This window comes from Nesoenas mayeri (genome assembly GCF_963082525.1).
Source record: "Nesoenas mayeri genome assembly, chromosome: 4".
Taxonomy (NCBI): Eukaryota; Metazoa; Chordata; class Aves; order Columbiformes; family Columbidae; genus Nesoenas; species Nesoenas mayeri.
This window is the reverse complement of record NC_137540.1, coordinates 47,911,887-48,200,244: the sequence shown is the minus strand read 5'-3', so window position 1 is coordinate 48,200,244 and position 288,358 is coordinate 47,911,887. Positions and strand designations below refer to the sequence as shown.

At 37.9% G+C, this 288,358-nt stretch overlaps 2 protein-coding genes across 4 annotated transcripts; one reads left to right on the top strand and one right to left on the bottom strand.

Moving 5' to 3' along the window:
* Positions 1-13,669: 13,669 nt before the first annotated feature.
* Positions 13,670-19,591, top strand: TRMT9B (tRNA methyltransferase 9B (putative); the record flags this gene model as incomplete). The annotated part of the gene is made up of 3 exons (XM_080343850.1): positions 13,670-13,824; positions 16,840-17,013; positions 18,555-19,591. The coding sequence occupies exons 1-3, from the start codon at positions 13,671-13,673 to the stop codon at positions 19,589-19,591; spliced, it is 1,365 nt and encodes a 454-aa protein (XP_080199976.1). The 5' UTR covers position 13,670.
* Positions 19,592-46,984: 27,393 nt separating this feature from the next.
* On the bottom strand, positions 46,985-253,590 carry DLC1 (DLC1 Rho GTPase activating protein; the record flags this gene model as incomplete). Of its 3 annotated transcripts, XM_080343312.1 has the most annotated exons (17): positions 252,066-253,590; positions 214,388-214,537; positions 211,669-211,809; positions 175,489-175,522; positions 71,697-71,768; positions 68,733-68,814; positions 61,259-61,322; positions 56,935-58,361; positions 55,599-55,775; positions 53,533-53,692; positions 53,094-53,292; positions 50,492-50,705; positions 49,975-50,089; positions 48,836-49,057; positions 47,937-48,154; positions 47,598-47,771; positions 46,985-47,105 (listed from the first exon to the last, which is right to left on the bottom strand). In XM_080343312.1, exons 1-17 carry the CDS (start codon positions 253,116-253,118, stop codon positions 46,985-46,987), a joined length of 4,623 nt encoding a protein of 1,540 aa, XP_080199438.1. In that variant the 5' UTR covers positions 253,119-253,590. The 3 variants fall into 3 exon arrangements, with proteins under 3 accessions (XP_080199438.1, XP_080199439.1, XP_080199440.1); XM_080343313.1 differs by lacking the exons at positions 175,489-175,522; positions 211,669-211,809; positions 214,388-214,537; positions 252,066-253,590 and adding an exon at positions 143,398-143,488; XM_080343314.1 differs by lacking the exons at positions 48,836-49,057; positions 175,489-175,522; positions 211,669-211,809; positions 214,388-214,537; positions 252,066-253,590 and adding an exon at positions 143,398-143,488.
* Between the last annotated feature and the right edge of the window lie 34,768 nt (positions 253,591-288,358).

The following is a 288,358-nucleotide window of genomic DNA, read 5'->3' as shown; positions in this document are numbered from 1 at the left end:
TAAACTGAGGTAGTTTTTTCAAACTGAAAAACATTTATAACAAGTCAATAACTCTATCAACAAATAACATGGACCAGATGGTGTTTACACGTGAGGAATTTTTAGGAAACTGACATGCAAAGTTAATACAGGTGCTGACCTATGAACTGCTATGTGCAGCCTTTTGCTGAAACCAGCTTGGTACCTGAAGGCAGAATGAGGCGAATATGATTGCATCTTGCAGAAAAGATATCTGAGAGAATATGGGACTGGCAGATCCTAATTTGTCTGCACCAGTCGTTTGAGCTGACACCACGTTTCAGAATGAGTTTAGCAGACACACATAGAAGTGCAGAATAATAGGGACAAGTCAACACAGTGTTTGTGTAGGACAGTCACGCCTTACAGTTCAGGCAAAGCTCTTTGAAGGAGTTAAAAAGGTTAGTTACGATTTAGCCAACAGCCCTGATTGTTGAATACCTTGACAATAAAGACCATCAGCTTCATTGTTACTCCATGACTTTGTATACTTAACAGAATATTAGGTTCTTATGTCTTCAGTGTACTTTTTCTCAGCTTGTTCTTATAATCTTCCTGGGTCACTATTGTTTCACTTTTTTTTTTTTTTTAGTGCAGGTGGGATTGTCAAAGTAAAAAGAATTCCTGAGTAAAAGTAAAAGGTTCCTGAGCAATTTTGTCAGTTTTGAAAATTCCATCAATTCACAGTCATGTTCCCATTATTTCCCCATAAACCTGTCTCAAGGCACCTTCAAAGCTGATTGGTAGCAGAAGGCTACACATAACAGTAAATAGTTCAGTACCTTCAGTACTTTGCATGATGCTGTGCTGAGGTCCCCGCCTGTTGTACTGGCTCATATTGTTTCATTGCATTTTCCTCTATCTATAATCTCTTATAAATAATTTATAAAGTCTTGGGACAGCTATCTCTTTAGCTTGTGTTGATAGCGCTAATAGTATTGGGGTCCTGGTGCATTGCTGGGATTCTCTGTATTTGTCTGGTAGACACCTATAAATATACAGAAGTATAGAAACGATCTACCATTTTTAGGCTGCTTTAACAGGAATTGGTGCTGGAGTAGTGGGGCTACTCTCGGGATGGGAAGCCTTTGCAGGCAGGACCTAGTCGCAAAGGTTCGCTTTGAGCTTAACCTTTAAATGAGCAAGAACTAATCCTCCTTGGCGGCTTTGATCATCAGCAGAGACAGCACGGCTCCCATCGACCTCGGTTTAGAGGAGCTCGGGGACCCTGCTTCTTCCCCCCCGCAACATCATCTCCATCAGCACCACCCTCCTCATCTCCTCACAGAAGACGCCCAAGGGGAAGAGTTAACAGGGAAACTGATAACCCGGCCCTTTTTCCCCGCCTCCTCCTCCTGCCTGCGGGGAAGCGGGGGGGCATCAGGACCTACAGATAGGGGGTGGCCCCCGAGCGGAGGGGCGCGGGGAGGGCTTCCCGCGCCCCTCCGCTCGGGGGCCACCCCCGCTGTACGGCCTGGCCCGGCCCGGCCAAGCGCCGCCTCCGCGGCGGGATGCAGCCGCCGCCGCCCCGCCGGTGCAGGTAAGGAGCGGGGCGGAATGGACACGGCGGGGGGGAAGGTGGCAGCACAGGGTTGGAGGGGGAGGGATGCGAAGGGCAGACCCCCCCCTCTTCACCTCGAGCTGAGGCGGGGGGGGGATTTAAAAATTATATAAATTAAAAAAAAATCACTCTTAATCCACCCCCTAAAACAGCGCCGCTGAGGGCTGGCGGCGATGGATTTTTGCAAATTGTGATGATTCTCTTAAAAGCGCTGCACGGAGAGCCGGGAGTAGCCCCTGGGGCACTGATCCACCCCGGGACGGAAGGATTTCGAGATGGAACTAATTTTTTTATCCGCCCCCCCTCCCCTCCCCATCTTAATTGAATGGAGCCGCGGCTTGCAGAGCTGGGAACGAGCAGGGATGCTGGCGCTGAATTCGGCGTAGCAGTTGGGAAGGGTAGTTTTTAAAAGACGTGGGGGGAATTTGCAACAGAAATAATAAGTTTCTCTGTGATCGCCTGATTAATTAAAAATGAAGTATGCATTGTGCATTGGCAAACAGTCCTGAACAATAATCTGGAGCAATCCTGAACCATAATACTTAATAATTTTTTTCCTAGAAAATTCAAAATACCGAAGTATTGCCTCTGTAAATCCACATAGAGCCCTCAGAGTTGCAGAATGTTCCCTTCTTAATGAATGTTTGTAAAGGGATTTTCATTCCCACTGAATGTTAGTGGGAGCAGCCAGAGCTCAGGGAGTCACCTGCTCCTTTTCTTTTGCAAAGAAAGAAGGAACAGAATTACTTCAGCAGCACTGCTGTGCTCATGTGGTGCACACCATGACATTCCCTGCTGATGTAGCTGTTCAGGTGAAGCATGCTTCTAGAGCTTATGATTTTGAGCATGAAACTCGAGAAACAGATAAGAAAAACATGCAGCACTCTCTCCATGAAAAGGTCTTCTGGGACTTTTTAGTGCTCAATCACAGACCTCAGGGGCTTAGGTTTCATTTCTGTAATTTGTTTTCAGTCTAGTATGTCAATACATTTATTTCAGTTCTATATGCTATTTATAGAGCATCTCTTTGAACCAGTGCATTTTTATTTACTGATTTCCTTCTCACATTGTGTATTTGTAATAGATTGTGCACTGAGATATTTCAGTGGTGCTGCTGTTGTTTAACTTACGGAGATGTGCATTTTGGGCAAATTAGATACATGTAGGTAACTGTGGCTACATATTTTAATATCGCCTCTGGCAAGGAGATCTTGAAAGGCATAAAACGCTTTTGGACATATAATGCTAAACTGAACTTGGTGAGAAGAAAAAATACAAGTAACTCTTCATAATTTTCTGCATTTTCCCCAACTGAAGTTAAAAAGCAAATTTAGAGTTTGGAATCAGCCCTTCATCAAGGGATAAACACTTCCTGTGCAAACACCCAGATTTGCAGGTATTCTGCCATCCAGTCAGGATGGATGAATCAGAGTATGGGACGGTACAAACAGCATAAGGCTCTGTTCTGAAAAAAAACTATGTGCAAACTCCTGCTTTTAGTTGTTATTAATAGGCTACCTGAGGTCAGTAAGATGATTTACAGTGCATAAAGTTAAGCAGATATCCACGTTTTTGCAATACGAGGATCTACATAAGCATGTTTGTATGTAATAATAGAACATGAGAAAACCACAGCTTGAGGGCTGCACATCTCTTTAATTTATAAAGATTAAAGAGACTGAAAAAATTCTTCACACTTTTATATGCTTGTGAAGTAATTTTAAAATATTTTCAAAATGAACAACAAACTCCTTATGTATAGAAGTGCTTAATAGTAAAGACATTGGTTCTTTAAAAGTTATGGAGGTACCTTCATAAATGGAGATAGAAGTATCAACTGAATTACTGGGAGAAAAGAAGTTTGACTATTGAAAAATAAAATAAATATGTGTGTCATAGCCAGGCTCTATGTGACACAGGGTCTTGCCTGACTTTTTTTCCTCAGAAAAAAATTAAAAATATGTAGTTGGACTAAAGGGACTGTGTATTTTGGGTTGTGTTTTTCTGTTGAAAAATATTCCATTTTGAAGAAAACTTTAGGTTGAGATCTACATGTAGTAATTTCAGAAAAATTAATTACTTATGGGCCCAATTCTTCTAAGAAAATATTTCTATTGATGTTCCAGATACTGATTTTTGTAAGTATCAACTCTTGTTCCCCATTGTATAATACTTGCCCAGAGAATATTGATTTTAAGAAAGAAGATTGCATCTAAAAAAGCCATGGTATTAAAATATTTTCCAAACTGAGAGCTTCAGTGGTGTTTCTATGAAATTTCAGCTCCCTCAGGGAGCTTTTCCTTTCTATGCTTCAAGAGGACAAATTGCTTTATGTAAAGGCCTTTCTTTGCCTTAAAATAGAGGGCTTGGAAATATCAAGCCATGTAAAAAGTTATCACTCATACTAGAAAGCATTTTAAATGAAACAATCTTTCCATGAAATTGGTGGATTTATGGAGTAAGGAGTCTTTTTCTGGGGATTTTGACTACAGGAATGCCGAGCCTTCACACTGATTGGTCTACTACAGCTATGACTGGATGAAGGGTTACACCTTAACCTTTTAGTAACAATATAATGCAATTTTTCTGTCTCTAAGTCTAACTCTGAATCCTCATAGGATTACTATTGTATCTTCAGATGCCTTTGTCAGCTGCGTAGGCACCCAATTACTTACTGCTAGATAGCACTCAAAATATCCTTTTGTCTTTGAGCACTAACGTCAAAGACATATAAGATAGTTTTTCTTTTTCAATAAAGTAAATATAAATACATGACTTTATTTGATTAACAGTTACAAGAAAGTAAAAGCTGATAAGTCCAATTTTTGAGTTTTGTAGGATGATGAAATGTGATACTGTCTTTGCTCTCATTCTGATGGTCATCTATGAGGATAACCAAATACCTAATACTGTCTGCCACAAAACCTGTTCTTCTTTTAAAACTGTATTTGGATGGCATACTGAACACTGAGTACATTTGTATACTGAAAACAAATATGAATATTTTAAGATAGGAAATTCTATGTTTGGTTATAACGAATGTGTTATTCCAGAGTAGTTTATAAAATGTATCAAGAGAATGCACTTACTACTTCTGTAATTACTGTAATTCATTGTGCAATATTTTATATTTAATTTTAGGATCAAAGGTAACCATTGACAGCCTTAATTTGAGATCCTGTTTGATAATATGCGGCTTATCTTTCTGTCACTAAGATATCAACTTTCAGCAGAAGATGTATTTTCAAGTAATTGAGTGTCTTGCTTTAGTCAGTTTGTAAATTGTTTTAATTGAGGAGGCTTTGTATATAGCACCAAGTACAATGTAAATACTGACAGTGATGAGCTCTGTGAGCAAGAAAAAAAAGAGAATTATACTGCATAAATTAAAACTAATCTGTCTGGAAATAGTAGTACTTGAAATGCAAACCCAGAGTGTGAGGAAACTGAAGGAATTTAGAAAGCTATAATTCCAGAACTGTAGGATGACATTAAAAAAATCAAATATTCCTATGAATACAGTTTGGCATGAAGAATGCAGACATATGGAGAGGACACAGAGAATGACAACAATACTTGTAAAAGACCACCTAGATTGATTCATCACGGAGAATGAAAAGTCCTAAATATTTAATGCTTGGTAAATAAGAGAGTGAAGAAAAGATAGCTGTTTACAAGTATTTGAGAGAGGCAGTGACCAAGGAGGGAAAATGTAAAATGTAAATGTAAAGATGATGAGCAGTGTAGCATGGCCAGGGGCTTTGAGATATTGATGCAGGGCTCTTAGTCAACAAACCATCCTGCTGAAACTCATGAGGAAATTAGTTTAATAGCTGTACTAATTTAGCTGTAGAAAACCCCTCTGTTAAAGAGTAATGAAGATTGTGAAGTAGCCTTTCAGCCTTTCATTTTTGTTTTTCTGCAGCAAGTCGCTAAAATCTTGTTTATAACTCAAAAACTGAAGTTTTGTGTTTCATAGACACAGAGTCACAAGGCTGGATGTCAGGGCATCATCTCCCTCCCCTCAAGCTGCATCAATTACATCAGTGTATTTCCTAGGAGGAGGTGCTTAACTTGTGTTTTTAAGACCCCATTGCTGGAGACTCCATGACCTATCCAGTCCAGAATAATTTCCAGTGCTTTTCTGTCCTTCTTCTTGTTTGTTTGTTGGTTTGTTTGTTTGTTTTTAAATGCCTCACCTGTATCTTCCTTGCTGTAGTTTAAACCCTTTTTTTTTTTTGTCTACCCTTCATTTTGGAAAACAGATTATTCCCTCCCACTTTCCAACAGCCCTTCTTGTATGAGAAGGTGGTCCTCTCTTGTCCTGAGAGGACAAGATCCATCCAAGAAACTAACAGCTTTCCCAGAGGTTTGCTTGACTTCCAATCTCTTACATATTTACAATGATCTCTGATCACTGTTGTTCTCATCTGTAATATTTCCAGTGGGTCTACATAGTTCTTGCCTGAAATCATACATAACGCACTTCTATGTGATCTGTTCTAGGTGAACTTGCCTTAGCAGGTGGGTTGGACTAGGTGATCTCCAGAGGTCCCTTCCAACCCCAACCGTTCTGTGATTCTGTAATAACACTCAAACTGTGTTAACACTCAAATGTTCACAGTGCCAAATATAGTAGAAGGACAGTTTTATTTAACTTGAAAGTATCTGCCCTATTTCTGTGTGCTGGTACTAATTTTTTTGCAACATACTGTTGCAAAATATTCCATAACACTGTAGCATGTATGGTGTTAAATCTGTGAAAGGTGATAGTGCCCAGATCCACTTCTACAGAACTGCTACCAGTCATCCCATCCTGCCTCCCTCAGCCTTTACTTGTGCAGTTGATTATTCTTATCTAAACTAAATTATTTACTTTTGTGTTTGTCAATCTGTCAAAACACTTGAATTCTAATACTGTCATCCAGCACATTTGAACCCTTGTCAGTTCCATCCGTCTGCAGATATAATGCTACCTTCTGATCCATCGTGCAATGGAATCTCTGAGGAGTATCCAAAACAGACTCCTCAACAAATTTCTCTAATCCTTCCAGTGCTATAGTGAATTGTTGATACTCTAAATATTCTCTTTCAAACAGTACCAATTTCTGCCATGATTTCATCTGAACCAACTGTCCCTAATTTTTTTATGAGAATATAAAGAGACTGGGGACTGTACTTGTTGCCCACAGTTTCTCGAAAATAATTTCTGCTGGCTCTGAGACTGGCTAATCTGAGGTTGGTGTGATCAGTTCCCTAAGTACTGTTTATTAGACTAGTTGTTTTGAAAACCCCGAATTTATTTAAAAATCCCTGTCCTATTCTTTCCCATTCCATCCTAATTTCTTTTCCCATTTTCACTGATGCTTGACTACTTCTTGGCAATTAACATGTATAGTGAAGAAGAAAAAAACCTAAACACTCAGTTCTTTTCAGCACCACTTATTATTGGACTTTTTTTCCCAGTTAGTTGACCAAATTTTTCCTGATCCTCCCTTCTCTTCTAATGTCTGTACAGTGTTTCTGTACAGGATCTGAAGATGCACACCAGTGCAGTCTAACACCAGGGATTTTTGGCTGTGTGGGACCCCAGTAAGAAGGGACCCTCTTTGGTGGGGATTATTTTGTGAATTTTGATGTGATAGTAAAGATGAACAGACACTTAAAGGGACTGTGCAACTAATGCAGAAGTATGCTCCTTTCAGTGTTTTTGAATGGCAAAGGGTCCATGTTTGTGCATTGTCATCTTAGCAGAATGTTACCTGTCTACACAACGGACTTTATGTACTTAGGGAAACAAATCTGTTTAGAGTGCAACCTTTCAGCTACATAGACTATGACCCTAAATGCAAAACAGCAAAGGGAATATTAAATGATTAACTGATCCAGGAATAGGATGTGCGGTGAATAATACTGGGTTTTGTCTGGGCTGGAAAATAAAGCTAACAAAATGAATGTGATGGTAAATGGTTGTCATTTTGAGTGACTAGAGCTTGCACCACAAACTCGCTTAGTCCAAGATCTTGAAAGAACAGCCTCAGTGCGTTCAGTCTTTCATTAGGGCAAGTTTCTCTCTTTTCAGTAAAAAAAACAAACCTACAATGATATTAACTTTATTTCAACTCGTGAAATTACTTTAAAATACTAGGTTTACAGCGAGCATTTCAAATGACAGCAATTCTTGTAAAATGTGTCTTGGCTCTTAGTTTTACACTCTAGAATTTCCCAGTTTTTACTGGAGGAAGGCTCCTGAATCAAGACTTCAGTTCAATAAGGTTTTAAATATATCTCATAGAGTTCCCCTTGCTCTAATTTCAGGCCATGCATTTTCATGGAATTATAACAGTTCATGCGTAAGTGAAATTAATTACCAGAGTTGTTAGCCTTATGTAAGCAAATCATCTCCTACTGTATCCTCTTGCAAAACTTTAATTGCAGCTAGTATAAGTATTCATGGCAGGATTCCTATTATTTTGTACCATTATCCTTTATTTATGAATAAAGCTGTTTTACATAATGATTAATATCTGGAAGCAATTTAGTATGTCATCATACTCCTATTTGTTGCCTTCGTTAATGAAATGAGAGAGCTCTGTCAATCAGGATGGATGTTGTTATTGTGATTTTCATATTTCATCATGTGATTATAAATTCAATCCTAAGTAAGCAAAGTTCTGATACTGTAATCTTAGGTCTGTTTTTGAGAAGGGCTGCAATGAGGTTTTGCAGTTGGAGAATAATAGGATTTTTGTATTTGCTTGGGAAAAAGACTATGTTTTAGAGGTGATCATCAGGGTTCTAACTTAGCTTTCCGTGGCTACTTATATTGAATGAAAAGGCTAGTAAGTCTGAAGCAAGCTGGAAGCAACCTGATAGTATTGCTCACTGTATAGATAGTTCTCCCTGTTCTGTAGATGAGGGGAGAGAATGCAAATTGAACTGTCTCACTTTTTGAATTGCTGGTAAGACCAGCTACAGCTGGACATGTTATTCCTGGAGAACAGGTATTGTGGGACATAAACCTGGCCTTTGTGGTTTATACTATTCAATTTAAGGCCACTGATTAATTAGGTTATTGGACCCATACCTGGAGTTGCATGCGTAACCAAGATTTATGTTGCTGTGGCAACGTAGAGAGACACAACTGTGCTGAATTTCCTCGACCTTTGAAGTAGGAGTTCTCTTAATCCAAAGTGGGATTGAGAATTCCCATCAGCACATGAAGAGTGTAACTAGGTGCCCTCATTAATAGATTGAAATCTTGCATCTCTGACTCTCAGACTGAGTTGAGTAAATTCCTGCTTCTCATCAGAGGGTTAGAGAAAATAAGCAGCTGCAGGAGAGAAGACAAAAGGAAAGCCTGCGGCTCAAATTAATCAAGAGCAATTGCTTTGAAGAGAAATAGGAGCAACGCAGGATTTGATGACTACCATGAAAATCACAAGGTGCTTCCAAGAGGCCATTGACAAAAAGTTTGGAACATGTTCCAGGTATTTTGACTGGCCTGGAAATAGAGGCAAGGAGAAACTGAGCATGAGCCAGGTAAAGACTTCACAGTGTTATACATCAAATTAAAATAGTGGTGGTGACATAGCACATGCTAAGTAGATGGAGGAAGATGGAAAAATCTCAGGTGTATGGGAGGGATAACTTGATGTAGATGAGGAGGACTGCAGGGGATTCAGAAGTTCTGCAGGAAGGTGTGGAAAGCTTTTGGCAGGCTGTGGTAGAGACAGCGTTTTTGGAGTGAACACTACCTCCTGCACTCCAATGTCAGGGAACCTCTTGCATCTGGCAGCCGGCAACTGTTTTGTCCACTTGAGGATAAGGTATTGAATACAGTTAGTAAAAAAATTACAAGTCAGAAACTTTCAAAACCAAACAAAACTGTCAGAATGCCCCACCCCCAAATGAAAATAATATGGATTTTTTTTTAATGTTGGCAACTGGAGTTCTTAATTTTTGATTGTTGTCATTTCAAGGTCACATGATTGAATGTATTTGTTACTTCAGCAGTGATAGAAAATGTCCAAGCAACATGACTACCATTAAAGCAGTATCCTGGAAAAGTTAATTATCTAAAAGGTTGCAAAATGTTAATGGAAAAGCAAGAAATTAGATTACCTCAGAGTCAGAGAACTTCTAGTGAGATATGTAGCTATGAAAATATATGATATCATATGTTTGTACAATTCATTTTACCTCCTGGAAATCTGTAATACCTTGGTTTACTTTTTATTTTGCCTTTAAAAATGAAAACAAACCCCCAAAAAACAAAGAGGGAAAATATCAATTAGGACAGAGTCAATGGACTATAACCTATTTACCTTCAAACAGTTTTGTTTGCATACTACAGTTACATATGATGGACTGGTGATCCATTTCCTCACAAGTCCAGCAGAAATTACACCACAACTTTCATCCAGTTTTCTCACTTCATAGATCAGCTGCAACAAGGTCCTGTTGTAGTCTCATGAACGAACCTTGATGAACCAGGAAACATCCAAAGGGAAGAGAATCCCACTCTTCATTTGTTATCCAAACTGCTAGTTTGCAATAATCTGACATTAAGCTGCACCCATGTTTTGGGGAGCTGTTGAGACTTGCTGCAGAGTGATGGAGCAGCTGGGTGCCATTTTACTGCACAGTCCCTGCTCTGCACCCAGCCTCTGTGTGAACCCTTTGACAGGAGCATAAGCATAATGCAGGGAAAGAAGAATTGAGCACGGGAAAAATGTGTCCATAATTACCACCTTTGGCTCTTCTCCTCTTTTCTGGCTTAGCAGACAGCTTCCAGGTAACTTAAATGAGACCTGGAGCAGCTGCTGAAGCAGTGGAATTTCTGGACATCTTGGATGTTCATTACCTCCTTTGCAAAACAGATTTTGCAATTATCCTGGAAGATACAATCCAAAAGTTGGATGAACTGAACATTTTCTACAATTCGTGTGCAACAGAGCCACTGTCTGGTACTTTCAAGGCAAAGAAGTTATAATGGTTGTTTTTGTTCCTAAAGTAAAATGTGTTTGGCTTTTAAAGTTACATAATTCTAAGTTTCTGATGCTTTCAGTGACATAAGGTGTGTGTGAAATTGGTACAGCTGCAGGTCAGGTCAGACTCCAGTGTTTTCTTGCCTTTTGTAAGCATTGAAATGAAGAGGTGTATTGCTAGGACATTTCCCTACTGTGTGGCAAGTAGGGAACTGATTGTGTTATGGATCTTGAGTGGAAAATTGAATTGGCAAGTCTAATTTCATCATGTCACTTAAGTATCTACCAAATATAAACAATCAGTGGGAATTGTAATGAAACAATAAATGAAAAAATCTGTATTTTAGTAGACTACTGTTATTCTAAGATTGTAACTGAATTAATATCTTGACAATGTTTAGTAAGTGTATCTAAAAATGCTAATCTCTAATGCAGTGTTGTAATAAATGGAAGTCTCTAGCATGTCTCGTATAGCAGAAGACTCAGTACCAGTCCCAGTAGATAAGAAAGTTAGAGGAAAACCTTAATGGTCTTGTGATTCAGTAGGAAACTAAGCCAAATTTCAGCCTACTTTGGAATTCAATAAGGACATTTTAGGGAAAGTATAATAAACATTTTATCAATGGGAAAATTCTTACCATCTTCTAAGTCAAGTCCAAGTTGGCTTTTGTGTCTATGTAAAATGTTCAAATTAACCTTCAGTTCAGACAGCTACTTCTGCAGTTGGCATAAACTGGAATTTCTGTAGCATTTGTAAGTTGGTATGAATGATTGAAAACATTCTCTCTCTTTTTTTTTTTTTTTTTAAAATAAGAACTGCAAAGATTGGACAAAGAGCTTCAAGTGGAAACACTGAACCACATAGTAACCAAACATAAAACATAAACTAGAGCAAGAAGCGTATCAGATGACAAAAGAAAATAGATGATTGTTAGTCTTCGGAGTGATAAATAGAGGATTTCTAGGCAGTTGAACAACAAAATAGAGTACATTTTGAGATAGAGAAGAAAGATAGCTGCAGACATTGAAACACCCAATTTGTTTTATTTAAGGGTCAAATAAGAAAAAAAGAATGGGCATTTGATTCTAAGGAATAATTATCTGAAATTACTGCAACTAACCCATCCTGTTTGACTACATAACTTGAAATGGCATTCTTAGAGAAGTTCTGATTGAGTGAGTTCTGGCACATGTATTAATAGTATCATTTCAAGCTTGTGCTTCAATACTATCTACTCTGTTGTTCAGTCTACTGTATCTTTCCACTCTTCAAGATGACACTGAAAATGTGTCTACTAGTAACTTATTGTTACTGAATTTTATATATAAATATATATCTATATGCACATTTTCAGACATTAAAAAGTGACCTAATGCACCATAAAAAAAATTGTGGATCATGCCAGAAAAAAAAAAGAATGTAAGGATTGTGAAAACATTGAACAGAAATGCTTTCAAGAGCGATATTAATAGATACTACAGCTACAGTCAGAATAGACTATGATAATTGTGACAATTTGGCTTGACCTCCAGCAGAATACATAAAACCAGTGAAATGGATCAAGTCTTACATACTGTTCTTGTAGGCACTCAAACACACTTAACTTGAAGTACTTTGTTTTTCTTTGCAGTCACTGGGATTAACTCCCATTTTCTAATTTAATTTTTCTAATTCAGTACAGGTGCTTTGAAGAGCTCACATTATTATATGGAATATTTTATTTTAAATATTTCTCATAATAATTCATTTCAACAGTAAAAGTGACAGAAACATTTTCTATAGTGATTCAAAAATGTGTATTATTTGAAAATTGAGGAAAGCAAAAGATGATCTCATGTTTAAAGTCTTTCTTCTGAAATTTTCAAATGCAGCTAAAGGAGTCACTTTTATAATTTCATCTTGATATTATGTTGCTTAGTTTCTTGGAAGGAGTATGTAAACAGGCTTGAATCTCTGCTGAGTACTGTTTTAATAGTGGGAAGTAGCAGGAAGGAATAGTTCATGAATAAACAGGCTGTTTGAATTGCTCTGAAGAATGCCTTAACCCTTTGAGATGTAATCTCATCAGCCTCCATCAGATAGTGAAGTCAGACCTCGCTGGTGCTTGGGTCAGGGGAAATCTTAAGGAAGAGGTAGAATTCTGTATTAAGGGATTCAGTGCCTGCATTCACTTCAAGTTTTATTTGAGCTTAGTAGTAATACTAAAAGCATAAGAAGATACCACTTTTCAAATGAATCATTAAACTGAAATACTTCGCTAAGAAATGAAGCTTATGGAGTGGGAGCAGGGAAATAATGGGTTTTGTTGCTGAAAAATATCAGCCAACTCATCAGTGCTAGAGGGCAGATAAACCACAAATATTTTATGCATGATTTTGGGGCTTTGGTTTCAGGGTCCAGGCTATATTTCAAATAACATACTAATAGTTTGCCTACCTACTCACCTTAGCTACAACTGGAAAGTCTATTTTTAACTTCTTGTTCTTAGTCATTGTAAACTCTTGCTGAATACAGGCTCTGTTTTGCACCAGATAAACTTTTAGTACATTGGTGTTTTTATTTAGGACAAAAGGTAATGGGTACAAACTGGAACACAAAAGGTTCCACTTAAATTTGAGAAGAAACTTCTTCTCAGTGAGGGTAACAGAGCACTGGAACAGGCTGCCCAGGGGGGTTGTGGAGTCTCCTTCTCTGGAGACATTCAGAACCCGCCTGAATGCCTTCCAGTGTAACCTCATCTAGGTGTTCCTGCTCTGGCAGGGGGATTGGACTGGATGATCTTTTGAGGTCCCTTCCAATCCCTGACATTCTGTGATTCTGTGATTTAGGAATGTGCATATTATTGAACAGGCACATGCAGATATATAAGACTCCTCAGCCAAGATGATACATTCAGATTTTTTTCTTGACTGTCATGAAATCGAATAAGATCCTTTGAGCAAAGACCATTTTATAAATATGATGGCTGTTAGATGGGTGTAATGATTCTAAGAATGTAAACTTACAAGGTCCTGAATTGCGCACATCTATAAAATCTACAGTCTATGCTACAACAGTCCGTGTTTTGTGGTTTGAAATATTTCTTCATTGTGTTTTCAGGATGGAATATGAAGCTACCCAGCTAGAAAAGCAGCATGTGCACAATGTGTATGAAAACACAGCTGCCTACTTCAGTGATTTGCAGAGCAAAGCGTGGCCTCGTGTTCGAAACTTCCTGCTGGAGCAGAAACCTGGCAGCCTTGTTGCTGACATAGGTAACCTGTTCCTTGAGGTGGCCTGAAAGATTGTCTATGAGCCTTATTAGTTTATATGTTACTCGTATGTGTCCTTCAGAGCTATTGTTTTTAAAACTTGTTTAAATTTGTTTCAAATGTTTAAAAACTGTTTTTAACCCCATACTACATGCCATATACAACTAGCCAGTAAATGCATATTTTGCCTTATTTTTATTGAGCTAAACCTTAATCTATCAGTTTCCCCACAGGCTTAGTGGTCTGTCATTCTCCTGGAGCTCTTTTTAAAAAATGGTGTTAATAGCTCAAATATTTCATATTTCAGTTTCTTTAGCTTTCTTGGTTTAAGTACTGCTAGTCTGCAATTTATTGCTTTTCTCCTAAAACTCCTCCTATCAAGGCTTCAAGTTAAGAGAAATCCACCAATGTGATTAGCATTTAAAAAAAAAAAAAGTTATGATATGAGAATCTCCCTATGATTCTGAATATGGACACCAAAACATCATTTTCCTGGTATGGTGTTGTCTTCCCTACACGTTCAAGTTATACTTTGATTTTCTTTTCTTTTTAGGAGTTACCAGGTCTGGGTGTGTTTGCTTTGTTTGTGTTATGACTTCAGTCCTGTACAGCACGTCATTGCAAACCAGGTGCTCCTTTGCACCACTGGATTTTCTTCAATGTTTAGACTAATAAAATGTTTTATACAGCAAAGTGTAATAAATGTACACAATAAATGATGCATAGGCCTTATCCTGTAAGAGAACTTTACTTGAAGATGTTGTAGGCCCTAATCAAAAGATAATATATAGTTCTACTGCTGCTGTTGAGCAGTCCCCCAAAAAGACTTGTTTACTATTATTTGGACATGTATCTTCTTTTATATATCTGCACCATTTTCTAATAATCTCAGGAAACAGCCTATGGCACACACTCATTCAATACTCAGCTTAACATGATATTTCTCAGTCAATATTTTTTGTCACCTCAATAGAAGTCCTTTGAAGCTTAGCTGAAGTTCTTTGAGGCTTTATCAGCATACATCACAGTGGTTGCTGAAAGCTTAAAGTCACCGTGTTACAGTTTCAGCTGAAATAATTGAAATGCATGTGATGCATCTAGAGAGATGGTAGATGCTTACAGTTGCCAATAAGAATATTCCCATCAAGGCACAAGGTAATTCCTTTCATGTGTTTTTTATCTTTAATAAAATCTACAGGAATCTGACTATTGTGTTTATTTTTGGTGTGAATTTTGGCAGAAGGGTTGCCCAGTGGAACTGACATTTTCAAAATGAGGTGTTCAATTGCTTATTTCCTTTCCTGTTTAATACCACCTTTTATTAAAATATTTTGGTTTGCTAGCTTTGCATGAAGCATGGTAATGGTAGCAGAATAAAATATCGTTTTGTCTAATTGCCTTGTTATTGTTCATTCATCAAAATAAATGGCAACAGCATGGTCATTATTATCAGGTTCATGAAGGAATCCACCCCCCTGATGACACATTTAAAAGTGAATCTCCTGCAAATGTAGATTTTTAGAGTACTGGGAGTGTTTTCACTATTTAGCTTCATTCCAGAGAGGACCCTATACTTCCAAAATTTCACTGTGATTAAAAAGCACTCCACCAAGAGCCATGTATTAAGCAACTGAATCTTCTAAATTAATGTTCACTTGACTGTGCTCCTTCTGCAAACACAGTAATCAATAATACTTTATACTAATTTTAAAACTTAGCTTTCTAACTAACATGCAAAGCTTCATGTTTTGTTGCTTATATTCCTTGAACTGCATTAACAACATTAATTGTTTCTCTGAAGTGATACTTCAAGGAATAGTGTTTGCTTTTTGCTGCAGAAAAATGTTCTTTTTTCACCACTAAAGTGTTGTGCTGTTCTCCAGCAGTCCCTGTGCTGTCTCTCCAGATAATGGTGCACATTAACATCAATGAGAGCAGCAGCGCTGCAAGAAGCAGCGATGTTTCTAAAGATAACTCCAGTCCTTTAAATTGAATTACCAATACTGAGATGGTTCTCTTTGCCAAGCTGCTACCCCGTTGCTTGGCTGTCAACTTTCAGAAATTATTCGTCACTACTGACCCATAACTGGAGTGAATGTTTCCTAATCTAATTTTGAAAAGTGCCTGTTATGCATATGGTATTGAAGAACACTCTAAAAGATTTCAATTTTGTACAGCACAGCCCTTGACAAAACAGACTTTTAGGCAGAAGACATTCTGGAGCAGTTCATTACATTTACATGCGTTACAATGCAGTGGCACAAAGAGGACGTGCCTGTGACACGGCAGGAATTTTTATGATTCATGGTTATTTTCCACTCTGTATCTGAAGTTAAAATTTTCTTCTCTGACTTGCGTCAGTGGCAGCTGTCATTTAGGATTTCTTGGAGAGAGATGGGATGCACTGGAGAGGAGCTGCATGAGGTTTAGCAAAGATTGGGGGAGTACTTGGAAGAGAGTTCTATTGCAGGTCACTAAGAACACAAAACCCACTGACTTCAGGAAATCCCTTGAACAGAAAGCGGTTGGAAGCTGGAAGGGTACTGAAGAAGAGGGTCATAATGCTTACCCTGCTCTTACTCTTTCCTGGGTGCCCATTTATGCTCATTGTTTGAAACAGGACATCAGGCTGTACAAAGGCTCAGCATGAAGCAGCACAGTTGGTTTTTTGCTCTAAGGTAGGCAACAGTGGCTGCACCATTCTTTCCTCCTCCCATCTGCACCTACCCTCCTTCCACAAAGAAATGCACATAACCTGCCATTTATACGGGGCTGTGTAATGAGTGTTTTAGCTGGTGATGTTGATACTGTTACGCTCCTAACAGTGTGAATGTATAATTTCAAATAGTCCAAATGAGCCCAGCAGCAGCTGGGCTAATAGAACCAGGCTCTCGTTTTGTTTTCCAGGAAGTCTTAGAATTAGGAAAGCCTCCCCTGTTATTTTCACTGCTCTGGGAGGGGTAGCAAGTGTTTAGAATGTATGACTTCTGATCTAGTAAAGAGTATTCTTTTCTTTAGGTTGTGGAACTGGAAAGTATCTCAGTGTCAACAATCAGATATATACTGTTGGCTGTGATTACTGTGGACCACTGGTAGAGATTGCAAGGAAGAAAGATTATGAAGTTCTAGTATGTGACAACCTTAACCTTCCCTTTAGGGACCAGTGCTTCAATGCAGTTATTTCCATTGGAGGTAAGACAACATACATGCATTCTGGCCTATAGTAAATGAAAATTTCTGGGGATCCTTTCCACGTGTGTTCATTTCAGTTAAATTTGTTTTGAAACAGTTCCCTTAGCATCACACCAGATATTACTGAAATTAATGTAGTAAACATGAAAAAAAATTAGTTCCATTGCACAGAGGTGCTGTTGGCCAGGGAAGTATGTGGATCATTTGTTTGTTTATATGTGGCCTTGTTCACCCTGCGGAGAAAAGATTTCCATCCAGCATGCATTTTAAACAAGAAAAAACTAATATAAACATGGCTGCTCACAGATTAAACAGATTAGTTGCTCAAGATAAACTCTTGGTTCCTCCTTAGGATCTGTTTTCATCAGAAAATGCATTGAAATTAAAACCTGCATTCTCTATAGCGGAACTTAGAATATTATACTATTCTCTTAGAATAGTAATGAAATAAGAACTTAGAGCAATAAAAGTGCCTGTTGTCTAAAATGAGTGAAGCATTTCAGCATCTTAACTCCTCTGACCTCTCTTTTTGAAAATATTACTCATAATTTGAGAAGTATAAAGTGCAAAATGGTAGATGAGAAATAGAGTACCCAGTTACAGTCTACATTTTTAGCTCTACTATTGCTTGAACTTCTTTCAAGCTGTTTCCCTGTACCAGCAAAAATAGAAAGCATGATCATTATTATTGGTAGCAATCAACAAACTACTTGAAATATGATAGAAATGTATTTTTAAATGTATTTTTCACACATGCAGGGTGAAAGAAAGGGTGGCTAAAATGAAAGCAGTATCTATATTACTTTGCTTTCATGTTGGCTAGTTGATCAGTGAGCTCTATCCATATTTCAGGTCTTGTAGAATAATTTTAATAGCATAACATAATGTAATAAAACCCCATCATTCTCAGACATGCAATGTAGGCTGAGATGCTTATAATTTTTTTTTCTTTCAATACAATCTATAAAGGCAGCACCTTGCTACAAAATTAAAGCAATGGAAAATATTTCTGTCTAAATTTTCTCAGTAGCTCTTTTGAAAGTTCACTGATATAAAAATACAGAGTGTCTCTTTATTGATGTTATGTTTTGCTGTATTTGTTACATTGTGAAAAGATTTTCTGTTTCCAGTAAGATCTAAAAAGTGTCCCAAAGACTAAAGGCAAACTTAATATTACCTAACTCACCTAAAGGCCAGACATTTAAGTGAAAGCTAGTCATGCTATGACCTTTTATGGATGATGTATAGAAACAGAAAACTCCAGTTTATATTCCTGAATTTTCTTGAATCCCTATTTTGAGATGAAATTAATTTCCTTCTTTGGGATTTTCCTGGTTTTGTCCATTGAACATAAATGTAAAAGAGAACATTCTGGGGGAACCTTGCACCGTGGTGCCAATAAATTAAGCACCGTTGCTGACTAGCAGGGAGTGATATTTGTGATATGGCAACAAAAATGACTAAACACGCAGAACAGGTTGAAGGTGAACATGATATGTCCTTACTAATATTCAATACATAATGCCTTTCCTTTTTCACAGTGATCCACCATTTCTCAACTAAACAAAGAAGAATCAAAGCCATAAGGGAAATGGCAAGGGTGTTGATACCTGGAGGCCAGATGATGATTTATGTTTGGGCTATGGAACAAAAGAATCGTCACTTTGAGAAACAAGACGTATTTGTTCCTTGGAATAAGGCCTTGTGCTCACGGCATTTTTCAGAATCAAATCAATCAGGAGATAAGGGTGAGTTTGTGCATGCTGTGAAAAACCAAGACATACACCCCGCACAGCTTGTCATCTCTGATTGCAGCTACCAGGCCAGTGTGCAGCCAGAACCTGATTCAAAACATTCCCGCAATACAGACCATTGCTTGTCCAGAGCCTGCTGCCTGAAAATTTCTGAAGAAGAAAACAGATTTTACAGTGCTCTAGGAAGATCTTTTCGCTCATGGTTTTTCTCCAGATCCCTTGATGAATCAGCCCTGAGAAAGCAAACTGACAAAATGAAGCCTCTGAAGAATGGAGGAGAATGGGCAAACAGCACCGTACCCATTCAGCATTCACGACACTGCAGTTTGGATTTAGGTCACCGTGGAGCATTGTTAAAAGAACGGAGTTTAGATGATGATGATGTGTTTGTGGAAAGCCTGCCTCTCAAAAAACCAGAGTGGTCACCAGCCACAGATGCACTGAAGGATTTAAAGTTAAATGGAGGACACCAAAGTGCACCTCAGAGCAAGAGCGAAGAAGCTTCTTTTATAAATGGCCCAGTGGAAGACAGGGACCACAGCTGTGGTTGTAATAAAGATGGTAAGTCTAATGCCAGCAGGTTTTTCAAAAGAACTTCAACAAATGACTCCACTGACTCTGCTTTGGATTCAGCAGTGTCTGTTGGGGACCAAACTGATGCCACGTTGGATACAAAAGCCTTCATGCGTTATTACCATGTTTTTCGGGAAGGGGAGCTGTGCTCTCTGGTAAAAGAGAATGTGCCTGAACTTCAGATAATTTCTTCCTGCTATGACCATGGAAACTGGTGCATCATTGCAGAGAAGAGAGGAACACAGGTGTAAAGAGAACAAAGAATCCAGTTACTGAGGATTTTAAGCTGCTCCTTGTGTTGCTGTGATTGTGCAGTGTGACACAGAATTTGAATCTCATGTAATTGTGTGCCATTCAATTCTGAGTTATCATCTCTCTACCTATTTAACTAATAGAAGGTCTGTATGTAGGAATGGAAGCAGTAAACAATACTTATGTTTTGTTAAACTTTTATGAAGTTAAAACTGGAGAGTTTTATATTGCTTTTAGCAAAAAAATTGTGGTTTTAAATATACTTTTCTATCAAGAAATAAAACATTTTTTTATAACAGAAGGGTCAGGGCATCTTTTATGAGAAGCATTCTCTCAGTAGAAAGTTTAGGCTTTATTCTTCAAACTCTGAAAATGTGTCATGTTGCTCCCTGTTCTTGAAGTCCTGTAAATAGAGACATAGGCACATCTATAAACATACTTGAATGTATATTGCTAGAGTGCATGCTGCAGAACTGGGAGCAAGCATGGTCCCAGTGCTACTTGGTTTGGAGTAGAGTTGTTAATGGATAAAAACTATGGACAAAACAAGCTCTGCATATTTTGTCATTGTGTTTAGGTGCAAATGACAGAAGAAATTATGAACAGTATTTTTGACCTTTGTTTTAAAAATAATTTAATTTATGTCTCAGGTACAGGTTAAGTTTTATATGTTAGTTCTCACAAATACTTTATTTCTTTTGCTGTAGCTTTTTTTAGTTTTGTGTATATAGAAGTCAGAGGAATTCATGACAGTATCAGTATTAAGTAAAGGTTACAAAATATCAAATATTTGAGGTACAGAGATCTTTTCGATAGGCCTGGGAAGTAAAGACAAAGTTAATAAAATTCCAGTGCATATCAGCTGTCATATTTGCTCTCCTTATTCACTGACATGAGAATATATCTCAAACGGTGTGTTAAATAATGTAGAAAGGAAGAGGATACAAGTCCAGTTTGTATATAAAATATGAATTCCTGTCTTTTGAGAACTAAATAATAATAGATTTCTTAAAAAACTTTCCTATTCCTTGTAAGGCATAAATTTCGCTGAACATGGTGCCCCATCATCATCAGGCTGTACTAGATCTTAGCAGTTGCCCTCCTATAGCTCCTTACACCCAAATAATCTCAGCCTTCTCAGTGGGAGACTAATTATATGAAGTTGTAGGTGCTGTGGATAAAATCCACCTGGCTTCTGATCAGTAGTGAAGTTGTAATTGTTACCAGCTGAAGCAGGGCTGGACTTGGCTAATTGCCTCGTTAGCACGAAGTTACTCCATTTTTAGGCTTTATTTACAGTCAGTGGTTTTCATGTAGGGTGCATCTTTAGTTGGTGTGATTTCATGACCTTTAATGGAGCTGCACAGATTTACCCCAGAGATCAACCTTTTTGATACAGCAGCTTTAGAGACCCACATAATTAATATGTCTGCCCTATTAGTGAGCAAATAACTTTGAATGCAAAGCAGCAAGAGTGAGACACTAAACTTTTCCAGTCTATGCTGCTTAAGTAGATGGATTTTGGGTTATTCAGTAGAAAGCTCTGATGGTGCTGAGTATTTTTAGATGCAGCTGCCCAGGCATAATTGCCAGATGGTAATGTATTATAGATTTATTTACTGGAATGATGCCTGTAGAACAATCATATTTGTCTTCCTCATTCTGGATCTGTACCACTTGCACTCCTCGTAGCCTTTTGAAAATAAAAGCGTGGTCACAGAACCATGCATCTGAAACTTCTGAAATATTATTCCACTCTAAATATTACTTTCAATACAGCCTGGGGCTGTGGTTCTCGGACACTGTGTCTGAGCCATACTTCAGAAAAGTGGCAATATTCCCTGCATCACTGGGTCCAGCTGCCTGTGGCTGAGGGGCTGCTCCTGCTGCATCCTCAAGCACCAGTTTTAGAAGCACAGTGTGAAAATCCCCATGCTGGCACATTGCAGAGACAGAGTGGATCGTGCTGAGCTCTACACCTTGTCTGCAACGTGCTCATGTCAGACCGGTGAGACCTGCCTCATTTGTTGGGAATTCCCCAAGGAGCTTGAGGATTTTAGAAGAAAACTCAGTGGCTTCCAGGTAAGATATGCCAGTGCATATTCATAACCCCTGGAATATGAGCTGTATTTAGGAAGGAGGTAGCTAATTATCATCCTATATCTATTTTGGAAAGTTCATCCCTGAAGTCCAGCATACGGAAACTCTATTACACATATATAAAAATACTTATAAAAAATAGGAATCTAAACTGAAAGCTGGGTTTAATTAACTGGGAGAAGGAACGTTATATTAATAACTTCTTTATCTGCACTTCTGCAGTTTATCTGTGGAGTATTCAGTGTGTAGTCAACCAAGCTGACAAAATTTGGAGTAAACTAAGAAAGGGAAGGCTTCCATTCTCTTTACAGCAGAGACTTGCTGTCCTTGCAAGGGTCTGAGTGTGTGTTTCAGGCTCCACTGAAAACCTCCTACTCTATCAACTGTGTGAATAAGAGTTGTCACCTCAAAACCACTGAGGTACTTTAAACTGCTTTTGTGTTTGTAGAAGTTTCATGGATTGTTTGGTTTGAGAGTCTTGGCTGGGCATGCTTTTCATGACTGTTTTTTTCTGTATTGGATTTTCTCCTGTTTTGACTGATGCCATTAAGTTGCATTACATGCAAGTTTGGATTGCATTGTTATAAATTTCTGGCAGAAGGGGAGGGAAGGTTTACTAAACCATTTTCAAATATTCAGTTTTCCTCTGAGGATGTATAATCACCATGTAACATAATTTTTATAGACTGGGATCAGTCAGCTGAGATCATGACCATGAGTTCTGCAGAGCAAGCCTTGATTCCTGTATGCAGCCTCCCGTGTATTTATGGAGGCTGCCTAGCTCTGCAACAGCTTTATCATCTCATAAGAAGCCAGATTACCACACTCAGAGCATGGCGAATGTCTCTCTTGATTGGTTTCTCTTTTGATGATGCCCATCTTAAGCAAAATGTAATTTCTGGAAGAATCCTTGTGATTTCAGTCTTTAATAGCTTACAGACATAGTTAATGTGCCCAGAAAAGTGTGTATACCATTGAAAAGTCTATAGTAAATGAATGAACAAGTAAATAAAATGTGGTTATCCTTGCATACTAAAACTCGCAGCAATGTCTGTACTGCAAGACCTGATTGTTATAATGTAAAAGGCAAATGTGTTCTTCTGTTTCTTGTCAGACAAGTGGGTGATATTCTCACACCAGTTTTGCCAATAACAAGCATGCTTCTGACTATGGAGGGCTAGGATTCCACCTAAGCTACTCCTCTAACTTTAAGTGGTACACAGAGAAGTCTTGGTTACATGAGAAAAGATGCCCTGTTTTTTTGAAATTTAATTTACTAGTATCATTGTCAGTCTGAACTGGCTAAACAAAAGTTGCTACCTTATTAACTCTTACAGATTGTAACCTAACTGGACAATTGCAATAAAAAAGATATAATTGAATGGACTTATTTTTGAAGGACTAATCGAATTGCAATCTTTGGTAAAATATATTTTGTCGTTGTTGTTGGGGCTTTTCTTTGTGGTTTTTTTTTTTTAAATACATGAAAATATTAATAGTAGAAATTCAGAAATAGAATTTTTTTGTACTATAGTAACTAATTTACTTTCTTCCAAGTTTATGGTGAGGAATTTTAAAAGCACAGGTGAGGAATGAAAACTACAAATATTCTAGCAAACTTTATTTCTGGTACATATTTATATGCAAGCTACTTATGTGCACAGTTTAAAATGCGGAGAGAAGAGCTGTGTATATTCCACCTGAATAAAACTGTTAGTGAATCACCTGGTTAGATTCTGAAGGGAAAAAAATAGGAAAAAGAAGTGTAACAGTGTTAAATATATCCAATTGTATATCTCTTTTGTGAGTTCAGCATTTCCTATTCTTACAGTATATGAATTTTGGCAGCTACCCATGATTTTATCTTCCAATCTGCTGGTCAAAACCATGCCTAGGTACTGCTCTGTAATCAATTCTTTGTCCATACGTGGAACCTCTTATCTAGTATTCAACAGAAAATAAATCCTACCTGGTTAAAATATTATTTCCTAAAGAACCTCTGTGCTTTCAGATTAGTTAATAAATATCTTTGCTACTGGAAACTCTATGTGTGGGAAAATTCTTAATGAACATCAAATTTGAGAAGATTCTGTTAATGCTATTTGCTCAGTAAGTTAGACCACATGGACATGATGTAGAGCATATAAGCATAGTGATTTCCTCTGAATCCAAGGAATCTGTCTTTAGACATAGTCATAGTCAACCTAGCTGTAAATGTGATCATCTGAACGAGGTAAATAAAGGTGATGAAATGTGGTTTTTAACCACATCACTGCTATATGTCCTGCTAGTGATAGAAAAGCAGGATGGACGGTCAGCGGAATTAAATGCTACAGAGCTACATTTACTGCTCCTTCTGATCTGTTTACAGTCATCCAGGACCAAGCTTTGTGGTACAAGATAACACTGAAGTGCTACTTTGGGATTGTCAATGTTCTTTTGGCACCAATTTAAATCAGAAAAGAAAAGAGAATGTAATTGGAATTATGTAGTTTCCTGGTGAGGCTACAGCTATACTGTGTTAAAAGTACTTTTACAGTTGCAGTGATTGTTTATTGTGTTTGTACAATTGCAGTTATCACTATTGTACTGATACGTTTATTATAGTAATGACTAAGGACCTAGTAATAATTAAGCACTATCCAGCTGAATATTAATATATGCCCAGTAGTACAGACCTCATGGTATTTAGATTATGGGAAAGCAGTATGAGCACAGGCTGGACAATAGGATGATAAAAATGTAATTTCAGGTGGATATGGAATGGTCTTTATGAAGACGGAATGAATTAAATCTGATACAGTGTTGAGAAAGGCTAGGGAAAAAGAGCAAACATAGCAAGTACACAAAGAAGTGAAGGGGAATGGCACAGATGGGAGCAACCATGGCAGAGAAAGCACAATCACCACTGCTGGATGTTCTTAGGATATGCAGACATCCCTGTTTTGGCTGCTCTTACTTTCTGGAGAGTCTAGTTGACATCTCCCTGCTGTCTTACTTTACAAGCATGTGCAGAGGGAGAAATGCACCTTTTCCCAACCCCCTGGAGTTCAATCCTCTTCCCTGTGCACTTCCATGGCTAGGCATACACAGAGGAAGACTGGTTAGGAGTAACATTTTTTCCTTCCTTTATATGTCCATCACTTCATTGCAGCACGTTCTGTTTTGATTCCTTTTATTTTTGCTGAGTGCTTCAGTTTGCTCTGGTTGATTTGACCTGGCTCAACTATGCCCACAGTCTGGAGCTGCATTCCTTTTACCTAGTTACCTCTTTTACCAATATAGTTGCATTGGTACAAGATTTGCAGGTAGGTAGGGTTGTATGAGGGCTGTATGGACAGGTTAAACAAATAACAGGTGCATATTTTCAGCAGTTAATGGGTCTGAATGGCTTGCTGTTATTATTCATACAGTAACTAAAGTATATTATCCAGAGTAACGAAAGGATTGCTCTAGGACTCCCCCTTAACTTATTAGGTATGTGCATATTGTAGAAGAATGTACCAGGCATGTGCCTGTGTCTTTGATAATTATATAAATTTAAAAATTTGCTTTGAATGGACTACTAGATACTTGGTTTGCTACTGGAGTAGTGAATATATTTAGCACTCTGCATTCAGCTGAATGTGATTGCACAGCCCCTCTTTGCTTGCCTAATAGTCAATTCAGTTTATTTCATCTCTTTTTCTTTCTATTTTGAATTTCATTTGTTTTCTTCTTTCTGAGCATTTCCTTCTAAAGCCTCTCCACTTCAGCCTTTCTTCTTTCTGTTCAGATGGATACCTCCAAAACCCATTATAACAGTGGCACTTCAGATTACCACAAATATGTATGTATTTCTCATTGTTACCCTTAAATCTCTGTGATGATACTTCCAGACTGTTTCCATACATCTACCTCTAACAGCTAAAGATGAAAGTGGAAAAAAACCGCTCTTAATACCTCAAAGCATCATAGAAAACTTCATACAATGATCAGTTTGGGGGATTATGAGCACTTTAAATTTCTAATAGTGCAAAATGTAATGGTATCATCTACACATAATTCTCATTTTCCTCCTTTTTTCTCAGCTGTTATTCATCATTGTCTTCACTTAAGTACCTTTTGAACCCTTTATGCTTTGCCTACCTACTCCTAGCGCTTGGGGTACTTGAGTACAGCAGATGCCTCTGTTGCTGTTATGGCAATTCAGCACCTGCTGCTTCTCCCAGTGCCCAACGGAGAAAAGTTGTCTTAAATAGAATCAAAATAATCTGATTTAATCAAAATAATCTGATTTAAAACAACAACAAAAACCCCCAATGAACCAAAAAACCCACAAAAACCCAGCCAAACAAAAAAACCAACCAACCGGCCCCCCAACCCCAATCAACAACAACAAACCATAGTAGCAGGTGCATCTGCAGTTAGGATCATATCCTAACTGAAATGCAAATGTGGAAGAAGAAAGAAGAAATGGATATTATGAGTGGTGCTCCTAGATTTGAAAAGATTCTTGGACATAGATTCTTCATCCCCTTTAGCCCTGTTGACAAGGTGCTACACTCTGCTTTGATGAGGAGTATGTGGATGGGACAGTGGATGCGGGGACAGTGAGATGGGATTAGGTTGCCCTCTTCTGTTGTGACCGAGTGGGTTGATTTGATTTCTGCAGAATATTAACTGCTGGTTGTTACTGTTTGTAAAGCATCTACAATTCTCTTTCCTGAATGAAGAATGAATTGCTTGTATGGCTGTCAGTCATTTTGAAACTATCATGAGTAGAAAAGACAAAGAAGTGGGGTATAAACAAGCAATGTTCACCCTGTAGCTGAAAATATCACCTCTTACCAGTGTGCTAACTAAGAAGTCTGTGTATACACAGTCAGACTGAAAGCTGATGTTCTTCTTGCACAGGGTAAAAATAAGAGTAATTCGTGGGAGGCTTTCTGGAGAGGCAACATCATGTTCTTTTCTGTGTCTCTATCCTGCGTCTCTATAGAAGCAACTACACTACATGTCAGAATTACTGAGAAGACATTGACCCTTCGCAGGTCTGCTTCCTCACCACAGGGCTGTCAGGATGGTCAGATTTAGTTCTGAACATTAGGAATGGGTAAAATAAAGTGTTTCTTGTGAAAGGAGAAATTAGCCACTTGGAGAGAACAAATGCTCTAGTGCAGAGAAAGCACAACCATTCAATATGAGGTTAAACTTTTCTATTTAACAAGAGGGAAAACAGGCTGTTTTGGATCTCACTGACCAAAGCTGTTTTCTAGTGTGTCTGAGGGAACACCAGAGGTGAGAGAGTGATAAAATGAATAGAGAGTAAGTCACACAGAGCATTTCCAGGCTGCTTTAATTTGATATTTTATTCAGTGACATAGCCTGATGAAGGTCACTGCCTGTACCAGGCAGTAGTAGCTCCTATCAACATCAATAACAATCAAGAGTACTCACTGCCTTTGGGGATCTGGCCCTCCCCAGTTCATGAAAACTGGCTGTTCCAGCATTGAACAGTGGACCATTTAAAAAGGTTACTCTAACTCCTGAGTAACAGTTTTAGACAATTAACAGGTACAAATATTCACGTATACCTATTTTGATGCAACTATTTTTTTTTTCCTGCATGTATTAGAGGTTTTACTTACATTACAACATGATGGTAACTAGTGCTCAGTGCAGTTTCTGAAAGGTAAATAAACCACGTGATGATGAGGAAGAAGGGACTAAGCCATCAGTACAAATGAGCTGCGAGCCAGGGCATGTTTGGATGGAGGCAGTAGGGAAGAATGGGAGGGTGCAAGGAGAATCACATCAAGAGAGTAACAGAACTGCTCAAGCCTGCAAAGTCTGACCTGACTCTGGGAGTAATTACCTCAAAATCTGATTCAAAGTCTTCTATTGACTGGTCTTTGTATCAGTTGTTCTCAGAAATTCCTGTTTACCCAGTGGTTTTTCTTTCTTTGGTTCAGAGGAGAAACAAAGATTCATGGGAGGTTTACTTTATGCTTTAATATATAATAGACCAGTCAGTTTAGTCGTGGAACAAATGTTTGACCTCAGTTGCCCAGGAGTGTTTCCATAATCCCTTGAAGAGCAAGCCACAGGCACATCCAATGCCCTTTCTGTTTCCAACCTCTACCTGAGATTCACGAGGAAATAAAAATAAAAATCTAAGCCTGAAAGGCAACCTGGGGCTGTGATATATTCCCACCCGCTCTTTGAGCTGGACATTCAAAGCACCAAAACCTTGCATCCATATTCTTAGTTACCATGAAAAAAAATACTTGAGGCTCAACTAGAGCTACCAAATTCTGGAGTAAAAGGAAACATTTCAAACTTACCTGTGCAAAAACTGTGATTCTGTATCTGAATTTGCTCTGAGTTGCGTCCACTGACTTTGCCAGTGTTTGTGTCAAGCTCCTAAATGAGAATTTTGCCACAGAGAGTGTATGCCTGCTATTGGGATGCAGTATAGGGAGATGCCTAGATGCAGCATCACGTGCCTTCAGATTCACCTTCTGCCTTTCAATTCTCATGAAGACCTTATGGGAAATGCGAAGTGACTTAGTACTGTACAAAGAGGGCTTTCAAATATGAACTGAATTTATAATTGACATATCTATGAAATATTAAACAAATCATTAGTGTCTCTGAGCAGGTTACCCACATGAGCCCTTCACTCTGTGCTGGATTGTGTGTCTGTGGTAACATACTAAGCTCTGACTTATTGAAAGTAAAGAGGCATAAATGAGACTCACTAGAGGCAGAGTATGAAAAAACATGTTTAAGTGGATAAATACCAAAAAGAGACTTAATACAGCAGCTACATAAACAGTTTCCACATTCTTGCATTGAAGTTTGAAATAAAAAGTCATGTGCAGTGATAGCCACTTGATGAAAATAAATATGGAGATTTCAGGCATGAGGACATGGAAACAGATCGTTGGCAGATGAAATGAAGTAGGGGAAAGGTGTATATTTGTACACTTGAGTCAGAAGGATTATTTCCTATGTGAAACCATGGTACAGAAGGTGGATCAAACAAGGGGGATATGATTGCATATTCCCAAAATTCTTAACTTGACTCACTGGACGTCACTGGGGAAATGTCATTCTTGGTGAATGGTGCAGCTCTGAGACACTCATGGTCCCATCCTCACATGCTGAGGATTGAACTATGAACAATGATGTTGTTCAGCCACCAGTATGTTGTGCATCCTTGTTGGAGGTATTTGGTAGGGTGGGCTTCTCTAGGATGTTATTTCACTGAAGGCTAAATTGGTTACATTGAGCTGACAGGATGGAAATCTTTGCTGCAGCCTTTAATATCTATAAACTTGTGTTCTTTCTTAAATATGAGGGGATTATAGAAGGGTACACAGCACACGATCTGGGGCTACGTTTCACTCTTTCGATCCCTACAGTTTGTATGTACCAAAGTTGGCTGTTCCTGGATTGGTTGGGTGCATCCAGAGAATAATGTGAAGTGACATTTTCCTATCGAGGCCAAAGTCATTGCTAATAATGTCATAGCAGTCTCCTGCAATTCTGTGTCAGCTTCCCTGCAGAACAAGTGCAAAAGTTTGAAAAAATAATTTGCAAGGATTCAAAACGGGAAGAGAGAGAGAGGATGGAAAAGGAACCATTTGGAATATTTGTAAGAGTGCTGGAGAATGTGACAAGAAAGAAAGAAGTATTAAATGAAGTGTTTTAAAAAAAGTTACAGGAAAGGAAGGAAAAATATGGACATGAAAAACAAGACAGTGATTTTCTCATATAAACTGGTCAAGAGTCTATTCAAGGGACCACAGGAAGTTTCTCAACTTTTTTTTTCTTTTTTTTTTTTTTTAATTGAGAAATAAAAGCTCAACAAATAAATGTAGCTTCACTGAAGTCTAGACTAAAGACTCTACACTGCCTGAGGGAATTAAGTGGATAATCAAAAACATTTTGCGGTTTCTGCTGTTCCCAGAGACCAAAAGTAGGGACAGAGGAAAATGAGAGATGGTAAATGAGCCAAAATGAAAAAAAAAACCCAAACCCAAAACTCTGTGGAAAAAAAATGACTTTCCCATATCCAGCTAGAGGCCAACTGAAAGTAGCAAAGTGTTATGAAAGACAGAGTACAAACATAGGATCTACAGCTATGATCTGAAGTCCTTGCTTTTTTTTTGTAGGAACACAGTCAGTCAGAAGAGATTAATGCTCATTTAAGTAACTATTAGAATTTTTAATATTTGATTCAGTACAAATCTTTGAATTTATTAAAGTTGTATTTGACAAATGGGAATGAAAACATGAAGGCTGATTCTGTAATGCAATGTGATTAGTTATTTTGATAGGCAAAATTAGATGTAAAGTCTGATCACTCCGTAGTTGGAGTGCAGAAGCTTTTATGGGGTCATTAGTCTGGGATTATAGGTAGGAAAACTAGCTTTTGGGTAGCAGTGCCTTAAACAGGCTTGGCTTACAAATAACTTCTCAGGACCTAGATATATGTATAGGTGACTTCAGATCAAGTTGTATAGCCATTATCAAACCTAACAGCCAAATCTCTGGGATTTGGGTGTGAGTGGCAGTGCTGGTAGTATCAAGTTGTATTTTCAGCTACTTACTGTATAAGCTAGTTCTCATTTAAAGTACATATAAGATTATCTCTGAACACCCACATGCCACTCATTTGAGACTGAGAAGCAAGGCAGAGAAATATGTATTTTCTGGGCCAGGATCTGGCAGTTTAGATAACTTATTTTGGAAAGTACAGAGGAAGGTACTGTAAGAACGGACGTGCTGTTCTAAGGAAGTGGATACAAAAGCCTCTCACTACCAGGGAATTATATTTAAGAGATTTGGTCTGCAAGAGAATCCCCTCTGTTTAATTCCTTTCCAGCTGGACCTTGTAAAGTGATTTCTCAGCAAGGCTTGTAAAACACAGCATTGTACCAATCGCTTCTATTAGTCACAAGCACATATGGGTGATGGTACCTACATCAGGCTGTGGGAACTCTGCAGGCAGCTAAGCTATGTTTGGCATTTGTCTTCCATTGCAAAATCCCTTCACAGATGCTGAACATTAAGCGACCACTGAGACAAGAGTCTAAAGCATCTACAAATCCCAATTACAAAGCAAAATTGTCTTCCCATTCTTATTGTTAGTCACACTACATGATATCATATTATCTATATGATAATATAGATATATTTTATATATATATCATATAATCTCTAAGGCCATTAGAAATAAAAAATTAGGAAAAAAATATTTTTCAGTCCTTAAATATTTACACATAAGGGAATCCATAATTCTTGTCTAGTAGCAACAATAACTCCAGAAGGCTGATAGTTTTCAGAATAAATTTATGTTTATTTATTAGCACTTCAGGGGCTCCCAGAGCTATGTGTTACTGATCTGCTCAATGTGAGGAAGGGATGTACAGGCTCCTTCATTAACCAAAGAACCTGCATATATTTAAAATGAATTGTTGTTGATTGTCCTGTCTGTGATTATACTGAATATAATAAAATAGATGTAGAATGCAGGAGACCTGGTAATATAATTGTTTTCTACAAGAACGGTAATATGTTCAAAGTCGATTTAAATATTGCCTAAAACGTTTCACTCCGCAGAATAAGAGAAAGAAAAGCTTCAATTTTCCACTAGGTGTCACTCAATCTATCTCTTTGGTCAAACAGGATCTATTTGCAGAAGAGCACTGAGAGAAAAATGCAGCTGCAGCATTGCTCTAAAAATAGTGCGGTGGTGGGATTTATTTTTTTCTTTTTGTGAGCACCAACCAGAAGTATTTTGAAAGAATGAGTCCAAATGAATTACTTCTGTGTCTTAATTGTGCCTCTGCATTTTCTTGCTTTCTTTACATTTTCCATTTAACAGCAGTCAAGAAAAACCTCACAAACGCCAAGCCTGATACAGCTGATCCATGAGTAAGCAATTCCAGGGAAAGCTGAAAGCAGGAGACAAGGGAAGGGGCAGGAGAGCAGGACACAAGGGAAGGGGCAAGCTGGCTTTGCCTATGGGGACATCGCTTGGTTATTTCATGTCATTCCTGAGCAGACAGCCAGCAAGATTTGACCCTTTCAAGGGGAGGGTGCTTGAGATACCTCTCCTTGCAGTGGAAAACAGAATCCAACACTTTTCAAGAAAGTTCCAAAGCATCAACCCTTTGAACTACCATTGCACTAGAAGAAGACAGTGCCTTTCACAGTGCTAGGCATGGTGAGGTCCTTGGGAAAGGTCTTGAGAGTGCAGAAAGATTGCAGAACCATGAACTGGGAAATGATTGTCAAAGGGAGGAGAGAAGAAAAGACAGATACAGAGGGAGGAGTGTGTCAACACGGATGTGAAAAGGCAGGCCAGGCACGACTGTCCCTAATAGTAGCCTTGGCCCTGTGTTGCTGGCCATAATGGCAGTTGAAGATGGCTCCTTGTGTCAGACTTGGCCAGACCAGAGCTGCTATGGGGAGGGCAGCACCCAAAAGGTCTGCAGGAAGGGAAAGATGGTGCAGAGCAAAACCTGCTGACTGGACAAAGTGAACCACTGGATGCTGCAGAAAGCACAGGAGGAAAGAAAGCAAAGAGCATTTTCAGCCTGGCTTCATGAAAACCAAACAGGCCATTTCTTGTGTGAGTCTGTCCCAGGTACATAGTTTCTAGGAACATTTCACATATACAGCTGATCTGAAGAGATTACGTTCACATGGACCACAATTCCTTTTATTACCTACTGTGCCCAGGTAGATGCACTAGCACGTGTAAATCAAGACTTTTGATCTCTGAGGCTGTAAAACCATTGCTCTGAGAGCTGCAGGGTCCTTCTCCACCCCAGCTCAGTGAAGACTGGCAGGGTACCTGTGGGAGCAGCAATCTGAGAAAATCTGATCAAGGGCCATGATGCAGAAGTCAGAGATATCTGTTAAAAGCAAGCAGTAGCTTTGTGCTAACAATTCAGTGTATACCCCATGTTCACCAGGGAAAGAGTTAAAGACTAATTGTGCTCAGCCAAGATGAAGCCCTCACTGGAGGAACTGGTGAGCAATGGCCATACGAGTGGCAGAAGGAAGGAACAGGCTGCCCAGAGAGCTGGTTGGTTTGGTCTCTGTTTTGCTTTGGGTCTGTGGCTGCTGGGCTGTGTGAGCTGGCAAAGCAGAGACCCAAAAGGGATGACCAATGTGGTATTTTGTTGTCCAGCCTGTATTTTCTATACTGGCATCACCATCAGTCTTGTCTTTGCAATCCCTTGTTTTACTCCTCATAGAGCTTTTTTTTTGCCTGCTGCAAACAACTTTTTCTGTAATCCACAGAGGTTTCTTACCCTAGCAGAAAACCCCTTCTTTCACACGCTCTCCACTTCTGCTCTTCACGTTATCTGTGTGGTATTTTCTGAGTTACTCCTCTTGTGTGCTGAGCTGCCTCTTTTCACCACTGTGCAGCTCTCCCATTCACCCAGCCATCAGGTGACCTTTACAGTGAGGAGAATGCTATTAAAATAACCTGGTAGAGGAACTAAGATGTCTTTTAACATAGATCCTCCCAAAACTCTGAAAACTAGATTATAATATTTGTTATTGCATTGCTCTTTGTTGTTTAAGTATTGGGTTTGGGCCTGGATAAGTACAATGGAGAAAGAACATAATGTTTTTGTGGGTCTGTTTGTGCAATTTTACAAGACACACAGAATGGGCAAAGTGGAATGCAGCCACAAAAATCCTACTGGCTTCTTGATTTGATATCTTCCCCTATGAAATACCCAGGGCTGTATCATATTTTACATAACAAAAATTGGACTGAAGCAGCATTGCTGGGGAGATGTAGTTGGAAGAAAACTAAGCACCACTCTGTTCTTGTTGGTCAGCGGTGGGGCTGGCAGAGGGCTTAGGGCACTGGAGCCAAGGAGGTACCTGGGCCACCTCCTGGAAGCATCAGCAAGGCTTTGCAGGAGGACCTGGCAGCCAGGTGTTCAACATCTCTGTTCAGCAACTGTCCATCTCTGTTCAGAACTGTCGTTCAACAACTCCCTTCACCCATCTTCATTCAGCTCAGCTTCCCTGCTTGTAACATGAGAATAAAAACAGCTCCTCTCTTCACAGTGTGCTTTCAAGCACTAGGAGCCTTGTAGTGTAACCTTAGGGAGTCGATAAAGAATGTTAAAACTGTGTCTTTTTGCTCATGGTACTATAGTAAACAGGAAGTTTCCCCACTGGATCAGACATGGATGAAGGCTCCTCTTAGAAACATCCTGATCTGGAAGGTGTTGGCATTCTTGGCATTGATTACCAAGAAACATATTCAGATGTTTCATATTGAAACATATTCAGATAATGTTGTTAATAGCAATCTTTAATGTTGTGCTAGCAATCTTTAAAGCCATGTATCTAATACCGACTCTGAGGGAACTGGCTTCCGCTGTCCTGCCACTAAGCTGCGAGTCTGTGAATAGCTCAGCCTCAAGCCAACAGGAGGTTGTTTTTCCTGGTGTGATATTATAAACGTGGGAGGTTTGGGACCTGAGTGTCACATGTGTCTTTGGGGACACTCTTGTGTATGAGCTGGAGTCTCTAGTTCACTGCTACCTTTCCCTCTGTCCTCCAGTTAGTTAGTTTAGCTCTTGCATATCTCTTCATCAAGTCTTATACTTTTCTTCCTTTAGTCTGATGTGTTTCAAATCAAGTCCATACAAATTTTTCAGCCACAATGGTCTTAGAGCTTATTGATATAGAGGTGTTGGTTTGTGACAGTGCAGGGCTGGAGGATGCACTCAGGATGAGCCAGAATCATCCATGGGAGACTTCACACCTACGCTATCATATTATTTGGCCTATACAAGCCTACAGGAACCAAAACCCAACAAAATTAGCTGATTGTGTTAAAATTGCAATTCTACTCAAGACTGATGTTTCTGGTGCTATAATCAGTGCTGCTGTTGTGCTGTTCTCTCTCTCTGCTATTTGCAAATATCCATTATTTCTCGCTCAGCTGTGTTTTCTTCCCAGTTGACAGAAACCTTGGCAGTTACATATGGGAATAAAATTTGGGAAATGCTACAGTCAAATTTTGTTTTGCTGTTGAAATACTCACCTCTGTAAAATCATTCCAGAAAAAAATGTTTTTATTGATGGTGTTTTATTTATTTGCTATTTCTATGACACGCACTTCAGAAATTTAAGAACCCTCCTTTGTTTTTCTGTGTGTATCCAGCTTGTTCCCAGGGAACGGGGTGGCTGCACACTTGTTTGAGATGGAGGCGTGAGGGAAATGCTGGCTCCCAGTGCCTGTCCTGGGTTTAACAGATGGGAGCTACAGCTTTCCATGTACATCTGTGGAGCTATGGAAGTAAAACTGCTTCCCAGAGAGGTCTTCAGGGTAACTGCTTTCTCCTGCCGGGATGCTGAGATGGAAACACTCGCTGGCTGTTTTCCCTTGAGGATGGTGCTCTGTCCTCGTACAGAGCAGCTTTCTAATAGCTGACTTCCAGTGAGCCTCTGAAATGCTGAGCAGCTGAAAACCCATCAGATGCCTCTCACTGTATGGAATATTGGCTGCTGGACAGAATTACTGATCCTTAATTACTGTGTCTGTACAGACTGTGATCTGCCTGAAGCCATAATCAAATATAAAAAGGCCCTGAAACAAATCTATAGACCAAGTTCCATAATTATGTAAAACCCTGACAATTGGGAAGGCATGCCAGCACAAGTTATTAATGCCACCATATTTTTATCATGTGAATACGACTGTAGTTAGTGATGGTTAGGGTTTCTGGACGTGGCACTGCAGCCACAGAAATAAGAAGCTATTTCAGCCAGCCATCTGCATATGACACTGAATTTCATACTGGTAATTCTGTGATGAAAGGAACTCACTATACTTGAGAAGGAGAAAGAAGAACCTTTTCTCAGATTTTTTTTGGAACAACTGTAGTGATTTAGAGACTGTAATTCCCTGAGGTATCTGTGCCTCGGCTATAAATACCCTCTGAGCCAGCTCAGCAGGTTTTTCTGTACTGGGATTAATTTACAGGTGTTGCATTAGACTCTCAGAGCGGGCATATTTCTTATTCTCTGTGGAACACTGATGAGGAAAAATGATCAAGGGACAGTGGGGTATATTCTAATGAGCATCTTACTCCGTTGCTATTCTGTATGCTTCAGTGAGCTTCCCAGCTGTCCCAGAGCTGAAAGCCAGGAGACAGTCAGTGTCTTGAGGAAAAATGTTTGTTTGCATGGAGAGCAGAGAGTAAAATAACAGCTAATAATGTTCCTTTGTCATTGTATGTGGCTGGTTTTAAATGTTTTTAGAAGTTAAATCTAAGTAAAGCTGCCCACAACCAACACCCACACCACCCATACCATTGCGAAGTGGAAGGAGGGACCTGGTAGAGGTAGATTTGCTTTCAGCTGGAGCCAGGCATCTGCCCAACTTGCAGATATATTTCCTGCATTGAAATAGAGCAGGACAGTGGGACAAAATGTGGATTTAGGTGTGTAGGTATCAACCAGATTAAAGAAAGTCAGAAATATTGCCCTGAGTGAGGATGTGGCAGAAAATAAGTTAGTCTTAATGTAAGATTGGGTTTTGCATAGTATTTTCCCAGAGAAGAGTTGCTGTTGCTGAATGTCCTCTCCCATGTTTTCTCCCTCATTTTAAATGCAACAGGATTCAGTCCTAAGATGCTGCAGTATTATAAGATGCACAGAAGAGTGTTAAATGTAGTTGTTGAAAAAGCTTGGCTTTGAGGAAATTGGTAAGTGACTACTAAAAGCACAGGATGAGTCAGTTTGGAAAGATGTGCCACAAGAGATATCTCCATCAATGGAGCAGGCTTGTTCATATTTGCTGACAAAGAAAGATACTTTTCCCTCCATCATAGCTATATCATGGGAAACATGATGGTCAAAAAGCTCACTCTGTAAGCCAAATTTATTTTTACTAGGCCCACAAACACCATGTTGAGCAGTGGCTGACTCCTCAGTGGGAACAGGCTGCCCTGGGAAGGTGGAGATGTTTTGAAGTTGCATAGGTGAGGTTCTTAGGGACACGGTTTAGAGGTGGACTTGGCAGTATTAGGTTAATGGTTAGACTTGACGATCTTAAAGGTCTTTTCCAACCAAAATGACTCTATGATTTCATGATTCTACATGTGATTCTCAAACAGCTGGATAGGTGGTATCAGCAGAAAGCAGCTCTGGAGAGAGGCTGTGCTGTCATAGTTTGGGCTTCCTCCTGATTAAAAGTGACTGGGTGCAATGCTTGCCACCAGCAGCAATACACTGTGAGGCAGCTGTCTTCTTTGAAGACACCAGATTTAGACACAAGTTGTAATGGCTGCTTTGCCAGGCTGATAGAAGAGTATGCCTTTGGACACTTCATTGCCAGAATGGGTCTCAGTTCACCGGGAACAGCTGAGTCATGACACAGGGCACATCAGAAGCTAAAAGTTTTCTTACTCTCAGTCAAAAATAGTCAAATATCTTAGAACAGACAAATACTTTTTGATGATCCTGAACTTGTGGGTGCCTTGACTTAATCTCCGTAGTTGGAAATAACTAGCAAGGCTTATTTATCAGTTCTGATCAGGTTTTGATCAAGTTCTCATCTTGTCCCAGCCAGAGAAACTTCTGGACAATCCCTCCTCTTGTATTATATAAACTTGTACATTTTAGGAGAAAGGCTGATTGCTCAGAACTTGAGCTCTCTAAGAGGGTGATGACATGACCCTTACCTTCAAGTGCTGCTAAACATGATGCCATCTATAAGCAAAATAGGCCACCTAGCCTGAGCTGTGTGTACGCCTGTGAAAGGCTTTGCATTAGATCAGGGCAAGCGAAACATGAAGGAAACGAGATACTAAGGACTGAGTCTGACCTGGCTGCAGTGCTGGCTCTGGTGGGATGGATAAAACATACAAGCAGTGGAGAACTGCTGCAAAAAGAGCTTCCAGACTCTAACAGGAGGTTTGCAGAACACAGAGTGGCAATACAGAAAACAGGAGGGCTGCAACAGCAGCGAATTATTTCAGAAGCTGTTGCTGCTCAACGTCAGCTGCTTGCTCCTGCAGTGTTTTACAGGGAGGAACCAGAACGTCTAATCTGTTATTGGCAAGCATTTGGAGGATTTTTGGTGTTTTTGTGAAATGAAGTGTGCATCTTAAATCACATACAGTATGCTTGATTAATAATCAAGCTAAAGAAAGAAAACAGTGTTTTTAGAGTGGTGAGACCTAGGGAGCAGCATCCTAGGAAACATTTTCTTACGAAGGGCATCTTGTAGGCTATTCTCTGTTTCATGGCTTGAAGCAACTGCAAACTATATGTGTATATTTTTTTTAATCTGTGTTTATGACCCCCTGGAGCATGGTAATGGGTATAAAACATTAATCTGATTTGTTTAAAAATATTAATCCAATTTTTTGTTTAATGGTACAAATCTGGACACAATTGATAACAGCAACTTACAGCACCTTATCTCTTTAAGGAGACAGCTAAATGCAATGCCATTCATCACGGTGATAGGAAGCTCCTCAGGCACAAATACGCACATATTGCAGTCCGTGCATGATGACGACCAGACCCAGCTCTGTTTTCTGTCTGCTCTGCGTGGCGCTATTGACAAAGAGCTACAAGCAAGGGCAAAGTAACGCTCTTGACAAATCCTTCACAAATGTTTGAGTTGCTCTCCTATGCAGTCTTCTGGCAAATTTTAAACAAAGTCTAGAAATCTGTGTTAACCACAGAGCATGAGCATAGACTGCAAATAAGACTTTGCTCTTACAATCAGCCCAGCAGTTTGTTTGAAATTGGGTTTCTTGTCTTTTGGGCAGGCTAAAGCTGATGGCTGAGCACAGGCAGCCCCAAGGTTTGATGTGTGGAGAAGAGGGCATCTGCACCAGCTCAAGGGGTGTGTGGGTGACGTGGTGCCTGTGCTGGGTCATGGTCCTATGGCAATGCAATGTCTGTGTCAGCCAGCGCCGACCACAGATGCAGTAACCACTTTAACGTAAATGTCCAGCTGTGGTTTCAGCAAAGTGGGACCATTACAAATGGACGTTAACAGAGAAATGTGGAAATACTTTGAAAATAATCCTCAGAATCTTTTAAATTACTGTATTTTTTTCCCAGTTCACCTAAGCATTCTTTAAACCAGGTTTATCAGATCCAATAAACTAAAACCTGTTCCTGTGATTAGTATGTAACATTGAGGTTGTTTTCTGAATATTCTAGTTGCATCTCTAGTTCCAAAATCCTTTATGCTCTAGGTTCCCATTACAAAATGGGGTTAATAGCACATCTGTTTCATCTCTTGTCTATCAAAAGTAATTTGATCTAGAAATCCTTTGGAGTTGTGTATGGGCAAGAAGCAGCTCAAATGAAAACTTGTTCTCAGCTTGGCCTCTAGGTATTTTTGTTTCAACTTCTTGCAGAACTTGCACTTTCAATCTATGATTACTGGAGCACAAAAATAGTATTTTTTTCCCTTGAAGTTATGGCGAAGTCTGACTAGGGAAACTGAGGCAAAGAAGGCATGAGGTCCTTATGGGAAACCAGACTGAGGGAGAAGCTTAAGCCAGACAAAGAGCCTGGGCTGAGCTGCCATTTATTTCAAAGGCTTTTGGATTATTTATTTGTCTCTGAGACTGGGGCAAAACCTGGGAGGGCAGCGGGAAAGAAGTGGGTAGGGAACTGAGTCCTGCACAACCTGGGAAATACTCTTGCCTCAACTACTACTTCTGCGACCAGTTCTTGTAAGAATTAGGCAGAAGGCAAGGGTGGAGCAGAGTGAGTTTGTTTGTTTAGACACACAATGTTTGCCTTTATTTCCCTCTATCTTTTCTAAGGGCCGTGACGGCACTTCCTTCCTAATTCATTTGTGTAGCTGCCTGAAAGGGATATGTCTAAGTAGGGGTCAGAGCGACTGCAGGGCAACTTACTTGTTTGTTAAACAATATGGGAAGAAAACAGAGGCCACGAAGAATACTTCACTCCCCTCTGTGCCCTGGGGAACATTCTTTATAAAATTTGGCAGCAGCTCTTTCATCAGAAAACAGCAAACCACTGCACAGAGCGGCTGGCCCTGGAAACTGTTTCAGCACTTTAACAAGAGAGGAAGAGGAGGCACAGGAAAGAAGCTTTAAAAAAAACCCCTAAAGTTGTATGAAGCCTCATAGAAAAATCTCTAAATCAGTAAGAGTGTTTAAGCAGCAAAAAATATGTAGCAGTTTTCAAGGAACTAAAAAATGCTTGCCTTCCTGCGTGGTGCATTATAAACACGAGCACAGAAAGTGTCATGTCATGTCCCAGACTGTGCTGCTGATTAGTTTAAATGAATGCTCTCTTTCTGACAGTGACCATTGCAAGGCTGTTCAGAAAACAGCACAAGAAACTTCCTACAGGTTCTTGTGAAAAACACGTCCAGAGGTAAGGCCAAGTGGCTAGTGTAGAAACTGGCGCATGAGAAACTTAGCAGGAACTTCTGTAAGTGTATTTGTCTCCCAGCTCTGCACTGCCACCCCCCCGGCCCAAACACTAGTACTGAATTCCAAATGTTAATGATATACTGAAAATAATTACTTCTGTAACAGAGCCAGAAATCAGCTTGTTTTGCTTTCTTCCCTGAGACAACTCGGTGACATTTTGAATTGATGCTTCTGGGCTCTGTTTCTAGCAGTAAGCTGGGGATATGGTTCTATCTGAGTCTAAAACTTTAGACACTTAGAACTCCTCAGGGTTTGCCAGTTGCTTAGGTTTTTATCAAGTAGATGCCAAACAGTCCGTTAGCCATGACTGGGCTGCTAAAACCTCTGTGCTCTGCCACAGCGAGGCCTCTGAGCTCAACCACTGCTCTCAACGGGCCATTCATCCCCTCATCGATCTTGTCTTTTCCAGTAGGATGGTTGGGGCACAACCTTTCCTCCTTCCCCAGACCAATAATTCTGATGAAGTGAACTTGGTTCAATAACTATTCTGCCTGATCTTGTTTTCAACTAATGCCACAAGGCGAGTTTTTAACCAAGAAGGTTATGTGCTATTTTTATACACAAGTATTTTCTCGTTATAGGCTGAAAAGGTGAAGAAAGCAAACGTGAATGCTATAGTTCAGGCATTAGCTAGAAAAAATCTCTACCTTTTTCTGTTCATTCAAAGTCATTCTTAAAAGGCCTTCAAACACATTTTAATGTGTTTTCCGAGGTCTCTGAAGCCAAATCAAGGAGTTTGCACTGTCTAGTGTTAGTGCTGCTGAGTGCTGTTATGGTCCTGGAATTCATGAGTGCTGATGACCCCTTCTAATTGTGGTTTGTTTCCACTTTAATTGAATAATAGCCCCATGTTATTTGGAATACACGTATCTATGCTGCATGTACCATTCGATCCAATGAGGGGCGTGGTACAGAGATGGGATGCCCTTCAGGGAAGAGAAGTGCTAGTTCTCACTGTGTAAGACTGAGCATCCTCTGATTTCATTTGCTTCTCCCCTGACTAGGAAGCAGGTGCCCCACTGTTGCTGAGGGTTTACAGGAGGCAGCACTAGGATTTTGCATTATTCTGTATGTGCTTCTCCCAGTCTCAGGTAGTGGAGTACAGCATCTATGTAGAGGAAGGGCAGGTGCTGTTTTCCAGACACATCATCTTAATGAACCTCCCTTTCTTTTTAAGAAAGTCTAGCAAGGTTTTCAAAGCTACTCTTCTGGGTATCACAAAGCAATTTCTGTTACCTGCCGATGAATGAAATTGTTCCTGGGTAGTAAAATTTAGGCATCTTGCTTTTACTGCAGTACTGATTTTAATGTAGTTCTAGCTTTGTAGGCATGTCACTGAAGTGGGATATTCAAAATCAATTTGGATTATTGTTTGTATTATCAATACTGAATGATTTAGGTGTGCTTTAGAAGCCTTAGTTGGTAAATGATGTAGGTGGCAAAGGCTTCAATAAGGATTTTTATCCTGTGGGCAGCAGTCGTAAGGACTGTACATTTTAGGAATGCTAAGGGCAAAGATTACAAAATTCCCTAGGAAAAAATGCATTCCTATAGGCCAGTGAAAAACCCCATGTATGCTCTTCAGACATTCTGTTGTGATGCTGGCAGGTATTTGGAGAAATGAAAAGAGTACAGATTGCTGGAAACTAAACAATTGAGTTAAAACAAATGTTTTGGTGTCTTTACATTCCTTTTTGAATGTTTAAATGGACTAATTAAAATATGCTCTGTTGTACAACTTTTCCCAGTGGCAAGGGTAAAAAAGTGGTGTATAGGAACTTTGCTAACCATACCATCAGTGTTTCTATAAACTTGAATTATAGCCTAGCTGAAGATTACATGTTTAACCAGCTCACAACCATGCCTTGACTGAAATCTGTTTTCTTTTAACTGTTTTTGAAACAAAGGAAGATTCTTACCAGATGACCTTTTTGTTTTCAATAGATATTTCAGACTGCTATGTCACTAAATATGTTGGAAGTGTTTGGCCAGCTGGCTCCTCTTCCTCCTTTCAGAAGAACCCTTCTTCCTCTATTGCCCACAGCTTGCACACCATCTTAGTCTGGGTTGTGTTATGTACATGATCTATGTCTGCTACTAGCTGTCTTATTTAAAAAAATGGCAATTCTTTAAAGTGACACTGAAGCGATTTAATTGAGGCCACCCTTTCTTGAGATTCTCATTTCATTTACTAACAAACAGTTTTCCAACTTCTTTAATAAATGAGGCGCAAGTGCCCTCAAACCAGAGACATGAATGAAGAGAGGATGCTTTTTTCAGTTCTTCATGATGGAAGCTAGTGCAGGAATGACTCCAGAGTTTAAGCCTGCACAGTTTTAAATAACTTATGCTCTTCTTGCTTCTCAGGGAGAGATTATCCCACAGCCTCAAAGACCTCTTGCTGTGTGGAAAATGCCTTTTCCTTTCCTTCTGCCTCAAATTTTCCATTAACGAAATTTTATCCCAACTTGTACACCCACTCAGATAGTTTGAACTCTTCTTCTCTGTTTTTATGACCTTCTAGTGCTAGTAGACATTTACTACATCCTTCTTGTCTAGTGGCCAGATTATGTGTATTGAAAATTTCTGCATATTCTGCACAAACTTAATCTCTTCTGATGGAATTTTTTATTCTTTGAATTCTTTCCCATCCTTCACTCTCTCTGGACTCAGCTTGGAAGTTCATTTCTTGTGAGCATTCTGTATGCCTCAGGAAAATATATTAAGATGGTGCGGAGGGGAGGGGAAAGTGAGCAAGCCTCAAGTGTCTGGAATAGAGCTCAATGCAAAAGCAGCATGGGTGCAAATGTTGCATGTTAGCATCAGTAATAAGAACAGTAGTTCACCTTCACCTCTGGTGCTATGCTGATTATCATTTTAGACATTGATAGCTTTCCTTCCTAGAGAAATAAAATAGTTCTGGGTTGACAGATGAGAAATAGCTTAAAGTAATTTTTCAGAAAAGTTTAATACTTCTTCGTATAATGGATGCAGTCGATGGTTGTATTGACAAGTTATGGTATAACATAGGCAAAGGAATTTGCATTTTGTCTTTGTAAATTTAATGCATTGCTCTATTAAATCAGCATCTTAGTTTCATTCCTTATGATTGTAGGACACTGCTTCCAGCACTTAGCAGAAGATCTGTGTATAACTTTTAATTTTCATATGTCTTATTTTATTACGTAGCCCAAGTCATGAATACTGTTTTCATATCAAATTTTTCCTGGCACAGACAACTGTGGATATATACTAGGTCTTGCTTTTTCTTTTTCTAGGTCTTGCACCAGACTGCAGAGTTCCTGTTTTGCATCATTTCAGTCTCACTTTCCCAGACTGTCCACATACGTTAGTGACATTGCCCCTGGCCTTTCAGATGAAGGCCACTGATTATTTACAGCTTCGTAAACACCTAATTGTGAAGTGCATTACTTGAGGGATGACAGTAAAACGTGACTTTTTCCATTTTAGTTTGTTAGAAAGCAGTACTGAAATTCAGCATTACTGAAGCCCATGGCAGGCTGGACCTGTGCTGCCCTGGGGATGCCACGAGCCCAGGTCGTCATACCAGCACCCTGCCAGCATTGGAGGGGGCCCAGCCTGCAGCACCCCCTCTGCAGCAACCACTGCTCAATGCAAGAGAGTGTCTGAGCAAGAGGCGGTGGTGCTATGAGTGACACCTGACAAGAAACACAGACATGGAAACTTGAATTCTACTGTCCAGCTGCAAAAGGGAGACTTGCAAATGAAGGAGCCAGGAAGACAAACATTCAGGAGTTTGAGGCTATTTAGAAGAGTCAAAGTTAACCTATATTATAGAAATATTTAGGAAAATGCTGATTGGAAAGTAACCTACTGCACAAAATGCAGAATAAATCCTTGAAATGCCTGTCATGCGTTAGTGTGCTTAAAAATAGAAACAAAACTATCATTACAGAGAAGAAAAAAAATAGCTAACTGCTTGTTTCAAGGGTCCAAAATTGTGAACACAGCTTTTTGTTTTGTTTTAAATCATGTAGTTGTTTTTAGTACTGACTTGAGAAGAAAAAAGATCCTATAAGAGCCAAACAAGTGATAGTCCCTTATCAGAAAGGTTCTCTAGAAGCCTTTCTGGTGTGTGATAACTAGCACCGTGACAGCAAGAGGTTTGCTTTTGCCAGACTGTGAAGCAGCATCCCTGACTGCTCCCTGGGGAACATAATGGGAAGTGACAGTGATCAGGAGTTTGGGATGCTCAGGTGGAGAAGGAATACGACAATGTTGGTAAGTGGAAGGCAGCAGGCCTCCTTCCAGCTACACTGTCAGACAAGCCTCACAAATCAAAATCCTCTGTTAGATGCCCAAATTATATTTCTGTTGGCTAAGACTTTAAAAACTTTTTAAAGTTGCTTGAATTAACAGCTGTCTTTGGCTTCATTTTCCACCTAAGTCAGTTGTTTGTATATCCCCCTGGCCTTCCCTTTGGCTTCATTTCACTGCTGCATGTGCTTTAACTTTCTCCAATTACTTTCATGCTTGCATTTTTTTTAAAGCCAGCCTATGATTCCACAACTCATCATGCCCTCATCCTCCCTGTAGAAAACAGGAAAGTGGTGAATTATTTTTCAGCATTCCATACAGCTCCCTATCAAGTAGGAGTCTGCTCTGCTCCCTTTTAGGAGTTCCTTTCCACAAGACAGAAGCAAACCAGAGATTTCTTCTTACTTCTAAATGTATGAAACTATTGATTGGGGAGTATTTCTGTTCATCTGTCTGCTATCATGAAGGCTTGTCTTCCAAAAATTTTGAAATTGCTCTGGTACCTGCCTTTAACAATGCTAAAAATATTGGCCTGGGTGAGGGCAGGGGTGGCTATGCAGTTGGTAGTAGTATGTAAAGAAGCAGTGGTAAGAAAAATACCTCCTCCTCTTCTGGCCATGAGAGTGGAAGGAAGAATGCAGACTAAAATAAAAATCATTATGCTTCTCCAATTTTAAACATTTAATAGTGCACTTATTGAGTATATTCTGTACAGACATCTATAGCAAGTTAAACATTTTCCTTTCTCTCATGTAGGTCATAATCATGTAAAGCACATTTACAATAGAAAACATACTTGAGGTACAAAAACCCAAAAAGAATATCTGAGGTATAAATACAGGTATATTTTAAATAATCTTTATCATGCTTTATCTATGTTTGACAGTACACTGTGGGCAAGTATACATGTTTACAATAGAATGGTATGTACAACATACAATTTTACAAATTCAGAAGTGTTTGATGTAGAAGAATATACAAGGTTTTCCTACTCATGAGGAACATTGTTACTGGAAGTACTACATTATTTGCCATAATAAAAAATTCTTCATCAAAAAGCTTAATATAATACTGACAATGGTAACAAAATCTCAGTCAAAATTCCATCTTGCAACTCATTCATACCCTAGCCACAAAATACATATTTCACTTAATACTGCACCTTGAAAGCAAATCTTCACCTTCACAGTAAAACCTACAGAAAGACACCTTTCCAGAGGACCTCAAGACTTCCTACAGTTCATACAAGTTGATTCTCAAGGAGGGAGGGGGGGAATATCCCAAAGGGTTTAAAAAACTCAATAAAACCCAGGACAAAACCCCACCCTCCTCTATGCCCCCAAATATAACCCTCCAAATTGCTCACATACAGGTTCTGTTTGTCTTAACATGCATCTTTTAGGAAAATAGGCAAAGGAGGGATAGAAATGGAGAGAGCTCATGTGACCCTTCCAAGCCACCTCACCCCACCGGCTGCTGCAGGAGTCCTGCCACCTCCCAGCACAACTCCAGTGTTGAATTTTTCCTCTTGAGCCATTAGAATACAGTAAAATATACAAAAGAAGTTCATTGAAACACTTATAGTTAACACAGGTAGGAGTAAAAGCAACAACCTTTTTTGGCAAGTTAACAACTGACAATACTGGCTCTCTTCACCGTTACATAGGCATTTCAATTCCAAGCTGCTACATTGCTCTAAAGTATGTTGACTTAAAATTGCTATAGAATTGCTAATCGCTCCTAGAAGATCATCTGGATAAGCAGTGGGCAGTAATCGGAGCAAGCCACTTGCAACATCTGCTCAGAGTTTTTAATGAGGTTATAGCTGAGGAAAATGCAGAACGGGCACATGGGTAGGATGGCTACTCCTGGTCCACAGGGGAGTCCTATTCTAGGTTGAACTGTGTCCAGCATACTGAAATCCATTCTGGTTGCCTATCAGTGTACCAGCCACATTTCAAGTTCAACTTCTGCTATCCTTTCAACCATTAACACACTCATTCACACTTTAATCTCTGTGCAAACCTTTCTCTGCTTGTCTCAGTGAGAACACATTGAAGAGTACCAACTATTCCAGTGGATACACCAGTCCCTCAACACTCTACAAACAAAACAACACGGGTATATACATAAAGCTAAGTATTTCACATGGGAATGATGAGCCTTCACCATATTTCATAATATATTTTGCATTTAAAGAATTTTTGCTTCTCAGAAGCAACTCAAACCATCTAACAGTACAATATTTTTTTTTTTTAATCTTTTTTTTTTGGCACAGTCCTCCTATGTATTCCAGTCAAGGCCTACACTATAGACCTTATACAGACAGGAAGCAGCTTTAAATTGTATGGTATGGCCACAGTCCTATAGTAATGCTCACAGTCAAGTTCTCATGCTGTCATTCCTTCATGACATGACTTGTAGATGGTACACTGGTCCAGTCAGCAGTGGACAAGCCTCAGTTTTGGGTAATGTCTACACTGCTGAGGTGTGGAGCACATGGCAGTTCCTCTTCAGTAGTCACCTGGATTTTACTTCCTTGCTCTCAAGACTCTGATGACTGAAAGAGTCTCGTATCTTAACGACTTCAGATGCACACAAGTGTCCAAAAGACTTGGTGTACCAGTCTGGCATGTGGCCCCTGATGTGTGAGAAAAAGTAATGATGAAGTAGGTACCAGTAACTTTGCATGCATTTTCTTAGTCAGAATCAAATCATATCATCTAGCTGTTTAAATGTATGACTAGCAGATCTCCTTATTACTGCTTATTGCTCAGCTCAGCCTTACTAATACAAAGACTTGCTCAAAAACAAGTTTCCTGCAGGGAGAAAAGATTATCAGAAATTCTGTGAGAACTTGGTCCTCTTTACTAACCTAATATTAAAATTAACATGTTCTTGCATCCAAATACATCTGTCACAGGAAGGGGTGGTTATTATATACCAAAAGTTGTGGTGGAGCATATACTGCAGTCTTCTAAGGTCACAAAGCACACCTGCTGTTCTGTGGCATCTCACAGACCTGTGTGTGCCTTTGAGAAGTACAAGCTAAAGCCTGTTGAACCACCTATATTTTGTGCTACATGGAAACGATAAAAGTTATCACCACAAAGAACAAAGTGGAACTTCATACCTCAAATCAATTCTGCACATGTAGGTAAGTTTAGATTTTCCTGACCCGCAGGGTTCGATCAGATACCTAGACAGGAGCACATTGACTCTAACACCTGCCACTGGAGCACGGTCATGGTCCACTGAGGTTGCTAGAAGCACACAAGCTCCTTTGGGGAAGTTTGTCCTCCATGTTCTAAGAAAAATGAATAAAACAAAAAGACTTATCTTTGACAAACAGTAATTCAAACTTCTAATTAGACTTCAAATTACGCACAAACAGATATTTACCTATATAACTTACATTATGAAGGTTGCTGTACATGTAGGATATAAATGTCAGCGCATATAAAAGTCTTACCTTAAGACTACAAAGTCCCTGGCTGGTTGAGGTGCCATGCTGTTCTGGACATACTGGTATATATCGGTCTGGCTATCCAAAGATTCAATTACTTTTGAATCTATAAGATCCTCATCCCAAAGATGCTGCTCTTTAAGTAAACGATTTAAAACGTCCTCTGGCGTAGCTGGGATTTCTATGGTAGTTTTCCATAACCGGAGTGGGGGACCTTCACACACCTGGGGGAAATCAGCACAGAGTCCTCAGTTTTGTTCTTTTATACATTTTCTTTTTCCCTTCTATTTTAGTGTTGGCTAAACACAGCAAATTAAATATGGACATATGTATGTATGTATTGTACTAAGCTTGTTGTAAGCTCAGACTAAGGTTATTTTCCTAACAGCCAAAGGCATCTGCACACTCAGTTCCAAATTATTTTTAAGTTAGCTATCTTCTCCAGTATGGGCCAATATTAAATTATGATGCTACAGAAAAATATCCTAATTTTCCAAGATTTTTAAAAAGTATCTTAAATCTTGTTGAAACACTTTTCCCTGTGCTAGCTCTGAGCTGCCCAAGTTAAAAGCTAAGAAACTTCTTTCCCACTGCACAGTGCCAGTCCTTCACTCAGCCTGTCAAGGCTTTGCACATGTGAGTGAAGGCGTGCAAAGGCAATACAGTGAACATTCCTGGGCTGGATAAACAGAAGAACACAAATCAGTGCACGTTAGCTGACTACTGCTGAAAGACGTGTTGTTTTTAGGTGGTGTGCAACTATGTCAAAAGATTAAGGTTTTTTTTCTTAAATCTATCTGCAAAGTAAAGGTGTACACTGAACCTTCTGTAATACCCTATGTCAAAAGCCTGCTTATAGTAGAGAACATGAGCTAAAAACCAGAGCTGAGTGACAGGGTGCATACCTTCTTGTAGGACAGATCTGCTTGCTCTGAGGTGGAGCAGCTGACCCAGCCTTTAAACTTCTCCTTCATCTCTTTAAGCAAGTCATCCACACAGTCCTGGAGGTAGCAGTGGTAGTCGGAGGGCTCGGTGGTGCTGCTGCCACCCCGAAGCTCCTCCAGGCTGAGGGGACGCAGGTCCTGCTCCGTGTACGAGTTCCGGCCCCTGCTCATTTCTTCAGGTATCTGAGGGGCAACAAGGGTGAAATCATCCTTTTGCAGCTCTCTCCACAAATCACAGAGCTAGCTTAGCAGCCTGACAGCCACAGAGAGATGGGTACACTAGTTTTGTAAGCGGTAGGACATGTACATGTCAGGCCAAGCACTCCGTGTGAAGAAATCTGAAAATTAGGTTTGTGACTTTAACTCAAATTAGTCTCTCACTTATGGAGTGTCTATTTTTTTTTTTGTGGAGTATCCCTCTTCCCTACACAACTCAGATCCATTCCCATAGCAGTTTATCCTGCAGACTGAAGGAAGGGCGGATCAGTTGTCAGCCACAAGAAAAGAGACCAGCATGTCTTCAGTTGAGGGCTCTGAAAAGACTGAATAACAGTGAGGAAATCTAGGACTCAAGACTTGTCTGTTTCTCCGTTCTGGGCCCTAGGGGGAGCATGCTTTAGTTCCTACAGACCCTTCAACCTACGGTTTGACAGTGTCATGTTCCAGGACGCTTTTGTGGCCTAGTCTTGCAAACTCTTGGGAATTTAAGTATAAAACAAGCACTGAAATTCCTGGAAACAGCTTCTTGCTGTGTAATTAGAGCTGAAGTTCACAGACCCTCATGGCTGCACAATAAAAGCTTGAAAACATATTTCAAATGCAGTTTGGATGTAACAAAAATGTCCCAATGTCACAATGGCCTCATGATTTTTGCGCGCCAGCGCCAACAAAGCAACTCTATTTTCTTCTGGCACCACTTCTAATTCATGTATGTACCCAGACCATGATATAAAGTGTTTTGTTTTGGTTTTTTTTTAAAATGTTTATAATGTACTAAACTTTACTAAAATAAAGAGACATTGCTAGATTTCCCTTATACAGCACATCTAAGCCATGTTGGTCAACATTCCACCCATCAGTTTTGCAAATAGTTGTTTTACCTGAAAGAGCTTCTTGCATTCAGCAATCATGTGAGCTAGCCCTTGGGTTGCAGCCAGATTTTCATTTAGGTCTTTCTGATCAGGTTTTCCCAGGCTTGGTTTTCTTTGCATCACCCTTCATGGGGGAAAAGAGCACACACACATACGAATCCAGTTACTTAATGCAGAGAAAGAGAAACGCTTGGTAAGATAATGGTAGGATTCCCAAATCTGCCGGTGATTTAGAGCAGTGCTCCCTGGGACCAGATCTTGGCATAGTGTTACTGACTTCTCCCACCCCTCTCTCTAAGCCTTTTCTTTGGAATCCCCCACGTTTCTTCCTTCTTAAGAACTTGCTTATATTTGAACAAATCTCTAACAAAAGGTAGGATCCAATAATTGTTCTACACCTGGTGCCCTCTAAGGTGTGATCACAACTGGCGGAGTCAACGCGAGACCGTGCCTGTTGCACATCGCCGCCACCAGCTGAGGTATGGGACCAGCAACAATGAGCCCTGCTCCCCACCGACACACATACCTGGGGGAAGAATTCTCTCTTTTGAGAGTGTTTAAGTGGAAGAGGGAAGGTGCTAAGCAGACGGCCAGGTTTGTTGGTGTCATCTGGTTTTCCTTCACTGCAGCTGTGACATCACTCAGGAAATAGAGAAGAATCTGGAGGACCTCCCTGTTCTCATCGGGTAAAAGCATAATGGCAGCCTTGATAGCCTGGAGACGCTGATCCTTTGGCACATCTGCATAATATTAGTAATTCTCTCATCAGGCCATTGATTTTCCACACACACAGCATGAATACATCCCAAAGCAAATCCAGCTTCAAATATTTGACTTGAGTTTGAAGCGATTTCCTTCAGGATGCATACCATTCGTAGGAAACATGAAGGCATTTTTTTTTTAACTCGCTAGTTTAACTACCCTCAGCTATTTCCTGCCTCACAAGAAATGCAAGCAAGAAGAAGCTGTGCCTAGGCCAGAGTTAATTTTAGATTTCATTTCAACAGCTACATGCTCCCGCAGATGCACTAAAATGACAGAAGCCTGGAGTCAGGCACTGAACAAGCAAACACAGTCCAGCCAATTTAGAAATTCTTTGGCTTTCAAAGAAATTCAAAACATGAATGCATTTTAGAATAGGTGAATTAATTAAATTGACTAGCAAACCTCTTCAACGATGATGTCATAAAATATCCAGAGAGTGCTTTACCAAACACAGAGAGTTGTTTTATTGAGCAGATCATTCAAAGTCATGCGGTGGAAAAAGAAAGTCAATGCTGTGAAGCCCCATACCATTAAACAGCTCCTTGGTTACTAACAACAAACAGCCACTGGAAAAATTTGACATGTGTCTTTATATAAGGCCCTCTCCTCCAAACTTGAAGGGAACAAGAAATAAAATAACCCAGACCAGATCTGCTTCTTGTAAAGGGATTTCCAACAAACCACCTCTGAAGAGTGAACATCAGAGTCTGAGTCCTGGAGCATTTATATCATCAGCAGCACCACACCACCCTCACTGCATGTCTCATAATACACGTGGTGCTAACCAGGTATTTAACTGGTATTTGCTTTGGGCTTCAGCAACTTTGTAAGGCTAGCAGGTGAGTTTAGAAAGCAATTTTAAGCAAAAATCTACTGCTTTCTACACTGTCCCCTCATCGTCTCAAAGCACATTTAAGCCACGTGCAGAAAAATTCCAGTGCGCAGCCTGGCGCGTAACACCAAAGCAAGGGAAATTTTGTCCTTTGCAGAGAAGCAAAATTTACAGCTGCTTTAAGGCACTTTGTTGTACATAGAGAGAATACTTCCCAACCAGCTCTGGGGATTCCTCAGACCTACCGCCTGGAAAGGAAACAACCAGACACTTCTGCAATGCTCTGTTAAACATTTTCTGGCACTAAACCCACAAAGAGTTGCTGTTTAATATGCACGGGAGAGGAGAGTCTGATTAATTTTCTCCATAAAACTTCTTGGGAATCCAAACACACACGCGAATATGCGTGCACTGAAATAACAGTATTTATGCTTTTATTTTAAACTGCCACCTCCACCTATGGAGCTCTGGGAAGTTCCTGTAACCTTTTAGTAACCATCATCATAAGCAAGGCACAAAATACAGCAAGGGATCAAAGAAGCTGGTTTTGTGGTAAATTCTATTGGAGTTAGAATACCATGGGAAGAATACATGGGAGACAGCTGGGGTGGTGTTAAGGAGAGAAACCACAGGATCAGCAAGGTGCCATAGTGCATCAGGTTGAACCCAATGAATATTTCAAAAACCTTTGGAGTTTTGGTCACCAACCATTAATTCATCTTTGGCCATTTTATAAAGTGAGAGTATTCCCAATGAAATAATCTTGAAGTGAACTTTTGAAGGTCAACCTGTTGTTTGGAAAGATCTAGCACAAAATAACCTTCTACACAAAAATTGATTATCTAGCTCACAAAAAAGACTGTCTCCCTTGCTGAAGTTGAACCTGCCATCTCAGAAAGATAAATTATTTCTTTTCAAGTGCATTGATAAATGCAATTTTTAATGCAATTTATTTTAAGCACATTCTGTTCATGGTACCTATCAGTAAAGTAGCTACAAGTCAGTGACACAAAAGCTTTCAACTTAATGGTTGTTTTCAAAAGGTGTGGTGAAGGATAGAAGAATATGGTTTAAAAGAAACTAGATTGTTTTTGGCAGCTCTGCTCTTAAAAAAAAAAATCTCAGTAATTTAGTCGATTTCAATCCCCTCAAAATCCCCCAATCTCTTGTTTGTCTAGTGTTTGCACAGCTCCTCTACCTAGCCACATCAGATGTGGAGCATTTTCAAACTGTAATATCTAGTATGCTCAGAGAAGAGAGGAAACTTTAAAGCAAGTGATGGAGGATTTATATTTGTTCCCAAACTACAGAGAAAGGTGTAATGAAAAGAACTTGTACTATCAATTGTTATACAACTGGAACATCAAGAATGCATTCCTAATGAGGCAGCCTGAACTATAATGGCTGCTGGAAAAAGGCAAAGACCAACATATGCAACACGTGTAGTGCCCAGAAGAGCAGTATCAGAAAGTTCCACCCTTGGTACACAAATGACCATTTGCTGTCTGGCCATAAAAATCTCAGTACTTACACTGGTATATCTGTAAGAAGGTCTCGGAGAGCTTGTTGGTCATGAGAGGCTCCGGGAGGTCACGGAAGAATTGCTTTAACATGTCTGCTACATCATACGCAGACTGGCCTTCGTAGTTGACGCTGTCTGTTGAACTCTCATTCATTTGGCGCAAAGCCTGAATTCTTGATTTGACTCCAGATTTCCTGAACAGTCCAACCTAAATATATATGGAAAGGTAAATATGGTTCCAATGAGTCTGGCAAATTTGAAATGTAAGTATGCTCTTTAGCTTCTCACGTATGGGTTCTAATTTCAAGGAAAGCTTTCTTGCATTAATTATCTGTTTTGTCCTGTTTTGAGTCTGCTTTTTCAGTCTGACTCAGGAACAACAAAAATTAATGGAAGGCTGGGGTTTGGGTGCTGCATGCATGTGGGATGAGAGCACAGCAAAACCCACCTGATCAAGGCAGTGGTTGCGGAGGTACCGCATGGCTTGTTGAATGCTCTGTGGGAGTGGCTGCCCTGTGCGCTGGACGTTGACTTGCAGTGGTACTCCAAACACGTTTCGGTCTTTATAGTCTGGCACCTTTATCCTTTTCATAAATTTTGGTACTGCCCTATTTAAGCAAAGGGAATGACAAAATTAAATTAAACCTCTGTTGACCGTTTATCTTCTGTATTTCCAGTAATTCAGAAAGCCAGTAAGTGAAACATTTATTAATATGAAAAGTGGTGGCGGTATAAATTAGATAATCCATTCAGGGCTGGGAAGAGGGAGAGGACAGAAAACAGAGTTTCTCCAAGAGAAAGGCTTGACATTTGGGGTAATTTGCTGCCTGAAAGCATTAATGTGGTACTACTCCATCAATATTAGTAGGACAAAAGCTACAGAGTAAAACTGCAGGGGCCAGATTGAATTGCAAAAACAGTCAAAATAAATCCTGCGGTCAGTGACCCCTTATAACACTGCTTCTCTAGGTTTCGGGAAAGATGGGCATTTGAACAATGAGCTTTTGTATGTCAACTACTTGTTCTGCAAAGTCCTCAAACTGGGTCCACCACCCACCAGTGTGCATAACAGCAGGAAACTGATGTAATACATTTGAGTTTGTCAGCTAAAAACTTCAGCTCTATAAACAATCCCTTTGAGGGACCCCCCTCCTTGTCAGCCAGTGACTGTTGTTATCCCCACCTCCCACTCCAGTTTCAATGAGAAGCCTTTCCATCTGCTTATGACTCTGAGGAAAAAGTTACTAAATACAAAGGAATGATTTAGCCCTAGATCCCCAAGAGTAGTGGTTTCAGAAAGGAAAAAAAAAAAACACCAAACATTAAAATGTGAAAATATTGAGATCATTTTCCTAATCAGGGAGAAAAGCTGATGTCCAGTGCAACAACTAATAGGACACAGTAGCACTGGAAAACAGGGAGATCTATTTAACATTTCAATACACAGTACAGCTATACAAACAGTGCATTAGATTTACAGCTGACTAATCTGTTACATAGTAAACCAGAACCAATTTGTATTGCCTTATAGTTAAGTTTAGGGCCTTACTGATATATGTATGAATAATACTTGCTTTGTCAAAAAACACGCCAATGGAATGTGAAAAAACACATTGCGATCTCCACAGAGAATCTGAAGCATGCAGGGATAACTGGTCAATACTTATTTCTGTCTTTCAGAACAAACAACTTCTGTATTTAGAAAGGCTGACATAATAACAGCCTTTGAACAGGAGGTACTTTGATGCTGAAGCTAAATACTCTCTGTGACTCCTGGGTAAGGGAGGAGGCTGGCCTGTGGTAGGGAGAAGAAAAATTTTACTGCATCTTTTGCATCCTGAAGGTTACACAGGCTGTACTGCAGATACAATAATAAAAGTGCTTTCTATTTCATTTTTCCAACAAAAACCATTCAGCTGGGTTACAAACACCTGGCCACAGCAGAAATTGCTGCCTAGAAAAAACTCCAGGGTTCTCCCAACCTTTCTTTCTCCACTCCACCTTTTTTGCAAGCTAACTGGATTTACAGTGCTTTGAAGAGAGGAGATAGATTTTGGCTAATGAATCACTAGAACTGAGGGAAATTTACATTATTTAATTACATAATCATATAAAGAAACTAATGCAAATATTTAAGAATAACTGAAGCAAACGAGCCTATTAAGATCTACTGAGGTTAGTGCCACTGCTTGCTAACTGCCTCTATAAACAAGTAGTCCTTTTGCTACGGATAGTGGACATCTTCCTGCTCAGAAAGCTGGCCCGCACTTCATTGCTTTTGTTCCCTCACATGCCCCCTACAAACATACTTCTCAAGCCTAATAAGATTACGCTTACGTAAAGGGTTAGTGATTTTAGCCCTGTCTTAGGAAACCACAAATCACTGTCAGCACAGGCTGGAGGAAGAAGTACAAACATGGAAAAAGAGGGATGGAAGGACTCATTGCATCTTTCCAAAAGTTGCTTAGGATGCGCGCATAGTTGACCTGCCTACACATGGCTCAGTGCCCTTACCAGCTGAAGCCGTGCTTGTTGGAAGGCGTGTACTTCTCCAGGAGAGCAGTCAGCTTCAGGAGGGAGTACTTCTGCAGCAGGTTCATCTGTGCCACAGACTGGCAGTTGATCTGCAGTGACGCCGAGCTGAGGCTGGGCCGGTGGGAGCTCTGGAAGCTGTGCCACCTCAGCCTGTGCCTGCGGAGAAGATGGGGGACAGCACAAGGACCAGTCACTGAAATGCCTCATCAAGACACATGCAGGAATTACCGCCAATGTCCTGCTGAGCTTCCTGCCCTCGGCAGCTGCCGCCTCCTGCGACTGCACAGGCATCAGCCGGCAGCATCTCCGCCTCAGCCACTACGATGCAGCACGTGTGGCTGCTTCAGATGGGAACGTGAGTTCTGAGCCGACCCAGAGCTCGGTGTTAACTACACAGTCTTGACGTGTCAGATATCTTCCCAGGGCTCCATCACCCTTTTTTAGAAGCCCTTTCAGTATTAAGGCAGTGCAAATCAAAACACTCCATTAAGAAAAAGTGTGCCAGATTTTTAAGACACATCGAATGGGAACTAAGCACTTCTAGAAGTCCCAGTACATTTATACATGCAGCTGTAGGCAACTAGCTGACAGCAGAAACCAGGCCTTAAATGATTTGCACCAGTTTTAAAGGAAAACTGGAAACAAACCTAGAAAGAATTCAATTCCTTGCTCAACTCACAATCCAAAACAATCATCCATCCCATGGTAAAACTTCCAGCAGAAACTGGGAGGACAGTGGAACTCCCCCAGTCCCCTACTGTGCTACGGCGATCAAGACAAAGTAAACAAACTTCGTTTTCCCCACAGATCTAATGCCCTAGCATTCTATTAAGAAACAGCCTGCTACTGAAAAGTGCAATTTTTTGAAACTGTCTAAAAGTCAAAGCTTTTACTACACACTGACACAAACCAGACCATACTCATACTGGCTCTCCTAGCCAGCTTAAAAAGCAAATAATCCTACTTGAGGTTCCTCTCCCTCCCACACACCAATTCAGTTTGAAGAATTATCATCCCCCAAAACTGCCTTAACGCTCCTAACGCTGACTTGCTGAGTGGGCTGTTTTTCAACGACGCCTCAGGCTGGACATATAAACATACAGCTACGAAGCGTGGTAATCACTAGTCTAAGTCTTGTACAAATACTTCCCTTGCCTATAACTCTTTTGGGAAGCAATGGGAACAGCACGTGTGTGCTCGAATGGCCACAACTTCTGTTGCTCCTTAACTGAGTGTGGTGCAGATACTACCGAGCCACTGGGACAGGAAGGGACCTCACTGGGGCCACCCCAAGTCCCGGTGCTTGTGATCTCACCTGCTGGACCGTGTCAGAGATGCGCCCACCCCGGAGTCCCTCCTGTCCTGCATCCCCGCAGGCTCTTCCGTTTCGTTCAGCGAATTCCCCGTACTGTCAAGGTCACTCGGTGTGGTTCGATCGTTATCTACATCAAGGTGGATCTGTTTTGGAGAGGAAGGACATGGGGAGATGGAGTCGAGCGCCGAGTCAGAGTCCCCTTCATCTGAGAACTTCTCTGACCACTGGTTTACTATTCTCTGCATCCCTTTGACATGATACAGAATGTCGTCTAGTTCTGGGAATATGTCTTCATTTTCGAGGTCGGCCAGGTCACTCGTACTTGAATAGAGGATTGAGCCTGGCACGTTGTCATAAATACTCAGGCGGCTGCTCACTGAGCTGGAGGAGTTTCGCCTTTTCCCCATGCCCAGCTCTTTGCAGCTATCGCCGCTGTTTTCCCTCCTCAGGGCAAGATGGCCATGTCCATGGAAACTCCCTGTCCTCCAGTTCACAGAGGCATTGCTTTCTGTTGGGGAGAAGTTGCCATTGGAGAGTGCTTTTGGAAAAGTGCCAGGCTTATGATCTTCAGGGATGAAAAACACGGTGTCTTCTGCAAAGCTCCCCCGGTTCTTGAAGTTCTGCTCCATGACATCGCTGAACGTTGACTGGTTGAAGGGGTCAAAGCCTTCCAGGTACATACCCACCCGTTTATTGTAGGCACTGAGACTGCGCGTTCGTGTGATGGGACTGGGTGTGCTGACAGCACTGCTGGTCTCTGACTGACTGCTGCTGCTGCTGGTCTGGGTGGAATTGGAGACGCTCCTCTTTCGTACCATGGGGAGGCTGATGTGATTGCCATTGAGGGCAGAAATCTCCACACAATTAAGTTGTTTCAATTTATCTTCATCCATGCCCTCCTGCAGGATGGGCCCGCTAATAATAAGGCCGAGCTTTGAAGGGGCTTTGCTCTTGCCATGGTGAGAGCTCTTGATTTTCAGGCTCTCCATTCTCTTGAGCAGGCTCTTTGTTTTGGACTTGGCGTTCTTCTCATTGGCTTTCGTGTTGAAGCTGAAGCTATTCAGCTCCTTGGGTGAGGGAAGGCTGCTGAATGAGTCATCATTTGCTACGAAATTGCTCGACGAACAAACGCTCACGACCGAGTTTGTCCTGGTGGTAGATGCCTCGCTCTGCAGGGTTGGTTGGTGGCTGCTGGTGCTGCTGATGCTCAGAATAGAAGCCACCTCCTGGCGCTCACTGAGGTCTGTCAGCACACTCTCATGGCTTGCCGCATTAGTGAGGTGAGGAGCTTCTGAGGAGGCGGTATTCAAGTCTGGTTTTGGCGGGAACACGTCAAACTCTTCAAGCCTTGACCACCTCTTGCTGTCCCTCTGAAAAGTCCATTTGCCACTTATTGCACAAGGTTCATCTTCATCCGAATCTTCGCTCTGCAAAGAAGAAGAAGAACCCTGAAAGTACTGCTTGCAAACTGTCCAAAGAGCAAAGGCAGCTGCATTTAAATACAATACCCGCTGATCTGCATTAAGCATGACCTTGTTCTCACTGAATTTGAAGTGAAAACAGTCTTTTACTTCAGGGAGAGGAAGATTAGGCCATAAAGCCCATCACAGGAAAAGATAACATGGGACAGGCAATATATTTTAACAGTTTTAAAATACAAAAGATACATGCTTTGTAAAAAGAAACAAACAACACAATCTGCTTTAAATTGCTCTCTTCTAAAACCCCTAGTATCCATAGACTTTTAATTAATTGGTCACAGTGGATAGTCCTTAGATCAATGGAAATTCTTGGCATGCATATAATTTTAAACTGGAGTCAGTCAGGGGCTGGGGTCCCTCTGGACTCTGTCCATAGTTACACTCTGTTGATAGGGCCTGTGTGTTTATACTCCTCTTTGCAATTACGAGATGTTTCTCATACATTCTGAATTGTAGCAGCTTAATTCCTTACCCATTCGGGAAGTCTGAAGGGTCTCCTTGCTGTGACTAATGAGATAGCAAAAGAAGCTCACTGCAGGAGTGTGACGCCTCCAGGCTCTTACCTGGTCCACTCTTCCTCCCACAGGCTAGCAGCTAACATTTTAAGAATGTCCTGTGAAGTATCTACTTCAGTCTTGCTTCGGGCAAACTTTAACACTTACAGATAGCGAGCTGCAAGCGCTCACTGACAGCACAGCACGTAAGTAAATTGTAAATAACATCTCTACTGATGATGTTTGACGTATGAGTAATGCCTGAGGGCACGATTACACATACATCACTTACGCCTACAATCTTTTCATCTAAATACTGGAAAGGGAAGGATCCTGGGACTGACATATTTGGTCTTCCAAATATCTGGAAAATGTCATGTTGGAAGAATAAAACCAATGAAGATATTTTAATACGACACCATGAAACCACAAAATAACCTTTGGTGTTCAGACTAGGAAACACTAATTGCCACCCAGCTTCATGAGTTTCACTTAATCTGTTTAGATGGCCTGAATTTCAAAACAAACACACATGCATGCCCCAAACTGTAACTATTTGTGTGCCAGGAACACAAACATTTATTCTCTGAAAAACAAGTAAATTATTCATATTTCAAGTATTTTATTTAAGTATATTTTAGCTCCTGTTCCTCTCTTAGTTTTTGTTTGTCTGGTTGTTTTTTTATATCACATTTCATCAGCTCAGGAAAATAAGTGAAACACCGTATTTATTTTTCATAACTAAATACACATGAGAGACAGCGCATGCATCATTTCTTTGCTTCCCAACTATTACAAACAACTTTTGTCCACAACTCAGATGAAAACCCGAGGACTGGCTTGCTCATTTAACGTTTTCAGGAGGAAAAATGTCACCTGAAACTGCCAATGGATAATAACGATGGTCGGTGGTGAATGTGGTTGGACTGGAAAAAAAGGAGCACTAACGTGATTTGAATTTGCAAAGATATCAATTCAAATATAAGGAAACATTTGTTTCTGTCAGCACAGTTTTCCCCCAGCGTTAAAAAGCTTTAAAGGCTAAGTATTGATTTTAATTAAATGAACAATAAAAGGGAACAGGATCTAAAGTCCATCTGTTGGAACATGGGTGGTGAATGAAAATCAGGAAAGGCTGAAACAAAAGGTAACCTCCAGACTCCAGAAGATCTGGGGTTTGGACCTGATGTTGGGTCTGGTCCAACCTCTAACAGCAATACTGATCATTCCAGTCTTAACAAGGTTCAGGAACAAGGAGGAGAAATCTTCTGGCGGTCATAAACGGCAATCCAGCTGTCTACTACTTTTAAAGAGTTCCTGTGAATGCTGCCTCAGAGTGTTATCTTCTGGAGCTTGGATGCTGTTTCCAACATACCACAAACAGATAGGGAAAGAGGGGATTAATTCCCGGTAAACAACCTCAGAGCCTTTGTATGCATTCTTGTTAAGGGTAGGGCAGCATTGTATTGCCTCAGCTCAGTCATCTTTATCTGCAGTTGTCATATCCCAGGGGACAGTATCAACTGCTGATCCCTCCTAGGACACACACATAGTTTTAAGATGGCTATTGAGTGGTACCTTCCTAGCAAAGCCCAGCAACTCAGCTTTCTGCCAGTACTACCTTACTGGAATTACGGTCGGTGCTCTCATTTCACACCACGCTCCACAGGGATCCTGAAGATTCAGGAAACACTTTTAATTCCTGCTGAGCTCCCTGGAAACATGCAAACATTCTAAAAACGTAGCTGATGTATTCTGTAAATATATTGCTTTAATTTTAAGCTACGTAATTAAAAAACAAGGAAACAATGTGCCCAGTCGTACAAAGGACTGACTCTTTCCTGTGCAGGTCAAGCCAAGCCTAACTGATCGTGTATACATCATAAAAAAATAATACAAGTCTAATGTGATGGTGAAGAACCAAAACTATGAAGGTGACACCAAAGACCACATTCTAACATTCAAGTCAGATCAAAGTGGCTGGTGAGGATCTCCTCCTTCAAGCCTACTCTTTATAATCCTGCCAGAGCTCAGGCAATACGCTGCAACACGGAAAACCTCGCCAGCAGGCAGCAAAGCCCAATGCCTTTCAAACCGGGAGCAGCATCCCAAGGAAGAGTTTGCTAGACAAATAAGCTTTATTCACAGCCAAGCCCTGCAGTTTTCACTAAACGAGAACACAAAATGAATCATAAGCAGAGTTCTGACTGTGCGTCCTTGCCAGGTTCTACTCAGGTGTTATCTTAGACTGCAGCTAAGCAATCTGCTATATGTTGGGGTTTTTTTTTCTTTTTCTTTTCAGTTTTATTAATGTACAATGCTGTAACAGAACATGCTAAATGAACTTACCCTTTTCCTGTGGGGACTAATTTCTAGCTTCATCACTGCACATTTGTTTAAAGTATTTAAGCGCCTGCAAAGCAAAGGAAACCATATTAAGAGAACACACCAGTGTTTTGACAGAGGCTATTCCAGTTCAAAAGCTTTTGTGAAGGCTGTCCCCAACCTGCTTTGCATACAAATGGCCACAAACAGAGTTTCAATTAGAGCCCTAATTATACTTAACCATTAACCCATTACATTTGGGAGTGTTCTAACTTCAGAGGGAGGGATGGATGACTATTTGTCACAATTACCTGAATCAAAGGAAAGAGAAGTTAACGGAAACTTTGCCTGAGCAGTGCACTATATCCAATGAATTGTAATAATTACATTTGTTTAAATAGCAGACATCCGAACCCTGAAACAATCAATCTCGACAGACTGAAAATAAGGGAAAAGGCTTCCTATTTGACACTGTGTACATGTGCCTGTGTGAAAAAAGCATGCTGCTTTAAAATTGTACTTTATAAGCTAAAATCTCCCAGAGGAAAACTTGTTTTCCACTTATTAGGTGTCTGTGAGCAATGATTATTTTCACCACAGTGTTAGGACAACTCACCAGTTTAAAGTAAAAATAAAAAAACAACAAAAACAACAAACCACAAAAAAACCACAGACCTCGTTTTTCCTTCATAAACTGAAAGTCTCTTTTATACATAAAAATGTTCTGAAGGACTAAAATTTAAACAAAACTAAACTGCTGAGCACCAGTAGTTAACCAGTCACCTTGTGAAATGTGCTAGCAGTCTGCATGCACATCTTCAAGTACTGTATGAATGCACATAAGCATCCCTCTATTCCCTGATGAGCTATTCATCTGGCAGGTATCTCTAAAACAAAAAAAAAGTTATCTTTCTTCTCCTCTCTCCCCTAGAAGCTCAATGTGCAGTCCTGAGTACAAACAGCTTAAAGCAGAGCAAAACTTGGCATTATTAACACACAGCTCCACGGCACTTTGAGTGCAGCTGAGTGCAGGCTGCCATGGTCTCCTGCCCTTTTCCCTGCCCTTGTCTCCCCAGAAACTGCACCAGGGACATGGCTCAGCTAAAATCTGCACTGGTGAAGTACACTGGTGCCATGGCAGGGCGAAGGGCAGGAGAACAGGCTGCGTGCGATGCAGAAGGTAGAGGAGCTGTAGCAGCAGCTTCATGGAAGTGATGGTTTGGTCTCTTGTGTTAAAACTTCCACTCATGAGTCTGTACTGTGGGTTGGATGAGGAGACTAACCGAGCTGAAAACTAATCTTTCAATACTTTGTCAGGTTGAATTTCTCCCAGGTCAGTTCCTTGGCTTGTGTGAAGGGTAGTGTGTGCAGGGGGAAGGCAGAGGAGCAGAGCCACCCCCTTCCTTCAGCCAGAGAGCAGCCCAAATTCAACAGGAGCAAAAGTGAGCTTTGAAAAGCCTGATTCATTCTGAAGGAAGTTGTATAATTTTCACATAATTCATCTGAGCAAAGTGTAAAGAAGAGCCTGTATCAGCAGCTTTGAAGAAGTGGAAAAAAATAAAAGAAATGCTGACTTGTCCTATTGCTTCAGATGAGTCTTTTCAGATTCATGGAACTTGTAACTTGAATCTAGAAAATGTGTGCACAGGAAGAATTACTAGTTTGCTCTCTTTCCCCTTGCCTTTTATGCACAGGATTGGTTGCAGATGGTATTTACACAGGGCTCGATCCTGAGGCCATCAAAGAAAATGGAAAAGCTCCTACTGGTTCTTTTGCTGCAGTCGTGAAGTTAAAAAAAAAAAAAAAAAAAAGAAAAGTCAGTTTGATCTATAATTAGACCCAGCCACAACACAGCAGAAAAGAAGAGAAACAGGAAGAATTGCCATGGGTCAAATAGTAGGGCAGTGGCAGGTTAGGAAAGTTATCCAGATCTCTCTATTTTCATCTTTGCTCTGACTTTAAAAGGTAGAAGGCTCAGTCCTGCCAGCTGCAGCTGGTGGGTACATGCACAAGTCCAGCAAATTTCAGAGGAACTGTATTTACAGCATGGGTGAAGGGTGAATGTCCCATCCATGCGCTACACAACAAAACTAGTATTTTCATTTTTAAAAGGCCACACAGCAGCAGAAAGCCACCTCCTTCTCTCTGCTATCAAAACATTCTCCTCTCAAACTCCTGGACCTCAAGACCAGGGAAATAAAACTAGTTTCAGTCCTATATTGTGCAATAATTTACAAATTTCAGTGTTGCAACCTTTGACTTACGCAGAGAGAAGTTATCACCAAATCCCTGTATCAGGCTTTATCTAGCTCCAGCCTGTCTGACCGCTAATAAAGGCAATCTCTGATTTCACAAAGATTACATCCCCAGACTTTTCCCCTACTCAAATTAAAACCCTGAAATAGGTAGAAAAGGGTAGAGCAAAGACCCACAGAGGGTGTTTAAGAAAAAAAATAATCTCGCAATATGCATCTCACAAAAATGTGTATGAAGGCAAGATAAGGTAACCCCCAATGAGTGAGGTTAAATACAATAGCAGTGAGGCAAATATAGGCTCTGTTACATGTTTGACATGACTTCATCACAAAACCAGTTTCCCTTTTAAAACCTAAATGCACTGCAGCGATTGCCTCAGGTCTGCAACTTTCATTACATACTTCACACATCCTGCTTTAACTTCTCCTCAAGTTCAGCAGTGCCCAGTTCCCTGAGCTCCAGGACACTGAAAACACAGTACAATATGCAAAACTGCCTTCCAAATGCATTATTGAGTCCACAAAGCTAAGCTTTGCCAAGATGAGAGTTACCTATACAACTGTCACCAACCTTCACATATGCTTTAGAATATTTTTTAAACCATACAACCACACATCCATTTTCTTCAGATCTTTTCATCAAATCAATACTTGCTAATGAACTGCAATTTTCTCTTCTGGCTCTGGACCTTTAGTAATTCCATTCCCAGCTATAAATTCAACTTATCATTTCCCTACTGACAGTCAGCAGGTCTGCCTCATTCTTCAGCTCCGTCTTATTCTGCCCAAACCTGTCTCAGCAACACCTTTGTGAGGACAAGATGGGAGATGGAGGGATGGGGCAGGACTGCTGCAGACAACAGTTACAGCTGCTTTCACCATCTGGCTATTTCAGTCTCAATTTCTATAATGTCCCCTACCCCAGCCACTTTCTGGATGACTGTCTGGATGACAAGATAATATTCTTTCCCATCATTTAGGTAAGTGCCCTTGAGTCAGCCCTCCATGCATCTTCACATCCAGATGGTATCTTGCTCCTGTGGAGCATTTCATCTCCAAGACATCACTTTTTCTCACTCTCCATGTATTTGTACCCATGCTCTCACTCTGGGTCTGCAAAACCCTCCTTCCTGATGGTGACCAACACAACAGGACCTGCCTCTCAGTCCCAGCCCCTGCGTCCCAGCCCCTGAGCAGCAATTACACTGGAAGCCTGAACCTGCTGCACCCAAAATATAAGGCACTGGAGCTTCTCTCAGAAATGTGCAAATAATGCATTTTTCCTGGTCTTCTTGTCAGAAACAGCCAAACTAGTTTAGCCTTAACTTATTTTAAGAAAGGCATCCCAAACAAGACATTCAAATTTTGCAGTGTCAACAGCTAACTTCAGCTAATTTATAAATAAAAATATAGGTGTGTAACATGAAGTCTCTGTTAAATTTACATACCAGTCAGTTCTAATTGGCTGTAGCCCCTGGTAATTCATTCTGCCCTCATTAACAGAACAAAATTCTCACCTCATGCACCTGAGAAAAGTGCAGATTAGACTTATATATTTTTAACTACAATTTTCTATCTGAGTAACTGTTATGATCTAGCTTTTAACTTAATAGTTTCTTAATGGATTAAAATTCTTAATTCTTTCTTACAGGGCAAATTCCAGCTCCATTATAGCTGTAACTAACTGATGATACAAGAGCTTTCTTGTCTCACTGCAGCAGACAGCCTCTGCGCTGCCTCCCGGGATTCATCTGTATGTTCTGACCTGCAAAGGAGACCAGCTCTCTACAAACCAAATGATACGAGCAGTGAGTGCTGCTCATGCCAATCCACTACAACTGATTTCTTGGATGAGAAGTCCTAATGGTAAAGGATTTAAGAAACCTCTTGTGTAGATAGTGTGGCAGTTTGCCAGCTATATGTAATGAGATTAAATAGGATTTCCATCATGGTTTGCTATGTATTTCATGCTTAGCAACCACCTTTAGGATAATCATGTTTCAGTACTTAGTTTCATCAGCACATTATGCAGCCAGTTATCCTCTAGAGATAAATTCCCAGTCACTAATCTGCATAAAGTCTCATGAAACCAAGGCCAGCAGTACTTTGCACAGTCACTACATGAAGCATCCTAGCTAATTAGGATCATTGCTCTCACATTTTTAAACCCACATTTCATGATAAGATCACTAAATGACATTTCTTAACCATCTGTCTTCTCCTGTTACCAAGTGGCATATGTTATCTCCGTAATTCAAGTCTCAGTCCACCTTTCACTTACAATTTTTCAAGAAAATCCTTAACAGGGTGGGTATTGATAGCTTTTCCATTTAGAGAGGAATTTGGCAAAACACTTACTAATAAGCTGTTTCTAATGTTACATTACTTTTCCTGCTTCCATTAATGAGATTGTGAAGCAATAATAAAAGACGTAAACTATCATTTAAAATGCTTCAAACCTGAAAAAATGTCTCCATCACTGTGATTTCTACAGTCTTTATAAAAAATATTTCTTCACATACAGTAATTAGACCAAGACAGTTAGAACTGCTGGCAGAACACTGGTTGTTACACATGAAAGCAGATTCTCAGTCACCATTCACTGCATACAGTATTAATTAAGCTCTGTGCTGAAAATTCAAATAATTCCAAAAGTATTTTGATTTTCTGTCAAGAAACAGTGATAGAATTAAAGCTGTGAAGCAGCTCTAAGTCTTTTACTGAGTAAAACCTTTTACTGTTTACACACTGACCACAGCATGAGTCAAAATAAACCCAGGCTTCAGGCTGCAATGCAGCATTCCAAACATGTGCCTTCTCCATGTTTTTTAATGAGCTTTACAAAATTAAACAAAGAGGTGTGGAAAAAAAATACCTAAAGGGGGAAAAGTTGTGATAATGTACTGATTTTATCTAACACAAATGGTAAAGGGCCAAATTCAGAGGGCAGATATAGGTTAACTGTAAAGAAGAAACTCTTCACCATGAGGGTGGTGAGGCACTGGAACAGGCTGCCCAGAGAAGCTGTGGATGCCCCATCCCTGGAAGTGCTCATGGCCAGGTTGGACGGGGCTTTGAGCAACCTGGTCTAGTGGAAGGTGTCCCTGCCCATGGCAGGGGGGTTGAAACTAGATGAGCTTTAAGGTCCCTTCCAATCCAAACCATTCTATGATTCTACAATCTTCTGATTAACTGAATTACTGCAGTTTTATTCTGAGGTGGGATCTGAATGCTTCTGGACAATCATTAGCTTCACTTTTAAAGCAGTCTTTGTAAAGATAACTCTGATACATACATCACAGGCTTCAGAATGATATAGTTCAACCTTTAAAAACTTTGTCTCAAACTATAGTAAGACCTATGGATTCTTATGCATATTACATAGAAAACAATTTGGAGATGAAAGTGAAGAAGTTACTTCACAATTAGCAATTTATGGAAAACTTCCTTGTTTCACAAAATATCTATATACCCACATCATTTTGGTTTGCTTCCCCTTATTAGAAGGCTTACAATATAAGCTTCCATTCTTAGGACACATATCTTTTTACTGTCCTCTGTGTTCAGAAAAAGTCCTAACTGCTTTTATTGATCACACTAGCAGCAAATGTCAAAGAGATATAGAGGGCATATTCCTACTTGCACCAGTGAGAAACAATTTGCTACCTTCTTTTCCCATATAAATAATCCCAGGTTAAAAAGTATTCTCACAGGCGAGCACTAGGTCCAAAATACGCTGGTTTGACTGTATCTTGTTTTCCTGGCAAGGAAAGGCTACGCTTCTGGGAACCAGCATTTACTCACATCGCTGTACTTTCTGTTCAATGACTTCACAAAGTCCAGAGCACGCAAATAAGCACACCGATGCATCATATTTTAATATTGATGGAATAGGTGCCCTGCACTTGAGTAGGGCACATCTTGAGTGTAAATTTAACATTAATGAGATTTTTCCCCTCCTAATGACTAGGCAACAGATCTGTTTTCTTAGTCTGAAAATCTTGTAAAGATTCCAGCCCCTCTCTTTCCTTTCCAAGTATGGCAGTGATGGCATGAGAACACTATAAACTTAAAGCCTTTCTTAAAAGGGTTTTGTAATTCATTAGAATTACTGACATTTAGAGTTGCAGACATTGTGCATGTAGTATTCAAAAGCATTCATTTTGAAGACAATTTGGAAAGCTGCCATACCGAAGGACAGAGGCAGAAAACTGCACTTATTTCTAGGTAAAAGGAGATATGAAAAGTTAAGGCATTTTTTTGCCATTTAAGATTGTGGACTCATGCTAGAGGAGGTAACTGATGGGGCCATTGCAATTGGTTTTACCATAAAATCCCTCATGCTGAAGCTGTATTTCTGTAAGAGCATGCTGCCACACACAGGCAAGTCTTGCTCCCTCTTTTTCTCCACCCATCCCTTCTGCCCCTGCAGCTGGCTCTGGCATCCTGTCCCATCCTTCCCACCTACTCTGAACTTTGTTATGCCTTTCCATGGGCTGATTTAATTTACCAACCCAGCAAAGAACTACCCAGACTTCTTTTTGTGGGGTGAGTTGAACTGGTTTGTGGAAGGAGTCCATAAAAAACAAAGATACATAATGGGAGCATGGCGCTGAGGGCAGCCCAGGCTTTGTAAGCAGTGGTAAACTCTTAGATTCGCTCACATTCTCCCTTACAGCTAAAGCCACATTCACTCTGGTGATCACAGTGAGCACAGGGTGACGCACTGAGGTCAGTGTGAGGGTTTGTATACATAGCTTTTTGTTTCGTTTGTGTACATAGCTACTCACCAACGTAAGAAGGAGAGTAAGACAGTGCACCAGCGTGGCTTTGCTAATACTGCTTCCAAAAAAATAACTCCTGTGAGCGAACTGATGCTACAGTTGTGTGAACAGATGGCTGTAGCCAGCACAGCTCTGCTTTCAAATACCTAACTAGTTTGGGAATTAGCAATGAAAGCAAATCAAGAAGAATAATAAAAAATACATCGATGTAATACCTGTCACAAAGACTCCTTTGACCTTCCTCCTAAAATTTGTTACAAATAAGATCCCCAAACATCATTAAGCCCAATATATTATTCTAATGAAAACTGCATACTGATAGTGGATAACAAAAAGGTCTCAAGTAAATGGTTATTTAATAGTAGATAATTCAGTTGAGGTTATGCTTTTCCCAGGTTATAGTTTCTATGACACAGGAAGAGTTTTGTTTCAAAATGTAGTGTGATATTTTTCACCTACCTGCATAAGGCCTCAATAGCATCTCTGTCCAGGAAGTCATGCTCTCGCTTGACTAGAGCAATGTCAATTGGAAAAAGTAGATCTGTAGGAACAGAGACAGATGAGGAATTAAAATGACTCTCAATCCCACCAGTGAGTTATTCCAAAACAACAATCTGCCTCTAGTTGAGCTCACCAATATGCCAGTGACTGGCACTTCTTAGGCAACCACGTTACCATCTCAAATGTGAGATGTTTCCTCTTCCTGTACAAGCTTTTGCTGTGCAGCTTTGGTAACTGAAAGTCCATATGCAAAATGAGCAAAGCAGAAATGAAAAAAAAGTGAGAGGGAAAGAGGCAAATGCAACCTCCCTATCCAACATCAGAAGCGTAAACTGACTCAGGCTAGCTTAAGTTAAAGTAAATATACAATCTCCATCAAAGTACTAATATCTCACATTAAAGAAAAAAGGTCAGTAAACCTCAAATATCTGGTAAAGAATGGAAAGCAGAATCTCCTTGGCTGTAATCAAGCTATTGAGAAGTTTGACACTGCTACAACATTAATGAGATATGGACTGAAATGAAAGCAAGCCAAGCTGCATGCAGCCCATACCGCCTCCTTTCCTTAGGAGATTATTTAGATAAACAACTGGGAGACTGAGGGGGAGGAAACAATGTTGGCAGAGAGCTGAAAATTTACTACAGCTCTGAAACAGCAACCACATATATATTATTTACTGTCCTCCACAGATTCCTGACTGTCATGCAGGTCCTGATCTGGCATTCCTTGCACAGCCAAAACTCCCACCAAAGCCACTGCGTGTTCAGGGCACTCAGCAATACAAGGACAAACTACAAATATACTGCTGCAGTTGCATGCAACTTCCCTGGTCCAAGCGATTGTCTACAAAATATCTTAATCTCCAGAGACTAGGAAAGAATGAACTGAAATGATGAAAAGAATAGGACTGGTGTTATTTTGTGGAAAGGTAGTTAATATTCTGGGTTTTCTATACCAACAGATAATCTCTCAATTGAACTATTTGTTCTAAGTTTGCCTGAGGAATAAACAAATTACAACATTTTCTGCAAAATGTAATAAATTCTGTCTTTTCTACAGAAAACCGCAGTTTTAGCAAAGCAACTGAAAAATGCTAACTGATTAATCTCCATCTTAAATGTGTACTGCGTGGGACCACTTCATTTGTACTATATCCAGTTGATTCATAGGTCTCCCCTTCACTATTTTAAGTCCGAGGTGCAAGTAAAGAGGGTGAACACGTTCAACTGGTATTTTTCACCAGTTCTGATCTAAGTTTTTCCACTGAGGAAGTTAGTGCCTTAGAGTGCCCACAAGAAAACAGATGGGACAATTTAAGTGTGAGAGGCAACTTGGGAGAAGATGGCAGTCAGAACGAGTAATTTTTTTAATGCTTAATTTATGCTGCTGCTTTTTTTTGTTGTTGCTGCTGCTGCTGGAAGGACTTGCAAAAGACAATGGTATATTGTTTTCATATAAGGACGGCTGTCTTTCAATGGGTATGGCTGGCCTTGCTCTCATCTCTTGCTCTCATCTCTAAGGTCCTTTTAATGTTAGATCAGATATGGTTCTACATTAGAAACTTTATATAAGTTTAGAGTCTTCAGGTAGGGTAATGGCAACCATAGGTAGGATGTGTTTTCTAAATGCAAGTAATTTTTTTTAGGACATTTACAACTCAGCATAGCATGAAAGTCACAAGCCCATATATTCAGCTGGGAGTCTTAACCCCAGTTTTAACAAAGACTGGAAGTACAGTCCAAGCTCTTCATCCCAAGAAAATCTTGGCATTTTCATTGGCACAAAAAGAAGGAAGAGAAATAATAAAAGGAAATTTCATCTCTGAACAGGCGAAGAAACTGAACAGGCAAAGAAAAGTTTCATCAAGTGCTGCTTTTGAAAGTGCTATTATCATCTCATATTGCCAATGCAGCTGCAAATCAAAGCTCAACGAGATCATTTTTCAAGAAGGTCAGCTCAGCATTTGCTGTAATTTCCAACAGTTATTCACTGGAAATAATGGACTTTCTATGCTCAGTCTTACAAGCAGCAGCTGGAGTTTGTTTTCTAAAAAATAGGAGGCAGATAAGACTACATAATAATTTCACTACGATGCAAGCAATTTAAAGTGGTGTGTGGGAGAAATTCCGAACAATAATATACCTATATAAAAAGGACCTCTAGGATCTCACACTTAAAAAAACCCATTTCTGTATGTTACTCTGCATCAGAGAGTAAGAACTGCTTGCCAAAACTGCAAGTTCCTAGTAGGTTGGAGAGCCAACAAAGACAACAGTTTTGCTCAAGCAAAACCTCTGTAAAAGCAAACATGCAAAGTGAATCCATCCCACAAAAGGACAAAGATGGTAAGTGCAGAAGTCAGCTGTCTCTTTGAGGAGCTGCTACACAACTGCACAACAACGGCTTGTATGTTCTTTTTTCCCTTCATTGTGAGCCTCTGTCTAACACCAACTCAAACCGTTCTGAAAAACCGCAGAGGACTTGGGAATCATGAGGCGTAAAGACGCACCCACACATATGCAGAATTTCCTACCTCTGCTCCATTAGGAGAGCTGGCCGGCAGAGGTGGAGACTGGGCTCGTAGCAGCGGATGATTACATTTGCAAAAATATTTTCCTTTGTATTTTAACTACAGGGAATGTATCATGGTGCTAAGATGATTTGTGCTAGGAAGATGTTTGGAAGACTCAGACTAAAACAGAAACCTGGAACACATTTAAACTCCAAGAGTGTTTCAGTGTCTCATTGGGTTTGGTACATCCATGTGTGCGGTGGGTAGCAGAAAGCAGCCCGGTTCCTAAAACCCATCTTACGTGCTGGCACTTCAGTTTTTCCCCTGAACCTTATTTATTGGTGAATATTACATCTTATTCTCCAAAAATTGTCAGGGGATAGTCAACGTGCAAGCACAAGGTGCCTACCTTCATAAAGCTGTGCGTACTGCGGGAAGCCGGCAGCCCGCAGCCAGTCACAAGCTTCCTTGGCCTCGATTTCTGGAAGAGGACAGAAACAAGACACCCTCCGATTAGTGACCTGCAGAGAAAAAACTCCCTCTCCACCGCTTCTACTATTCCTGCTACAAAATCAGCATGAAGATATTCAGCAACTTTGAACTGAGATACAAGTTTGCTTATCCCAGTTTGCTTTTCTCCTCATGACCAAACATAGCTTAGACTCTAGATAGCCGCTAGCATTCATTCATGACCTACCAACAGCTCATCACTTTAGTACTCAAGAGAAACAGGCACGGATGAAAACTGCAGGAGTCAGGTTATTCTGTACAGGTTTTGTTAACACTTAAGAAACCAGCACCGCAATCAGCTCAAGCAACATTTGTTCAACACATCTTATGATCCTCTTGGCAAAACTATTCTGTCTTGACAGAAATTCCTAGTAAAACTTGTAATAATGTGTGCTTTACACCTTGTAGACAGTACTGACAGACCCAAGCCCAAGAACAACCAACACACTGTACTGCAGCTCACTCAAGTGCGTATTAACTACCCAGAAAGAACCTAGTTTCACTGGAGGTCTCCAAGGCATTTATGAGTTATGTGGTATATGACAGGAAATTCAGCTAACTTTCCCTCACACTACCCAAAACAGCACGCCGCAAAATTAAATTATTCACATACCTGACATTGAAAGAAAGGAAACATTCTGAACATGGGTTATATTAGTCTGTGAATAAATTATACATAAATTCATTTGTTACCTAATACATGCAGACATAAAGAAAATGTTATCTTACTAGCTCAAAGTAGGAAAATATAAAAGGTATCTAGGATTTTCTGCAAGCGTTCAGGAAACAGATTGGGTTAATTATGTTCTAAAAATTCAAGAAAGTGCTACTGGGAATTTAGCTCCCTGCTTAGAACTGATCAAACAGACAGCAAGCAATCAGAAACTCTTAAAGTTCATCTGGCTTTGATTACATTCACTCTTCTTGATGGACCAGAAAAGAAAAGCTTCATTATGTACAACTCAGTAGACAATTTTGCCACCTACTTGGAGAGGATACTATTGCTACCTGCTGTAGAAACCATGTGCAAAGTGTTTTGCTCAGAATTGCTCAGAATACAAGTTACTGCATATAGGGCAGTGAAAGAGCCAAGCATAACATAAGTAAAATATCTCAAGATTTTGGCACGTTATGAAATATTCCCAGTGAGCTATAGGTACACAGTTAAAATCAGATGAAATGGCAGGCAGATTTTAGCATCTCCAAAATGACAAAAATCCCCCTTTAATTTTCCAAATAGCTACAACAGGGTTAAAATATTTGTGCTTTGCCAGACCGCGCTGGGTATGTATCTACATACCCAAACCAAGGGGTTAAGGTGAGCCAAAGCACAACATTCCAGATAAATAAACAGCTAAAAATCCACTCTCCCTGAAGTCAGGACAAGCAGGCATTTGTGTAACTTGTGTTTGCTTCACCTTTGGGTTATGGGACCACATGAGAACAAGCACGTACAGACATATTGACTTAGCTACTCATTAAGAAAAAGCATTCTTCAATTCCAACTGCAAGTGATTGTGAAGTTTTGCTTAACAAAGTATTTTAATTTCATTATCCTAAGGAAATACATGGGAAAGTTAATAAAGAAGGAAAAAATAATCTAAAATATATTTAAAACTTGTACTGCTAAAGAAAGAACAAACAGTGGAATATTACTATCTCAAAAGCAATGAAAATGATAAAGTAAAAAAATCTGCAATTACTTTTCAAGAGTACTTAAAATAAAATTAACTACCTTACAGGTCACATCCTGCATAATGACCTGGATGAATGAGAAATTTACTTGATTTAAAACTGAAAAAAAAAAAAAAAATCCCTGATAACCAGTATTTACCTAAAAAATGCAGGGAGATGCTTATAGTGTAATTGGAAAAAAAGTAAAAGTGTCAGATTCCTTATTACTACAGTGGCTCTTAAATGCCTTTCAATATTTGCTCACAGGTCTTCTACTGAGCACCCAAGGTGTATGAACTGTAAAGTATTTCTAGAGCTAGAAAATTATGAATATGCATTTATTAGACTTTTTTTTTTTTTTTAAGGTTGTCTATAGAAACTTTGTGTATCTTTTCTGCAAATACATATACAAGTTATGTGGAAGTCACATTTTATGGGCATGTGGTCAGGTGCCTTTGGGATTTTCAGAGCATATTTGCTTTCAAAACACCTTTGAGATTCCCCCAAGAAGCCTATCCAGGCAACAAAATACTTGAGCTATTCCTGGTTGGCTACAAGAATTGCAGAGTTTAATAAAACACCAGCACACCTGTTCATTGACTAGGCTTGACAGACGCCTAGGGCTGCGTACAGGACAACGCCAAGGGTTTAAAAGCGATATCTGCCCCATGTCCATCTGAAACGCTTCAGGAAAGCCAGAGCTCTAGCCTCTGGCTCCTGTTGCGAGCCCTTGGATGAGTGAGGGGCTTGGAGCGCTGTCTTGAAGAAGGGGCGAGGGAATCTCTTGCAGCCACGGCTCCCTCCAAGCCACCTCCCCATCTATATGGGTGGCAGAGCAGAGGCAGGACCTAAAAAAGCAGCTACTTTTGTTCAGCTCCAGTTGGCTAAACCCAAGATTGCTCCTAGATTCTACCGATCTGCTGTGACCAGATGAACAGAAAGGCAATTTCCAATCCAGCTTCCCCACCTCTGGTTACGGAGGAGCCAGAGTATGAATAAAACTGTGTATGTATGTGAAATTCAGGCAGATCAAAATAGAGCCAGAGGAGAATCCAGCCCAGGGTGCACTGAACAGGCTGCACAGAAAGGTGAGTACACAGAATAAGCTTCCTCACATAAGAGATACAAACTTTAACAGCTGAAAACTTGTACAGGTAAACAGCACATTACCACAGCGTAATTGGATTCTGCCTTTGAGAATAAAATACATTACTTAAACCTGAGATTCTGGTCAAATCATTTAAACTATGCTAGAGGAAAACGCTCATTCCCACACTTTCCAAACACTACCTTTTCTCCCAGCTCAGCAGCATCAGCCCTGGGACTCTTGGTTTGTCACCTGCCATGGTTTCACATCCAGATGGACACTGGAATATGTGCAAGACCTTGTCATCTGGATCAGTGGCAACTGGGATAATGAGGGACAAAATACAGAAGAACAGAGCTTCCAAAATCAGTTTTTTCTCCCTACTTCTGAAAAGTTTCAGTCTTCCAGGAGACCCAGGTTGCAGATGAGCTGCAAACTCACTGCTGAGCAAAGCATCTGTTTGGTTGGGGCCAGCTGGGAGACACAGAGAGAAGAGGGAGCTTGCAGAGGAACTCTATCTGCCATAATATGCAAAGCGACTTCCCACCGTGAGCATCTTTCTGATGAAAACCTGGCAGATGAGCGGACAGAAGCTGCTGTGGGCAAGGGATGGGTCTCACTCCCTCCTCCCTGCTCCATCCCTGCCGTGCCACTTCCTTTCGGAACTAAACATCCTTGCTAGTTAAAACCTTTACAATAAACTACAATTCAGTATACATTCCAGGCAAGAAACGTATGTGCAGCTTTTCAGATGTGTGTTCTGTGCCCTCCCACAGCAGCAGGAGGTTCTGGTGTGAAAGAACCGCTGGCAAGAAAGAAATCACACTATTATTTCTAAATGTCCTGATACACAAGAAATTCTCTTAGAAAGTAAAACAAGACAAAACAACAAAAAAAAATCCAAAAAGGAGTACAATGAAGTCTTTATTCTTAGTGTCGTGTAAGCAAACAGCAGGCAAATGTGTTGAAAAGGAAACAGGAAATTTTTATTGGAAACAGCTTTATTTGTTAGTCCGTTTCACAAAGCAGGCCTCCATGCTCAAATCAAGGGTAGGAGTTCCTTTTGTGTATGGTTGGGAACCATTAGCTCTTATTTACCCACTTCCTGGGGGGTTAGGAGGACCCAATTCTTCCCCAAACTGGTAAGTGAAAATGGAAACTTCTAACTTCCTTTTTTGTTTAACTTTGGTTAATCTTGGCAAGTTTGCAGGTTTAAAACTTCATAGCAAAAATATTTCAATTCGCACCTTGTTTGATACTGCAACTGCAGAACAGAGAACTCCAAAATGTCTATAGTCATTCACTGGATGATACCTGCCTTTGTACAGAAAATAGAACCTGCAGAGTCTGATGCCACAAAAATGCCCTTTGAGAAAACAATAATCATAGCCGTCTAGCTAGGAGCAGTAAGGTCTATTAAAAAGTTAGAAGGGTTTATTTTTTTTCCATTTTCTCATTCTTCCTTGCCTTTTGTTTCCATGAAATAACATATAACTTAAGCATCAGCTCTTTCAAGGTCTTTGGGACAAGGTGCAAAGCAGATGCATCTTTGTACAGTCATGTATTGGCTCCATTTTCACCTAAGTGCTAAACATCATAGGAACAGTTCTTTCAAGCAGATGGTTTCCTCTTGCCCCAACCCAAACACCTTTATAGCCATATTAGCACCTCCACACATCAGGTCTACTCATCTCACCTTTTGGCTCTGTTAAGAGAGTAGATTGTAAAAATCTGTAGCAAAGACTGGTGAAATCAATGCTGTTAAAACCAAGTTTCAGCAAAAATAGGCTTCATTGCTGAAGGTTCACTCCAATGCCATGCCTAACAACTGGTTTATTTGGCGTTCTTTTTAGTCTTAATTTTTGACCAGGTCACTCTAGTTGAAATTCACTATTTGATTTTTTTTTTTTTTTTCAGAAAACAATAATAAAATTTAAAAGAAAAAAAAAAGTAAAAACTGGACACAAAATCATCTTGCAGGAGTCTCTCCCATGTGATGCAGAGAGTGTGATATCTCACCATGAATGAGATGAGCCCTCTTGCTCCTGACTATAATACATAAACCTCTAAAAATTATTTGCACATTTTCTAAGGCACAGTTGGAGCAAAAAGAGGAATCTTTCCTCTCCAGGATTGACACTCCAGTTCAATGGCTGCAAAAGGGCTTGAATGCTCAGAAGCTTATACTCTTCTGTTTGTATCAGAAACTACCTGTCCCTACATACTGTGTCCCTCTGAAATCTCTGGTGCTTTGCAAATTTGTGTTCAACTCCAAAATACTGTGCTGAGCTATCAATAAACTTTAGATCATTCAGGATCATATTTTTTTAAGACCAGCTGTGGTATATATGAGAAATATTCTTCTCTGGATAGAAATCCACTGCCCAAATACAATCATTTTTCCAGGTGCTTGAATTACATCCCTGACATGTGAATTGCGGTCCCAACACTAGATTTGATCACACTATTCCAACCACTCAGTCTATAGATATATGAACACAGTTGTGAAATCTGAGACAAACTGGGGAAAAAACTGCACTATGGCAGCTGTCTACGAACGAGCAGGCCAGGCACTGAAAATGATAAATCAGTTCTGTGTAATGTCATATGCCTGCAGCCCTTTAAAGCTGCGGCAGTGTGACTTCCTAAGAGCCTGCTATGTGTCCACGGCCTCAGATGGTTTTCACTTTGAAGATATGCGACTATAGCTTGAAAATAATTAAATTCCTTTTCATAAGTCTGTTTTTTATCAAACCTAGATAGCTAAATATTCCTTAGGCAGTATCATTAACTCAGTGCTCCACACCTTTCAAGAAAGCAGCAAGGACCAAAGAAAGAAAAATGTAATTAATGAAGAATGGCATTTTATAAGTATAATGCCCTTAAAACAAACACTGAGACTTGTTAAGTTTGTCAATAAACATTCAACCACTAAACGACAGAGTATTCTTAAAATCCCAAAATGCTGAATTTCTAACATGCTTGGAATCTCTCCTTATTCTAGGTAAACAATCCAGTCTTATATCACTATCCTAAATTATTAGTCTGACACATTCAGCCCATGAAGGACTAATTTCTGGATAAACCAGTGAGTCCAAGGGTTTTGAACTGATGACGAGCTTGCAGGTTTTGAAGTGAAAGGTAACTGCCTTCCTGAGAGGGTCCCTTCTTTCCTTTCACCTTGGAAGCACAACTTACATTTGCAATAGCAGCTGCCTATTTTGATGTGCTCCTGCATTTCACTGTGCTTCAATCTACCTTCCACAGTCAAATGATACATGTTGTGATCCCCACTTAACGCCGCATACCTCAGCAGTCAATTCAAGCAGATATGGATGCACATATAATTTTAAGAAAATATTTCTTATCAAAAACTTTCTGGTGGGAAAAAAACCCACAAGCTCTTGAAAGAAGCCATAGATGAGACCAAATATATATATTGCTTTCTAGTCATGAAAACCCTAGAAGGAAGTGGTGGTGGGGAATGTTACTCAAACATTTCTCAACTATGTGATGACAACTGAAGAAACACTCTCCTGGTGTTCCTGCTGGCTTTGGGTTAAACATGGGAATGGCTTTTTCAAGTTATGGAGCCTTGCAGCAAAACAGTAACTATGCTGCCGATGTTATGTATAAACCACAGGACACTGGGAGAAGAAACAGAGTATGTTTGGAATTTGTGTGGGAACAGAAGAAGAAGAAGTAAGGAAACAGATGTTTAAGATCATATATTGATAGTTTCTCTGAAAAAAGTCAGGAAGTTTGAACACTAATTTTTTTCAGCAGAGCTTTTGGAAATGAGTAAATAGCTTACTTCCACTCATGGGGTTTTAAATTTGTTTATCCCTTTAATGATTAAAGTTAAATTAAAGAAAAAAAAAAAGGTTTCCAAAACATCCACATAGGTTTATGTTGTCTGTACGTAATTTTGTTCCCCTCTGCCCCCGCAACTGTACCAGGTTACGTAAAACAGCAGCTTTAATTGCTCACCAATCCTCTTGGCTAGCACAGGAAACACAATACTGCTTTTGTGAACCAAAATCTAATTAACTTGGATCTCCCTTTCATAGTCTTCAGCATGGTGAAATCACTTCAAAAGTTTTTCATATCAAAACGTAACGAGAGAAACAGCATTTGATGAAAATGTTTAAAATGTTTAGTGACTGAGTCAACACTTGCTGAAATCAATGGGAACCTCCATGAATTCCAGAGGAATCAAGCCCTTCCCATCATGGATCCATGGGTCTCTACAACCCAACAATACCCTTTTTCAGGAATAAAGGTGGTCAGTTTCACAGCTCTCCTCGCTATTATTACCAAAAATAGATATTTAAAATGCGATTTGTGCTTTCTCGAAGCCCAGTTGTGCTGTGAACCCCATCCCAAGCATGGGGAACAGCCCAGGTGCTCATCAGAGCACAAAGGACAGTGCCTGATGGCAGGAGGCCAGAGAGGGCACAACCACCACCCCTAGAACATGCCCAGGCTGGCAAGAGGTCCCCTCCTCTGTCAAAAAGACCTGGAGCAACTGTTACGCTCAGAAAAGCACCAAAGCAGCACCATTTCAGGATTTAATACAGGCATAGCAACATAAAGGATCCTCCCCATGCATGCCTCTGTTGAGCACTTTCCCTATATGCTCTGTAAGAAATTGCAATTGTTGCTTATTTTCACACAATTAAGTATGTTTCTAACTGCCCAAAGTTAGCTGCATTGCTTCCTAATTTGTTGAAAACTTTGGAAAAGCATGTTTTAGGACACAAAAGAATCATCACTACTGTAAATCATAATTTATTCCCCCTTTTTTGCACTTTGAGCATATACAGAAGTATTAAGAAAGAAATTCAGAAAACAATGTAATATAAATTTTAAAACTCACAGAAAACTAAAGGTTTATATGACAGCTTTCCTGCCAAAGAACAATTATTTTTATAGATTAAAGATGGTTTTATCCCCTTCGTTTTTAAGAAGGTTCACAGATGAAGAGGAACAAGATGTCAAATGACTTTAAAAAACCTAAAGAAATAATTGGGCACGTGGGTTATTTATCTGGCCTGATTAACACAGGGTGGTCTTGGAGGAGGATTATTTGGGGCAGAGAAAGCAGTTAGTCAAATCCTCTGAAGGAGGTCATGTTGACAGATTCCAGAGTGAGAAACAAATCCTCCGCCAAAGACTGGGAAAAAGAAGATGACTTTAACCTTCTCTCAGAATTGACTTGGTTAGAACAACCTTTGAGAACGTACTGAAGGGCAAACATTAACTATTGCTATTCCCAAGTCCAGCATTAATATGCTGTATGCAAAGCTCAAGTCAAAGGCTCATTAGGCTCTGGAGGGAGGTAAAACCGACATGTCGAGTGTGACAGAGACTTCCTCTAAAAGGGCCCAAAGTCTGGGTTACCTGTTCAGATCTAGGAAATGATAAAAGAGCTGATCTGAGCTGTCTCAATGGCTCATACAAGGGAAAGCAGATTTTATACAGACAATAGCTTCTAGCTCGTTAAGCCTCAACCTCAAAACCATCTGCACACATAGGAAGAACTGTATGGAAGAAGGTCAACCTTTGCATCATAACCATTTAATGCTTACTTCACTGATGGCCCAGTCCCCAAACTGCACCCATTGTGGATGATGCAACACTGGATACGAAAGGTCAGAAATACCTGTGGCACAAAGCTGGATGTATGTCAGCTGAACGGCTCTTTCCCTAAATCATAATTAAAGACACAAACCTGGATTTTTCCCAAAGCAAGTATTACGATGAACTTTCTACTTTCAGATATTATAGACAGTTACAGTATTCTGTCTGTGATATTGCATACTTGAAAATGCTTTTCTTAGTTTCTGGTCACGCCTTGCAACTTCAACTTTGGGGACAAGATAGTGATCTAGATACAGCAGAGCCATTGTAGCACTGCAAAGCCAACAAATCACTGCAGAAGAAAGAAGAGAGACCACGTTTGTGAAGAAGAAGGGAAGCTAAAACAGATGACGAAGCTTTACACTGGAAATTTTCTTGTATCTCGCAGTGCACAGGAAACTGGTTATCAGAGACACATACAGAGAGCAGAGGAAAGGGTGGCCAGCACAGCATCCAGTTCTGCGTGTCCACAGGGTCACAGAAAGACCATCCCCAAAACACAAGAATGCAGAGGGGATATATTTTTCCCAATTCTGAATCTTCAGCAAATGACAAGAATAGGTTGGGGAAGTTCAATCTATGTCCACTGCTGGCTTCAGCAAATGTATTGCATGTATCTCCTCAGGAGCATTATTTCACAGACTGAGATGATCATTTGAATGGACAGTTTCAGATAAATATAAAATAATTATATTTAAAACCAAGCCTAAGGAATTTTGCACCATTTTGGGCTTTAAAACAATGTACCCACCATAAGTGGGCCATCATATTGCATCTCCATTAGAAGAGAGACCAGACAATATTTTTCCTGATCCAGTCTCATCTAACACTTTCCCTTCTCAAGGGAAACAAATGCTTGTCAATATTTGAAAGAATATTCATTCTCACAAATAACAATGCTAGCATGCTCTCCTAAAGACAACAAAGTACTTCAGAAAGGTGTGTAGTATTACCTGTAACTTTCAGATAATGAAACTCAGTGAATTACACTGGAACACCGAGGAGTAAGCAGAACAATATGATACCCAGTGAAGCAGAACAATATGATACCCTGTGGACATCAACTCTTTACTTAGCAGAGACAAACCCATCCAGTTTTCTGTGAACTGCAGATCATTTGATTTCTATAATATGCACAGGAAGGAAGGGGAAACATCTGAAGTTATTTTTATTTCCCCAAGTCTTCTGGCTATACTGTATGAATGCTAGGGTGGGTCTAGCATTGTCTGAAATGTGTCAGGGTCCTTTTGCATAGCCTCATTTCCTTCTTCCTGTTGCTAGGAAGGATAGTTAAGCATGAAAAGCACTTGTTTACAGTACAGGACCATCCTGTTAAGCACATGAGTTCTCTTCCTCCATCTCCTTTTAACCAGCCCAGGGTGCAGTTGTGTTTATGCTGAAATCAACAGCACAACTCCAATCAGAGGGGAACTAGAAGAGAAGTTTGAATCTCTAAAGAAGCACAAACATAACATATTGTGGTATACTGGCCAGAAAAACAAAACAAAACAAAACCAACAAACCAACAACAACTTTATCTTGCAAACTGCATCTCTAAATATTTGCAGAACTCAAATTCAATTGCCTCAAACAAACCATTGCCTAGAGTGTAATGAATCAGAAGAACCAGAAAGGTCTCATCTCCTTCTTCTAGGAATCCTATTATAGACATTTGAGTGCATAGAGACAACTGCAGCACCTTTTTCCTGCCCCTACCAGACACAAAATACACAGAGTACTTCTGAGTTTCCATGACCAGCATCAGATTTTCTCTCTGTCCCAGCAAGGGCAGCTGCAGAACTGGCTGGGAAGACCCTGACTCAGGAATTAAAAATCCTAGACTGAATCTACACATTGAGATTTAAATCCCTAACAGAAGCATGACATGATAAATTTTTGCTTTTAACTACCACTTCAAAATGAAATTTAACAATAGCTCCATGGTGTTTAAAATAATGTGTCTGTACTTCCTTTTGATTAAAAAAAAAAAAAAATCAATTAACAAACCAAGTTATTTTAAAAGAAGATAAAGAGAACAGGAAGTCACAGAGGTTACAAAAGGTAGCTCCAAATGCTTTGATTTCTATGAACTTGTAGATGAAAGGAATAGTCTCAAAACAATATCTACATCTTCTTTTGCATATACTATATCCTATTATCAAAGAATCTCAGCCTTAATCAGGATTCCACAGGAAAACTGCAGCAGTCACCCAAACCCATTTGCTATAGAGACATCATCCCACTTCCCACCCTTTCTGGTTTTTGTTACTCCTACTGGAGATGCAGATCAGGATGCCTACGGGACATCAATAAGGATACCTGGAAGACAAGATAGCAGGCTACAGCTGAGAAATCAATGGAGGCACCTAATACCAGCTCTGTGTGCTGTCAGCCAGCTGCACCCTGGTTGCCAGACAGATGCTGAATGAGTCTGGCACTGAGGTGTTGATAGATTCATACTCAGAGGCTTGTATGAAAGCTGCTTGTCTGTTCTTGAAGTTCAGTACAAACAGCCTTAAAACACAACCTGACTCAGAGCATTGCTATTGATTTGCTGCCGGGAGTTTCTTGGTCAGGGCAGGGAAATTCAAACAGATCACACTTAATCCTATTTAAAACAAAAAACAAAAAAAAAACCCCAAAAAACAACCAACTGCAATTGATGGTTAAGGTGAAATTACCCCGGAAAGACCAGGGAATGTAATTTTACTTACATCAGGCAGAACCTTCTGACCTAGTTAATTAAAAGTTTAAAAATTAAAACGACAACAACAACAACAACAACAACAACAACACAACCCCAAATAAATAGATTGTTGTACCAACAGTAAGTGCCCTTGACTAGCAGTACAGCTCATTAGGCTAATGGAAACGCATCGCTCAACAACTTCACAGTTATGGTGGAAGTAAGTCATTGGTCGTTGTTTGCAAAAAAGGGGGGAGTGATATGGAAGGTAAAACTGCTCGACTGGAAAACAGCATCGGTTTTCTGTTTGCCCGGAAAAGGGGGCCAGGGGTAGGGGGGGGTGATCCCGAGTGGCAGGAGGTGCCGCTCCTCCAGGGGGATCAAAGCCGCCGGGGGTGACATCAGGGCTGGCCACCGCCGCACGGGGGGAGCCACCGGACTCCTGGAGGCCATCGGGCTAATTACGAAGAACTTCAAAAGAAACTCGACGTTTCCCCTCTCGCTAGGACTCCCAGAAAACAAACAAACAAAACTCCCCAAAAACCCGAAACAAAAAACGAAACACCAAAAAAGAGAGAGAAGACATGGCCACGGTGCCCTTCATAGAGGCCGCATCCGGCGCGCCGCTCCGCGCCCGCGGCTCCTCCGCGGCTCCGTGCGGATGTTAACCCCTTCGGACCGCGCTTCCCGACCACGGCCGCACCGAACCGCCACTTCCCAGCGATAACTCATTCCGGGCTCCCGCAGCGCTCCCGTCTCACCTGGGGCTGCTCCCGCCCCGATGGGCGCTTCTCAGCCCCGCTAACGCGGACGGGCCGGCGGGGCGAAGACCCGCGGCTGAGGACGCTCCGCACCGCAGAACGGGGCAGCCGTCCGACTCCCCAGGGAGCCCGCCCGCGTCCCTGCCAGCGCTGTGGGATCACGAAAGAGGGACGCCCGTGCCCCTAGACCCCACACCAGCCCCCGAAGCACCTCTCAGCAACGCTGGCGGCGATGCGCAGAGCCTGCGCCCCTCGGCACGCAGCTGCCGCCACCACCTCCCCCATCGGGCAGAACCCGAGCTTACGTGTGAGGATCATGGTCTCTGCCGCGCTCCCTCCGCGGTGTCTCCGCGGGGCTGCCTGCCGGGCTGGCTCACTACCTGGCTGCCTGCGCCCCTGCCTGCGCGGCGGCAGCTCACAACTGACACCCGGCGCGGAGCAGCGGCGCGGCCGCCCAGCCCCTTCAGGCTCCCCCGCCCCCAGGGCCCGCCCCGCCGCCGCCCGCTCCGCTCCGCGCCCCGCGTCCCGCTCCGCGCAAAGAGGGAGGCTTGAGCGCTGGCAGGCACAGCTGCCACATGCGGTTGCCTGGTCACAACCCATAAATACAAGCAGAAAGCGACATACACACACACACGTAAACGCCCCACTCGTTGCACACCTGGGGGGTTGTCAATGGGAACTTCGTAAAGGTAATACGGTCAAAGACAATCTAATGGCTTACGTCCCCTCTGCTCTGTGATTTTTAATGACTATCAGCTATCGCGGTGGCCTTTTAGGCAATAGTGATGATTATAAAAAGCAACCATCAAGGCTCTAAGTAGTTTTTCCAGCAGCCCAGGGCATGGGGATGCTGAGCCTTCAGCCTGGAGCAGGCTGTGCAGGGTGGCCAGGGGATGCTGGTACCTCCCTGCCTGGGCAGCGTGTTGAACAGTGCTGCGAAATGTTGAAAATGCCTGCACACCATCAAAGTCTCAGTCTAGACCTGGATGGAAACCAGCAAGTATTTGCCCTTTAGGGACCACAGCACAGCTATAGGCATGGCTTGCAGATAAAGAAGCAAAGCCTGGCATTCACAGCTCTGTGCCTGGGAGTCACGCCCTACACCATTTACTCCCCTGTATATTATGCAAAGATTGTTTGAATGCTTTTTCTTGGTTGATGCACATGTTCAGGGTTTTAAAATGGCACAAAATAGCTAATTTTGAGCAATTGCCAAACTATCAGTGTGGAAAAGAGTACTGTGAAATTTTGAAAATATCTGGGTCCCATCAAAGGTTATGATTGGTTCATTCTCTTCCAAGCCAACATCATATTTTATACTCACTGATGTTATTCTAAGATTTAGTTGTCGTTTCTGCACTATGATCTGTCAGATATGGAGTACATATAATGTGGTGCCTAAGCAGGCAATTTGCTGAAGAATAAATATCTCCCCCTTCTATAGGCTGCAAACTGTGGCCAGTTGGCTATTATAGTGTTGTTTCTGGAAACCCCTACGCAGCTCCAGGTCATTAATTTACTTTAATAGCCCAGAAGAGGATGGAACTGCACTATATCTTCAAGCTTGACTTCACATATATTACCCGCTTAATCAATTACCTCTTCATATCTAAACTCATTCCAGCTCTTTTTGGCATAGCCACGTTTACCTGCATTTTTGAATACTTCTTGTAAGGCACCAGGTTATATGTTTACAAGGTAGGCCAGGCTCATAAAATGTGAATTCTTAACTCTAACACAGGGAAGACAGACATATGCTACTCCTCAGCTGTTGAACAGACAAGGTAATCCCAGTCTAACTGGCTTTCTGACTGTATTGTCTATAGTTGTATGCAGTTGGTAAACTAGGAAGTGACAGACTAGTTATGACAAGAGATGGAAAACTCTGGTTGCACATTGTGTGTGATTTTCAGACTCTGAATTCTAGAAAAGAGAGAAATTGTTTCTCCAACACGCATCTCCAAAAGGAAGGGAACAAAATTAAATATCCAGAACATGTGGAAAAGCATGCTGGTACTAAGGTGTTTTCATCACGATGGTAATCCTGGAACTAGAAGACCACTGTGTGGTCTCAATAAAAAGCAGGGTTTATTCTTGTAAACAGGGACTGCCTAGGCTGCGTCCTGGACCAAGCCTGCATCTCTGTATAGGAAGCTTTTGTATAGGACCCACAGGAAGCTTTTGAAGAAGGAGAGAATGGACTTTTACTCTGCAGAAAAAAATGGATTTGAATGACTTGGCAGTGTGAACAGGAGCTGAAAAAAGCTAAGGGTGAGAAAAGGAGACGTGCAGCAGTGAAGTAAAATCCGAAGCGAGAGGGTTGCTTGACAGATGCAAACCAGAAATTTGAAGTCCAAGAGTTTTATTTGAGGATTCTGAAAGGGGTGAGTGACAAGATTGGCAAATACCTGACAAACATGACCCAGACACAGAAGATGGGAAGCTCTCAGTAATTAAATCAAGGGTTATCATTCTCACCTCTACCACTTTGTAAAATAGCAAATGAATGATGATGCTGATAATAAACCACCATATTTGTGCTTTAGTTCAGCTCTCCTGTTCTGCTTGCAAAGCTAATCAGCTCCCACGGTAAAAGAGGAATCTCCATCCTCATTCAGTCTTTGCGGATTCCCTCAGCAGTGTCAGAACCAGTGACTTTTGTGATGGAGCAGTCTGTCTGCTGGGATCACTGCTAAATAGATGCTGGAGGATTATCACTGACCTGGATTAGATTCTTGCTGGTAATCTGAAAGAGAAAGGCTTTGATTCTAGTTTGTTATCAACCCTTGAAGACATGCAGTCTCTCTGGCTTGCATTTTAACTTGGAATTCTATGGGGCTGCTTAAGCAGGCGTATTTTCGGAGCTGAAAAGCAAGGCACTGGTCTCGCATTCGCTGTAAAACGTGCTCAGAGGAGCATTCCACCTGAGGCATGGGTGTTTAGCAGGCTACAACCACCCTAATCACTCATCCGGCTTTAAAGAGCCTTATGAAATCAGTAGAGCTTTGGTCTTTAATATTTTTATTTCTTTATCTCTCTGGCTATTCAAAGAGCAGGCAGCTGCCTGACAGAGACACAGGATTTTAACAGCAGCCTGCCTAAGAGGATTGTTTCTGTGGAGTACTGTTATCCTTAATGCAATCAATGAACTCTCGCTGGATGTAATTGTAAAGGGTTGCCCGACAGGCACAATTATTCACTTTAAAAGGTGAATTCTCCTTCTGTTGTGACTGCATAAGGGAGTGATTCGAAGGATGGCATCTCATAAGAAGGACTTGATTGTCCTCTGTTTTCCCTCCCAGGCCCAAATGCCTTAATGGTTAACTGTACCCTTGTCATCCTTTTTCTTCTAAATTGTGCAGTACACAGAGAAGTCCCAATTCACAGTGAGTCAACTGACCTGCTGGTACAAACACAGGATTGTCAGACACATGATTGCAATTCTAAACGCTAGTATTAATATCCTCTTAGCAACAGCATGATAGATTATAGAGCAGTTTCAGCCCAAGTTTCCAGGCCTCTGGCTCTAGGCTTGACTTCCTTGTCAACTGGAGTATTTGTGTGTAGTATTTCCACAGTCCAAAAGACATTCATGTTCCAACCATTGTCAGTGAAATAATTTATTTTGCATTTTCTAGCACTTGACTTTACCAAAAACTAGTTATTTAAAGGAGCCTGTAGTAGTTCAGGCCTCTTGAAAAAGAGTGTTTGCACTATCACTTCTCAGAGGTAAGTGGTATTAGGATCGACTTGCTTTCAGAGAAGGAAAGCTATTGTTTCACCTACTGGAGAATCACAAAATAAAAGAAAACACCTTTCCAAAATACTTTTTAACAAAATATATAGTAAAGTCATTATGTTGTATAAACATAGGTGCTGCTCTACTGCTGAAAATTGATGGGTTCTCTGCTCTAGAAATCTTCCCTTAGCAAGAAACAGTATTTGAAATATTACCAGCTTGTCATGTACAAGGGACTCTTACTTTTATTTGAACCCAGACAACATTTAGATTTTTTTTCTTTTCTCTCTTTTTACAGTAAATAATAAAGAAAAATAACTTTTTCTTATTCTTTGTGGTGCATATAACTTATTTTAAAAGGAGGGATCAGTAATCCCTATATTTTTTCCTGTTTCAGAATGCCCTTAAACACCATGAGTTCAACAGTTCAGGCTAAAAATGAAATTACCAGGTTCACACTGTACTTAAGAAAGGCTCTACTATATGGAAGCACAAAAGGACGAGATATAAAAATTACAGTGATTATGTAGTTCAACAAAAAGACAATTTGGTAAAGTACAAATAAAGATAAATTGAAACAGGAGGAGGAGAAAAAAATATTTTCATTCCATTTTCAACACAGAGGGTAATCTAGTTTACATGGAATACCTTTGGTTTATGAACATTAGTGGAGATACAGGGTGTCTTTTCCATGTTGTTTTTAAGATGCTGCCACTGGTGATGATCTATTTTTTAAAGACTGAAGAATTTTCTACTGTAAATGGATCTGCGTTCCCTTCAATTAAAAGTTATATTTTTACATTATAAAAAGTGATTCGCCTTTGGAAGAACAACCAATTTAATTTAACTTTCAAGAAAGAAAGAGAAGTAGATTTGGGTAAAATAAACCTTTTTTAGAAGAACTGCTAGAGGACGATAGTTAGAACTTCTATCCTGTGATGAAGGCTAGAGATGATCCAGAGTAAATATATAGCTTGTGGCATGTAAAAAAAAGTGCTCCTTCCTTTTACTCAAATTCAGAATAACCGCTCATTTGCTAATAAAACAGCATCCCTAATTGATTTCAGCTTCAGAACAATGATTCTGAACCTGAAATTATCAGGAGGACTAAAGTCTTTGCATATATTCGGTGCACCTGGTCACACCAGCGAGACCAAATGGCTATGCAGGTCACAGGGGAGTGACTCTAACATGCTCCATTAGAGAAAGCTGTAACACAAGTTTGGCTCTGCCAATGCCCTATCCCTAGGTTTATCTGTGGTAGCTGCCTCGGTGGCTGTGTGGCAGCAAAGCTCCATTGTGGCACCACAAGTCACTCCGGCCCTTCTCCTGTCCTTGGGGGTCATTGGAATGGCAGCGGCCATTGCAGAGTCACACCCCTGCTTCTCTTCCTCTCCGCTTACAAGTCAACCTTAATTAAAACAAGATACAAGATGCAAGTTGGCAACTAAAGTAGATGAGAACTGAAAGGCTGGTGCCTTAAACATGTCAAAACAGTGTTTAAAAACTGGTTATGAAGCAGATGTGTTGTAGTAATACATAAGATGCTGGACTTTTCAGCATGATACCCTGGAACAGACCATGTCAGCCACACAGTGCCCAGCTGGGGTTAAAAGGAGTAGAGGGAAAGAAAGGTGGTTTTGTTTGTTTGTTTGCTTTTGTGTGTTTTTTGTTTTGTTTTGTTTATATATATATATATATTTTTTTTTTTTTTATTATAGTAAGTACAGAAGTACAAACAATGAAATATGTCCTTTCAAGAAAAAAGTTTTTATTACTTCCACCTTCCATGTTGTGTGATCCAAGGGTTTTTAGTTAAATGAACGCCATATTCATTAAACTTATTTCCTCTGGAGGAAATAGGCACATGCATCCACCTGGACCAGTTGACCCATTATGTGAAAGACTGCTACTGCTTTAGCCTTGGGGAATCTCCAGGACTCAGGAAATAATTTTAAACCCATGACTTAATAAAGCGCAATAACTATGGCAACTGGAACACATACACTGTGATGGCTAATTTCACTTCAGTGTTCATCAAGGGATTTACTGACTTAATACTATAGCCTGGAAAGTAGCTATTGTTAATGTAATTTGGAGCTACAGAGACAGGGAAGAGGGAAAACATGTTCATAAGCCCAGTGAACAAAGTCAGGCCTGATATAAGTCAGGACAGATTCATAATCCTTGTCATTCCTGTTCTTGACAGAGCACTAGACTGAGACTCAAAATATCTGTGGTCTTATCCTGTTTTAACTTATTGGTCAGCCTTGGTCTATCCGTTTCCATTCTCATACTTCATTTTTCCCTAGATAAAATGGGGCAAATAATGCCTCTTTTGAAAGCCCTTGAGATGTACTGCATAGAGGGTTGTATGAGATTATTATGCTGATACTGTGCCTAATAAAAGTCCTCTTGCAGATTGCCAGTTTGACTGCGTCTTTCATTGCCCATGCCCATGCTCTTGCTTTTTGTAATTGAAAACCAGCTTACAGCAGAATTACCTTGTGTTTTATTGGGGGACGAGGTAGATGCGTACATGCAGACAGTTACTTAAGGGCACCTTAAGTAACTTGCTGGAATGTCAACACCCATAATGATGTCTGAGGAAAGACGAGAGAAGTGGAGGGGGAAGCTAGCTGTCTTACCAGCAAGAACAAACTGAGTTGGAGAAGATTTATTAGGTGTATATTACCCAGATAAATGTGATCCCGACTTGAATGGGAGCCAGCAATAGCAAGGAGAAGAGGGTCAGGCAGAAAGAAGTGGCTGTTCAGCCTTCATCTACAGAGTCGAGACCTGACGGGGATTAGCAGGAGTAAAAGAATTGTTGGGGTGTTCATTCGTCACTCTAAAATTTAGGATTATGAATTCTAAATGGATGGCCGGTTTTGCTGAAAAATGCTTTCTCCTCCTCCATGCTACATTTCTCTTTCATGCCAGCATGTTAGAGGGTGAGAATACTGTATGATATTATTTATGAACATGATAAAATACACAGAAGTGACTGACAGCTTAATAGGAGCTTGCATGTTTTAAAAACAAAGACACATATTCTGTTACATGACCACAAGAAAAAGAAACATGGAAAGCGGTTAGTTTGCTTTCATATTTCAACACTGTCACATTATGAAGGGCTACCTTTTTTACTCTGCTTGTTTCTGAGGTTTCACTTTCGCCTTCATATCATTTTACAAAGAGATACGGTAAATGAGTTTGTTCTTGAGAGAGCAGATCTCTTATGCCTAACCTTAGTGCAGAGCAGTTTTTAAATATCTAAACTCCAAATAATAATAATAAAAAAAGAGTCTCTTTTACTATTCCTTATTACTGGGAGTATATGAAAGAGTATTGTTTTTACTAAAACAAAAAAAGAAGTCAGGGTCCTCTCATATTCGGAAATCCCTTTTTTTTCCATCAGACTTCAAAACAGAAAGACAGGTAGTAGTGAGTGAAGAATACTTGTACAGAAATCTTTTTGTCCAATACACCTGACAAACTGAGTTTACCTGGTTGTTACATGAAACTTTACAACAGCTGTGTTGCTTTAGCTCACTCACTTCCTATTATTTTAAATCAAAAATACAATGAAGCAAATTTGTTAATGTTGTAGATGGTCATTTTTGAAGCCTGTGGTTACCCAGTAATTTGCAAGAGCTAAGGAGCTACCTATGTAACTGTTAAACACAATTTATTCTGGTGTAATGCAGATTCGGCTTCCAGATAACAGGCTTACTCATTCTATAGCAAACAATTCATATTTTTATACAACACCTTTAGTATAGCAACAAACACATCCTGAAGAACTCCTTTCTTCCTACATCACCTCCAAGTGTGCAGCTCCCCTAGTAATGTGATGTGCCCTGTGGGAATCTCACAAATTGCATATATGGAACAGATGTAGCTCTGATGTTTTAAAAACCCTTTTGCCACTGAATTCTTCAGGTCTTTTGTTTCTGATAGTTTTACTGAAGATTCATTAACATATACGATGACTGGTACAAAATAATAAACCTTAAATAGATGCGTAATTATTTCTTCATGGCACTCAGCTAAATGTATGAACAACATTATTTGTACAATGTGATACCAACAAGGCTATGGATCATTTCTGGTCCCGAGAAGGATCTTTTTTGAGAAAAGTAACACAGGAGAAAAAAGTCTGATCCAGCTAACCTGCTTTTTGTTTGTTCATAACTCCAGAGAGTTCAAGGCAGCCAGGGACATACTTGTGCTAGGATCAATGGGGCAAGTGATTAACAGTGATAGAACACCCTGCACCTTTCATGTTCAAACCAGAACATTCTCTCCTTTGAAACAAGAGCCTTTACATCACTCAGTAGAATTATATTTCTCATGAACAACATTGGAGTACAGAAATAGTCTCAGTTTTCTTTTCTGAGGAATCTTTATTTTTTCCAGATATAGAAGGTCTATTAAACCTCAGAATTAACAGTGCTCCTGGCATCTGATTTTTAGTCAGGAAGTATAAACAATGACTTGAAAGGTATATATGCAGAACCTTTCATCTGATTTACCAGTAGCTCTTTAGAATCTGTCATGTGTGTCATACTGACCTTACAAACTTAATTACCTAAGCTCAAAGAAACCATGTGCTTGCCTCTCAACTCCTTAATGTAAATCAGTGACAGCACTAAGAAAAAGCCCTAACAAAAAACATCCTGAAAACTTAGATTCTAATGGGTCAGAATATGGAATTTCTCAGATACGGAATGAATTGAATTCTTTGGGATATCTTTGGAAATAAAAGCCACATCCCACTTGGCATATGGTGCAAGAATCCTACATGTAAAAAAAAATTATAAGCCAGATATCCCAAAATCATAAGACTGTCTTGAAAATAATAAGTTTTAAACATACATTTTAGAAACTTTCTGGCTTTATATCAAATATAAGAATTTTATGTGATTGCCAGTATGTAAAAACTGAACAAAATCCCAAGCCTAGTGTTCACCTCTATGTTAGACAGGTATGTGAAGAGGCTTTGCTTCTGAAATAGCGAGCTACTGCCCACCAAGGCAAGCTTTTAGCTAACCTAGGCTTCCTGAGTGCTCCGTCTGTTTCTAAAAGGCAGAATAGCTTCCTGTGTTACCTTCTGATAACACTTTTTTTTTTTTCCCTAAGCCATGAAAAGAGCTCTGCACCTGCAATAAGAGTTTCTTCATGTCTGTAGCACCTATATTAGGTATTTCTTTCACCTGCTGCCAGTTTATTCACCTATTTTCTTCCATTTCCTTCCTTTCCTTTCCCTTCTATTTCTATATTCCTATTCTTCTTCCTTCTTCCTAGCTAGCTGCTACCAATAGTGATTGTGAGGAGCAGAAGAGCCCTCCTTAGTTCTTTTCCTCATCTCCTCTTCCTTTGGCCAATGCAAGCAAAGAGCAGGTAGAACACAAGATCCAGAGCTGTTGAACAGTGTTCCCAGTGAAGGGAAAAGCATACAAATGAATAGAAAAATATATCAAGTTTCTAGGAGGAATAGGGAATCTAGAGCTCTAAAGGGAAATACAAGAAGACTGAGAGATACGAAATCACTGGTGGACTGAGTGAACTGTGCCTGAGTGAACCATATCTGCAATTGTACAGCTAAAATGTAAATATAGCAATTAATTTAATGGTTCCATGGTGCCAGGTGATACTATTCAGAAGCCTTGGATATGAACAAATACAGTAAATGAAACAGGAAAGAGAATGGCCTCCAAGCATTCCCCTGAATTTCAGCTACAATTGCTTTATATAGTAATTGGTGATGTTAGGATGGAAATTGTCAGAGTATACAGGGTGTTATGTAAAAATAAATTGAGAGCTACCCATCACTTTGTAGCTATTCTATAACATAGTGCAAAGCAAAACGGAAAACTCAGACAAACTCAAGACAATTAAGGTGAGTTCATGTACTTATCTAGAAATAGTTTTTCTCATCTTGCACAATCTCCTGTATTGATTAGAAAGGGCTTTGTTTATTTCAGGGTAGAAAGGAGTTTAAACTTTGTTCCTACAAATTCATGTATGCAACTCTATTTGAGTGGAAGGGTATATTGAAATTTGAGCACATAAGTGCTTGCAGGATCATGGCCTTAGTTTTTAGATGACAGACTTTCAGGCTCTTTCACAGGCCATTTTTGCAATCTCAACCACACTTCATTTGAAACTCTCGTACTCATTCTATTAAGAATAGCTTCTCAAGAATGAAAAGCTGATGCTTTTTCCTCTGGCCCCTTGTACCTACTATTTCTGATCTGGCTGATAATGCCAGAAATCAAAGTACAGGTTCTTAGAACAGCAAGGCTTTTCATAATGGTCTTTCTGCATGGAAAATCCATGTGTCAGCTCAGAAAATGAATTTCTAATAATACTTGGCACTGAAGGAGTGGCTTGTTGCAAAGGAGTGCACCAGGCACTGTTTATCTGATCTTTGTAAAACCGAAATAGGTTTCACCTATTTGAATTAACTTTGTCTTAACTATCTTTGTATCAATGAGCTTATACTATATATGATAACTTCAAAATCAACATGGGGATTTTTTTTTTTTAATAAGGAAATGAACACACACTAGGATTATTTACATTGGTGTGCTCAATAGTGTTTCTCTGTTGGACAGGGAACAAAATTCTCTGTGTCTGTTTAAAATTCTGGAGGACTTTATGATGCTTTTTTAAGCCAGGCAAATATTACACAACTTTCTCTATGCACAAGTTTAATACATCTTTTTAAGGTGTTACCTATCAGTGCGATGTCCTTTTCGTTCTATACTTTGTTACTCAGCACCATTTCCAGAACCTGCTACTATGGAAACTCTATGCAATGCCACAAACTTGTGAATGTGGCTCTGCAATTTGCAGTGTTAGCAAATAAAAGCTCTTAGTCAGAATTTTTTGTAGTAGTTCGACATAGACTCTATATGCATTTACTGTAAAGAAACAAATATACTCTCTGATTTAGAAGAGTAACTTTGCTTTAGATTTGAAATAGTAATCTGAAAAAATAAATTTGTGCATTAAAAGGCTAATTACTTATTCTTGGTTCACATAGCAGCAGTTATGAAAGACAAGCATTCCTTCACAAGCCAAAGATGAATCAAAGTTCTGTGATTCCTGTAAAAATGTGTATCTCTACAGTCATAGTTTGTTCTGGATCAATTCCAGTGCATTGTGACGATGGAAGCTAGAAAGGAAAGCTCAAGAGGGTATTTTTAATCACTTTTACCTCTATTAACAATGTGATGCTATTTCCATTGTTCCTGTTATAAAAATAAGTAGCTGACATGTTCCCCAGAATTGATCATTGTGTTTGAGCCAACAGATCAGCCATCAAGACATTGCAGCCTATCAGGAAAGGGAGTGGAAAGGAGCAGACAGAGAAACCTCAAAGGAAAGGACAAGACACTGTGTCTTTTGTCCTTTGTTTCAAGATGGAAATAAACTGTCTCCAATTTTGATAAGCTCTTCTTTTGATCTTTGTTTGCAATAATTAGGCTTAGACACTAAGTTATTTTATGAACTCTTTTAGGTTTAGCCCCCTCTAAGTTAACATGAATATGAGTTTTTTGTCCTCTGCAAACAACCATATTACTTAACTTTTACGATTTACTTTTATTTATGGAGATTTTGCTTGATACACAAGGGAACTAGATATTGGTAAGTTTTGGGAAGATGAAAAGTATTTTTTCTGTAGATTTAATTTCACTTCATATTCTACAAGTATGTGAGAACAAAAAAATACATTAAAAGATATAAAGATCTATTCTCTGTCTGTCTGCCTTTATTGTATAAATAGAGAATTATATATCTATAATTTTTGTGGGTTTTTTTGAGTGGGGGTCAATTTAAGAATACTTATCACACTGTGCTCCCCTGTCCTTTAGATGGTTTGGAAAATCTGTCCCCTACATAAGGCTATAGATTAGTGCCCTCACTTATGAGCATAGATAAATATGATGTCAGATATCTTTGACTGCAGAAAGAAGCAGAATAGTTACTCTAATACATGCTGAAAGACAAATTGGATCCAGTCACTAAAGAAAATCCTGGGAAATAAGAATTTGGGATTCGTCTGGACTATGTTAGAAGAATAACTGGAGTGTTACCTGCTTCTGGTGCAAACGTGACAAGAAATTCAGGTGTTAGGTTAAGAAAAAATGTATTTTTCTTTGTTTGCAAGGTCAGACTGTCCTAGGCAAAAAAACATCAAACCCCAAAACTGGCTCAATGAGAAAGTGAATCAAAATAATTGCAGATATCTAAGTAGTTAAATACACTGTAAATGTAGGCAGTTGTCACTTATATGACCAGGATCCAGGATACTACAGAGTAAAACAAATGTAAAATTGAGTTCAAAGAACGCAGGTAGGAAAGGTGTTAATGTATAAGCATATTTGAAGTATATCATTGCAATTGCAGAAAACAATCCAGAATTAAAGAGTGTATGTATATTTTTTTCATCACTGTTGATGCACAGCATTTAAGGATCCCTGCAACAACCTAAACTACAAATCTTCCTTAGGATGCCTGCTTGAAGTTGTATCGCTGGTATTTTACAATGTTTCCCTTAGAAATGTACCTTGATTTTAAGATTTCAAGTGACCACTTCAAAGTTTTAGATGTGAAAAATAACTTCAGAGTCTAAAATGCATGCCTTACTCCAAATTCTTATTCTCTTAGAATCAGTATGTAGTCTTTCACCCAGCTTCTTTTTTAGTGTTCTAAAGATCACAGTCAAGCTGTGGGACTGCGATGAGAACTGTATGATCCAAAGCTATAACATGTCTCCTGCTGTCAAGGACAAAGAAAATTATGTATGCTTCGCTGAGACACATCTTTGTGATAGCATAGAGTTTCATGCCTGCAGATTTAAAAAAAAAAGTGTTAGTTTTCAGTTGCTTCCTGAATCATGTAGAAGTATAGTCACTTACTGGAAAATATAGAATGCTCTTTAAGGGATCTAAATTGCTGAATCTTTGTATCTGCAGTGGAATATAGTCCACTCTTATCAGCTGAATAAGTGATACAGTCTAAACAAAGGGTAATAATGTTCAACTGGAATTCCAGGAAAGGAAGCTTAATGCGAACTTCCTGATTTAATCTTACAAAAATAGAAAGGTTGATAGCATAAATGAATCACTCAGAAGAGCAGATTTTGCTTCACTTAATTAAAACAGACCATAAAAATGTCAGACTACCCCTTTGTAACATTTAACTGCAAAACTCACATACAAAACTACTTAGAGTATCATTTTCATGCATGAGACTGAGAAGAATCACTTCAGAGAAACAATTCAATTTTCTGGAACTTTTTTCTCATTTTCCAGAGTGAAAATTATGGTGACAGCTACATGGACATTTCTCATACAATTTCCTGCATCTTCTGCTTTTGGTGGGCCAGGAAAAGTCTTTTCAGAGGTAAATTTGGAACTTCTGCTTCTGGAAGTTATCGGCAAGTCAGAGATTCATGGAAATTAAACAAAACAAATGAACTATTTTGAGCCCTAAGAAATGTTTTTGTTAGGTTCAATTTGAGTTCACTTTTACTTCCTGACAATGGTATTCACTCAAGTGTGGAATAAACTCACAGAGAAAATGGAGGGAACACTTTTTGAAAAAGATACCTGGTAAATCGCTCCGAAATGAGCAAGAGACAGGGTCTTGCACTGCTGGGATAATGGAAATTACAATGTTGCAGGCCTTCTCTACCTCTAACTTCCGCAAATTTGTCACCTGTCAACATCAAATATGGACAACATGAAAATTGTCTAAAACGCAAGTTGGGCAAGTGACAAGCTGTGATTACAACTTTCTTCTTTCCCCCTACCAACCCAGCAGGAAAACATGCAAAAAATGCATAGCAACAACAAGCAGGATAGCCATGGGACTGCCGAGGCCAGCCATATCAGAGGAACATGCCATGCATTTCCTGAGGTCTTGCATATGCTGCATATGCTGCACCCGTGATCAATCCTTGCTTTGGGTGGAAGGTGCTTATTTCACACTTGGGCATGGGCATCTTATCTTCTTAGAAATAGCTTTTTTTTTTTTTTTTCAGCAGTGCAGTAATATTCAGTTTCTAAACTCTTGCAGGATGGAGCTCTGTTTAATGGCAAGCTGGTGGATGTGACTCTTTTTGTTGTTTTGTTGTCTTTGACAGAGCCTTGACACAGTTGTTGGTGTTCTTTTCTCTGATCAGGGTTTGATCTCAGATTTTTGTTTTGTTTGTTACCAGTTTTTATTGCCTTCCAATTTGTTATTTTCTTATTTTTTGTTCGTGGGATTGTGGGATTTTGAGCTCTTCCTTACTAGCATATGAAGTTGCTCAGAATGGGAGATCAGAGAGAGACTCCTGTGTGCTTTTATGACTGAGATGAGTGCTGCCAGAAGAACACAAGAAGATGCAAACCTGGTGAAATATCACATCTGTGTGTGCAAAATATTTTCTGAAACATGCTAAGGGTGGATATAGATGACTGATAGCATCTGCAGTGGGAAAAGGAGCAGCTCCAAGTTATTATTGAATTCCCTTTTATTAGCTAACATTGACCTCTATTTCATTAATTCCTGATCCCTTGGACAGTTCAAGGACAGGGTTAACCAAGTTTATTGTAACCACTTTAATTTTTTTTGATGCCAAGAAATGAAGAATAATGTGAGGAATCGCCTCTACAGATAAAAATGCAGGGGAAGAAGAAGAAGAAGAAGAAGAAGAAGAAGGAAGAGGTGAAAGAGTGGCATAAAGGAATCCTAAACCACATGGACCTTCTTTCCTTACCTAAAGACGAATTCTATCATGAAAATTAGAGATTATTTCCCGCTAGAGATTTAAAAATTAAAAATCCTGAATACTGCTGGAAATCGAGTCAGTGTTTTGTGAAGGTGGGAAATAGATATTAAAAAAACCCGTAAGTTTGTACTGATCAGCAAACAAGGGAATCTCCTCTCTCCCTGTTGTGTCTGAGATATCTGGGTGTTTCAGACAGCTGTGAGTGATGAGGCACCCATCTGTGATGAGCTAAGGATGGGATGTGAGCCTTGGAGTCGAAATGGAATTGCCTACTTTTGACCAAAATGCACTTCATGGGCGGGTGTGCTTTGACTGCCAACTATCTGTTTTGTTTTGGCACAAGAAATAACAGTCTTGGATACCTCCCTTTGGAGGGCTAGCTGCAATTACAGATATGTTTGAGAAGATTCTTCCATTTCATAGAAAAAATTGATGAAAATTAGAAGGAACACGCTCATCAGTTGCCAGACTTGCAAGATATATTTTTCCTACATATTTAGTGGTTTGGGTAATTATTTTCTTAATGAGGAGACCTGTCAAAACACATTATGGTGACTGATTTCACATCACCACTGTTTTTCCTAGCAGTTTCTGATTACTGCTTATGTGATACAGGAAAAAATTCATTTTTAATTACTGCCAGTAATTTCTTAGAGATCATTAACAAATAAACTACTATAGCCTACCTAAGTGTTTTGCAGCTTTCCTAGGGGAAAGAAAACCAAAATCCAGATAGCTTTTTTTGGGTTATAGTTATAGCTTGAGTTCAGAAAATGGAGTAGTTCTGTGTTTGATTGTACATTAGGAACTTAAAGGCGAAAGATGATGAAAAGGGCCATGTCTAGTTGTGCTATTACTGGACTAGGGAGCCTACGATACTTGTAATGCAAACACTTGTTTGCATCACTGTGATGCTTTCAACTGAGGTTCACAGAGTGTGCTGTAAAGAATGGATTTAGTCTGAAAGTAATTTTAATGCGTAAGCTCTCATTTTACAGTTAGACAGATTGAAGCACATGAAAGAGTATGTGCATTTTCCACAGCTACATTCTCAGTTGGCTGAGAAAATTGGGAACAAAGACTGCAAGCCTTTCCCTCCTTCCTGGGCTTTACCCTTGGGCACCACTCAGTCAACTAGTCCCACCACAAGACCCCAAATTGCTGAAGTTTTCTGTCTTGTGCATCTGAGTACTTCTACCACACTTCAAAGGCTACCAGGGCCCAGAAAAGGAAACATCATCTTTATTTCAGAGAGAAGAGCTCACCTAGGGGGCTGCACATTGCTCCTAATGCAAGTCAGTGTCTTGAGGGTGCCATTAAATATAATGGTTGTATCTAGGATGCCATGAAAGAAATGAAGTTCTGTGTTATTTTAGAGAAGGAGGAGAAAATGCAGATTACATTTGATGTATGGACTTGTATTTTGTGTATGGTACGTATTCAAGTATATATCCCATGTAGTTTACTTTTACCTTGTCACTACATTCATCATCTGCTTGTCTAGGAGTAACCTTTGTTATTATATTGTTTGAAATTCTTGATGCAAGACATAGTCTTGCCAGTGTAACTATACCATTCTGTACCATTTAACTGAAGTAATTTTAAGTATCCAAGGACATGTATTTCTTTGTCATTTAACACAACATTTATCTACAGCTTGCATTCTCTGCTAACAGATGTTTTGTTATTAGTGTCCAATATTATGCAATAAGACAGTGAGTCCCCAGAACTCCCTGTCAGGAACACAAAGTACTCTAAGATAGATCACTTTCATATTTTCTGGCATTTAGTGGTGGGTAAATCTCCAAATGGTTTGTAGGTCCATTTTGTTTAAACTAAATATCCAGAGCTCAGATTCCTAGAGCTTGGTTTTCTCAGACTATGAAACCAAGCTAGTTATCTAATGGGGGTGATGGTGCTGGTAAGGGAAATAAGAAAGAAAAAAACTTTCTCATATTTTCTAGAACTGTCTTGGTTCAGCTTGAAATAAACAGAAAATGTCCTTTTTTTTTTTTTTCCTCTCTCTCTCATTCTTCTTCTTCACCCAGTTTTTCACCATCTGCATTTGCTGTTGGTTACATATTCAGGATGAAGTTCTGTCTCAGCTGCTTTCACATGACCTCTCTGATCTGCATCTTTTGTTCACACCTATATGTGTACTACAGTGCCAAGGACTTGTTTGGAAATAAAGTGAGGATTGTCTGACACATCAAGAGTTTGAATTTGCCTTGACCACAATGTTTCTCAGGAAGACAACTGAAAGGACTTAATTTGAGGTTTGGCTGAAAAAGACTTTAAAGCGTCAGAAACCTTCCTGTTATATACTGATCACCCATGTCAAATGAGAAGAGTGCAGGCTGCAAAAGTAGATTAAGTGTAACTTCAGTGGCATCAGATATTAGGAAAATAGGATCTGTTCCGATTTGCAAGAGTGGGTCAGCAAAACAATTTCATGTGTTTTGATTGATTGTATCTCCTTTGTACACACAATGTAGTACATTTTCTTGGATGATTAATCATAGACAAATCGTTCTTCACTACAGGTGTATGAATGTGTAATTGACATTTTGACACTTTCACAAAAAAGATTTCCTTACTGATGAAATTACATATGAAAATTCTGTGTAGCAGATTTTTTTTCTTCTAATGGGGGATAATTGAACATAATTAAATTACAATTTCTTCATGATTTTGCAATGGCAACATTTTAAAGCCTGTGTCATTTGCTTTCTGCAGCTGTTATTTTGTTCAAGAAGTCAGTGTATGACTTGGCTTTTCTGTAAGATTTCCAAGTAGAGCCACCTTTACTTCCTTTAACGTTACAACCTTTGGCAGGGCCAGTCTCATGTGAGTAAATGACTGAAGAAGTTGCATAAATTTTAGTGAAAATGCAAATAAGTAATTTTTCTCAGACTGAACTTTTGCTAAAAAGCATAAAGCACAATGGAGTAACAAATTAGCTGTTTAATGCAGTACTAAAATATAAATACAGCAATTCGAACTAATAATGCAGAAACTCTGTAGGGTGCAATAAAGGGTAAAGAAATGATGGAAACCACAGAGGGAATTTTATATTATGGTTTAAAGGACACAAGGAAGTACACTGAAAGCATTTCCTGTAGCACAAGCAGAGGAAAAGGCTTTCCATCATACTTGCATTGCCTGTGGAGACACTGCATGAGGGGCACCCCTGCGAGCAGTCACGCATGGTGCCTGCACAACACTTTTGTGGGACAGCCCACTGCACTGAGCACACGTAGGAGGCACCCAGAAGAAAAGGCCAGTGGAGAGGTTACATGGGCTGTATAGGTTCTCCTGTCATTGCTATGTGTCCTGTTAACACCCATGGAACAAACCCTAGCATAAGTTCAGACAAACCAGGGTTTCTTTGTTAAGCTTTCCACGCTTTACCTTCAAATTATGTGGGGAACAACAAGCTCTGCCTCCTTCGCCTCCATGGTCTACCATGGACTTCAGATCCTGGCTTTTAGTTTACCCTGAACTCACATGCCCTCCTTTCAGGTGCTGCCTCCCAGCCATGTTTGCTGTCTCCATCGAGTCTTCTCACAGCCCCAATTGCTGGAAAAATCTTCCCTATTTCTGGACTTCTCCTTTCTCAGAGGGAAATCAGCTTATTCATACTCTGCTTTAGTTTCCAAGCAGAGTTTGTTGACAGCCTGCAATTCCCCTGGAGCCCCTACGGGAGCCTGTAACATCGCACGGGGTCCTGTGACCCACGCAACTGGCTGAGAGCTCTGGGTGCTGCTTCAGCCAGAAGACTTGCATGAAAGGAGGGAGAGATATTGCACAGCAGATTGATTTACTGATCCTGGACCTTGGATTTGTACCTCCAGCCTTCACTCTCCACCCTCCCAAAACTTGGATTGTAGGAGGAATGCCTTTCTCCCTCACTGTGTATGTGCTCAGGGTTATAGTTGAAGCCATGCAATTTCCATGAAGTCATTTCATGGCACCTAGCTAAATGCTTTAAAAAACCTTGCCTCCTGTGTAAGGAGAGAACAAAATTAAGGACTCTCTGTTGGGGCTTGTGCACAGCTGGGTTTGTGTGGAGGTGATGCATGAAAATTGATGCAAATATGTCTGTTTTCCAAGTGGATGTAGCAGCCTAAGAATATACATAAATGAGTGGGAAAAGGCAGAGTGAATAAATTACATGCAGTTATTATTCTGCTGTTCAGGACAACTTGCTGGGTTCAACCCCTGAACTGTGTATCCCACTCAACCCACAAATACAATTCACATTAAAAGAGAGGTTTTTTTGAGTGCAGGGAGAAGTCATCAAACCCTTGTCACAGGCCAAGGGATGGCCAAAAGTTAGAAACAGAATAGTAACAGGTCAGGGAAAGAGAAGAAATCTCCTGTAGCCTTTTTTGTTGCTGAATCATGGTGATGTGGGCTTCTGAGGGCTACTGCAAAATGCACATAGGCTTAATAATAATTGTAATTTATCCTAATAAAATCTAGAAGGAGGGGATTTAGTTATAGTCCTTATTATGTCACACCTGCCTGGGGGAGGATCTAGCTCATATTGTTTTGCTCATCTCAGACAGAGAGAACTGAATAAATTTACTAATTAAAAAGCTTGACCTTAATATTATTCTGCAGCTTATGCTCAGTTTTACTGTTTTTGTAAGAGTAAGCAGAAACGTTTAGCAGGAACAGACAGATGAACAAGAAATTATTTCTCTGGAATAAAGATCCCAGAAAAGCAAATAAGGAAACTGTTTTAATGAAAACCTGAGATTGGAAATGCTTCAGCACATATCCTTTTTCCACAGCTCTGTTCTCTTTTCTTATGAAACAGACAGGTGGTGGAAAAAGTGAACTGAAATAACTTACTGAAGAGTTGTGCCAGCCCATTCCTTGCTGACATATCAGTAAGTGCTCTAGAGGAAGCAGAGCCTGATTCTCCTAGTTTTCGTCCAAACTATTCCAGAAAAACCAAGAGCTCTCTCCCATTATACATTGGCAAAAATAAGTAGGCGATGAGTATTTTCTCGGACAAGCTTTAGCTATGAACACAGATAATTTAGGGAAACTGAAAACAGTATATTTGAAAACACATATGCAAGTTGTCAATATACCCTCTGGAAAAACTGCTGCAGCTGGTCGTACAATATTATTAAATGTGGGGTTATTATTTCACCATGTTTAGGTCACTTTTGGATACAACATACAGGAGAGGGAAGTATTTGCCATATTATATTAAGCAATGAGCTTTCCATATGTTGGAAATAGCGTCATGAAAAGAAACTGCCCAAAGAAAACTGGGTATTTATGAGAGGGAGTACTCAATACATCACCAAAGATCCCATCCAGCAGAGATTCTCAGACTCTGCCTGTTACCATGCTGTCTGATCTCAAAAAAGGAGAGGGATGTTATTTCTCTTAAAGAAATAAAAAATAAAAATAGTTAGGCCATCCATCAGCTAAAACCAAGACAAGTGTTTGGTTCTCACTGTTGAAATGGGATATTATTATTCCCATGGGAATTAATAAGCCTAGCTGGAGGAGTCTGGCCCTTTAGGAGGTCGATAGAGGAATTCTTATGATTAATGTTTTGGTCCATGGTCTATCTCTATGTTAAGTTAATAAAGCTACATTGTCTTTTACTCTCCCTTATTAACACAACATTAAATTTCTACTAACATTGATGTTGCAGACTGCCCTTGGCTCCAAGAAGTAAAATAATACTTTGTGGGAAAGACTTTACTCTACAAATAAGCAGATTTAACATTCCAGTTTGTTCCCAGCTCTCAGATGTCAGCATTGCCTGTAATTAGCTGTGAGCTGGAATGTGGGTTGCCATGCAGTAACCACACCAAGCATCTTCCTTCACATCTTGATTTCCCATTTCAAATATCCCCATCAAGTTTGGAAAATGAGTCGTGGAAGCAAAAGAGAGCAAAGGAGAGGAGACTCAGGACCAACACTTAAGGTGAACCTAACATAGAATCAGCCTGTTAAAGAAAGGACAGTTTCCACTATGAAATTCATAACTGTCAAAATTAATGACTAAAATCATAGAACCATAGAATGTCCTGAGTTGGAAGGGACCCACAAGAATCATCGAGTCCAATTCCTGTCCCTGCATATGACAACTCCACAATTCACACCATGTGTCTGATGGCATTGTCCAGTCTCTTCTTGAACACTGTCAGGCTTGGGGCCGTGACACCTCCCTGGGGATCTTGTTCCAGTAACTGGACTAGAACTGTGACTGGAGATCACAGTGACACATTTCTAGATGCTTCTATTTATAATCAAGACTAGAGCAGCTTCTCCTATTTAAAGCAAATTGAGTTTTCAATCTGCTGTCATTCTCCTGACTTCCAGAGAGTTGCTCCATATTTGTGCTGAAGCTATAGAGCAGACCCAGCCTCCCTCGGGCATTTTGGTAGTAGCAACAGACCAACAGACTACACAAATAAATGAATTTGTTGCCAACAGAGAAATGTAAACAACATTGTGAGATGGGGTTTCATTACTTCCTGACTGTATTTTCCAGATGAGCAGAAAGGTATTCCATGAACTTCACCTAGTCTAGAGAGTGGCTCCCTGGTTTCTACCACACTTCTCTGTATAACCAGATATGCTCATTGAACTCTTGAGGTTTTCATTGCAATGACACTGGATATCTGAAACGCTAGAACTTCTGAGAGACGTAACTGTTAATTTAAAAACAATTAAGGCAGTGGCACTAAGAGCTATTGCATTGAATTATGTGGGTGCTGCAGGAAAAGAGCTTTCCATAAAGGTGTCTTCTTTTTCTTGCTCACTGTTTACTTTAAGTTACCTCTGCAAGGCCTATGGGTTCTTCCAAACTTTCTGTGAGAGATTTAAAGAAAGGGGAAAGGGGACAGGAGGCAGATATATTCTCTGAACTTTCTTACATTGTACCAATCTGCTTCTCAGACTGCTAAAAGGGTATATACTTATTAAACAGAAATAACTTGTAAAGTAAAATTCTTACTATCGAATCCTACAAGGAATTCATTTAAAATATACTCCTAGAATGCCTAGAATGCACATCATTCAGGGGAAAAAAAAAGGTAACCAGGAAGCTACTGACAAGAAGACAAATACTGTGATGTTTTACAATACACAGCCCAGTAGGCTGTGTTAAATAGCAAAGCAAGCATTGACAGCCTCCCTCAAAAATTGCAATAATGTTCAAAATGTGTTGGAAAAGACACGTGTTTTCCAAAACCAGTTAAGAGTCACAGGCCAAGCATCCAGCAACTTTCTCAGGAAAAATGGCCATCCGATGGGCTGCTGCTTTTACAATCACACGAACCTCCCAACAGAAAAGCTGTGTTAGCAGCAGAGCGACTAAACTCGGGGCGTAAATGTGCAGTTGGGAATCATCCCCCAGCCTTTGGACAGAGTAATGCTAATCCCTCCAGAATATCATGTTAAAGCAACACTTCGCATTTCCCTGCAGATCTCTCTGTCTGATGGTGGTGGTTAGTCCCAAAGTAGTGATGGAGCTGGGTTAGCCCCATGTTATGGGGCTGGAGTGAGGCCAGTGTTTCTCCTCATGCTTCTCAGAGAACGAGTCAACACACCTGCTCCCAAAATCTGGATGCAGCCAGCAGCCAGCGATGTCATCTTTGGCACAGTCGCCAGAATTTCATCTGAATTATGTTCTTTAACTCAGGTTTTAACGCTTTTAATACAAGACACTGTTGGAATTTTTCATGACCTAAAGCTTTTCTTTTCCCAAAAGATATGCAATAAGTAAAACCAGTGCTTGCTTCAGCTAACAGTTTAATCTTTCATGTGAAAACTATAAGAAATGTTACTTTTAAAATAAAAATAAGCATTTTAATTTTTTTTTGTAAGAAACTTTATTTTTTTTTTTAATTAGAAGTATTTTCTTAACAATGGTAGGACGACATTCTGCAAACACGTAGTCCTATGAGTAATTCACTAAAGTTAAGGAAATAACCCAGGTGAATGATAGCTTGTAGGTCTAGGTCCGTGCTTTTTTGCATACTTTCTTAATATACACAAAGCAGAAAGAGAATTTTAACTGAGGAATTTGTTTTAACTCCACAACAAATAAAAAACAAAATGTACAAGAAACTGTGGGTTTTTTTGACCTTAAAATAAGATGGCTGCCAATCTCTATGGAAAGGTAATGGTGCAGAGTATGGTACAGTAAAACCAGGAAAGTTAGTGTACAGAAAATGTAAACCTCACTGAAAACATTTTTGTTGCGGTGTGTAGGAATGGGCAGCATTATGTATGTGCAAATAAGCACAGCCCATTCTGCAGCTCAGATCTAGCAGGCAGTTTCATCTACAGGGTGGCTTGAAAATGCTGAGCTCTCTGTTCCTCCACAGCCAACCATGAACAGAAGCAGCCACTAAACTTTTCTTTGTTTATTGGCACATTGTTGCCAAGTTTTTCCTACTTTCTTCTCATGCATTAAGAGTTGCTGCCAAATAAACTGTGCCCAGTGCCTGAAGGAAACTGCTCAAGTGACCTCTATATCTTCCCACTGTTGTATCCTCCCACTTAATTGGTCACACTGGGAACTAGACCAATATACTGACAGAGCTCTTCATGTTTCAAAGCCAACAGAGAATTTGGAGCTCTTCATGAATGTTACCTATTATCTAATGTTGAAAAACAGAATTAATTAAAAAATAGAGCAAATTGATATCACAAGTGGAGAAAGAAATCCCCTACTTATCTGCAATAATATGCTGCTCCTTTAAAAAAAAAAGTCCATCTTTGCTTTAGATTTCTAGACAAACAAACAACAGCTTCTAAAAGGTTTCCTCATGTGCAGTATCTGCCATTTAATTTCCTAAGAAACATTTCAACCAAAGTGGTGAAGACATCGAATTCTCTAAGACTATTACCTATCTGATGCATCAACATACAAAAAGCAGAAAATTGCACTGTGAAAGACCTGAAGTATATTATTGGTTAGGTTGGAGTTCAATATAGTAGTAGGAATATGGAGTTCCTGGGACCCTATGGATGATTCTAGCTATACTAATATTTAAATGTATAACACATCAGCATAGATGGCTGTCTCCAGGTACATTGAAACTGGAGTCGCTATAATAGCTGTGGTTTGTGCAGGCTGTCTTGGGCAACCTTTAATCTAGTGAGCACAGGCATTATGAACTGTGTAGTAATGCAGGACACAAGGAGAGCTGAAGAGAAATCCTGTTCAGAGGAACACCAAAGATATTTTCTTTCCCTACTTGGTGGACATAGCATAAGGGGAAAGGAAAGTGAGGAAGGGAGAAAAGTCTAGATAGTAGACTAACAAAAGGTAAAAATTAGAGGGAGGTGGGGGAGAGAGAGAATAAAAGAGATTAGTGTACACAAGCCTTGGCTTCTGTTTCCATCTCACTCCTGGAATAATGCATGAGATTAAGAGAGTAACGTAATCACATTATTTCTCTTTTCCATTGCCTTGCCCAGTGTTAACTCTTTGGAACAGGAATAATTTCTTAATGTTTGTAAATAACCTGCCAAAATGGTCTGACGTTTTCACTGGGGACCACATCAATGACTAGGAGGTTAACCTAGAGAGAGGAGGTATGTCTGAGAGTATGAGTCAAATGTCATATTAAATACAGAAAATAATGGATGTACAAAACAAATGTAAGCTGTGACCTTAATCTGCTACCAGTTAAAACAAAGTCGTAACCATCCTAATGACTGCGTCAAGACTTCGTCATTGTGTCTTGCTTAAAACCTTGCTTTCCTAACAGTAAAGATCCTTCAAGATCTTGCCCTGTCATTGGTTCATTACTATGCAGCAAACCCACATTACTCCTCACAGAATAGTTCATATACTGTCAGGAAGCCTTTCATCCAAGTGCTGACTCTAAATCTAAGGGCAACCCTGAATGAATGTGCATTGTATAAACAAACGGGCAACTTCAAATTATCATGTTAAACTCAGAGTGGAAAATTTTCATCAATGGTGCACCCAAACTGGCCAAAGAAGTCCAAGATTCCTTATTTAGCCTGGAATGCTTATTTAGCTTATATTCCTGGTTTAACCCTTCAAACCCCCTAGGGAGAGACCTGTAAAGAAGTTGGATACATGTAGACTACAATACAGAAAGATAGCACACAAAGCAGGACCAGTTTCAGCAACCTAATTTTTAAAAGGTTATTTTCTTTTCATGTTTAATTAATCCTGTCTGTTCAAACTTGACACCAGCACTGTGGTACCTCCCTATCAGCACAAAGACGACTTGCCCTTGCTTTAACAAATGCAACTGGACTACATTTATTGTTAGTAAATGGCAATAGGCATTTTCAGTCTTTCATGTCTTCTGACATGATATGACATGACATGTTACTTCCTCTCCTCTTCCATTTACCTCAGTTGTCTCCCAGATCTCCTCATAACCATCTAGGGAACAGAGAGCACCTATTCTGGCCCCTTCTGAGCCTTCTGTGTGCTGACTGGCCAGACACTAAGCCAACAGGAGAGGATGCTGCTCTACTCACACAAGAGTGTTTTCATTTGTGAGTATGAGTCTAAGTCTCCTCCATCTATAAAATGTTTTTCACAAGGCTCAGTAACCTCCTCTAGTACCTCAGAAATATCTGCCCCATAATCAAATTCAGTAGTAGTGGGAGGAAAGGGTACAAATGGACAGATGAAGGGCCAGTGTTCTCCCATAAGCCACATTTCTTTAAAAAATTGTGTTGAAAAAGTATACTCTTTATATTACCAGTGGCAACCACAGCCTTCTGTCCAAATGACAGGTTGATTAACTCTTAATGCTGGTGTTGTTGCTATGACATACCGGAGAATTCATACTCATTTCTGAATTTGGCCAGACTAACTAGTTTTATTTGAGTATATTTTGTATAAGTAGTATGTAGAAAAAGCTTGAAAACATTTAATGATTGATGTTATTGATTAAAAGGAATGTATTTAGTATTAAAATCCATGTAAGTGAGACAAAACCTTCAAAAATTTCATCTCAGACATTTAAGCCACATAATAAACTAAAAAATAAATAGAACATAAATCCCAAACACCTGTCTTTTCTTTATTTAATACATATTAGCAGCTGGCTTGGGCTTTTGTCAAGACTGTGGGAATGAGTTAACATGTTTAAGACAAGCATTTGCACGGCTGACTTGCGGTGCAAGTTGTCTTCCATAATTCAACAGCCGCATCAACAAAACGAACACTAGCAAAACAACATTAGGAAATGCATTCCTCTCAAACTGCTGGAGCAGAGAGTGCTCAGGTCAAGGGTCCTAGGAGAAACACGGGCCAACTTAACAGTACTTCTAATAAACTAATTTCACAAGCCACCTGCGTATTCATTTCTGAACAGAAAACCAAGTTTTCTGTGAGAGAGCAAGCCTTACATACAATTTTTTTCTTTTCAAAAATAATTGTATCTTCATGTATCAATAGGAGTTAAATCAGAAAGAAAATAAGATAACTGACGGGGGTTGTTTAGAAATGTCAAGCTTTCCACCACACTTTCAAAGTTCAATCCTCAATTCAGGTATCAAACCATCCCTTTCCTTAATTATTTTTCAATTAGACATTTTAATGTTTACTGTTTTGTCTAGGACAAAACAGGACTTTTGCATCTAGGAGTAGGATGGAGATGTCATGCATTTTGTGCTGCCATCAGCAGCATCATTTCTATGATGAGTAAGGGCTATAGGAGATTGTGGATTATTAGAAACAGAACAATGTATGCTTAAACTGGGGCAAGCTGGAGTGCAGAAAAGTTGGCTCTGCTGCCAAGAGGCTTATGGAAATGCCAATGGGGCTCTGAAAAAGAAATGAAATAGCCAAAAATATTCAATGTGTCATTCATTTGTGGTGTGTTTATTGGATATGAAGATGAACTGAGAGTGATATCAGTTTTCTGTTTTATTTTGCTTTCAATAGCTTTTACTTCTATTTAAGAAAAAATGATTTTCCTCCCTCAGTTTGCTTTTTCTTTTTAAGTTCTGGGACTTTTAAATTTTTGCTAACTCTTCAGTATACTATATAGGAGATGAGCTTTTGCTAGGAAAATACTCACAACAAAGAATCAGTAACCTGTATATATTTCTCATGTAAACAAGCAGTCTTACTGTCTTTATTAACTTGTGCCCCAATGCTGAAACCTTTGCTTCTTGATCCAGTTGCACAATGCCTGCACAGTAACTGCAGCTTGCTCTTTACCAAGGTAACTGCTCTTTTCAGTCTTGAAGGTTTCACTCTTCCAGTCCTTATTGGGCTTGATAGCAAATCTACACTGAGCATCACGAACAGCAACACTGGGACCAAGAAGAGTTTTGTATGGTTAAGACTGGCGGATTGGGTTATTCTCCCAGTATCTGTACCCCGGTGTTCAACATCAAAAGCTCACAGGGCTAGGCAATAAATGAGCAAGAGAAGCAGATGGACAGTGTATCTAACCTTCAGATGTTAAGCAGTACATGATTCCAGGACATACAAATTCTGCAGCTTTGACTCATTTTTTGTACTTCATCTCTGATTTTTTTTTAATGCATAATTGTCATGAAAAAGTTCCCACAAAAAATAACATGATGCAGAGCTCATTGCTGAATGAGTGGTCTATTAATTAGACTTCTTTAGAAAAAAAGGCTGTTCTATGCTCGAGAGATTAAACTGAGCCCTTGAGATACTTGAAGTTTGTTCTATCACTATCAGATAAACACAACAGAACATGCCGACCTGCAGAGGTTCATGACTAAACTGTTTGCAAGGTTAAAAAAAAGGGAGAGGAAAAGCCTTGTTAATCTTCTCCATTCCTAATTTTAATAAAAAGTAAATATTTTTGTAAAAACATTTCAAAGGCTTCCACTTTCAGCTATGTGGCAGGTTGAGATTAGGGAAAACCCAAGCACCTCCTAAGGTTAAACACACTATTTGTCTCTGTCTTTCAAACTACATCTGAGTATATTTTGCAGATAAGTTTAGGTAGGGTAAAGGTCAAACTCCTTTCCTGTGACTTTTTACCTAAAAATATACAGCCAGAGATGCATGAAGTTCAGAGCAATATTTTCCTTTCATTACAGATATTCTACTCAGTTCTTAGAACTAATAAAAATTTTATTATATGAAGGGTACAACAATTTGAAACTCCTATTCCATTACGGATAGAATACTTTACAAGTAACATAAAATTTCTGGCAAATGACATTTTAGACAATTGGAAAGCTTTGAAAGTGCTATTAGATATGCTTTATTTACCACATTCAATCATTCAGTTTATTAACTCATTTATTAGCTTCACAGAAGGGTAGGATAGATTGACTTCTGGTAGATAATTTGCCTAGTGTATGTTTATTCTGAGGTAGGCAAATTACTATGATGATTTGCATCGTATTATGGAAATTCATTCTTTTAGCTTTGGTTTTGAACATGAAATAGGGGTGGGAGTAGAGACCATTTCTGCAAAGACTGAAGAAAACTGTTTTCACTTCAATGAGCCTTGTGCTTGGATGGTCCCTGTAATGTGGGTGTGGTGGCAATGGAATTAAATTTCATTTTCATTAACGGCATTACAGTTATCTATTAGGCAGCAAATATCTATAACACCACATAGCAAAAGTAGTATTTACAACTTTTACAAGGGATCTCTTCCAGCCAACTCAGGACAAACTCTCTGCAACTCTTCTCTCAGGCCCAATTTTTAGCATACTCAGATTAATTTTCTCTTTTAAGATCTCAGCCTGGGAATAGACCGTGTAAACGTTTGTATCTGTCTTGAGTAGTATGCACAGATCTCAGCTGCTGTGAAATGGTGAAGTGCCAGTGTCATAAAAGAAAACACATTTATAATGATCGAGTTTCTGAGCCAAGAGATCTCTTTGATTTCCTTCTCTGGTGAGAGAGACTGAAGTACAGGTAAGGATGGACAGGTAGGTAAGCAGACGGTCAAGTTTTCCTTACAGCGATACCAAGAGATTAGCTGGGGAGAGAGAACTCCAGCAAGGGCTTCTTCCATGGAGAGCCACGGGACTGATGCACAGCTGCGTCCCTCCTGCTGTGGGCCCCATAGAGCCACCCAGCCAGGGACACACCCACCTTGGTTCCCCTAAAACCACAACAAAGTGGGGTTTGTACCACAAAAAGGAAAACAACACAAGCTACCAAAGACAGTGTTTCCCTGTGGTGGGAAAGGTAGAAATATCTCATGCAGCCTCCCAGCTAGAGGAAGCCCAGCAGCCATGCTCCCTTCTTTCTGCAAGACACAGCCCACCCAGGGACCTCAGGACATGGTCTGGCCATATAACCCAGGAATGTGGGCAGCAGATGTCAGGGGGGGCGAGTGCACTACAGATGGTTCACATATGTTTTTCACTTCCGTGCCCCAGCGCTGTATTGTGGCCGTCTCACAACTACATTGTCTCAGCAAATTAAATGGCTAGGGGTTTGAAAGGAGAAACAAAGAAGGAAATATGGCACTCTACAGGTGCAGACCCTACAGCAAGGGCAAGATTCGAGGGGATTAGTACAGAGATTGTGTCAGTTAGTTCAGGTAGGGTATATGTTGCCACAGAGACCATTTTCTGCAAGGCTTGTTGACTGGCCCTGCAATCAATCTGTGCCTTGAGAAAGTGATTCCTTCCCTTGAACATCAATCTGATGCAATGTTCCTCAGCCTGAAGTTTCTTTGTGAAGAAAGCATTTGATTGCAACTAGCTTCTGACTAAGACAGTTATGACTTATTTCTAACCTTTGTGTAAACTTTTTTCTTCCCTACTGTACCTTCATTCTTTTTTATTTTTATTTTTATTTTTTTTTCTTCTTTTCTCAAGTCAGAAGATGTAGTTAGTTCTATCCTGCCACAGCGTGGTCAAAAAAGATGCCTATTCCTTTCATCCAAAAGTTTAAAATTAAAAGCCATTTGTCACCAACATGAGAGCTATGTTTCTTTCTGAACGGAAAATAGAAGTTGAGTCTGCATTTTTTAAAAACTTCATATAAATCTATATGAACTCCTGGCAGGGAAAATAATCCTATGTGTATGTCAGCATTCCACAGCAGGGTTTTAACAAAGATCACATGTTGCATATTGGAAAGCCAAAGCACAGAAACATTGCAGATAAAAACAAAAACCTTGGAAATCTGAAAAACACAGCCTAAAAACTATTAATCTGAACAGCTGTCTTGTGCATGATAGGCAATAAAGGACAAGTTAACTCAAACAAAGCATAAAAAAGAAAATCTGCCATGAGTGTAGGCTTAACTAAACAGAATTTCATCCCTTTTTTGCACAGCATATATTGTTCTTTAATCACAGTAAACAGATTCTTTCATAAGTTTTCATTTCTTGTTTTCTTAAGATCAGACTGTAGGAAGAGTTTAACACAGTGTACTCCTAATGGTCAACTTCAGAATTAATTAAAGAAAATGAGGAAAACCCGCAACGTTGCCTATTGTAATTGGTCTATGAAGAATTTTAGTCTAGTCATTGTTTGATTCAGATTCACAGAATACACTTTCCAGAGCATATAACTATGTGATATGCTCCCATATCATGAGTAATAAATTATATTGTTGATTCATGATCCTAAGGAAATTTTTTTTTGCAAAGCTTGGACTATGCACTACTGTGGTACACAGAGAAAACTGTAACTAAAAACATGTTTATTTTGTTTCTCTTATAAGTTGTGAAATTTATTGAGAGCTTTGGTACTTGAATTTCCATATTTCTTGACAGGAGAAAAAAGCAAGGGCAGTGGCTATGTACGTTTGTTCAAAATGTCCTCCAAACAGTCTTTTACCCCATTTTGATGGTCTTTGGCAGTAATTCAATTTACTGATCTGTACCCTTCAGCCAATTAGTGCCTGTTCTAGCAGTAGGTTGATGTTGTAATGTGCATACCAAACTGTTGGGATGGGATCTGACAGCATGGTTATTAAGGAAGAGCAAATTCACAGTTATGATCTAAGTATAATTTATTCCATATTCCAGTTTTTCATTATCACACATTTGCCCATAAAACACAAAAAGCTGAAAACTATCAAAATATTTATTCTCTGCCCTCCTCAGGATAAGAAATACAAGTCTGTTCGTACACTGGATGGTCTGGCAAGACAAGTGACCCACATACTATGATCTGGCACATTTATTGCTTGCAGCAGCAAATTTCAAGTTAGTCAAAAGCTCTTGGCTTCAATTTCACTGCTTTTAGGAGATCATTTATAGTTTGTGACTTCGCTGGTCCAATGCTGTGTGAAAGTATAAGATTACAAAGCCTAATTTAAAAAAATGCAGTTATGTAAGGAGATGGTTAAATTCTGAAAACTTTACTCATTGCTTAGCCTTGATTAAGAGAAAGTTTTGACTTAATAAAATCTGTGTAAGGATTTGGGGATTTAGGTTTTAAGTGTTTTCCTCAAAATTTCTCTGAATATCTTTTATTCACGTTTGGATACTTCGTGAACATCTGTGTTTGAAGGTTTGTTTTGGTCAAAAGAAGAGGATTATTTTTTTTAAGAGCAGTTAAATGTAAGTAGTTTAGAGATAAATAGCATTCCTGCTCAGTTAAAATACTCTTCTATTGCTTCTGTACGTGACTTGGCCCAGGGCTGATTATTATTCTCTCTGCATCACAGAAGTGTGTAGCAGATATTTTATGGTTGCTTAGAACTGGCAAAAAAAAAGGCAAAGGGTGGGGAAGGAAAGACAAAAACATCTTTTGGTGACTTGGCCCTTGAGGGTTTGTTCGGAGAATGAAGGAAACTTGGAAGTCCTTTGAAGAGATCCACACACTATGTTCATATGGATAAACTGAATCAAACTACTAAATAATTAACCAGTCTTTCTGTCTTAGCATAAGCCAGATATTTCTCCTCAAACGTGTATTTTGTTTCATTCAAAATCTGATTAAAAATCCGTCCTCCTGCTGCTTAGCTTTGGTGGCTAAAAATCATATTAGTCTGCAAGGTTGTAGGAAACCCTGAAAACCCTGAAAAACATGGTGTGGAATGATTTTAGGCCATGCATGAAAAGAGCAGTGTGGGGAGAACAGCTTCAACAATGGTGTATGCCACTGTTTTTTAGGAAGACTTAGCAGTTATTTTGGAGTAAAACAAAATACTGCAATGGATACAGGATGAATTCCACCTCAGTGTCACTTCTCTACTTGGAAAATATTAATTTGAAAAATTTTGATTATCATATTGTTTCTACCCGTTCTGAGTCAGAGCTTCATTTCTAGCCAGAGCATGCAGCTGACATTCCCATCTGAAACTAATTTATACTCCTAGATATTACCTAGTAACCAGTGAGCAAAACGAAATGGTGACATTTTATTTTAGCTAATCTTTCCAGGTAGTTCATAACTCTGTGTGGCAGCACAGATTAAAAGAGGATACTTGTTTAATCAAACTTCTCCTGCTAAAAACAAAACACAAAAGAAGAGCTTAAATATTTGTTATTCAGTTCTCTTAGAAATACATGGAAATAGATGAGCAACAGCTGAAGTTAGAGTTTGCTAATAAAAAACTTGGTTCTGTTTTTATCCAACTAAGTAGGTCTTAAAGAACAAATGGACACTGCAAACCAAATGCAACCAATCCCTCTTTTCCTGAAATCTGCAGTGCAACTCTGTGGCTTGGTTGTACCCTTTAACCAAAAATATCTTGATACAGTATCTGTCCATAGGGCAACAGGGTTATAAATACATATTCAAAAGCCACAAAAAAACAGAGATTGCAATTAATGAGCCTTTTATATGTTATTCTCCGAAATAAATTCTGTTTCTTAGTTTCATTCTTTTTACCACTGAGCTTTAAAATGGGATATTTTCAATCTGAGTGAGGTTCTAAATCATTCTCTTTATAGTAATTTTCTTATTTCATGCCCGACTATTACTTCCTAGCCACACAGCTGAAGTAATTTCTTCGCAGAGAACAGAAGATTTGGGGAAAAAATCCATCCTAACTTCAAAGTATAAAACTGTGGTTTTGAAGGCTACAAACCTGGCCAGAATTGCATCTCCTCCCCTGCCCCAACTTGGAGCTTTACTACATTTGCCTAAGGTCTCTTCAGAGCAAGGAAACAAAGCAGCCATTCATGCCCCAGAAAGCCTTTTGTCTTGGTCCCAGGAAAAGACAGACAAACCATACAGAAAAATGATGGAGGCACAATTTGTACTTGCATGACAGCAGTAAAATGGTCAAAGTTTAGCAGGAGAACAGAAGCCCACAAAAGAGAAATGGTTTGCACCAGTAATTAGTGGAAGCCCCTTACTCTTCCCTTCGTGAGGGTGCAAACAGTGTCTCCTGGTTCTTCTGAGCTCACCTACAACAACCAGGGAGCCAGCAATTGTATGGAAGTTGCATTTGGCCACCAAAACTCAAACCAGCATTGCCAGGAAAGGAACACAAACACAGGAGGCTGGCTGTCTTTGGGCCTTTTTCTCCCTGGTGTGGAAGATGGCTTACAGCTTTCTCCAGATAGGACATACTACTGCTTCCAGTGACCCGATTGTTTATTAGCTGAATCTGTCCCACAGAAAATGCCTGTGGCATATTCAGCTGCAGGAGCAGAGAAGAATAAATTGTTTCAGAGGGAGCCTCTGTGGTCTCGGTGGAGGGGCTGATAAACAAATCCTGTTCCATTCAGCAGCTTGGTGTGGAGACATACTTTGTGCATGCCTCGGGCTATGGGATGCATTGTTAATAATCACTTCAAAGTACTTTATGGGCATTAAAAGTTGCTCTCTGTTTGCAGCCATTTCTTTGGTCTCTTGGACACTTTTGAAGTTCTGGCCAGTGGTATGCCAGCGCTGCCAGCAATACAAACCAGACTATTGTTGCATGGCGCTGCTGCCGTGTCTCAAATACTCCAGGCCTCCTGTCTTGGCATATCAAGTGTGTTTGTGTGTGCATGTTTATTAAAATTGAAGAGCCTTGTACTATTTGGTGCACACTGGAAGAATTTTGGCAATATTTTCTCTAATGTAAACACAGCGTGGTTGTGTAGCACACAACTGATTAACGGCCACTTTGGGGGGTGGGGATCGCAATGATTAGTATCTTATTTTGTATCTACTTACATCATCCTTTTCACTTGGCAAATTATCTTCAACGTGGCTTATTAGGAATCTCAAAGGGAAAGGGGTTATTTGGTTTGTTTATTTGATTAAGAACATTTTAAACCGTAGATCATGTGAAAAAAAATCCTAGGCTCATATGACAGGGCTCATAGCTGCCTGGCAGCAGTCACATATATTGTATTATATTGCAAAATCCATTGTGAAGATCTTTGCAACAGAACCACCAACATCTACTTTAAATGTTTCAGCTGCAAGGCATTGTAACTGTAGATCACCTTGTAGCGTAGATTTTATCCTGTGTAATGGATGTGCTAAGAAATGCATATATATAGACAACATAAAGAATGGAGAGGATGACAAGGGGTATAGGAGAACCTGATCCTTCATTGTAACAAATGCTGCTACAGGTCTTTTGGTAGTCGTGAGGCCAGGAATGGGAGAGGATACTTCATTTGCACTTCTGACATCAGCAGTGCTCATGACCTGGATTTTTTTTTTGTACCTGTATAAAGGCAAATGTGGTTTAATGGTAATTTAAAACTGATATAAGTGAAAGCTATGACCAAAATGTTGCCTCCTTCCTCTGCTTTCCATCCTCACCTATGTACTTCCATTCCTGCCTTTGTTCTGCCACAAAAGTTCACAAGACCACACAATGACTTGGATCAGGAATCACAGTGGCTGAAAACTAACCTGACAGCAAACAAACAATCAAACAAAACAAATCAACCCCACCTCCAAAAACCCTCACTGATTTTCAGGTAACTCAGTCTCCTGCTGCATCTCAGAACCTGACAACACAAATACGTAGAGCGGCACAAAGGCAGGGATGGGAGGACACAGCCCTTGGTTTACAACCAGTGCTAATCTTCCAAGTCAATTGACTCTGTAGGAGCACAGCTGTCAAGTCTGTGGTGAGTTACAGGCCATTTCTTCACTTTCCTGCTCCTTTGGCTGAGACTAGCCAAGAAAGCATTTGAATTTGCAACACCGATAGTAAAACCACCCTGGACTATATTTATCAATTGAAATCTTCTTTAACCACTTCAGCATATCTGTTAGCTGGTAAGGTGACCTACGTATCCTTCCACCACTGTCTTAGATTTTAGTCTGTTTCAGAAATGTATTCTTCCTCATTCCATCATTAAAGGTTCCTTGATGGACACAGAGCTGTAAGATCCTCCTTCCTCTTCTGTCCTTCCCCAAGCTTGGAATGGCAAGCATCTCTTCTCTTTCTATTGCAAAAACTGTTCCCATATATTCTGCAACTGGGCATTAGGATGTATTAGGATGTAATTCAAGAGATTATGTCCTTCTGCTCCCTTTATTCTTCCTTAAACATTCTTGATAAATATTTTAGTTAATTTTCTTAATTGTTCCTGACTCCCTAGTGTCTTTTACAGCCTCCCATGGAAGTGGTCATTAAACTGCATAACTGTTATCTCAAAACCATGTAATTTTGCAGTCTAAGAGGTTTATCAAAAGAGTCATATTCAAATATAACACAGAATGAAACATCTTAGAAAGATGTCCACCATTATGCCATTTATACCAACTAATGAAATAAATATCTGCTGGTAAAGTGAAAGCCAGTGTTATGTAATACATCAACATATGCCTCTTCATTTTAAGTCAACATCTTGAAAGATTAAGTAGTCTGATTTCATATCAGCTGCTTCCACTGGTATCTCCTCTTACCTGCAGATGGGGCCAGGAAGGATCTTTTAACTGCCTTTCAGCCAGATGGTGACTTTCTTTTGCAGAAATGTATGTTCACTGGTGTGCCATGTTCAGCTGCCAGTTCTAGCCTCATCATAACAGTTTGTTCAGTGGAAAGAAAAACTTCTAATCTGTAGGAAGGTATACAGATAGTCTGAACAGCTTTTAGAAAGATAAGACTGAAGGAAACATTAGGCAAGACTGGATGCTTTGAGTAGTGAACTGAAATAGTTGGTATTTATTAAAGAAATTAAAGGAAAAGTTGGAATCTCGTTATGTTAAACAAAACAAAAGCAGCAAAAATAATGATAATAGGGTAAATCTCTTCATGAGAGATTGATTGTGCTGGATTACACTTGAGCACACATTTGACAACCTGATGGAATTTTTAGTAAACTTTGGGATGAAATATTCTTATTCTACCTGGAATTATGATGTACAGTCCAACAGACAATAATAGCATGGTGGTAGAATATGAAAGGAAATATTAAAGAAAGAGTTTTCTTGAGACCAGAAATTATGCAACGTTGAGGAAAATATTTAAGAAAGACAGCCATAGCTGTGATAAGAAAAGGTGTTGAAAAGGAAAGTGGGAAGAGTAGGTGGGCCTGAGAATGGGCATTTGGTAACTAGGAGGTGTTATGAGGATTAAAGAAATATTAGACTGAAACTTGTGCCCTCCTTTTCCTTCTGTTTGTATTAAAATAATCAAATTCAGTCAATGTACAATGACTCTAATTTTTAGGCACCTCAAAAATCAGAATCAATATCTCTCAGTACTATTGAAAATAATATTTTGAGGTTTCATATTTTTCATCTTTTTCTCCCTGGAATACTGGTAGAGGAATGGCATCCTGCATTCCTTAAATAGGGTATTAATCTATGTGCAGTTCAGTAGGAACGTTGTACACACGTATGTGTGTCAGATCAACCTTTGATTGATTATATTACTAAATTTCTCTCTAAAATGTAGAAAGGATTAAAAAAACCCAAAACAACACAAGGGCAGCACTATCTGATAGTACTTCACAAGCTGGTCAATGGGGCTGGGATGTGTGAGGAGGCAGCTGCTGACTGGCAGGTGTGCTGAGGAGTGTCAGCAAGAGCAGAGGGAAACTGAGTGATGAAACGCAGAAACACAAGGAAAGGTGATGGCTGATTGCTATGTAAGCCTAACAGAGAGCTTTGTATCAGGGTGGAAATGCCACAGAAGAAAGTGCAGAGAGCATCTTTTGTTGTTGTTGTTGGTTTTTTGTTTTCTCTTGTTTTGTTTTGTTTTGTTTGTTTGTTGTTTGTTGTGTTTTTTCCTGTCCTACTCATGCAGCATACTAACAACAGAAGATATTTCAAAGTAGGTTAAATGTTCAGCAGCCTGACCTTGGGGGACATAAATAAAGCCTCTTAAAACAAAGATGTATGGAAAGCCATTTAATCTTAGTATAGGGGTTTGTGAAAAAGAAAATTCTGTTTCATAAATGCCATGATGATGCAGGGAGGGTCAGATATGGTCAGGAGTGTGGTGGGAAGGGGACTTGCTTTGTGCAGCTACATCTGAAGAGTGTACTGTCACTTCTTTCAGATTAAATTAGCCTCCACCAAAGCTATGGAAAAAATATAATGACAGCTAAACACATGACCAGTATATGCTATGATCAGGCTCAACTTGTGTTCAGAGAAATATATTAAAAATGCTGGAATATAATAATATTTTCTAAATAATAATTTCAGGAAAATGATCCACTAATCACCTCCTGCATCTACAATAGGACAGTGCAATTGTCTCTGAGAAAAACATAAGAATTACTACTCAGAGATTATAAAGGGACTCACTACACTGTGTAACCAGATCTTTTATAAAATGCAGACCAAAATCTTGCCCAATAATTTTTATATCAGGCCTAGCTTCCATTAAACTTGTTTAGACAGAAGTTAAACACTGTCCTTAAAACAAGAGGGCTAGAAAGTTTGGTCAATGGGTGTTCTGCAGACCCAGGATGGAAATCTGAAAGGAGTTCTTCGTACTTGTGTGTTTTGTTTTATTTTTTCTGAATTTGTCTGTTTAACAGTTGGGACATCTATGATACAGGCTTAAACTTGGTTCTTACTCTTCTAATCAAAATTGGAGAACATTATACAGCCTGAATGCTTGAGTCTTAGCTGAAATATTAAGATGACACTGAAGAAGGCTAAGTTTGCTTTTATGCTGTCCTTTATCACTGCATCATCCTCACTGTCCTCCAGATCATGTTCTCTTTTGGATCTTGAATTTATGTTGTATATTTTCTGTAATATTCTCATATGTGAGAGAAGAATAAGAAGTCCAGATTGTAAATTAAACATACTTGCTTTTGAAGAAAGGAATATTCTCCTTCATATTTCAGATAATATTTTATCCTTTTGTACTTTAACATACAATTTTCCAGGAAGAATATGAAAAACAATTTCTCTTTCCCTACCTTTTGCATGCTATACTCTGTCAGTTTCAAGCTATGTTTAACCTGTTTTGTTTGTATCATTCACTTTTCATTTCAGATATGAGCATCAGTTGGGACCATACAGAGTTCTATGATAAATTCTCGTTCAGTTTTGGCTGAAGTTGCACAGATACGCAGACTTAGGACATAGCTTTGACACTAGCTTAAGATTGTGGGTCAGTGGAAAGATGGACAATGATTTTAGTAAGCCTTTAAATTAGACCTAATGTGACATGAAATTAAAGCTGGGATGTCATTGCATAACTGTTGGTGGAGGGTTTGTGAAGGCATTGCAAGTTTTACCACCAAAGACCACAATCATTTGAAGACATAATAAGAAATACACTTTTGTTGAAATCAAGACCCCACTGAGGAATTATTGAAATATTTACATTCAGTGATTCGTTAAACATAATAAAACGTACTATATTGAGGTTTAGTTTATATGACTCAGAACTCCACTTACAAACACCTATATAAACTGATACCCTGAGCATCCATTCTGTTCTTTCAGAGCCATTTGAAACTTTTAGTAAGTCACTTTATAAAAATATTGGCTTATTCTTTACATAAGAATCTAAAATATTGAAAGTTATGTAATACAATTGACAGTCTCAATATCAAATGATGACATTGAATATTTGCTATACATTCATTTGCCATCATGCAGACTTTGCAAATTTTGTAACATTTCTAATAATTTCAGACTACATCTGTTCTTTATTATATAGTAAAACAGACAGAAAATGGAAAGATTTCCTATGAACTGTTGAGACTATCTGGAGAAATCAACCCTACTATGAAGATGCCCTTCAAGAAGTATGATTGAGATGCAATTTTTGATTGCCTGTGTTTTACCTTAAATTTCCATGATCTAACTAGATACATTTTCTGGAGGGTCTTCGGTCTGGGAAGGCTATGAATTATTTGACACAAGAAAACTATTTTATATTACCGACATCTTGGAATTGTGAAGTCAGACCATCCAAAGAGACCAAAGAAAAAAAATACTTTCCAGAACTTAAGTCCACTAAAACACAATTCTTACATAAGTATATTTTTACAGAGGGAGATTAAAAAGCTAGAAGAGTTTTTGTGTTAGAAGACATAAATCTAACTAAATGAATCAGTGTGTTTTGTTCCCCAAGGTTTAGCTTCTGTGCCTAGATCTCCTTGTCTTCAGAAAAAACTGTCAGTGAATCAATCACTACAATTCCAAGTGCATGAAACATTTTTTCTTGTTGAAGAATGTGACATTCTTTGCAAAGTGGGAACAAATGGTGCAGATTCATCTGCTTAATAAGGAGCAGCAATCTGAAGAGTGTGTGAGAATTCTTTGTATGCCAGTGCATTGTAGAAATATATTTTTGGTGCAATCTGAAGCTTGCTCACCCTGTGTTTTGCTGTGCAATATTGGTAGTACGATGGCAACATGATGTGGTCTAGGTTAAAGCTATACTTGGAATTTTTTGGTTTGTTTTCCGCATTCCCTTGCTTCCTTCCTCAGTGAAGCTATTTCCTTTCAAACAGTGTTTAAATTGGTACAGACTAGCCAGAGCATAGTCTGGGCTGGTTATCAGCAGGCCTCACAACTGGAACGAGTGTCTCTAGATTTCCTTATCCACCTCCCCAGCAGTTACTCTCATCAAAGCAACTGATCCTCAGACACAGATGAATAGCTGCTCTTAGAATAGAAAGCTGCAGCAAGGTCAATGGTGTTCAAAACAATCTGACCAACAGCAGGAAATTCCCTCCAAGATTGCTAAATCTTGTTTACAAGAGATGTCTTTCTGCAGGATATACCCTACCCAACGCTGTGCTGGGAACGCCACGTGACATTGCACATTTTCATGGGTAGTCTCAGAAAGCAGATAGGATGAAATCCTGGCAAAATTCCCACATCCTTCAGTGCAACAGGGTTTCAAACGAAGTGTTTCATTAGAGAAAGTGTAGAAATTTTTGACATCTAAAATCAGTGTTGTCAGGTGGTACCTAGGCCTGCACATGTGTGGCAGTAGAAGATGGCATATGGAGGTTCCCTTGCTGAGAATGGGTTGTAGCTAAATCACACTGATAGATATAAAATAACTGAACTATCTGAGTGAGGATTGGGACACTGGAACAGCCACAACCTACAAACAAATATAATACTCTTGTTAGGAATACCAGCAAAGTTGCTAATCACACATTCTTTGGTAGAAAAAAAAAATATCACTTTTTCACAAGATATGAGACAAACAAACTTGGTGAAGAATTCTGCCAAATACCTCCAAGAAACAGTTATGTTTCAGAAAGTCATTATTTGGTCATCTCTGCTTCACAAATAAAAACAAATGTACAAACTGACAAATGATTTGGCAGTTGTCTATAGCCACTCTGTCCTAACTACTGGCAATAATTTTCTCAGTTAGGAAAAGTAGTTGTGGTTAAAGAGACAGTGAATTAAATCATTTTTGTATACATTAAATATGTACAATCATACTTAGTCTCTCAAAACTAATCAATATTTCTGGGTTCCCATAGCTCAGGTAAATCCCCTACATATCTCAAAAGCCCCCTACAGCTTCTCAAAAGCTGTTGAAATGTCTAGCTGAAAGCATTGCCATACAAGCGCTCTATATAACTGTCAACACAGACTTTTGCAAGTCATGAGTACTTGTCACAATTTTCTCATTGCCTAAACTTTAAAAGTTCTGGCTGTTCACATCCAACTAACCTAAGTATCGAGACTCAGTGTGACAGAGTGGAGACAAAGCGCCTCAATATCTGAAAGTGTATGAAATGAAACATGATCAAAGTCTCTTTCCCATAAACACCACATATCCTCAATACTTGGCTTATGTCCTCAGCAAGAGCCTATAAGAGTTGGTCTTAAGGGACAGGTACTGTCAAGTTCACCAGATCAAGGGGAGGGAGCATCACAGATAATACACTGGAAAAATGGCACTTTTTCATCACGCGTTCTCAAAACATTCACAGAATCACCCATTTTATAAGTACATGACTTAGGATCCCCTTCAGATTCTATTACTGGTTTTCGGTTCTCTTAAGATCACAAGAAAAAAGGAAATCTCTAAGGCAGAAGTGTCCAAGCTGTAACTCATGTACCAATACTGGAATGCAAGCTACTTTATAACAATACTCCAGTGCTACTGCAAAAAGGTGCATATCTCTTTTTGCACATGTGGCTCAGCAGTGTGGACATAGAAACTTGACTGAATTCAGCTCAGTGACATTGGCATTAAGGAAGTGTTACTCTATGATGAACATGGAGACATTTTTTTTATTAACGATAGGAAGAGATATAAGGTAATATTTATAGATTATAGACTGTGTCTAACAGACGTATCACAAGTTGCCACAGGTCAGCTCATGTATTATTATTTTCAAGACAGGCTGCTACTCTGTGATGGGGATTAGTTGCATAAATTAAGTTAAAACCAGTGATATCAAAAGCCTCAAGAAAATAATATCTTGCTATTTGTTAGTCTGGTCTAAGGAAAAAGTATCCATTAGCACCATCATTTAGGTTTAAATAAGAATGATCAGTTCTAAAAAGACAAAGTAGATTACGGAAATATTATGGATTCAAAGTAATACCCATGACATTGTTGAAAAGAAATTACTCGGTTTTTTAGGTGATATATATTGTTAAATGTGTACTTTCAACACATAGATGACAAGTTTATCTCCTCTTATACTTTCAGATTCTGGCTTAATTCTGACGACAGATGTAAATGCACAGTTTGTGTGCATGTACAGTGTGTTCACATGTACAGTGTGTTCAAATTTATTTGTAGGATAAGCTTTGTGCTGTCAAGACATTACCCTAAATTCTATATTCAGTTTCACACAGCCTATCCCCTTTCTGGACTCTCTAAGAGACAAGCATGTAAAATGAAGTGCAATTAAAATCGCTGCTTGCAAAATTCAAGATTACGTGCTTGTTACCTTCAATGTTTAGTTCATACTGTGAAGAATAAATCTTGTAAGAGCTACATTTGTCCATTAGGATGGTCTTTGGCTGTCATTTCCATCTTTGGGAGGAAAATTCAGCTTTATATACACAGATTGTCTCTGCTATCAAACAACTGTGTGAACGAAGGAAAGCTCAATAAACAAATAAACATTCTTCATGCATCCATTTTCCCTGAATATTTTTATAATAGTTTATGCTATTTCTAGTTTGTACTTGAGTATAGTTTTTGTAACATTTGCTGTTGGTCTGAAGCCCTGGTTAACTTGTCTTTTTGACTTTGTAACTGAATTGGATGACCTAACCTTCATAAATAAGAATGAATAAGGATATCATTCAAACAAGGATAGGGTGGAGAGCACTTCAGGGAGTGATGTGGACAACAGGAAACAAGGAGACCTATTTAAAGTCACTGCTTGTCCACTTTAGCTGAAGAAATATGTTAGGTTACAAATAGAAACACTAGAATTAAAATTATCTGTTTTCCTTCCTGAGCAGAGAGAAGGGTTTCTTGACATATTTCACATGAGATATTTAGTTTTCTTGAATTGTTCAGATTTCTCTTCATGCACACAAGTAAATAGAAGTATTTTTTGAGAGTAGTGCAGTCACTCAGAAGTAAGTACAGTGCAAATCTTGATCATGAAGTCCTGGAGCGGGCTTGACACAAAGATTTGCTGTATTTCATCATCTTGTAACTACTGTTTCACTGGTGTGCCAAAGCAGAAGGAAGGAGTCAGTTGGACCCAAATGGATGTTGGGTCATATCAACATCACGCACTGAGCACTGTCTTTAATCACACATGTGCAGTACTATGCAAAAATACATGGCATATTTTATTTGATCAGTTTCCTCAGTTCTGCATGCCAGATGGAAGTAAAGGAAACAATTTAAACAATTCCTGTTATTGTCCTCTCAGACAAAATTTTGCTAAGTGTATTACTGGATTAGCCCTCCTTTCATTTTTTGTCACTGTTCATTATAATTACCATTCATCACAATCAGATTAGTGTCTTATAGTTTTGATGGACTGCTCAGCCACATGTATATGGCCACTTTTAGTATGAAGACATTTGTCCGCGAAGTAGCCTTCAGTACATTTTCTAATTACCAGGCTACTACTTGTGTGATGGTCTGTGCTTATGGCATATGGGTAATATTCCATAAGAATGATCTATGGCAAAATCTTATGTGGAAAAATATACAGAAAATTATAAAAATAGTTTTGGGTGGGCAGTGTTTTAATTTGATAGCATAAAGTTTTTCCTATTTGATAAAAAGTAGAAAAAAAAGCACTTTTTAGATATTACTGTTAAAGAGCATTACGTTTTGAAAACATTTCAGTATTAAAACTCATTATCTCAGACTCCAAATAAATGCAGATCAGTGATATTTCTGCCAAGTAATACTTAGCTCTTCAAATTTTGTCCCAGCTAAATAAGATCTTATGAAATTATGATTTCATATTTTCTTAAACTACACTAATCTTATGCCATTCTGTCTCCTCAGTTCTGTCTCTTTTTTGGAAGTGAGAGCACACCCACTGTTATATTAGCAGATCCAGTCCTGGGCTTGTTTGCAGCTGGATATAGTTGCAAAAAATATCAGTTTTGATGTTATTTTGAAGGAACGTTGACTCCAGCACAGTGCTGTCTAAACTCTTTATTTACATCTAATATAGGCAGATGAGGAGCATCCCGTCCCTCAACATCCTAATTAAACTCAGACACAGCTTATATCAATCAGACCAATAACTTCATGTTAAAACACTTAAACATTTTTAGAAGAAGATGAGTTGAAAACTGGAGTCAGGATATATTAGAAAAAAGCTTTGTTGTTGTCAACCAGCACGCTTAACCACACAGTCGATATAACAAAAACAGATGTGCAGACACTACTGAAGGAAGTGGGGCACCTTTGATCTGCTGCCTTCTGCTTCTCACTCACAAAGGACAGTTGCTGCCATTAATGAGGCTTTTCTAGTTTATTAGGTTCACTGATTTCATGTGCCCAGAGCAGGAGGGAAATTGCACTGCTCTCTAAGAAACCGCTTTGATATCTTGTAAATCCAGAGCTATAAAGCACTCCTGTCACTTATGGCCATAAGTGGGATATCTGTGTAAACAGCTGGTATGCCTGCTTGATGAAATATACAGACAGTGAATGGTGAGAAGGACAGAGGTAACACTATGTTAGAAGTGTTAATATTTGCTTATCTGTAAGAAATGAACTCAGGTGAAAGAAGAAAGAAGTCATCCTTCAGAGTGAATCAGAATACTTAAGAGTCATTTTTGCAGAATACTAAGGTCTACCCAAGCAAATGTAATTCCTGGCATACTTAGAAATACTTAAACAAATTAGAACAGATGGCTAAATAAACTAATGATGTCTTATTTGCATAAGTCAAAGTCCTATTTACTCCTATTACACTTATCAATATTGTATATTGCATGTATTTAGCTTAGCTAATTATATGATTTAATGAGGCCTACACTGACCACACACAGTGTTTCACATTAATGAGAGTCCTGACATGCATACAAAATGTTTTTTGAAGGCATAGTGCCTACATCCTGATAATTTTAGAGTTCAGAATTTTTAAAAGTCTTGTAGAGTTTTAAAGGTCACCCTCTCAGGAGTGCTATTTACTGTAGCAACTGCTAAGAATCTGTGAACAGTAATGCCAGAGACAGGTAAAATAAGATTCATCCACATGGCTGTTTGTCTAGTTTACTAGCTGTTGCTGAAACACTGGATTATTTAGATTCTCAGTTTTATTGCTATTTCACAAGATTTTACAGAAAGCAATAAGTTAAATAGTGAGCTCCTTTCATTCTCCTCCAGTGAATGTCAATACTGTATCATTTTTGTTCAAGTGCCTTGCGTTCGTGTGTATGACATTTTGAGCTTCTCTCTTTAATTTCCATTTTTATACTTAATTTACAAACCCGTCTGCTGAATACTTCTCAACAGCACAGTTTATTCTTTTTTTTTTTTTTTAATTTATAGTGACATTTCAATTTACAACAATTTATTTAATACTATAATAATATTTAAAACATGCCTCCATGTTCAAATTAAGCTACAAGTGGCAAAAGGATTATATAACTGAGAAAACAGATCCTGATCTCCTGGAACTTTATTATGTTGCTACATACTGGAGTTACATTTTGATGATAAAACTTCATTTTCAGCTCTGCTCTATTTTTTTTTAAATTCAAGAATATTTCCCACCTTTAATTTCGCACAGCCAGTGGAGTGTAGATGCACTTGTGTCCAAGAAATCACTCTGGATTTAAAGGGACTTCAAAGGAGCAGAATATTACCCAGGCACTGTTAAAACAGCTCAAGTTGTTGCCTTTTACTATCACACACACAAATATGTACATTGCATCAAAAATGCTTCTTAATTAATTGGTGTAACTGCCTGTAACTAAAGGATGGAGTTACAGATGAGCATTAAGAAAATTTCCTCTACCCTCATCTGAAATGGTGAGCTCTCTGGAGTGGTGGCTGTGCTCATACCCTGTGCACCTCCATCGAGAACTGATCGACTGGGGGAAATATTTATGTGATGATGTTACTGTATAAGCATGTTGCAGGGAAAGCATTTTGAAAGGAGATCGTACTGCCCTATGTGAACACCATGGCATCTGCAAGTAATGCTCTTCAAGAAAGGGCAGTCTTATGTTATCTTTAGAAGGTCAAAACTGCTGGATGTGCAGATTTTTATTCTTCTTTCCTTGGAAAGCTGCATGTCAACATTGGATTTGTTATTTCTGTGCACATATGCAGAGTACTGTAATGGCAGCAGAAATACACATGGAGCTTCAAACACGAAAGGACTTTCTATGTCTATTCTGAAAAAGAGACAAGGAAAATTTGCTCATGTATTTGGGCCTTTTGTAGTGTTAGCATCACTTTGCTAATGAATATTTGGTGCAACTCCTTTAGAACTAATGATGCTCTCTCTAATGAAAAATCCAGTTCAGCCACAGTAGGGTGTATAGCATGCTCCAGACTGAGTCTGTGAGGAAAGGAAAACATATTTTGGAGTAGCACTGCTCTGCAATATCCAATACTATATATTGGAACATTTGATGTTCCCAAACTCAGTTAAACAGTGAATTATGCTAATAATTCCTTAATGCTGAAGAAAATTCATCCATGATTGAAGTTGGTGTCTTGCTAATGAAAAGGCTGTTTTAAGCTTATTTCCTGCTCACCCGGATTCACCAGTTGTAAGCACTAATTATCTGGTCTCCATAAAATAAGTACTTTTATATAATGGATCATGCCTCTTAGTAGAAGAGATTAATCTAGAAAAAAAATTTAACATTGAAGATGGAGAGGGGGGAAACAAAAAGTGTGAAACTTTTCTGGTTATAAGTTAGTTACAGTGTCCTGCTTTATTTATACTGGTCAGAAGCAGTATTTACAGGATGACAGAGGTAAATTTGTCTGAGACTGTAGTTTTTTGGAGAGATTGCAAACGCTTCATGAGAAAACTGTTAAAAAGTTTTATGCAAATGGGAATCTACGTCTCAGTCAGGCAGATGAGATTCAGTCCCACTACAGAAATTCTATTTCCATTTCTTCTTTTTCTAAGAGACTTATCCATCTTCTATTGATCTTCTGTCTTTCTTCAAAAAGCTGTGCTGAACCACCTTTCTGCTTAAAGCTCCATGGTTTTGCCACACCCCAGGAGGAATCAGAGGGCTTTTTATATACGATAAGAGATGGCTGATGGCAATTAACAACCTGAAATTTGCAACCTCAACTTTACAGGATTTCCTGTAAGAGTGATGATGACCCTTCTCTTTCTGCTTCAAGAGCAAGTGCTCCAAAGGGATTGTTTTGATCTTGCCTTTAATTATATGCCGGCATTCACACAAATGTGAAGAAGTGAAAAAGAACAAATCCACGTGGAGACTTTAGTTCTGTTGCTTAAAGCACAGAGAAGGTGTTCTCATTCCCCAGCTCTCATGGTGATTTAGAAACATGGAAAGAATTGAAACCAAAGATAAAAAGCCCCCACTTGCTAGGTATAAAATGCAGTATACGTTTTCAAGAACTGGTATAGTTTAGTTTTGGTTCCATTAAATTATTCCTGTTTTTATATTTTCCTCCTGTATTTCTGAATAATATTTTATTTCTCATGCTTTGTGGTAAGCATTAATGGTAAAACAAGCATTCTAATCTTATCTACTTTGAGAATACAGAAAAAAATCAATGGAAATTCTGATGTACTCCTACATATAGCCCTAATTTCCACTCAAGCCATTTAAATTCAATGAATTGGGAGCAGCAAAACCAAATAATAGAGAAGCATGGAGAGACCTACTAGCTAAAGGGTGCTCAGCACCTGTTCCAGGCATTGCGTGAACACATTCATTGTTTCTCCTTGTCTTGAGCAGTTTTGTACCTATATTGTGAACTGGCCCCTGGTAGAAAACTGAAATGATGGGAATGAAATGGCATGATGCACTGAAGACAAAGGAAGCGCTGGAGTGAATGATCTTAAATAAAGGGGGCAGAGAAGAGTTAAATCCCTGTGGAGATTTCCCCAGGTGGTGGATACTGAAACCTCATGTTTGAAATTACATCTTGCTGTGGTAGCTCTGAAGAAATGGAACCAGATGTGTTCATCGTTACCCATCAGGCCACCATGGCAAGCTAATTTTGCCAAATAGCCCAAATATACACAAAGCTGTAATGACCTTTAATTCCTAACAGCTTCAGTAGATCTTATTAAAAGCAGTGGTGGGCTCAGGGATCAGAAACTACTGGTTTCAGCTTTCAAATGGGCTGTCTGAGGACGCTAACCCCAGTGACATTACAATATAAGATGTCTTATGAGCAAAAGAATTATTATAAATACTACTAATTAAAATATAGAAGAAGACTATGAACTTCTGAGAGAAGCAGAATAAGTTTCTTGGCAATTATTTTTGCTTTTTATGGTGTGAAAAAAAAAACAAAAAGAGGAGACCATAGTTATTTCTGTTTTTAAATACATAGATCTGATGAGATGATAGTGAGAACAATATAAGAATTCAGATAGTAGGATACTGGGAAAAGAATTAGATTTTATAGTCCCTCATAAATGCAGCAATGGCAGTTAAGCGCAAAGGTACAAGTTACAAGCTTTTCTATGTAGGCTTGCTGAATTATTTCTACTTTTCATGGTAGCTGGAAAGACTGAGAAATGTGGACTATCTTTTTATTGATCTTTGAAATCTCATCAAAATACCAATCTTCAACTTGTTCATATTCTTCAGTTGGACTACATTCTTTCCTTAGTGAAGTTATTGTTGCTTTCACATCAGCAAAATTCCTTGCTCTTAGTAAGAGATGACCTATTTAACTTCTCTGCATTGAAAAGGTATTTCCATTTGAGATCATAGCCTATTACAAGATACTTATAAAACTTCCCAAGCTAAGTTAACAATATCTACAATTCAATCAACAAATTGAGATGTTTCATTTTTAATCTAATCTCGCTCTCTCTTTTTTTTTTTTTTTTCATTTTCACTGAGTGTCCACTCTTTCAACTATTCTGCATATCTGTCCAGTTAAAGAAAAAGTCTCCAGAGGATTATGTCATAGACAGACACTGGTCAGCTTCAGTATGGTTAAAATACCATGGAACGTAACCATGCGTATGCTTCATTGCGTTTCTACATTTCTAACAGGTACAGAAGGAGGTTTCTTTTGAAATGGTACAAAGTGAACATATGTGATATTTTATTATGTCAGGTTGCAGGCCAAACCCTTAAAGCCTATAGATGACAACATATGCCCATAAGAAATGGGAGAGATTTTACCAAACACTTGCAAAGAACAAATTCAAATTGAGAAGTGGCTTCAAGTTCTCTTAAAAGCTGCCATGACTGGGAAATAAGCCAATGAGTCTGTATTTCTGTAATACTTGTGCTGATGCCAGTGATAAGTATTTATGCAGTCAGTTTCCCTCCTGCTTGAAGTATCTGAGTGCTTGCTTGAGGGTCCTAACAGATCACAGATAACTTTACCTTCCAATGAACAGAAGACTCAAAATCAAATTACAGAAGCTATTACTGGAGTAATATACAAAATAGATATCAGAACTCTTTAAAATAAAATATATAGCTTTCTCAAATATTGTGCAAGTTACTGTGTGAGATTTTATGACATTTATAATGTAGAAGGTTAGAGCTGGCCTTAGAAAATGAACTTGGTTATTCCACATGATCTGAGATGCAAAAAGATAAATTCACAATCAACCAACAAAGAGCTCTCCAGGGACTCTGGACTGACCTCAAAATCAGGTCTAAAGGTAAGGAAGAATCATTAGTAGGGAATCTTAAATATTCTGACTAAAGGGTTATTTTTGTTTAAGAATGCTTCTTTTCTCATCCACTTCACCCTGTTATAGAAATCCAAAAGGCCAATCAACATGGCAAGAGTTGAAAAAAGATTGAAAAAAATCACATGGAAACATCGTCTTCCTTTTCTTCATTGATACAATTCTGAAAAATCTTTAATTCTGGCTACAAGACTGAATGTCAGTATTTTATCAATAGCGCAAGTCTCATTAGGTTCTTAGGTTTCTAAAATATGTGGTGTGCAGAATATGGTCAGCACTTTCTTACAGAATTGTGAATATGTTCATTCAGCAAATTCTTACAGCAGCAGAAAAACAAACAAATTCATCAACATAAATGTCTGATTGCAATTTGGTTTCTCCTGGTTTTGCACAACAAGAGATTTTTAGGCAGCACCTTCTCATGTTAGGAACAAGATTAGACTTTTTCTTCTTCAGATTCATTACATTCATCTCTGTTGCTATCAGTTATAATAAAAGCTGTGGGAGATATAATCAGTGTTCTGTTTGACTTATATAACTGCCCCCAAAATCTCTATGCAAGGTTTCTTTGCTTTTTGAAACCTATCAAACTTCCATTTTAATCTGAACTTTCTTCCAGCAAGATTACTGATTGTTCTCTAACAACCTAATTGAGAGTAAAGCAAACCTCTCTTTACCAGGCAGCACAGGAAAGTTCTTTTCTCTTGCTTTAAAGAACTTTATGCTTTCTCATTGCTTTAGTACATGGCTGTATATGGCAGTGCTCCTTGAAGTTCAACTCTGTGTAGGGTTCAACAAAACCCAGAAATATTTGCTGAACTACTGATCAGCAAAAATATCGTGGCAGAGGATCTCACATGCGTGCAGCTTTGATTTGCTATCATTACATCAAAGTGCTCAGGATGAACAGAAGTAGGCTTGGTGAGAACTAGTCTATCAAGGCTAGCAGAAAACACCAGGAAGCTGCGTACCTGTCTGTCTGAGATGTTTGACAATTCACAGATATGGAGAGACCAAAAAGATTGAGGTTCCTCAACTCTGAACACTGACTGCAAAGATGTGCAAATGACATTGCAAAGCACAAGTGCAGATAAGAAGGCTTTATACAAAAATCACGGCTGCAAGAAAACTGCTTACTGCCTAGCCTTTCAAAATAAAACTTCAATATATCTCAAAGATTCAGCTGCCTTGAAAAATATTAGTTTAATGAACCAAGTAAAAGCAAACAAGAGCATCTCATACATTTAGTGTTATATAAGGTTAACACCAGACAACACAAATTTCCATTTTCCTCAGTCTTGCAGACCAGAGACAGTCTAATACCTTGAGATTTTCTGCTGTGACTAGCAGTGACAGCCAAAGGCACATGCCAAACTCCTCTTGTCTGGCTCACCAAGGCAGGCCAGTTGTTACTTCTGCTCGAGTGGCTGCCAAAAGAGAGCTTCATCATCAAGTAGCAAGAGAAACATGGCAAAACTCTGAAAGGATGCTGTGAAATTTGAACATGAGCTTCTCAGAATATTTACAGAGGTGAAAAGTCTTTGGAGCATTGACAGAGAGAAGACACAATCTAAAGCTGAAAAAGTGAAAGCACAAAAGAAAAGCAGAATGCAGATTTTCTTTGTACCTGTGCTTTTTCAGCAATTGTCTTTCTATTGGGCAAGTTCCCTCAGAGAAACATGCAAAACGCGCATCTCTATTTGCCAGAAACTGGAAAACATAAACCACTCTGATGGATATTAGAGTATAATCCAAAAGCTACAGTCATGGATGAGCTCTATCCTATTAGTACGTAAGAGAACATGAGAAATTAAAGATGCAGCTAAAGTCAAATCACATCACAGATGGGGAGTGAAGTAGGGTGAAGTCACAAAATCATACCTTGCAACCTTTATGTACATCTTGTTACAACTTTTTAATACATTACATTGAAAATTCCTTCTCAGATCTTACTACCCAACTTGTGCTACACTCATATTTTTTTTCTGATGCCCAAGTAATTTATGGGCTAGCTGTTGTACATTTCTTATTTTTTTCATTTTACTTTGTTATTTGATTTACCCTTTGGAAGTAGAATCTGCTTGAATATTCCTCTCCTATCATTTTTATTAGCTGCCTCTGCACTCTCAGACAAATGTGTCCATAACTCCAAAAATAAACTATACTGCTAATTTTACTTCTCAGAGTCTGGAAATATTGATACCAATGATCATCCTGTAGTACAGTGAGATTCTTTCTGCACTGGGAGAATTTGACCCATTTTTTCTCTCCCCTATTCATCCATAGAATTGCAGCCATGCTTGGGTCCCTGCAAGCTGGTGCTGCAGAAGAAAGCTCAATGGACTGATAAGGTCTCTGCCTGTCCTGGTCTGAGTGATCATTGCATTTTTTGGGGTACATAATAAATATAATCATATGGCTTCTGAGTTTATCTCCTCCCACTGAGCACTGGCAATTATTGTTTAACAGATTAAAATCTCTTCAAAACAGGGTTTTCTTGATCTCAGTTTCTTACACAGTTCTAAGAATTCTGCAACATTTAGTGAATAATAGTATCAATCAATCAATCAATCATTCAATGTGCTCTGATATTTCTCACTCCACTTCCCAAATTTAACCACATAGCTACATAAAATTCATATAAAGAAAATGCTTAGTTTTTGAAAATCCACTTCAGCCTCTTAATGGGATGTGCATTGCAAGGGAAGCTGTTCTGCCTACACTAATTCTGTTTTCAGTGGGAAAAAGCTGAAGGAACTAGCCTTTGGAAATGGTTGAAATTCCTGTAAGTGGAATTCTATCATATAAAATTAGCGAACATATAAAACATTTATTGCTACAGACATACTACACAGCTGCTTGGATCTGTATTTTTTTTGTACTCGGTTTATAGCCAACATCATCTTTAAAAGAAATATTCAACTAGTTCTTAATGTGTACCCTACAATATAACTGGGCTCCCTCCTGTGTCTCCTGCAATAGCAGCATTCCCTCAGAGCAATAAATATTCTCTATATAGCAATTAAGTTTAGGCATGATTGTAAATGCAAAGTTCAGGAGGTTACCATTAATATTATCTTACATCCTTATTTCCTGTTGTCTTCATAGCTTAACATGTTTATTCTTAAATTAGAACATAATTAGCAAATCATATAGCTCATTTTTCTGAAAATAGCAGCTCAACAAAATGTTTCCTATCATCCGGGGCTGACCTTCCCACAGGCTGCATATCCTTGAACAGCACATTGTAATAAGAGAAATCAGTTGTTTTGGATCTAGGACAAACCCTAATTTCATTTCTCTGGCTGCCCCCCCTGCTTTCCAGTTCTTCTCCCTGCTCTCCCCAGTAACACTCACATATGTGAGTTAGAGTTAAGAAGTTGCAGTTGGTAAACAAAACAAAGACAAAACTGCTAAGAAGTTAATGAAAACATCAGTAAGTCATAGCATCTGGATCTCATCATGCACCTCTGACGTAAGGAAGATGTCCAGATGTTAGCAGAACTGTAGCAGTTGAAATATTTTGTGAGCAAGGCTCCTTCCAAACAATCAGATGCAAAACAGTTCAGCACTTTCAGCAGTTTTTGGAGATGTTTCAAGTATATAATGGTCTTTCAGATGTGCAAAATGTCTGCTCTGAGCTGAAAGAATACCCAGTCTGGGAAGCTGGGTCTGGGAATCAGGAGCCTCTTCTTTTGGGAAATACATATGAATGTTCAAAGAGCAGGAGAAGATGAGGCCTCTCTGTTGTCTGTCATAAGGGGAGACTTCTAGCAGAGACACAACGCTCATCTTGTGGTATACAGCATTTAAGACTAGAGTCTGACAATATCCAGAATGACGAATTATGAAACCGGGCCAAGAGAGAGCAGACCATAATTTTCATCTTTCTCACTCATTTTTAATCTCCACCTGACAATGTGTACTACATACAAGCCTCGCATGCTGAAAAGTATAAATGATGAGGCTGTTTTCCTAACAGGTAGTTGACAGGTGTGTAGTTTTCTTCCTTCCCCTCATGTCTAAGCTGCCTGATGGAACAGTGATATGTTTCATGTTCAGGTGCTCATTCTCCATTTGTGGAGTGACACAACCGCTCAGTTCCTCTCAGACATGTTTTGTGGGTTGCTCTGGGTGTGCACCCTCCCTCCTTGGCCCATGCTCATAAAGAATCAGTTTGGAGTCCCCAAGAAAGCAGCAAAGTTATTTCTAGAAATTCCTGATTGCTGAAGTGTCCTGGGACTGAATTTCTCTTTTGCAAATAGGACATAGGACAGGACAGGACAGCCACAGCCACAGGACAGGACATGCGTGTGCTACTGGCTGTTTGGTGCAGTCCTAGAATTGGCTATGATGACTATGGAAAAAACAGAATGCTGAAAAAAGGGTGTATTTCAATAATCTCCTCCAGCTGTTTTAATTTGAATGCATGAGGATTGTGTAGCAACCATTTTTATAATGTACTTAGCATACTGTGTATTTCTTATTGTAAGCTTGGACAGAATAGTGCCATTGTTGTAGTCTGATTACAGAAATGATGGTGGAGTTCCATGAAATAAATTTTTAAAATTTCACTAGTGGAGGAAAAAGCGAAAGTTGTAAGTATAAATTTCTGATTGTCCAGTCCACCAACACTGTAATTTAGTTCTGCTGTATGAAAATATCCATTACAAATACCTGAGGTGACAGAAGATACACGCTTTCTTTTTCCTGTTAGTACTACAACGTCTATTGGTATCAGACTTCAAATTAGAAGCACGAGGGTGTTGGAAACAACATTCCAGCAGCTGAAAATAAACAACACCAGAATCATGCTACAGGCAGCTATGATCTTTCTGGCACTTCTCTTCATTTTCATCTGGAGAGTGTGGAATTAAAAAGTTGAACATGGAATAAGAACCTAACGATGCATCTAATTCCAAATGCCATTTTGAATGAGCATTTTGACTGCAGGACTTTGTCTTAAATAAATTCCAGTCATTCCATGATAAAAACAATAGCGCTAAAAAAGGCATCTAATACTCTATGAATCTCATTGGAAATCTAGGGTGGCAACATTTTCAAAAAATAGAAACCCTTATGCATGAAATTTATTATTTCTGACTATGTTTGATGTCTGAATTTGAAAGATGTGAAGAATTATGCTTCACATTCAAGTTTGTTTAGTATTTCTATGGATAACAACAAATCTCTTGTTACCAGAAAATTATTTACCATTTTCATGTTTCTTTTCTATAGATTACAGTTTATTTACAAGTACATATCAAATCAATACCTGATCATTCTCTGCCTCTATATATAATAGCCTAAATAAAGCTATAGGAGATTATCTCCAGATGAGGGGGTCATTCATTTCTTAAAAATGCTGATACAGTCAAACAGTGACATATCTGAGGCTCCGTATCAGGTGCTTTCAGGCTCTACCACATACCGATTTTCTAAAATCTTATTTCAACTACATGCTGTAAATCTATTTCTCCAGTCTCAGAACAAAGCAAATACTTAAAGCAGTAATTTGTCTTCTGCATGAGTATAAATTTTAGGGACAGGTAAAAATGTAATGAAAAACACTTTACCTTAGCCTGAGGCTTTAAAAATTTCCCAAGGATGAGAATTCCTTTACTTATTTCATACATATATATAAAATTCACAGTTATTGCTTATACTTATGCTTATATTGCTTATATATATATATATATATATATTTATGCTTATATATAGTTATGCTTATATTGCTTATATATATGTGCCTGGAAGTATAAGCAATAGCTGTGAATTTTTTAAGAATGAGTCAATCTTCAGATTTTGCAATCCATAAAAAAGTATGTTTTAAGGCATCAGAGTTAAGGGGAAAGAATAAGAAAAACCAGCAATTATAAACCAAATGGAAATACAGGGATGCTGATAATGGATAACAAATTAGCCACCAGCAAGAGCTGATTGTGTGTTACAGATGGTCTCAGTGGCAAGCCATGCAAAAGACTGAGATGGTCAGCAGTAAGAGAAACTTAAATAATGATATCATTCTAGCTAATAATAATAAATTAAAAAAGAAAAGGTATATTCAAAGGGGCCTGCAAAGAAACCCTGCGTAAGTAGATTCAAAATTAACCCAGCCCTTATTAAACACATGAAAACTAGATAAAAGCTGACTGATAGTCTTGTGAAAGGCATCTAAATGGAAAAGAATGATGGAATTACTTTCTCTGCAGTTGCAGAGCACTCTCTGTAGCTGCATCTTTAGCAATTATATGGACATACAGAATCTTTCCAGATGGTTCAAACACTAGCAAAGTAGGCATAATGAGTAGTCATCTGTAACAAATTTTTGCAAATGAGAAATTTTTCATTTATTTGGCAATTAACAGAAAATAAAACCAAGAAAAACAAGACTGGCAAAACCCTACTTTATGTTTAGTGGGCCAAAAGGTACAAAATAAATTTAATTCTGGGGTGCATGAAATACTGTGAACTTTTAGTGAACTTTAATTAAGAAAAAATTGACATAATTGAAAATGATAAATGGTAAGTAGGTAAATCAATAATTTTGTTTGAAATACGAAAGCTGAAGTTTTATTTTAAAAATATCAAACAAGTAATGTTTTTCCCTAGACTTTCAATGACTACATCACCGCAGCAAAACTGGTAGTAATTCAATAAAGCTAGACTACCTACATTTTTTTCTTTTTTTTTTTTTTTGGTCTATGATAACATGTATTTCAGAAGACAATTTAGCTTTTTCATCATTAAAAATAAGTTATAAAAGAGGCATATGCATAGTCAGTTGTACTCAATGCCTGAACAAGTTTTCTAAAAAATGCTGGTGAAAATGAAACAGACAAGATCTTTTAGACGTGCCATATGGTGGACATAACGGATCTTAGTATAGTGCAGATAAATGCTACGCTGGGCCATCTACAATTTATTATGCAGATAATTCAGCCAACAGAGGAGGCACTAGGAGAAATCTGTCTACAATGTTTTGAGGGTATGTAGGTTTCAGAGCTGAGAATGATGCCTGCAGGCTCTGGGGAAGCTCACCCTGTGCTGCTCTCCTCCTTGTGCATAAAATCCTGGTCTCTGTTGAGAGGTCTGTCCACTGAAGAAGCCAGAATGTGCTTCCCTTCCCAGCTGAGGACGTGGCCTGACATCAGTAAGGGGAATAAACTGGGAATTCCCGAGGAAATGTTGCTATTTGTTGTGAATGCAGTAACAGGAAAAGTTACAATTTTCATGTTGACCATATATGAAATCTGGCAACTTGAGTCTCGTTCTCTCCTCTTATTCTTTGCTGTTCATTCCATTGCCCCAAGTTGTATCCCATCTCAACTGGGTAATTTTGATGTCCCTGCAATTGAAAATGCTTCCATTGTGTTTAGTGATTTATTTAGTGATTCATTTTCCACATTTTGAGGTCATTAGATGTGACTACGAATATGTGTCTAGATTATCTTTGTCTATGTAAAGTAGGAAAGAGAAGTCACCGATTGGAAAACCATGAGCAGCGCTTCCATCAGAAGTAGTTTGACCATGATGTGACTGTGCCAAGCTGCATCGCACTGCTCCTCAGGACAGCTATTTTGCACACCGCTACAGTACCTCACCGTATTCATACAAGTGTCATTGGCCCCAGCTGGCTGAACCACAGCTGGCTGTTCTGCCACATGATGAGACAGCACATGGAATAACTCAGCCCTGGTGTTAGGGTTCAAAAGCAGCGTGAGGCTGCTACTCTGCAGTTCTCCATCATGGCCAGGGCAGCATGGCATGCAGAGGTGATCTGAGAGGACCCTTCACCGCGCCTGCTCAAAATCAAAACATCTCTAGCTACAATCTTTGAGTTCCACGCAACTCACATAGTTTTGATACTTTTTGCCCAAGAGTAATGCTACCTTTCTTTTGTGTCTTTAAAGCTATGGGATCTAATGGAAAAGATGTTTTCCACTATATTTTCCCAGGGTATTTATAGAAGGTAGATAGTATTGCCTATTCAATTATTATATCAGATTATGTTGCATGATTTGCTATTTCAGTGCACAAGCTAGTAGCTTTTTTTAAAGGCAAAATATTTTTTAGATTACTTTTTCTTGAATATGCCATCAAGAATGCATATTTCACATTTTCTTCTTTCTTTTGCAAATATTGTGTTCTTTTTCAAAGGTGTGTCTTGATAACACGAATTGCTGATCTAAGTGGATTTCTTATTTCAGTGTCATGACCCTCCTTTTTCATTTTTAGGCAGTCAGCAGTTTAAAGTGCTGATATTCCAGAGAACAAACAGAATAGAAACACAACGTGTTGCTGTTTTGTTTCTCTTCCTAAGTCTCTGTTATTTGTGAAGTATTTTCAGGAATACATGCTGAGACCTACTTGAATTACATACTGAACTGCTTATTGGGGGCTTACCCTGATGATTTTCTGACTTTCTGACTGACAGCAGCCCAAATATACTAGTGGACTGACAAGCCTACATCACCAGCACAGCCTGGAAAATGAAACTGTCACTGCTTTTAAGGGTCCTCTAACATCTAAGCCTTGTACTGATAAAAAATGTGATGGCTCATAACCATCTGCCAAGTAGAATAAAAACATGCCGACCCTTATCAGTGCAGCTAAAGAGGCTAAAGGGTTCATGTTCACTCCTCGTTTCTAGGAATGTGACACAGTCTCAAGAAATATAATTAGCAGTTGTCTATCCCCCAAATATTTGACAATCATATGCAAGGTTAAATATATACATTTATCAAGGCTTTTTTGCATCCTGATAAAACCTACATACTTTCATATGTAGGTCACATACAGAAGTTATAAATTACATGTCATTATGCTTTCCTGTGTGAACTGATGAAAGGAAAACAATTTTATAGAAGACAGTTGGTAGTAGTTGTCTTATGTGGACACAGGCCAGAGGTACTTGGAGTCTGTTGATGCAAATGCCATTCTCAACTTAACTATAAATTAAAAAGCTTACTTTGAAGCATTCCCATAAACATCTCTAGCAGGTGGAATGGAAACGAATGCCAGGGTAAACAAGTGTCCAGCTGACCAGGCAACAAGCAGATTAAACAAAAGCTGATTTGGCCCCACCAGCTTCCCTTTTATAGATCTGTCTAACATCTACACCTTTTTACTCTGACTTTCTTTCCTCTTGGTCCTGCTTCCACCGCAATTTCAGCAACATCCCAACATCGGGACCCATGTTGTCACTGCTGCTCCATGCCCTGCAGTCTTTAAGCTAGCAAAGCAGTCCAGTTTTCTAACTCTAACCTTAGAGAGATGAAATGGACTATCTGCCCAGTTCAGTTTGCAATGGAAAAGAGGCTGATGTCTGGCACTTTCACAACACTGTCATGTTTGTGACTTTACTGCTGAGTACTAAAGTAAATATAGTGTCCCCACCTCCTGTGACCATGAGACTTTACTGTAAAACAGGGGTAAAGCTGAAGTCCTCTGCTCAGGACATTCACTATTCTTTGCCATCTGTGGGAACAGACACAGAATTCATCCATCTACTAACACAGTGGGCAGAACAAAGTTTTTATGAGTTGCTTTAATTTAAGGCCGGTTTCTGTCCCCAGTTTCTTTATAGGCCATGGGCACTCACTGCCTGATTACCTGACATTATCCGTTTTGGGATTAGTGCACCCTCACCAATGTCTGCTATGCACTTAGCTGCTCTTATTGCTCCAAAACATGAGCACAGAAGAATGATGTAAAAGTTCAGTTTACATTAGTGAGCCATACAGTCTCCCTCTTGGTCATCTCATTCTTGATCTTATCGTTATTCACATTTCTCCTCCCTCCTTCCCTCCCCCTTGCGACCCCCCCGCCCCGCCCACCTCGGGATAAACTGACCCCACTGTAAGTATACAAACAAACCGAAGTGATCCCTCCGGCATGTCACACCCATTGTACATTTCTGCTGCCTTTTCTGAAACCTCTAAATGCTGCAATAATATAAGTAACAACCCTAGCAGGGTGAATGAGAAGCATTCAATCTAACAGACAGAAAATAACAGAAGAAGAAAATAAAGTGAGTTAAATTATCTTCTCCTGCAGCCCTCTATTATGGTTTGTCTCGGGTTTTTCAGTCTTTGCAAGTCAAAATAAAAATATGAACTGTAACCATATAGTTGGTTGGTAATTTATATTTCAGAAGCCTAGCTCTGGCATACCTGACACTCACTTGGAGCTCATTGCACTCAAATCCTTGCCAGAGGAAATACCAGTAATCGCTCAGTGCAGACCCCAGATATTCCAACTGACACACTCCTTGGCTGCAAAACACTCCGTAACGCAACTCACTGGAGCACATCACAGCAGTAAAGCACAGGCTCTGACCTAACAACAAAATAAAACGCTTCAGCACACTTCAGTCTGAGGAGTTTGCGCCATAATATTAGAACAAAATTCACTGCTCCTTTTCTTTTAACTGATGTTTACCTCATCCAGTTAGAGGAGCACATATAGTCCCAACACAGGCATAGCACCAAAGTAACACGACACAGAAACAAAAGGCTGGAGAAATACTTAAGAGGTGACATCAATACATTATGCAAATGATTCCAGTAATTACCATTATTGATTATAGTCCCTTACAAATCTTAAAACATGCTTATGTAATGTCCTTCTCACCTGCCAGTCGTCTGTCTCTCGTATTTTTCCAGATAACATCCAAGGCTCTAGCAGTGGAGTCCCTGATATGATCACTAAATGATCTTCTGAGAGGGGCTTTCACTGGGTGATGCATAATGCAGATCGATCACACATCCAGGGTCGAATGGCTGTATCCTGGCCTCAGGAAAAAGGGCATTATTTGCCTGGGGATCTGCCTGAATTTCTTTTCACCAGGCAGGCAGGTTGTTACTTTATATAATTTGTCGTCAGCCTTGTGGAGCTTTTCCTTGAAGAGTCAGGCATTGCAGTTCTCACTGCGGATGCAGGAAAGCTCAGACTGCAGCCAGCCTACTGGAAAGCTGCCAAAATCTTACATCTGGAACAGTTTACAAATGAGCTAACGATACAGTCATTTAGATTTGGGGCTTTATTTGTGGATATCTATAGGATTCTAGCTTCCTGTTTAATCAAATAACTTACCAGACACATACTTGCATGCTCATTTATTAGGATAATATTTCCTTGCCTAACTGATATTTCAGGTAATCTTTCATGTTTTGACATGAAAAAGGTAAGAAACAGAAAAGAGATAAAGTAATTTTAAGTATCTGCAGTTCAGGTATTTTATTTTGTCACCATATTTTTCTTGTGTATCACCCTATCTGTGGCACAGAATAGGGCCTGATTCTGACTTCCCTGCACATAGTACTTCATGCCAATGCAGTAATGAAGGGATGGAAATACAAAATTGAGAGGAAAAGAGAAAAAGCAGAAAAAAAGGAGAGGGGACTAGGCCTCCACATCTTTGCTGAATGGAAAAATAAGGTCTCATATGTAAAATGTTTATGCATGTAACTGAGATTAATAGTCACAGTAAATGAAACTATTTGACCTTGCTTATTTTTACCTTTTTAATTGATTACTGTGTCCTGTGGCTTCCCTGAGGGAGAAAGGGAGGAATAAAGGGGTAGCTGAGGCTCCCCTCTCCTCTTCCTAGTATTATGCATGGTGATGTGAGAAGAGGTGAGAGATCCCAGCCTAAAAAACTAATCATCTTTGTTATCAGGAGAGGCAAGAACTGTTGAATAAAATTGTCTTGTTAATTTGAGTTGGAGTCCTTCATTTTTACAACAACTACAGCTATTAAAGTCAGATACCATTATTTTCTTGAGAACAATTATGTTATCATTAAAATTGATTAACTTCTCACAAGGTTGGCACATACAGATCAAATTACAGAATCACAAGTTTCAGCTTGTGGATTTCCACTCCCTTTGAATTCCTTCCTAAGAACAAAACAGTTTTTCCTTTCATTCTATATTAGATAATTTATTTCACACTTTCTTATTGTTACATATTGTTACAACCTTTTTTTTTTTTTTCCAGTGCCATCTTAGTTCCCTTCGTTTTGACTAGTCCACATTTTCTTTAAAACAAATCATGATCTCATTCTGACAATGAGAAGAAATTTACAGGATTTGTAATAGTGTGACTGAGAGAAGAATTGGCTCACCATCTATTTAATGCAGATCATAATTTCTTCCTATTTAAGCCTTTTTTTTTTTTATCGTTACAGAGCGTCTGCAAACACTAATGTCCTGTGTGCATCTTTGAGAGTAACCAACAGCAGCAAGGGATCTCTAGAGTTTGCAATTGCTTTCCTCATTACATATCTTCTACTTTTGGAGCCTGGATAGAGAAAGAAGCAGCCAACTCTCTAGAGAAATTCAATATGATTACACACTTTTTTTTTTTTTTTTTTTTTTAAATTATTCTGGCAAAACTTCCTTGTAAAGCAATTGACAGTGCTTACACAGGCAAACAGAATCACACAGAATCACACAATATTAGGGATTGGAAGGGACCTCGAAAGATCAAATTCTGACATGATGACCAGAGTGTAATCTACCTATCTACTTTGAAACAGGTATACCCTGTTCAGTTGACATATGCCATTGTTTCTATTAGTAAGCAGCTCAGAAGACCACTAGTTCGTTTTTAAATGAGGATGCAGTAACCAATATCTAAATCTGGAGCTGAATGTGTATAACTGTATTTCAGCTAAGTACCACTATCAGAACAGAAGACAAGGAGGGAGAAGGTAGTCTCAGCAGATTTTAACTACGACTGGCTATGTTTACTTATCAACAAGGTGGCTCAGAAAGAGTGAATTTATACAGCAAAAGAAATGGTAACAATATTCTGATGCATCTCGAGGTGGTGTTAATTTGACCTAGGTCTACTGTGTCTCATGAACTAAATAGGTCCTCACTGGGGGTTGGAGGTCACTGGTTCACTACCAAGGTGCATCTTCTGGCTTATTTTCATCTGAAAGCCATTCAGTTCACATGCTCCAAGACTGTATGGAGATATGAACCAAAAGGCAGTGCTGGTAGAACTTATTTAAAAGGATATGCCTGCTCTAGGCTAAAATGTCAATAAAAACACACCCACCTTTATTGATCTTAGCATCTAAACCAACTTTTTAGAATTTTAAAAGTAGAGGAGCAATATATATTGCTAATCAGAGTTTAACTCTTTGAGAGTTATTGTGAATTCTGCTACACATGTAGACATGTCACAGCTGAAAATATTTAAAAGTCAGTGCAAACAGTTCAACAAAATAAGCTGGAAAATGTCAGAATGACCCAAAAAATGGCAAAGGAGGAGTAAAGATTATCTGTAACAAATCAGAGGAAGATGGCTAAAGGAGTCTGTTACTTCATATATAAATGGATAATCTAAGCAAGATTGTGTAAGAATTTAACTGAATGACAGAAAATTCTTAATGGACCATGGACAGGAAAACTATTAGGTATAGATAGGCTAGAAATATAGACAGGCAGTAATACATTAATTTTAGAAAAGTGTAGGCTGGTGGGGAAGATGGCTAAAAGGAAATACATACGATCAAAGGAAATTTGAGATGCATGATATTCACTATGGTCATAAAATGAGCTAAGATATTGCCATGCAATATCAAAGTATAAAATGATTTTTTAATCATGTTAAAAGAAGGCATCAGATCTGAGCTGTGTTTCAGTTTTTATTCTTGCATTACTTAAATAACACTCCTTGTGAAACAACGCACTCAGTTTTGGTCTGGACCTCTCCATACCCAAAAGATGCTGCAAAGTCATCCACAAAATCCAGTTTGCTGGGATACCAGCAGTAGCTCTTAGTTCTGTTCTGGGAGACACTCATACGTTCAGGGAAAAGCTGCTGAGCTGCCATGGCTACTGTGCAATTATCTGATGCTCATGTTGAGTGCTCTACACTGCGTCTCAGGCAAGCTCCTCTTGTGTTCCCAGACACGGCTCTGTGTTTGGAGACATGTTACTGACCAAATGATACCTGCCCTTGTAGACATATTTCCCTTTCAGCTCAGACATATTCTCTCTCCCCTTGCAGGAGAAACCTTTTTTGCAGAGACATCTAGCTGAATCACAGGCCTGCAGTTACCTTCAGATTGTACGGAAAAGCTTTCTCCATTACTCTGGTAAACTCATGCTCAACAGTCTGAGTTGGGAGAAAATGCCACTGGTGCCAGATACTTCTGTACAGGCCCCAGCTGGTGAATCTCTGATGTTGGTCGACATAACTACATTAGATTAAGTTATGGGGAAAACTGAAAGCAAACAGTTAAACTGGAGCACTGGGAATGACATTAAAGGAAAAAGGTTTTAATGGTGAGATTTACAAACTGGCAAAGATAATATTTTCAAAGAAAATGGCAAAACATTTTGCTACTCTGTTTGAAAATGTACTGGAAAATCTTCTGAAAACAAATATCTTTAGCTGGGGGATGGTCTATTTTCCCATCTGTATGTCACCTTTACAATTCACAGTTAGGTCTGTACAGGTGCTACAACAAAATGCATGCAAAAATAAGCAGCATCTAGGTAAAATTTATGATGGAGCTCTATCTCGGCTTCACTGTGTCTGGAAACTTAAGGAAGACCACCAGCAGGCACAGGTTCATAGGTTTTGTATTTGAATAGTACTCATGGTGACCACAGCCACAGTACAGTCAATATTCCAGTTGTCTTCCAGAATTGTTCACTATTTCCTGTTCAATGGCTGAGATTAAAAAAGCCTAAAGAAATAGTTATGGTCAAAAGGTAAACTGGATGAGTCAACATATATGTGTGCTGGGCTAAAAATAATATGATGGGATTCTGAAAGAGAGGGGCCTGTTGCTGACAAGAGAGGAATGCAGCAGCCAGCATTCGAGGAGAAAGATGACAGTACACCCTCAGGAAAGAGGCGGCAGCACACGTGCGGAGCAGCATGCATGGCCAGGGTAGAGCCTCTGTGGAATTTCAGAGGTAAATATTTCTGGGGCCAGATCCCCACCTGCCCTTCCAGCTGTCCTGGAGCCAGGCTGAGCCCTGTCCTCTCAGTGCTGCCCTCAGCCATGACCAGCCCTGCTGCCGCTTCTCCCAGGACAGTGGTTTCCCTGTTCCCTGGGCCTAACCCGCCTCTGCACTGCAGCCACTGACTTCTCCCACTTCTCTTTTCAGAAATGCCTTGTTAATATAAGCAAAGCTGTGTCTCTCCAACCTTCCTCCTGAGGCTGGATCTCCTTATAAAGTACCGCACATTGTTCTTAAACATACCGTTCTTAAACTAGCCATGGGCAGAAGGCAGAGGCTAATTCCTTATAACCTTAGCACTCCTCAGCAGTTCCAGCTGATGGATCTAAGCTTGCCAAACATATCTGTTTTCTGTCCTTTAGTGGTTCTGTCCATACTTCGATCTGCAAAGATAACATTAAATATCCTTTTTCCTCTCTAAGGCAAAGAGCAGACAGATTGCATCAGGTCCCAGGATGGACAGGAATGGTGATCTCATTTTCGGTTCTGGCAACATCCAGCTACTAGGAAGTAAACAATTATGCAAGTCTCACTCTCTTCAGGCTTGTTCAAAATGCATCAACTTCCCTTCTGAGTGTTTACGAATGTGCAAATTCTTATGTTTATCTCTGGTTCATCTATGTGATTCTGGCCCCTTGAGTCTGGAAGGATGTATGCATCCAAAACATGCACAGCCAGTCAAAGACACATCATTTTTCAAAAATGCTGTCAGTTTGAGGTTTGTTGTGACTTCCATAATGGCTGTGACAAATGGTATGGCAAACTCAGACCATCTTCACTGGGTGGTCTATGCAGCTTGCTTGATCTGATGCATGCGGCCATCTTTCCCCTTGTTACAGAAGCAGAAAGGTAATGCCATAGCTCTCCAAAGGTATTACAAAACAAAAGAGTGATTTGAAATCAGAATCGCATGTGTCACTGTTTCATCTCTCAGCAAATGTCTCCAAATGCTATCTAGGAGACCAGACTGGGAAACGAGTCCTTTGAATTTTGGCTTTGACATGTGTTGCTTTCCAAAAGGAAATCTGGTACTGCAATATCTACAGTATGTGAGACATCTGATACATGTCAGATCTTCAGACAAGAAGCAGCCACCAATCAGAACAGAATGTAAAGATTTAGAGAAATTCCTACAGAAAGATAGGCAAATAAAATGTACTTTGTTGAAACAGAAAAGTTTCAATAGAAGCTTTTCAAATTTCAACAAAATGCTTGATATGACAAAGCCACATCTTTATGCAATTTGATTTGGTTAGGAAAAAAAAAATTCTCTGTTATTCCATCAGATAAGGTAAAAATATTCAGAGGTTTCCTTTAGCACATAGATGTCCTTTGTAAAGGTGCATCTGGGCAATTTGTTTGTCCCATGGACTACTTCCCGGTGGTAAGCTTTCCCCATGCCTCTTTAGGGAGCAGCCCTGGGAGCAGTCTGCAGGTGGAAGGACTTGACCTTACAGTGGCAGCAACACTCTGTCATCATCATTTCCTCCCTCCCATCATGGGAGGAAGAGGAATGGGTATGTAACACTGTGGTATTTCCAAAGAGACACTTCAATGAAAAAATCCTTCCATAACAAGTTTTGCATTTTTGTTCCAAATTGAGAATAAAAACTTCAGAAGGACATTATTTTTCTAATTTCTTGCACTAGGAGTGAAAATTGACATGTTATGGAAGTCCAGACCTGCAGAGTGGGAAGGCAGGCAGGGTAGGGGTTATAGTGAAGAAGACTATTCTTTCTTCCCATGTTTTGACCTCCTACTTACATGGTACTGAATGAGAACATTAGGGTTCTTTCTTTTGTCAAGTGTCACTGCATGATAAAGATAAAAGAAAGTAAAAAAGAAGATTAGCCATGAAAGGAAGAAAGCATAGAACAGGTTGAGAGTCTTCCCAGCCCATAGACCGAATTTGTCTGCTCTTTGGTGTATCATGCCCTCTCCTCTTCAGCCTCTCAATTTCTTTTACTCCTCTCCAAGCTCCCTTACAGGTTATTTCTTGCTGCTGCTTTTCTCTTCTGCCTTATAAATCCTGTTTAATTGTGCTTTGTACAGTTTTGTCCCCACCTCTGTTCCAAATATGTCCTTCTCCATCATCTGACCTGGTTCCTACAGCGAGCTGCTCTCCTGCATGTTGCTCCCTTCACTCCTCTCTCCTGGGGTGAGCAGGGACTTAGGAGTGTTTTATGCCGCTGTTAACATTGTGGCACTAGACAAAATAGACTGGAGTAGCTTTGCTTCCTGAGCTCAGCGAGAGCTGCACATAAGATAATAAAAATCTGTGTGTTTGTTGCTGCAAAGGTGCTGATGATGGGAGTGCACAATTCAACCCTGTGTTACTGTGTGTCCCACCGTCTTTTGCTCTTTAAAAGTGCTCTGTGCCACATGTCAACACCCTATAGTTAACCTCTAGCAGCCTAAAAGCTAAATAGCTGCAGCTGGGAGAAGAAATAGTTAACCATGTAACAGAGGAAGTTTCCTGAGCTTCCTCCATGAATGGGAAGAATGCACTTGCTTGCTGTCCTTGCATGGTCTGCTTCCCCACAGTAGCAGAAGTGGGGTGGAGCACCAAGGGCTAACCTCCCTTCTCCAGGGTACAGTCATTGCCTCTCTGCACACCACTTTTGTAAGCTGCGCAGACCTTGTACCCTCATGCTGTGGCGCAGACCTGTATTTTTGAACAAGTGTGTTTAAGTAGTTGGAAGGAAAACGCACAAAATTCACGTTCCCTAAAAGCTGCCCATGATGCCGGTCACAATGACTGCTGTTGCTTTCACGGACTTTTCCATACCTAAATATTGCAGACATCTTTTGGTGAAATATTGAGAAGATCTTGTCAAAATATCTACCTTATTTGCATTTTGTTGTGTGCTAAATACATGGTTTGCGTTTATGTAAACTGAGTAGAGCAGCCTTTTATTATACATTTATGAGTTTCAAATTAAACATGATCCAAAATAAATCCTGACAACATTTGGTAAACTTCATGGTGTGATTATGGCCCTGCTTTGCAAATAGCCTTATAGCTTAATTGGAGTTCTATGCACTTCAAAGTGTAAGCTTATCTGGCTGTTTCTGAACTGCTGTCTCACTATCGCTGTATGCTCCAAAAATAATAAATAAACCAACACGAGAAAGTAGAAAACATTTCTAACCGCAACCATAAATACAAAATAAGAAGAAGTAGCAGAATAACATGAAAGAAGATATATTTCCAGTTTTAGTTATAAACTATCTTTACATTACTAGAAAATCCAGTCTTACCCCTGCTGCCAACTGTTTTCTGAAATACTGTATATTAATGAGAAAAAATGGGACATTTGGTGAACACTAGTGACAGAGTTTAAAATTCAAATGAGAAAGTAGGTGTTAATACTTCAGTCTGTTTAGCCATATATGAGGCACCTGCCTAGAGAAGTTTATGGAAGTATTAATCTGTAGGGGTGTCCAAACACTTCTAAATATCTAATGTGAGCTGTAGAACTTTTGCAGTTATAACTCTTTCACACAGAATAGTTGATGGCAATAGGCTGTGAACTAGGATTAGTTTTTAGCATTAGCCATCTCTCATGCTTTACCACAGCACAATAGTATTAAACAACGTTTCTTTTTCCTTCACAGTGACCTGGCAGGCAAATGGCTCATATTGAGATATTTTTTTGTCGTCTGAGTAAAACATTACAGTTTGAGTGGACCCATCAGTAGAATTAGGACAGAATGAATAAAATTTCACAGAATAATATACATTACTTAAGGTACTTGTTTTTTTCCACCGGAAATGCAAATGCAGCTCTATGCAAAATCACAATAAAAGAAAATTGCAGATTCCACAAACAAACAAACAAAAAACCAAAACAAAACAAAACCAAACAGCCCAACACTTCCCAAACTCCCTATTCAAATTCTGTCTCTATAATCTTCTTTCATAATTAGCAATTTTCCTTCCTTGTCTTCTGTTTTTTTCTCTCACTGACTTTCTCCTTCCCTCTTTCCTGTTTATGTCTACCCTGTCGCACTAAGATAGGAAGTTCCTTGGGTTAAAGGTCTTCCTCTTTAGACATACCTTATACAAAATTGTACCAAAAAAAAAAAAAAAGAGATGTTAAAGCAATAATTTTTTTGAACTTGTCTGCAATGAACAATATGAATACACATTGTGAATAAAACTAATTTTCTTGTAAATCATGAGTTTAAAATAATCTAGTGGTGGTTGGCATCTGTGTGCAGAGCAGTGAGCAAAATGTGAGTGTGAGGAGTGTTATGTGAGCTGGAGTCATCTAAGTCAGAGGGTGAGCAGGAAGATAAGTCAGGGTACAGTACAGACTGAGATCATTCTGAACAGAGGGATCAAAGAGCAGCAAGAAATTTTAAACCAAAGAAGTCCCAGTGCTTGCAGTGTAAGATGGAAAAAGCTCACTCCTGAGAAGATTTAGTGAGGTTTAGGGGGCTCATGTAAGTCATCTTCATTAATACTGCCCTGTGTAATGTATCCTTTATTAAGTGAGGTAAAGAGGCTGAGCTGTCCTCCCTTCTCATCTCTACTGCTGCCATTGCAGCACTGTGAAACACAAACTCTACAGGTTTGTTTGCCATGGTGAAGACAAGCAGGACGTAACCCTCTGAATTGATGGTTTGTGGCTTCAGTGGTGGAGAAAACAGGAGAAAAACTGGAATTTTAGCAGGAAGCGATGACATAGGAAGTAGGATGCAAAACAAATAGAAACTTTTGGATAGGTATTAGATTGGAGATTTATTTTTAACACCATTCAACTTCCTCAGACTCCTGGTTTCAGTTTCTGGTATCTGCCATACTTTAACTGTTAGTCTTGGAATTGTCTGTGACATAACTTCTTTGAGGTGCCTTATTTCTGTGTTCATTTTAAATCCAGTACTTTGGGGGAAATGAATGAAAGGATATGTCATTTTCCTGATGCTGAAAAATGCTAGCAAGTTTTCCTTGAACCATTGATAATGATATGGTATAGGAATTTCCTCTTTTGTAGACTTATTCCTTTTCTCTTCTTTCTGAAAATCCATTTGTTGCAGCCATTGACAAGGCTCTGAGAAACTCTTTTTCACAGTAGTTTAGCAGCATAGCATGCTAACAACCAACAGTCCAGAAGATATTTTCTCATCTGGGGTAGGTGCAGCCTGGGAAGTCTTTGCAAACACAGCTCTGGGATGCTGCAAGCCCTGCAGCAGGCTTCATTGACAAGAGAGACGGTCTTGTCTGGGCTTTTACTGACCCCACTGCTTCATCTCACTACTCGGTGGAAGACGGTCCCTCATCAAATGTAATAAGGAATGAGAAAGTTGTGCAGGGGTTGGGAGGGACTTTGGTATACACAGCTTTGTGAAGCAGAGGATCCATCTACTATGGATTTAATGCCTCCTTTTTGGCAATTAAAATTCAGCTATTACATAGCTAGATAGAACATTGCTCATATACTACCCTGATGGAACAGAATAAACATCACTTTAAACAATTGTTTTTGCTCTAAACAGAAGAGCATGCACTCTTGGGGTATTTGCCGTTGACACTCTTGCAGGCATTGAGGCCCTGCAGAGGGATCTGGACAAATTGTAGAACTGGGCATTCACCAACTGCATGAAGTTCAATAAGACCAAGTGCTGTATTTTGCACCTGGGACACAGCAACCCTGGTTGTACATACAGACTGGGGAATGAGATGCTGGAAAGCAGCTCCACAGAGTGGGATCTGGGGGTTCTGGTTGATGGCAAGTTGAACATGAGCCAACAGTGTGCCATGGCAACCAAGAGGGCCACCCGTGTCCTGGGTGCATCCAGCACAGCATTGCCAGCTGGGTGAGGGAGGTGATTGTTCCACTCTCTTTTGCACTGGTGCGGCCTCACCTGGAGCACTGTGTGCGGTTCTGGGTGTCACAGGATAAAAAAAGATATTAAGCTACTCAAAGTTGTCCAGAAGAGGGCTACGAAGCTGGTGAAGGGTTTGGAGAGGAAGTCTTATGAGGAGTGACTGAAGTCACTTGGTTTGTTCAGCCTGGAGAAGAGGAGACTAAAGGGAGGTCTCATTGTGGTCTACAGCTTCCTCACAAGGGGAGGAGGAAGGGCAGACACTGATTTCTTCAGCAACCAATGACAGAACCCAAGGGAAAGGCAGGAAGATGTGCCAGGGAAGGTTCAAGTTGGACATTAGGAAAAGGTTCTTCACCCAGAAGGTGATGGAGCACTGGAACAGGCTCCCCAGGGAAGTGTCACAGCCCCAAGCCTGACAGTGTTAAAGAAGAGACTGGACAATGCTCTCAGACACATGGTGTGAACTGTGGGGTTGTCATATGCAGGGACAACAGTTGGACTTGATGATCCTTGTGGGTCCCTCCCACTCCAGGACATTTTATGATTCTATGATTCTGCTGTAGATTTTTTTTTTTTAATTGGCTACAATTATATGTAAATATAAAATTTTTAAATAAAAAGAAAAACTGATATACTTCCTTAAGTGTTGCATGCTGCTTTGTAGGATGTCTTTCTTCTGGGGTTTATGATTTCAATTGAAGTCTTGCAGTAACTGCTGATTTTAAGTTCTAATGCCTGATCTTTCAGAGATAAAGAAGCTAATGTTTCGCTTCACCTTTTGTAAGGTTAATGTGTCACAGATGCAAGTTAAATCTTTATGGGGAGTGTCAAACATAATTATCCTGAAGATTAAAGCAGTCATCATATCAACTGAAAGATACATTCTGTTATCCATAATAAAGCCTTTGTGAATAATGAATGTACACAGCATACCTTAAACACTTACGTAGGAAATCTAAAACTCCAGCTGAAGTTATTCTTATATGTTAATGTTTCATATTTACTCCATGAAGTTAGCAACAGTATTAAATGAGCTTTTAATGAGACACTCTGGTTTGCTATTCTAGGAATTGGATTGCTTAACATCTTTACATAATTTAGGTCACAGCTAATCAGCCAGAATTACTTCTCCTTACACTTAATTGTTCCTGCTGGTGTTTGATTTTAGACATTGCATATTTGCTGCCTGTAGCATCACTACACTGCACAGAAAGTCTTCACTTAGGGTCAGGTTACTACAATGGTATTGATGATTGGCTGGGAAAGAACTGTAAGCTTGGACTAGCTGGATTAAGAACCAGGAGGCTGATAGGATACAGCAGTACTTAGGCCTTTTTTTAGGTACTTTTAGGCCTTAGGATTATCTACTGGCTGGCAAATTCCCCTAATTTATTTTAGGAGGACATTTTATTATTATATGTTCACTCAGGTTCAATACAAGATATTAGTGGCTCTGGAATAATCAAAATTAGGCCTGGAAAAAACATGAATATCTAAAACAGGATCAGCAACACATACACAGAGAAGTTACTTACAGATCTTTATGTATAGTAGGAGCAAGTAAGTACAAGTGTTTCTTTAAGTACTTCATAACGGAAGGGGTGAAGGAAACAAAGAGCTGGTGAAATAATGAAGAAATTATTTAATATTTATGAGTAGATGATGTAGAAATTCCTATAAAAATATGGTAATTCCAAGAAGGGACTAAAACACTCCCCAAAGAGGTTGAGGAAGGAAACAAACAAGAAGACAAAGCACACATCTGAGATTGACAGGTTAAAGTAATATTTTAAAGGTATATTTAGTAAAAATAAAGTATTGCAGTAATGATGAAAGGATATCTATCTCAAATGTTTGACTGAAAACTGGTACAGCATTTCTTCTTTACTCTTCCTGATGTTTTAATCATAATATTATCTATTTTGCCCACCTATATAACAGAGGAAAAACAACTATTATTTACATTCTCAGTATTTCCATAAAGAGAAACCAGATATTCTCTGTTTGGCACAAATGCATCTGTTCTCAAATGCAGCACGTAGATTTAGCCGCTCTGGTATTACGAAGATGTCAACAAGTTCTGAAAGAATTCAGATAACAGCAACATTAATGATTAAGGGCTTGAGAGTTTGATTTACGAGGAAAGATTAAAACATGTTCAGCTTAGCCAAATGACAGCTAATAATGCAAAGGGAGAGTAATGATAACAGCCTACAAGTATTTAAAGTGCGAGCATACCAAGAAAAGAGTGGCAGTGTTTAAGGTGGTACAAGGTTTCAAAACACTGACCTGATACTGAAGAGAGTGTTACGTTTGTGTGGTTCTGTATGTTTTTCCTCCACACTAGGACTAATTAATCTGTGGAGCTTATGTAAGGACAAAATAAAATATGTAGGTATAAATCAAGGAAAAAAAAGGTGCAAATGTAAACTAGAAGGATACATTTATCAGCAATGACGCAGGTCCTCATTATAGTATAAGCAAGATCAAAATTGAAATAGCAAGATTTAATGACCGACGAGCAGAATACAATACTATGGGAAGCATATAGCAATATCATAGTTTGTACCCTCTTTAGAAATAACCAACCCTGAAAGTAGGTTTGTTTGCTCAGAAAGTTTTGCAGCCCTTTGATAACCTGCTACCTCTTCCCAGTGAAGAAGGACTTGCTGCCCAGACCTAAAATTTGTCATATCAAAACTTAAGCCTTATGACTGGAAATTGGTCTTCTGATTCACAAGCTATAAATGTGATTCTGTATTCCTTTACGTCATGTGTTAAATGCAGAAATACAGCAGAAAAGGACAAGATGAAGGAAATACCAGGGGAGGGGGGAGAAATGGGAGAGGTTGGAAGAAGCGTCAAATATGCACCTGTGCTAGAGAATACCCTGAGTGCTCAAGTCAAATCTCAGCTGAGAGCTTACAGGCTGTGAATTTCATTATTCCTGGCAGGCTTTCTGAATATCTTTCCCAGGATATTTGTATCACAGAACATTTAACTTGGTAACAGAGCTCTTATCAAGATGCTTACGACTGTCACAACTGACAGTCCATCCATAGCACTGAGAAGAAAGCTGGAAGGGTCTCCATCAAGCTCCTCTGTCAAAAAGTCTCTTTCCCAAACTCAAGCCATTGTGCTGCACAAAAAATCTTCTCTGATCATCAGCAAACTCCAGAAGAGCCAGTTTAAAACCATTACCCCTTGCCCTGTCACTACACACTCTTGTAAAAAGACCATCTCCAGCTTTCTTGTAGGTCCCCTTTAGGTACTGGAAGGCTGCTATAAGGTGTCCCTGAAGCCTTCTCTTTGCCAGACTAAAGAACCCCAACTCTCTCAACCTGTTCTCACAGGAGAGGTGCTCCAGCACCCCCATCATCTCTGTGGCCCTTCTCTAGACTTGCTCCATCAGGTCCATGTCCTTCTTAGGTTGGGTGCCCCAAAGCTGCATGTAGTACTCCAGGTGGGGTTGCATGAGAGCGGAGTAGAGGGGCAGAATCACCTCCCTCATCCTGCCCACACTTCTGATGCAGCGCAGGATACAGTTGGCTTTCTGGGCTGCAAGTACATATTGATGAGTCATGTTGAGCTTCTCATCAACAAACACCCTCAAGTCCTTCACTGCCAGGCTGCTCTCAATCCATGTGCTTGAGATTGCCCTGACCCATGTGCAGGACCTTGCACTTGGCTTTGTTGCACTTTATGAGGTTTGCACAGGCCCACCTCTCTAGCTTGTCAGAGTCCCTGTGGATGACAACCCTTCCCTCCAGTGTGTCGACTACACCACACAGATTGGTATTGTGGGCAGCCTTGTTGAGGGTGCACTCAGTCACACCATCTGTGTCACTGACAAAGATGCTAAACAGACCCAGTCCCAGTACTGACCCAAGTAATGTCTCTCATCTCTGGTTTCCACTTGGACATTTAGTCATTGACCATAACTCTTTGAGTGTGACTGTCTAGCCAATTCCTTATCCCCTGAGCGGTACATCCACCCAATCTGTGGATCTCCAGTTTAGAGACAAGGTTGTTGTGCAGGACAACACCAAATGCTTCACACAAGTCCAGGTAGGAATGACGGGAGACCTCCTAAGAACTCCTAACAACTATCAAGCCAGGGAGTGCAAAAAAGACTAAATAAGTGTGAAGCTGAACTTAAAACAGAGAACTGAACTTTGTATGCATGTTAATAAAAAGGCCCCTCTCAGAGAAGTGTGTGTAGGAGGGCAGCTGGAGTCACGTATGTTCATGAGATCTGTTGCATTAGCAGCAAGCACATGCTGACCTTAGGCCTGTTCTGCTCCTCCTTGCCTGAGAAACAATGTGCTGGATTCCTGTTGGGCAAAAAATGCTGACTTATTCTGAAACGGTGTCTAGTGTTACTGTAAACATACACTGCTTTTACAGTTCCCAGCAGAGTGCTTTCTGCATGGAGGTTACATGATCTTTATACTCCTGGCAGGAAATAAAAGATGTTGACGGTGGGGACCTCTGTTAGGAACAGTAGCCCTTAGCAAGAAGGGAAAGACTAGAGCATAGTAATATATCAACAGTCTATGCAAAGACATGGTTTGCATTGTGAATGTGTGACATAATTTTGGAAAATTCAGTCCAGCAGGAACAAATCAGCGGAGTAATGCAATGGACACTGTACAGGTGGGAGAGTCCCAAAAGGCAGCAGAATTGAGGCAAGTCATGGGTTTTGTACCAGCGGAGTCTAGATGAGGATCACTGTGTAGCTCATACAGTTAGCTCAGGACCACGTCAGCACAGCAAACACAAGGGTAGGAGGGGGGATGTTTAGTTTGCAAACGGACAGTCTGTAACAGTCTCAAATCTCTGAAGGGAGTCCATAGTTGCTGTTACATACCAGAGACTGTTGTAGTAGCTTTTGAATGGCCGTGTGGCTGCTTCAAGTCCTAATTCTACATCAGTTAGAATTGCATCTTAGTATTTAAGTACATTTTCTATGCCAAATTCTCTATGCCTGCCTGCATCTTGTACAGCCTCTTTAAGACATTTATTTCCTAAGACACTAGCAGTAGAAAGCTGGAAATATGTGATTTATTTCTTCATAGGTTTTTTGCCTGTGTTTCATATTGCACCAAACTCTTTTCTTATTCAGTACTAGGGCAACTATTTGCCCAGCTTGCTGAAAGCCAGCTCGCTAAAACGACATAGGTTAAAAAATAGATAGACTCAATGTGAATCATTTTGGTCATCCAAATTCCTGGACTTAGAAGGCAGTGAAATACAATTGGAGAAGCAACACTATGACCCACCTTCAGCACAAAGCTCTCTTTCAGGCAATTACAACTTTCAATCTGTCTCTGCAAAGGTGAATCACAAGCTGGCCCACAGAATACATGAAGAAGGATGTATATTTTGCAAGCATAGCAGATTCATGCATAATGAAAACCAGGAATTATTGCCTGAACTATAATCCAGGCTATAAATCACATGCAAAAATTGACAGCGTGCATTTGAACAGGAATGCACATCAAGATCCACATCTAAACAATTGCTACAAGTTCTAGGGATTCACATCCCTCTCAACATTTCAGGTAGGTGGATATCATACAGGCGGCTGAGCATACTACAGCTAACTGCTGTAGTGCCAAGAGATGAAAAATGAAGTATAGACACCGTAAGAACATGGTGAAAGTATTCAATTCCTGTAGTAGGTCTGCTTTTCCATATGGAATGGTAGTTTTTCCATATGGAATATGAGATAATTAATTATGCTCACCTGGTTATATATTGAATGAACACTTTGAAAGAACAATGAAAAAAAGCCTTAAAAGCATACAGTAAAGGAAGACAAGGGATACAATCACACTGAATTGACATACACTTTACAAGAAACAATATACTGTATTGGCTGCTATATATGCTAACAGAGGAACATACATGTGGCTTGTGAGTCCTTTTAGGCACTATTCAATAAGGAAACTTAATTCCAGGGGCTGATTCAAACTCTGATTTTGCCTTTTGGTCAGCTCTTGTGACAAACAGCAGTGGTGGAACTAGATTTCTTTCCTATTCATGAGGAAAAGGTTTGAAGGAATAGAAACTTATCAAAAAGGAGCTAGGAAGTAAACAATTGTTGAATAGGTGTCAGGAAAGCTTTAGCAGAAGATAGCAGAGAAGAGCTTAATTTGACAGTTTATCATAAACTGAGTCATCACTTTCTGTTAATTGTGCTAGTGAATAGGAAAATACTCAGAAAATGAGCTGGAAAATCTCCCCCATTCAAGTGACATAACATGACATACAGTAAGAACCAAAGCCATTCTAGATGACCAGACTTAAGCCAGAAGTATATACCACAAGAAGTGAGGAAACCAGTACAAGGAAAAGAAAACTGGATTTGTTATTTTTATGTTTTCTGTGTAATCAAGCAAAAAAGAGCATTATTAGAAAATACCCCATATCCTATGCAAAACTGATTTGCTTACTTGAAAACCTGAAATACCTTAGAAGAATTAAACTACCACTTAGAATGAAGTCAGGACTTCATTTCCAGAGGTCTGACAAGAAAGTTGGGATCAGTTCTGGACTTGGAGGCCTGAAACTATACCAATCTTCTTTGAGAAATCCGAGTAAACACACTCAGGATATGGTTATGGTAGGGTAATAAAGGCAGAAGGATTTGGAGTGAAGAGTAGAGTTGGAGGGTACAGCGGAGTGGAATCCAGCTCAACCCTCATAAATGTTGTTGAAATTGGGAATGGCTTCCCTATTTTTAATGGAACTCATATGGGTATTAAACCCAGGAAGTTCCATAAAGTTCAGTAAAAATTAGAAGTGTGCATAGGGAATTTAACAAAGTCTCAAAAATGTATAAGGTTTGGCACATTTCTTCACAGGTTTATGCTGCTCTTAGCATGAAGCACTGCATGATAAGTTACAAAGTAGTGTGTGTCCTCACAGAGTTAGATGTGAAATGATTTACTGAGTTCAAATTGGAAGTTCAGCAGTGGTTCTCTCCAGAGATCCAGAGCAAGCAACGAAGGAAAGAAAAAAAATTGCATTGCACCTTCAAAATCAGTTAATTATAATTAGGTATTACAGATACTATTACAGTCTAGTCATAATAGCATATGTATTCTTTAACATTGCTGGAGAGTAGAGTTATGGCTCTTTGGTTTTCTTACCTTAATCTATTTGGATGCTCCTTAAGAATAAGCCTTAATTTAAATTTTGGCAGTTTATAAATTTTGGTTTGGTGATAACTGCTCCTCTGAAATGTATTTTATCCCTGAGCTACAGATATCAAGGGTCAGTTGAAACATGTTCTCCACTTTAATGTAGGGATTTTTTTTTGTGTCTGGGAATACGAACTAGCCTTTTTGTGCTCAAGGAAGTTAATCTTTTGATTGATGAAATATGAAAGCCATTAACACTTCATGAATTAAACTACAGTGCACCTAAATTCCTACGACGATTTACAACTGTTGTTTGCCCCAGTAATTAAAAAGATTCAGTGGTAAACACCAATATTTAACAAATCAGGCTGTTTAGCATGATGACCAGAACTTGTCTTGTTACAAGCTTTGCAGAAAGAGGATTTCTCAATTCTATGAGAAAAAGTGTACTCCAAAATTTGTGCTATTTGCAGCATAAACCAGAGTTGCTAAGAATGTAGCACACTTTTCTTGTTTCTTTAAGGACAGTTTTATGAAGGGATAAGTGTCTAATTGCTGCAGGCTCAGGAAAGTATTTTGCCTTTGAGTTCACTTGACTGTCACTTGACTGAATCAATGAAATTTGATGGTGCTTATCAGTGAGATCTGCTGTTCAAAGTCCATTGGGAATAAAAGCAAATCCTGATGTCGAGGACATTGGTAGGCAATGCTTGCTCAGTGCCCATAGGGTTGGGATGTTAAACAGGGCTGTTTTTCTCCCAAATTAGTGTGGAGCCCTGCCCCTGAGCTTCTTTTTTCTATGTCACATAGGTATAAGGTTTCCCCTGGTTTTATCAATTTGCAGTTAGGTTGCTGATAGAGAGAGCACTCATGCAGATAATAATTTTGTATTCACTCTATAATGATGGCTACAGTGACTTCCACTTAACTCAGCATGCTATCCAAAATACGATTGGTACTGACACATGAGGAACAAGTGCTAAGCGTGTCTTGGCATAACTCTGCCCATTCCAAAGTCTTGTCCCAGAGGAGGGGGAGCACTGTGGCAGCAACCCCTGTTACAAATTGCTGCTCTCCGGAAAGCATAAGCTGGGGTGCTTGTTATTGCCTGCCAGGGCACTCTGCCACACTTCTTCTCTGCAGTTATTCCAGAGATTACCTGGCCCTGCTATTTAAGGAAGCACAAAGGCAGCTGAAAGTCATGTCATTTGAGTTCCACTCTCCAGGTACGCGGAACAGAGCAGCAAGACTGCTAATTTTCTAGCTCACTCTTTTTTCCTTTTTCTGTCCTGAATTAATTACTCTTGAATGGTAGCTAGACGGTTAAAAGGCAAAAGTGAAGAATTACCAGTCCCATTTACCTGTAACCAAAATAATTAATTCCAGAATTTCCTTTTCAGTAAAACTGGAAGGTAGTTTGTTAGAAGGAATGAAAGCAGAGGAAAGAGTTAGATGAAAGCAGTATTTCAAACCCTTATGCTAGAATCTCATTGTGGCATATTTTCCATGCGTTAAAAGAGGTATTGCACTTCCCGAACCTCATCTGGGAAGCAAGAGGTTAAAGGTGTTCCCACCGAGAAAGCAATTTGCTCATAAAGTCATATTTGAATCCTCTAAGGAAGGATTAAACCCAGAGAAGTTAGGGGTAGACAAACAACATCAAAATTAATTAATCAGGTTGATCTTTTTCATCAAGACCTCACTATACGAGTAAGCATGAACCTCATTCTACTTCTTGTTTTCAAACAGTCCCTGGTCCATTCTATCTCTGAAGGTGTTCACGGGTCTTGTCTAGAAAAGTGCCAGATGGCATGGGCCAAAAATACATTGGGAAGCATGACAATCAGTAAACAAGGGGTATAACTGCATGTCAGTACTTGAGCCCATGTCCTGCTTAGTTGTAGAAATTCTGCTGTGTGACTGAGTTCTTGTATGAGGTGCACTTCTGTCCTTGGTGACTGGCTGCTGGTTGTGCACTCCAAGTTTGATCGTCCTTTAGCCTCTACCTTCCTCTGACAGTACAAATGAAACAAACCTATTGTGATTCAGCCCGGAGCTCTTTTAAGTGTGGAAATTCCCAGTTTTGGGAAGTACTTTGTTTGTGGTACTTTGTTATCATTGGATCTTTAAATCCATCTCCTGGGTTTCTAAACGTATAGAGAAAGAGCATTTTTAAGCAATTGTGTAACACCATATAGGAAACAACTATAAGGGAATATAGGAACCAACTCTCTTCTGGTTGTCTGCACTGTACTGGTTTAGTCAATACAATTTAGATTTCAAGTAGTGCTGCTGCTGCATGGTACATGGCAGACAGGGAGTTTTGGTGCTGGAGTGTGTCTCAGCAGCATCGTGCATGCTGCTACTTGCTAAATTCAGCTGGAAATCTACAATAACGCCAGATTTATTTGTCCGTTATCTTTGACAATTACAACTCTCAATCTCACTTTAGTCTATTAAAACAATTGTCCATACTGCAGAATACTACAAAGACACTTATTTTTTTTCTTTTATATGTTGCTTTATTTTTAAGGGTTTCTTTTGCTTGGTTTAAGGAAAACAGGTAAGGAAGCTTAAATAACCCATCTCTGGAAATGAAATGATCACTATGTCTTTAGTTGAACTGGAATGTATTTAAGAAAATAAGAGAGAGGTTTAAGTTGGAGTCATGGGAACTGGTGAACAAAGCACCAAAAAGCATGAAACCCCAACACAGATGTAGCAAAGATTTTCCAGATGTGGAATTCTTTCTATGGATCAGTGGAGTCAGTTTAACTTACTTAAGCTAGAATGATTTTTCTGTGGGGAAAAAAGAGTATGGCTCATTTCTTATCTCTCAGTCTTTTAATATAACTAAATGCAATTTACTTTGCTGAAGATTTTAATCTAGATTTGCTTTATGAAAAGATGTCTGTTTCTCATTCCTCTTAGTTTGTCTAATGTGTCATACATTGCCTCTCTGGAAATGCCTTAGAAATGTACTGCAAAAGTTCATATATGCAGCATCATCTTTGACTGGATCCTTTCTTGGTTAAGTTTTTCAATGTCCAGTTCCCTATTAAAGACAAAATGATGCCAAAGTTTTGCTTACAACTATAGCATATATATATATATATACACATATATACACACACACACATATATACAGTTTTTAGTATGCCCTTTGTTTCTGTTTACGGTTTTATATTCTTATGAGAGATGACCATACTTTTTTTTTTCTTTGCTATTTATTCAGCTGAAGAATTGCTTTGACTTACGGTTTTCTCATCATTGATTGATTTCTGCAAATTTTAAGATCTCCCTGACTATTGCTAGAAAGTTTCATAACATGTAGGGGACTTTTGCCATTGCTGTATAAGTTATATAGTATTCTTGATTTGATGACATTTAGCAGGTACTGTTTCCTGGAGGAAATACATGCCTCTTACAAAACATAAGGAACACATAATAAAATTATATTCATTGTATATATTAGGGCTGACCATTCAATAAATTTTTACTACAAAATACCATTTGTGACACATTAAAAACATATTGAATAATTGGATAGTGACTTATCCACTGAAGATATTGCAATACTGTTTTGACACATTGGGCAACTTTTGAATTGGTACAGAGAGAGTTATGATTTGTGAAAATCTTATGAAAATCAGTGGTAAGACTGTCATTAATTTCACTGGGTAAAGGGTTATACTAATCAATTTTTCTGTCATTACTTTGTATAGACAATTCTAAACCTATGTAGAACTCAAGCATCTGTAATTTGCTGGGGCAAGGAGCCTCACAGTTCAGTTACAGATTGTGTGGATGAATGCCTCTCCCTGTTTGTTTCGAATCTGCCACCTCTATTTGATGTCCTCTCATTATGTTGCAGGAACAGACAAGCAATTGCACATAAACATCAAATGGTTATCAACACAAGGTAATCAAACATGAACAACTACTGTACTGGGAGACAAAAAAAAAAAAAGAAAAAAAAAAAAGTGCAAAAACATTTACTTTTGGAATAGCAGATATTGAGTCCCTGACTGAAAAAGCCAGTACTGCTTCCAAGCTAGCAGTGAATCCTGTGCTAACTCATGTGCCAGAAACACTGTCTTCTACCAGACCCGTTGTTCTTATTTGATTCTGCAATAGGTAGTAGAACAGCTGCTAAAAGGCATTTTTCATATCAACTCTAGTCTGGATCCATGCTCAAAACATAGAGTCAGACTTAAGTTGTAAGGGTGATCCGTATAAAACCTACAAGTCTGAGATCTTCATCTAAAAGCGTGAAAGCAATTTTAGGAAAACTAGAGATTATTCCCATGAGTGTCTTTTAACTTCCCAATCATTTTCCAGCCACAAATGTCCTGATAATGATGAAATTACACCTGATAAAATTGATTAACCTGATACATACTTCAAAGTTTTGCCACAGCGAGTATATCAGTTACGAATATGATATAGAGCCTAGCCGAAGGCACACTTGTACTGGCATAAAAAAAAATGTTATTCCACTCAAAGAGTTAGCATGAGCTATACCTCCAAAATAAGTCCTTGGCACTCTCTGAACACTCTTTAGTTTCATCCCTGCTTTGAGAGCCTCCCACGGTAACTACAAAACCAAAATCTTTCTAGTGTAAGCATGGGCTTTTTTTTCTGCACAGAGCTTTATGTAAGTCAAATAATAGATTAAAAAACTACTGTCAGAAGTCTCGATCTTTCTTTTTCCTTGCAACATGAAGAAACATTGATTCTAGGATGACACTGTAAATTAGGCAACATGCCTGGAACAAGCAGTGGTTTATTTTATTTCTTTTTTTTTCCCCTGCCTTTTAACAAATATTTTAACTGCTCTTCTCCAATTTCAAGCCTGTTTTTTGGTATGTATTAAAATTCCTTGTTTCTTTCTACTTTGCCTTTCAGTTCGTCTTATAGGTGCCTACTGAGATATGATGTACCTGTCTAGCATTCTGAAATTGGTTATAAATACCTCCTTTTCTTTTAGGCCAAAGTACAGCAGCAGAAGCAACTGAATCCACTGTAGATTGGGCATTAAATTAGTACCTACCAATTGAACTAAAGAGGCTATTCACCCAGAGAAACTTCCAGAGAAATCATTTTAGATTTGGATTTTGCAAACTTCTGCTTACAAGCTTAGTTGAAATTCATGTGACTGGAATGATTACCTGCAGGGATAAATCCTTGCAGATTTATGGTTTATAGGTCATTTAGCAGTTGTGTTTATCAATAAACTTGTTTTTTAGTTCTTTCTTTATTTGAAATCTCATGAAGAAGAGATTCACTAATAGTCAAAATCAACACAAAGGTAGATCGAAGATGGAAATAAAGCAATTACATGAGATAACTGACTGATTTTCTATACATGAATTGTATGCTGGTACATTTTAAAGACCAATGGCACCTACCACATGCTAGAGAATCGGTATTTGATTTGATTGCCACTTTCTGATACATACAAAAGCAATCTAATTTCACAAGAGTGTTGGCAGAGGAGATTCGAGACAATGGCTAAACTTGATGACTAGATACCACAAAGTATTAAAAAAATCTTCAGAATAAGGAAAACCCCCGTTAGTCAGATATGGTTAGTATCTTTGAGTTTACAGGTAATAAAATATCTAGTCGCTTAGGCTGAACATACTACAAGCAGATACAGCAATTCTCTCAAACATCACTTGCAAAATCAGAAGGCATTCAGAGCACAAGTCAGCAACTATTAAGAAAAAACCAAACAGTTTGAGCAACCTGTGACTCTGCAGATACATACAGCCCTATCTTTGTGCTGCCAAAGACGGTTCCACATCAGGAAGACACTTTGCCTCCAGGTGTGCCTAATGCAAAGTGTGCTTTTGGGTGTCTCTCACATGAGTTTTCAGCAGGTCCTTAGAGGAATGTAAATAAGCATGACTTCTCATCAAACATCAAAGGGCTCTTTCTTTTCCCTAAGGATTTGTGAAAAGGAGCTTCTCATTCTAATAAGACAGGAGTTTAAAGTGTGCATGTAAGTACCTAAAATATATAAACAACAAAGCCCTGTGCTGGCTTTGTGGAGTAAAGCTCACATCCCAGGTGATCTGGACTGAAATAATTTCTTACTCCTCTGCAAAAAGAAGCAAAAAGAGAAAAGTGATCTTCTCAGATTTTTTGAAGTGCTCTAAGCTCTTCATACTAAAGATTATTTAAAATTGTTCAAGTCTTTGGTTCATCTTCAACAACTCTGAAACAACCTAGCAGTCCAAATCCTATTTTAAAATATGAACACAGGAGCATAATATAAACTCACAAATGTTTTGCATGTTGTCTAGGAACCTAAAGAAGTAAAGAAGACCTTATTATATTTTTCAGAAATTACTAGGTATCTTTATAATTATGTGTCATGTGCACATTTTACTGCCCAAATGTAACCTTTACTGGGAATCTGTATGCAATTAGCAGGTGTCACAACAGAAAGCTTGTTTTTCATCTTCAGGTACCTAAATAACTATGAAAATGTAGCCAAAATTTAATTTTAAAATTTGGCTTCAGGCACCTCAGCTTTTGAGAAGCTGGCTCCTTTTCTGGATACATTAAAAAAAACCCCTATCACCTGATTTCCAAACCAACAGTCACATCACTATGTTGGAAAACAGGGACTAATGATTACATGTCAGTATCAATTAGGACCAAGTGAACTAGTTTGTATTTAATCTGAATCAAAATAATTCTCTACCATGAACTCCATCTGAACAAACTTAGGCTAGAAATAACTTGATTAACTGATTATCACCATTCTCTGTTATTCTTGTTATAACCAAAAAAGGAAAGGAAGAACAACTCGTCCAGGTTTACTTTGATTTAAAAGCTATTTTTGGTCAGGGACTACCTCTTTTGGAATGTTTCTGATGTCCAGTATAATAAGAGATCACAATCTGGACGGGGTAATATAAATGCTACTGAACCACTTTGTAACTGATAACTAACTTCATACTGAAAAGCAACTTGATTAAGATCAAATATATGACACTAGCCAGAATATACTGAGTATCAGTTTACAGTCTGTATAGTGGTGTTCTAAAATGTGAGCACATTTTAATTAGTTATAATGTAATACTAAATTGAATTTGCTGAAAGTAATGAATTTATAAGCCTTCCACTGTATATTCTGCTTTGACAACAAGAGCTCAATCATGAAACATTGTTTCCCACAATATTTTTGTTTGCAAGTTGGGATTTTACAGTCTGGAAGGGTGGATAAATTAACGATAAAAAACTGGCTGGAGTGCAGCTCTATGGAAAAGGCCCTGGGGTCTTGGCAGGCAGTGAGCTGAGCATGAGCCAGCAGTGTGCCCTGGCAGCAAAGAGAGCTGGCAGCATCCTGGGATGTATCAATAAAAGTGTGGCATGTAAATTGAGGGAAAGGATTATCCCCCGCTATTCAGGGTTTCTTAGACCACATCTGCAATACCGAGTCCAGTTTCAGGATCCTCCCAATACCAAAAAGACACCTATAAAAGAGAATAAGGCCAGGAGGGCCATCAAGGTAGTCTGGATCATTTGGACTCTGAGCTGAGGCTGCAGGAGTTGTGCAGGCTGAAGAGATGGCTTTTGGGGTCCTACCAGCAGCTCCTCAAGACTTTATGGGAGGTCAACAAGAAGATGGAGCTATGTTCTTCAAATTATGCATGTGAGGATGACACAACATAAATTGAAACCAGAAAAGATAAGACTGGACATAGGGAAAACGATCTCCTCCATGAAGCCAGTACCGCAGTGGAGTAGGTAGCCTACAGAGGTTGCACAGGCTCCATCCTTGGAGGTTTTCAAAACCAGGCAGGATAAAGTCCTGAACAACCTTGTCTGACCTCAGGGTTGGTCCTACGTGAGCAGGAGGTTGGAGAAGGGATCTCCAAAGATCTCTTTCAAGAGAGTTATCCTTTGTTTAACTGTATTTCATCAATGGGTGATAAAGTCTGAGAGACATTCTAACAACTCACCAATTTGTGCCTTTTTTTTTTTTTTTCCTTAATCACATAGTTTCTGCATTAAAATTTTGCCTTAGCAAGAGAAGTATATATTGCCTTAAAAACATATTGGATTGGACAGAAAAAGGACAGCTTAAAGATTTAGCATGATGGCCAGCAGCAATCACTCAGTTGGCACTATATACATCTTTATTCCTATCAGTGAAATAAAGTATCTTGATTAGAGTAAGGTAGTTTTAACATAAAACTGAAGACAGCAAACCAGCAAAGAAATAAAAATTCAATTGCTCACTAGAGGAATATAAAACACTGAGGCACTGCTTGTTTTCTCTAAAGTGAATACCAACATTTGAATATTTGTTATGGAAATATTTAAAGTTGTTTCCACAAGTAACACAATCAGCAAAGAATCTAGACAAATATCATAGCTAGAAAAGCATTAAAGTGCATTATATGGACCAAAGCAATGTACAAATAATTGTCTATCCTTGTTGTTTTCCTGAAATAATTGAGTTAAGCTTTTCTAAGTATTTTAAAGATCAAAACAGATGAGACTACCTTAAAGAAATAAACAAAATTAAATGCCTCTGAAGATAACAACAGCATATTTTGATTTAAAAAGCTCTTCCAAAGAAATATAAAAGCAGGTCCATGGTGACAGCTGGCAGAATAAGAAAACAGAAGCTGGCTAAATATTTAAGAATTCAATGCACAAGAGGTTCTGTTAGTTCTCAGATACTTCAGATGTACTTTATTATTATGCAATGATTTAATGGAATTTGTTTTAGCCTTCCAGAAATCACTTGTTTTCCTGTTCAGGCATGGAACCTGAACATTTTTCTTCTTCTTCAATGGTATTCAGCCTTCTTGACTGCTAGTTCCCCCTCAGAGCACATTCACACCACCTGAGCCTACGCTATTTACGCTATTTAAGACTCAAGACAGTAGTATACAACAGACAATCATGAGGAATTTTAGAGGCCATTCTGCTTCCAGTCAATTTAGCACACTTTTAAGCAGTCTTTCAGAGGAAAGCTGCAGTCTCAGGGTATACACTTTCCTCCAAAACCTGAAGAAAATGGTTGCAGCACCTTAAGATTAATGAGACTCTGGTTTCGCACAGTGCTACGTGCATTTTAAAGTTTGTGTATTTATATCCAAATGCATATAGTGAATATGATTTGACTTTTAAAAGTGAAGTAATTTATTCAGAAGAACAAATATGTAGTGTGTGGTTAATAAGCCACTAAAAGTCAAATACCAAAAATCATTACATCGGCTGTTTTACTGCATTTAGAAAAATATAAAGAAAATCCAACAACTAAAACTCATCAGGAATCTTGGTATGAAATGTCAGTTTTCAGTATCTATTAGCATCACAAACCTTTTTTTCTAGCAATGAAATAAATGACAGTGAAATAAAAATATATTTATTAGCATTATCAGTGTTTGGCAGACATCCATGCATACTCTGGCAGTTTCTGTAACTGTTTTTTAGTATGACAGATTGAGGTGCGAGTGCTCACCTAACATTTTTATTTAGAAGGCAAACACTCAGCTAAAGCAAATTCTATAACTGTTGCAACATGAACATTAAAGGAAAGATTACCTAGCTAGGAACTGGCACTTCCTACTAAGGTCTGACAAAAACACTAGTAAGACTGTTCTACTAAAACCTGATACATTACTTGCAAAAAGAAACTATTAATAATTAATTTTGCCCAGCTTATTCTAGAATACTGGCTACAGATATTGTAAAGGAGCCAGAAAACTAGTAACTGTGCCAATTAACTTGCATTTCTTTCCCGTTTCTGTGGAAACTGATATCCTGTAGCTGGTGAGATTAAATTTTTTAATGCTTGCTCTAGGTTCAAAATAAGTTATGTATAGATGAACCTCTAATGACTTTATGAAAACAGAGCATCCAGTGGGTACTGCTCATAGAAAGAATTGGATCTGGAACACGTTCATAAACTCTAGTGGAGATTTTTTTTTTTTTACTTTTTGAATAGAGCTGCAGTTAAATTAGATGAGTTCTACCTCATGTGCAAAGCAGTTGGTCTTTTATGTGCCTTGTTTACTGCCAGTGAACCTGTTGCTACTGTTTTTCCAAGGTCCTCCCACTGCGAGTTCTCACAGATGGGCTCGACCCACTTTGTCATCACTCCATCACCTGGTGTTCTGCAGCTCATCTCACCATGAGGCCAAGCACCAAGTGTCCTCTGTTGCCTGACACCAACGATTAAAGTCTGCGAGAGGAAATACCCTGCTGTTAAGGTCCCTTTAATAGTCTTTGTATTCGTCTTCCTCATGAATCAAAGGCAAACTGGGAAATGAACACCAAAGGACATTGAGCCTGTACTTTATTAAATAGTACCTATACCAAAAATCTAGAGGAGATACAGAAAGAAATGAGACTTGTTCACTGCCAGGCCTATATAGAAATACTAACATTGGAAAGCTTTCAAACACTTTACATTAGCCACAGATCCAATGAGGCTTCTGTCTTTGTGCTTACAACTTTGTCCTCCTGTTTGCTTGCTGATCACCAAAACATGGATGAGAAATGGGCTATCAAATCTGTTCTACTCCATGTGAGAGACTGGCGCTTTTAATTTGTGCTGAAATAGATGTCTATAATCTACTAGTTAGAGAGAGTCCTGAGATTTACCCAAAGAGGTTATACACTTTTCTTACAGTATATCTTCAAAGCAAGAGGGAATATTCTGGTAGAATCATGAAAGCTCTGAAAAGCAGGTTTGCTTGCTGTCGTGCTAAGGAATTTTTACTACTACAGATAAGTAGTATCACTTGCTTTTTTAAATCAAGTCATGTGTTCTACGTTTTTTAATTGATCCAAGTTTGTAATTAACAACTAAAATGCAGTACTCAGTAACTTAAACCTTATTTTAATTTTAGAGTGGCAACTCTTCTAAATGTGTATTAAAACAAAATACCACAGGTCAGTTGTTTTACGCACGGGGAAAAAAAATATTTGTTATAATTCTGAACATTATGGACCAATGGTGCTAATATTTATTTAGGGCTAGACTAAACCTTCTGCCCTGTTTATGTGATAGCACATAGTTTCACCACCTTAAGAGAAATAATCTGTGCTAGTCCCTGACCAGATGTGGATATTCACTCTACCCCTCCCGCTGGCGCTGTTGTAGCAACGTTTCCAAGTCACAGAGTTCACTGTTCCCTACAAATATTTGAGGATAAATTGGGAAATCATGAAGTAGGTCCACAAAGAGACTTAGGCAACACTTCTAATGTTGACTTATAGTCATTTCACCTTTGTTTTGTGAACACTGTTCCAGAAACTGAAGTTAGCCCTGAATTAGGAACCTCACAGTGGATTCCTCGTACTGAATATTGGCATCTATGTTAGGAGCCGTCTTGACTTTACAGTTGGTGGAGAATTAATCAATACTATTCTTGTGGTCTTGTGTGTGATGCACATTAGTAAACTAAATGCTGACATATACGTGAACCAAAGATTCATATGTTGATTGTTCTTAGCCTTTAAATGAAACCAATACCACTAACTCTGACACAGACACTGTCATTATTGAAAGGTGAGATGAAACTTCCACCAATCAAATTTCTTCATAGTTCATGAACAGAATTTGAAAATAGAAATCACAACAGTCAGCAAGGTAAGTAAATGCATGAGGATACATAAATTACTGAAAAGATAGATGCATCTGAGTAAAACAGTCTTTTGAAGGTGGTTGCTGGTTTATACTCCTGATTCAGATGCTGATAATCCCAGCCCCGAGTCATCTCTTGGCTTCCTTGACTGCATGTTGCTTGAACTTAATTTCTACCTTAAAAAGTAATTTCAAAAGATTTTTTCGACCGCTGCCAGAAATGTCAACAATATTGAGACTTCTTAAAAATGCATTTCTCAGAAATAGCTGGTGCCACAGTACCTCACTGGCAATGCCCTAATTCGCACAACCTGAAGCAATAGCATAAACAGTTAGGCATGACTGATGTTCTGCTCAATATGCTAATCATTTATAGGTTTTTGCCAAAAGGACTCTGCAATTGCAGTTTTACTACACTTTCCACTGTAAAAAAATGGTTATGCAACTCTCGAGTTATTAATTGACAAAAGAAACAATGTTTTCAGATTATGTTTGGCTATCCTCTAAATCTAAAAATAGAGTGTGTGCATGAGTTTCTGTATTTTTTTAAGTACTCCATCTGAAAGCTTGTATATGAGGTAGTCAAAATTTACCATGTGTTGGAAAATACATAAATTGCAAAAATATTTAATTCCAAGGATTAATAGCTGCTATAAACATAATCAGTTATGTGTGAACTTCTAAGCTGCTTAAGCAACTTTGTCCGTTTAAGGATCTAAAAGTTTCATTGCCTATAGGAAAAGCATTTGAAAGTATGAAAATATCTGGAGCTAACAGAATAGAAAGACTTGTAAAACCAGGTTTTTATTTATGTATTTAGGAGTTCTGAACGAGAAATATTGAAATTAAAGCATTTCTACTTTCTTGTACCTCTCATTCCAGTCCTAGATTAAGCCAAATAATATCAAGTAGTAAAGAGGGAGCTGCAAGAAATTATTACTTCAGTTTCTCAAAATCAGAAAATATGTTTGACTGCACATTTTGAGTTTATTTTTAATTTTAATGCAATGCTATCCAATCTCTTTACCTACTGTGTTATCATCATCAGTCTAATAGTTTGCAATATATTTTAGTCTGTTTGTAATAATGCAATCTAGAAAGAGTAAGACTCTTGCTATTTCCAAATAAATACAAAAATTAATATTGGTGTTGTTGTTTTACAGTAGACATAGAAATATGCTATGTTCTTTTTTTGAAGGCTTTTGCACCTTACATACAGCTTTGTCATTCATGGGTCTTATGCAATATCATTTACCTGGGCAGCCATAAGCAGCAATGATCAAACAAAGTTTAGTTAAATTACAAAACATGAGAGCCGAATGTCTGAACCAAGATCCAACCATGTTTGAAAAAAATAGCACTAACTATCCCTAGAACCAAGGGACTTCATTCAATAGGCCTGATCTAAATAATTGGCTCCCTAATGCATGCTCAATATTTCCAAAAAACCCATCATAACCTCATGAGCATCTGAGCTGCAAATAGCCCAACAAAACACAAAAGTGATTAAAAGGCCAAAATATTTATGTTCAGTCTAGCTTGTGTTCATGCACATGGAAAAGTCAGCAAATTGACTCCACATGGCACAAAGTTCCACCTGTATATTTGTAACATTAAATATAATGCTGTTCACAAAAAACATAGCACTGAAGTCTGAGCATGAAGAAAGAATAGAGAGATCAATTCATATGCATATGTACAAGTTATAAAGTGTATGTCAGAAATACATTTACTTCACACCATCATCAACACTGATGTCACAGGTAGTTTTGACACTGAAGAAGTAAGTATAGAGCTTTGAGTTTTATTTCTGATTTAACAAGACATTAGCTATAGGAAACACTTGTTTCAGCTCTGTTCTTTAAGTATAAATTAAATCACTATACCCTGAAGATTTTTTAATTACTTTCAGATAGCTTTTAATTGTTTATGGTACATAATTACTAAAGATGTACAAAACCCTATAATGTTGCATGGCTGCTTGACAAAGAATTTGAAATTAGCTGCAAGTAGTAGGGTCAGTTAGAACCAGTTTGCATGTTTGGACATAATTGAAAGGATGTGGCCAAATAGGAAATGCCTCAGAAAAAGAAATACCAAACAATGCCACCTGAAAAATCTATAAAGAAAATGCTTATTAAATATAGGCCACAGTTTGGAAACTATGAACTTCAACAGCTAAAATAGCAACACCCTGACCAGACAACTTCATAGCTTTTACAGAACTGATTTGCACTGTAGCTTTTCTCTCAAAAAACTTTCTTTTAACCTATTTCTCTCCCTTAGTAAACAAATGAGAAGAAACAATCTAAAGAAGAATAAGGCAAGAAAATATCACCAACAAAAATCAGGCATAAATCAGAATTGTAGATTGCATTTGGATATTTAAGGTATTTTTCAAGCTATATTTGAAGTATAGTAGCAAACTACCATTTAAATAAAAAAAAAGAACAAAACAACATTGATTCTAGAAATCTATTGTGCTAAGAGTGTAGTGTTCCCTAGTGTTTATCATGACAATGCAAGCATTTGACAGCACCTAGGAGACAGTCACTAATAGGTTTTACATACTAACACTGAAGTATGTATAGTGTTCAGAAAGCACATATATCAGAAAACAACAGAAAAATAACCTTTCAATATCCTGGAAGTACTTAGCTAAAATAAAAATTATCCCCAGTGAAATACTCCAGACAAATGAAGTTTCCTACCATACTTAAAGACAGACAGTAAAGTTCACACTAAGTCATCAAATTCCACTGAATTGAACAAACTCATTGGCATCCATGTTTGTTAACTGAGACATCAAATAAATCACAATAGATTTTAAATCAAAATAACAAGTTAGTATATTGAGGAAGCCTGACAAGGCACAGCTGAAATTCAACTGAGTCCTTTTTAGGATAGATTCAAACATCTTAGTACTGCACAGAAAGCTGGACTGCTTCTCAGAAAGAGAAAATATCATATTCAGAAAACAATTAATAAACTTTACACAGACATTCATCAGGTCTGTAACCCTGCACATTCAAAACTCCACAGCTGAAGCCCATCTTTTGTCACTTAGTTAAGTAACACTGTATTCCACAAGACAAGCAAATGAGAAAACAAGTAAATATTTACTCACCAGCCTTCTCCTTCTCTGAAATAACTGGCATAGCCTGAAAGAAAAAAAAAAATATATACCACTATTAAAAAATTAAGAATATTAGGGAAACATTATAAAATCTTAAGGTAGATTTCGCGAGTGTCCGGAAGGTCTGGGAAAGACCTGAGGTCTCACTGTGTTAAGCACTCTGGAGAGAAACATACAGTTCCCATTTGAGTGGCTTGTAGTCTATTATGAAATCAATTACTGTTGAAAAACAAACAAACAAACAAACAAACAAACAAACTAGGAGAGGAGGGAGGAGATGGAGTTAAAAAATATTCCAATGATTGCATTTTGAAATAATCATCCTAGAATACATGCCCACAAAATTCCATTGGGAAATTACTAAATAACTCTGAAGGAGTGCAGACAAAAACTGTGTGGTTGAAGATGAGACTAAAATGCCAAATCTTTCTTCTGCAGACCTCAAGTAGAGATCTGCAACTGACTCCATATAGTTAGGAGTCAGGCTCAAATGTATGTTGTTCTCTAACATACCAGTTTTTCAGAGACAAGTAACAGAAGTGTTTTCATATCGGCTGTAATTGTTTTTAGACTTGGAAAATTGTGGGGTTTTTGCAAGGGATGTAAAAATCTTTCATATTATGCTTTTCTTTCAGACTAAAGCAAAAGAACTTTCTGAATGTATTTTTCCTAAAATAAGTAGGTTATAGATTGAATGAATAGCAGAATGGAGTTTATGTGGTACACCTATAAACAGAATTAAAGACTGTGCAGATTGATAAATGTAATAAAGGCTGAATGAGAAACTGGATTGAGTATGCAAAGTATGAAGAACTGCCATGTGAGTTAAGGTATCAATTTTACATCCTTTTCACTCCTGTCAGTTTAGCTTTTGTTCAGCAGATTTTCCTGCTGCAAATTTCACAGAAAGAGGGGAGCAATAAACAGAAACCACAAAACAGCCAGTTTCAGACTTCATATAGCATTCCTGAAAAAGACTTTGAAAATCTAATTTCAGGATTCGATTTGTCCTGTTTGATAAAATAACATTTTATAGCATTTCCTGGATGATATTTTGTACAAAATTTCCAATAGAAAATGTCTGAGACAATATATATTAGATGCTAATCCTAAAGGTTGTTGTTTAGCATGTTTAACCCAGGTAAAAAGATATAGCTGGAAACAAAAAGAGCCATAAGGTCTCAGGGCAGATGTACAAGTCACAAAATTAGTACTTCTGTTAAGTAGGATGAAAAAGCACTATAAGCTCCAGACAATTTAAAGCCAGAGTGAGGTTTGCAGATAAAAGTACTTCCTATGTTCCTACAGCAACCTTGCAGCAATTCATTAGGAATGATGATAGAGAGACCGATGTGGATTGTACAATCTACCAAAAGCAAGAGTTCTAAAATCATGTGCTTGTAGAAAAATGCTACTAGATAAAGAAATGCTTCAGATAAAGAAATACATTCAAAATTATAGCATTACAAAATATATAAATTTTTCTAGAGTAATTAGGAGAACGACCTCATACAGACATGACTACCTGTCACTGTCATTTTTCACTACTCCAGATCCTCCATAGTACATTATATAAATACAGAGACTTCTTTTTATTGCCTCACTCTTCTTCCTGATATCAGACTTAGCCTGCTTTTTCAAAAAAACATGGTTCCATTTCCCTTATGTGCTTTTAAAATTAGAATAACTGATTTGGTCTTATTGATTAACAGCACAAGAAAAAAGTATATTGTTTTCAAAGAACCAAATATTTTTTCAAAGTCACCTGAATCCAAATAAAAAAAACCCAACTCTATAAAAGCTCTTATAGTAACATCAAATTAATGAAAGTAAAATATTTTCTTTAGAACAGAATAGGAAGCATATTTTTTCCAAAGAATATCATTATTCTTCTCATTGTAAAGAATGCAAATAACATGAATGTTTGATTCAGTACATGGCACTATAACATACTTACAAATTATGAATCCGTCATAACAGTTATGAGGTTTTCTTACACATTAATGCTTTACAATTTGAGGAGAATTCAAATACATATATCACATTTTTAGTCTAAGGTTTATATTTGCTTGGTTTAAAGAAAAATTGTAAATCTTCGTCTTTTATTAAAGCATATAATGAATGTAAAGTCCATGATTAAAACAAACAAACAGAAACAAACCAAAAAATATCCCAGAAAACTATGCTCTTTGCCCACAAAGTACAAAGGCATACTGGATGACACTTTAAAATGTCTTTTTTTCTAAACAGAGTGTAATTTTGCTGAAGCAAGATGTAAAATGATCTAAAAATGTTGTCAGAATGTTCTATTGCTACTTAAAAGCTGAGGTAAAAAAGATGTACTAATTGAACATAGCATTTCTTGAAAATTTAAAATAAAATAAACCATGAGCGAATCTTCTTCAACAAGATCTCAGACAGTCCTACTATTGGTTTATTTTTTTGTTAATACAGCTACATGTACTGCTTACATGCTAGCCAGTGGGAAAACATGATTGTTACTTATGAGAAATACTCTCATCTCAACTACAGTTTTGAATTCTCTGGAGACCTTCTTCCAACGAGTTCCATATGTTCCAAATGAATTGCATTCCCAGGAAGTGATTTAACATTTCTGGCAATGGAGCAATTAGACTGGATTTTCCTGCTTAGCCAGATGGGTTCACTGTAACTTCACTTTTTTTTTTTTTCCTCACTGTCCTCACAGAACTAAAGAACTGGACAAACAGTTTCCACATGATCAGGTCTCATATGTGTTAAAAAAAAAACAGGCTCAGGCCGTTTTTTCACCCCCCTCACAGATTTTAACAAACACTCCCCCAAAGTCGGGCTCCTCTTTATATTTTAAATAGTATGTGCTCTGAGCAGAAGAAAGAGAAGAAAGAAAAAGGGAGAGAAAAGAGGGAGAGAGAGAAAAGAGGGAGAGAGAGAAAAGAGGGAGAGAGAGAAAAGAGGGAGAGAGAGAAAAGAGGGAGAGAGAGCCTACCAAAAAACCTCTAAGAACACCTTACTTTGAATGTCATATTGAAAATTTTTGTATACATCCTTTCTGTGTTGCAACTGATTCCCTGTAAAAATATGTCTGCAAATATGACTGTAAAGTAATACTGGGATAAATAACCACTTCATTTGAATTTCTTTAGAAGTAAGGTGGAAAAAGTGTCTTCCAGTGAGAAAAAAAAATAGTGGAAAATTCTGGTAAATCAAAACTTAAAATTTTTGCATAAATGAAAAGTTTTGTTTGACCAAAGTCAAAATATCTATATTTTTTCCCCTGAGCTTTTAAGAATATTTTAATGGGAAAGAGAAGTAAATATGTAAAAAAAAGCCCATAATTTCAAACAGCAACCATTCATTTTGGGCACATGCAGCTCTTCAGCATGAAAAGAGAAAAGAATCCCTTCTCACTCCCCAAATTAGCTTCCTTCTATTACTGAGTCAAAATTCGTATATTTCAGCTCTGAGTTGGACTAAAAAATTAGCATTGTAGCTTTCCAGATTAGAAGCAGCATATCTAAGAGATGTGTGCAGTGTCTTGGTGGTGGAAAAAGGAGGCATTACCTGCAAAGAAGACAGAACGCATTTGGTAGCAGCTGTGAGAAGACACTGAGTTGCAAGGCTGCCATTGTGAAAAGCTGAGGCACATCCAAGCTGACCTGGACACAGCTTGTCTCCCCCTTAACTGTAATTCAAAGCTATGTTTATTTATTTATTTATACCGATTCCAAACCCGTAGACCAAGCCATTGTGAATAGAACTAAAATGGCTTTTTTTTTTTTGTTTCCTTGCACTCACAAAACATGAACAAGACTATCATGACTGACTTGTCTGCAAAGGGCTACAGTAAATGGCAAAGTTTTCTACTAATCAGCAAAGTTACCGTAGAGAAGCATGTCACATATTATTTCTGACATAAGGATCTAGTGAAATCTGTTTATTTTTGTAGTATCTGATAAATCAGTTGTAGTGAGTATATATTTCAATTTTGAAAATGACATACAGCATCTTTATGTTACAACCATTAAATCCACACTTTTTCCCTAGAATAATACTTCTAGTGTTGTGGGTGTTTTTTGTTTGTTGTTTTTTTTTATTTTTTTTTATTTTTTTTTTAATTATAGAAGATAAAGTACATTGGCATTACGAGAATCACATTTTCGATACTGTCATCCAGCTGTGATGGATATTCTACAAAGCCCTTCCATCATAGAAGGCTGTCAGCTATCCAGCCTTTTTTTCAACTGTGTATATGAATGAACATGCTGAAATATTCCCTTGCTTACGATCTGATACATCTTGACTTGCAAACGTTTTTCTAGAATTTTGACTGTGGAGATAATATCTACTGTCCAGTGTGAAAATAAAATTCTGGGACAAACATTAGTATACTGGGATCTGACTAGTAAAGGAAAATCCAGCCTTCATGATAATTATGAGCACGTAACTCTTGCTGAGCTCAAGCTCTTATAAAACCTCCTCCTTATTTTTGCGAGTGCTTTTAGGGTAATCACTTTTTATTCCTGCCATGAAAAATCATGGCCTAAATTCTCACCTTTGTGGATGCTTCTTTTATGCAAAACAGTTTTAGTAAGAATTGTGGGTTTTGCTGAAGTGATTTGCTTCAAGACCAAACCGTATTCCTATTCTAAAAAACTGCAAGCTTTACATCACATTAAGAGCAGAAATAAGACTAACCTCCAGAGCTTGCAAACATAAAAATGCATATTAGTTCTAGTTTTTAAATAGGATCATTGACTTTAAGGCTAGAAAAAAAAAAATCTATGTAGATCAAAATATATCTCTGTTTTCTTCTTTCTACTCAAATGATTAAAACATACAGAAATCTAAAATCCTCTAAAGAAGAGTGAGTTACTGAGCTTATGATAAGAGAGAAAGGAGGTAGTATCAACACAATATACAGTTGCCAAGGGAGGACTAATGAACCAAATGACAGAGAACTCTCTAGTCTAGTAAACAAGGGCAATCTTGTACATGAAAACTGAAGTCAACGTCACTTAGATAGCAAACAACTTTTAAGCATTATTTAATTTCTCAAACAGTGTACATTCTGCATCATCTGGAGTCCTTAAACAGATGTTTTATTTTACTGAGAAGGTATGCTCCAGTTTTCTTAATTTGGATAAGTAGTAGTTGAATTTAACTGGATTATTTTATGGAAGAAAAACATCTAGAGTCACTCAGATGGTTTGAAATTAGGGAAATACCACAGTCCATAACTGGGAATTTCCTCTACTTATATTCCCATTACAAAAAAATACGTAATTAATATCTCTACCAGAAAATTCTGATTATTATAAAAACGAAACCTGTATTGTTATGAATCAGATTAAGAGAATAGACATGTAGAAAACACCCTTTTGAAAAAAACTAGTTAATTTTAAGTAGACTAATCTTTTGGTATTAACATTGAACAGAAATCATAGCAATCATGTAGAAGAAAACCCAAGAAAGGTTTGTCTATTATTCAATTATTTAGAAAACCTTATTTTATTAAACTTGTAATTTTAAAAATAAATTTCCAGTTCTCCCTCCCGCTCCCCTCCCCCCCCCCCCCTTTTTTTTTTTCCCCCGACTGGATAAGGAAAGAGAAAAATAAATCCATCAAATTTTAGGGCAGATCAGCTTTAGAAGGAGAATGTAGCAAGGTCTTTCTTCTTTGTCGTCTTTAATTTTACTAAAGATCGCAATACTTAAGTAGAGCAGAAGGCAATTAAAACCCACCCAATGATAAAGCCGCATCAATTAACTCAATTTTTAAAAAGAATTAATGTCACATTCAGAGGTCTCTGTCTAAGTTTTTGAGAACACTATGGATTCTGTGATTTAGTTCTAGTGGAAGTACAAAGCTGTATGCTTGCCTGCATATGTTCTCCTCCAGTCAGCTGTATGCCTCTCTCCAACTACTTTGTTTTCTGACTAGATATTTCATTTTGCTTGAGCCTCTTTATGCCACTGAGGTCATGCACAAAGACTCCTTCTAGTTAGTGCTGGACGGCTGGCTGTTCTCCTTCCAGGAGGCACTTGCCAAGAGCCTGCACTTGGGGTGGTCTGGTCACTTCCTGCTCTTTGTCATTCAGCTGGCAGAGTGTGGCTCTTGCTGGACTGGAAGTGCAAAACGAAGATGTAGGATAACTGTCTTGTGTGCCCTGTTTGGTATTATAGAGTTTCCATAGATCAGGGTATGCTCTCAACGCTCTGAAATCTGCCAGGACCACATACAGCTGGTTTATGTGACAGATAAGACGAGCCAGTCTGCAGCTTGTCCAGGCCATTAAGTAGAATTTGACCATAATATAGAATTAAGTCCTGTCTCTGTAGGAATGTTAAAGTCTTCAGAGCAGCAGCTGCAAGTTCCTAAATACCCTGAGACTTACCATCGCACATTCTGTGAAATGTAATAATGATTTTTTTTTTTTTTTTTTCAAATTAGTAATTGTTAGACCTTGGCTTATTTGCATATCAAGACTTGGAAAAAAAAAAGTTTTGTAAAATAAACTTATTTTTGATACTTCCCAGAAGTTAACCAGATATGGAACTCTGTTTCTGTTTGAATTGCTTTTTAATTACTGGAGTGGACATACAGTACTTGCAAGAGGGGTCAGTTAAATTTTAGTTTAATGTTAAGGAACATTTAAATAGCTTTTGGTAATAACAAAACCTGTATTTCCTCCAGTTTCACCAAACAGATGTATGTTTTCCCTAAAGAAAAAATAACTCAAATGTTAACACCAAAGCTGAGATGTGACATACTACCTCTAAAACTAGAGCAGCCCCAAGAGAGCTCATGCTTTTCATCAATCACCAGAGGTCCTATTAGAGTTCATTTACACATAGAGAACTTTTTCCCAAGCTCAGAAGTAATTTGTTTAGCTAACATTTATCTTATAAAACCTTTTACAATAACAAACACATCAATAAACCCTGGAACATTAGCAAAGCAGAGCTACTTGGGAATCAGAGGGCACCCAGCTCTATAAGGCAGCAGTAAAAGATAATTAAAGTCTCATGTTTCCTATTTGTTTCAACATCATGTAATATCTACAAATGTGATTTTTTTCCTTAAAGCTCTTAAATCTGGGCAATGCTTCTACATGGCTGACAAGAATCCCAGGTAATTTCAGTCTTTTCTCATCTCCTTATATATAAAACTTACAAACTTATACTAAGTCCATGTTTCATGAAAAGAAAAAAATATTTAAATTATGTGGTGATAGAAAGTAAAATTTGTTAAATGATGACTCTAAGCTACCTAATTCCTTTGAGCATGTATTCATAGAGTAAAAGAGGAAATTAAAAACAACAAAATCCTATCATTCCTGTCTTTCCCTAGCCACCTCAGAGAAAACAAAGGAGCCCATTGCCCTCCATCCCAAGAAAAACAAGTCACACTTACTAAATTGGAAGGGTACAAACATTCCAATCAAGAAGTTTATCTCATTGCTGCATATGCTAGAGTCTACTGTAAGGCAGAAGCTGTGTGACCTGAGAAAAGGCCAGCAACATAAATCATCAGGTATGTAAATGAGCAATCTGATTCTAGTGATCTTTCTGTGAGGTCAGCCCAAATCCAATGGTTGATTGCTGTCTACATTTTTGAATTCCACTAGTGTTAGTGTCCTGGATTCAGATCTCACTGAGGTTAGCAGCAATAAAATAATATTTGGGTATCTTGAATACTATATAGGAAGGATAGATATTTACGCTGGTCAAGGAAGATCTCATCATGTTAAGCTTTATGTTCTGAAAAAGAAAATCAGGTGTAAAGCATTGCAGCAACTATTTACACCTGCTGACACTCTGATCTTGTGGAAGTTTGCTCTCTTCAATCTCTGTAGGTAACCCCAGCCAGCTACTCTTCCCATTGTTAGCAGCAGCAGGCTGCTACAACTGCTCAGAGTTATCTCTCTCTAAAAAAATAAATAAGCAAACCCCAAGAAACTACTTTTAAAAACCTAGTATGTATGTTTTGGCACAAATCCTTATCCTCACAGTCTCATGTGAATTCAGTCACTGTGATATTACATTTGTTGGACCAGGTGGGAAAGGATCAAAAGCAGATCCTCAGGGAGGCTCTTGACCTTGAGGTTTATCCAGGCATAAAAGAATAAATTACTACAAAGACTACATCTATTGTAATGAAACTCTTTCTGCAGAACATCATAGTTCTTTGCTCAGTAAGCTGAAGAGTCACATAATAGCAATTCTAATAATGAGATGATGGAGAGAGAAGATGAGTAGCATGCCAGATAGAAACAGTGATAGGTTTGGGAGTGTCAGTGGGGTGTTTTGTTGTGGAAAAGAACACATCTAACTCTGCATCTAACTTTGGAAGGTAGTAGAGGTGACCATAGGAAAGTAAGTCCCAAATCAATGCATTTCAATAAGTTATCACCGAGTCAGCTAAATGTGACAACTATGCTTTTACAAGGAGAAGACCAATGTCAAGGAGTAGAAGCATACAAGACAGTGAGCTTTGTTGTGGGTAGGATGAGGTAGAAAGGAGGGAAATAAACACTAAAATATGCTACCTGGGTGTTGTTTGCCTGTTTGACCATAGTCTTGGAATCTTGGTTTGTTTGTGCTCCAATATATAGGCATAGCAAGTGTGAGCTTAAAAATCACCAAACACCATTGCTGTGATCTTACTAAGCTAGTATTTCTCTAGGTTATCCACGAGAAAGAGAGCTGAAATGAAATCAGTTCTTTTGAGTGCTCTCTGCATACCTAGTGTGCTACCCTTCAAGCACTTGTCAAGTTTATGAGTGACAGATAAAGGCAATAAAACATCTTTTGGGTGAAAAAGTAAGAAAACTTGCTTTTTAGTTAATTAAAGAACTTTTGTTTCTTTCAAGAGAATATATATATATATTTATTTTTTTAAAGTAGGAAAGATATTGCTTATATGAAAGCAACTCTCTTTTTTTCCAAAAGATAGAAAAAAGAAATAAAAATATGTAGCAAGTAAATACGAGAAGTTGCTTTATCACTGGGAAAAGAAACAGGAGCTTTGTCTCCTAAAAGGGCTTAAGGAAATGATGCAAAGTAGTTTTTTTAATCCAAATATAACAACGAAATTTCTAAAAAATACCCAAAGCCCTTGAAAAACCTCTTCAGAAAACAAAACATTCATCTGCACAGCTGTTTTATACTAAAGTGCTTGTTACTAAATATCCCTTTTTTGTTTGAGTCAAAAAACCCCACCTCCCCAACAAACAAAGCAAATCAAACAAACAAACACCAACCAACCAACCCTGACCCAAATGATAACAATTTCTACTTTAATATCTAAATTCTGGTCAAACTGAGTTTCCTTTGCTCATATAACCAAAAGTTTGGTTCCTGTGGTACAGTTAACAAGCCAGAGAAATACATATTTCATTTGCTATGTAGTTTCCTCATCTAGAAGTATTACAAGTAAGAGTACTACTCCAGGTTTGTGATATGACCAAATCCTATTCCATTTCTTCAGGGACTGGCAACACTTTGCTTAATTCAGTAAAGTCTGAGCTCACATTTTGTACTATATACCTATATGGACAGACACCAGCACAGATAAGACACACTACATGTCTTCTGCCCCTATGCAACAATACCATTTTATTCCTATCTGTCAAACTAGGATCCCTGATGTCATCATAATCCAACAAGCAATAGAAGTACTCATACATCTGTAAAATTTTTCTCATGCTGCTGACATATTTTAAAAGCCTGGGGGGAGGGAGGGGTGTTTTGCAATTAACTGCAAGGGATGCTGGGTTCCATTGGCCAGTTTAAGGCTCAGCCGTAAAAGCTGCAAGTTAAAGTTGTGATGATCTCACTGCATGGTTAAGATGACAGGCTAGCTATTAATTTCCCTAGAGCAAGACCTCTGGGGATAGTCATAGTCTGGTATTAGAACAAGAATACTAGTTGGAAAATCTTTGTGCCAGTTACAAATATTACAAATGAGTGGCATTCCTCAGGGCTCGATATTGGCACCAGTGCTGTATAACATCTTTGTCAGTGACACGGACAGTAGGACTGAGTGCACCCTCAGCAAGTTTGCTGATGACAGCAAGCTGTGTAGTGCGGTCCACATGCTGGAGGGAAGGGATGCCACCAAGAGGGAACTTGGCATGCTTGAAAAGTGGGTCTGTGTGTACCTCATGAAATTCAACAAAACCAAGCGCAAGGTCCTGCACATAGGTCGTGGCAATCCCAACCAAAAATACAGGCTGGGTGGAGAATGGATTGAGCACAACGCTGAGAAGGACTTGGAGATGTTGGTTGATAAGAAGCTCAACGTGACCCAGCAATGTGTGCTTGCAGCTCAGAAAGCCAACTGTATCCTGGGCTACATCAAAACAAGAGTGACCAGCAGGTCAAGGGAGGTGATTCTTTCTACTCCACTCTCATGAGACACCACCTGTAGTCCTGCATTCAGCTCTAGGGCCCCCAACATAAGAAGGACATGAAACTGTTGGAGATGGTCCAGAGGAGGGCCACAAAGATGGTCAGAGGGCTGGAACGGGCTGAGAGAGTTGGGTTTGTTCAGCCTGGAGAAGAGAAGGCTTTGGGGACACCTTATAGCAGCCTTCCAGTATCTAAAGGAGACTTAGAAGGAAGCTGAAGAGGGGCTTTTTACAAGGGCATGTAGTGATAGGAGAAGAGGTAATGGCTTTAAACTGAAGGAGAGTAGATTTAACGGAAGGTGTCCCTGCCTATGACATGGAGGTTGGAACTAGATATCTTTAGGGTGTCTTCAAGCCCAAACCATTCTATGAATCTATGAAACAACTAATTTTTCTCATATTTAAAATGTAAATATTAATGCTTTACGATTTAACGGGATGTTTGGGAGCTTTCAAATGCCGTGAAAAACAATTCTGTGAAGTATTCTGATGGTTCTGTGATAGATTTCCATATGCATCATGTCTAAAAGTGTTGTATATTGCCCGATTAACACATAACAAATCAATTAATCTTAACCTTTGAACATATACACGCTTTTTAATTACAATTGTTGAGGTGTTTGTTTGTTTTGTTTGTTTTCTGCTGCAAATCATCTACCATACTATGAATTTCTGTAGCTTGGATTCTGATATAAAAATGTTTTCTGAAAAAAGTTCTATATTCTAGTCATTTTTTTGCTAAGATTTTGATTGTTAGAGTAAGTGGGTGCTAAAGCAGACAGAGCTCCTTACATCATAAAAATCTCACTTCACTTTTAATCTTAATTAACAGATATAATAGTTTTCTATTCAACCAATAGCTAACTGTAGTTTGTGAAGGATATACTCCGTCTGAAAAACCTAATTTTATAAGCTCCTTTTATGGGACACCTAAAAGATTGAAATATTCAATATTGCTTTTCATTTGTCTAACATAAATTGAAAATATTATTCTTTTCTATAGATGACAAATTTCTAATTCATAGAAAAAATAAATCGTTACTGATACAGAGCATGATTCTCCTAAAGTCAGTAGAAACTTTGCCAGTTACTCCAGTTAGCAAAGGCTCAAATGGATGCTGTCTGACTCATAATCTTCCTGTCTATTTTGTGTACATTTCCCACAGTACTATGTGCACATATATGGACGTGCATAAAAGATAATCAAATCTACTATTAAAAGATAGGACTTCTATAAAAACTTTTACTTATTGCTACACTTCTGATGAAGACAGTCCTTTTAAGATCCTTCCTTTTCCAGAAGTTCCAAAATTGGTCTTCTTTCAGGATCACCTTATTTTTTTATTCTGAATTTTTATTTTTGGTTTCTGCAGGCACTAAGTGAAGAAGTATTTCATGGGTGTCTGTGTTCCCATTTGATTTCCACAAAAATCTCACTCAGGCTTGCAGAGAGATGCGCTGCAGATCCTGAGAGTAGTAAGTGGGTCCAGTTCTGTGAAATATTGGGCATTTTCTGTTTTTCCCCAGGATCACACCGTAATAGTACCATTTCTTTCTGAATTGTTCCAACTTTCCCAAACTTTGTGTGGCATATTACAAAAATGCAGTTCACAGTTTCTAAGGTTTCAAAACTTTCCAGAGGGAAATAGCACACAAGAGTCCAAGTACGCTCTTGGCTTTCATACTAATACCAGTCCCCTAAGGAAAGTTTGAACTATTCTATATTTTAGTTAAGAAGAACTATTACAAGTATGAAAATTTTTCTGCAGAAAAATTTTTGACTGAATCGTATGTCCACACTCAATTCCCCTAAACCCAATGTTTCTCAAGTATTTAAAAATATTCCTGACCACTAGTGATGATGCAAAGAACTCTAAAAAGCCACAAATCTCTTTTCACCACATGAAAACAGTAGGTGTTTTTTTGAAAGTAGGTAGAAATCTACTCTGATAGTCTGCAGACTGAGAAAATAGCTGTACTTCATACAATAAAAGATTTTATTAAAATAATTATATGATTAGGATAAATATATAATTTTAAATCCACCCACATTAGTTCCTAGTTTTCTATCTAAATTTAAATTACATAATTGCCACAGGAAGGGGAGATTTTTTAAAAAAATATTTCTTTCTTGTGTCTTGGCAGCAACATAACCAGAAATATGGCTTAGTGAAAATGAAACACCCAGCCAACAAACAAAACAACAATACTGTACCAATCCTTCTACCAGTGCCTGTTTTTCATTGGAACGAATAAAAGAGTGCATTACCCTTGACCACCCATGTACTTTAGAACTTCCAAACTCAATGTTTGCATGCCAAACTCAATAAGGAAGGAAGTTTGTGTATGAAGCAAGCTGCAAAAACTTGTTATATCTCTCAAGACAGAAGTATAGAATGGAAGTTCTATTTTATATTTGCCTGTGATTCAATTTAAGAATAAACATGCTGATGGCAGTGGAGAGTGCTCATCACCTTGCAGCTGCTGAAAGGAAAATAACCCTTAGTAGTCAGTACAAAAGACAGGTAGAGAAAGAAATAAGCCAATTTACAGATCTTTCCTCCTCTTTTTTTTTTTTTTTTTTTTTTCTAATAAGGCAGCTCAAAATTTCCACCCACCTGGATCCAATATCACAGAAATCACATGTAACAAAGTCGAACAGAGCAGCTAGTCTGATCTCTATGTCTTATAGGCAGTTATCTATCATGCATTTCAAATAAGTAATCTCAAGCAGGCTAAAATGTTCAGGATGTAGATCATAAGAGTTCAGCAGTAAATTATTTAGTAAATTAACTTAAAGAACCCTGATAGAAATAAAAGGCATATTTTGTTTAGGACATTATGAAAAAGGGAAAAATAATCAATATTTCTGCCATTTATGTCTGGGGAGTCCTCCTGAAGATTGGTTTAACACTGACAGTATGTGCTAAATAGGAGAGGAGAGTCTCCATAACATTACTGGTCCTCTCTGCTCTGTATCCTATCTCAATTTGAGATGAATATTCCAGTAAAAAGTACAGCTTGTCCTTTGTCCTCTGAACACCCCTGACCAACTAGGGATAATCATCCTGTTCTGCTGCCTAGAGGTGATGAAAAGAAAGCTAAGGTTTTATTTTAGTTCTTATTTTGCTGAAAAACTAAAGCAAGATAGTTGCAGGCATACTTGTTGAGGGCAAATTTTGATCTTCACATATCTAGAAAAGAACTGATCATGCATGGGCACTATTAGAATGAGAGAGACCTCTGCAATCATATCACACCTTTCCAGAGGCAAGCAGGAAGGATGGATCCAACCTTGTTACACAGATATTAACTTCATTTGTTTTAAATACTTAAAAGGGTTCAAATCCATGACCTTTTGTAATAATCTGTATCAACAGTCAACTACCCTTTTGCTATGAATGTGAATGTTATTGCAAGGTTGAACTTCAATTGCATTCTGTAGCAAATGAATCTTCTTATGCCTTTGCTGGCAAGACTTAAAAGCCGTCCACTCTTAGCTATCTTTTCCACATTCCTATATACAGTTATCAAACCACTTATTATCCTTTGGGCTGATTCCTAAGTACTTAGTAGGAACTGAAGATATGATATGCTATGAAAGTATTCATTTCTCCTGAAGTGACAAAATTAACCCCAAATTCTTGTATATTTATTTAAGTTGAATTACCTGTAGATTAATGAACTTTTCCAGGAGCGATCACTGAACACAGTCTCATGCAAAACCTAGAACACTGTTACAGCTCTTCCACAGGATGTTTTGTAATTAAACTTAAGAGAAATCAATGGGAAGCCTTCCTCAACTTCAGAAAGAACTGAATTGTGTCCTAGATCACTATGGACTATCCTTTCCCCTGGTCTTTTCTTAGTTCAAATGTTAGGACAACTGCTGTTGCTTTGATTGATGCAATCTCACCTCCATTAGATGCTTTACTTGCCCCGTCAGTTTTACAAATTGCTGCAAAACAGAATATGAAAGAGTTGGGACCTGGAAATCAGTGGAATGTACTACTTTAAATAAGAGTCATGTCATGTCCGTGTCATGTTTTATCTCATGGGAGAAAGAGGTGGAACAGTTGAGCTGCATCATGCACAAAGAGCCTTCTGTCACCTAGCTTACAAATTCAGTGGTAAGACAAAACCTGTGCCCTGCTGCCAGCTATTATCCTCCACTCCTCCTCCCCAAGTAACAAGAGTAGATCAGAAGGGGATACGAATTTTGATTTATCCTGTATTGTTTAGTCAGAGAAGCCATGTAAAAGAGAATCTTAAACCTCTGTTTAAACTGTCTTCTAACATAGTGCAGCTCATGTTAACCAAAGTATGTTATTCAACTCAGTACTGTAATGCTTGAAAATAATTTTCTCAAACTAACTTAATATTTTATTACATGTAATTGTTCAATCTGTGTCACACAGGTTTTGTGATGAACAACTTACATAGTACCTACAAATGAAATTACCAAAATATTTAAAAATTACTTTACTCCAAAATAAAATAGGCAGTAAAGCAGGAATAAGAGAATGAAATTATCTGTTAGTCTCTCTCTTTAGATGAATTAATACTGTAGGTGAAGATCACAGCTCTTTAACACAGTGTGATCAGAACAGTTTTCATGAACAGCTGATTGAGCCAAGACTTGGAAGAATCACAGACAAAACTGCTGTAATTTTCCTCATGCACTGCCTTTTAATGGAAGGACAACTGCACAGTTTGGGAAAGCACTTGCTCAGCTCAGTGAGGGCCAGTTCTAGAGTATCTGGAATCTGACAGTCAGGGATCAGTTTGACACAGCAGTGGAAATGGAAATGCTTGGTAAACACCAGAGCTTCCACTGCTGAACTTCACAGCTGACCTCCACTGACGCTTGCAACAGTGAGAACCTAGTACATACACAGCCCAAGAGACAAAAACATAGTAACAGTATAATTACTAGTTTGAGAAGCTAAACTACTAAAGCTTCAGTGAAAACAGTAAGGAGAGATTTAATAGCTCATACTGTTTCTGTGGGAAATTCAGATGACTACACAGAACTCAATGGGAATTAGGAAAGAATTTCCCATGCATTTTATGAAACAAGTTTCCTACTCCATGTGGGTTAGCAGGGATTAGTGATTTACTGGTTGGGAAAACTGAGTCCACTTCTCATTTTGGCAGGTAATACTGATGGTGTTTCTTTGGGTATAATCGGTTAATAATACTGTCAGACCACAAGACAGCAGGGAATGCCATAATATGCCCTATTTTTTCCCTAAATCTTAAATATTATCTCTTAGTAGATGACAATGACGTGTGGGTTTAGAAGAAGATAAAAGTATAATTTATTCACACACATTAATGATAAAATGCCACTCCCTAACAGCTAGGAGAGAATCTTTCTACTTAATTCTTCATTTAAACTTTCCTGTCAAATTTATGTATTGCATGAGTTCCTAGAATGATACTTCTACTATGCAATTTCTATATTTCAAAATACAAATTACTCATATTTGCTGTCTGAAGCTGTTTTCATCATCATTTGTAGAGTTAGTCAAGAACCACCATTTCAGATGTAAATTATCAGTCATCATCTTCGTATTTTACCTAACACAGCCCAAATCAGCATCTTCATTGCTATTCTCTCACTTCCTGCTTCTGATCTTTACCCTCACAGAGATTTTGACCCTGCTGATTTGTTTCTTTCTCCCAGTATGCTTTTCTTCCTGGATGACAAACATTAGAACAGATGCCTTGTCCACTGGCTTATTTATGTCTTTCTCTATTGGTATAGAATGAATTTTCAATCCTAGTTTACTAAGTACAGTCAATCACTGATTTCTCTGAACTATTATTTCCCCAAAACATCCCTTCCCATTTCTAACGCTGTCCCTAGCCCACTGTTATTTGAAGACAAGATAATGAGAAAATGCTTTACTCAGTAATAATTCTGTATTTTTGTCTCCTAGTGTGAACTGCCTGACCTTGGTCTTTTAAGTAAAACACTTATTGAAGTAGGACTATTCCTGAAGTTAAACAGCATATTTGTAGCAATTTAAAAAACAAGAATAATGGTGATATTGGTAGCCTGCTAGTATTTTTGCTTTCATACTCATCAAGATCAGACATGCTTACACCTCACAAACCTATTTTCAAGTGGTGACAACATTATTTGCATTACTAAAGTATGTAAAAGCCACAGACTTGGACCACAACCTCCTTGTGCAAGATCCTGTACAAACAGGGCAGAAGAATTACCCATACACCAGAAGGAATGTAACCAGAATAAAGCAAGAATCCTCATGCAGACTGATGTGGGAGTACAAGGAAAATGATCATTTGTATCATATAAATAAAGTTTTAAGTAGTCTGGGAACACTGAGGTCTGACTGATAGTAGACTTTTTCAGATACCCCAGCAAAATAATACACTACAGAAAGCATCAGGAACAGCCAATGAGATAACTTTGACGATGTATGTAGGGAAGGTCCTTATAAGAAAAAACATGAAGAAATCTGATCTCCCATATTTCAGCTTTACCTGCAATTGTGAGTGTTACCCACGAGTATTTTTCTGAAGTATCAAGGACCTCATCATCCTAAACATATACAGTATCTAGAATCAGCTTTTGATTTAGAATATTCTCATTTAAAAAGTATAGTAGTGTTTACAGATTCTTTCTGATGCTATGTTTATTTCTTTTTTTTTTTTTTATATTGCTAAAAGTCATTGAAATGACCAGATTATTTGCTTCATGATCTTTTAATCTTTTCATTTGTAGTAAAACATGAACTGCCGTTATCCTTTCCTTTTCCCCCCACTTCCAGTTTCCTATCAAAGAGGATCATTCAGTTCTGAATATTCCCAAACACTCAGTCCCTGTGGCACACAGCTGCTCCAGAGGTCAATATGCCCTCACGCCTCCTCTTTCTTTTGCCTCTTTCATATATAAGAGGATTATGAAAAACACTGACAAGTTCTGAGCTTTTGAAGACAACTGAAGAGTTTTCAGAACACTTTAATGTATTTTATGTCCTGGATGGACTATCCTCAAATGCTTCTTTAGCTTGTAGGAATGAGATATTTTATAAAGTTCTACCATAGCAATGAAGATGACTTCTGTCAAAGCTCATAAGCTGCCCAAATGATAGAGGCCATAAAAATACTCATTAAAGATTTTACTATAGCATGAATAGCATCATTGTTAAATTAGTTAATATTCCTTAGTAGCTTGATACAAATCATGGATCACAAGACTGCAGCATGTTTTTGTCAGTGCATGTTTACATGCTGAATTTGGTGCAAGATTAGGGTCTGAAATGCCATTTATTTCCCTATAGCAATCTTTCGCACTACTACTTCAGAGCAGTCTAGCATACTCAGTGCAATACGGTCATGGAAGGTAACACTAATAGTCAAAGGAGACTTAACAGGAAAAGGGCATTTCTTGGCAATGTTATCACTGTTAGTTAACAAAAAATGATTTAAAACTTAAACTATGTAAGTACGTGCTTAAACTAGTATCAATTAATGCCAAAACACAGTACAGAATGTGTAAAAGGTATGCTAACTGGAAGGAATCTTCTGCCTGTGCTGTGATTAACTCCACCTGCAGCATTTGCAAGAGATTAAGGAAGTTTAGAATTAGAAAACACACATGTTACACAAGGATGGTAGCCCAACAGAGCACGCTGACAGGCAGACACCCATGAAATTCTGCCTTGGAATTCACATCTCCCAGTTTTCACTCTGCCCAGTAGCCTGGACAGCAGCAGCGGGAGATCTGATGGGACTCACGTTCTGCAGGGCCCTGCAGCAGAGCCACTGATGACCCCGAGTGATTAAGGGTCAACAAACTCCAGCCTGAAGCAAACGTTCTATGAACTTTGGCACATTCTGAGTAAGCTCCTGCTGGTTTGTTGCCTTTGGCCCTTATCTTGCAGTTTAGCAAGGATTGTGAAATTCTGAATAAAGTTACAAGACAGATCGGGTCTGTGTCAGTGACTCAAGGTCTTGCTCTTCAAATGTTCTCAGTATTCAAAATTCCTTTGGCAAATAATCTCATCTATCAGCTAAACATTTTCCTATAGGTGTGTCAAAGGACTCACCAAAAAAAGAAAAAAAAGAAAATATTTCTATAAATATCGTGTGTGGAAGGGAAACATTATCAGAGATTCCCTATGGCATCACTTTATTTGGAAAAAAACTACCTGCATTCTGTGTGTTCACAAATGTCAGCCCATAATTGAGAAAACTCTACTTGGAATGTAGTAGTACTGTGTGTTGTTTTCAGAAAAGTGCAAGTATTTTTGGAACATGAAGAGAAAAAGAGGAAAATAAGAGGAACCACCCACTTTCAAAGATTCCCAAATGTCCAAGTTGCCTACAAAAGAGGACTTTTAATATGAAATCAATTAGACTTCTGAAAATTTTGCTCTGAATTTTGCTGTCAAGGCTGAACTTAAGCCTTTGGCAGAAATTACAAGTTCTTCTTCCTTAGAAGTACAAGGAAGAGAACATATAACTCCTTGGGCTCCTTTTTTCTTGGCAATGTTTTCTGTGTCATTGAGGTGGCCTCAGTGCTGCAATGGAATACTTAATGAATTAAAGATTTTCAGTGACAGGAAATCATAGGTAGATATGTAAATAAAAAAGGGTGCAAAAGTCCAAGTAAAATATTGAGCTTGTCTATATTGCTTGAAAAGAGGCAACTCCAAATGAGAAAAATTCTCTCTATAAAAATATTTAATATGAGACCTCCTACATCTTTCAGCACACCGTGAGATGTAAACCTGGGCAGATTCAACTAAATAGTACTAGTGCTTCTACACTGATCCTCACCTTCAAGAAGGTAGTTCCTCCTTGTAGTGCGTATTTTAACATACATTCTCTCTTCCCACTCTCCCTAGCTTTATTCTGAGCAATCATGACCAAGTAATAGGAAGAATTTAATTCTTCTGCCTTCCTACTTCCTTAGCTGTGGTAGTTCCTGGAGAATTTCTCATTCTAGCAAGGAGTTTTGGAAGAGCACACAGGTTCAGGTTTGCAGTGTCTACAGTCAGATTACAGGCACGACATAATCAAGATATTTTCCAAAATAATTCAGAAGCATAAAACTTTGTGAAAACTGTTCACAAATAGTAACCAATGGAGTTTTCCTTCCTGGAAATCATCGTAGTCCTGGAGGTCACAAGAAATGCAATTCACAACAGTCAGTGGCAGGTAGGGCCCTTGTATTTGTCCAGCTCAGCAGCTGTCTACTTCTGCCTTGAGAAATCAAAATGGCTTTAATAAAATCACTCCTTCTAGTAATTTACAGATATTATTAATTAATGGCTCAATTAATTAAACAGTTTTGCACAATTACATGCTCTCCTGAAGTGCAGGACAGCTGCTAGGTACCCAGAACCTCTGAATTTTTAAAAATAAATCTTAAATCTCTATATTTTCTTAATATAGAGTCTTATGTGCTCTGATTTTCCATCCTTACACATTCTGTATTTCCAAGACATTATCCACAGGATGTTCTAAACAATGTGGCAAAACAGTTAAAGATTTTTTTTTCCTTTCTCCTAAGAATACAAAGGTCTCAAAACACTCTGAAATCCCTAAGCATGTTGAAACATCACTCAGTGATGGCAACAGCAAAACTGGCTCTTTCTTGAACTGCTTTTGTATTGGCAAATCAGCAAAGGAAGAATTAGAAAAATTACATGAGACTGTGCAACAAAGCTCCACAATGAGCCAATATAGTTCAGTTTTAACGATTTGGAAGCTGGATATAAAATTGGCTGTATTACTCTCTGTCACGTTTTTGCTTTCTGCCTTATGCCTGTCACCCCACTAATTTTCCAATGAGATTCTGAAATGCTGAACTTTTTGATCATTCAATATATCAGCCATCTGAGTTTACTCTGAAAATAAACTTATTGCTCCTGTTTGGCTGAAAAGTATATGCTTAATCTTAATTTTTTCTAGATAAACCTACCAATTACAACAAAGGCTGAATTTTAAATATTGTTATCTTAAAGTTCCTTCAGGCTTTCAAGATTATGTATATTGACCAATTGTCTGAGGTGCTTTGAAACTCATCTAATTTTAAAGAAACATATTTCATTATATTTAATATCACATTTATCTAATATCACACTTATTCATCAATACTCTTAAACTATGTTGAATACTCTTAAGACTATACTACTCTAATATAAAATATCCTTGAGTGAGAGTTACAGCTTTGTAAAGAGAGTGGCAGCATTCTGCAGGATGGACTGCAGCATGGACTACTGAGAGATTAATTGTCATCTACTACTTTCCCACCTCTGAAATGAAATCCTACTTTGTTTTCAACACTGCTATCTTCAGTCTCGATGGCCTGTAGTTCCTCACTGGCTGCCTCTTGTGTGGGGTTTTTGTTCACCTACTATGGAAGAATAAACTTCCCAGTCTAGTGCCACTCACATACAGACAACACCATCTTCTCAAAGTAGGAACCCAAAAATGCAGAATGACTCTGGAAGACCAAAAGATGTCTCCACTTCCCATTTTGAGCAGTAACTTGTTTGCTATTTTGTATCCTGCATTACAATACAGTCACTATTAATCTCTACATAATGCATGAAGTATTAGATAATATATAATAAACATATTTCACAATTTATTTGGTATAGAACACAGGGGATACCTCAAGAACCATTATAGGTTGTTTGCATTTTACTTCTCTTTTAAAATAGGGATAGTATTATACAAAAATATCATAAAGATGGTTCATTAAGAGAATGTAAATAGGACAAAACTTCAGAGTGCAAGCTACGCTTTAGGAAATAAAACCAGACAAACTGAAAACTTTGTTAATCTCTATGTTAGAACACAGAAAGTTTCGAAGTATGGTAGTTAATCTGAAGAAAATAAAAAGTGTCAGCACACTGGAATGTACGGTTTCTATTTACAGAAAAGCCAACAAACTAGAAGCCCATGCCAATCAATTAGCAATTTATAACACCTTCATTGTATAGCACACTGCAGAAACTGGAAGGCTGTTTCATTTCTGTATTTCCAGACACATGTCATTTCCAACCCCATATTTAATAGTGTGTAACTGCCTGAAGGGGAGAGATCAGAATGTGTGGCATGTCTCACTGAGAAGAATTTTGTACATTAAAGAAAACCAACAAACCAGCTCTTTCAACTATTACACAGAAAGTTAATGAGTTCTCTTGCTCCCACCCTGGCTTTGAAGACTAAAAGGAAAAAAAAAAAAAAAGAAAATAAGAGAAAAGAAAAAAAAAGAAAAAATAAAGAAAAAATAAAAGAAAAAAGAGAAAAGAAAGAAGAAAAAAGAAAGAAAAGAAAAGAGAAAAAAGAGAAAAGGAAAGAGAGGAGGAAAGAGAAGAGAAGGGAAGCGAAGGGAAGCGAAGGGAAGAGAAGGGAAGAGGAGGGAAGAGGAGGGAAGAGGAGGGAAGAGGAGGGAAGAGGAGGGAAGAGGAGGGAAGAGGAGGGAAGAGGAGGGAAGAGGAGGGAAGGGGAGAGGAGGGGAAAAACAAAAGTGAGACAGCAGAGAGTAAGAGACAGAGAGGGCAAGAGACAGGGAGAAAGAGAGCGCAGGAGTGAGAGAATTCCTTATCAGAGAGGCATATGTAAAGGTTAAGAAAAAATGGTTTTCCATGATGTCACTCAAAGCATGTCTGTGTCTGGAGAAGTGCTTGAAAAGGCAGACATGGATTTCTTTCATTCCAGTAATGCATACTATTCATGCCACGTTTTCAAACCATGTTCAATGTATGAAATAAGATAATCTAGATATTTATTCACTACCAACAGGCTGATTTCACCAAGCTGATAATTTAGGTCTTGTAATTTCCTCTTTACCCTTTAGAATCCATTTTTTCCAATTTTTCTCCTAGTTTGCAAATTGTTGCCACCTCTTATTTTTCTTTATTCATGTTTCACCCCCTTCAAAAGCTGATGCAAGATTTTTCCTTCTCCATGTGCATGCTTCTACTTTCTTGTGCTCTCCATCTGCTGGTAGAGAGATTGAACTGTTGCCACTACCTTTCTAACTCAAGTTCTGTGTCTTTGTCCCCTTGTACTGCACTCTCTTACTTGTCTTGGACTCAGGCTTGAAATTCTTTCTTAGATAAAACACAGGAAATAATTGTCACCAAAAGGCATATTTACATATTACATTGTTTCTTTCCCCTTTAATAAATCTTTTCTTTCTTGAAATTTTTTGTATTCTCTTTTCAGCTAAACGTACTTTATTTCAGACATGACAAATTCCCCTCGAATGACTTAGCTGATAGTGCACTTAAAATAACCACAGCTGCAAGTGGAGACATGAATTCATGGAGGCTGAATTCACTAGTAACAAGACTGATAGCAAAAGCAAAAATTCTTAGTGATATATGTGTCCCCCAAAAGCACTGGTCTTCAGCCCATGGCCTGGAAAACATCTAACACCTATGTTTGCTATAAATGCCGATGTTTCTTATACCTTTTTCAAGTCACAGGTAGATGTGTTACCCAGCTGCACATAAAGTTGACAAGTAATTTAAATGCTTACAGGGACAGGCAAAGGTGTGGCTGGCCAACCATGCTAGGACTAGGACCATGATAGGGCTAGGACTGATCTGCTGAAAGATAGACATGGACCATAGGGTAGACAAACAATACTTTGGAGCAGGGTGAGAAAACTTTATGTTAATGACTGTCCTGACTTTAATGCAAGATGAGAATTCAGAATAAAAGTCAGGAAGGTGTAAAAGCCAAAGAAGACAGAATAAAAAGAGGAGGAAAAATAAAAAAGAAGAGCAAAAAGAAAAAGGAAGAAGACAATCAGGGAAAAGAAGAAAAAAGGAAGAAGAAACAGGAAAGAAAACAGATCACTTTAAAGATTCAGGAGCATAGCTAAGATGAAGTAAAGTATCTTTTCAAAATCATTGTCCTCTTTCCTGTTTTTATATGCACAATTCAGCCAAAATGCATTCAAATTTTATGACATCTCAATATAGGTCAAAGTCCCATCAAGCACCAAACTTTTTAATATGAGTAGTATGAGATCAGTGGAAAACAGTTTTACAGTAAGTAACACTATGATAAATAGAACGATTCCAATCTTGTCAGGACACCATTTTTGATATCAGTTTAAATAGCCGCTAGTAGTTATCATTACTTTGAAAATTAGCACAGTGGATGCACAAAGCAGTAGGTGTCTTTGTGGTTTTTAAGCAGCTCAAACGTAACTGCTACACCTGTAATCATAGTGCATCTCACCTGCTCTGCATGACAACATTAGCACAGGAGAGCTGGGTGATTCCCTCCTTATATGAATGTAATGCAAAAGCGGAGAAAAAAAGCAGTATTGCCTAGGGCACAACTGCACCCCTAAACCAGCATTACCTTATAAATACACTCCTGAGATGACATTATTTTCTCTGTCTTCAAATTACTCTGAGCTTTCCCTTTTCTTGAACTGCTGAGGAATAAGGTAAGGGTGTTGTGGTTCTCAGTCCACAAGATGATTTTCAGTCTGTGCTATTTAGTTTGACTGCTTCTCTCCCCGTGATCTAATTCCTAGCAAGATGTAATAGGCACTCACAGTCTGATAGAGAAACAATGGATTTCTTCATAGACCTATCCAAAACCAAAGCTTAAGTTGCCCTTGGCAAATTACAAGTTAACCAACAATTCAGCATCTAACAACAGTTTATTCTAGCTGAAAGTCTTATGCAACACTGTTGGACTGAATAGAGTGGCAGCATTTTGTCACCTATTGGTCTACTGGCAAAATGTTTTTTCACAACACTAAATCCCTTAGCTGCAGTTCTCAGAAAATATGCAATCTAGCTTTCTGCAGCAAGTCTCCAAGCAACTTTCTTTCTTTCCACTCCTTCATACTGCCCAACAAGGGGACCTACTGACCTTTTCTGGAACTCTCTTTTCCTTTGTTCTGGAGATTTTGAGATATGTTGTTATTACTGAACAGGATGGAAACAGTCAGAAATCCATGAATATTTCTGTTTGCATTATGTTTACTAAAGGCTTTTACAGAAAATGTATTCTGCTCATTTCAACACAGTAAAATGCTCTTCAACACTATTTTAAGGACTTAGATCGATAAAAATCCTTATGTTAGTCTTCTGCATGTGGTGAAATTTATCCCACACCATATCTTCCAATTATTTCCTTTCCAAGAAACAGAATTCTAAAAATGGTGAGATGTACAGATGTAATAACTGATGCAATATGTGTCAGTATAGTTTTAAAAGGAGAATTGAGATTCCTTCTTTTCAACAGAGTTTCCCAGTAATGTTTGGCATTTATGACTTGCTCTGAAATGCTCTATCAGGCACGAAACAGAGAAGGCGTGTGTCACTAGGAAAAGTTATATTGAGATAAAGCTCTGTGCATGAGAAATATCTTCCATATAAGAGAAAAAGCCCATGTAAGGGCTTCCATGTCCAGCTGTCTCTTGTTCAGAGCATGTCTGCGGTTATATTGAATCAATCTAGACTATTTTCCTCTCCCCAAGACCTGCAGTAGATTAGAGGATGTGTATAAAAACATGGCAATCTCAATGGCAGTGATACGCCATGCACTTACTGCAAACAACAGGCCCAACAGAAGAGGTCAGCAAACTGTGGCTCTTGAGTCAAATACAACTCCTGCATTGGGATTTCATCACATGGCTGACATTAAGACTATAGCGATAATGAGCAGAAGCTTCTATCTGCTCTTTTGATGGATTATATACCTTCCCCGAACAAATGTCCAAGTGCTTTTTGAGACAAATTTACTTTTGTCTTCCAAAATATCAATAAGCTCCACAGATATAACCTTTAAATAAGATTCTCCTTTGCTTTTAAGAAGCAGTAAATGATTACTCCCTATGTAACTCGTCTGTACCAATCATCATCTCCTTCGGTGATCTCTTTCGCAAATGTTGGCTCACACCAGAATTAATGCAACCCTGTTCAGATTTATACACCTCTGCATTGTAGCAATTTAAACAACAAATAATTCCATAAATAAAACTGCTTAGAGAACTTAGTTTTGCTTCAGGGAAATTAAATTCTGTACGTTGTTGACACTAAGAATGAGTTGACATACTTTTCAGCAATTTTCCATTCATAGGCTTCTAACTGACAGTGATTTAAAAATTTTGCCCATCTTTGCTCATGTGTGCAAACATCATTCTGAACTGGATTATGGGATGTGAGTTCCTCAGTTTAGAGGTGCACTATATGGATTACATGCTGACAGAAAATATATATTTTTTTTAAAAGTATGAATGTAATGTAAGCTTTTCTTGATGAGTGTGAAAGAAGAGTTAAAATTTCATACTGAAATATAGTTAAACATATTTAAGTAACTTAAAGAAAAAAGGGAAACTTGGTTAGGATTTGATTCAGTCCATATGGAACAGTGCAAAAGAGAGACTTGCACTAAACTTATCAGGCAATACAGTTGGAGAACACATGGGTGTTTGACATTCAGAATATATGGCCATTGAAAGCAAAGCCCAGCAAGCTCAAGCAGTCGATTCAGACTCAACCAGCTTCTTATCAGAGTTGTTTAAGTTGAAAAAGACATTGATATCCTGTCATTCTATCAAACCTACCAGTTCTAAATAGCTAGATAAACTGAGCCTTCTCCTACTGATTTCATATGAGAGAAAGATTTACTTATGAAGAAAAATAAATTTAGATAAGCTTTAACATTGTTTTTTGAAGTGTAAATACACTGAAGTTTACACAAGGTGTAATTTTGTTTGCTTCCTTAATGGGTTTATGTCTAATAAAGCAGGCTGGATCCCTGTCCTCAACACTGCTAGTCTGTTCAATCAGCCTATGACTGATAAAATGGAGTATTTGACATCGTGTCAATGTAAGCCCAACTAAAATTTGCTATTTGCTGTATCTTGAAATGTCGTTAGGCTCTTTATCTTATATTGAGGGAATTTCAACTCTTCTGCAGAAGACCTCCCATTTCTGCATTAATTATTCATACTGACAATGTCCACTCACCAAATCACCATAGGATTTAAGTTAACCCTTTAACCTAATGGTTACAAATAGCTTTTAGAAGAAATAAGTAATATGTACAATTTTCACCTGAAGGTGCTAACAAATGAGAGAGTATGTGCATATCCACAAAGCACTGGAGGAAGACAAGGCATCTGGCAGTTAAGTATGACATCATGTGAGGCCTCTATTTGATTGAAAGGAGTACAAATAATTAAACAGATTATTTTATCCATGGACAACAGATAAAACAACTTATTTCCTCAGTAATAATCACTTGCAAATTGACGTCTGCATATTGCTTTCCTTTAGCAAAATAAACAGCAATTTTGGAACAACATGCTAGTCAATAGGCAACTTATAAATATTGACTTAAACTTATTTTTTCAGTCAGAGCATATGGTTATCAAAGTCACTAAGTGTCATTTCTAAATATTGACTGAAAAATAGACTAACAACTCATCAAAATTGATTTGTTTATGCATACCAATCTTTTTGTTAGTTATTATATGAAGCAGTCAGTATTCCCCCAAAACCTGAGTCAGTGATCTATCACGAGTCTTCATTAATACCAGATTTTAAATAGCAAGAATTCAACTATGTTATTCAAAATATGGACCTATGGTCATATATGCCTTTTGCAATACTTAAACCATGTTATTTGTTTAATTTTGCATCAAAAAATATATTACTGATTTAAAATATAGTGCTACATTTACCTAAAAGTAATATTTAAACTTCACTTTTTTTTTTTTTTTTTTTTTTTTACTATGTCTACCTATTTGTAGAATGAGCCTCCAGTGTTCTCTAGACTACCCTGGGATGCACAGCCATAAGTCAGAGGTGGAAACATAAGTTGATGGAGTGGGGTTTTTTTGGCTATCAGTTTTGAAAAAGTACTAAAATCCAAAAGAAATCTTCTAAGTAATTTATTCTTTATTACTTGTATGTTTTTCTATAACATATCTATTTATAAACTAAATTGAAAATGTCTTTGCCCCTCCTCCCCATTTCACAGTGTTTTAGAATATCAGCCTGAACTCTTGCATTTCACATTCCAGCTCTTACGATATTCCTGTATTGCAAACAACTTATTATCTGAAATTCAGTCTACCATTATATTTATGCAGAAGCTTGATACATTTTTTAGTCTGTGGTACTTGGCAGGACTGAAGTCACAGTATTATCTTACTGGTACTTTGTGGCAGTCAAATAATTGATGCATAGAACTGAGTCTCGTGACTTTTGTAAGATGGGCACAAACAATTCTTCTAGGCATCATACCTTCATTTGGAACTGGATGACATATGACGACTGTCATTTACATCATGAGCCTGAATGCAAACTCTGGCTGCCCTGTGGTGTATCTACATAACCATTACTTAGCAATCAATGGATTGTGAGTCAGCTCTTTGAATATAGTCATAGTACACATGAGGGAAACTTCCTGATGCTTAGGAAAGGTCACTTATGGGCTTTTTTTGTATGTATTTTTTAACATAACAGGCATATCACATTGGGAAGAAGTATTCTGACTCCCTGTGGTAATTCATCATGACCATTGTATCTTTTGGCTCTTACACGAGGTCTTAATTCTGCAAAAATACATATCCACATACTCATGCATGTGACAATTCTGACATTCACAGTCTTGTTGATTTAAAAAGATTCACTCACGTAAGAAAACTCATTTAACTGATTGCAGAATTAAATTTAAAGAAACGAATTAAGCTAAGGCTGAAATTTTAAATTGTATGACTTCACATGATTCATATGATTGATGTTCAAATGATTTATTCTTACAGAACCTGGAATGCCCTCTTTTTCTACATCTGCTTGTGATCATTTAACAAAAACATACATGATTTCCTGCTATTAAGCCTTGAGTATTTACATTTAAGCTACATAGGATATTGGTCCTGAGAACAACACAATAAAATTCCTCCAGTTACAGATTATAATTCCCATTTGTAAACATAGATATGGCAGTACTAATAAATGCAATGCTGATGCACAGAAACACAACAGATTTGATTCCAAATATCAGTGAATCTGACTTGCAATGAAGATTTAGTAGTGCAAAGAATGAGTTGTCCCTCCTTTCTGAAGGGTTTGGGATTGTCTTGCATAGGCCTAAATGTAAACAAGATGTCAGAGAGCTCAGACTACAGATTTTAGATTCCCTACAACAACATTCTCATAAGTGACCAGAAATGATAACTCCCTCAGCTTTTTTTAGCTCGTGCAGAAAAGATGCGAAACGCATTCACACGTCTGAGCTGACCCTGAAGAATTGTAACTTCTTAGCCTGCTAAAGGCAGCCATAACCATAACTCACTAGAGTGTAAAACATTTAAACATGATACCTTTAAATATAAATAAACCCTTGCTCACACTTTTCTACTGAACTACTTGAATATTGGCAACTTTCAGGTATGATTATTAGCTTAATGTGATTTTTACTTACAGAGAAGTAGTTTTCTAGTCTGAAACACAAGAGACTTGAATAAAAAGAGAAAAATGAAAAACACTCTGGATTTCACAAAACAAACAGAGACTATCTTGCAGGAAGGCTGTGCAACGTTCAGTACTTTTTCCTCCCAGTTGGGTCCACTTGAACCAATAAGCAACATGCCAAGAGGAACCATAGCACGCTAATAAAAACAACTATATGTTGTCAAACTCATGTGCCTTCTAAGATGGTAAACATGCAGTTATGATGTTATGTTTTGTCAGTAACTATGGAGCTGCCTGAAAATGTGTAATGATTTTTATGAATACCAGCACTTAATGTACAAATAAATTATTGCATGTCTGAATTTGAAATGAGGAATTCCCAATACGAAACTTACAGTTCAAGGGATTAATCTAAAAATCTTCCAAATATCTTAAATCCATTAAGAGCTGATTTTTTCCTCCATTATTGTAAAATCAATTCTTTTTAGGACTAAGTGAAAGTTTTTTAACATTTCTAAAAGTATCCCCATCCACTATAATTTCCATTAAAACTTAATACACACAGAAAAATATCAACCTTTAGTCAATCACATCTTATAGATATTTGGAATGTATCTGTACAAGATGAAAAGTTTTTTTTTCAGTAAAGATGAAAAGTCTGTCTCTTACATTGTGAAATGTTTTAATCGGCACGACTGCCTGACGCGGTATAAGTGCCTGCTCTTTCTGGCCCGCTGCCTTTCATTTACAAGAGTGAGGCAGCAGATGGCAGTATACAGTGAAAAAATGTACTTAACATCAGAAACCTTAAAATTAGCAATGTAACTGCTGTAGAAGTCAAATTTTGCTTCTGTTTCTAAAAATATTTATCGCACATAACCAGACTGGTACAGCGTAGAAGACAGTATCAGCATCTCTACAGAAAGGAGGAAAACATGAGAAAAAAAACATGTATAAGCATAGCTACTATAAACAATTTTCAAGAAGAGACAGCCATGTAGACGTACAACTTGATGTCTTCATGCTTAGCACTTCACAAGCTGGATATTTATTTAGATTCCCAATGCTGTCTTGGGATTGAGCGTAGAAACAACAGTGGACAGCCTAATACATGTATTTTCTGAGTCATGCTGCAGCTATATCAAATGACAAACCTTTTCTTACACTCTGTACATACACTTTGGTCACTCAGGAATCAATGCAGAAGAACAGAGAGAGAGAGAGAGTGTGTCCCTGACCACAGCAGCACCATCAAAAATTTCATAACTTGATTCAGTGGTTTTAGCTCAAGTTCTAGTAACTTACTCTCATTGCAAAAACAGCACTCACCTTTAAGATTTCTGGTGCTTAAAAGACTTCATAGAGGAAAAAGCACCTCTGGCATTTGCAGTTTGCTGCTTCTTTCATTTGAGAAAAAATAAAATACACTTGGGGTTTACATAGGAAGTTATACTTAAAACAGAATACAGATTCCTTTGGGGAACAAGCCAGGGTCAAAGAAAAATTTGGAGAGGTCTGTGTAAGAAGGACAGCATAATTCTGCTGTTATCTGCTACATGAAGGGGAAATGTAACTTCATGGCAATTTATGTTTTGAAAAAAAATTTTTGTAGGGAGAAATAAAAGGCTGTTAGAATTCAAATGAAAATGTGGTTAAGATTTTTTCAAAATTAATTGTCTTATCCTATCTTCTAAACCACTTTTTTTAAACATGTATAGAAAGGCAATACTAACTTAATCAATATGGTCAGATCCTGAAGTCTTTTCTCATTTTCTATTTGTAAAAATTCTCAAGTTTTAAAGAAACTATATTTAATTTATGTTGCATGATAAGAGTCTCTCTCCCTAATGCTTACCGGAATAACTTCCAGTTTTGCCTGCTTGAGTAAAATAAGAATTCAATGAACAGGGTAATATCAGCAAAAAATAGAAAAGTGATATAAGGACTTTAATAAATAAGTAAATATGAAATAAAAGTATGAATCATTGAGACCAAAATCTATCACCTTTCAATGGCATATGAAAAATTTGTCTACAGAAATTAATTTACTTATTCTGTGTGTGTTTGCACACCTCATAGTTCATTTAATTTACTATAAAACATAAAGCAGTGGGAAATTCAAACAGTTGCTGCCCTGATAATTCTTTATGAATATTTAATTCTGAAATCAAGGACTCCTGACACTTACCATAAATTTTATCTTCACTTCTTAAGTTGAAAAAACAGTGTAATAAAGTAGCAAGAAACTTGAACTCTGTTTCTTGATCTACAACTTTATATATTATTCTTCACAGAATTATTTGGCTTTCTCTAAACAGCTGAAATTTTAAAATATAATATGAGTCAAAAGCACATGCAAAAGGCTAAATTATTTTAGCACATACAAATTAACAGTTTGAAAAACTGTCATCTATATAAAACACTTTTTTGCCCTGACCCAAGTAACAAGATTTGTAAAAGTGGACTCCTGAGCTCATCCAGGGCTCCGCTGAAATCAGTAGCTGCACCTGAATCCCATTCTAGTGTGTAGCAAAACCGGGTTATTTTGTACTTGCAGGCATAACTCGTGCCTAAAATCACTCTGAGAAATGAATGCATTTCAAATGAGTCATTACAGCTAATCAGAAAACCAATCTTCCAGATATCAGCTATTCTGGTGATAATAGATTTCTGATTACATCTGCATAGCATGATTAGGGCTAAGTTGGACACTGTTGAAACAAGAGGGATAGCACTGCCAAGAAAAGCAGCAGAAAATAATCACAGCTGTTTTTTTTTTTTTAAATTCTTTTTTTCACCTGAATAGAAAAGAGATAGACTTTGCAGAGCAGATGTTCAAGGACAAAAATTTGGCTACAATTTTTTAGGCCTTAGTTCCTGTTGTCCTTTAGCCAATTTTTTGTATTTATGGGGAAAAAAAAAAAAAGGCGATGATAATTGATTCAAGCTTTCCTTAACTAGTTAGCTTTTAACTGCATGCTGGAGAAGACTATTGTAACTTATCTTTTGTTATTAAAATACTTTTAAAATTCTATAGCTACATATTGTTTTTACAAAAATCAAGCCAAATATAAAAATAAATCATTTCTGGTCTTTATTGTTGAACAAAGTTATGTGTCCAGATGTGTGGCACTAGTTTGTAGAAGGCAACGACATATAGGATATTTACATTCTTTGCTTTCCAAATCCAGACCAGACACACTCATTTCCAGTGTTTCTCATGACCATTGGGGCAAAAGCCTGTTGATTTCATATTTTTTTAAGCTGATTTCAACTCCCATGTGATTAACGCTTGCCAAGTGTATATATTTGAGTGCTAATATTAAAAAAAAAAATCTGTATTGAAGACTGAATAAAACTCCAGAACATAGAGATGTGCTAATTCTAGAAACATTAACATTCTTTATTCTGTAAACATAAATAAAGATGCCAAAACCATTTCTTACTATCCAATCCTAAATTATGTGTGAAATGTGAAATAAGGATTCACATGATTGAACAGGTACAAGGATTATCTATTTGTGCAACTTGCCAAAAAAATTCATGTTGAGTTAGTTGTTACAGTGTGAACTCGTTACTCTATGGATCATATTATGACCACAAAAAATAATGGTGGCAGATTCCTACATTTAGGATGAAGATTCTTAAACTGTATACTTCTCATATACCCAAAGTACCACTTACATCTGCATGTCAGAGGCTTTTATGGTGCACCCTGCAGAATCATAGGAAATCCTTTTTATAGAAATAAATCTCTACGATGCTTTGGGGAGATTCTTGTTCTTCCTTGTCATGCAAGTATTCAGTAAAGGGGTACTCTGTATGCGTATGCACACATGCGTACGCTTACATACGTATACTGTACGTGTGTATTCACACTGACAAGAATAGATTTGACTATCCATAAGACAATTTTTATGAAAGTTAAGTAACTTGTGTATGTAAATACATCCCTTAATTTTCTTTAAAATAATATCTACTATCAATGTACAAATAAAATTATAATTGATATTAAATTTAGAATACATATCTGAATACCTCTGCTAATGAAAAGCTTGTTTAACATTTCAAAAAATCTGTCCATGGAAATTTAAAATGTCCTAGTTTTCCATAAACCAATGAGTGAATAATTTCCACAATATCAAATCAAATTCTGCTTAGGGATATGTCAACATATTTTGATATTTTTAAATATTTTAAATCCATATGAAGCTGAATTAACTTGAATGGACTTAGCTTGTCTATACATAAGTTTCCAATCTGTAAGATAAGGTCCTGTGTAGTTAATCTTTTGCGAGTTCTTTATAAGTGATTAGATTTGAACCCATATCTCCCTGCCTTATTTTTCCTACCTCTCGAGCCTGCACAAGATGTTGTATTTTAATCGTACAGTCTGCTTTTGATGCAGTCAACAGTTTGCTATAGTTTGTTTAAAAATTCTGCATATCATTCCATAATTTAACTAATTGCAGTTGTACTCTTGCTTAAATAGTATTAATAAACAGAACAAAATAAGTTGTTCCTGGAGAATAAGCATCTGGAATCCTTGAAGATCTGCAGTTGCAAACATCAAAAGGAAGTAAAATGTTTGAAACAGTCCATTACCATTAAAAAGTAGCTTGCTGAGTTTCCAGTGTGGAATAAAATATTCCTACAACAGCTACTCTGACAAAAGAAAAAAAAGGAAGACAAAAAGAAAAAAGAACTGTGACAACAGTCTCAACAGTCTCCCTTACAGGTAGTTGATCTCTACAAGGAAACAATCTGTACAGAGACATCCCTGATGTCTGTTCTGGGCAGTGGTTCAAGGACATGTCATTCAATATGCCCATGTAAAAATTCATCCTGAATAGTTCCCAATGCTGAACATGACAAGACAAATACGGGAATTTCTTTTCTACTAGTACAGGATGACAGTCAAGCACCCAGCAGCACACTATCTAACCATGCAGACTAGATGAACAACAGGGCTAGAGACACACAAGGGTAAGAGTGAAGGGTTATCTTCTCTTACCGGCTTCCAAGAAAACTTATGCTTTCAAGTAAAGTTCGAGTGCAGGTAGGGAGGCAGCTAAAGTTTCGAACAGTTGAAGCGACAGCACACATGACCACTCAGTTTGTGGATCAGAAGGGTACACAGAAAAAGCAATCTGAAAGCCCAAAGCCAAAAGGAATAGAACATATCTGAGAGGATCTTGGTTTTCCCAGTTTTCAGGAGAACTATACTTGAGCAAAAAATGAACGATATTTTTGTACTTATCAAATCTACTATGATAAAAATTGAAATATGGTCCTTATCTGAACCTACTTGCTAAAAAGAGCCCATGCGCAACTTCCACTACAGAGTGTGATGAGTTGCAGCACGCAAAACTTTAGGAAAGAGAGTTGAATTTGGAGGAAATTTAGCTTCATTTACCAAACAGGTTAACAAAGAATGACTTTGGATTGTACAACCCACACATCAACAGAGATTTTTTGAATATTCACAGTTAGTCTACAAAGTAAAAAAACCCAAACCAAACCAAAACAGCAACCAAAAAAACCCCCAAAAGTCTCCAAAATAAATTAAATAATCTATAAACTATATCAGAAAGCAATATTTGCAGATATGTTCAGCATGAGATACTCATCACAGCAAAGTTCAAATAGATACTTATTAAAAGTGAATTAACACACAATATCTAACTCCAAAGGAATTGACCCATGCTTCTGCAAAGCTAGGTGTTAAGAGTTCCCCAAATATTAGTAGAAAAACATAAAATTAAAAGGGATGTTTAATACCTTAGAGAGTGTCTGTGCTCTTCTCAGGATCTCATAAAATGGAACATCACCTTCTGGCATAACATATGTACTTATTTGAGAACTTGTGCTGCATTGTATACAATGACAGAGTGCAGAGCTCTCTATTTGCTATAGTTATGCACTGATGATAAATTACAAGTGAATTTATTTTTGTACAAGTGAACAATCCTAAATGTAAATGTTTATTAGAAGTTTTGTTACGGCCTCAATCGAAGGCATTAGTTAACTTGCTATTATTGCAGTGCAGTAAGTGACAGTTGGTCTCTATTTTAATTTTATAAAGTTGTTATAAACATATATATTTATACTAACAGCACTTTGTATTTTAATATTTTATCCCAGATTTTCTGCTGGTTCAGTTAGCAGCAGCGGTTGAGTTCATGAACAGATGAAGCAGGAGTTATGCTAAAACTTTTCAGCCTAGGCAAAGTTTAGAAGAGCCTAGATTTATCTTCTTAATGAGGGAGTGGAAACAGTAAATGCCAGAGCAAACAGAAAGTATATCAGGGGTTTCTAGGACATCCAAGTTTTTCTGCACGTGCTGGTGGCTGAAGCAATATGAAGAAGGATTCTTCAGTAGATGTACAATGACAAAAGAAAGGACCATAGTCCTGATAGGTATATATATCTATGAAAGGATACAGAAGGATGCGAGCTCCATTGCCTCCAGTCTAAGGAGTAAACTATATAGCAGACCGCTTGAGAATTCAATGTCCCAAAAGTCAGTGGCATAAAATACAGCAACATGCACCAGATACATACAGAAAGAGCCCCCCTAGCTGCTTTCAAGCATTTCACTGTAGTGGTGGAAAAGGAGCCTGGAGGACTTGCCTGAAAGGAAAACTTGGTTTCAGGTACACTGCTCTGAACACTTTTCTAACAGCTTAACAGGAGGTGTTTCCCATCTCTGAGCTCTCAGACCTGCCCTTCCTCATCATCTTGTGTGCACTGACACACAGGGAAGTGTCTGCCTGCTCAAACACTTCTCTCCGAGCTCCAGCGTGTGCAACCACTTGTGAAATTTGGCCTTAGAATAATATTCTCCTTCAGTAGGGTAATACATCTGCTTGCAGAACACAAGAGGTTAGCCTCTCAAGAAGAATAGGGTGATTTGGTGTGGGCATCATAAATCAGGCTACATGATTCAACCATCTTTTTCTCTGGCTGCATCTTCCATGAGACTTGGAAAATTTTCCAAGTGATACCACTTCAGGAGACCTTATCTTCCAAAGTAAAATGGAATAGCACCATTAATTTATTTTCTCACATAAAAACTTAGCTTGTTATAATCATCAGCTGATTTGTGCTTCTAAATTTGAAACTTCTAGGATTGTTTGCCACTCAGATGGCAACTTGAGACAACCTGCATTATTAGTCTTTTTTTTTTCAGTGTCACACATGCACTGCATGCAATCTATATAGAGAATAGCATAAAATATCTTTATTTCACTTCCAACCTGATATCATGAATGATGTTAAGAAAACATAATCTCTGTACTCACCCCAGCCTTTGGTTTAGCTCCAGAGCTGACTGTCGAGCAGGGAGATGCTGTGTCAGGAGCATGGATGTTAGGAGACGAGTTTGTTTGTGAATGATTTACTGAAGCAACATCCACTCCACTTTCAGAACCAGATTCAATATCCTGTAAAAAAAGTGTTGCAAGTCTCCTTAGTAAACATGAATATGAAATAAAAATCTGTTTTTTCTAAATAATAGAATATTTATGTAGGCTTACTCACATATATAAGCATAATTTTATATATGGGTAATTCTCCTTATTCTTTCCATCACTGACACATCTGCTTGCTGTACTTTTCAATGTGGTGGTTTGTATTAGCTGCTGTTCTGAAATTATAAATCAGTGCTAACATCAAAGCTATAATTCCCCTAAATGTTAGAATGCAAGGTAAGAAAAATCAGTTAGGGGCTGCAGAAGTCTGACATTTTTCTCTGATGTTCAGTATTTCCTGTGTGCTCCCACCTTCTGTCTCAGACAGTGTAGGGAGCTCAGTGAACATCTGTAAAGCATTATACAGCTGAAATGACATCACCATCCAGCAGTTTACACAATTCAGAGGTACAGCTCCCTATTTTTTTTGGAATCGCAGACACTTATAAGCCAAAAGCTATTTCTGGTTAAAATGCCCTTACTTTTAATGACTAATTACATTCCCTTTTTTTTTTTTTTTTTTTTTTTAGACCATAGAGAAGAAGAAATATAGTATGATTTATTTTTGAGGAAATAAAAATATTGCACATGTCTGATTTACTGCATAGAGTGTGGGCAGGGGATTATACTGCTTGCAAGATAAATTGTGACACATGTCTGGCAAAAAGCTGGCTATGTGTAGAAACAGCCATATACTGTCAGGTTTATTAGCCAAGATGCAGCCTGTGTGAATACGGCTACACAGAACACAGAAAAAAGCCTGAACTATTAACCCCAGCCAACTCTGTGCAGATAAAGCCTCAGTTTCCTCATACCAAGGTCCTAGAATAGGTGAAATATGGGGCAGAAGCATCTCAGGCGTTCTGCTTCTGAACTGGAGAGAAATGGCAACCCTTCGATTCATTAATTTCAGTTAAATCTCTATTCTGTTAAACTGAAGCTGCCAATTTTACAGATGCCTCTACACCAAGTACACAAGCCTGCTGTTTTCTGAAAAGGTTAAGAAAATAAAGACAAAGCTGCACTCTAGGTAGGACCCTGCATTTCAGCCAGACATCTCCTGCCAGTCTGCAAGGTGAAGCTTTTGGAAAGCAGCAGAGTTATGGAAATGCCTCTGTAGAAATCACCTTGTGTAAAGCTGCTATTATACATTCCTGCTCAGCAGAGCCATGCTGCCACAGTGCAGAACCATGTTTCCTGCCCCATTACCCATGTTTTTGTATCACATCCAAAGGCTTTGTTACTATAAAATCAATGAGGCTGAACACAATGCACAAAACCAAATCTTTTGATCTTCTGATTCATAAACCCAAAGGCTCAAAAATTCCTAGAAAATTCAGTGTATATAAATAACATATATACCATGTTTGATGCAAAATGTCTTTCTGGAGGGCTGCTTTGCAGCACAGAAACAGGTACCACCTCTAATTATCATGCAGGCTTACTTACATAGATTGCCCCAACTCCCTTTATTGCTCTAAGAAATTAGGTAAATGCTGGCTGTCATTGGTGAGTGAGATATAGAGAACAAATGTTAACCTTGTATTTCAGCTTTCCTCTCCTACCAGTGCTCAAGGAGATGCTGTGAGAACATTGGTGTTCAGGGGGAAGATGTTTAACTACTAAAAGTGTAATTATGTTATGTTCTTTAAAAATGACATATTATGTAATCTTCAGCTGACCAAACTCACAGAACCTAAATACGGCTTTTCTCACCTATAGCAACAGTAAAGCCTGTCTTTAATAGGAAAATCCCCTCATTATCTAAAAGAAAATACCACTAACAAAAGAAAATGACCTGAATGTTAGCCTAGGGATCTTTTGGCAGTATTTCTCAGGTTTTATAAATTGAAAACCAGCTGCAGCACATCTGGGTGAAATTAGGAGGTCACCTTCATGAGAATACCTTCGGTCAGTCATTTCATCTTCTTCACAGGTACATGCGTGAACATTTTTCAGGAAAAAAGAACTCATCAATCATGTTCGTGAGCTGTCTAGTCTTCAGACTACTCTCAGCAAGGAATTATCTAATTTAAATAAATAAATTAACTAAAGAAATGTAAATAATTAAAGTTCTGCCCAGAATCTTATTTTGAATGACAGAGGATTTCATAAGTGTATCTCTGCCAAATATTTCATGGACCCTCTCACTAGCAGAAAAACAAGACCTGTAGCTCAGACTTACTTTCAGTTTTAACTATATAATGTCAAATTACGCATATATATGCTCTGAGACTGGTGTGATCCTGACTCTGTGCTGACTCTACATTAGATAGAGACCGAGACATTTTCTGAGTCTTGTTGATGTCCCTTTCCTTCACCTGGGAGCTCTGAAGCTCTCTATGAAATAATGCCAAAAGGAAGCAATGGATGCTACTATTACTGCCTACAAAACATACATATATGCAAACAAAAAATATGCAACAAATTCTTTACAAAAAGAGCTTTAATTCTGAAAGCTAATGAATATGAGGCCTGAAAGAAAAAAAGAAAGTGAAGTAAAACCAGATTCTTCATAGAATAATAAGAAAGATTACACAAACTGGCTTACAGGTATATGCCTCCGTTTGTATGTTGGGGTGCTGGATGGAGAAGAGCCTGCACTAAGAGCATTTTCAATATCCTGATCAAGCTGGTCCAGTTTCATAATTAACAGCACCATTGAATCCAGTCGTGATCGATCTCGATCTTCTGTTATTTCCTAAGGAACAGAACACACAATTGCTAAATCTAAAATGCCATTACTTGGAAAGAATAAACTTAAATTAAGAAAGCTCTGTTTCTTAATTTGACATGAAATTACATTGAATAATAATCAGGAAAATATCTTTGGGAAAAATGCTTTTTTGTGTAATCAGTTCACTGAGCATTGACTCACTGCTGGGAAAACATTTTACATTAATATTTAATATACATCCATTAAAGTAATTACATTTTTAAAAAAGAACAATTATTTGGTGTAAGTGCATCATTACCATTTCCTTGATGCACATGCTCCTTAAAGAGCTACTAATTCTAAATGCTCCTCCAAACATTCAACCCAAGATAATTAATTTGATTGTACAAATACAAATGATGAAGGTTAATGTATGATTGAAATGGGAAAGAAGGAAGTTCAAAGAAGCCGTTTTCCAGCTGAGGATAACTACAACTACTTTTGCTTGCAGAACTCAGTGTAATGATGTTTTGTTGATTCTTGGCAGGGAGTTCTGTCTTGGTTGGAAATTCCTGATATACACGAGATACGTCAACATTATAGTAAACCCAGTATTGCAGATACTCTGCCTGGAAAGACAGAAGTATGAGGGGAATTCACATCACAACCTTAAAAACCCAGTTTATGCGGCTTATTCCACTATACTCTGTTTATAGCAAATGGAGCCAAAGAACATCCTCAAAAGAGCAACTCAAAGCAAGACCTTCAGTTAGATGGACTAAATAATGTTCTCAAGGAATTTCTTCCTTTACCTGTTATATACAGAGTTAATGCAAAAGTTAGCCAACTAGCCTGCCTCAAAATTCAGCAATATGAAAACTCGCACTGGTTCCTGTTTGGATTTTCACAGTAGGAAGCTAGTAAACAGGAAGTCCCATTAACTCAATTAAAATAACATTTTTTATAAATTCTTCTCAAGAAATGGAAACAGAGATGTTATAATTACTTCACTGTGTCCAAGAAAAGGGTAACGTAAATGCCCAAATTGGTCTTTTTTTGATAGTCATTAAACTCTTTTTTAGGCTACACAGCTTCTTGTCTAAGTAGCTGGGATTCTGTTAGCAGTTTTTTTATAGGCTGCTTCAAAGATGCTGCAAAGCATGAATTAAATTATGCCTGCTAGAATTAAAGGAACTGTATTGATAAAATGGTCACATAAAACATGGTCTACATGGTCTTTAGTGAAGACAGAGATGACCAAAGGTTAGTTAACTAAATCTTAGAAAAGCAGAAATACAGATCTGTTAGTCCACAGCACAGTTATGAACAACATTCGTAGCAAAGGCCAAGCCCAGGAAAAAACGTGTATTCAATTTTTTATTACAACATGATATTTTGGATTGGTTTGCTGAAAAAGCTGATGAATTTGCAGGACCTCCTGATGAACTTGAACTGAGTTTAGAATGACCCTGAGAGAATATTACCTCAAAACAACACAGCAATCAGTGAGATGGGTTAAGTTTCATTTTCTGTCAAACTGAAAATGCAATGTCCCAAATGACTCACTGAAACTCCATGAATCTTCATTTTAACTGATGTGAAATAGATATCTGAAGTTTGCAAATGTCAAAATAGTTATTTTGTCTAATCTGCATGGTTGCAGAAAGCCCAGTGGACCAAATAAAAGGATCTGCTAACAAAAGACACATGACCTCCTTTGTGGCATGTGGCTGTGTTCGCCATGGCATGTGAGACTGTAGTCAGTTCACCCATCCAGAGAGGGCCAGTACTGCTACCAAAACCAGCTTCCTATACAATCTCCTAACTGTGTATTTAATTCTATTAGTTTTGCTTGGAAATATAGCACTGGAAACCTAAAATTTAGGATTCCTAATCAACCTAAAATTAACACTTGACTTAAACCCTAAAAATTAATTGTCACACCACAACAAAATCAGTGGCAGTGACTAGTAAGGTTTTTTTAGTTTGTTTATTTTGTGGTTTTTTATACATTTTTTTTTCAGACTAGAGAGATAACAGGTATTTTACATTAAGGGGGTGGGGGGCGGGGGTGGGGCTGGGAGGAGGGGAGCAGCAGGGAGAAGAAGAGAGAGAGAGAAAAGAGGAATTTTCCCCAAGCAAATTGTTTGACTTATCCTGCCAAAATATATAAACTTGCTCTGCATGTAGCAGATTGAGAATACTGGAGGAGAAGCTGCTGAAATGGAGAGGTGGCAAAATATTACTCAAAGTGATATTTAGGCTTGACACAACAAGCTGTCTTTTCAGGCAAACACCTCTTTCAGAAAACAATAATATTATCAGTATGGAATTCAGCTGTTCTGCTCAGAAGTCCTAGCAATGGTTTGTAGTTCTGACAGCTGTTGACCTCAACCTTTTCATAAGAATATTTAATATTTTAACTATAGTTTCTATTTTCACAATTTACTGAATAACACAATAATCACCTTCTGTTTGGCTGAGGCAATATTAGATTGTGTACATGAAAGCCTAAACATTATACCAAAAATTTAAAACATGTAAGTGAAAAATACTAATCTTGAGTTGGAAATTCAATACAACACAATAAATAAATATTATTGTAAGATTAATTTATATTTAGACAGTTTTAGCCTTGATATTATTGAATAAATTTCCAAGTGCTTTATAGCCTGTTTGTCTTTTTTGTATCTCCCTCGTGTATATATTCTGAAATTTTATTACTGAAATGTGATATGATCTAAAGCCAGAAAGATATTAGCAATTCCTTTGTTTTCTTTTGAAAATATAGTATTTCCTATGCATACAATTTCTCACATTTTTCCCCACTTATAGCTAGTTTCCTTCCAAATTAGAATGCACTAATATAAATTACGTTTATACAATTATACAAAAATCCTGTCTTTACAATTATGACATCAAAACTCAGACATTAGAGGACTGCCCTTAGAAACTTAATTTTTGCCTTTAAGCATTTGCATTGGGCAATTCAGGAATGTATCACAAACATATAGAGTAGGTTAGACTTGATATGGAGATTTTATTTTTAACATGTCTCCACACAAAGAGGAAACAGTTTAGGTCACGAACTGGAAAAAATAATATTTCTTTTAATTTATATCCTCACTGGTGTAATAAAGGATCCAGTTAAATTTGAATATAGTCATATGTTTAGAACAGAAAGCATTGTAGCTGTTCCCAGAATGCAGGATGCTTGAATTATTCCTAAATTAAGTATTAAACCCCCAAAGTTAAGGTCTTATTAAAAGAAATCCACATGTTTTTACAAGGAAAACAGTTCACAGGCCCTGTTGCTATCATCAGCACACTATGCTAATAAAATGAAAATATTTTGGAGGACATGGTTACAGATGAGATTTGGCCACTTTTTTAGACACTTTTCTTTAGACAGCTTTTCTGCTAGTTCTTCTTACAAGAACTTTAGATAGCTAACTCATTTTTTCAAATATGAAGTATTCCATAGCACTAGTTATGTGTATTTTTTAATTCCTGTTAAGCCCACAAAGAAGTTGTTGGCAAAAATGAAGACTTCAGAGGCACTATTGCTATATTATGAAGTAACTGTCACTCATAATGCTGTATCCTTAAAAAAAATGTAATAAATACCACCCCATCAGAAAGTCAACCTCTGAATAACATTATCGTAACAAAACATGTGCTTTTTGTACTTTTGTACTTCCAGACAAAAAAATATTTCTCCTTCTATGGAGCATAGTGCTTGCAGAGATAATGCTGCACTCCTTGGGGAAAAGAGGAAAATATGTTGGAAAATGCTAGAGAGCATAAAATCCCAATATACTCAAGCTAGTAAATTCCAGGAACTGGAAGGTTTCAGGACTAGAAGTGAGGTGAAGCTTTTCCATTTCCCTAACTCTTCATAAGATCTTTCAGATTAATGTACTATTCACAGGTAAGGTCTTTTGAATTTAACCTGATTTCCACTGCAGGAATTTACCATCTTTCATCTTCAAAGCTAATTTAATCCAAACAAAAGTATTCCTCTTTAGTAACTTCCTTTCTACAGCTGTTTTTGCCTACACACATACTCAACCTGTAGGCTGTACTCTATTTTAGTTCAGGCAGTTTTGTTTGTAGCTTTCTGTGCTTCCTGTTGGTCAAGTAAACTGTCTAGCAGAGATGTTATTTTAATAATAAAATTTAGCAATTTACTATTGATAAAATGATAAAACCTTGGGAGAAAACAATCTGAGGAATCATTGTTACAAGGCTATGTTAATAGCAGGCAGTAGTTATTCGTTAAGTGGTTGCCCTTGAAACACAACGGCTCTGTAGTAAGAAACTAAGTCTAGGGTGACTTTCTAGATTATGTCATATTACCATATTACCATATTATCATGGTAGATATTAACAGAAAACATGAACTTCTCAAACTGTCATTACTGCATTAATGTTATATAAATTTTCCTGCAATACTGATGAAAACAATTATTGATGGTGCTAATTCAGGCAACAAAGAAAAGCAACCCCAAATCTAAAAGTAACAAGCCTAAAAGGTACATCTCATCCCATGAAGAATGCAATTATACTTAGAATATAATTGGATAAACTACAGATCATGACTGAAATCTAGCTCTCTGTCTTTGGAGTTGTATTTGTTTACAGTGGCTGGTCTGATGACACCCAGGTCTTAGTAAAAATTTCTGATTTAGGACCATGTCAGGATTATGACTACAAAAACTTGCCGAATTCAAATCCTAGAGGCACGGAGCACAACAGGAACATAATGTGTCTTTATTGGGTGGGAAAAAAACATAATTAAAACATAAAGCCACTTATCATGCTTTTCCCAGCATAAACAATATTCAGTTACTTTCTGATTTCCCTCTTCTTCATATTTTGTGAATTAGCATTATACTTATTCTTATGACCACACTTTTATGGCTACGACTTACAAAGTAAGCAAAGTCAAGTTTTTTACCTTTACTGAATCCCATTTCTGTTTGCTACGAGGGGAAAGTCTTCTCCTTTATGAAGAATATTATGGCAGTAATCTGAGCATTATCTATCAGACTGGAATAATACTGTAATTAAATAGAATAGTGATGAAATAGAATGTGACGGGAAGATGACTGATGCTGCATTTTTTACAGTGTAGCAAAGCTATGTAAGATCTAGTAATTTTGTGCAAGATCAACAAGAAAATACTTAAGTGGACTTCTTATTGCTTTCTTGTTATGCTATAAATCAAACAGACCTAAGGTAAAATAGTGACTATTTTAATTATCAGAAATTAACTCAGTTTCAGTGACACTATGAAATTTAACTTGGATATGTGTCCGTTGTTGGTATGTATTTTACAAAGAGACAATAAGTCAATCTACTTGTATACTTATATTTTATATGCCTACTTCATAGATTGGTGGAAAGGGAGCTGTTTTGTTTTAGTTTTACAGTTAAATCAGAGGGAGGGTTTGTCTTTCGGGAGATCCATTCTGGTCTTTGTGATTTTGTTTAAACCTTTTAGATTTTGCTTGAGGCTTTTAGATTTATCAAACTAAATATTCAAAGTAAATGAAGAAAGAAGAATTGATGTCAATGATCTCTCACAGGGGTTTCATATCTATTGAAATCAAATGAATTAAGAATAATTTATGTGAGACTGTGGAAAGTCCAGACTCCAAATGGTATCATCTGAAAGAACAGCATGTGAGAAAATGTAACTAAATTGATCACAAATTGTTGAGTGTCTTTGAATTTATTTATTATTTGCCTTTGTATTTTATGATACTTGAAAGTGTTATATATCAGTTTTCTTATGTGTAAAACATAGTTAATAATGCAAAGGCTTTCTGAGGACTTCAGTTTCTATATTAGAAATTAACTTATCAGGGCAATAAAACTGACCATTTAGAAGTCAATATTTGAACTGTGACAAGTTTTTTGGACTCCAGCTGTTCACATTAATCCAACTTGGAAGTGCTTGAGAATCACAGTTACAGGTGTCTGAATGTCTGATGTGGCACAAACACTTAGGACACCCCATTCTTAAAAGAAAATTCAGACTTGGGGAACTATAACTGAATATATGAGATAGAAAAGATTTCGTATTTGACCCATTAGTATACTTCATAAATGACTTATAACTTGTTCCTCCTTAAGACACAAGACACTCACTTCAGGAAACACAAAGGTGAGGATAATTATGAGCCAGCAATGCAGCCTCATGGCAAAACAAGACCAACAGTATCTGGGCTGCACTAAGAAGAATGTCGCCAGCAGGACAAGGGGAGGATCCTTCTCGTCTATTCAGCCCTGGTGAGACACACCTCGGTTCAGTGTTGGGTCCAGTCCTGCACTCCCCAGTACAAGACATGGACTTACTGGAGCAAGTCCTGTGAAGATGATTAAGGTTTTTGAGTATCTTTCATATGAGGAAAGGCTGAGAAAGCTGGAACTGTTTAGCCTGTAGAAGAGAAGGTTCTGGAGGGATCTAACTGATGGCCTTAATTAGTTTGCCTGTTATTTGTGAGTTGGGGGGGAGAGTCTCCACTGAGTGTTTCAAGTCCAGTTAACTTAATCAGTTACAGAAAATTTCCTATATTTGCTTTTCTTTGCAAGCAAAATGTTTATGCAAAGCTAGGAGGCACTATGGAAGAAATGTGCAGTTATACAAAAATTATAACAAATCCTCATATGAGGGGAGCAAGTTTAGCTGGTTATTTAGCCTTGTAAATCTTGCCATGAGAGCTTAGCTTGAAGATATCCAAGTTCTCAGTCATCTGTGGTTTTTTTGTTTGTTTTGTTTTGTTTTCCCTGTTGTTGTTTTTTGTTTGTTTGTTTTTTGTTTGTTTTGGTGTTTGTTTGTTTGGTTTGTAAAAATATAAATGTCTAACTGTGGATGCCTTTCACTTCAGTTCTGTATTACTCTTCTGAGTTCTATGGGTTTATTTATATTTCTGTGTATTTACAAGTCACATAAAGACACATGCATGCACTCTGATTTGTGCAGCAAGGAGAATTTGTGCATTGATGAAAGGTTTAAATTTGTCATTCTTTTCTAAATGCAGAAGTAAATATTACCAGTTTACCTGCAGAGACTGATTTAAAAGAAAATATTGGGTTGGCTCATTACCAACAGTTGACTGAGAAAGTTTATATATCGAATGACAAAATGTAATATTTTGTAATAGCCTGCAACTTACTGAAATCAGCCCAGTGTTTAGAGATTCTGAGATTCTGGTCATTTATTTAGATATCTAGCTAGAGACAGAAGAATCTGTAGTTACCATTCTGTTTTTGGCAAGCTGGCTCAAGTTAGCAATTTACATGAGAAATTCACTAGGCTTATCTGCCAAGTAGAGTTTCCAATTCCTTTCATGCCTGGAGGAGACCATTAGAAGAGAAAGGGAATCGAGGAAAGCTGAGATAGAGTGCATTCAGCATGGAGCATTTTCTTCCCCTATACCTAAGCATAACTAGATTATGGAGACATCTGTAAAGAGGCAGCAAAGAAAATACGGAACTTCAGAGTTGGTGGTGGAAATAATAAGGTGGGAGATTTAATGCAGAGAGAAGAGCTCAGTTTCTTGTATGGAAAGTTGTACAATATAGACAGATATATACCTTAACAAATCTCAGGGAGTCCAAGCAACCTCCTGTTTGAAAGGACACAGAGGATCAAGGCACAAAAATTGTGAAACCAGATGCATAAGATCTGCTTTAAATGAATCAACAGTTAATCTGCTCTGCTGCAGAATGGACCTATTTCATTTGTGCAGTGACAAAAGTATCCAAACATAACATGAGATTCAAAATACATAAACCACTTTCCAACTTCTTCCAGATGAGAAATAGAAATGATCATCTCAGATGGTTGAAATGCTAACCTATTAAATTGATAGTTTTAAGAATGCAGGTTGAAAGAGATGAAGTGATGTGATCTAAGCTGCTCTATGCGTGATATGACAAGACCTGGTTACAGTCCTGCTGTGAGGAAGGGTAAAATGGAATACATAATTTATTATTTATTTTCATTTTCTTTGTTGTGCTATTCAGCAGCACTAAGGTGCAGCACTGCAGATCACATAATAAGGCTTGAAAAAAATGAAGGAACAAATAAGCACCGCTAGGGTGAAAATGGTATTAAAATAGTAAGACAATGGGGAAATGTTAATGCTAATCCTAACAGGACACTGTTAATATTCTGTCCCTGCATAGACCACCTTCTCACAAAAATCAACTTGGAAATCTCTCTCAAATATTTTTCCAGAAAAAAAATCAAAACAACACTAACTGAAGATTAGATCATGCAAGTGACCTAGAGAGAATAATTTAAACATTTTCTTAGGCTTACTGTTGTGGCAGATGTAGCAAAGGATGATGAAGGCTGTTGCAAACCTCCAGAAGTTATAGCAGAGTCAGGTTTTCTTTTGTGAAGTTTCATGACGTATAGAGGAGGGAAACTGAGAATTTAAACTCTTCTCTAACAAGACTGAATTTATTTAGAAAGAGTGAACTTCAAAATAGCAGTTTCTCTCAGTGCATCCTCTGCAACAAAACCAGATTCTCAGAACACTACTTATGTTTGCATGTGACTGACATAACACAATTGACTTATTAGTATATAGAAAAACATTTCTAAAACTGAATGACCTTTTTATTGCAGGGCTTATTCAGTATAAAAAAAAGCCCAAATCCTTGTAACAGTGATGGCATTTAAAAAACATGCATCTCTAAGAATAAAAACTGGAATAGGGAGACCAGACTCCCTTCCTACAATTAAAGACAAGGTTCAGAAAAAGTTGTGGTCCAACATGATTTGAAAGTCCCAAAGCTCAAAGATCTACTCGCTTGCCTCCCAGTGTTGCCCACTACATGGCTGCAAGGCTGGTGCTTTACTGTAAATCCAAGTACTCTGCATAGCTTCTCTATATTTACTAGCTGAAGACTGATAGCTTTTTGGCTATACTTCTCCACGGATTATGTAGACTGCCCATTTGTTTCTTGCAAAGGTTCTTTTCAATACCAAGACCAACTCTAATGTATGTTCACTACTGCATAGTAAATCCACTACAAAACAGTAGTCACTGATTTAAAACATACCTTACATAATATTAAATACAGTTTAGTATTTCAAGATTCAAGTGTTATCAGAACTCGAATATTTAGTAACTTAGCACTTTGTTCTGTATATGGTTGTCCTCAGAACTCAGTGTTTAAAAATAGATATCTAAATCATAGTCAGGTCATGGTTTCACAGTTACTTTAATTTTCCCAAAATTTATAGTTCTACTACAAATTGCTTTTCCCTCATTTATTCTCCCAGACTGCCCCTCACTTCCTTTTTCTGTCAGCACTGGTTTCCACTAGTGAGCCAGTGGGGATCCAGCTGAACACGGTCCCTGGGAAAGAGGCAGTGCTGAGCAGGGTCAGTTCCCCGGTCTAGCACTCTGTGGCCACACAAATGTCAGTGCTGGCCAAGAAAGGCCATACAAAGGCAAGACAAAAAGCTGTACTTATTTTTTACCTTGATTTACATTGATGCAAAGTGAACATGTAACTGAAGCATTATTTTTACAGGGGAGGTTATGCTGATTTTACAGACATTGTATGGTCTGGGGGCTTCTTAAATGATTTTCTTTGGGACACCTCTCCAAAGAGCTTAATATTTGTAACTTAGTTGGTGAGGGTCTGAAAGAGAGGTGGATTGTCAAAAAAGAGCAGTCTCCTTCTGTCTCCTGCCCTTCAATTCACCCATGTATCCTCCAGCTTTGCCAACCTATGCAGCTGATGAAATGCTAGAGATATTTTTTTTATGCCACAAGTTTGTAGGAGAACATGATAGCATGAGAAAATCCATTGCTAATTTTTTGTATTCAGTGAAAGGAGTTAAAGTGCCTTGTTTCCTTGGAAAAGAGCTCATTCTTTCCCATGTGAAAACTGGATTGTCCCGGTAACAATTACTTTCTTATTAAATTACTTCTGCACAGTAAGATTTAAACTAAGGGTGGTTTTGTATCACAGACTACAGGGCATTGATATTTATAAAAAATGTTATTGGTGACTGAGGAGGTGGTGGTAAAAATCTTGACCTTCAATAAGGGTAAAATTTGTATTTGTGAATAAGATCGAATGAAAGTTAGAGTTCAGGTTTGGGTTAAGACCCAACACCCTTGAATTTTCAGAAGTTGTCTCAGCAAAAGTGTTTCAACAAAAGAGTTACAAAATTAGATGTTCACAACAGACTTCTTATCTTAATCATATGGAAGCCTGGTCACAGGCAAATCAAGCCTCCCAAATTAGGATTAAAATCAAGTACACAGGGAGTGGAAATGTTGATCATGGCAGTTGTTACTGCTTTTCAGCCACATTAAGAAAGATTCTAGATAGCTCTGAAAGTCTTGATAGAGCATGGTCTCTTTTTCACTTTGAATTTTTAGCAAGTAGTTTTAAATGGCAATCAGAGGCTTTGAGAAATTACAGAATCAAATGACGCTGGATCACCCTTTAAATGGCACACACCATATTTTACAACTAAGATATTTCCTGGATTAAATAGCCAAGATGTTGCAGTGATGTCAGCTTCCCTGAAATTCTGCAGCAATTATGAGATGCCTTCTGTAGTGATGATAATGGCCCGAATTGGGTAAAAACTACAAAAAAAAAAAATCCTTGGTTACCTCAGACACCCCTTAATAGCATCTGTCTTCTATATATTGTCTGAAATTCATCAAAGCTAAGTGTCTGACCATGTGGTAAGTGGTTGACTGGAATTTTGCACAAGTCTGTGGTTCAGACAAGGAATTCCACTTCTCTTTATAATATATTCAGCTATTTCATGTATGCCTTTGAAATATGTTTATGCACATTGGAATTATTCTAGCTATTAAGTGTTGCTTAATGGGATTGATCTGTGCACAGTGAACAGCATTCAGGGTTTCTGTTCAAACACACACGCTGGCCTGTAAAGTAGCCTCAAGGGTTGACTATCCATTCACATCAATGGACATAGCCCATGTAACTCACAACCAAAAGACAAAGTAATTTTGAAAGCCTCCTTTTTCTGCAGCCACCTTTTTGAATCCTTGAATTCATTCTCCCCTAAAAAAATCAGCTACTTAGATTTTTCTGTCATTCACTTTAAATACTCATTTTCCTTTAGCATTTCTAACTTAAATTCTTAGAATTACGCCCAAAGTTGCATCACATAACTACTACTAAAGCAATTTTCCACAAACACTTACACAAATACATTTTGTTTACTTGTTTTTAAACATTCACTGCTTTTTAAATGGTAAATTCAGCTTCCCAAATCTAGTGACTATTTTCATCTGAAGCCATCAACACTAAGGGCTTTACCTATCACACAATATTAAATATTACACATATCTATACACTATTAATGAGCTAACAGTAGAAAGTCATAGAATCATAAAAAATACGACTGGAAGAGATCTTGAAATGTCATGTCATCTGTTTCCCTCTAAATGACAGGACTGTCATACTTGATGGATGGCTCTCCAGCTCCTCTTACAAACCTCCAGCACTGCCCCAAGCAAAAAAGACTATTCCAGTGCTACCTTCCTTAACACTAAAAAAATGTAATTCTAATGCAGAATCACAATCTTTCTCTGGCTTGAACTCATTAACTCTTATTTTTGCCAACTTTTTGTCTCCATGACAAACTTTTTTTGTCCTTGGAGATGGTATATTCCTCCCTAGTCTTGCTCAGGCTCATTCCTTCCCTTCCACACTGCAACAGCAGGGGCTGGTTTCTTCCATCTCTGGTCATTTTCACATCTCTTATCGTGTCTCTCCTGGACTCTGAGGAGCAACCTGCAAAACCCTCACCTTCACTACCAGCACTTTCCCAAAGGTGCACAAGGGTAAGAAAAGAGGTGAAGGACTTGAGCTGAAACAAGAAAGGATCATGACAGTCCCTCTTGGACAGCACAGCAGGTCACTCAGAGAAATTGTACAGGCTTCATCCTTGGAGTTTTTAGGACCCAACTGGATAAAGCTCTAAGCAACCTCATCTGACCTCAGAGCTGGGCCTGCTTTAGTAGAGACCTCCCAAGTTCCCTTCCAACCAATTACTAAGGCTGTACTTAATTTTTTCTTCACTAGGTGGGAACTAATTAAATTGTTGTCTACAAAAATTGCTGGTAAAGTAAGATTGCATAGCAAGAATTGTTACTATTATCAAATGCATCTAAGCGTTTTGCTCAGTGGTCTGCCTCTTTACTGTATTTCACTTAGTGTTTGTACTGCTATTGGATAGATATTACTGCTTTTGTATATAGCCTTACACGTACAAGGTACGCTTGACAGTCACATTCTGGATCCATGCCCACCAGCAAACTAATTACACTGCATTATATGGTAGAGCTAATCCTCTTTAGAACGTTAGACAAATAGCTTCAAAATAGAATAGACCCATATTGTATTGCAACTAAAGTAAAATTTCAGCACCAATAACATTCCTGGAAATTAGCTATATAATTTTCTTTTACACCATTTCATAACTCAGCCACGGTGAGTATTGTGTGACCTATATCAGGACTGTCTAAACATTTTTTCTTCCTTTATCAACAATAGCAAAAATATATTATTCCAAATTGTACACACAGGTATTAGATGGGAAAACAGATTTAGATTTTATTCTTCCCCACTGCTTATTTTTCTACTTCTGTATTTTCGTTTACAATGAAGGAATTGTAAGTGGCTCACACACTGAAGGAATAAACTGGTTTAAAAACTTAGGTCTTTCTTACTATAAAATCTGAAAATGTCTTATATGGATATGCTGAGGTGAACAAAAAACACTAAAGGAAATAACACATTAGAAATCTTGATGTGACAGATTATTGAGTATCATACCTGAATTCTTACCACAACTAAAAAACACAGGCTGTGCTTACACTCTCAAGACAGCCATAAGGAGTAAATAAGCAGTAAAGGACAGCCTGAGCTGAAACTTGGGACCCTGCCACAAGGAATAAGCCAACTAGCAATGTGCTAGCTGGACTTAAGTCCAGCTGACAGTGGACTATGGCCACAGCATTTTCCTTTTCCTTTCAGTTTGTGAGTTGCAGCTCGGCTGCAGAAGGTGACAGCATTAGTGCTCAGCTCTGAGGGTGAGAATGGGGAGGAAGGAAAAGTGTGTGCCCTGCTCCGGTCCCAGCTGGGAGGTGAACTCCTGCCTCCCAGCTCAGCCTGCAGCCCAACTGTGTGCTGGCACATCTCCTGTCTGTTTCAGGGAGCTGATGACTGACAGCTTCCCTTCACAGCTGCTGCCTCCCAGGAACAGAAGGGGAGAAGTGCTTGGCTCCCAGAAACAATGAGCTGCTGAAACTGAGTTCAGTCAGTCAGTCGGTGTCAGTGTTTGTGGACAGAAGTCCACAAAAGAACCAGTATCCTACAATCAGGAGCTTGGCAATTTGAATGGGAGGTGAGGTTGGTTACAAGTCCTAGTTTTGAGTAATGTCAACATAACTACATTGTAAATATGACCACAATGATGCAGGAGATACATATATATATATATATATATATATATATATAAACATAATTTATGTATGTATAAGAGAGCGGAAAATAGATACAGATGTTAATGTTAGTTCCAAGCATGGCTTTACCAAATAAAAGGTTTGAGTTCAAGACTTATCTTCAAGAGGAGATAGAATAAAAAAGACAAACATGGTGGGGCTAGGATTAAATCAGATACTTTAACTAGTGTTCAACAAACTTGGATTCCGTTTCAAACTCTTCCCCAAAAGAGGTATTGGGGTGAATATGATTTCCTTCTTATAAAACAATTTGAAACTATTTTAATTATTTAATTGCAATATGTTTTTAATTTTTTTTCATTTTTTTCCCCCCACCTGAATCCATATTTCCTGTTGGAAGTCAAGATTTCAGTAACTAGAGAATTCCAGTAATTATGGCTAGAAATATTACAAAATCTCAGAACATCCTGAAGAAAAAAAAAAAAAGAGAGAAGATAAATATAACATTTGGAAGTGTACTAGATTTGCAGTAAGATTTTATTTGAAAATTATAGTTTTGATTGAAATCGTAAAAATAAACTGGCTATAGAATGAGAGTTGAAAAAATTCAAAACCAAAAAAATCCACAAACCAACGAACCAACCGACAACCAAAAAACCAAAACACAGGAAAATAAAACTCATTATGAATAAGAAAAGAAAAAGATATAAAAGGAAAGAATAAGAAGCTCAAAGTTGCTCCAGTGTGAACAAAAGAGCAGTAAGGTCAGTCAGCACCTTGCTGTGATCTTGGCACTGCACATCTGGTGGATTTTAACTGGACAAACAGGCAACTACAAACACTCAGGCAGGATGTTACTAACAATGAACAAGCTGCATTCTAAAAAAGCAGATGGAATAAAACTCATGCATGCCAAGATGATAGGATGCAGAGGGCCTTGGAAAAAGTAGCATTCAGGACAGAGGAAACATAACTGAAATTTTCTGATTTTCTGTTATTTTTCATGAGTATCCTGAAGTTTCATGTGATCAATGAAGTGTAAAAAAGTTCAGATATGAACAGGAAATAGTGAGAAGTATTTAAAAAATATAGAACATTAGCATTTGAGAAGGTATTAAATAATGTTGTTAGCTTGGATATGTTGCAGGGAAAATTTATTCATTCACATTTCACTGGATCTGTTTGGGAAACTCAAGTTCTATGAAACTCTGTTGGTGTGACTACCATTTTGTAATGGCATGGAAGTCACACCGACAGTTCAGGTTCAAGAAAAATAAATAAAGTAAATTGCATAATTTAGTCAAGCATTTTCAGAAACGTTAGCTTGCCAATTGCCTAATTTTTGCTTCAGACCAACGTAAAAATCTTAACCAGCCTTTACTAAAATGGGCCTACCTGACATAAACCACTTCTGTTAATTCTATTTGCCTTAGTTCACTAGTGGATCATTAATGATCCACATGATCTTGCTGAAGGGGAAGCTGGGCCAGGCATAACATAGATTTCAAGAAGCTCTAAGATTAAGAGTCAATGATTACAAATCATGACCTAATTCAATTGTCCTACCCTCACATGAATTCCATGTCAGCCTTCTCCTTTTCAAGGAAGAGATCACAGACATAAGGTCTGGAAATTGCACAATGAAGTTTCCTTTTAATTCCACAGCTCGAAATACTAAAGTGAGTTTCTGCAAAATTAATGTTCGTCATGAAGCATATTAATGTTGCTGAAAATTTGGAAAGCATAGTTTTCAAGAGTGCTGGAGGAGAATCTTGTTTCTAAGACTTTTTTTGAGTCTGTTTCCCTCACTCATTGAATTAATTGTGTGTTAGTCTGTACTGTGTCACTGAAAATATGAGTCTGACGTGTGTGATTTATTAATGGTTGAACTAAGAAAAAATCAGTAGCAAAATCACAGGTGCAATGAACAATGAACATATATTGATGAAGCAAGGGAATGAGATGGCAGCTCTGCATGTTAAGCCTGTATCTTTGCTCCAAAAAAGAACACAGACATAGACACAAGGAAATAAACAACAAAGACTATTAAAGCTTCAAAACCACCAATAACTAAGTTGTATCAAGCACCTGCTTATAAACACTAAGCCACAATAAGAACTAAGTCAATGTCTGCTGACTGTAAATGAAACACAATTTGTGAAGTAACAATAAATGATTGCCTAAACTAGGTAAATCTCTCTTCTTCAATGATGTCAATCTCCTTTGAGGTAAAATTTCTGTGAAAAAAGAAAATCAAAATAACACAAGCATCCCAAGGTTTCCAGATCAGAGAGGACAAGGGGTAATTTAGTCTCTGGATAACAGAATACACTTGAATTGCACTTCAGCTGTCCTCAGAAGCTAGCTTATCCCGTTCTGCAAGAAGTATAATGTGTAATCCATACTCAATAACTCTTATTGGATGAAGGCTAGTAGAAGAGCCTGAAGAAAGTATCTGACTAATGTCTCATGCTAATAAACAGTGTCTTCTTGTTCAATTGCATATTAAACCCTCTCTGCATCTTTGCATTAAAGAAGTCGAAACAAAACAGTAGAAGCAAACTAAAATGAAAAGATCAATAAGTCACATTCAGATAATAATTTAGGCCATTTCACTGAGACTAAGATCAAAGATGGCCTTCCAGTCTCAAAACCCAAGGAGAAAAAAATGTTTGGGATGATCTGAAAAGAGCTGCCAGTCTGTGAAGGGAATTGCAGGCTCAAGGAAACATGGAGACTCTGAGCACGACAGGTTGGTCAGCACTGTCCATAGACGAGTCAGGGGTTAAGCGTGGGCATTGTGGGCACAGGAGGAAAATTCTTGCCAGGTCCAGTGTGTAAGATGGACTTACTGAATAAGTTAGAGCTGTCATGATCTGTAAGCTAGTGTCTGATTCAAGCCTCAGCTGAGTGGAAAATCAGAGAGGAAAGAAGTGGGAAGGAGTATGCACAGTTTGGCCAGCGACAAAGATATTTAGTGAGAGAGTCATAGACTGCCGCAGCATTACTTAAGTTTCAAATAATGCAAAAGATAACTGTAATATATAACTACAAAAGGATGGGACAGATTACAGTAGATACTAGAACTGATGCAATTAAAATATCTAACAATACTTTTTCTACTGTTAATGAGAAACATGAGAAGGACCCCACTAGGTCTTGAAATCCAAATATAAGCTCCAAGAAGTCATAATGTTATATTTTTGGATCAGTTAAAGAAAATTACTGTTACTATTCAAGAACAATGACAGTGCTTATAAAAATTCAGTGAATTTAGAGGCTGATGCTAAGTGAAAATAGTGAAACTATTGTAATTCTTGGCTTTACAAATAATATTAAGGATTGTGCCTCCTGGATCCTTAATTATTTAAGTCCAGAGTCTGATACCCTGGTACCCTAATTGACCTTATAAGACTAAAATGCAAGAAATTTCAGAACATAAGAATGACCAGGATCAGATATATGTAACAACTCTTTGTAGAACTGAAAGAAAAAAAAAAAAAAAGGAAAAATGTCAAGATTTAGTAAGAGTTAGTAAATCAAATTATCAATGAACAATGAAGAATTACCACTGAGCAGGAAACAGAATGTATGCATTAATGGTTCCTATCTACATATCTGCATGTTCCAGTTTAGCTAGATTACAGTAAAGTACATTTTATATGTTAAATCTTTGAAGCAAAATGTTATGCTAATACAAAGCTTTTTATACTGCTACAAAATCTAAAATCTCGGATATTCTTTTGGATTTATATCTGTATGGAAATATCTGATCATTCTAAGTTTTTCAGTCTCTTAAGATGCACAAACACATGCCATGGTAATTATTCAGCTTTTTTTCAAAGCAAAATAAAGTTTGCACACTTCTATTTCAGCTGGGCTGGCTTCTTTTCCAGGTGACTCATTTGCCTTTGCAACTTTGTGATAGCCTATGGTATGTCACTAAGTGTCTGCTTAGATATACAGAAAAGAAGTTTAATGAATCATGAAGCCATGGTGCAGTAACAATAACAAGTCCTCAAACAAAAGATATAAACCACCACGGAATGGAGTACAAACATTTGTTTCAAAATCTGTCCTAAGTGGAAGCATTTATATATTTTTGACCTTATTTTCTTTGTTGTGAAATAAGGTTTTGTTGATGACAACCTGAAATGCCACTCTTCATTTTAGACTTGATCCTTTGCTTTTCAGGATTAAAATCTGATTTTACTGTGATTCACACTTCAGAATTGTGACTTTTGGAACACTCTCCCAGTGCAACGCAGTGACATTTGGTAATGTGTTATTTCTTGAACAGATCTTTTTTCCAAACGTATATGTGTTTATACCCCAAGCCCCATATTTAAAAGTGTTGCCTTGCTTTCATGCAAATACAGTTTTGGCAGTATGACCTGTTATCTGGAAATGCAACTACAAAATTGCTAAAGTCCAGCTTATTTACCCTTGCAAACACACACTAAATAAACACACTAAACAAAAATAGCATTATACATTTTAAAGTATATAATCCTGGGGAAAAGGATGTCTATTGGTTATATCTCGGAAAACTAAATAAGACAATAAGGCAATGCTGTTTCTATACCTACTATTTCTAGGTGTGTCCATAAGATTAAACAAAAGCTGTCATCTCCAGTTAATGAGTAAATCTGTTGAGGAATAAAAAGAATGGATACATTCTTGACTGAAAGTTTACTAATTTATTTAAAAATAAGAGTTAATCTCCTGTATAATGAAGCAGAAACATTACTCTGTCTTAAAGCTTTACCTATATTCCTACAATAACCATACAACTGTATGGTTATTTACCATTCACAGAGAACGAAATAACAAGATATTTTGCTACACTTTTAAAAAGACTTTTAGATGTAGTGTTTCCTGATATTAAAAGAAATAAACACTGTCACCACAACTTGTGATGAAAATGTAAAACATCTTTAAACGTCAGCATAGCTTTTGCATGAAATATGTCTGCAGAGGAAAAAAAAAAAACTGCTTGAGAAGGGAGAATGAGACTTTTGGAATAGTTAAATACAGAGCAGCTGGCACAGATTAGCCTATGTCCTCATGCAATCAAAATGTTTCTATTAGAGAACTTGAGATAACTAGCTTGAGAGCATTTAAGTGTACTCCAGTATCTTTTTCCCCATTTAATCAAGCATTATCTCATGAGATATGACTGCATTATCCCAGGAGAATGGAAGAAATACCAACCTCACATGATTTTATATATATATATGTATTTAATAGTAGGTTATTTGGCTATATTTTTGTCTGTGGTATATGCCATTTATTGGCTTAACACAAGACACACCATGACAAAATCAGCTCAGAGAAAGAAAGTAACATTGCATGAAAACTCTGGCTACTGATTCACAAGTGAGGCTAAATGAGTGAAACTACTGTCTCAGAAATGCAATGCAGAAATACACGTAGTGAATACACTGTGGTGGATTTATAGACACCACCAGTTGGCCTCCTTGATGATGAACATCACCAAGAACACTAGAGGCTTCAGGTGCATTCAGGGCGCCTTGTAGCAAGTGGTGCTGGACCAGTGATTTCTCAATTCGAAGAACAGAACATTTAGAATCTTAAAGTATTTTTTACTGTATAAAAATTTAATTTTAAAATAAATATTACTATTCCAGTATAATATAAACTACAGTTCTATTGTTATTTGAGTTGAATCCTGGTTCCTCTGACTCATATCAATGTGACACAAAAATGTCAATATGTCTTTTCCACTAAGTCAGTTTGTTTATTAACATGAGCAAAATACTGTTTAGGTTTTCTCCATCAAAAAGATGAAATAAGAGAGCTTACTCTCAGGCCCAGAGAATTAGATGGCCATAGGTGAAATCTGAAGCCTTTTGAAACAACTGAGAGTTTGCTAGCAACAAACTAGGGTTTCACCAAACTGACTTGGATCCATCTGCTATGTTTATCATCCAGTGCAACCATGCCCAAGAGAGGCCTTTTCATTCTGAGAGTTTCTTTTTCTCTTGTCCAGAGTTCAGTCGCCTGTTTTGAAAGACTGGTTCTGACTCCATTTATGCTAAATTCTCTTGCTGCCACAAACATTTATGTTTAGGAAGAAAAATATCTCTAAACATGCAATTAAATTCAATAGTACATACCCTCAAAAAAGACTGAGCTTTTGTGCAATTTCTGAAGAGAGATGGATAGAGAGCTGAAAGGAATACTTGCTTAAGGCCAACAGGAAGCCCTGGCAGCCAAGAGGGCCAACTGAGGGTGCATCAAGCACAGCATTGCCAGGCGGGTGAGGGAGGTGATTGTCCTGCTCTGCTCCGCACTGGTGCAACCTCACCAGGAGCACTGTGTGCAGTCCTGGGTGCCACGGGATAAAAAAGATATAAAGGTACTAGAAAGTGTCCAGAAGAGAGCTACAAAGCTGGTGAAGAGTTTAGAGAGGAAGTCATATGAGGAGCAGCTGAAGTCACTTGGTTTGTTCAGCCTGGAGAAGAGAAGACTAAGGGGAGACCTCATTGCGGGAGGAGGAAGGGCAGGTGCTGAACTCTTCTCCGTGGTGACCAATGACAGAACCCAAGGGAATGGCAGGAAGATGTGCCAGGGGAGGTTTATGTTGGACATTAGGAAAAGGCTCTTCACCTAGAGGGTAGTGGAGCCCTGGAACAGGCTCCCCAGGGAGGTGTCATGGACCCAAGCCTGACAGTGTTCAAGAGATTGGACGATGGCCTCAGACATATGGTGTGAATTGTGGGATTGTCATATGCAAGGACAGGAGTTGGACTCAGTTATCCTTGTGGGTCACTTCCAACTCAGGACATCCTATGATTCTATCATTCTAAGGAGAAGAATGACAGAAAAAGGCATTGGGAAAAGAGTCACCTAGTTTATCTAGCTGCTGTATGGAGACCTCAGAGAGAAAGGAAGCACATGCAAATGAGTAAGAGCACACCTACAATTCATTTCATATGGGACTGTGAAGTATCAAAATTTCATCAGATTTTAAAATATGTGTGCTGCAAAAATGGGATACTTGCCCTCACTGGGAACAAACTATGAGTTTTAATAGAGAAAGGAAGAGAGTGTAACAAGCAGAAGCAACACTGCAGCACTGACAGTCATTTTTTGAGACTCCTGGGGAACTTCTATCTATGTATCTCAGGTAATTGTACAGCTCTTATTAATACAACATTTCAGTGCACCTTTAATACAGTTAACCTCACAATACACATGACAAAGGAAAACAACACTAACTCCATTTTTAGGATGTGAAAATGCTAGGCAGGATGAGCATTTTTCCCAAGGCTAAAGCAGGACTTGACCTAAGCAAGAGTGCTGGCCACTGGGCTAAGTTCTCCTTTGTTATTAACCCTGCTTCTCTGATCCATCCCTGGAGTGGTAACATTTGGAAGTGTATTTAACGTTCTGGTTAGTGAGGTAATGACTGTGTTTTCTCTGACTGTGTCTGTTGGGGGATGTTTCATTACTGATTCTCAAGTTTCAGGCTCAGTTCTGACAGTGTAATCAAAGTGGAAAAAATGTAAATCAGAGTTTTCTTGATATTTATTGAATGCAGGCACTTTCTCGCTACATTCAACAAGAGGATTTTTTTTTTTTTTTAACATTTTTCCCCCACCTCCCTTCATCTCCAGAGATTTTTCAAAGCAGCTCTGTGTAGCTTTATCAGATTTTTTTCTCCTTTTCCTCTCTGAGACAGGAAGCTGAGGGTTTTGACCTCATCTGGATCTTTCCCAGTGTCAGGAGGTGGTCTGTTCAAAAGGATTCCATGACACTGATCTCTTCCTGATTTATCAGATAGCTAGGTCAATAAATAAGGTCTCTACTCTTTTTTTCCACAGCTGTAAAATAACCAATGGACTCCTCTGAGAGCTAATTATCAAATCTATTGAGTTTTTCTTTCAAGGAATAAGCGTTATCTTTCTGGTTAGTAAATTCCACAGCAGCATAATTTAGCAAAGATTTAGCAACAACTGCCTGATTTTAGGGGCTCTGGCTCACATGAAGCAGTTCAGTTAAGTGAAATGTTAACACTGGAGACCTGTTTCTTCTTTATAAATTTTTCTCTGTCCTTCTATCAGTATATTTTCTAACAATCATGAAACTCTTTTGCTTCTTATAAAAAGATTATAGAAAAATTGTCATGTCCAATGAATCCACTTAGTGAAAAAGAATAGGATTCTTCTGTGTGGATAGTGAGAGTACAGCAGTAAGTGATAAATGGGCACTGTTCCAGAATTTTCTTTTTTTCTTCCTGTAGCCTCCTCACCAATACATCCAGACTTTGTGCTGTTATTTTCTCTACATACAACTGGCTGTATCATCTCCCAGGTGAAGTGGTCCATTTCACATTAGATACAACCCAGCTGAAATTTCTCCATCACTAGTAGGAGAGCGCCTTTTCTGACACTCAGTGAAACCAAGGAAATGTGAAAAGCTCCAACAATTGCCAAGACAACTCTCTTTAAACATCTGGCAGAAGTAATTAGAACACTCCTGAAAGGTCATATGCCCCAATCTGAACTAATCTACTCCTATTTTATTCCACAGGAAACCTTTAAGTAAAAAGCGTAATTAAATGGTTATTTATTAACAGATTTCACTGATAGTTCAAAATTTCTGGCTACCAAAGGTCAGTCAATAGGCTTAAGCTTGCAAAAATCTCTGGGACACAGCCAAACTGTTTTTATAATGTCTTTCTCTTAGTTTATGTACATTATTTCAACTGAGATATTCCTTTTAAAAGTTACATATTTAATATGATTCCATCCATACAAAAAATATTCATCATAATAAAATATTCATTTTTCCTGCATGCTATACCCTCAAGATTTAATGAAGTATTAGAATTCAAGGAACTCCTAAGCCTTAACACCAGCTCTGCCTTTGATCGAGAATAAATAAGACTTGTCTGCTTTGATTTATTAATGCTTGCACCGATATTATCATCAGTAACTCTTCTCTCAATCTGCTAATTTCAGTTAGATTCTCTAAAATACAACTCAAAAAGGTAGGGTGTTTTCTGGAAATTATGTGATAAATATTATATATTGTTTTTAACAAAAACCTTCTACAATGAATATTTCTGGAAATTCTTATTCTGCCTTTTAAAACACAAAACACAGATGGAGATTGTTTCTACAGGACAAACTTAACTAGAACAAATGAATGCTTATCTTATTTCCCTACAGATCATGTGAAATGGTATAATCACAAAGCAACTGTTCGACATGCTGCCAAAAACGATTGAAACTACTGCTACATAATACATATACATACTAGATGGGGGCTCTCAGACAAAGGTAGATTTTATGCTTTGGTCATGCTAAAGAAGACAAATCTCACTATTTGTCATGGAGTAATAAGAACCACTCAGGCACAGAATGACCAAGAGTGTAATCAAATAGATGCCATAGATTTCTTTTGACACAGAGCCTCCTTATGCATTACTGGGTAAGCCACAGTCCACATTTGCTGTGCCTGCTGATATTGTGGCCTGGGTGTAAATCCCAGTAGGTGTTAAATAAGAGAGAGAATCCAAATCAGACAGAGGCCCAAATCCAAAATACCCACTGTAAACTATACTTACTATTACACAATCCTTTGCACAACAGAGGTTTTTTTCCCCTATCTGTATAGAATTACATTTCAAATGGAATCCAAGCACTGTATACCAGTGAATCAAATGTATAGGCTTCACAATAAACAAAGAATGAGTCTTAAAATAAACTGTAGACAAACATTTCCTTTGTGTTTTTGATTTTAAAAATACTCACCTCAAACTGCCTTGGGATGACTAGGAGAGAGAAATGATTTCTAGCTGCTGAATTTCTCTTTTGCCTTGAAGGATCTGGGGTAATAGCAGGGGTAAAACCTTGTCTATTTTCAGCTCCCTCAACACTTGGTGTTTAATAATCCCACAAGCCATGTTTGGTGAAAATGTGTGCTAAGAGGGAACAAATCAGCTATTTCTGTTTCAGTCTGCTTGTACACTTTCTACTCCCCCTGTATGGACAAACCTTACCTTCTAGCTCACAATTCTGCCCTTATCGAAGACTGAAGCTAATACTAATGTCAATGGTGGGGATATTATTTGCTTTACTAAAGGGTTTTAATATCAAGGGACTACAGAAGGGAAACAAAGAGTTCCCTGATACTACAGGCAGTAGTTCAGAGAAGCAAAAGAAAGCTAATTATGTCAGACACAAAAAAAATCCCTCTTATACAACACATAATCTCTCTCTATCTCTATTTCAAACACATACGAGGAGCGTTTTAGTGCTTATACAGAGTAATAGTTGTTATTTCCTCATTCATCACTTATTCAGACTGACTTTGGTTATGTTTATATTACGTTCTCTGTCTAGATCCCCGGTGGTATATAGTTTTGTTTTCAAAGAAGTTTTATGTTGAAGCGGAACAGGACACTGACTTGTAAAATGTTGGGAAGTGCACATCAGGAGGACGCTTTCACAGAGAGCTGAACAGCTGTCCAACAGGATGAACACATTACCACAAGACCACTGGGAACTAATGACAGAACTAGAAGGAAGAAGGGGAAAGATACTCTTCACTAGTTTTACATTTGATCTGATATATTTCAGACAGCTGAAACAAAAACTATAAAAATCTCAAGAGACTGCTTCGTTTATTTAGGGGCTAAATTTTAACCTCAAGTCAGAAACCCACATTCTTCTACCATGGAATATTTCTCAAATTCACCTAAAAGGAAACTGTAACGTACTGATCCCTTTTATAAATCTGTCTTCAGAAAACTTGTTGATAATGTTGTCCAGTTATAACAGTTATGTATCTTGCAGCCTGCTTGGTTGGGGTAGAGGGCAGTCGAACGTCTTCACATTACAAGTAGAGGAAGTGCACAATACTATGACTACATTTGATACCTAGTTTTTCAATTCATACCTCTTGCACTATGCAGATATGAATCTGTTACTCTCTCACATCCTTTTTTCCTTCCTTATATCTGAAAAAATTTTGCTGGCTATTTGCAATCCTGAAATACAGTTTTTATTTGTGAAGCACTGCATTAGCATTTATCAAATCAGCCATGCAGCTATCAAATCAGGAAATCCACACTGAATCTTGCTATCTCACATCTTTCACCACGTCACTTATCATGCTTTATATTACATCAATCAGCAAACTCACTTCAAAAGCATGGTCCTCGCCCAAGCTAAAACACTACAGCACATACATGCCTTAACCCACTAGCACAAACCTAACTAAAAACAATGGGAAAAACTTCTGCTTCTTTGGGACCTGCAACTCACATTTTAGAATATTTGTTGTTGAATAACACATATAGTTGCATGTTGAAAATATAAACTCTAATTTCCTCATTTTAGCAATGAGAAAGAATATAGAATGGTTTAAAAATCACACCTGCTCATTTTCACAGCCACATGATTTTTCTCAAATATAAAATAGCTTACCTTACCATGTGCAGTCAAATAAAAAAATTGTACAAAAGTCCAAAAATAGACAGAATGCAATTTAAAATACATATCAGAATTGCCAGATTAAAGGGTTCAGTAATACCTGTAGTTAAAACAATATCACATCTCATACAGTTTTACTAGTTCAAAGACTCAGAATTACAAATACCTGTGCATCTGTGATAGGCTTATATAGGACAAGCCCTTTCAACAAAAAATAATGAACACTGAGGCAGATAAAAATAGCTAAGGCAGAAAAAAATGCAAATATAATAAGAATGGTGGTGGTGGGCTTATTATTAGTTTTTTATTCTTTAAGGAAATCAGACTGTAGGATTTCAAATATGAAGCTTTCAACACCTGCCTTTTACATCAAACTTGTCACTCACACAAGTATTATTTTGGTAGTTGGGATCAAAAGACATTTAAGCATCAAATAAGAATCAGCCCCTATGGTTCTTCAGGATGCTTCACGTGCATAAAAGGACAAGTAGAATGTACCCACAGAAAACAGGAAAAAAAGAAAATAACCCAACAACCAGCAACTGCAAACAAAAGTTAAGTTTATGTACCCTGACATCTCTTCCTCAAATCCTTTCTCTTTTCTCTTTCCCAGGAATTGTTTGTATTTGTTTCTGGCCTGTGTATTCATACCAGTACTGAGGAGTGACATGCAGAGTTATGAACAGACAGGTTGCTTTAAATTTTAAAGCACCAGTTACTTCAAGATTCAGCAGTTACTTCCAGTATTCAGCTTTTTTGAAACAAAACAAAAAACTTTTTTCTCCCCTTGTAGTTGCAGTACATCTGTACTGAATCAAAAACAAATTCATTTTTCAGGTGACTATTTTTTGATCAGAAGTCAGTACTGTAACAGTAATTAAAACAACTATAACGTTAATTAAAACAAGCACATATTTTAAGCCGCTGGGTCTGTAAACTCCTCTTTTTCCTCCCCCAGGTGACACACTTTAGCAACAGCAAGGTGACATCATTAGAGGTCACAACTAGAACTTCAGAGTTTGACAAATGGGCTATAATTGAGCTACTCCCCTTTGAGGAACACAAAAAATTTCATAAGTTTTCACAACAGCACTCTCTTAAAGCAGAGGTCAGTGGAAAGCATAGGGACGGAAAATCTGTTTCTATTTCAGTTGTGTATCTGGTAAGATGGAAAATTTTTCAAGTCTACACAGATGGTAAATAAATTTCTGCTACATGAGGCAGTTCCTGGAATAAAGAAATTTTCTCAAATAACAAGTGCCAAATTTTTTTTCAGAAAGACTTATTTTTAACTTTCCCAGGGACTTGTTGAGAGAGCTGGAGAAGTGTCCTTTCACCTTCAGAATCCTGGTCTAACTCCAGAAATAGCCTCTAATGTCGTTCTCAGCATAGACGAGTTTTCTTTACACTTTAAAAGACATTTCAAAGCAAAGATCAAAGCTCCACAATTATATTTTGCTGCTGGTAAACACTCTCTCTGAACATAGTGACTAGAAAATAAGACATCTCTATTTAAACCCTCAGACAATCATCAATGACTAACAGTGCTGACATTTAAACTGTCATTATTATGCTTCATGAGGCAATGCTGTTGACACTAGAGAGCTTGTCCGGCACGAGTTGTGTGTAATGGAGAGGACTGAGAGAGAAGCCCAGAATCAGGGATGAAGTCATTGCAGACCATACTTGCTAAGGAAGCCATGAAAAAGACACAGAACAGCTATTTTTTTTGTCAGATAGTTTCATAAATGAATTTGAGTAGAGATTTTATGCAACTGTAGAAATGAGTGCTGAGCGAGGAGACTAGGAACTATCATCACCATGACAAAAACAGCTCTTGAGGGTGTTTGGGACAGCTCTTTCCCTCACACCAAAGTGCAATAAGACTCGCGGAAGCCGTTCACTCTTTTCTGCAACAACTACATATTCCCTTCTCAACCTGTGATTACACGGCTCTGCTTGGCTGCTGCCTGGAGCCTGAAATCAAACCCTGTGAAATGATGATGCTTGCAAGGAATAAAACACACAGTATTCTCATGTCACTGAATGATCTTTCCCTTATACATGCATAAGCTCCAAAAGGCTAAACAGTTTAATAAAACCACACTACACTTAGTATATTAAACAAGAAAAAAAAAAATCAAAACATTTCCGAAGATGCAGGAGTGAGGGCAAAGAATTAGCGATCTTAACATGCTAATTAGAAGAGTATAGGTAGGATGAAGTAGGATTTTCTTGTGTAACAGAGACCATGGATGACCCAGAAAAAAAAAAAAAAATTACATTCTAATCTGAGGCTTTTTTTACTATTCCCAAGAGAGGAAAATTCAGGAAGATATGTATTTCTTCTGAATCTGATGAAAGCTGATTTCTCCACAGTCATAACTATTCACAGGCTTCAGTCTGCAAAAACATGAACAATTGATTTAAGACATATATTGCAAAAGAACCTACAGTAAGAGTTACAATATGACTTCACTAAAAGCTTCATGAATTGTTTGTGAAATGTGCTAAATTACAAGTCCTGCAGAATATGTACCCTCAAGAATATTAACCAAGGTACAGATAGGGAGGAATTTATCCTTAAATTATCTTTGACTGTCACTAGCAATATTGAGGAAGGCTTGGAAACAGACAAACAGATCAACCGAGAGTCGTTTTCATGAGCTGAGAAAGCTTTGTGCAATTGAGAATTGAATGATCACTATGTGGAAAATAAATGAACTTCCACATACTTATTTTCTAATCTTATCCCACTTAAAAGCCATCCTCAATATCCCTGTCTTTTTTGTCTTATTTCTTCTCATATTCACTCTCTGGCTACTTCTCTTCCTATAAGCGTAAAGCCTAAACAAGATAATGCTCATCTACCACATAATTTTATCATCTTTCAAGCAGTAAAGAATATCTGTAAACAGGTGAGTTTACTGTGCTGGAATAATTTCAACAGATGTAGTGAGGTGTGATGTACACATACAGTCACTACTAAATTTGTGTGAGACAAATACAGCTTGGCATTTATCAGAAGAAAAGTGTAGTGTTTCAGAAAATCTGGAGGTAGGAAAGTAGAAGTTTAATTTACATTCCCAAGTTTTTGCTTTTTCATTTTCAATGTACTGAAGATGTCAGCTTTTAAAATATTTTGAAGCTAAGGTTACATGCAGCACAAGCCACGAGCTTTAGCACTGCTGATTTTTTTTCATGTATTTTATGCCTTCATATCAAACAGCCATCAATCACATACCAGTGATTATTAGTGCATGCAAACTGTCTTCTTTAAAAAGGTTGAAGATACCACCCAAAAGATTAAAATAGGTAGTACAAGAACAGAATCAGCTCCTTAAAGAATTTTTTTAGATCAATATATTAGATGATACATTTTAGACTAGAGCAAAGCTATCAAAATGAATAAGACACTCAGGGTATTGAAATAGAAACCTTTGTTTAATTGAACCTGCTATGTGCAAAAATATTTGGGAAGAGGGCATCTTACAGGAAGAGACAAATAAACTTCCATTTAACAGAAATATTTTACATATTGCATTTGTTATTCTAGCTTTTATGTAAGGTGAGACTCCAAAAACAATGTGAAACTTAAGATATGAAAGTTATTGCTCTAATATGGCACATTATTGAAGGACACCCTCATGTTACAGTGAGCCAATTTTTCCTTAACGCAGTATGCATAAGCCAAGTTCCTTGTGTTCCATTGTTGTAAAAGCATTAGACATCAACTGTCACAGAGTTATGAAGGAGAGTGAGGATCTGGTTTACGTTTGCAATACAGTCACCCCAGCACACACAGACACGCATGTGTATATATATATGTATATATATATGTGTAAAGAAGCTGTATTACTGCCTGGATTTTTTTCATAGGAGGAAGAATATCCCTCTGAATTTGAATTCATAACCATTTTAGGCCATATCCTCTGGAGCCTGGAATAGATTTTGGCAGCAGAAACAGTATTGTTTCATTTTGTAAAGCAATATTCAATACATCCTATCTGTAGCATAGACCCCGTTGTCTCCACAAACCTTTAACATTGCCATTTAGAGAGAGCAGTAGAACGACACAAACATGAGCAACACAGTTTTAGGTACCTTTACATCATACATGTTACCGTGGCAAAAAGCAAGAAAACAAACCAACCAACCCACAAACAAAAAACACCAAAAAAACAATGACGGAAAATGCTTTGCAGATGGCTCCTACTGGTCTGCAGTTCGTCCCACAGGTTATTCTCTTTGCTTACTTGCTTTTAACTACTGCATGGGGACTGCTCAGATACCTGTGGACTTCCCCAACATCCTGCTAGTATACTACAGCCAAAAAGTTCACAACAGGAGTAGCAAAGAACTCCTTGCTGTAAAGCCTCAGCCTCCAGAGCTGGCCAAGGTGGCTTGTTCTTCTGTGCCTCCTCCTCAGACACAGCACCACTAACAGAAAAAGTTTTGTTTTCAGCACAGGTCATGTCTGCAGTACAGGGTTGTGCTGAAAAAGCTGCTCTGCCATAGCTATGGCTCTTTCAAAGGCTCTTTAATATAGACAGGAATTCTTTAATACTGACTTCCCAGGTTACTGCTGTATTTAGCGTTTTTTGATGAAGGCTGTATCTCTGTGTACCTCTCAGATCTCTCTGTTTTCACTTGATTCCTAATTCAAAGTGAACATTATGCTTGTGAAAGAGCCAGATGAACAGTTCTAAGCAGCAAAATCCATTTTTAAAATTTTTCTTTAACCAATGGAAAAGTGTGTTGTGGATAGTGATGTCATGTAATCCAGAAGGTTTTGCTGAACTTTTAATTCTGCTTCCCATTTGCTAAACTGCTAAATTTGTTTTGTGCCTACTATGCCCATTCATCCCCTCAAAAATGTGGTATTAATTACAAATCTAGTGTCATTTTAGGAAGTGGTCATCTGTCCATTAAATAAGACCTATAACAGAGAATTTAAAGACTACAAACAGCAAATAATCAGCCCTTACAAATCAGAACTTTTAGAAGATTAATTTTTAAAATAAACGTTTTAAAAGTTTTCTTCCAGACAAGAATTGCAAACCTGCACAAAATTAGAAATTTCTGAGTATAAACTGCATGAAACTAAAGCTCTTTACGCTGGTTCCTGGAAGCGTGTAATATTGCTTTGGTGAAGTGATAGTGCGTGACTATGAACCGTGTATAAATACAAATACTTTCATGACCATTTTAGGTAGCTGAACTCCAACTATTGCACTTGATGTGCAACAGTCTCTTGGTTTGCAGTCTAGACAACGCTGGCAGCCTTTAAAATTTATTGCTGAACACTGTCACAAATATGTGTCAAAGTAAAATTTGCATAAAGGTTATACTGTAATGGCCTGGCAATCATCCCATCCTGTTCTGAGCTTGTTTTAAATACTTTTCAGATTGTTTGAAATACATCATACTTCAGTCCAAACACAAAGGAAGTCTGTGGGAAAGCATTCTTTAGCTTCCCAGATGGAGAAAATATTTATGATACATATTTTTGTAAGAGCAACAGAGAAAATTCATGGTCATGTAACCACAATAATAAGAGTGCTTTATGACCACGGCTTTCTACTAATTACCATAGATAATATGCATAATTTTAAAAACTTAGATCTGTTTTAGTCCATTTGTGTTTTTGAACCACGTCCTCATTATTAAATACTAGATTTAGGAATCGAGTTTTCAATGCAGAAAAGAGAAACAAATATTCATGACAGCCAAGAAGGTTTCAATATTTTTTTAAAGAAATCATACTATTTGTTTTGCTTTACTTGCAGCTCTTGCCAGATTCTTCCCAATGCCTACAAAATCATGACCATGTAATAGCAATGTGCAAATGCAGCAAATTCTTTGTGGTGAAGCAACCGTGGAGCTCAGTAATAGTTGTTCACGGTACTAATACTACAGACTGTAGCTCTGAGATATGAGTAGCAATTAACCTTTCAAAAAGCTGTTGTGGATTAGAATCTCTCATGAATTTTTGATGGTGTTCATATTCAAATTATGAGTTTGGAAAAACAGACCCACTCTATTTTCTAAAACCTTTAGAAAGTTTGCAAAACTTTGAAACCCTCTAGTAAGCCTGAAAATTACAGGAGATGCAGAAATGGAACAAAAGCAAATCCAAATTCCATGCATGATAAAATAGATTTCCACTGTTTGAATGATCATCTTTAAAAATAGATTATCTGATTTCCAACATCTGCATTTGCCGTTTTCCTTCACAAAACTAAGAAAAAACATTCCCTACATGCCAAGATTATGTTATTCATGTCTGTTTATGAAAAAAACCCTGTTCTGGCACAAGTGCAGGTCAGAATTTTACAGGAAATATAGTAAGAGAACCATACAATTTGGAAGTAATTTTGACATGGTAGTGCTTCTATAGTAACTAGCTTCTGTAGCCTCTAAGGTTACAAATTATTATAACACCCAAGTTCAGTGAAGTACTCAAACATACTCTAAGAACACAGTAGTTTCACTGACATCCATGAATGCTTTTTTAGTGTCTGGATTTTAGCAGTGAAGCCTTGGTCTCCCATGACGACAGTGAAGTAGTGAAGCCTTGGTCTTCTGCAGCCTTCCAAACAATACAAACAATATTCATTGTTGTCCACATTTTCAGGATTTCTAACAATCATCATAATCTGAGAATGTAGATTTTTTTTTTTTTTGTGGTTGTTGGATTTTCTACTAGAATATTGGCAAGATGATCACCTTTAAATAGTACTCAATGGGAAAACATGAACTGTGCAAAATGAATGCATTTATGCATCATATTTTGCAAAAGTGCAATTAAAGATAATTGACTTAGAAAACCACCAACTTTTAGAAGTGTCATCTATTGCTGACTGACACACATTTGCAGACTGCATCTCAGAAAAAAAAAGTAAATTCAATTCCCTATAACGAAATCACGATACAGCAAAGCGTACGTTTCCATTTTTAAGTTTTCTTGTATATTGCTCTTATTTTTATTTGTACTTTTCTGTGCTTGTCTTTTCAATGCTGACTTTTCTGAGTTATTGTTACAATGCAACACTAACAAGTACACGTCACTGACAAGCCTCCATGTACCTACATGTTACTAGTTATGTAGTAATAGTTTAGAGTGGATTCCTACTAAAGCAGCTTCTATTTTAAAAAAAATACAGTTTAAAAGATTTAAAAGCTAAATTAAAATTGCTATTAAAATAATTAATAATTAAATTATCCCCATTCAATTAAGACAGAATTGAGGTAAAGGGGGATAAAGACTTCAGAAAGACATACTTGTGACAGGTCTGGAAACTTATCTCTGGTATTTTAACAGCAATTTAAAAAACATCTAAAATATTGGATACTATTGTTCACAACAAAAATTACATTTTAAATAAGAATCTAATGCTAATAAGTGAGGGCTCAGTTGAAAAGGATTATGCAGTCTGAATAGTAGAGATGGCAGGGAAAAAGTGGTAAGAAAACCATTTCAGTATAATAGGTAGCTCTTATGACATTTTTTTGGAAGCTTTCCTACTATCTCTTCCAGGTACCTTACTGGGAGGACTAAGCCAACAGAAAAGGCTCCATTGGCTTCCTGTGGAGTAAGTTTACAGGATGATAGAAGCAGACACTCCTGGAAGAAACTAACTTCCTAACTCAACATAAATAGCATAGTCTTAGCCTTATAAAACATAATTTATTATAGATTGTAACAGAAGAGAGTCAGCCTTCACATCTCATGGGCAAGCATAATACTCGAAAAGCAAATAGGGATGGAAAGGCTCAAATTCAACTATGCATTTTTTTTTCACTTTCTCATATTAATATAATTACAATTGATGAAATAATGAAACAAACGTTATTGCAACAGTACAGAAAATGCAAAATGCAAACCCACACTTAAAAAACTCACAGCTTTTATGTGGGGAAATCCACTGCAATAAAGACCTATATCACCCCAGGTAACCTTCTACCTGGATTTCTTTCTATATTTACTGTCATCCTTCTGATAACCTTGAATAAATTTGCATCTCATTGACACTGGATGCTACTGTCATGTTGCTTAAGTATAATTTGCAAACCACAAAGCATTTAATCTAGAAATACGGATTAACATGTGGCAATAATAGTGAGCATTAGGAAATAGCCCTGACTACTATACTCTTTGGTCTTGTAGGAATGACTTTAAGATGACATCAACTGTTAGAAACTGGAAAGATTCTAAGAAGGCCACCATAAAGGATTGCAAGTAGTAAATATTTAAAGCAAAAATATCATAAAATAGATGAGTAATTTGCACACCAATATGTTTGTTTACTTCATTCTTGTTTTTCAGTGAGACATAAGCAAAATGTTTTAACAAGACTGAAATGTAGTCTGGGATTACCCATTAAGAGAAACTGATACAAGTTCATCACATATAATCCAATTAGTTTGGTACCCAAATTAGCCCTTCCTGAAGCAGTATTCTAGGGTATACCTTTTCTTGGAAGGAATGCAGCTGACGTAACAAAGTTCAAATCACTAGGCAAAATACATCAATTATATTTTCTGAGACCAATAATTATGTATCAATTTATTATTTCATTGTAATTTCTGCAGTAAATTTACCAGTACTTTATTGTCTCTAATCTTGTAGAATTTATTAATAACTTTAATCAAAAATCTCTGTAGAAAACCAGAAATTTTACTTTGGAAGAGAACTCCAAAAGTTTCAGAATTAATATTCAACTTAGATAAGCAACCAGAACTTCAAATGCTTATCCAAAGTTTGTCTGAATTATTTTGAGCTTGATTTCTAAGTCCAAGAGAGTTTATTTTTGGAAGATTTACTCCAAAGCACTTTCTATGGACTTCTCAAAAATCACTGTGACAACAGCCTCTCTTCAGTGACTGAGCAGTTCTAGAACCTGTTTCTTACACAAGTTAATGAAAATAACAACAATATTAGGCATTGCAAAGGAAAATTTCTTTGAGATGCCTGAGAAATCAGTGTATAATAATTAAATATTCTCCTTTGTTGGTATTCTCTTAACAATCAATACTCTTCTGATTTTGTATTATATTGTCCTCCAAAAGCTCTATTACATTATACATGTGAACTTAGACATGATTTGGGTTGCCCCAAGCATTACAAATTGCTCATTAGTTCTAAAGATTATTCCACTCTTTGAAATTCAGAATGCACAATTCTTAAGTGAAGTGACTATTTAAAAATCAAAAATTTATTTAACTAGGAAAGCATACAGGAGAGCCTGGTTGGTGTAGCCACATATAGTTAATCACTTATGGTTCTGCTACTCTAAACCATTAATAACCATCAGCTTCATGTTGTGGATAAACTGAACTGATTATCAGTCAACACAAACAGGAAAGCTTGATTACTATGGAATCTTTCTATCAGACTTAACATCATTAACTTCTTACAATTAAATCCAGGTGTTTCTTATTTCCAAGACTTAGGAAGTCTTTCTGGGAAAGCAAAGGAAAAGAGGATGCTGTGCATCAACCATCTGAACCCTGGTGACTTTGAGGGAGCAAAGAATGCTGTAACAGCTGGACCTGTTTGCAAAAAATATCTTCAGTGTCAGTACATCCATCATGTCTAAAGCAATTTACTGAAATGGAGCTAGTGCTGGTCAAAGATGCTAAACTTTAAGCCCTTAAGCCCTCAAACCTGCATTCATCTGTAGAACAAGCACAACAGATCCACACTGTCTCACCTCAGCTTCAGTCTGAATACAGCAGATCTAAAGATAAGAGGGGAGGTCACGCTCTGTTGCCACAATTAAAAGTAGTTTAAAATATGTTAACGAGGAACAGGTTTTCAGAAGAATTTAGTGCCAGCATGAGCAGAATGATGCCTCCTCAAAGGTCCCAAGATCTTAACTGTCATGGAAGTATCTGAAGTTCAGCACCTTTCTGTGATCCCCTGAGGTGCCACCTTAAGGTTTGAGTGCCCAGGCACCTTTAGCAATTCATCTCCATGTGCCTTTCCCCATATTCTGACCTCTGCGAGCACATATTTATGTGTAACTGTAATTGACACTAAGCATTAATCAGACAGTGGTGTGTTTTAGGCCTTAACTGCACTGTTTGAACTGCTGACCTTGAGAGAAAAGGTTTTATATACCATTTGAAATCCCTTAAGTCTTCCTGTCACTGCAAAGCAAATAGTTTTATGGATGGATTCAGTTTCAAGTCTGTTGTTTTTCTAATGTTTGGTTAAAATTACAAAAGTGGCTTTCAGAGAAAGTTTGTAAACATAGGCACATTTTTCATTGGAGATTATTACCAACACAGAGAGGCTTTTGTAAAATAGCATACAATTAGAGATAAGTGATAAAATCCTGGACACAGGAACCCTGTCTTTAGAAGTGTCCTGAGAACTTAGAGATAAATAATACCAGAAGCAACAGCAGATAATATCTTTTTCCCTGTTGCCAAACGTTTTACAGTTGTTGGTAAAGACTTCTTTAACCAAAGTGGTACAAGGTCACTCCTTCAAATCTGCAGATTCCATCCCCTTTTACAGTGCACACAGCTTAGCCCTGGCTGCGGCCATGTAACTCTCAGCCTTCTTGAAGCCCCTCCTTATTTTGCTCCTTTCTATGCTCATGTCCTTTCTTAGTTTTCCTCACCATTAGTCTCGCTGGAATTTTTATATTCTGTCTTTTAAAATATTTAATGGCACAAACACAAATCACAAAAATATTTTCAAATATAATTCTTACAAGTGTACTTTTAAAGGATGAATACATTACCTCAAAACAAGACACAAGGAGATACATGGAAACCACCCTGTTTCCCTGAAAATAAGTCAGGGGCTTATATTAATTTTTGCTCCAAAACTTATTGCTTTTTTACATGGATAGTTGTCTGAACACTATTTAAAGTGTCTTTTTAAATGAACTATAACTAAGGCTTATTTTTGGAGCAGGGCTTATATTTCAAGCATCCTCAAAAATCCTGAAAAATCATGCCAGGTCTTATTTTTGGGGTAGGTCTTATTTTCAGGGAAACAGGGTAGCAAAATCAAAGCTACTAAAAAAAATATGGCATGGTACACTGAAAGGTAATGTGGACAGAGTCACAGCACAGTGACTGTATCTGTACATAATAAAAACAAGTTTTATCTGAATTTTCAGATAGTCATAGGACTTTGAAATTATATTATAACAATGGATCTTTGCTAACCATATGAAAAGTGTGCATCACTTAGCTACTATGCTTATCAAAAAAAAAAAAAGACATAAAGACATGCTAAAATAGGGCAGCTTATCATACAGTTATAATAAATAGTTCTCAAATATGATGTTAATCTGGTTATTATTTTAGTTTTACAGTTGAATGCTTTTCTACAGATGGGCAAGTTTAGCATTTCTGTACTGCTAGTCAGGTTTCTATTTCTTAATTGCAACTCAGAGTTGAACAGTTATCACATTAACTGTGATTACATGAATTACCAAAGGAAGACTGGCTCTGAGGGCTTCTGAAACCTTTTGTAAAAGTTACATACAGCTTCCAAGCATATCAGTTGAATGTTAATATTAAGAAAAGTTTTACACAAGAAAGCAATGGCCAGCAGCTCAGGATGCTGTGTTGACATTTAGTACCTTAGATGTGTGAATTTGTGCTTTAGTGAAACAGCTGCTGAGACTCTACAGCTGATGAAGGGAAAAAAAAAATAAAAGAGAGACACACCACCAAAAAAACCCACCCCAAACCCATAAACCAAACCAAACAAACAACATAAAAACACACAAGTAATAGAAATCAGATTTGAAAAAAGCAGACAAAAGAAGCTGAATGATCTTAAATGAAAAAAGACAGAAAAAGGAGTAAACAATTACAAATTGGTTATTAGCAAGTATAAGCAGCATAGCTTGGAAATCCAGACTTTAAGATGAATTCTATAGCACCATAGCCAGCACATTTCCTCCCACGAAAGCCAATTGGAATTTTATTACCAGAGAATCTGTCCACTGAAGTTTTGTAATGATACTCTTCCTTACTCTGTGTACGCAGTGAAAGTCTCTGGTTGCTTTAAAATTACAGAACATTGTTTCAAACTCAGTAATACTTTTTTTTTTTTTTTTTTTTTTCAAGAATATATGCTTGTGGGGCTGAGCTGGAAACCAAAGAACTTCTAAAAAATGGTTCCACTCCTTTTTTCCCTTTGAAAGTTTTGTTGCACCTTTTCCCTGTTCTCTTTTTTCAATAAGGCTTCCAAACCTCTAGACACAATCTTTTTTCTAGGAGGGCTAATGATACCTACTAGCAGAAAGCCAAAAATAAAGCCAAAGCCACGGAAGACGCTTATTCATTTAGCCTTGAACAGCACATATAACATGTATATAAAAATATATCTATTTAAAATAAAGTGATTATAAGGCACCTCCCAAATACACAGCTCTACCATTTTCAGACCTTAAAAAGAGCTCATGAAACTCAGTTGTTGTATAGACACATTATTCTCAAAACTGTTTGAAGAAAATCTGACAAGTTATTGAAACAAGGCTGAAAAATACATTTTGTCTCCAATCAGTTAGTCATGGAATCATCTTCATAAATTGGGGGAAAACATTAGAAAAGTAACTCTGCAGTTTATGAGCATCCTACCTTTCTTTTGCGCAGTTTCACTTGACTGTCCGAATATTCTTGTGTGGTCAAATGATCCCTTACATGTAAACACTGAATGTCTTCTACTGAACTGACATTTGAAAGGCATTTGTTTTCAGGGGCCACTTGAGGTTCTGTGAAACCACATTCAACCAGACCATTTTCCACTGCCAGGATGGAAGAGCAAGGAGAAGATTGCATAAGGCAGTCGCTGGATTCTGCTGCTGAACATAGTCGTCTGTCACTGCTGCTGCATGATTCAGAAGAAATCCCACTCTCTACCACATTACACTCAGACTTTCCAAGCCCGTCTTTAAAAGCATCAGATTTCCGGCGCTGTTGTGCAATTACAGCAGTATGAAGCAGCTGCTTCCCGGGCATAATAATTTCTTTCACATTGGGAGAATTAGAAAGATTTTCTTTCTCTACATCTACTACTTCATTTAAGCCTTCACAATCACAAAGCTCCAGGCTTTGGACAATACCACAAACATTTTCTTCTTCCATCTCCTTCTTAGGAACTGTGTCACAGCCAGGTTCCTTGCTTGTATCTCCAGTTATTACAGATGCTTCAGTTGCCTTGTTACCCTCTGTTATTGGTATCATGTGTGCTAAGGAGCCTGCTCCTTTTAAATTCTCCTCTTCATCTTCTGGTTCCCTTTCCACAGCAGTGATATGGTAATTAACACTATCCAGGCTGAGTGCTGAACAATCATCATTGTCATCAGACAGATGGACTAGAGTTTCTGTGCTGGCCTCCAGAAAATGTTCGTCATCCTCGTGGTTATCATTTTCATCCACCTCTTTTGAAACATTTCCCAGCTGCTTTGCAGGGAAGCCAATCGGCTCTCCACTATAACAGCACTCTGGAAATGAAGCGCATTTTTCTTTCCGGTCCACACTCAGAACCTCATCTTTTTCCATACTTGTCTGCAAGTTATCAGCTACAAGTCCATGACGACATGCTGTATTATACTCCGCAGACTCCAAAGCCAATCCCATCCACTGGGTCACATGCTCTTCCCAGCTTTTCTTTCTGATTGCTAGAGACATGTCATAACAATTCAGCAGCAGGCTGTAGCATACCTTCCATGGAGGACCAAAGGAGATGTCATGGCTGTTGCTCACTGCTCCAGCAGGAAACAGGGTTTCATCATTTTAACATCTACAGGAAATAATTAAAAAAAAAAAGAGTGGGTTATTGAATCATATCCAAAAAACAAAAACAAACAAAGAAATGACAAACCAATCAAAACAAACAAAAAAACCCCACAAAAACTAAGAAGGAAGAAACAGTTTAAACAACAGTGTAAAAGCAAGATAAGACTGTGGGACCAGAAGGACAGGAATGTGGAAGACAGTTTTGTTTAAAGTTTTAATACTTTTCATACAAAACTTGACAGGACTCATAATTCAATATAACTTTTTTTCTGATTACTCTCCAATATCAAGTAAACAAAAATGATATAAACAGGCGCATAGAAAGACAAGTAGCTCCAGAGCCAAAATTTGACAATAAGTCTCTCTTCACCATGTCTGTCATAAGATATTAATTTCCATGGGTATAAATGGCATTATGTCTTATGGTTGTTTTGCATACCAAGTTATTTTGTATTTCTTCATCATGCAGAGATACTCATGGAGTGCAGAATTCTGGCTGTTTCCCAAAGAGTTAGAGTAGAACTTGAGGGTTATGCTAAATTTACCAAAGTTTTAAACCATTTGTCTAATGAGTAGCTTTGGCCTAGTCAGTGGCTCTCATTTTTATTGTTATTGTTTCATGCTTTTTAGGACAAGTTGTAATTACAAGTGTGACATGCAACTCCAGGGAAATCAGCTGTTGTGTAGTAATTAAACATACAACCCAAGGAAGACTAGTTTAAGCTTTTGACGTATTCCTTATATTAAATACATTCTAAAACCTGAAAAAACAAACAAACTTGGCAAATATATTTGGGATCTACTAATGTAAGGAAAGGAGGAAACCCTTCTTTAGGATGGATCTCTCCAGAAGGGCAGCTTGTGAACCATTGTGGTCAGCCATAACTGTGCCACTCACCTGGACTCTCAGACTCAGCCAGAGCCCACCCTCCCCATGCAATTATCCTGGAGGGTATTTCTCACTGACTGATGTATCAGGCCTTCTGGGTGATGTCATCTGAGATCCATTAATCTTGTGACATTACATGTGCAAATTAACACAAAGGAAATATTTAATATTAATTTATGCATTATAAAATAAAATTAACATGTTATTTGTCAAATAACAAAATAAAACTTCTGGCCCATAAAATATTAGAGGTTCAAGGAGCAGACGCTTCTACTTTTCACTTCCTACATAAGAACTGTCAGCACTTAGCATGGATCTGCTTATTAATTTCAGCAATAAAGAAGATTAAGTACCAAGTTTGTTCTGGGTCATTTCAGTCCACTAAGGCAAATTCTGATTGCCCATCAGCCCAAAAAGCTGCCTTGACAAATCACATGCCTGAAGGTATAAAAGTATTCATCTTGAAAGAAATGCAGAATTATGCCTGCGCAACTGAACCTCTGTAAATTATGTCTCAACAAGCTGGTTTTCAGGATAGAGTTGTACACGCTCCTAGATCTTTAACCTTCTTTGAAGATGGCAAGCTTAATTTCACATTCACATTTTCCACCTCTGTGGAGACTGTGCTTAAAAAGAAAATATATTCATAAGGTACGAGAATGCCATGCACAAGTCATTAGCGTGTGGGAGGCTGAGGAAAATGGAAAATAACATGCAGAGCCAGGCCAAAAAAAATTATCTACTTTCAGAGGCAAAATTTAATAGTAAGAAGTTAATACATCTTTAAGATTCTTTTTTCTTTCCTGGTCGAATATAAGAGCAAGCCTAAATATTAAAATGTAAAGTCAAATTATTGTATACATTTGTATTACATTTGCATTCTTATTCTGCTTTCATCTCATATTTATATTTGCCTACTATTTCTAAGTGTGCATGGTGCAAAGTTACCAGAGTGCAAATCAATAATGATAATAGTTTTAACTTCTGATGTACCTTTTCCTGATGGACTCTAAAGTTCTTCAGAAGTAATTAAATTAGTTTTACCACACTATTGTGTTTTTTAAAGACTTCTGAAAAGGGACAGGTTTATTAAAAGGGGCTCAATGATTTCTACTGCCCTCCATTAACACCCATTAGAGTTACACCTGGGTGCAACTCATTTGCAGATTCTCTCTCTTCCACTACTAGTATAGTAGCTCCGTCTACTTTACAGAAAATTAAATGCAGTTGCTATAACCATATAGGGGAATTTCTGATGAAAACCAAGAAAAGATACCAGTAATATTAAGTGTAAAAAACTAAATAGTGCAGCTTCCTAATAACATACATGCATCAGTTTACCCAATATTCAGGCTGCTCTTAATGTACAGAAGGCAAGTATTCAAAGAGTTAATGGGTGTGTGTTAATCTTGCTGCTGCTAAATAGAGTTACATGTGTGCAGAAAGAGGAGAACAGATCCCTCACTGTTTTTCATTTTTTGAATGTGGAGAGTTATATTTCATGGGGGATGAAAAACAAATAAATTTTACTTTAGGAACCCTTTTGTTTTACTTACGCTATCACTAGTTTTGGCTGCCTCATAGACTGCAGAAAAAATGATTCAACAGGAGAATATCAAATACTTTGCTTAAATACAAGTCAAATAAATATAGGACGGAGCACTTTCATTGTTCTTTAAAATATGAGTTTATGTTAGCACTGAATATGAAAGATTTATGTTACATATGCCCTATTCTCCAGGAAGCTTCAGCTACTGGTTTCTGAAACCCCCTCATTCCCATGGCATATGGAGCAGCCCATAGTTTGGTGGAAGCTTACTTTTCTTTCACTCCCCCTCCACTCCCCAAAGTCAGCATTATCTGCCACAATTCATCTTAGAAAGTCTTCTCCTGCTGTAGTTGGTTGACAGTTATGGGCCAAGCAGGAAAATTTTCTCTCTTCTACCTCTGTATTCAGGATCACCTATTTCCTATGGACCTACATGTGGGCACATATACTGTGCTTTGGAGGATTCACTACTCCAGACCTCTGAATGAGACTCATAACTGTGCCTCTTTCTCTGCCAGACACCAAAGAGCACTGCCACTTTGCAGAAGAAAGCGTTCCTGCCTTGGTCATTGCTTTTCTGCTATTGCTGCTCACTTTTTTCTTGACATGCAGCATCTTTTGTCCTCTGACAAATGACTCTCTCAAGTCCATTTGTATTTTCCACCAAGGGAAGAAGCATGCATGCTCGCTCCTTCCTTCCTTGTTTCCTTCCTATCATTACCATCCTACAACTAGAAACCTTTATTTTTCCAGATTTTTAAGACTGTCAGAAGAACTCTTAACAGTCTGTTGAAATGTTCTGTGGAGTGAAAAGATCTTCAGTTCAAAGCATCTGTCAGTATTGTACGGTCCACTAAGCCACTCCCATAATTCAGATTATTTGGGTTTTACTTTTCAACAGTAGTAAGTTTAGTACTACTTAGTACTATTAGCTTTCCGAAGAATCAAGGTTTGAAACAAAATACAAGTGGTAAAGACTTCTTGATCAAAATTTCTTGGCCCTGGGTGTGAGTTAAGGAATATTGGCAATATTGACCCAGTAGGCAGTTAATGACCAAAAGACATGGAGGTGAGCAGTGGCAAATCACACTGCAGCAGAATCCCCTTCAAGCACCCTCTGTGATGCTTCACAGTGTTTTCAAAACGAGATGTCATTTTAGATGGATTTTGTAATAATTTACTGCCACTGTACAATATAATGGAAATGAAAAATAAGGCAAGCTTTTATGCTTGTTTATATTTTGAAGTTTTCTATCAAGTGTTACAGAACTGATAGTTACTTTGCAAATCATAAAGCACAGAACGAAGTGACGTCTAAGATGAACTGGTAGGCTCTCCTGTAATTACATTGTCTAAAATCTTCCTTCGAGGAGGATTCTTGTTATTTTTTTTCTTTTTTTTTTTTCTCTTTTCTCTCTTTTTCTCTCTCTCTTTTTTCTCTTTTTCTTTCTTCTTGAGAAGCTCAAATTAAAGTGTTTCCAGCAGTCTTTTGAAATTCAGGCAGAGAAGTAACTTCCTTTATCTCCTGCAATTCCATTCAGGTTTGGCTGTACCATGCATTTTTTGAGATGCTTTTTATCTTCTCTCACTTCCCTCCTCAAGGAAATGTGATGGCCTGCAAGAAGTATCTTCAAACAAAACAGCCCCAATAACTATGAGTGATGCCACACAAAAGCTGTGCAACCTGCAGCAGGACCTGAGAGTTAGAGTCAGAATGGAAAGGGGAAGACTTGAGACTTACTCAAATGTCTATATCTGTGACTACTCAGGCCTGTCAGAGACATAGGTCCTCTTCTGTGGCACAGACAAGACACAAAAACCTCCCAGTTAGAAGACTGGAGAGGCAGAGGCACACAAGCAGGGCTCTGTGGTCCTCCATCTCCTCCTTCAGCCTTCCAGGACACAGAAGCAGGCCCCACTTTGGTTTTTCCAGACTGGAAGAAAGGCTTAAGGAGCAAAACCCAGAGCCACTCAGCAGCAGCCACCAAATAAGAAACTGCAGTGAACCCCACACCATTATGATAGAAGGGCCATGGCAGAAACAGGCATAAATAAGACACCATGCAGGAAGACACCTTTGTGGCATCCCCAGCTGGCCAAGGTGAGGACAACCACTGAGCCAGGTATGACAACCCTGCTACTCCCACTAAATCCACCATACTGACAATTCATAGCACCACACAGGACCTCCACATTGCAATAAATAGCAAAAGTTTGGAAGGGAGAAAGTTGCAAAGAACACAGGAGAGTTTACTAAGTACAAGAGGCAGAAGAGTTTCAGAGAGAGCAGCCCAGGCAGTACAGCATTGACTGTCCTGCCAGTGGAATTCAGTTTTTCCTAATACTTTATGTGGGATACAACCCTTTTTTTGTGAAAAAATAAGGCAAAACGTTAGTTTACGAACTTACACAGAGATGAAAGACTGTTTCATTACATTTTTTACATAGCAGGAATATGTAAGCAATGGAGATCAAGCAGAAATATTTATTTTGTTATCATTATTTTATCTTCCTTGATCTGTGACCCTAGGCAGCAAACTTTGTTTAAGGAAGTCTGAGTGAACAGGGTCTGTTTCCTATAAACTCATCTCACATCTTCCTGGTCTGGCTTACATTCAGCTCTTTCACTAATTCCTACCAAGCTCTGAGACAGAATGTTGTTTACAAATAATTTGAGATAAAACATAAGCCTCTAGGTCTTCACTCAGCTAGTTATTTAAAAATATATCCTGTTTTAGAATTTACAATCCTTCCTTCTCTTATTTCCTGGACATATACCACCCTTTGGATTTTACTGAACTGGAGGTTCACCTTGTCTGCAGTTTCTATATAAACAGCATTTATAGTGCATAGGTATAGACCATGCTAAATCCTGATGTTCTAGAATAGAAAGGTAACATTATGTGTTGTAGGGTATTAATCTAGGGAATACTCAATGCATTTTACCTGACTTCTTTTATATATAAAAGATAGTAATATAGGATCAAATATTTAAAACTATTTTAACTAATAACTATTTTGAAAATATTTATAACTTTATCCTAAAAATCAGAAAAGTCATAGTACTTTTAAGACAAGTATGTCTTCATAATGAAATCATAAAACAGTTGAAATATTTAATATAGATTTTAGTGATAATGTTTGCATGTGTATGCATGTGATGTGCTTATACATTATAAATACAAACACAGGCCGGTAATACAGCCATTGCTGATTTTTATACAGATAAACATACTCAATCGTGTCTTTTCTCACAGTAGTTGTACTTTTCTTTGAGGAGATCTCTTACTGTTCATTGTCAGCCATGAATTAGTGGACAGAAATAGAAGTACAGTCTTTGTGTAGCAGTGAAAGCTGGTAAGTAATTAATAATTGACTGGAATCCATAGCACGAATCCTGCTGGCTCAACAGAGAAGTTGGGGCTTCTGTGAAAGTATGCAATGTGTATTTGATAATCTGAGTTTTCAAGAAAAGCTAAGAAAGTCCAGCCTAGACTAAGACGAACAAGTATGTTAAAACTGACTGACTCAGGTAGACTGTATATATGGTTCTGCTTTAAAGATAACTTTTAAAGGAGTCAAATCAATGCAATCCATGTAAGTGTGGAGACAATACAGTTTACTAGACACTGCTTACTTAAAATTTTTATCTTCTGCTTCATTCTGCAGACTTTTCAAGACAAGAAGTATTAAAAGTGAAACGAATGACAAAAATTAAAAATCCTAACCCCTCTCTTTTGTTACAATTTGTTTGCTGATGGATTTTTATTCTGAGAAAGTAATACTAGCAACATTGTTGGATACATAACGTTAGGATGATAGCCTGTCTCTTACTAGAAGTGGCTGTCACCTGTGAGATAATGAATACAAATTTTGCTAACAGTTTGACTCAGCTATAACTATCCAAATGAAAATTTTCCAGAAACTTAATGCTCTAGGTCATACAAAGCCAGCCAGCTAGGGAGAGTGTCTGAATGTATTCATAATGCAGTTCTAGGTAGATAAGAACTGAATGATACATCACATTATTTTGGATTACTAAAAGCCACAGGCTAAGTATTTGGTGATAGTCTAATATAACAAGTGCCAATCCCAAAAGTTTTCTAAAAGAAGGAGAATAAATTACAGCTATGTACAAAATATAGCCATTTTGTTTTACAGAAAATTATGTTTTGTTTTGTTTTCATTGAAATATTTCTATGCAACATGAGAGTGTGACATTCTACCATATGAACCATAATTCCATTCCTGGAATTATTCTTGGTCCTAATCTCCTGGTAAAAATGCTTCAAAATAATAGGCAATAGTAAAAAAAAAAAACTACTTACGAAACACTCTAAAACACAAGCATTGGAATGATATTGCATTGTTCCTTCAATACACAACAGAAAGATGCACTACATTGGACAGTGTGACTTTGGTATTGGTATTTATTATGCAGGTATGAACTAAATGCAACATATGAACATTCCTACCAGTACATACCCTATAAAATAGGATTTTAAAAATAGACTGTTCCAGTGCACCACAAATTGCTGACTAGCTGTAGTACAAATAACAAAAAAGAGGTGGCAACAGATAACAGCCCTCAGATAAATATAAGGACTGAGCTGTATTGAAATGTCAGTTATAAGAGGTTTCAGGACAAGAACATAAATTATCAGGAACCAGCTGGTAGATCTGTTAACAGTACTTGAATGAGAAATTACTGAACTTGTAACTCTGGAAGGTACCCAAAGTTAGCTCCTCTGTACACGGGAACAAAAAGGGAAAATTATGATGCCTGCAAGGCAGAGGGGGGAAATCTGGGGAGATGCAAGAGGGATGTTCTTCCAAGCCAATCGGCCTTTGGAATCAAAGCCAGGCTTTACATGAGGAGGGAGATATATAGAGCCAGAAGGGATCCTGACCAGGGCTTGAAGTAGCTGTGGGATGTACAGCCTTTGTAGAGTAAGAGAGAGTCTTTTTCCAATCTTTTTCTCTCTGACAATGAAAAGGAAGAGGAAGCAGAGGGATTTTTAGTTCACAAATCCCCATCTCCTTACTAGGACTCACAGGTAGTATCTCCACACAATGAAAAGGTTGGAGGATCATGGGGAAATGGTCTGCACAGTCAGCCGTGGAGTGCTATGAGCAATGGTGGGGTGCACCAAAAGCTGATTGTGGAATCAAATGAAATAGAGACCACTTGGTCCTGCACAATATACTTGCAAGTCTAGTCTCCAAATGCATAAAATTGGCTGAAAATCTAATGAAAAATGAATATTAAAAAAGAAAAAAAAAAAAAAAAAGAAAGAAGAAAGAACAACACCACACAAGAAAATCAAGAGTGCAGATATGTACGTATATATATATATATTTTAAGAAAGAGAGAGATTATAAATAGATTTGCAAAGGCAGCTAATAGAAACTGTGCTCTTTAGGTTCTTCAGAAGGAGAAAAGCAGTGGTTTTTAAGGGACCCAATTGGAGAGGAGGGCTAGGAGATAAAATTGCATATGAAATTCCATGTCAATAAATATAATGGCATGCAGTTGTAAAAAAATAATTCTAACTATAAATAAAAGCCTCTATGATAACTGCTACCAATCATTAAAAAAATCCCTAAACTAAGAATCACTGTGGCTAGTAATCTAGAACTGAATATCAACTCAGTAAAAATTAGAAAGAATGTAGCACATAGACAAAAGAGAGACTGAGCATACAATGGCATAATAATATTTAAGTTCTCATTATGTCAAGAACTGAAACCTGTATGCAGTTATGGTCATTTCTTCTCAGAAAGAGAAATGAAGCAGGAAAAAGTATAGTAAAAAAACAATGAAGAGAATGAAAAGTATGGTATAGCTTCTATCTGAGGAGCCACAAAATAAGCTAAAATTTCCTGCCTGCAAAAGAGAGAAGCCATATGAAAATCAACAGTATCATAATGAAAGAGAACGTTCTAGTGCCTCATACTACATGAACTTGCAGAGGACCAAAGTAGAAATAGAAAGCAGAAATATTAAAACAGAAACAATTTTTTTTTTTTTTTAGTAAGTATAAATTATACACTGCAAAAAGTTTGTGATTTCTGATTGAGGAAAAACCACACAAGAAATTAATCAAGCCAAGCACCTCAAGTTATTCTTGTGACTTGGTAAGGATTTCATCTTTCCTGTGGGGATCAGTTTAATCCTCCCATTAGCAAGCTATTTTCTTTTCTTCCTTATAGATTTTGACATATGGCAGATATGTTCATTATAGTTCACTGTCAGCGAAAACATGTAATTCTATTAAGGTCAACATCCTTTCTATAAAAGACATTTAATATGTCACAAAAATTGTGATACTGTCCAGCTGTATTATAACATCTCAACACATTAGATGCCCCAAACTATAAAGTTAAGTTGGCAAGTTGTTCATTCAGAGACATCCAAAATCTTTCTTGTTTTGTGAAAATATTATTGGTTCCTATGATATGAGCCCAAACATTGTCTATATGCCTTAATTTATTGTTAGAACACATAAAACAGCATGGAGTCACTTTACTTTCTGTTCTTCCTCAAAAATGAGCTGTATTACTGGTGCTCATCGTCATACACAGAAGGACTTTTATTTGTATCCCACATGTGATTACAGTGGATTTTAGCTTGGTTGTGTTTGGTTCATTTCCAGTGCTGAGCCTCAGATCAGCTGAAGGATGAGAAAGGGGAAATGACAGGATCCAAACTGATCCACAGTTATCCAGGCTTGGCTTACTTAAGATCTATATTATTTATGCCCAATTTAATTATCAAATTAATTATCAAATCAAAACCAATTTAAAAGACAACTTTAAATACCCAGCTTTATAATTTTGTACTATTTGGCATTGATGAATAGTCAATAAAACAGAAAAATACTTTTTTTCAAGTATTTATATTATAACTATTCTATTTTACTGTAATAATGGTATTTTAATATATTAATAATCAGCATTAAATTGTTATTAACTGTTGGGATAATATATCACTTTCACCACAGCATCATTCCAGAGTGACAACAGCCATCAAATTTATAACTGCCCACTAGAAAGAGGATTAAAGCCAAAAATCATTTCTAGCATATATATATTTTTAGAAGAAAATCAGAGCCAGGAGATCTAGCAATTGTGATCTGTAAATCTACTGTTCTTCAAAATTCTGTAGTTTGAAAGACATTATAACATACAGATTGTTTTTTTCTTCGGAATGAAGCAAAATAGTCTAAGATGTAAAGGTTTGCACTCTTCCTTTTGCATAGGTTTTCTTTATGGAAATGTCATTGCACTTACCATCCTCCCCCAAAATAATTTCTGCTCTCTAATCCTAGAGAAGAGGAAAAAATAACATAGTTGGCAGATTCCTTACAACTTCTTTCCCCCCTCCCTTTACTGGAAGTGTCTTGAAAAGAAGATATGAAATGAAAAAAGGCCATCCAATAGGACATGGAAAGCAAGAAAACTGTGGCTATTATTTTTGATCCTGAATGAGGATAATTTTTTTTTCCCAAATCTCATTTTCTTTTTTTCAGGATGGAAGAAATTCCATTTTCTAGCCAACTCTAGTAAAAAACTAATTTTGTAGCTACAGGAGGTCCTTTTGAACACAATATAAATTAACTAGATTGTATTCCTGATTCCTTATAGATTTAAGGTTCTAATATAGTGTTTCCATTTAAAGAAAAGTTGCTGGTGCTTGTTACAGCCATGAGCTATGAAATCTGAGGCACTACGGACAATGACTTTCAGCAACAACTCTGTTACTGAGTAGTAGGGGGCATAATTTCATTCCTGTTGCAGACAAGACTAAAGAGTATTTTTGATATTATCATGCATATACTTTGTTTGTAAAGAGTTGAAGATTGTTTTGTCCCATTGGTAAAGACAAATACTTTATCATCAGGAGTCTAGAGAGAATGACTATTGAGGAGGCTGTGCTTTTTGGTGGAAATGAACCAATAACCATGTCACTTGGAATCCCATTTTTATGCACCTGTAAAAACGTACTGATAGCAAACTGAGCAAGTATTTCTGAAATATAACTGAAGATGTGAAAATCAAAACTTAGTCAAAATGGCTGCTGTACCAGACAATTCTTTGAAACTAGTGAGACAACATGTAGTGCACACTTAGCATTTTGAAAATGCACCAGAGGACCCAGATAAGACCACTTCCTTCAAGGAAGGGAATCTAAAAGCTTAATTTATTTCCTAGGTTGGTGAAACTGGGGGTGGGGGAAGCATGTATCAGAACAGAAGCATCCAACTAATCACTTTTCATTATAATATTCTTATTTCAGAATTCAGGAAGCTTATCTTTCAAAGGACTTCTGTACGGCATGTTTGTATCTCACCTTTTTATCCACTTTCTCTCTGCCTCTACTTATAATGTGAATATGACTGTTACAGTCAATAGACCGTCTCTACAGTATTTTACAGAGATACCTCAATTCCAAAGTCATCAGCTGGTCTCCTGATTTGATGAAGACACTCTCCTATTCAGCATCTGTGGCCTGACTGGAAAGACATCACCAACCCTGGAAATTACTGTTTCTGAGTACACACGTACTATGAAAATAAAACAGGTGACTCTTGAGCTCATGCAGATATCTTCCCTCAATTTGGAAGCTATTTCAGGTCTATTTTCTTTACTGGTTACCAATTCTCACAAAACATGAAAAAGCTATATATCCAATTAAGCTATCAGTGACTCAATGTTTGGAAGCTGCTAGGAAGGCACTGACTTCTCCTGCCCGTAGGTATTTAACAGAACAAAAATTTAGATTTGTCTCTGCACGTGGAATCCTCCCAGTGCAGCTTCTGCTGTGGAGGGTGCAGCTCTTTGAGTTCATTCTTTCAGCCAAAACTTCCTATCTTAGTGCATTGTAATTGAGAGCAGCTATCTCCCTCTGATAAAAAAACAGCATTATCGGAAGATAAACAATTCATGCAAAATGAAAAGGGTTATCTGCCCTTTACATGCGGCCAAAAGAGTTTGTAATGAATCTAACAGTACAACTTCCAGTGCATTGAGCCTCTCAGAACTACTCAGAAGTAGAGGGTTAAATGCTCCAGACTGAACCAGTGAATCCAAAGCAAGACTTCCTTGGCCATTACGTGCCTGTGTCTTGCAGGAGAAAATTCATGAGAGGAAGAAAACAGCTTCATATTTTGTTATGGTCTTAGCAAAGATGCTAATGATACAAAATTAATTGTTGGATGCTCTTTAATAAATTACAGTTATACAGCTGTAATAATGTAAGCCCAACTGCTTTGGCTAGGCCAGTTTCTCACTTTTCAGTCTAATGAAATTTTCCATTTGAATCTCACAACTGACTCTCCTTGCTCCAAAGTGAAATTTTGGATCATGAGGCAAACTTTCCACAAGTAGCGTGATGTTCAAATTGGAACATTCATTTACTCTAGCAGTAAAGATTGTCATGGTTTAAACCTAGTGCAATAGACTGTATGCAACTCTCACTAACAAAACATGGTACCTACCCTGGAACACCTAGAGCTGATGAAGAGTGAGGGGTTGGGAGAACATTAGAGATTCAGAAATAAAAGAAGCTGTTTAAAAACTTTAGGGATAAAGTTCAAGGTCATTTAATCTAAATCTACTGGATTTTGACACCAGGTATAATCACAAATCAGAGTAAGAAAAAGAAGAACCTAGAGGGAAATGAAGGCTAGAAGTAAAGAGTACATTGTATGAGTTAAATTTGTTTTAATGTAGATATATGAGCCTAAAGCAAACCTCTGTATTTGTATTCAGTGGCTGATGTACAATAAAATTCCAGGCATTTCTAATTTCAATGTAAGTGATTATCCTCATTGAAGAGAAACAAGCCATTATGGTAATAGACTGGAAATTCTTTACCAACAGACTGTTCTTAAAATAAGTAGTTTCTCAAAGCATCACTAAATATCAATGGTGAAATTTGAAATAGAAAAAAATACCTTGAAGTGCCATCAGCAGCCCAAAAACTTATTCAAATTTGATACTGGTAAGTATTTCCATTAAAATAACATTCAAAACCACTCTATATGTAGGATTTGCATGTGAAAATTCTACATAAATTTGGTTTGGGCTATATTTTTTATATATGTACAGACACTTATATACATATACATATGTATACACACATGTATAGAAATAAACCTGTGTATACAGCCAAGCTTGGAGTCCTTACTGTGTATTCACACTATCTTTGAGGATATTCAAAAGAGAAGTGGACGAGGCCCTTAGTAACTGCCTTATTTGGCCCTGCTTTAAGTGAGGGGTTGGTCCAGAGAACTCCAGAAGCTCTTTCCTATTAGGAAGGGAATCAAGATCTAGCATTTCTGGATACCCTTACCCCCCTATTAGTCCATTTTTGTCTTTTTCCTTTTTCTTTTGCAAAAGGAACAGAACACACACACAGAGCCACAAAAATAAACTTCGAATTTTTCTCCAGACAAATAAACAACAGAAAATGGAACCAGATGACTAGCAGAGAAGAGAATATTCTAATATATATCTCCTTTCTGAGAAAAAACTGTTCATAAATTCTCTTCTTCCTGCTACTGCCCTCCACATGGAAGTTTTTATCAAATAAATTATGTTTCTGAAAATTCTTATGTTATGAACAACAGAAAAATAACTTCTGACAATCAAAATAATAAAAATGAACTTTTGAGATATATGAAAAAGCCAAAATTGGCATCCTTCTGTTGTTCCATCACATAAAGAATAATTTAAAATATTTTTTAAGGTCAGCAATTCAAAAACTTACTATAAACCTTGCTTATTCAAAAACTGCCTATCCAATCAGATAGTTTTGCATTTCCTTTTCTTTTGGGAAGCAATACATTTTGCTTTCTGTTACAGAGATCCCATTAATTAGGCCCAAACAGTCAAACTTGTTTTGTTCAAGTGATCAGATTACAGAATTTAACATAGAGACCAATGAGTACAAAGTCTAAAAGAAAATAAGTTTCTAGGCACATAAATTTATTGTGAAGGAAAACTATCTGAATAAATTCCATTAAATGGATGTAACGCTTGCGTTAATTTTCCTCAGCACTGCAGACGTTAATTCATGTGCTTAATTGTTCAAATGAGTCATGTAGTATAACTACTTTGGCCACATTCTTGTTTCAAATTAAGAACATTAACATTACTGAAGGAACACAGCAAGGTCCAAAACATCAGATTGTATCCTTCTCGTTTTCCATGTTCATTCTTGCTATATATCTATAAAATAATTTTCAGGGATTGTTTAGACAGTAAGCTTTCCATGAATACTTGTTATTGAACAACAATACCTTAAACAACAAAAGCAGAATAACATAACAGAGAAGTTATAGACTAAGTAGAACTAGGAATTGAATGCCAAGCATGATATGTCTTCAGGACTTTTAAAAAAACCTTCTAAATCAAAAAGACGGGCAGCTGTGTTACATTTTCTCGTAGTCTATAAGAAGTTAAACAAGAAAATACTTTCTGAGTTCTATTCTGTTTTCTACCCTATAGTTCAACTGTTCAACCCTATAGTTCAAGGTGTCAAGTATTTTCATCTGCAAGTGAGGTCAGATGAGGCCATTATGTCCTTTAAAACCCAGAAGAGAGTGCTGCAGAAGAAGTCACCCCTTGATAAGAAATAATTATTTTCGTTACGTGGTGTTTTCTCTTCTGCTAACTAGAAGACTCACCAAGTACATATACACATACTTACAGGAACAAGTATGGAAAAACACTGCAGTAAAAGCCTCTAACGCTAAATCCCTTGAGACATCAAAGTTCCAGCACAAATTTTACAGGGGTGACGCAGAGACTCAGCCGTTCAGATTCCTCTCAACTTCTCAGTCCCACAGTCTACCTACCACAGCCATCTCAGCTCAGGACATCAAACTGGAGAAGGCTGTCCATAAGCAAGTGAGCAATTGTGACTTCAATATTCACCCAGGACATTTCCAAAGACACCTTGCTGCCTACTGGCTGTTCTTTGTCCCTTTCAGAGCCACGTTCTTCACAACCCAGAGCCATTTCTGACCACCATAAACACCTTTCTTCCACCAGAATGTCAGTAAAGTGAAGTGTGCAATTCTCAAACTATTGCAGAGGTGGTATTTCACTCCATTCTGAAATATTTACTGGTCCTTCATGTCCTTTCACACCACAAAGTAATTGCATTGCTCACCAATCCTTTTGAAAAAGATATTCAGTAAAAGCAGCTAAAAACTTCTTGAAATATGTGAACAGATGATTCGTGTTTACTTACCAATCTGGCCAATAACTCTACAGAGCCTTAATGATGCTCATGAGAAAGAAAGAATTTCTCATATTACTTAGAAGCAATGACTATCATTTTAGATTTTAAGGAAGACGAAGCATATTATATAGATTGCCATGAAAAATGTTTCTGATTGTTCAATAATTAAATCAAGCCTGTACGTAAAATAGCAGCAGCTCCATTCATGCATCAGTTAAAGAAAATATCATTAATTTCCCCCTAAGTTCCTTAACAGCAGATTCTTATTCTTAATAGTTAGACATTTACTAGGTTAAGAAAATGACTGAGTAAATTCACTGAAAATTATAGTCAGCAGACATTTACTGTATCTTGCCTTCCCTCTTCTAAATGCTAGCACAGTACACCCCAAACTGCCTATCTAATCATAGGTTGCTAAAAATAACCTCATTTTAGTAAAAATAATCTAATTCAGCTAAAGCCAAGAAATAAACCTTGGAATTTCATATATAGAGCATATACATTTAAGACTGTATTGTCAGTTACACCAGAAATTTCATCTAGGACTGAGAAAAGACTAGAGACCTAGACCAGCAGAGGTACAACTCATACATCTACCTAAAAGACTCCTCATCATCATTACGGCTGGAGGGGAGGGAAGGGAAGGGAAAGAAGGGGAAGAGAAAAAACAGCCCTAAATGCCCTCCCTGTTGGCATATGAGGTGAAAAAAGAAATCATTTACATGTCTAGCTTTCCTATTTAATGTCCATTCAAAACATGCAAGCAAGACCACGCAGCTCTATTTATATATGAATGCAAACAAACAAAGTTTAGCATATCGAGCATATTTCAAAAAGGTGAAGAAAAATGCACAAGAAGATTTTGCTATAGATCTGGCACATTTTGATAAACAGAATTGTCACAGTCTACAACTAAAAATACATTTTTAATTATTATACTTTTTTTTTTTTTTTACCTCCAGTTATAGTGCTGAGATCCTCAACGGAGAAAGCTCCAGTGCTGGATACTGCTGATTTTTTTCTTTTTTGCTAGTTTAAGGTACAGAAAGATTCCAAGACAGCCTTACCTAAGTGAAGAGAATCTGTAGTTTGGACACGACCTCCCCAAAATCTTTGGTGAATAAAAGAGAGAAGGAAAAAAAAAACCAAAAAAACGAAGGAGCAAACAAACAAACAAAAGAGCCCAGTCCCAGTTAGCTCCTGCTAGCATAAAAGTTCAGATTTCGCTACTGAGATCATTGCTCTATTCTAAGCAGTTTTACTCAATGTGTGATTCTAACAAAAACACTCTCTGCAGCTGGAGGGAGCCTTAGCTAAGCACGAGCCTGTCAAGCTTTTCCCAGTGACTTCTGTCTACTAAATTCAGGCTGATGTTTTGTGAAAGGGGCCTCAACAACCAGGCCCAGATTGCCTGAAAAGTATTTCCTGCCTTTGAGAGAGAGGGAGAGGGAGAGAGAGAGAGAGAGAGACAGGGAGCGAGCCTGCTTGCTGCCTGCGCCAGGGAGAGGAGAGCGCGCAGAGAGGGGGGAAAGCAAAAAGACCGAGAGTTTCAAGACATTCCGCTTAATACGCTGCTGGGCTGTCCCTCTGAAACGGGAAGATCTGTGCTAGTTACATAATGTAAAAGTGTTTTCAAACCCCTCCCTCCCATTTCCTTTGAAAAAAAAAATTATACATCTCTCACGTTTGTGCAAAGGTAACACTTATCCAGAACAACAGGAGCATGTCTCCAAAATGCCTGGTCCTTGGCACCAGGTAGTGAGAAACAGGCAGAGAACAACATGGTCTAAACTCAACACATCACACTGACTAAGGATCTAGTGCTATTCTGACGAGGAAATATACACAGTTACATAGATGTTGTTTACACGCATCTGCTAAAATTCTATTCCTACTCAAGAAAACAAGCTGGATCTGAGAAAAAGAACACTGCAGTTTAAGCACAGTCATATTGCAGGCAATGGTATATGTTGCTTTACCTCTTCGGAGAATCCTCCAGAGTCACACAAATCCAGCTCTGCAAAAGCAAAAGGACAGACTCCATCTTGATCATATTAGTATTTTGCTGACATAAAACACTTGTAACCACTTCGTTCCAGTTTGACAGGGTGCCTGAATCACGTCTCCAGAGTAACCCACAGCATCTACATCCTCTGCTCTATACAAATTTAGTGAATATCATCTGTTTATCTTTTCTGCTTTCTTCTGCCTCCTCTGAATGACTTCCTCTTAGCTGTTCCAGCCTGAGAACTTGGATTACCATTTGGTTTTGATTAAAACCAGACGGACAGCTCTGTAGAAGTTTGAGGGTAAGCTAATGGAAATTACTAGCATGGTTTTAATTAGTGTATCAATTAATAATAAAGGTTAGCTATTTATATACAACTTCTACTAATAAACACACACAAACCCCATCTTTGGTCACTGGTCTCCTATTCAGGTGAAATAATTCAATTCAAATTTTATTTCATGTTATTCAATATGAATCTTAATGCTAACGACCATGTTTGATTTCCAAACTACAGGGTGAACACAACCTTTTTTTTTCATTTTCTTTAAAGAAAGAAAAAAGAATTGTTGCTAAGTTTAATCGTCTTCCCAGGTGGGACAGTAATACATCATTTACATTCTGATGGCTCCTTCGGCCAGTGCAAAACCTCTTTATTAATTACTGCTCTGAGTGAATGATTTTACTGTTACTGATCAGGATATTGACTGGAATCTTTGGCCTTTGGCTTGCCTTCAGGGGGAGCTATAGAGATGCAGAGGTAAGACACTGCATACGCCACACTACAAAAAATAGTGCCTGGACATTTAGTGACCAGAAAGTCTCCATTCACCAAGCCTGCTACAACTGGGACAGGATATTTATTCTGAAAGGAGATAGGAAACCTTCCTAATTATTAACTGCTGATACATGAGCTTTCTACCAGCCTCAGACAACTGCCTTTTAACTCTTTATATAATTACTTTATTAGCTCAAGTGGGTCTTCTTGACCAAAGACCATTCCTTTGACTAACGAAAAGCCAGTCCTGTAGTCTCCAGCTTCCGTTAATATGGTCATATCTGGAGCTAATTTGTTAAGCTTTAGTTCCTCAGCATGTGGAACGTTGTGCTAAAGTCTGCTAAATTTGCCAAATGTGGTCTTCATTTTTGTACATGTAATTTTATATATGCATTTTTCAGCCTTAAAATTACAGTATTATCTTTAAAAGTTAGTTACAAAATTATGCAGGCCCAAATGGAAGTGGGTTTGAAATTTTTCCCGGTAGCTTTCATGTACATGGATAGTTGAGGTAGACAGCCTTAAGTGGAATGACTTACCAGCCTAACCTCTACGTCTTCAAAGACAGAGGTCTTTGAAGCCCATAAAAGGAAATGGCATATGTGGTGTTAAACTCTGAATGTCAGAAGTGCAACCCTAGAGGTAAATAACTTTTCAGAATTATTTTTAACTATATTTGGGTAGACTGAGATCCAAATGCATAACTTTTACTCTCCTATAAAATGTGATTTATACTATTTTCCTGAAAGATTTCCAGTTTGGAATTCAGTGAATAAATTACAGGCTGAAAAGGGACACAGTTTATTTGCAATTATGCAATTGTATAAATTACACAAATTTGAAATTTATTTATATGGGAATAAAAATAAAACAAAAATTCTTTAGTTTCCCTACAGTTAAAATATAAAAATTGTTTTTTCTAATACCAAAGTGACAAAAAATTGAAGCACACTGTTCAAAAGAATGTATTTCAATAAATTTTTTTTTTCATTTTTTTTCTTCAATTCAATTTCCCTTTATGTTCTATCAGAAAGCTTTCATTTCAATAAAATACAGTTTATTTACAGAAGCTGGTCACAGGAATAAGACAGAATAAAAAAAAATCTGTAAGTGAGGACATATTTAAAAGTTATGAAATTATTAGAACATAATCTGCTCTATGAAACAGTTTCACGAAGATAAGTTGCTCTTCTTTATTCAAATGCTTGATGAATAACTAAAACATCAAATCTACAGAAAGAAGGAGATTAACCACAGTTTGAATACTTGTTCTAAACTGCTTAAATAAAACTCTAAAATCATAACAAGAAAAAAAAAGTGTATATCAGTGTTTTACAGTGGAAAAGGAAAAGAGAGAACATATGAAATCCAAACATATAAGTCTTAAAATCTCAATAATTCTGTTGGGTTTTGGATGCTCAATAGAACTGCTGTTCTTATGCAAAATGAACTACCTAAACAATTCAACAACTAAGAAAAAATTTACATCTTCAAGGAATTTCCGTTTTATCTGTACAGAGTTATTAGTATAATGCAGATACAGATATTTTTAGTTGGTCTTTATTTGTCTGAAGATGTGACTCGTCTTTCTAGGCTCTTAACTCTGTTCTTGCTCAGTCAACTCCCTACATAAACTAGTGAGAATTTTTCCTAGTCATGTAGTTGATTTATAGAAAATCACTAACACACAATATAGCTATGTTTTTTTTGCAAGCAAAATTCAAACTTCTTTAGTGAAACAGAATCACCGGGGTCTGTGGACTGACCCAATCTGTTTTCGTGCTTAAAATGCAATCTTGCTGAGGAAGCCATGTGTATTTAAAAACAAACCAACCAATCAACCAACCAACCCACCCAACAAACCCCAAGCACCTGAAGTCTTTCCGTTTTTGTCTTAAGCAACAGAAGTTGCTATATGCCTCATAGAAAAACATGATAGCTTTGACTGACATCTTCTTTTTTTTTTTTTTCCTAAAGAGGATAGTTAAACATGAGATAAGTACCATAATGACTGAAGTATATGAAAAAAAAATCTACTTTGTTGAAATACACCTGGAAACTTCTAAATGTATAGAAGGACAGAGGCAGACAGTTTTATTTTTTTTAACCATTATAAAAGTTTCAATATTTACTTTTGCTTCATAGTAGAATTACTTGATTTCATGGAGTATTTCATACTTTTGCATGTCATACTTTATGAAATCTATTATTTTGTATTATTTTGTTTGTGCCAAGTCACTTCATGAAGAAGTTCTGTGTTTAATGAAATCATTAGGGATAAAACACAAGAGGGAGCAAGGAAAGAAAGAGAAAGAGAAACATTCATCAGGCATACACAGACTGGCATAACAGAGAGGCTGGGGGCAGCAGACAGGTGTGAGAAACCCAGATTTCATGTGTTTGTTCTGTTCAGGGACATGAGCAATCTCCTATATCCTTATCAGGTCCCAGTGCATGGGATTGCAATATAGATGCATTGCATGAAGGAGTCTAAAAAGGCTTTTTACAATTTCCCAGTTCCAAAAATTGGTTATTTCAGCAAATTGTCACTCATTTGAATATGTTAGAACTAGATTTATATGCAAATTCTTAACTACCAAGACTTTATGAACAGGATATAATTGGAACTAGTTGAGAAATGTCCTCATTGACCTTGAGATAGACTCTTTTCAGGACTCAAACTCACTATAAGAAGCAACAATAAATGCATGAGAAATATATCATTAAAAAAAACCACCAACAACAAAAACCCCCACGATACATAAAAAATATAACTAATTCCAAATAAACTGTTCATTTGGAATTTGCTAATTACATGTCTGTAATTTGGACTATTGAATTATGATTGTTAAAGAACATAACTTCTCAATAATTTAGACAGAAACATTTAGATCATGGTTAGAATGCCTTTGGCCTTGTACGTGCTTATAAACTTTCCTGTTCTCAGTGACATGTTAATAAAAATTAAGTTATCAGAGGGAAAGAAGAAAGTGAAGACTATTTCAGTTTTTATTCAAAAATCCTAATTTTTTCTCAGAAAATAAACTCTGAATTCCAAGGTTTCTCCTGAGGTAGGAACAAGCACCAAAATAATACATTAAATGAGGATTAACATTGATTAAAAGAATGAAATTACTTCCAAAATGGATAGATGATAACCCTTATACAGATCACCTAGTTTTAGTACTGTTCCATCTCCTGTTTAGGACTTTTGGTCATTCAAATTCAGGTTTGAACGATCAAAATAAATATCTTGTTTAAAATATATTAGGCTATTTAAAGTGTGTTTGTCAGAGTTACTTACTCTTTCCCTGACATGGTTTGTTAGCCGTTGCTCCAAACAAATCTCACTTCTTTACAAGCTTCAAAATGTTGGTAGGAAATTTCAGTGTTAGTATTCTAAAAACTCTTCAATAATTTTCACATTAAATCATTTCAAGCTACTCTATTTTAGTAAGGGAAAGTATTTTAGAAACACCAAAGGTGGATGTGATTAAATGTCCTAAGGGTAATGAAACTTTCCCCAAATTAGCTCTCAAGTGAGCCTGTTAGTTGAGGTACTGGTTGATGAACACACCTTTTCTTGCATTGGCAAACTGATGACAAAACCTGTAGGAGTACAATTACTGCAGTCCCCATGGAAATAAAATCTGTCACAACATCTGACTTCAGGTTTCTAGATAAGTAGCACTAAAGTTCAGCAAGACATTGCAAAGCTATTTGGTCGATACTGTTACACGATGATGTAAACTGAAGTTAAATCACAGCTTCAATAGCTAGTTGAAGAACAAGTGGTTCCAGCCTCAGTGGAATATGCTATCCAGATTTTGGCCTTACTTCTACCTTTTAGTAATCAATCAGTGTCTCTGTCATAACTTGGCAAGAAACTCAGAAATCTGTGTATTGCTGAACTATATCTTACATTTCCTGTTGTGAAGATTCTGTATCTTCTATTTGGGGGATGTCTTTCAAGCAATTATTAATTTTTAAATCAAGCCCCTGTGAAGATGATTTTTGTTTTAAATACCACAAGTTTTAAGCAGAAGTAAAGCATGAAGATGTAAGTAACTGCCCTGATTTCAAGTACTTTAAAAGGTATTATGGTTACAAGGTGAGTTAAAAATGGTCATGTGGGTGCAGGTGGTACCCAGGTGGACCTGGGTAATTATAGACTGGTCAGCCTCACCTCTGTCCCTGGGAAAGTAATGGAACAGCTTATCCTTGGTGCCATCTCAAGGCATATCAAGGATAAGAGGGTTATTAGGGGCAGTCAGCATGGCTTTACCAAGGGTAAGTCATGCTTGACCAACCTCATAGCCTTTTATGAGAATGTAACAAGGTGGATGGATGATGGCAGAGCTGTGGATGTGGTCTACCTTGACTTCAGTAAAGCCTTTGACACACTCTCCCACAGCATCCTCACAGCTAAGTTGAGGAGGTGTGGTCTAGACAATAGAGTAGTGAGGTGGGTTGCAAACTGGCTTAAGGAGAGAAGCCAGAGAGTGGTAGTCAATGGTGCGGAGTCTAGGTGGAGGCCAGTATCTAGTGGAGTGCCTCAGCAGTCAGTACTGGGGCCAGTATTATTCAATATATTCATTAAGATTTAGACGAGGGAATAGAGTGTACTATCAGCAAGTTTGCTGATGACGATAAGATGGGAGGAGTGGCTGACATGCCAGAAGGCTGCGCTGCCATCCAGCGAGACCTGGACAAACTGGAGAGCTGGGCGGGGAATAACCTAATGAAATTTAACAAGGAAAAGTGTATAGTACTGCATCTGGGCAGGAATAACCCCAAGTTCCAGTATAGGTTGGGAAATTACATATTAGAGAGCAGTGTAGGGGAAAGGGACCTGGGGGTCCTGGTGGACAGCAAGATGACCATGAGCCAGCACTGTGCCCTTGTGGCCAGGAAAGCCAATGGCATCCTGGGGTGTATTAGAAAGGGGGTGGTTAGTAGATCGAGAGAGGTCCTCCTTCCCCTCTACTCTGCCCTGGTGAGACCCCATCTGGAATATTGTGTCCAGTTCTGGGCCCCTCAGTTCAAGAAGGACAGGGAACTGCTGGGGAGGGTCCAGCGTAGGGCAACAAAGATGATTAAGGGAGTGGAGCACCTCCTTTATGAGGAAAGGCTGAGGGAGCTGGGTCTCTTTAGTTTGGAGAAGAGGAGACTGAGGGGTGACCTTATTAATGTTTATAAATATATAAGGAGTGAGTGCCACGAGGATGGAGCCAGGCTCTTCTTGGTGGCAGACAATGATAGGACAAGGGGTAATGGGATCAAGCTGGAACACAAGAGGTTCCACCTAAATTTGAGAAAAATCTTCTTCTCAGTAAGGGTGACAGAGCAGTGGAACAGGCTGCCCACGGGGGTTGTGGAGTCTTCTTCTCTGGTTGGAAAAGACCTTTAAGGTCATCGAGTCCAATCATAAACCTAGCACTGCTAAGTCCACCACTAAACCATGTCCCCGGTGCCATAGTTACACGTCTTTTAAAAACCTCCAGAGATGGTGACACAACTACTTCCCTGGGCAGCCTGTTCCAATGCCTGACAACCCTTTCAGTCAAGAAATTTTTCCTAATATCCAAACTAAACCTCCTCTGGTTCAGCTTCAGACCATTTCCTCTCATTCTTTGTTGATTTGTCATTGTTGTTGTGACTCAATATTTGTATTTACTGTTGATGATTTTATTTTTATCCACCTATTCAAAGTGGAATCTAAGAGCATGAAAGCTGTTGATCCACTTCCTAAACCCTCTTTCTGTGGTTGGACACATAAGAGCATTCAATAAAATCCAGGAGCTTATTTATCATTCTCTCTCATAATATGTAGGTTTGCAGTGGGTGGAGAAACAGTCCTGTGCCCATCTTCTGGGAGTTGTTGAAGTAAGAAACTATGGCAGTGAATTTCTTTCTAGGAATGAATCTACAAAAATTACCTGAGTATCAAAATAATTTAACAAGTACAGGAAATACTCAGCAGAAAGTCTTACGAACCATTAGGTCAAATCCAGTTCAGACAGGTATATTTCAACAGTACTCTTCAATTCCAGGAGATAAAAATCTATATTAGTAGAATTATTACCATAGCTATGTCTAAAAGGAACAGATAAGAAAACTGAACTCTTTATCAACCTATAGACTATTTGCAAATGAATGGGTTATGAACTCAAAACTAAAAATGCTGTGTATTTAATTTTTGTTGATGTTTTTGTTTTTCTTAGTATAGAAACATTGAATTCTTATACTGTCACTGTTGGCAATATTGTCTTCTGAGGATGTTAACCATATTTTATATGAAATTTTTTACATGCCTTATAAGGTTATTAAAACCACACAACTATTTCCATTAAGAATTTATGTACCATCAACTTTATGAATGATTCTATCCTTTAACCTCATCGTTGTTGAATAATTATTGAAAATACTGAATTTTTGTCTAGCTGTTTCCAGCTTCACATATGACTCTGAATGAAATAGCAAACACTGAGAAACAAGGTCATAACTGTAATTTGCAACAAAGGCCATTTCTAGATTATTCAGTTATTGCACGCCTATCTATGGAAAAAGTTATTTGTAAACTTCTGTAGAACAGTTAAATGATAACTAAATACACATTTGACAAGGAAACAAACACCTTGGTGATAATTATTAGCAACAAACTATGACGAACTAGTCTTCACAGTCCATTATTAATTTTGTATCAGAGCTTAAAATCAAAAATTAAAACCAAAAAGAGATAAAAAATTGGTTTAACTTACGCATGTCAAGTCTCCTGTTTATAATGATCCATTTGCAACCATATATTGACTTCATATGCTGCAGCCCGTCCAAACCACTTGACAGACTGAAGCACAGAGAGCTGAGGAGAACCATACAAATCACATTTAAGGTCACTTCCGTCTATATCTTAACTCAAGGGATATCCAGTTAGGTCAGGTTATGTGGAGGTTGGCCAATGCACTCCATCTTGCAAAATGCAAAAAATCTTAAAATATTTATTTCTTCAGTATTGCTGTTATGAAGAACATTGTACAACCCTATATGTCTGGGGAAAATTAATTACATTTTATTTGAATGTCTAGGGAACACTTTTCACTCATTAAAGTTATGCCAAATATCTCATTTCACAAAAAGAAAATGTATTGTACCAACTGATATGTGGCTTCAATAATCTTAATGTGCTTTCCAGATTAGTTCCAAATCCACTGAAGCTCATGATTTTAAGGTGCATACCTAGCTCAATATGTGGTGCTATTGTCTGTTTTCATCCTATACAGCATAAAATGACTAGGCCTTATTCGTTTTGCATTTGGTACGCACACACTCTAAAAAACTGCTCTTTCAGTATCACCTTTCACTCCATTAGCAACCCATTTAATCTTCAGAGTTCAAAAAGAAAATACTTGTAGTGGTACTGTGTTTGTTCTAAAAACAAACTAAGTAAGGCTGTTTGTCTGTTTCCTGAGAAAATACTTGGGAGACATAAATATAATTATCACTGTTTTCTTGCAGAAACCACTGATTATCAAAATAAATTCAGACTTCCCAAAAGAATAGGGAATTACTGGATTACATCAGACAGATTCCTTCCTGGTGTCATTTTATTTAGTATCATTAACCTTAGCTTGCTGTGCTGCCTTAAAGCAGTTTGCATAATCATTAGAAGAAATACATTATTTGATAAGTGGTCATTTACATGACAATATAAATCATCATATATGACGACTGAACAATCAATCTATATAAAACACAGCATTCATTCAGCTCAAAATTGTAAGCTTTCAATACAACAAGAACTACATGATTACATCCAGCAAGAGATCCAGGCTTCCAAAAGGAGAACCTTATATTCCAGAAATATATTTAATTTGGGACAAATACATTTATAGCTTTAATATATTTATAGCTTTTAATGCTGTCCTCAGGGAATGAAATTGAGAAGTTCCTGCCTCAAAAATGAAGATTTCTCTGTTTTTAGAGAAAGATCAGGGGAAAAAAGAAAATAATTAAATACATTTTTGACAGAGAAAAGTCCTTCTATAATTCGTATTTTTACATAGCAGGAATCTTTCAACAAAAGTGGCAAAATGAGTATTTTAACAACAACAACAACAACAAAAAAAAGCACCAGAGATGTTCTGTTTAGGTAGGAAATGAGAATAGACTTATGACTTCAGAGGACAGGTAATTTTGGTACACAAATAACCATAAATTACATTTCTTGTAGGAAATCAGTTATTCACAGCAGCTAAATTTATTTAGATGTATTTGAATACTGAGCACTAAATTTATGTGTGGCAACTGATAAATCCTAATTAGACTAAGTAAGTCCAAGCTGGCATTTTTCCTTCTCTTGAAGAGAACAGTACAAAGTATTGCAGAAGAATCTTCAGAACAATTATATATCTACAGTAATAAACTTAGAATTTATAAAGAAAGTTGTCTTTCTACAGATATAAGGGGTTTCTTTGAGAGAGACGTGGTCATTCTAATTTCTGTGAACTACAAGCTCGTATCAGTACTCTATTTTCTAAGTGTCACATGGACAGTCTAATTCTTTACATCAACACAAAAACCTTTGAAAAAAGCTAAGACGCTGCAGCTACCTAACAGATAACTATTACAAAAGTATGTTAACTTCCTTAGTTTTATGAAACATATTATTCATTAATCAAAGGAAGCAACTCCTTAACAAAACACCAGAATATTAAAATCTCTGTTACATCAGCTTTACTGAAATTTAATATGAGTCTGATATGAGAGAACCGGAGTCTGTGAATTACTATACATGTTATCAGGGTTTTACACAACAGAAGGAATTGTGGTCTGTTGTTAGTGGTTTTGTCAGTAGCCATACAGGCTCTGAAAAGAGGAAAGAATGAAAAGTTCCCACATCCACCCAGTCTCAAAAACTTTCAAAGGCATATATAGAATAAGCTGGTCCTTAGTCCTGGAAGAGAAAATGTTTATATAAAATAGTCTTTAGATATATTAGCTAAAATGGAAGTTGATCAGAAAAATAAAAAGTTAGTAATATGACAGCAACTAAAGTAGATGTACATGTAGAATGCAAAGCACTTTGCAGAATAACACGTTTAGACATAAAGGTATTAGCTATGTAAATTACAAACAAACAAACCAACAAACAAACCCCAAACCAAAACAAAGAAACAAACCCAAAACACCTTAAAAATCTCTCCACATCCCCACACCACATGGAGGCAAAACCCACCTGGTCCATATGTTTAAGGTCAGGCCTGTTGTCTAGCCCTGTCCTGGACACCATGGCCCATGGTTTCCTAGAGAGCTCAGAGACAGTAGCTTTAAGTTCTTCTGCAACTTGGTTTGCTTTTGGAAAATTCAGTCTAGATCGGAATACAAAGGATTCTAGCCATTGAGGTGCTAACAACAGCAAACAAAAATAATTTACACATTTCAGACATCAATATGGATAGTATTTTAAACTCCGCAATGCTTGTGTTTTCTAATCTTTTAGCTACCCTTAGTTATGACTCGGATGATAGATCATCGCTTCTAACACTGATTTTTGAAGTTTTTAATATACAGCTTTTACTTACATAGAGTCAGAAGAAGAATTTGGTTTTAGAATTTGATTTAACATGAAACTCTGGCATACATAGAAGTATAACAATTCCAGATGACACATACAATAGTCTCAGAAATGCCATATAATTGTTGATTGATATCTTTCATATTTGTTTTATGAGTATTTTTTGCAGTATTCCAAAAATTACTACTTATGTTTTCCAAAACAGAAACCCCAAATCAACAACCATATAAATCAATGCAGGTTTGGTTCCAAGAATTGCTTTTATTTATAGACTAGAGGTTCCCAGCTGTGTATAAAATTTCTGTTAGTGCCATACTTAGTGCTAAGATCATACCAGTTACAAAAGATGGTGAAAGATTGACATGCTACAAGACACTGGCTAATTTCAGATGGGAAATGGGATCTGGAATGTGTTTGCTGAGAAAGAATTACTGAAAAACTAAGTGTGGTATAGATGTGTGGTTTTCATATTTCTCAGGAATTCTATGGGTGCAGATTTTAAAAATACTTGGAAAATAGTAACCATAAAGATAAATGAGATTTTGTGGGACAGAACCACTTTAGTATAACACTTTACTAATATTTAAGACATAAAAAGCCTCCAGGGTGCAAAGATAGGCATTTAAGCATAATATAAATGTTCATACAAAAATATATATGAAATTGAATGTTGCTCTTCTTTCATCTTACTGTAATTTTATTCAGAATTCTGATGAATTAAGGAAGGTCCCAATTTGTGTTTTATATTATCTCAGGCAGCACACTGAGGACAACCTTTCCTCCATTTGTAATTAGATGTATTAATGGCTATTAAACAAAGATACTAACTCTGACTTGAGTTTCTGAGCTAAACTGAAGACTTTAGGGGAAAGTGGACGGCAAAGGGAAGAACTATCAGGGGAATTCTCCTTGTGAGGCGGTCCATTTCTTATATTCTTTCGTGACTCACCACTACTAGGAATCTGTTCCTGGCCACTGTGAGAGAAAAGACATTGGGCCAGACATAGTTTTGGTCTGACCTAGTCTTGCTATACAGTACCACCATTCTTGTGTCATGTTTTCTTATAACTACCTCCTCCTTGTACAGAATATCCAATTACAAATTAAAGAAAATCCAACATTTCTGGCAACCTTTTGCTTGCTTTTATTTCCTCTTGGAGAGACAGAAAAAAGAATGAAACTAGATAACATTTTAGTTGAGTGTTGGTTTTGTTCACCTACATCCAGGAGTTGGATAGGACCCTGTGTTTATACTGCAATCACTTAATGCAGATTTTGTTAGTGGATCAGGGCATACATTTACTTTTTTGTAAATATGAGCAAAGATATAGCTGCAACATGAACACTAAAACACTAAGTGGGCTGGAAGATCACAGCCATAGACTACATATCAGTGCAACCACATTACATACATTTCAGCTTATACTGGACTATATATTTTGTAGAAGAGCTTTTTTTTAAAAAAAAAAAAAAAACAAAAAACAAACAACCAAACAACAACAACAACAACAAAAAACCCAAAACACAAAATCCCTCAACATTTAAATTAAAACCAGTGGATTTGGTGGTTTCCACATGAACCTGCCCCCAGAACCTATAAGGAAAATAAAATGCAAGCAATATGTCCATGAGCTGAAATGAAATATCTGGTATGTAACTGCTGAAGAAAAAGATGTTGATGATTAAAAGTTAAATTTATCATTTCTGCATAATATTTAGCAAATTCATTATTTCATACAAATTGCAAGTTGTTCCATGAACAGCAGAGATAATTAAATCTGATTTATTATGGTATTGCAGTTACACTTAGAATCTCAATACCTAAAAGTGTTTGAGCTCTCACAGAATACTCATTCTGAGTAGTTTTCACTCTCCTTCAACTCTCTTTGAGCCTAGGATCCCCTAACTGGCAGCAACCAGCCAATGGGTTCAGAAGTTAAAGGCAAGCCATATATGCTGAGTTGCGTACACCTCACTTAAGGAACTGACCTTAAAAAGAAAGGAGATTGAAGAAAGGGCTAGGCGTTAAAAAAATGTTTTTGAAAAACAATATTAAACAACAAAAATGCATTCAGACTGTTAGAAAAAATAAACAAACAAGCAAATAAACAAGAAGAAACAGCTGAAAGGCAAAATCTCATCTGCACTTTTTCTAAAATGGAAATTAAGTTCCTTTATTTCAAATAGCTTTATTTTTAAAACAACCTTCTTTATTACTTGCCTTGAACAGCTAACACTGTGAAAACTAGAAATACATGTTTTGATTCCTTTCATATAAAATTTTGTGTCCGGACAGGTCCTCTTCCATTTTTTCAACAATGCTCATGAGCCAAGACTATCAGCTGTTCACAGAGCTTTTCAAACAGCACTTGCTGTGCCAATGTCTATATGATCTTGTGGTCTGTTTAGTCTGGACTTGGACCACGGTGCTTATGTCTACATTGGTAAGTAGTGTCAACCAATAAAAGTAAACCTGTAGACAAAAATAGATGAGGAAGTGAGATCTACATTATCTGCATTTCAGAGGTTTTGTTTCTTTGAACTAGTGTTAGTTGAATACCCTGGGCTGAATGTATTAGGTGTGCTCCACATGATGCAGCTTAGATTCTTAGATTCATCCCCAAGGGGGGATGTTCCTTGAGCCTGCTCAGTAATGCAATGCAAAACATACTAAATGGTGATGACTGAGATTTGCTTCAAAATATGCTCCTGATTTCCACTAACCTGCTAATATAGCTGTATTAGGAGCCTGGAAAAAAAGAAGAAACCTCAGGGAGTTTCTGAAACAACCTGTCTCAAGGGAAGTTTTGGTGATTTTGTCAGGGGGAGGAGGGAGCTTACCCCTTATTGATCTTGCTTAGACATTGGGGTGATCTTCTAATCTTCTTTAAAGATGAAAATTATTGTATTAATTATAGTTACCTCTATATGATATTTTTTCTCTAAAAATGCACTGCTGCTTTTCAGTAGAAGATAAGATCACATAGAGCTTTCATCTTGAGGGGTTTCCGCTTCCATTTTTGCAGAATAAATATTCTATTCATCCCTTGCTGATGCTTTCTTCCTCTTTCCATTCTTGATATTTTCATTGGCAATATTTGGTCCTTGCATGATATTTTAAAGTACATTTTTCCAAATTTAGCTTAGGAAGACATTTTTTTCTCTCAGTTTTCCTGCTTTTCTTAGTCTGACTACCATGATTATTCAGAGCTTCCCAGCTGCCAGTCCTTCTAGAAATGGCAAAACTGACAATGATAAAGATTGTTTTCACAGCTTTCTACAAGACCATATGTTTAACTTGCATAAAACCAGGATAAGCACAACAGTAGGCTTTCAGTATTTGTAATATTTGAGAAACAATGATTGTTCCTCAGAGAGGACTGATCTAAAAGTACAAGGAACAAAACAAATAAAACACACCAGAGTAAATAATAGCATTGTATCCAATTTATTTCTCATTATGAGAATGAGATTATTCAAAGACTTTAAGTCAACAGAAACTTACGATAAATAGAAACAAACTCTATTTTATTCACATACTGCATAATTTATAAAAGCAACTCCAATTAGTGTGTCTATATAAACATAAATGTTTAAGTTGCAAGGAACCTCCCTGCTGAGCTAACTAGATAACTGTGGAATTTGGTATTCTGAACAGAAGTTTATACTGATAAAACAATCCAGATTCAGAACAAGAAATTCTATTTTGTTTTATACAGATTATCAATAAATGATTTACTAATCAGATTTCTCTAAAGAACAAAGGAACAAGGAGACTCTAGAAAAATAAAATGCATCACAATATGAAAGTGGGGAAAAAAAAAAAAAAGAAGTGACTTGAGAGGAGAAGATAATGAAAAGATGAAAAGATACCTGAGAAATGGTGACAAACTATACACAGCAAACATTTTGAGGGAAGAAAAAAATAGCAGCAGCACATAAAGGAAAAATATACAAATTATATGTTTCTAAAAAGTGATAAATTGGTAAAATGGAAATGAAGAAAAAATGAGTACACACTGTGTTAAGATCTGAGGACTCCAGTAGAATTTGTGCTCACCTAAAACTGGTCTGAATCAGACATTAAGTTTCAGCTGATGACATATTCAAAGTAAAGGAAAGGAACCATTTTTGCTCTGCCCCCTGTGACAAACTGAGGTTTAAAGGAAACATTAGAGAAGTGAGATATACTTTACCATGAGGTTCAAGTTAACCAAAAGGGGACTTTGCAAAAGTTTTTCGTCATTTGAGTATTAATAGTTGAAGAAGAATAAGGCAAGATTATCAATGTTCGGAGCCCAACTTCCACACTCTTCAACCCATACTAGATTTTTAAGATTATTTTACAAACTGGAGAAAGGAGAGATTAAAACCAGCTTTTCTAAGAGAAAGGCAGACATCTGGAATGTTTTCCAGTCATTGTATACATTTTTCCACTCGAAACTTCTATTTGCTCAAGATAATAAATATGACAAAGGCACATATAGTAAGCTTTTGCATAAACCTTTTTTCATTGCAAGTTGTTTCCTCTATTCACTTGTTTAATCACATACAAATATATATCCAGTTAAGGTATATCAAATGCTTTCATATTCACTGAATGCCACAATTCTTTTTTCTTTATTTGTTGGTTGTGGGTGTTGCGAGTTTTTTTGTTGTTGTTGTTGGTGGTGGTGGTTTTTTTTTCCTATTGTCTTTAAGAAATCAAATTTCACGTTAGAAAAAGGCAAGTGTTTGTATACTGGACATCAATTCTTGTCTGTCTAACAAAGATCAATGGTTGAATTGTCTTGGCTAGACTGATAGGCACCCTGTTTTCAGTGAACTCACCCTTTTTATACTTATCAGCATGGTTTTAAGGAAGATATAGTAAATTCTCAGTGACTCAGTTTCCTTTGTGTGTTAGGAGAGGTGTTATTTCTTTTCCTCCTTTCAAGTAAGTAGAGACTCAGCCCTATCTGCCATAGTTACCTAGAATATACCTAAAAGCAAAAGTAAAGCACTTAATACTTGTAGTGCAAAGTTGTTACACTAAGGGAAGTTCAAAGCAGAGCACAAATGGAAACAGTGAAGCATGCTTTTCTGCATATCTAGGTAACCCACAGAGTCTATTAGGTACAATTTGCAAAGATCAAAGAGATTTTCAAAATATTTTTCCCATCTTGCAGTTAGAAAGAACAGAGTTATTACCAGTCTTCTCACAGGCTTCATCTTTTGGAGAGAGGGTGTTCTTGATACACAGTGACCCCTGTGATTAAAATAGTTTGAGAAAACTCACAAAGACAAATTCTTCGTCAGTGTGCTAGCTCTGTAGTACGCTACAAAACCATGAAAGTTGAAGAAGAAAAAAGAAAAATAGAGGCAAACAGAAAAGTGCTGAATGTATTGTCTGTATGATCAGATTAACTGCAGTCAGTATGGTGAGCTAGAAACACTGGAGATATGTTTGCATACAGTTGATGTAGTTCTTGATGTGACTTATAAAGTAATAGTCTTGCAAATGATATATTCATTTTATCAACCTGGAAGGATGATAATAACTGTTTGCTTTAGTCAGCGCTGCTTTCTGGGGTGTACTTCCTATATTTCCATGCTTCCTAGCTGAGCTTAAGGAACAAGGAGAGAAAAACCTAATTCTAAAGGACTGAAGGGAAGATCTGCAAATCGTTACAGCCAAGTTTGACACAGAGCTCTCCTACTGAAACAGAGTTCCCAATGGAGAGCAACTAGGATGAGTTCTTAAGAATGGCATGTGAAGGAAGGAGACAAATTCCTTCTGAAAAGAAAGTATAGTGATTCAAAAAAGGTCCACTCCAACTAAACCAGAACTGTACCATTTGAAGTTTTGCAGCACCTCAGTAAGGCTTATTGTTAAATGCAATCTATATTTAATAATTTACATTTCCCTCATGTCACTGATTCAAATTTTTTAATGAAAAGCTCACCTCTTTAAATCATTGGAATAAATGTGGTGCATTTTTATTTATTTGTTTGTTTTTATTTTTAGGTTAAGTAATTCAGATAAATGGGACAAATCTGTAAATACTTTTATTTTTGGAGAGGTACACATTCCAAGTAGCACAAATCGTAAGATTTGTGAAACTTAGGACTTTAAGCTACATTCCTCAGTAAGAGAGAAACCCTCTTAAGAGTCAGCTTAGCAGCTTTCATCAAGGACCGTGATGCCTGAATGACTCTCCTCAGATGTAATTCCATTGTAATTTCATAGGACATGACAAGTAATATTAAATATTAGAAAAAGGAATGCAGTTTTATACTGTAATTGATTTATGTCACCATTATAAATTAATGCAATAAGTAATTTACAGTGACTGCAACTCAAGAAAATAAAAGTTATGAAAACATTTTTCTCTGTTAAGGAGATCTATTCAGTTAGTAACATGCATAACTGAATTTCTCCTACCTTTACTTACAGTTCAGAACTTAACCTTGTAAAATGGAAGCAATCACATATAATGTGGTCTGAGGCAACTAGTAAAATGAGCTGGTTTGCAGCACGAAAAATCTTGAGAACAACTGATATATTACAAGCTCAGTGTTCAAGTCTGAAGAGTTTCTTAGCTCATGACGTTTTACTCACACTGTAGTAGAATTTTCCCATTCCAGCAGAATTCAAAGTGGAATTCAGTATGTATAAAGCCTATTTAAAATGGGAAGCTTCTGGAAGATTTGGAGATTCATCCTGACAGATAGAATGAACTAAATGAACTCCAAGTACATTCCTTTGAAAAATGTCTATGGGGGGGCTTCTATTCTTAAAGTTTTCTTTCCCACTTTGATCTCTTTTATTCGTCTATGTTCCAGGTACCACTATTCACAGTTCAGAAGGTTTAGTCTCTGCTTCTTCAAATAATTAGTTTATTAATTAAATACGTTGCATCTTACTTCTTTTATCCAGTTCAAAGGACCCCTCAAACTCTTCTACCTATCAAAAGAGTCACAGTAGGTTGTTAAAGGATCCTAAATAGGTCCTCTTGCTGTCCAGCCTGCATACTCAGGCTGTTTGAGTCCAGAATAGATGGAGCTCCTCATTCTCCATCAGCAACTTGACTTTTGCAGCCTGACTAAAAGAGAGAAGTCAGTGTAAAGATTAAGGAGAACTAGGGAACAGTGTGGGAACAGTAAGGAAGCTTCTCAAATCTTCAGAATTAATTAGCAATGAAAAGGTAGGGACAGAAGCTTTGCTTTTTATAGACTCTCCAAGGATTAATGAAACACACTGCACAATAGAAGGCACAGGGTCAATTACCTATCAGATGAGTCCAAGGTTACATTTTCTTGTCATCATTTTCTACCATTTACTTTATGCTGCAAACTTAAATGTGGGAAACAGAGGAGAAGCAAAGCCTAAACATGCAAGACCATAATTGGTGGCAAAAGATACCAGACCTACTTCACCTAACTATAACTTTTTACCACTCCAATACAGCCATGTTTTGGAATTCCTGATCTAGTCCAAGATCCAAAATTCATACTGGTACACAGTGTACAATATCCACATACCCTAAAACCTGGCTGCTGTAACCACCCAACAAACTTAACAGAGTATGTTGAGCTACGTTGGATTATACTCAATAATAAATTCAGATTCCTAGGGCTGGTTGTTTTTTTAATTAACCATATGAAGTGTAAACTTGAGACTAGGCTCTCAGCTATGATTCAAGGCCTAGTTTTGAGTAATACAGTTGGCTCAGTTTTACTTAAGAAAATATTGTTAAAGTGCAAGAAAGTTCGTAAGTAGGAATTGTGCAGAGGGTCAGGAGGTTTCTCACCAGGAGCATGACCGCCACACACTAATGCATACCCCCTTAGTGCATGCTATGTGCTATTACTGGAAAAAAAAAGAAAAAAAAGAAAAAAAATCCTTTACATTCTTAAGACCTTCTTACAAGGTCTCTTGTGCATGACCAAGATGTTCTTATTTAGAGTCATTCAGTGACATCAATCATACACTGGCTGTGAGGTTCATGAATTTTTATGGTAATCATTTGCCAGTTTGGCACATGTATGCAGCCGAGATTATGTGACTGGGTAACATTTGATATGAATGAAACTAGAAA